The sequence below is a fragment of the Amblyomma americanum genome, chromosome 7 (genome assembly GCF_052857255.1).
Source record: "Amblyomma americanum isolate KBUSLIRL-KWMA chromosome 7, ASM5285725v1, whole genome shotgun sequence".
NCBI classification, from domain to species: Eukaryota; Metazoa; Arthropoda; class Arachnida; order Ixodida; family Ixodidae; genus Amblyomma; species Amblyomma americanum.
Window position 1 is genome coordinate 20119114 of NC_135503.1, and position 233811 is coordinate 20352924.

The 233811-nt window shown below is 45.9% G+C and overlaps 4 protein-coding genes and 1 pseudogene across 10 annotated transcripts in view; 2 read left to right on the top strand and 3 right to left on the bottom strand.

The window, feature by feature from the left end:
- Nucleotides 1–4382, bottom strand: part of LOC144098621 (endosome/lysosome-associated apoptosis and autophagy regulator family member 2-like) — a 62993-nt gene extending 58611 nt beyond the window's left edge. Inside the window, exon 1 of one of the 3 annotated variants that reach the window (XR_013307211.1) lies at nt 3693–4019. Coding sequence is in view for 2 of the 3 variants with exons in the window: in XM_077631406.1 (XP_077487532.1) it covers nt 3693–3800 (108 nt within the window). In the remaining variant the exon portion in view is untranslated. Of the gene's footprint in view, nt 1–3692 lie in introns of all 3 variants that reach the window. The other 2 variants (XM_077631406.1, XM_077631405.1) reach the window with 2 other exon arrangements.
- Nucleotides 4383–22933: 18551 nt separating this feature from the next.
- Nucleotides 22934–25838, bottom strand: LOC144097008 (uncharacterized; annotated as a pseudogene).
- Nucleotides 25839–50220: 24382 nt separating this feature from the next.
- Nucleotides 50221–109211, top strand: LOC144098622 (lysine-specific demethylase 5A-like). Of its 5 annotated transcripts, none has more exons than XM_077631408.1 (33): nt 50221–50380; nt 51294–51460; nt 52832–52909; nt 53228–53287; nt 53579–53641; nt 55477–55653; nt 56988–57146; nt 58589–58679; nt 60717–60778; nt 63295–63453; nt 66681–66800; nt 68590–68745; nt 69367–69459; nt 70311–70399; nt 72573–72735; nt 73489–73608; nt 74278–74415; nt 76302–76540; nt 78114–78450; nt 78594–78785; nt 79704–80114; nt 81628–81810; nt 83576–83719; nt 84061–84232; nt 86461–86732; nt 89198–89414; nt 89591–89676; nt 90447–90561; nt 92473–92708; nt 95483–95560; nt 102532–102714; nt 105012–105192; nt 107070–109211. In XM_077631408.1, exons 2-33 carry the CDS (start codon nt 51311–51313, stop codon nt 107420–107422), a joined length of 5277 nt encoding a protein of 1758 aa, XP_077487534.1. In that variant the 5' UTR covers nt 50221–50380; nt 51294–51310; the 3' UTR covers nt 107423–109211. The 5 variants fall into 5 exon arrangements, with proteins under 5 accessions (XP_077487534.1, XP_077487537.1, XP_077487535.1 ...); XM_077631411.1 differs by lacking the exon at nt 50221–50380 and adding an exon at nt 50390–50604; XM_077631409.1 differs by lacking the exon at nt 50221–50380 and adding an exon at nt 50817–50955.
- A 5574-nt stretch (nt 109212–114785) lies between these two features.
- On the top strand, nt 114786–176908 carry Lerp (lysosomal enzyme receptor protein). Its single transcript, XM_077631412.1, has 42 exons — nt 114786–115050; nt 120098–120389; nt 121488–121719; nt 123092–123303; nt 124957–125125; nt 128056–128239; nt 131965–132068; nt 132661–132819; nt 133602–133736; nt 134739–134888; nt 136119–136256; nt 138135–138300; nt 138823–139113; nt 139743–139905; nt 140939–141094; nt 141654–141860; nt 144188–144365; nt 146456–146749; nt 148752–148942; nt 150130–150210; nt 150635–150854; nt 152141–152506; nt 154081–154132; nt 154625–154784; nt 155890–156016; nt 157810–157932; nt 159516–159796; nt 160125–160331; nt 160982–161128; nt 162830–163018; nt 163519–163720; nt 164557–164633; nt 167106–167263; nt 167407–167558; nt 168322–168529; nt 170509–170592; nt 171065–171246; nt 171572–171678; nt 172943–173028; nt 174280–174420; nt 175046–175115; nt 175711–176908. Exons 1-42 carry the CDS (start codon nt 114932–114934, stop codon nt 175819–175821), a joined length of 7071 nt encoding a protein of 2356 aa, XP_077487538.1. The 5' UTR covers nt 114786–114931; the 3' UTR covers nt 175822–176908.
- A 115-nt stretch (nt 176909–177023) lies between these two features.
- On the bottom strand, nt 177024–182310 carry LOC144098625 (meiosis-specific protein MEI4-like). The gene is made up of 4 exons (XM_077631413.1): nt 182125–182310; nt 181817–182041; nt 180925–181295; nt 177024–177422 (listed from the first exon to the last, which is right to left on the bottom strand). Exons 1-4 carry the CDS (start codon nt 182177–182179, stop codon nt 177024–177026), a joined length of 1050 nt encoding a protein of 349 aa, XP_077487539.1. The 5' UTR covers nt 182180–182310.
- Between the last annotated feature and the right edge of the window lie 51501 nt (nt 182311–233811).

Here is a 233811-nt window from a genome sequence, read left to right on the forward strand (position 1 = left end):
TGCGTGAAATGTCGAGAACGGCAGAGAGATCAAAAATATCTGCCCCGTTGTGTTTATTTTGACAGCAACTGCGCGGACAAGATGGCCGACTTCGCAGCACTCTTTCTTTCGCGCATCCGAACCCACGACCTCCGAACATCACGTCCGGTGCTGCTTTAGAATTAATTTTCTATAAACAATAAATTAATCTAAGTATTATTATACCACTGATCATCACTACACAAAAAAATAAATAAATAAACATTCCTCTATGCTCCTTGGTTTCGATGACTGTTGGCTCCCTTAATAAGTGTATATATATATATATATATATATAGCAGCACCGGACGCGATATTCGGAGGTCGTGGGTTCGGTTCCCACCGGCGGCATGGTTGTTTTTTCTGCTGCTTTATAATTAATTTTCTTTAAGCAATAGATTAATCTAAGTATTACTATACCACTGATCAGCACTACAAATAACAAAAATAAATAAACATTCCCCTATGCACCTTGGTTTCGGTGACTGTTGGCTCCCTTCATAAGTTTGTCAAACGAGCCCCTCATTTCCTTTACCCTGTCTGCTAATATATATATATATATATATATATATATATATATATATATATATATATATATATATATATATATATATATATATAGAGAGAGAGAGAGAGAGAGAGAGTATCTGCAACTTCGCCACGGTCTAAAAGCTGTCAGCTACGTTTAAAACTTTAAAACTGGCGCGTTTCAAGAATAGTAGCAACTCAAATGACGGCCGTCTGCCGTCACGCATTGAAACGCATCCCTATAACGGCCGCTGTGTTGGAAAAACTGAGTGGTAGCTACCGTCAGTTCCTAATGAAGCACCGATGTACACAAGTGCGTTCATTGTATTGAATCCCCGCCTACAACGCATTTGCCACCCTTATCTCACGAAGGAAAGCAAAGAGAAGGGCAGCAGCTATCGCCTGGCATCGAACCCGCGACCTTTTAACTAAATCGAAGGATGCTTTAACCGTTCGCGAGCCTAAACGCCAGGTGCATGCTTATACTCAACTAACCGACCTTCTGTTGGAAAAGCGGTTCAAAGAAGCCAGTTTTCATTGTTGTGGCGCTTGACAAGGACGGCATACTCGTTGCTAATAGCAACTCAAACTGTCCACTGTTTCGGAACCGTACGACGTCGCTTCACGACTCCCACCCGCGCATATAAGTCGAAAATAAGCACGCCCACAGTGCGCATTGTGAGTCGCTGCGGGTATGGAAAGTTCAAGGCATACGATATCAGACTTGTTGGTTTCCGGTCTGCCAGGCTGCTTTTGCCATTGGTTCAACGACCACGGACACCGGCGCCGAATTCAATGTTTACGCTGAAAAACAAACAACATTCGCTTCGGTAATGCTGGTTCTTTTGCACTTCTCTCTCGAAGAACTCCGGAAATTCCTTTCCCGGCACGAAATAAATAGATGATGTTTTATTTCCATGACAGCACAGCCGCCGCGGTGTCTGAGTGGTTATGGTGCTCGGCTGCCGGCCCAAAAGACGCGGGTTCGATCCCGGCCGCGGCAGTCGAATTTCGATGGAGGCGAAATTCTAGAGGCCCGTGTACTGTGCGATGTCAGTGCACGTTAAAGAACCCCAGGTGGTCGAAATTACCGGAGCCCTTCACTACGGCGTCTCTCATAGCCTGAGTTGCTTTGGGACGTTAAAACCCTATAAACCAAACTAAACCATCCATGACAGCACATCCGAATGTAATCTTTAAATAGAATTATAAAAACGCGCGAAGCAGTGGGGCCGGCAGGCAGCGTTTCCACACAGTGTACGTCGAACCTTCCCCAATTAATGCGAAATGTAGAGCTTGTCGTCGCTCTAAAAATGCCATTCAGTCGGCGTGGAAAGTGCGCGATCACCCACGTTCCAAGGTATTGCCGCCATTTTGTAATGTTTTGTTTTTTTTCACTTCCTTTCGGTGCCTTGCAAATGTTGTTGCTCGCCATGGTCTACGTCGCCGGGAAGAGTGACAGAGCAAGAAAGGAAAGGACTATTACAAGATACGGCCGCTGATTTCATCCATGCACACTTGCGCATTTTTCATAAGACGTAGAACTGCTCGCAAAAGAAAAAATAATGGTTAATAACTGTGGAAATTAAATACGGGCTAGAACGATGACTCAGCTGCGCCACACCTGTACCGTGTACCGGTACAAGCAAGCGTATACCCCGTCGGCGAAGTCTTGAGCAAGAAACTTTTGCCGAACGAAGTGTTCTTGGGCAAGACGAAAAAGAATTAAAGATGGGCGAAAGCAGTGTACGCCTTGTAGCTGTACTAGGACAGGACTCGACGACAATAAGAGGTACGGCGAATAGTATTGCCTGGATCTTGAGTCGTTAACTCTTCTTTGCAGCTTTAGCCTCAAAAAAAGTTGTCTAGCTCTGCACGAACTACCTTCCTTTAGTGACATTACGTAAGGCAGTAGAAACGAGCTGCTCCTAGATTCCGCAATAACTCGTTAAAGTGAAGACTCGTTCCGTCAATTTGTCATAAATACGTGCTGGAAACAGGAAAGAAGCTCCAGGACATCATTCGACCTTTGTTCGCACGACAAGTGTTTGAAATTCAAATGAGAAGAAAGAACGGAGAAGATAGACAGGCGGCAGGATGTACGTACTAGCTACATCCTGTAAAACGTCTGCCTGTCTTGTGCTACGCTTACGCAAAACCGAAAGAGGACATTTCCTGGCAGACGCAATACAAAACACGCGTCGGTCTTTGCGACAGGAAAGCAGCACGATCACTTGCGACGACCACCATTCTACCTCCATATGGGCGTGCTTAGTTAAGTTCACCATGTCGTATATGTGTAGATGGTATCGAGAGTAGCACACGAGATAAGGCCAAGCACGTCCACGTGCCCACAGCTCGCGCCAAAGTAAAAAAAAAAACGACTTTCGTGGTCATGACCTCATGTTAGACGTCAAGCATTACATTAGGCTGTAATCAGGCTTCAAGTCGCGGCAATATGCAAGATATCATTCTGCGTAGACCGCAAGCTTATGGTTTAATAATTTTTTTTACGAAGTTGAATCCTGGGGAGTGTAAGAAATGTGAAGGGGATAACTCTTCTTGCAAGTTGGGGCGAAGCAAAGCAGCGGTTTGAAGCGGTTGCTCTGCAACACATGGAATACCGTGTCGAAAGTAACGTCTACCGGAGACGGCGGGTGTCGCTGTCCCGGCAACAGACGCCACGTTGTGTGTACAGTGCCGAGCGGGGTGCAGCGCAGGCGCAATGCGCCCGGAGACGGGGTCCCCCGCGCGGTTAGGCTTAGCCATGCGGCAGCCCGACTGAAGTGCGCATTTTACGAGCAGACCCGAGCCGCCGCTCACCGACGACGAGCCGCACGCACACGAGCAAGACGCCACGCCTGCCAGGCGTCGTCGCGGACGCCAACATCTGGCGCGGCGGTGGAAACACGCGTCTCTCGCTCTTTTCTTTTTCAGGCCGCTCAATCGCGCGTTCAGATGTTGTTTATCAATGCTTCGCAACAAGGTTCAATGTGCTACTGAGCGCGAGGCGCGACACGAAGCGAACTTGGCGGTTGTCGCCAAATGCACCGCAGGCCTGGCATCAGAAAGCAGCACATGCCGAGCTCAAGTCAGCCATCAGCTTCACCCAGCGCCCCACAGCAGTGAGGAGAAACGCTACTTACAGGTTGACACGCCGGCAGTTCGTCTGCGCCGCACAACTCGAGGGTGGTCAGGAGAAGGAGCCCGAACGGGGCGACGGCGACAGCCAGCAGCGCGCTGCTGGGCGGCATCTCCGGCGAAAAGTTTCCGCGCTTTCGCGACGCCGGCGGGCACGCTGCGATGGTGGACGAAGCTGGAACGTCAGCAGACGCGGTCACCCGCTAGGCATGGTGATCCGCGCGGGTGGGAGATCTCTCTTTTTTTCTTTGTGTTGCGCGGCTGTGAGGTCGAGCCACGTAGAGGTCCGCGCTGCGCTCACAGCGGCAGCACGGCGGCGGCGGTGCCGGTGTGCGGGCGGCGACCGCAGCGCCGCGATGCTGGCGTCGGCGACGGATGGAACTGGCGGAGCAGCGTCGGTGGCGACGGCTGCCGACGACGATGCATGCGCAGAACGGGTAGCGGCGCCGGGTCGCGGGGAAGGTGGGCAAGCCCTCGACGGCAACGGGCGGTTGCCTAAGCTCAAACGCTGACGCCGACTGACGAGCCGGCGTTAAAGAAGCAGACGCAGCGCAGATTCCTCTTTCGATTCTTCAATACTGACTGGCCCACGAAATCACGCGTAGAAAAGCTGGCGCACGTCGTAAAATATGACTTCTTTCTCTTCGTTTGCGATGGACAGCATGTGTTCTCGAGAGACAAGGTAACTATCGTGTGCACGACGACGCAGCCAAGGTTACTTTTATGTGGCTGAAGATGCGGATCAATGTGAGATGAGATCGAACGGTTAGCGCGTACATCAGTTGAATAAAAGCGAACAAATTAGTCGTGTGGTGTTGTATTAGGCATACTGCTTTTCTGCACCAGGAGCAACTGCCATTCCCATTTCCCAGGGGGCGCATCCTGACATTGAGGGACAGGCTGCCGAACTCATTCCCCAATTGATGGCTGCGGCCTCACCGCACACATATAAGGGTTTGTTTATTGAGAGGCATTGGCGTCGACGCCCAGGAACAGCAACCGTAAAGGTGCAGTAGGGAAGAAAACGAAGTGCCGTGCCTAATCAAAGCAGACGGAGAACCGCGTGTCTAAATAAAATATAGGACGCGAACGTATAGTGTGCGCATTAATCCCAGTCCGCCACCTCCCGCCAATTTCTTTGCGTCTTTGTACCATCTTTTCTTACCTTCTAGCTATGTTTCCTTCGCATCTCTGTCTTCCTTTCTTACCTTTTTGCTTTCATCATTCCCTAATTCTTTCTTTTTTTCTTTCCCCCCTGCCTGGCGTGTCCAGGCACTGCACTTAGGGAGGTGGCGCGCATGCGCCCCGGCTACTTCTGTGGTCGCCATCCGTTCGCCCAGAGCTGTCAGCTTAAGGGCCCCGTGCCGGCACGAAATCTGTTTGGTCGCACACATCTTGGTCTGCGCCAGGCCGCTCAACGGGTTGACCGGTATACGCGGAGTACTGACAGGGCCGTGAGCGTTTGTGTGTCACAGTGCTTTCTTGTTCTTTATATATGCCTGCTCACCATCTCAGCGCCGGCTAATCTCTTGCCCCAGAGTAATCCGAAGCCTTCAATCCCGCACAGCGTCCTTTGAGGAAAGGAAAGAAAAGGATAAATCCAAAGTGCTAGCCTGTTACGATGGCGATGGAATATGGTCTCGGTATACGGGAGCACGACTGCCGATTCAGGGATGATCACAAGTTCCGTCATTTATTGAAGAGTACAGTCAGCTGAAAATCAGAAGAATGTGCCTTGCACTGCAAAGAAAGGTAAACTGCGAGAAATAAATCGCAAAATGAACCAAGCCTTACATACCGCCTGACTCGCAGTCGAGTCACGTATGCTTGTATTAAAGTATATACTGTGAAGGAATAATGAATAGATAAGTACATTGCGAAGTATGAAAAGTGCTAGCTCACTACAAAAGCGCAAACCCTGCCGTGCTGTAATACCAGCTGTTTTAATAATAATAATAATAATTGGTTTTGGTGGAAAGGAAATGGCGCAGTATCTGTCTCATATATCGTTGGACACCTGAACCGCGCCGTAAGGGAAGGGATAAAGGAGGGAGTGAAAGAAGAGAGGAACAAATAGGTCCGTAGTGGAGGGCTCCGGAATAATTTCGACCACCTGGGGATCTTTAACGTGCACTGACATCGCAAAGCACACGGGCGCCTTAGCGTTTTTCCTCCATAAAAACGCAGCCGCCGTGAGCAGCATAAATGGCAGAAATCAGTGATAAAATTGATTGATTGATTGATTGATTGATTGATTGATTGATTGATTGATTGATTGATTGAAAAAAATGAAAATAACAGCGCGCCGCTGTAGTGGACAGAAAATGCCCAAATGTTGCATCTGCATGTATCGATTAGCTATGGGCGTTTATATTCATACAGGGTGATCGACTTAATCAGTTTTATGTTCAGTTCTTAAAAAATAACTCGCATGTATTCGAGGTTCTACTGCATGAGTGGTGTTTGCGGGAAACGTACGACATAAGCCAAATCATTTTTACATTAATTATTAAGCAATACATCGCCTTCTGCTTTCAATTCATCTGTCTCAATTACTTCTAGATGTAGCTCCTTTTGAGTCTTTTTTTCAACTCCGAAGTAACGCACTAAATATTCCTCCAATATACAGAAACTCAATGGAAGCTTTAGACACGCGGGTCGAAAGAATCAATATAGACAAGTGTAAATAACAACAATTTCATAAGTCACTTAACGTGCATTCTGTGTGTCTCTGTTTACTTATCTTTTCTCATCGTTTGAACTATGTTTACACTACCGGCGCTTCGAGCTATGATCGACATCGGTATAGGAGGAGAACGACTGTAATGAATGCAGGAGAGGACCGGCGTAGGGGTTAGCAGTATAACTGTCCTTCTTGTTTTTGAACTTGCGGTCCCTTTGAATACAGGTTTATGCAGTCTTTTTTTCTAGCGTTACCCTTGAGTAGATCTTTTGGGCAAGTGTTTTATTTTTCCGCTTGTTTAGTCTCTCGTAGCGTATGTACGAACCAGCCCAGCAATATACGTTCCTTCAATAGCGACGTAATATTAGCTTTAAAGCATGTGCATAAGAACGAGAGTTGCGGCTGTTTTCCGCAACCATACGCTTCCCATTAAACTTAACGTACTAAGAATCGCGTTTTTGTCTCTTAATAATAATAATAGTAATAATTGTTTTTTGGGGAAAGGAAATGGCGCAGTATTTGTCTCATATATCGTTGGACACATGAACCGCGCCGTAAGGGAAGGGATAAAGGAGGGAGTGAAAGAAGAAAGGAAGAGAGAGGTGCCGTAGTGGAGGGCTCCGGAATAATTTCGACCACCTGGGGATCTTTAACGTGCACTGACATTGCACAGCACACGGGCGCCTTAGCGTTTTTCCTCCATAAAAACGCAGCCGCCGCGGCCGGATTCGAACCCGGGAACTCTGGATAAGTAGTCGAGCGCCCTAACCACTGAGCCACCGCGGCGGGGTAATTATTCGTTTCAAAACTGTGATTACTTACTAACCAATCGAAAGAAATTCAGTTTGGCTGGTTAGAACAATACCCATAGCGACATGCATATATTCTACAGTTTTTAACGTATCGCCATTCCAATGCCTTCCTCGAGCACCGGAGAGAAAATCGGAATTTTGTTTGATGCCATAAAAAACTGGCAAGAGAATTCGCCTTTATTCCCATTGCACACAAGATTTATAATGCAAATAATATGCGGCGTAAATGTCCTGCCATTTGAGCGCGTTGCGCACTCAAGACACATGTTTCGAGGCATTGTTTTAAAGTGCGTAGAAAAAGGAAATCTTGTATTAGATAGGGTTCAGTGCGCTATTATTTAAAAAAAAAAACAGCTTCTTGCGCTGTAACACTAATTTGAGCAGCAGATCACAGATGGCGCCACAAATCCGTGGACCATAAAACCCCTCAATAGACTACAATAAAAGTAAAAGACTTCTCCCTCCTCCTATGCCGGCGCTCCTTTTCTCGGCTCCTTCCGGACGCCGACGGTGGCGGCACCTAGGCCGGGGATGCTAGCAGACGCTGCCCAAGCTCGCCTTTTGGCGCGCAGCAGACCACGCGCCCTAATGAATTTTGTGTGGCGTTTTTTGACTTGGCTTCGGTCGAAATGACATGGAGGATCGAAAAATCAGTTACTGAAATAACTGCCGCGACCAACGCTGCGCTGCTTTATAGAAACTTTTCGTCCTGCGATCGCTTTGATTGCGGAGCATACGTTGGAAGTGGCGTGCGTGAGCGAGTTCGCGGCACTATATAATGAATACACTCAGCTCGTTGTGTTCGCAACGCTCGCGCTTTGGCGCGCAGTGGACCGCGTGCCCAAATGAATGTTTTGGTGCATTTTCTGCCTCTGATTCGGCCGCATGGCTTGGGAGATACAAAAATTACCGTCCCGCGTTGCACTGGTTCATCGGAACTTTTCGTACTGCGATCGCTTTGATCGCGGTGCACACGCTGAAAGTGGAGTGAGCTCGCGAGCTCGCGGCACTTCAGTGAATGTCCCGGAGTCGTGTTTTATAGCGAAAGCTTTACTCCTCCAGCCAGCGAGCCATTTTGGCTCGTCGCGCACTTCAGCCGTATGCGCGGGCCCACGAACGCCCTCGAGCCGCCGTTGCCTCGCAACACCGCAGCCGCGCTCCAACAGATGGCGCCGCCGTCGATGCCGCTGCTGTCGCCGCTCGCTCCACACCAGATGTGCTCCGCTGGAGTAGAGGGAGAGCAGGTGTAGCCTCGCGGGGTATATATATATATATATATATATATATATATATATATATATATATATATATATATATATATATATATATATATATATATAACTTGAAAAACATGCACAAGTGTTAACACGTAAGCCGGCCCCACAAAAGGCCATAGGAGCTTTGCCAAAGTCGGACGTTGGAAATCGTCAGTATAAGTGCACGCACCCTTGCGTTGGTGATTCATTTGACACCTATCCCCGTTACAAAGTTCCACAGAGCTTGATTTTTGCACGAATTTGCGGCAGCGACAACGGCCTTGAACCCAAAAATGTCTACAACTATATTTAACGCAGGTCCTGGCTTGCGTTCTCAATTATTATCCACGAAGATATCGAGTATACAAGCGATAGCTGCGTTACAGTAACGCCCGATTTTGGTATGAACCCTGCCTGACAAATACGTTCAGCAATGCGCGCAACATGAAAGCTAGACCTGAATCGTGAGCAGCATGAACAGCGGGGGCTTTAACAGCGATAACTACCTTTTTGGCGTCGAGTTAGTGAGCGACGGAGTCCAACTGCAACAAAACAAATATGTCCAGCGATGCGCCCAACATGAAAGATAGATAGACTTGCACCGGTAGCAGCATGAACAGCATAGGCTCAAACAGCGAGAATCGCCCTTTTACTATCGAATTCGTGAGCGAAGGAGTCCATCTGTAACGACACAAATACGGCAAGCAATGCGCGCAACATAAAAGCTAGACCGACATTGCGAACAGCATGTACAGCGGGTATCAAACAGCGAGAACCGCCTCTTTAGTATGGAGTTCGTAAGCGACGGATTCCAACTGAGACAACAGCAGCAGTGCGCAAGACGAAAGTTAGACCTCCAACGCGAGCAACGTTAACATGGGGGCTCAAACAATATGAAGCGTAACTTTCGAGTCGAGCCTGAGAACGAGTCTGACTGCAACCACGTCGACACGCCACGAAATGCGCGCAACATCAAAGCTGCACCTGCAGAATCTAGCAGAGCTGGCACTGTGGGCATAAGACAACAAGAAGCACAGCTTTCGTAGCCTACGAGCGAACGAGTCCATCTACTACTATGCCAAAGAGCATTTACTGCGAAGAAATACTCCAGTCGCTGGCGCTTTGCACCAAATCACCCGAAAAAAAAAAACACGACTGACAACTGAAGAACGGCCCCTCACCTCACAAAGTCGCGGATCCAGCACATTATCGAAGCTTGCCCGCGGCCGATCCTGTGCATACAAACCTTTCGGGGAGCCGCGTTGCTTTTTCCGGGCGGAATTACAAAAAATCGTTTCCCACTGCCTTCTCGGTGGTTGCGTCCATACGCGCAACAGAAGCTCGGCATCCTCGCAACGCGTAGACGCCGTCAAAGAAGAAAAAACACCTCCCGCCAAAACTGTTGCACAGAAAGAAAACGAAGCGCGATTCCTACCCCGGACAATGGCGCCGGCGTCTGCTGCGGAGCAAAAAAGCGCGCGCTAACACGTGACCACGGCGTCTTGGCCAATGGGAGGCTCGATTATTCGGCGGAACGCTAGGAGAGGAGGAACGCCGGAAAGTTCAAAGCTTTGCGTTACTTTTGCTTCACTGAGGGGTTCTAGTGGTCCACGTGCTAGTTTGAGTTAATACACAAAGAGGGCGCCACGAATCAGTGCTCTCATGCTAACGCTGTTTGTTATATTCAGTCAAATCACTCTGTCCTATGCGCGTACGTACGAAGGCAGATTGTGCATAGTTTTTGCTACAGGGTATTACGTTACGGAATTAGGTGTTTTTTTTTCTGCTAAACTTTCTGGCATAATAATGTTGACTGCGTCCTGAAAATAATATTAAAATATGTGCTCTGTGGTCTCCCTACCATGCTGATGTTTTCGCTCTTACACAAGTGCCTGATTTTACTATATTATTCACCCAAACAATTGCACTAAGATACATATGGACAAGCGCACAAGATCGTTTTGTCGTACCGAGTGCTCGCACTAGGTATGGTGAACGAGTCAGGGAGTATTGTGTTCCTTCAACAGTAAACATTGCCAGATTCCACATTTTCTTTGAATACCAGAAAACAGAGCGGAGTTAGTATTTTTGATATATATGAGTAGTTTTCTTTCGTGCTTTCTGTGATGTACTCTTGTGTACTTCCTGTGAGTTGCACTTGAATGATGCCCTCCGCTGCCGGTCATTGCCCTTCAAGCCCACCTGTGGCTTCGGGAGGCCGGCATGCGTATAGAGATTGTATTACAGATAAAAAAAGATTAATATTATTATTCTCCTCCGCACCAATTGCATTGAATGCCCGAGATTTTTTTTCTTTCCTCCATAAAAAAAAAACGCTAAGGCGCCCGTGTGCTGTGCGATGTCAGTGCACGTTAAAGATCCCCAGGTGGTCGAAATTATTCCGGAGCCCTCCACTACGGCACCTTCAATTCTTCCTTTCTTCTTTCACTCCCTCCTTTATCCCTTCCCTTACGGCGCGGTTCAGGTGTCCAACGATATATGAGACAGATACTGCGCCATTTCCTTTCCCCAAAAACCAATTATTATTATATTATTATTATTATTATTATTATTATTATTATTATTATTATTATTATTATTATTATTATTATTATTATTATTATTATTATTCGCTCTTTCCCAAGCTACAGAGGGAGCCATCGTCATGAACGGCGCTGCGTCGCCTTGCGCGTGGAACAAGCCTGGCTTCTGAAGACATGCGGCGAGTAAAATAAAGAATAGTTTGAACGTAGCGCTCGGCCTGTGCGTCTCATCCAACCATGTACACGTAACGTAGCTTGTAGGAGCCAAGTCTCGTCCCCTACAGCCGTAGCACACATGCTGCCTCCGATACTCCGAGCTTCGCTGCCACTGGCGGGCCTTCGAAGGCTCGCATGGCGCGCTTCCGCTCGCGGCAGGGCCCAAATGGATACCATTGCGATGGAAAATTTCGGAATGTTCGACCGCAGGTTAGGCCTTATGTTCGGCTTCAGGCTCACCGTGGTTGGCGGACAATATTCGCCTGGATCTACTGAGAATGGGAGCTAGAAACATTTCATGCTTAAAGGGGCCCTGAAATGATTTAAATAAGCATGCTGTGCGATGTCAGTGCACGTTAAAGATCCCCAGGTGGTCGAAATTATGCCGGAGCTCTCCACTACGGCACCTCTTCTTCCTTTCTTCTTTCACTCCCTCCTTTATCCCTTCCCTTACGGCGCGGTTCAGGTGTCCAAAGATATATGAGACAGATACTGCGCCATTTCCTTTCCCCCAAAACCAATTATTATTATTATTAAGCATATTCTATTGGAACATATTTGTAGAGGTGGACTTTGTGGGTATTCCAGTCAAATTTGAAAGCTCTGCGTGCATTCTGTAATTTACAAATAAGTTTTAAAAATCGCTACTCGCAGTTTCTCGCAACCGATTATGGCGACACACCTCATCACGCACCCCCCCCCCCCCCATTCCCGATGACGTCAGGGGGCAGACGGGGTTAGGCTTCAAGGCTGATCCTTCCGCCCACTGACGTCATCGGGGTAGGGGACGCGCGGTGAGGTGTGTCGCCCTAATCGGTTGGGAGCTACTGCGAAAAGTGCTTTTTAGAAATTATGTCTAAGTTATAGGGTGTGCGCAGAGCTGTCAAATGTGACTCGAATACCCAAAAAGACCACCTCTACAGATCTGTTGCACTAGAATATGCCCATCAAAATCATTTCAGGGTTCATTTAAAACTCTCAGGCTTTTCAGTGTCCTCGAAAGCGAAGAAGCATGGTCCAAAAATGCTTAACATGATACTTGTTACCCAGCGTGTACTCTTATACATATTCCTTTCGTTGTAATCTGTGATTTCGTTACTGGCCTATTTTGCTACCTACCTTTCCCATCCTCAAAAGTTTTCTCTGAGAGCTGCACATAAACAAACAAAATAAATATTAAATGATTACAAGTGCAACCCGAACACAGCGGTAATTATTCACTTGTCCATGTTATCCGTAAATGCACTCACAGGGAGGGTATTACCAAGGGCTATTTCGCTTCAGTCATGAAAGCTTCGTCCACATCACCCTCATATGTCGTGCCCATTACCCGACACAGTACTCCGTCCCATTTCAATTTCCTTCACGGATGTCCCTCCGGCTGCAAAATAATCTCAGCTTTGAATACATTTCCAACAAAGCAATGGCATTGAATTCATCCGCGCTTCCACACGCCATTTCAGTATGGAAAAGGGCTCCCGACACTATCGCTGACCGTTCGTCCTTCCGGAACTAGCCGGAAAAATTAGTTACTCTGAAAGCGTTATGCGTTGTTGGTGCTTTCTGTTTTTTTTTTAATTCTGTGTTGTTCATTTTTCTTTCTCGCGGTTTAAATATGCGCTTGCAGGTACTTTCTCGTGTTTCATTTCATGCATCTATTTTTCTTACTGCTCCACCCAAAAGCTACTGAATTAAAAATTAATGTGGATAAGCTCAGCTAATCCAGGATATACGAAGCGAAAGATGTCGGCGTTCACTGTATTCATTGGTGTTGGCGTTGACAATGTTCTGGACGGCAATGGCTTTGAGGAAAGGAAGGGCGCATAACTGGCTCCCTGCATACGCGGACGCCTCATTCGTGCTTTGATACGTGTGGCGGTGGTGAGAGATGTCGCCTGAATGCATTAGCGCTGACAGCATTGTGGCTGACATGCGGCACTGCAGCAATAGCTAGGCCTCAGCGTTCATTTGGTGATCAATCTCTCGCGATCAACCATTAACAGCATGCAACCTCCCAGGGTGGCAGGGAGGGTGTGCTGTCAGTGCAGTGTGTGGAACGCAATAAAAGCAGGCTTTTGCATTTGGACACCAACGCCACGTACATGAAAGCGAGATTGAAGTCTCCACTTACCCACGGAGCCGGTTGTGCGCCTTTTCTTTCGTGAAAATGAACGGCCTTTGCAAAGCTGTCATAATAATAATAATAATTGGTTTTGGGGGGAAAGGAAATGGCGCAGTATCTGTCTCATATATCGTTGGACACCTGAACCGCGCCGTAAGGGAAGGGTAAAGGAGGGAGTGAAAGAAGAAAGGAAGAGAGGTGTGCCGTGGTGGAGGGCTCCGGAATAATTTCGACCACCTGGGGATCTTTAACGTGCACTGACATCGCACAGCACACGGGCGCCTTAGCGTTTTTCCTCCATAAAAACGCAGCCACCGCCGTTGCGTTTTTATAGAGGAAAAACGCTAAGACGCCCGTGTGCTGTGCGATGTCAGGGCACGTTAAAGATCCCCAGGTGGTCGAAATTATTCCGGAGCCCTCCACTACGGCACATCTCTCTTCCTTTCTTCTTTCACTCCCTCCTTTACCCACGCCACTGAACTCATGAACGCCGTCGGCTCACTTGATTTGTTTGGTTTTCAGAGAAGGAAATGGCACAGTAACCGTCTCACATATCTCTGTGGTCACCCGAACCGCGCCGTAAAGGAAGGGATAAAGGAGGGAGGGAAAAAAAAAGGAAACTGAAAATTGAAAGTTGGATTTTGAGGAAAAGCGCGGCGCAGCGCAGCGGCGGAACACCTGTGGCTCGGTGCAACTAGTCGCGCATACACAGTAGTGACTAGGGAGAGAGAGAAAAAATGGCCAGGCTTAGCTTGGTTAAGCCAAGAATGCGTTGCATATCTCGATGGAGTTCCGTGCTGCTCCGTTGACTCGATAGGCTATTGACTCGATCGCCATTGAAACTGGCCGCGTAGCAGCGCTCGATCGCCTTTGAGTCGATAGACTATCGGTTCGAGGGTCCTCGAAATGCCCGTGTGACAGGGGTATAAGACTGTCCCGGCGAAGGAGCGCAGCTCTTTTATACATATGCCGTGACGTCAATCATAGCGCAGCGCCCCTAGCGGGAGGAGCGGGAGTCAGGTGGTGGCTGCAACCGCGCGCTACCGCGCCAGTTGGGGCCCAGCTTTTCCTCCCTGACGTCACGCGCCGGCGCAGCGCCCTAGCGGGAGGAGCGGGAGTCAGGTGGTGGCTGCGGCCGCGCGCGACCGCGCGAGTTGGGGTGGTTGGGGCCCAGCTTTTCCTCCGGCTGTCGTGACGTCACGTCACGTGGTTTGGTGGCTGCCCGGCCGCGCCCAAGGGCTGAACTGAGTGATTGCAATATGCAACGCATAATATCCGCGGCGAGGCGTTAAGAGGTTAGAAGTAACCAAGCGAAGGTTATACGATTGGTGGCTAAAAGCAAGAAAGGAGTAAAATTTCACAAGGCATGGCTAGGTGGCTTGAGCCACCGCCCAATTTAAAGGGTTCAGCCGTATCCATCCATCCATCCATCCATCCATCCATCCATCCATCCATCCATCCATCCATCCATCCATCCATCCATCCATCCATCCATTCATGTGCCTCTTCGAAGCACCGCCACGGCGAAATCGCAAGTTCAAGTAAAGCTTTCGCTGTAAAAGGCAGTTCCGCAGCCAGGTCATAAAGATATGTTTCTCTATGGACAGGTCTCGCGCATTGAACACAACCGTTTTTCTCCTCTTCGGCAGTTGTTTGCACTGGGACTGCGCTTTTCCGCTATATTACAATCTGTATTTTTAAATTGTTGTGCTGCATATTAGCAGCCAACATAGCAAAGCCAGACATCTTCATCTTTTCGGATTTTCCTGGAGTTGTTATATATGAAAGTGTTAACGTGCTCTGGTTTACGTTTGAAAACTGCCCTTTTTCTGAAGGCACCCATTTCTTTTTAGAAGCCCTGCTAATGCAAGAAAAGTGTAGTAAAACAAACAGCACACTCAAGGAATAGCAGCTATACTCAGCCATTGAAATTGAAATTAGTTTTGGGGGAAAGGAAATGACACAGTACCTCACATATCGGCCGACACCTGAACCGCGCCGTAAGGGAAGGGATAAAGGAGGAAGTGAAAGTAGAAAGGAAGAAAGAGGTGGCGTAGTGGAGGGCTCCGGAATAATTTCTACCAGCTTGGGATCTTTAACGTGCCCTGTCATCGCACAGCACACGGTCACCTTTGCGTTTCGCCTCCATCCAAATGCGGCTGCCACGGTTCGGTTCGAACCCGGGTACTCCGGATCAGTAGCCGAGCGCCCTAACCACTGAGCGACCGCGGTGGAGGCGAAACTCAAAATAATTTCGTGTGCACTGCGATATCAGTGCATGGTAAAGATACCCATTTGATCGGAATTATTCCGGAGCCCTCCACTAGGACACCTCTTTCTTCCTTTCTTCTTTCACTCCCTCCTTTATCCCTTCTCTTACAACGCAGTTCGGGTGTCCACCGACATATGGGAGACAATTACTACGCCATTTCCTTTCTTCAAAAACCAATTTTTATTTTACTATTATAATTATAATAGTAAAATAATTATAATTATAATACTATAATAATAATTATTATTATTTTTTTACTATTACTAACGGTCGGCTAAAAATCTCCAATTACAATCGCGCGCCTATAGGTAATAGTTAAAACGTAACAATTAGAAATTAATTACTTTACTAGTTAACATGATTCGCTTGCATTTTGGCGCCCTCCAAACCTGGTATTACAGTGTCGAAAAACGCTATTTTTTGAGGCAAGGGGTCATGTTTATTCATTATTGGGCTGCACTTTGCTGTGCTTATACTATTTCGAACTGAAAGCCTCTCTTTTCGCACACAGTGCAGAGTTATTTAAATTGTTGTGTAAAACATATGCGTGAAAAGAGAGGCGCATTTCAATACTTTCCATTTCGTTTTTTTTCCCTTACTCAACAGAGTCTAGACACGCATTCTTTTTCAGATAATTTGCGCAGTAAAGAGCGTTGGTAAAGGTGTACTCTGCACGAATCAGCTAGGCCACTTCGGATATCAAGCGCTGGGCGAGTATGTTGAGTCGTGTCGTGTCGTGTCGTGTCGTGTTGTGCTGTCAATGCATTACTACAGCGCATAAGTAACAATGATTAAAAATTGCTTTTAAGGAAAAGAAATGACGCAGTAGCAGCCCTCACATTTATCGGTGGAAATGTGCGCGAACCACGCCGTAAAGGAAAGGAAAGGATAAAGCAGGAAGTGATAGACGAAAGAGGTGCCGTAGTGGTCGTCTGCAGAAAAAAAATGTTGATTAGCCGCCAGGATATGCAAAGCGAAAGATTTCGGTGTTCATTGGCATTGGCGTTGACGATGATCTCGACGCCGAAAATTTTGAACCGCAAAGCTTCACTACGCCAGCTTTTTGAGGCGTCAGCGGAGCCGCAGGTTGCACCTTGAATGTCGCTAGAATGTGGATTAGCTCGGCTAATCCATGATATACGAAGCGAAAGATGTCGGCGTTCACTGTGTTCATTAGCGTTGGCGTTGACAATGTTCTAGACGGCGATGGATTTGAGGAAAGGAAGGGCGCATAACTGGCTCCCTGAATATGCGGACGCCTCATTCGTGCTTTGATACATGTGGCGGTGGTGAGAGAGAGATGTGGCCTGAATGCATTAGCGCTGACAGCGTTGTGGCTGACATGCGCCACTGCAGCAATACCTAGGCCTCAGCGTTCATTTGGTGATCAATCTCTCGCGAACAACAATTAACAGCATGCCACCTCCCTGGGTGGCAAGGAGTAAAATTGGTTTTTGAGGAAAGGAACTGGCGCAGTACATGTCTCACATATCGGCGGACACCTGAACCGCGCAGTAAGGGAAGGGATAAAGGAGGGAGTGAAATAAAGGAAGAAAGAGGCATCGTAGTGAAGGGCTCCGGAATAATTTCGACCACCTAGGGATCTTTAACGCGCACTGACATAGCACAGCCCGTGTACAGCACACGGGCGCATCAGCGTTTCGCCTCCATTTTACGCAGCCGCCGCCGCCGCGGTCGGGTTCCGACCCGCGGGAACTGCGGATCAGTAGCCGAGTGCGCTAACCACTGAGCCACCGTGGTAGGTTGGCAGGGAGGGCCCGCTGCCTATCAGGGGTGCGGAACGCAGTCAAAGCAGGCTTTTGCAGTTGGACACCAACGCCACGTACATGAAAGCGAGATCTATAGGTCTCCACTGACCCACGGAGCCGGTTGTGCGCTTTCCCTTTCGTGAAAATGAACGGCCTTTGCAAAGTTGCCAACGCCAATGAACTCTACGAACGCCGTTGGCTCACTTGTTTTGTTTGGTTTTTGAGGAAAGAAAATGGCACAGTAACCGTCTCACTATCTCGGTGGACACCCGAACCACGCCGTAAAGGAAGGGATAAAGGAGGGAGGGAGCGAAGAAAGAGAAAACTGAAAATTGAAAGTTGGATCTTGAGGAAAGGCGCGGCGCCGCGCAGCGGCGGAACACCTATGGCTCGGTGCTACTAGTGGCGCATGCGCAGTAGTGACAAGGGAGCGAGAGAGACAGAGAAATATCCGCGGCGAGGCGCGCGTTGTGACGTCATGTGCCTCCTCGGAGCACCGCCACGGCGAAATCGGAAGTTCGTGGCCAGTAAAGCTTTCGTTTAAAAAAAATCAAAGCCCGACAATACAGTTGATATCTTTGAGGACAGGCATTATGAAGCAAAGGTGACATCTAAATGTGTGCACACAAGTATTCTGAACACGAAACTGAAAATTCGTTTTCGGGAAAGGAAATGGCGCAGTATCTGTCTCACATATCGGTGGGCACCTGAACCGGGCCGAAAGGGACGTGATAAAGGAGGGAGTAAAAAAAGTAAGGAAGAGGGACCGTAGTGGAGGGCTCCGGAATAATTTTGACCACCTGAGGATCTTTAACGTGCACTGCTTCTGCTCAGTCTTTTGGTTCTTCTTTGCATCTAAAAGAGTGATCTGTGCAGCAATTTCTCCATCAGGATGGCGTCGCATTGTGGTTTCATCATTCTTGCCTGTCTTTTTCCCTCTTTTGCTGTAATTCTTCTGTCTTGCCGGACAGTTCGTGTCAATGGTGGAGTGGTTGGATGTGTCACAGACGATGCAGTGCTTTTTACAATCGACATGTCCTGGTGGAGGATTGCGTATTCCGCAAATGTAGCACCTTTTCTCCTGCGGAGTGGGGCAAACGTCAGCTCGGCGTCGTTTTTAGGCAGCATCCGCAGACCTGCACCACTGGTCGGAATGGTTTCACCTGTATTCTATGCCGCTGAGGTAGACAAACCGTGGTACTGCTTTGCCTTCAAAGGTATATAGACATGCCTCCTTTGTGCCGAAAGGCCTTGCTTGAATGATGTTTATCTGTTGGGGATATGTTTCCGTGCAGTTTAGCAATTCCTCTTCCGTTAGTATCGGTAAGGCGCCGGTAATGATTCCTTTACATGACTTGTCTGATGATGCTGCATAAGCATTCATTGAATATTCCTTTCCTCCTAGATTGATTGCCTGGATGTTGCTTATCTGTTCAGTGAAGTCCGGATCCGGGGTGCTCAGAATAGCGATATTTTGCTCCGGCTTGACTCTGACCCTGGCATCGTGTGTTAATTGGCGGCTGGGCTTGAATTGCAAAGCAGCAAGTAGTGACCTACCGGAGTTGTTATGCAGTGTAACCATTCCGCGTAGACGTATCACGATCTTGTAATCATCATGCGGCAGCCTCGGTAATTTGAAGGGGCGAGCGGGTCGTGATCTTTCCGCAGGTTTGTGTGCTTCTGTCTCCGTTATAGGTTCGAATCGTTTTTTTTTTCGTGCGTCGATCATCCTGAACCATGGCGTGGCCTTCGGGTAGGCTTTAGTCTTGTCTCGTGTCGTCCAGTTGGAAAACGAGTTGGAGTATGGGTCCTCCTGCGGCGTCCCGTGCGGTAGGCCCTCCTCCGGTGCGTGGGTGTTAGAAATTGCGGGTGTGGAGTCCCGAGTTTCCAAGTCGGCAAGTTCGTGGACTCCCTCCGGTGCCGTCGGCAGCGAGCACGACCCGCTGTGGCTGGATGGCAAGGCAGCGGCGCCGGCCAAATGATGCGTTGACGTGGAACGCCGCTCCGCCGTGCGCCGCCAAGCGGAATTAGGCTTAGTGCGGCGACTCCACCTCGGAGGTCTTCGTAAGCTGCTTGTGCAAAATACAGCGTACTCACGGGCGAAGAAGTCCTCGTAAAGGTCCCTTGGGTGTTCACGAAAGCCTGAGGTAGGAATTTCGGGCCCTAGGAAGTGGTAGAATAAAGCAGGAAATTCACAAAGCCCATGTGAAGCGCGTCCGCTCCACTCGGCTCCCTGGCTGGTATCCGATCCTGAGGTTGTCGCCTGGCAGTTGACTACTCAACAGACAGAGAATGAGCGTCAGAAGGCGAAAAGAGCAGCGGAGACGCCCGAACAGAGAGAGGAACGCCTTGCCAAAAGGAGAAGCCAGACTGCCGAGCGTAATAGACGCCGCATTGCCGTCGAGATGGAGCCTATGGAAGGCGTTAGTCAACGGGAACCAACCGAAGAGGATGTGAAGGCCCGTCGTGTGTCTGATCACACCATTCCAGTTTCCGAAAGTGCATCTGCGACCCGGACATCTGCAGCAGACTGTGAACAATCCGTTTGGACACATTTGTAGTGTGTGCGACAGACTGTGGCACCAAAAGGACTTGGCACCAGTGAGTAATCCAATGTATGACACTTTGCGTTTGGCATTACCAGAACAAGCTCGGCCAGGGAAACGTACCTCCCGCTGCGTATATCCTGGCATAGCGGAGCTAAGACACTGCCAATTTTTTTCGGTGCCTTGAGACGCCGGCTCATATTGAGGGTTGTATTGCGTAAGCCATGATATGGAAGTGCACAGGACACCCTGTGTTTTCCGTCTATATACGTGCTTGGACTGTCAAGCACTTGGCCATTTTAGTGCTTTCCTTGTTCCGAAACGCTTTTGTTCCGAAACCTGTTTATTTCTACGAGGCAGTCAGTCGTTATGGGCTGTTCCTTGTAAAACGCCGATGAACCCAAATGGCAAATGAACGCAACGAATGATCGGGACGCACCAGTCGAGTTGCGTGAATGGCCACCTGGAATAATTGGTACAGCATTTTTTTTAGTAAACGCGCAGAAGACAAGGACATTTGCATTTCATATTTCCGGGTGTAATGGTCAATCTTTGACAGTAACGGCTGTGGCAGCGCAGATAGTTCCTAAAAGAACTAACTCATATGTAACTATTACTCCTTCTGGCTTAGATTGAAAACTAAACATTTTGACAGATTTGCCTGTCTGGTTGGGTTTGAAGACTTATAATAAACTGCACATCTCCAACCAAAAATTTTAACTTTAACCCAACTTTTCGTAGCCGACTCGACTCCTTCATCAGGGGTGACTGAGGGCAGTAGCTAGCGTCTTTTAAATATGGAGGCGAGGGGGGGGGGTGAAAAGAACGACAGCTGTGTCAACACCCTCTAGAGAATTTGAGGAGGCCTGAGTGCTCCTCCAGTGACGTCACGAAAAGAGGCCGAGAGTCGCCGCCACTTATGGCGGAGTTTAAGGAAGCGCGACTGGAATCAACTAGCAGCAATTAGCTTCCATTTATCAATCCACATTTTTTCTTTAGTTAAAATGCTGGAATGAAGAGCAGCCACTTTAAGCGGAATTTATTTAGAGGCACTAGCCGGAAACACCTGCGCAAAGATTGTTTAAGGACTGATGTCAGAAACTCTATTGCATTGCGCTTTCTCATCTTTCTCAGTAAAAGTTTTTTTTATGCGTTACATGAAATGAATTTACCAACGTTTTAAAACTTTTCCCTTTTCCACCTAGTTTTATGGAGCGCAGCGATAATAAAAAATTAAACGCTCTCGATTAGCTTCACAACTGCGTATACATTTTTTTTATTGGCGACACATGGATTTGTTCGAAGATTATATTTGAAATGAATGCGATCGCTTTCGATACAGATACATACATTGACACAGTTTGCGTATTTACAACATAGCAAGTGGGTTTAGAAGTTGACATATAAGACACTCATGTTGCTATTTACAAAGAAACCGTTGCCTTATTCCGCAGAGTTTTAGCTTTTCTCTTTTGGCCTTGGCATCCAATATTTTGCCAGTCATCTTGCAACAGTAGCTCTTCAGCAAAATGTTGGTGCTACACCATAACAGGTGTTTCAACACAAGTTCACACTTGTGGCCATCCTCGCAGGTGTCAAACTCTGAGGAATCGTCATCGGCGAGCAGTTCAAGCGTGAGGTCCGTGACTAAATGAGGCTGGTTCGGCAGATTGACGAAGTCCTTATTTGTTGATAGTTGCTTAACTACTTAGTTGTGTGCGACAGCGTTGACGGCAAATGTTGCTGGGTAAACAAGCCCGCCCCTGTCAAGTTGCTTCACAAGGTCGTATCGTCCATCCGTGTCGGATACTGATGTCATCCTTTTTTCGGTGAGCGCGCATCCCTGCATTTTGTGCAGTTCAGCTTTTTAACTGTTGCGTACACTGCATGGCCTGCCACATAGACCAGCACCGGGATGATGTCTTTTAGTTCCGACAGTTCATCTTCGGTCACCACAACATTTAGGCTAGGGCGTGGACAGTCTGGTCGCAAGTGAAGCTCATCCCATTGCTCATCCTTACTGATGACTGGCAAAGTGCTTTGCAGCCTTAGCTTCTTTTCGCATTCATACACTTGCCTCATCGACACATGATACTGGGATCCAGCTAGCATCCTGTAGTTTCCGAAGCGCTCCTCCAGACTGTCGGTTTGGACTTTTTCTTGCAAGACATATGACAGCTTGAGCTCTTCGAAGCAGTACTTTGTAAACTCCCCAAAATCATATGTTGTGCGGTCGATAGCGGCATGGGTCTCTCTTGTTAGCGTGCAACTGTCCAAAATTTTGCCTTTCCACTCCTCCAACCAAGCCAAAAGATTGCGCAGGAAATCAATCTTGATGTCATTTTCCGAAGGAAACACTGGTTCTTGGAACTTGTCTCGAAGCCTTTTTTTCCCTTCCAAGGGGTCTTCACGTTCACAATCTTCCACCATTTCACCACCAACTCAATGAAAGTGGCAGTCCCTTCGAAAAATAAGAGGTTGTGCTTCATGCCAAGGGCTCGCAGGGCCTGAGGAAGGTATTCATTGAAGATTTGTAAAGCCAACTTGACATTTTGCCGTTCGATGGACAAAGAGCTTTTCTTGACAGTCTGTAGCCATAGCTTAACAGCCTCTCGCACTCCAAGTTGTATAGATTCCTGATGGTAGCAAATGATGCAGAAAGCATTCGCTGACCTTCAGTGAGGTTTTTTCTGAACTCAGGGAAAGTATAAGCAATGTTGATCTTTTTTTGATTAAGCCAATTGTTGCGTATACACTTTAATATGTGTACCGGGTCTATTACAAAAAAGAGAGGTCTTGCAGGGTCCGATGGATGCGAATAAACAATTTGTTTAGAAGGAGGTTATGAGAAGTAAGACATATTTGGCATTGTTGTCACTTACGACACACACTACCCTGTAGCCAATTTCTTCTAGTCCACATATAACTTTTCTCAGCAACTGGTGCAGATAGTAGTAGTAGTAAGTGTTTAATCATAATATAATAAAAAGGAAGTTAAAAGATATTTGCTCACCCCGGCATCTGCCATCACTGTATCGGCGGCACCAGGTGCAGATACTCTGATTCTGCTTTTTGGACAGGGACGATGTGAGCGACTTCCTTAAATTGGCACAAGAGGCTCTGCACCATAAAAACAAGCGCGCTGGTTGCTGCACCTGAGCTGTTCAGAGCAGCACCTGTTATATTGCCTCCTTTGTGTCGAAATAAGGTTTGATGTGAATTTCATCCACCATCAGTGCCACAAAACGTTGGCGATCATTCAAGTCGGTGATTCTTCCGGCCATGTAGCGGAGGAACAATTCACTCTGATGTTCGATACGAGGGTTGATGCCGTACTATGAGCATATTGAGCGAATGGTCACTGGGTGCGGCAGAGTCATGATTCCAGATCCGCGGATATATTTGTACGCGTGAGGCGATACAGTGAAGAGTATACAGCAAAATATCATGAAGTCGGCTGAGTAACGTCTCCGAACTTTCTTCATTGGGAGAAGCTTCAACTGCTCGCTAAGAAATTGTATGGCATTGGTGCTTTCATCTGTGGGCGAGAAAGATAATTTTTCAAGCAGGAGAAGAATCTGCTTGCAGATGTCTTCGTTGACGGATTCAGGAGTTTGATTGAGGTCGCCACTGCTTTTTTCAATGATCTCAAGAAGCTCCAACATTGCTTTCTTGCTGTTTGCTACTGCTGGGATTGAGAAATTGGTGCCTAGTTTCGTTATCGGCATCTTTACGAAGTGAACTGTCACGCTATATAAGATGAGCTTTTACTGCAATTGAATATTTGATGCATGGAGCTCCGTCTTCAATGATGTGCACTAAAATAAGGCGTTCACTTCCTTCAATAGCATGCCAGAATGCAGACTTTTTGCTTGCTAGATATCCGGTCAAGTCTTTTAGGTTTAGAACCCTTTCCGCTTCCTGATCTTTGCGGAATACTTCAGTTGACTCTTCAAGCGCTTTCCTCAAAGCAGCAGCCTCAAGACGCATGCGCTTCGAGTCTGGGTCATCCCTTGAGTTGCTTGGCTTCGAAATATAAGACGGGCATCCCGGAAACTTAGATGGGATTGCGCCTGGGCGAAGGCGCAAATGCGAAAGTGGTGCAGTGGTGGTGTGCCCTCTAACCTCGTCGATGTGGGAGGCCTCTCGCACGATGTCGGCCTCAGTGAAGTGAAGCTCGCAAACCTAGAGGGAAGTTAAATTTTTGTTTAAATAGCAGCTGTAACTTCGCGAGAGAGTTTTCTTGAAATTCTACATTTGCTACTTGCAGTGTTAACCAGCTGCCTAGTTTAAATACACTTTGTTTATAATGGATGCGCATAACTTTATCGTATTTTTCAAACGTAACCATTATTTGAAGAAGTTTCGAACATCTTACCCTGGAGTGCGGTGATACAACGAAGTTCGCTCGTGGTATTGCCCTAATCCAGGCGTTTTGTTCTTCTTCATCCCGGGGAAACTTGAACACGTGGTTTTTGGGAAGCACTTAATAGGCATACCCTGGCAGAGGCGTAATCCACATTCCACTCCAGCGATGGCACTAGAACGTCGTCTCGACGGACACAACCGCACGCGCAGCACAAGGTGTAGGATCTGCATGCACAGTCAACGTCTAGGAAAAAAGTGCGTTAGGAAGCATGTCGCAACATGCCACGACTTTCCACGAGGCAATGAAGGAAGTGTCACGTGTTTCCAGAACCGGTCGCATTGTCGTCGCTGTCGTCCCCCACCCTGACTTCTAGGTATACAGGTGGGGTTAACCATTGTGTACCTTCCAGGCCTCATTCTCAAGCCACCAGGCCTTAAATTCTTTAGAGGGTGTTGGCTGTGTCGCGAAAGGCGCGGGGGAGGGGGATTTAGGCTGTTAGTCACGCTGGCGCACTGCAGGGAGGTGCTGAATGGCGACTTTTTTTCGTTGAGTTGAAGAGCGAAGCCTCTGGGCATATACTAAGGGCAGGTTTCCTTTTGTGGGGTTGATATTGTTCGGGGTGGTTTGGATATGCCAGGATTCCAGAAGGAGCCTTTTGTGGTAATTTCGAACCGAAACCTCGGAACCGACGAAACGTCGGTTAAGGGCGCAGTATAGTGCCTGACGATATTACCGACCGCAGGCTGCCGAGGTCGATTCTTGGGAACACCAGGGCAATAAAGAGTTGAGAGACTTGTAACGGTGGAGACAGTTCCGATTAGCAAGGTGTTAGGTTCATCGCTCGTTTCGTTCTTGACCGGGGTGTAAATGTCAAGTGTTCAGCCTTATGCTTGTGTTTTATTTGTTTTCTTGGCGGTGCCGTATCTTTGCAATGGCCCGCGCTAGGAGAAAGTGGAGGGATGAGGGAATAGTTTTCCGGGTCGGAATTTGGCGGGAAAAACCAGAGAATATGTGCGTCCAGAGGTGTTTGCGTTTTTTTAACTGTTTGCTTTGGTTTTCGTATGCATTAAACCCTAAGAGTAATTTAAAAGTAATTGCATTACTTTTTGGAAGTAATTGTAATGTAATTTTTTTACTTTTTGCGAGCAGTAATTGGTAATGTAATTTAATTACATTCACGCATTTTTACGGAAGTAATTAGAAATGTAATTTAATTCCTTTTTAAAATTAATTTTGTCATGTATGTAGCAGGTGGCGTGTTACGCTACTATATAGCCACATTCCGGTTGTCCAATCCTCCGCTCTCGCCGTGGCAGATGGCGTTGCACTCTGCTACTACCTGCCGAAACGCCACCTGACAGGTAACACGCCACCTGTCAGGTGGCGTGTCACGCTGACGACGCCGACTACGACGCGCAACGCAGAAACGGGCACCTAACAGCTGCGCTTCAATAACGTGCGAACACATGCCAGGTTGCGAAAGGCAGCGAAAGGTAGCCATGTTCTAGAAAAAGACGGAATGCCCTAGGTAAGTGAAACCAACTCACAACTGTTGAAAGTCATAGGCCTACGCTGCACCATTTTTTGTTTGTTTCGCGAAGTTAGTTAATTAGTTCGAATGAACTAGCTTAAGTGTCGTCAAAACTGTCAATTTACCTTGAAAAACAGCCGGTGACATGTTTGCAGCAAAGCACCGCTTACGCAGCTTCTTTTACCGGCCCGTGAAGAAAGCGCGCGAAATTCAGAATCTATATACCATTTGGCAGCGGTGCTGCTTGAGCGCCGAGGAGTAACCTCAGAAAGAAAAATACACTCACCTCATATCTCTCTCCCAGTGCAAACGCAAACCTCTGTCGAAGACAGGGTTCTGGAGATCAGCGGATTTTATTCTATGACAGACAGTCTTTTAGGATGAATGAATGAATGAATGAATGAATGAATGAATGAATTTTATTCCCGTCATCATGGGGCCTCACGGTCGGGTCGCAGCAATTAGGAGGGGGTGCTTCCCGGCCGGCTCTCAGTACCGGAGACCATGGAGAGAGTCTTGTAGTAAGCTGTGTCCGCCTGAAGGATGAGGAGTCTGCTGATCCGGGTCGTGGCTCTGGATCAGCTCTTCCGAGGTGGCAAGGTCTGAGATGCTTTGTGATTTAGCCCCAGGAGAATCTTGACGCTCCCAAATTAAGTGATTTTGCGAAGTCATTCTGTGGCAGCTACTGCAGAGCTCAGGCTCCCCAGTGTCTTCATCGTGTAGTATAGAGTACGGAAAGAATCTGTTGACCTGAAGCCTCCTCCAGGCCCTGCACTCCTTTGGAGTAAGTGACCTATCCGGAAGTGAGAGTGTTCTCCTGTCCAGTCTAGGTGTTTCGGTTATTTCTCTATGCGCTATGAAAAGGTCTTTAAATTCCCACTCAGGGTCACTTCCTGAGCAGCTCGGATGTATAATTCTCGAGCAAAGCTGTGAAAAGCCTCTTTCCCCGGAATGCCCTCATGAGCAGGAACCCATATGAGGGAGACCTCTCTGCTTGAGGGGTACCTTATTAGTAATTTGGCGGCTTGACTGGAGACCACCCCCTTACAAAAGTTGTGAACAGCTGCCTTACTGTCAGACAAGATGATCTTGGCTTTGGTACTGACGCACGCTAGGGCAATAGCAGCCTCCTGTGCCACTAACGCATTCCTAGTGGCAATCGATGCTACAGTCACTTTCTCCCCATTCCCATCAACGGCGGCAATGACGGAGGCGCCATCGCACCCACAGGTTGCGTCGCAGATGGCTATGTTACCCGGCGGGTCCCGGGCAGGATTGTTCATTATTATTCGTGCTCTATGTCTTCTCATTTCTTTACCATGCTCCGGGAGCATGTTCTTAGGTATATTGGTAATTTTGAGATGCTTCCGTATGTCTAATGGGATTAGCTCTGCAGTATAGGGGGGTTTCCTCTCGCTCTCCCCTAGGTCATTGAGGATCTGCCTGCCTGCTATTGAGGAGCTAAGACTCCAAATTTGCGCTTCTCTTACTGCCCTGGTGACCTCCGCAGAGGTATTGTGGACTCCCATACTAAGCAGTTTCTCCGTTGAGGAGTTGGTGGGATGCCGAGGGCTCTTTTGTATGGATTTCGTATTAACCTGTCTATTTTCTCCTCCTCTTTCTGACTAAGATTCAGAAATGGAGTCGCGTATGCAATCCTACTCACTATGAATGCTTGTACTAATCTCAGGAGACAGTGCTCTCGCAGGCCTTTGTTTCTGAGGAAGATCCGCCTAAAGATACCTATAACTTGGGCGACATAGGTACTAAGTTTCTTGATAGTTGTTGTGTTACGTCCTTTCGTCTGTAGAAAGTATCCTAGGACTCTTATAGTGTGAACCCTGCGCAATAACCTACCCCAACGACAACATCTATCGGGCCGTGTAGGTGAGGGAATCGAGTCTCTTTCCTCATCTGGTCTTTGGTATTAAGCTAGAAGATCTCAGATTTTTGAGGGGAGCAGGAAAGCCCTCTCTCCAGAGCATAGTTTTCAACTACCTCTGCCGCTGCCTGCAGCCGGTATGAGATGTCAGCGTTCGTTCCCCCTGCTGTCCAAATGGTTATATCATCGGCATAAATGCTGTTCTTTAGCCCCTCAATTTTATTTAGCGTTTGGGACAGTCCTCTCATGGCAAAATTGAGCATTGGAGATAGGACTCTACCTTGAGGGGTTCCCTTTTTGCCGAGCCTAATCTGCTTTGAGGAGAGCCCTACAAAGTTTATAGTGGTCTTTGGATTGGTTAAGAATCTTTCGACATAGTTAAAACACTTGATGCCTACTCCGGCCTCACTGAGGCCTTCAAGGACCGCTCTACGTTCCACATTATCGAAGGCTTTTGTAAGATCGGAACTAAAGGGGGCAGGGCAATCTTGGGGCAGGATCTTACAAAAGCGCTTAGGATGAACCACTATAAAGAGGCAGATTTTGAATTTCGCGCGATTCTTTTCAGGGCCGATAAAAAACGCTAGCAAGCGGTACCTGATCGCAAATATTTCAGCCCGTTGTTTCTTAAGGTGATCAACCAGTTTTGAATTGACACTTTCTTCCTGGAGCCAATTTTCAAAACGTTTGTTAGCTTTAAAGGATACCGATCACGAATAGAAGTTGGCCTGTATCGATGTATAGGATATCGCGTTCTAATTACAATGGAACTACCCTCACAGAACGCGGCTTTTATAACCTATAGAAATGACCAAAAACTAAATACAAGTGGCGCGTTCACCCGCCGATTTTGCAAATAAAATGCATGTGGCGGCACAGATGTTTTGAAGCGGATCCTTGAGACTACACTACACCGCTATTCCTTTGAACATGGACATTATAAAATCCAATTTTACCACCGACAAATGCATCTTTCTCTGTCGGACAAACGTCAGCATAGCCATAAAAACCGAGATAATCAATTTTTACTGAGAAAAATAATTGTGTCGAACTAATTAACCTTCCAGAACGAAAAAGAATACTGCATGCACGGCCACACCACTCTCAAGAGCGCGGAATTGGGTTCACTCACATAGGACGGGCGTTCAGGGCATGAACACCGCCGTGGAAATCAAGGATATATGGAAGACGTTGCATTGAAATTAAATTCAGGAATTACCTCCTTACCAAGAGCGCATTAGTTTCCGGTGGCGCAGATGCAAGAGCGGCTATTCAAATCCTCCACCGGAGCTTATTCTGTACATTAAAGAAGAAATATACCAGCCAATAAGACGAACAGACAAGGAGAGGACAACACAGGATGTTGTTAAAACTTCTCGTCACTTAAACAAGAAGCTAATCATGAGGAAAATTTTTGTGACTGACTTGTGACTGACTGGCTTATTTTTGTGACTGACTAGCGGAGTAATACAGTACACCGCCGACCAGTGTTAACCGCTTATGTTTTTTTTAAGTTGTACCCTACTATAGCAACATCTTTCCTTCCATTGTTATTTTATTATTAAATAGCCATTAACAACTACAGCAGTTGTGAGGAACTTAGAAGAGGTAGCGCCAAACGAATGGTGTTTTCGAAAGAGGATGATGTGAGGATGCTGCGAAAAAAAATGATATGGCCATAAAGTGATTAGTTAATTAATTATAGCCAAAAATGTCCAAAAAGTGGACGAAGCTAGGGCAATGTGTGGCGGAAAATTTGAAAAACCGGAAGTGTGGACGGAGCCAACGCGTGGCGCCAAATTTGAAAACGAAGCGTGCGGTCACTGCGTAGTAGGACTGGCAAGGAGGGACCCTCCCTCTGGCTGAGCCCCTGCCCCGAGGACCATGTCCCTTCTCATCACAAAAATACCCTCCTCATCACAAAAAATTAGACACCCAGGACGCTGTCTCCTGGCGTCAGATTCAAACGAACACGTTTCATCATCTCAACACTCTTCCCCTCATGCACCCAACACTATACCCTGACACATGCCCATGGTGCCAGACCCGCCCAAGACACTCCCACTTTTCGTGGGGATGCGGGGCGAAACCGAACCGCTTACAGACGCAGTACACGTCATTTGAGCGGTGGGAGGCGATCGTACCAGCGATCGTATCGAGGACCAAAAAGCCCTCATAAAACAGGTCCGTCTGACAGCTCAAGCCAGTGGAGGCCTGGAATGAGGACACCACCCACAAGACTCAAGAATCATCCCTCTGATTTTGTTAAAGTTTACCTACCTACCTACCTACCTACCTACCTACCTACCTACCTACCTACCTACCTACCTACCTACCTACCTACCTACCTACCTACCTACCTACCTACCTACCTACCTACCTACCTACCTACCTACCTACCTACCTACCTACCTACCTACCTACCTACCTACCTACCTACCTACCTACCTACCTACCTACCTACCTACCTACCTACCTACCTACCTACCTACCTACCTACCTACCTACCTACCTACCTACCTACCTACCTACCTACCTACCTACCTACCTACCTACCTACCTACCTACCTACCTACCTACCTACCTACCTACCTACCTACCTACCTACCTACCTACCTACCTACCTACCTACCTACCTACCTACCTACCTACCTACCTACCTACCTACCTACCTACCTACCTACCTACCTACCTACCTACCTACCTACCTACCTACCTACCTACCTACCTACCTACCTACCTACCTACCTACCTACCTACCTACCTACCTACCTACCTACCTACCTACCTACCTACCTACCTACCTACCTACCTACCTACCTACCTACCTACCTACCTACCTACCTACCTACCTACCTACCTACCTACCTACCTACCTACCTACCTACCTACCTACCTACCTACCTACCTACCTACCTACCTACCTACCTACCTACCTACCTACCTACCTACCTACCTACCTACCTACCTACCTACCTACCTACCTACCTACCTACCTACCTACCTACCTACCTACCTACCTACCTACCTACCTACCTACCTACCTACCTACCTACCTACCTACCTACCTACCTACCTACCTACCTACCTACCTACCTACCTACCTACCTACCTACCTACCTACCTACCTACCTACCTACCTACCTACCTACCTACCTACCTACCTACCTACCTACCTACCTACCTACCTACCTACCTACCTACCTACCTACCTACCTACCTACCTACCTACCTACCTACCTACCTACCTACCTACCTACCTACCTACCTACCTACCTACCTACCTACCTACCTACCTACCTACCTACCTACCTACCTACCTACCTACCTACCTACCTACCTACCTACCTACCTACCTACCTACCTACCTACCTACCTACCTACCTACCTACCTACCTACCTACCTACCTACCTACCTACCTACCTACCTACCTACCTACCTACCTACCTACCTACCTACCTACCTACCTACCTACCTACCTACCTACTACCTACCTACCTACCTACCTACCTACCTACCTACCTACCTACCTACCTACCTACCTACCTACCTACCTACCTACCTACCTACCTACCTACCTACCTACCTACCTACCTACCTACCTACCTACCTACCTACCTACCTACCTACCTACCTACCTACCTACCTACCTACCTACCTACCTACCTACCTACCTACCTACCTACCTACCTACCTACCTACCTACCTACCTACCTACCTACCTACCTACCTACCTACCTACCTACCTACCTACCTACCTACCTACCTACCTACCTACCTACCTACCTACCTACCTACCTACCTACCTACCTACCTACCTACCTACCTACCTACCTACCTACCTACCTACCTACCTACCTACCTACCTACCTACCTACCTACCTACCTACCTACCTACCTACCTACCTACCTACCTACCTACCTACCTACCTACCTACCTACCTACCTACCTACCTACCTACCTACCTACCTACCTACCTACCTAACCTACCTACCTACCTACCTACCTACCTACCTACCTACCTACCTACCTACCTACCTACCTACCTACCTACCTACCTACCTACCTACCTACCTACCTACCTACCTACCTACCTACCTACCTACCTACCTACCTACCTACCTACCTACCTACCTACCTACCTACCTACCTACCTACCTACCTACTACCTACCTACCTACCTACCTACTCTACCGTACCTACCTACTACCTACCTACCTACCTACCTACCTAACTACCTTACCTACCTACCTACTACCTACCTACCTACCTACCTACCTACCTACCTACCTACCTACCTACCTACCTACCTACCTACCTACCTACCTACCTACCTACCTACCTACCTACCTACCTACCTACCTACCTACCTACCTACCTACCTACTACCTACCTACCTACCTACCTACCTACCTACCTACCTACCTACCTACCTACCTACCTACCTACCTACCTACTACCTACCTACCTACCTACTACCTACCTACCTACCTACCTACCTACCTACCTACCTACTACCGTACCTACCTACCTACCTACCTACCTACTACTACCTACCTACCTACCTACCTACCTACCTACCTACCTACCTACCTACCTACCTACCTACCTACCTACCTACCTACCTACCTACCTACCTACCTACCTACCTACCTACCTACCTACCTACCTACCTACCTTACTACCTACCTACCTACCTACCTACCTACCTACCTACCTACCTACCTACCTACCTACCTACCTACCTACCTACCTACCTACCTACCTACCTACCTACCTACCTACCTACCTACCTACCTACCACCTACCTACCTACCTACCTACCTACCTACCTACCTACCTACCTACCTACCTACCTACCTACCTACCTACCTACCTACCTACCTACCTACCTACCTACCTACCTACCTACCTACCTACCTACCTACCTACCTACCTACCTACCTACCTACCTACCTACCTACCTACCTACCTACCTACCTACCTACCTACCTACCTACCTACCTACCTACCTACCTACCTACCTACCTACTACCTACCTACCTACCTACCTACCTACCTACCTACCTACCTACCTACCTACCTACCTACCTACCTACCTACCTACCTACCTACCGTACCTACCTACCTACCTACCTACCTACCTACCTACCTACCTACCTACCTACCTACCTACCTACCTACCTACCTACCTACCTACCTACCTACCTACCTACCTACCTACCTACCTACCTACCTACCTACCTACCTACCTACCGTACCTACCTACCTACCTACCTACCTACCTACCTACCTACCTACCTACCTACCTACCTACCTACCTACCTACTACCTACCTACCTACCTACCTACCTACCTACCTACCTACCTACCTACCTACCTACCTACCTACCTACCTACCTACCTACCTACCTACCTACCTACCGTACCGTACGCTACCTACCTACGCTACCTACCTACCTACCTACCTACCTACCTACCTACCTACCTACCTACCTACCTACCTACCTACCTACCTACCTACCTACCTACCTACCTACCTACCTACCTACCTACCTACCTACCTACCTACCTACCTACCTCCTACCTACCTACCTACCTACCTACCTACCTACCTACCTACCTACCTACCTACCTACCTACCTACCTACCTACCTACCTACCTACCTACCTACCTACCTACCTACCTACCTACCTACCTACCTACCTACCTACCTACCTACCTACCTACCTACCTACCTACCTACCTACCTACCTACCTACCTACCTACCTACCTACCTACCTACCTACCTACCTACCTACCTACCTACCTACCTACCTACCTACCTACCTACCTACCTACCTACCTACCTACCTACCTACCTACCTACCTACCTACCTACCTACCTACCTACCTACCTACCTACCTACCTACCTACCTACCTACCTACCTACCTACCTACCTACCTACCTACCTTCCTACCTACCTACCTACCTACCTACCTACCTACCTACCTACCTACTACCTACCTACCTACCTACCTACTTACCTACCTACCTACCTACCTACCTACCTACCTACCTACCTACCTACCTACCTACCTACCTACCTACCTACCTACCTACCTACCTACCTTACCTACCTACCTACCTACCTACCTACTACTACCTACCTACCTACCTACCTACCTACTACGTACCTACCTACGTACCTACCGTACCTACCTACCTACCTACCTACCTACCTACCTACCTACCTACCTACCTACCTACCTACCTACCTAGCCTACCGTACGACTACGCTACCTACCTACTACCTACCTACCTACCTACCTACCTACCTACCTACCTACCTACCTACCTACCTACCTACCTACCTACCTACCTACCTACCTACCTACCTACCTACCTACCTACCTACCTACCTACCTACCTACCTACCTACCTACCTACCTACCTACCTACCTACCTACCTGACTACCTACCTACCTACCTGACCTTACCTAAGTCCTACGTACCGTACCTACCTACGCTACTACAGTACGTAAGTAAGTCTACCTACCTACCTACCTACCTACCTACCTACCTACCTACCTACCTACCTACTAGTACCTACCGTACCGTACCGCTACCGTACCGTACCGTACCGTACGTACCTACCTACCTACCTACCTACCTACCTACCTACCTACCTACCTACCTACCTACCTACCTACCTACCTACCTACCTACCTACCTACCTACCTACCTACCTACCTACCTACGTACGTACCTAAGTACCGTACCGTACCTACCTACCTACCTACCTACCTACCTACCTACCTACCTACCTACCTACCTACCTACCTACCTACCTACCTACCTACCTACCTACCTACCTACCTACCTACCTACTACGTACGTACCGTACCTACTACCTACCTACCTACCTACCTACCTACCTACCTACCTACCTACCTACCTACCTACCTACCTACCTACCTACTACCTACCTACCTACCTACCTACCTACCTACCTACCTACCTACCTACCTACTACACCTACCTACCTACCTACCTACCTACCTACCTACCTACGTACCGTACGTACCTACCGTACCTACCTACTACCTACCTACCTACCTACCTACCTACCTACCGTACCTACCTACCTACCGTACCTACCTACCTACCTACCTACTACCTACCTACCTACCTACCTACCTACCTACCTACCTACCTACCTACCTACGCTACCTACCTACCTACCTACCTACCTACCGTACCTACCTACCTACCTACCTACCTACCTACCTACCTACCTACCTACCTACCTACCTACCTACCTACCTACCTACCTACCTACCTACCTACCTACCTACCTACCTACCTACCTACCTACCTACCTACCTACCTACCTACCTACCTACCTACTACCTACCTACCTACCTACCTACCTACCTACCTACCTACCTACCTACCTACCTACCCTACCTACCTACCTACCTACCTACCTACCTACCTACTACCTACCTACCTACCTACCTACCTACCTAAGCCTACCTACCTACCTACCTACCTACCTACCTACCTACCTACCTACCTACCTACCTACCTACCTACCTACCTACCTACCTACCTACCTACCTACCTACCTACCTACCTACCTACCTACTACCTACCTACCTACCTACCTACCTACCTACCTACCTACCTACCTACCTACCTACCTACCTACCTACCTACCTACCTACCTACCTACCTACCTACCTACCTACCTACCTACCTACCTACCTACCTACCTACCTACCTACCTACCTACCTACCTACCTACCTACCTACCTACCTACCTACCTACCTACCTACCTACCTACCTACCTACCTACCTACCTACCTACCTACCTACCTACCTACCTACCTACCTACCTACCTACCTACCTACCTAACCTACCTACCTACCTACCTACCTACCTACCTACCTACCTACCTACCTACTACCTACCTACCTACCTACCTACCTACCTACCTACCTACCTACCTACCTACCTACCTACCTACCTACCTACCTACCTACCTACCTACCTACCTACCTACCTACCTACTACCTACCTACCTACCTACCTACCTACCTACCTACCGTAAGTACGTACGTAAGTAAGTCAGTAAGTAACGTAAGTACGTACCTACCTACCTACCTACCTACCTACCTACCTACCTACCTACCTACCTACCTACCTACCTACCTACCTACCTACCTACCTACCTACCTACCTACCTACCTACCTACCTACCTACCTACCTACCTACCTACCTACCTACTACCTACCTACCTACCTACCTACCTACCTACCTACCTACCTACCTACCTACCTACCTACCTACCTACCTACCTACCTACCTTACCTACCTACCTACCTACCTACCTACCTACCTACCTACCTACCTACCTACCTACCTACCTACCTACCTACCTACCTACCTACCTTACCTACCTACCTACCTACCTACCTACCTACCTACCTACCTACTACCTACCTACCTACCTACCTACCTACCTACCTACCTACCTACCTACCTACCTACCTACCTACCTACCTACCTACCTACCTACCTACCTACTACCTACCTACCTACCTACCTACCTACCTACCTACCTACCTACCTACCTACCTACCTACCTACCTACCTACCTACCTACCTACCTACCTACCTACCTACCTACCTACCTACCTACCTACCTACCTACCTACCTACCTACCTACCTACCTACCTACCTACCTACCTACCTACCTACCTACCTACCTACCTACCTACCTACTACCTACCTACCTACCTACCTACCTACCTACCTACCTACCTACCTACCTACCTACCTACCTACCTACCTACCTACCTACCTACCTACCTACCTACCTACCTACCTACCTACCTACCTACCTACCTACCTTACCTACCTACCTACCTACCTACCTACCTACCTACCTACCTACCTACCTACCTACCTACCTACCTACCTACCTACCTACCTACCTACCTACCTACCTACCTACCTACCTACCTACCTACCTACCTACCTACCTACCTACCTACCTACCTACCTACCTACCTACCTACCTACCTACCTACCTACCTACCTACCTACCTACCTACCTACCTACCTACCTACCTACCTACCTACCTACCTACCTACCTACCTACCTACCTACCTACCTACCTACCTACCTACCTACCTACCTACCTACCTACCTACCTACCTACCTACCTACCTACCTACCTACCTACCTACCTACCTACCTACCTACCTACCTACCTACCTACCTACCTACCTACCTACCTACCTACCTACCTACCTACCTACCTACCTACCTACCTACCTACCTACCTACCTACCTACCTACCACCTACCTACCTACCTACCTACCTACCTACCTACCTACCTACCTACCTACCTACCTACCTACCTACCTACCTACCTACCTACCTACCTACCTACCTACCTACCTACCTACCTACCTACCTACCTACCTACCTACCTACCTACCTACCTACCTACCTACCTACCTACCTACCTACCTACCTACCTACCTACCTACCTACCTACCTACCTACCTACCTACCTACCTACCTACCTACCTACCTACCTACCTACCTACCTACCTACCTACCTACCTACCTACCTACCTACCTACCTACCTACCTACCTACCTACCTACCTACCTACCTACCTACCTACCTACCTACCTACCTACCTACCTACCTACCTACCTACCTACCTACCTACCTACCTACCTACCTACCTACCTACCTACCTACCTACCTACCTACCTACCTACCTACCTACCTACCTACCTACCTACCTACCTACCTACCTACCTACCTACCTACCTACCTACCTACCTACCTACCTACCTACCTACCTACCTACCTACCTACCTACCTACCTACCTACCTACCTACCTACCTACCTACCTACCTACCTACCTACCTACCTACCTACCTACCTACCTACCTACCTACCTACCTACCTACCTACCTACCTACCTACCTACCTACCTACCTACCTACCTACCTACCTACCTACCTACATCGCGAGCGATCCAGGAGCGAGCGCATCGAGCAAGGCATAACTGCTTCTGCACTTCTTTGCAGCTGTTGAAACTGCACGGACGCTGCTGCACAATCACCGGAGGACTACACGTGCTGCTGAGGGGAGCTATCGCTGCTGCTTCCGGGGGAGCCTGCCTTACCTGCGACCAAATCTCCAGCGGCAGATCCTGACTAAGCGCCGACGCATTGCATCGACATCCCGGCCTTCAGCTATAAATTGGCGCACCAGCGCCAGACAACCATCATAACAGCGAGCGATCCAGGAGCGAGCGCATCGAGCAAGGCATAACTGCTTCTGCACTTCTTTGCAGGTGTGTAGCATTGAATTATTCTTATTTAGAAAATTTGCTACCCGCTCGGCGCCTTGATCGCTCGCTGTTGAAAAATGGGTGACAAACCACCTGGTACAATCAAAGATCTGCTGAAGTATGTAAATGATCAGAATGCCGTCCTTAGAAAGGAAGTAGAAGAACTGAAGCAAAGCATGACTTTCATGAACGATTCCTTCGAAGCCTTTCGCACGACAGGTGAAGAACTCGAGGCCTTGAAGAAAGAGCACGCAGCCCTAAAACTAGAGAAAGATGAACTAGCACAAACCTTAGCAAAAACGCAGAAGGAACTGATTGAACTAAAGCAATACTCCAGGCTTTCTAACGTGGAAATTAAGGGCATCCCGGAGACCGAGGACGAGTCACTGGTAGAAGTGGTCCAGAAAATAGGTGAAAAAATTGGAATGGACGTAGAAACAACCGACATAGACGTAGTACATCGTGTTCCCACAAAAGAAAAAACGAAAAAGAACGTCATTGTCAAGTTTGCTTCACGCGCAGCTCGGGACAAATTTTTGCAGTCTGCAAGGAAAAAGAGGCTATCCGCAAATGACATTGGTTTTTCCGAGACCACACCCGTGTACCTGAACGAGCACCTGTGCCCCGAATACAAAGCATTGCTTGGAATGGCAATTGCCCGAAAGAAAGCCAACAACTGGAAGTTCGTCTGGGTCTCTAACTCTAAAATACTGGCAAGGAAAGCAGAAAATTCCACTGTCATTCACATAGCCACTCGCAACGACCTGTCTAAGATAGTATAGCCGTTTCCTTTTTTCTAAAGCATTGCGCTTACATAGCGACAAGCATAAAAATGCTGAACAACACAGCCAGAATACGTGGAAAAAACATATCTTTACTACACTGCAACATTAGAAGTCTGCATAAAAACTATGACTCACTCGCTGCCTTTCTTTCTCACCAGAAAATGCGATATGACGTCATAGCAATTTCAGAAACGTGGCTTAAAGGAGACGAATCTCTGAATCTACCTGGTTATAAATTTGTGTCCTTGCCAAGAGCGGCTGGTTCTAGAGGCGGTGGTGTAGCTTTTTACCTGTCATCGGAAATCACTTACAAAAAATTACTGGACATTACAGAGACCAGTATGGGTAACTACGAAATGCTCTTTATAGAACTAGGAAACAACATGGTTATTGGTGTCATGTACCGTCCACCCATGTCTAGAACTCAGCCATTTTTGGACAAACTAGAAGAGGCACTGTACAGCCTCACAAATAAGGAAAAAAAGGCGGTTATTTGTGGCGACGTTAACATCAACACAGCTGTTTCATCTAGTAGTGAATACGTAAATCTTTTGTCATCCTACGGCTTTCAAAACCATATAGCAAGTCCAACCAGAATAACGCCAACATCATCATCTACAATAGATCACATATTATCAAATTTGGATGTCAGCCGCTTGAAATTTGGTGTGATAAAATATAACATTACAGACCATTTCCCGACCTTTCTTATCGCTCCTACAATAGCTGTACATCATTCCAAGGACAACACTCATATGTCACCAAGATGGGACTATGAGGCAACAAAAATTTCTATCCAAGAAAAAGACTTTTCAAGCATCGATTTTGATGACGCCAATAAAGCATATAATGCATTCAGCACGCTGCTTTCATCATGCTGCGTCCAAAAGCAATACAACTCTCGCAGAGCATGGCGCCTTCATTCACCTATTTGTCCTTGGATGAATGAAGAAATACTCTCCATAATCAGACTAAAAGAGCATTGGCATACTAAGTTGATGAAAAATCCAAACAACAATTATTACAAGGAAAAGTACAGAAGCATACGGAATATGTCACTTTCTATGATGCGGAGGCGAAAAAAACAGTATTATAGCAACCTGGTTAAGAAAGCCCAAGGTAACTCAAAAGAAATATGGCGGATAATCGCTTCCATTACTAGATCCCTCGAGAAATGTAGTATTTTGCCAGAGCTCAGTGCCTTCAACTCTGACCTAGCATGTCTTGCTTCAACGTTCAACCATTTTTTCCTTAACATAGGTAATAGTATAGCTGCCACCTTGCAAATCAACTCTTGTACTGTTTTGCCAACTCCGTGCTCTAATACTTTTGCTTACACAGAGATAACAGCTGCCGAAATTGTTGCTGTCGTCCGCCAGATGTCGCTTAATAAAGCTATGGGTCATGACAAAATATCAGTGAACATCATTAAGGACAACATTCATATTTTGTGCCTTCCACTGGAAAAAATATTTAATCAGGCTTTTTTATCGGGTATCTATCCTGAAACGCTCAAGATTGGGAGAGTTGTACCGATCTACAAAAACGACAATCCCAATGATGTAGAAAATTACCGCCCAATCACCATACTGAGTTGCATTAATACGCTCTTCGAAAAACTAATAGCTAAGAGAATACAGGATTTTGTTGAAAAATATGGCATCTTAGCCAGAGAACAGCATGGTTTCCGCAGAGGTCATTCTACAGGCACAGCAGTACACTCAGCAACAGAAATAATTAACCGGGCTTTAAATTCAAACAAGATTATTATAGGCATATTCCTTGACATTAGAAAAGCATTCGACACTGTTAAACATGACATTTTGTTACAGAAACTTGAAAGTTATGGATTTCGAGGACCAGCCATCAATTTTTTCCGTAGCTACCTAACTAACCGCATGCAATTCGTGCAAATCTCAGATCAAAGATCTTCAATGGGGGAAGTTAGGACAGGAGTTCCGCAAGGGTCAGTACTTGGCCCCCTGCTTTTTTCCCTTTTTATAAATGATTTTCCTCGTTTCATTGAGCATGGACAAGCAGTCATGTACGCAGATGACACAGCTCTACTAATACCTCATCAGTCGGCAGAAAAGGCTGAATCACTTGCAAATGATAGCCTCCAAAAAGCAGCAAATTGGTTTAGCACTAACAAACTAGCGCTAAATGTTAAAAAAACAAAGTTCATTGCTTTCACCTCCCGTCGTAAATCTACCCCCGTAGAATGTAGTCTGCATCTCGATGGATTACCAATTGAACGGGTTCAAAGCTACAAATATTTAGGAGTAACTCTTGATGAGAATCTACACTGGGCACCTCATATAGAAAACTTATGCAAAAAGTTAACCTCTGGGTGCTATGCACTAATTAAAGCACAAAAACATTTTGACAAGAACACACTACGAATGATATATTTCAGCGTTTTCCATAACCATTTAATATACTGCATTGAATCCTGGGGTTTCACCTTCGCATCTTACTTAGCAAAAGTTAGCACTCTCCAGAAAAGGGCTGTCAGAATAATATCATATGCACCGAGAGCAATACCATCCAAACCTCTTTTTGATGAATTAAACATAATGCCCTTCACCAATGTACGTGAGTACAAAACGGCCATTTTAGTCCGCCAGATAATTAGCACGAACTCTCCACATCCTTCTTCCATATTCATCTCTCCCAAACGTGACACTAGGCAGGCACAGCACAATAATTTTAATTTACCCATAGCTCACAACATATACGGGCGGCGCTCAATTTCTTTTATCGGGGCTAAAATATGGAATACCGTGCCGTGTTACATGAAATACACGTCCAACTTTGTTTCTAAACTAAAACGCCACTACCTTAACAAGCAATCTGATGCACCAAGCTAAACACGTGTTGTTGCTCATAGCAATGCTCCATATAGTGATTGTTTAACTCTGACAATGTTTGTAATGGATCCATCACTAGCCATAGCGGCTAAGGATCCAGATGACTACACAGCATTTTGTGTATAAATTTCTGCGTGAATAAACGTTCTGATTCTGATTCTACCTACCTACCTACCTACCTACCTACCTACCTACCTACCTACCTACCTACCTACCTACCTACCTACCTACCTACCTACCTACCTACCTACCTACCTACCTACCTACCTACCTACCTACCTACCTACCTACCTACCTACCTACCTACCTACCTACCTACCTACCTACCTACCTACCTACCTACCTACCTACCTACCTACCTACCTACCTACCTACCTACCTACCTACCTACCTACCTACCTACCTACCTACCTACCTACCTACCTACCTACCTACCTACCTACCTACCTACCTACCTACCTACCTACCTACCTACCTACCTACCTACCTACCTACCTACCTACCTACCTACCTACCTACCTACCTACCTACCTACCTACCTACCTACCTACCTACCTACCTACCTACCTACCTACCTACCTACCTACCTACCTACCTACCTACCTACCTACCTACCTACCTACCTACCTACCTACCTACCTACCTACCTACCTACCTACCTACCTACCTACCTACCTACCTACCTACCTACCTACCTACCTACCTACCTACCTACCTACCTACCTACCTACCTACCTACCTACCTACCTACCTACCTACCTACCTACCTACCTACCTACCTACCTACCTACCTACCTACCTACCTACCTACCTACCTGCCTGCCTGCCTGCCTGCCTGCCTGCCTGCCTGCCTGCCTGCCTGCCTGCCTGCCTGCCTGCCTGCCTGCCTGCCTGCCTGCCTGCCTGCCTGCCTGCCTGCCTGCCTGCCTGCCTGCCTGCCTGCCTGCCTGCCTGCCTGCCTGCCTGCCTGCCTGCCTGCCTGCCTGCCTGCCTGCCTGCCTGCCTGCCTGCCTGCCTGCCTGCCTGCCTGCCTGCCTGCCTGCCTGCCTGCCTGCCTGCCTGCCTGCCTGCCTGCCTGCCTGCCTGCCTGCCTGCCTGCCTGCCTGCCTGCCTGCCTGCCTGCCTGCCTGCCTGCCTGCCTGCCTGCCTGCCTGCCTGCCTGCCTGCCTGCCTGCCTGCCTGCCTGCCTGCCTGCCTGCCTGCCTGCCTGCCTGCCTGCCTGCCTGCCTGCCTGCCTGCCTGCCTGCCTGCCTGCCTGCCTGCCTGCCTGCCTGCCTGCCTGCCTGCCTGCCTGCCTGCCTGCCTGCCTGCCTGCCTGCCTGCCTGCCTGCCTGCCTGCCTGCCTGCCTGCCTGCCTGCCTGCCTGCCTGCCTGCCTGCCTGCCTGCCTGCCTGCCTGCCTGCCTGCCTGCCTGCCTGCCTGCCTGCCTGCCTGCCTGCCTGCCTGCCTGCCTGCCTGCCTGCCTGCCTGCCTGCCTGCCTGCCTGCCTGCCTGCCTGCCTGCCTGCCTGCCTGCCTGCCTGCCTGCCTGCCTGCCTGCCTGCCTGCCTGCCTGCCTGCCTGCCTGCCTGCCTGCCTGCCTGCCTGCCTGCCTGCCTGCCTGCCTGCCTGCCTGCCTGCCTGCCTGCCTGCCTGCCTGCCTGCCTGCCTGCCTGCCTGCCTGCCTGCCTGCCTGCCTGCCTGCCTGCCTGCCTGCCTGCCTGCCTGCCTGCCTGCCTGCCTGCCTGCCTGCCTGCCTGCCTGCCTGCCTGCCTGCCTGCCTGCCTGCCTGCCTGCCTGCCTGCCTGCCTGCCTGCCTGCCTGCCTGCCTGCCTGCCTGCCTGCCTGCCTGCCTGCCTGCCTGCCTGCCTGCCTGCCTGCCTGCCTGCCTGCCTGCCTGCCTGCCTGCCTGCCTGCCTGCCTGCCTGCCTGCCTGCCTGCCTGCCCTGCCTGCCTGCCTGCCTGCCTGCCTGCCTGCCTGCCTGCCTGCCTGCCTGCCTGCCTGCCTGCCTGCCTGCCTGCCTGCCTGCCTGCCTGCCTGCCTGCCTGCCTGCCTGCCTGCCTGCCTGCCTGCCTGCCTGCCTGCTGCCTGCCTGCCTGCCTGCCTGCCTGCCTGCCTGCCTGCCTGCCTGCCTGCCTGCCTGCCTGCCTGCCTGCCTGCCTGCCTGCCTGCCTGCCTGCCTGCCTGCCTGCCTGCCTGCCTGCCTGCCTGCCTGCCTGCCTGCCTGCCTGCCTGCCTGCCTGCCTGCCTGCCTGCCTGCCTGCCTGCCTGCCTGCCTGCCTGCCTGCCTGCCTGCCTGCCTGCCTGCCTGCCTGCCTGCCTGCCTGCCTGCCTGCCTGCCTGCCTGCCTGCCTGCCTGCCTGCCTGCCTGCCTGCCTGCCTGCCTGCCTGCCTGCCTGCCTGCCTGCCTGCCTGCCTGCCTGCCTGCTGCCTGCCTGCCTGCCTGCCTGCCTGCCTGCCTGCCTGCCTGCCTGCCTGCCTGCCTGCCTGCCTGCCTGCCTGCCTGCCTGCCTGCCTGCCTGCCTGCCTGCCTGCCTGCCTGCCTGCCTGCCTGCCTGCCTGCCTGCCTGCCTGCCTGCCTGCCTGCCTGCCTGCCTGCCTGCCTGCCTGCCTGCCTGCCTGCCTGCCTGCCTGCCTGCCTGCCTGCCTGCCTGCCTGCCTGCCTGCCTGCCTGCCTGCCTGCCTGCCTGCCTGCCTGCCTGCCTGCCTGCCTGCCTGCCTGCCTGCCTGCCTGCCTGCCTGCCTGCCTGCCTGCCTGCCTGCCTGCCTGCCTGCCTGCCTGCCTGCCTGCCTGCCTGCCTGCCTGCCTGCCTGCCTGCCTGCCTGCCTGCCTGCCTGCCTGCCTGCCTGCCTGCCTGCCTGCCTGCCTGCCTGCCTGCCTGCCTGCCTGCCTGCCTGCCTGCCTGCCTGCCTGCCTGCCTGCCTGCCTGCCTGCCTGCCTGCCTGCCTGCCTGCCTGCCTGCCTGCCTGCCTGCCTGCCTGCCTGCCTGCCTGCCTGCCTGCCTGCCTGCCTGCCTGCCTGCCTGCCTGCCTGCCTGCCTGCCTGCCTGCCTGCCTGCCTGCCTGCCTGCCTGCCTGCCTGCCTGCCTGCCTGCCTGCCTGCCTGCCTGCCTGCCTGCCTGCCTGCCTGCCTGCCTGCCTGCCTGCCTGCCTGCCTGCCGCTGCCTGCCTGCCTAGCCTCCTAGCCTACCTGCCTACCTACCTACCTACCTACCTACCTACCTACCTACCTACCTACCTACCTACCTACTCTACCTACCTATCCTACCTACCTACCTACCTACCTACCTACCTACCTACCTACCTACCTACCTACCTACCTACCTACCTACCTACCTACCTACCTACCTAACCTACCTACCTACCTACCTACCTACCTACCTACCTACCTACTACCTACCTACCTACCTACCTACCTACCTACCTACCTACCTACCTACCTACCTACCTACCTACCTACCTACCTACCTACCTACCTACCTACCTACCTACCTACCTACCTACCTACCTACCTACCTACCTACCTACCTACCTACCTACCTACCTACCTACCTACCTACCTACCTACCTACCTACCTACCTACCTACCTACCTACCTACCTACTACCTACCTACCTACCTACCTACCTACCTACCTACCTACCTACCTACCTACCTACCTACCTACCTACCTACCTACCTACCTACCTACCTACTACCTACCTACCTACCTACCTACCTACCTACCTACCTACCTACCTACCTACCTACCTACCTACCTACCTACCTACCTACCTACCTACCTACCTACCTACCTACCTACCTACCTACCTACCTACCTACCTACCTACCTACCTACCTACCTACCTACCTACCTACCTACCTACCTACCTACCTACCTACCTACCTACCTACCTACCTACCTACCTACCTACCTACCTACCTACCTACCTACCTACCTACCTACCTACCTACCTACCTACCTACCTACCTACCTACCTACCTACCTACCTACCTACCTACCTACCTACCTACCTACCTACCTACCTACCTACCTACTACCTACCTACCTACCTACCTACCTACCTACCTACCTACCTACCTACCTACCTACCTACCTACCTACCTACCTACTACCTACCTACCTACCTACCTACCTACCCTACCTACCTACCTACCTACCTACCTACCTACCTACCTACCTACCTACCTACCTACCTACCTACTACCTACCTACCTACCTACCTACCTACCTACCTACCTACCTACCTACCTACCTACCTACCTACCTACCTACCTACCTACCTACCTACCTACCTACCTACCTACCTACCTACCTACCTACCTACCTACCTACCTACCTACCTACCTACCTACCTACCTACCTACCTACCTACCTACCTACCTACCTACCTACCTACCTACCTACCTACCTACCTACCTACCTACCTACCTACCTACCTACCTACCTACCTACCTACCTACCTACCTACCTACCTACCTACCTACCTACCTACCTACCTTACCTACCTACCTACCTACCTACCTACTACCTACCTACCTACCTACCTACCTACCTACCTACCTACCTACCTACCTACCTACCTACCTACCTACCTACCTACCTACCTACCTACCTACCTACCTACCTACCTACCTACCTACCTACCTACCTACCTACCTACCTACCTACCTACCTACCTACCTACCTACCTACCTACCTACCTACCTACCTACCTACCTACCTACCTACCTACCTACCTACCTACCTACCTACCTACCTACCTACCTACCTACCTACCTACCTACCTACCTACCTACCTACCTACCTACCTACCTACCTACCTACCTACCTACCTACCTACCTACCTACCTACCTACCTACCTACCTACCTACCTACCTACCTACCTACCTACCTACCTACCTACCTACCTACCTACCTACCTACCTACCTACCTACCTACCTACCTACCTACCTACCTACCTACCTACCTACCTACCTACCTACCTACCTACCTACCTACCTACCTACCTACCTACCTACCTACCTACCTACCTACCTACCTACCTACCTACCTACCTACCTACCTACCTACCTACCTACCTACCTACCTACCTACCTACCTACCTACCTACCTACCTACCTACCTACCTACCTACCTACCTACCTACCTACCTACCTACCTACCTACCTACCTACCTACCTACCTACCTACCTACCTACCTACCTACCTACCTACCTACCTACCTACCTACCTACCTACCTACCTACCTACCTACCTACCTACCTACCTACCTACCTACCTACCTACCTACCTACCTACCTACCTACCTACCTACCTACCTACCTACCTACCTACCTACCTACCTACCTACCTACCTACCTACCTACCTACCTACCTACCTACCTACCTACCTACCTACCTACCTACCTACCTACCTACCTACCTACCTACCTACCTACCTACCTACCTACCTACCTACCTACCTACCTACCTACCTACCTACCTACCTACCTACCTACCTACCTACCTACCTACCTACCTACCTACCTACCTACCTACCTACCTACCTACCTACCTACCTACCTACCTACCTACCTACCTACCTACCTACCTACCTACCTACCTACCTACCTACCTACCTACCTACCTACCACAGTGACTTCAAACGTTTTATTAGGGTGGCGACCGCCACACCTCACCTCCGTTTGGCGCCGCAAGGGAGAAAAGGTATGGTATATGGGATTTAATGTTCCAAAGGGGCACGGGCTATGGGGACGCTGCAGGTGAGGGCTCCGGGTTAATTTTGACCGCCTAGGGTTCTTTAATGTGCAATGATATCGCACAGTACATGGGCCACGCACATCACACATAACACACGCATACAAGACAGGAGTGTCCTGTCTCGTATGTGTAGTGTATGTGTGTGCAGTGCCTGCAAGTTCGCTAGAAAGAGTAATTTAGGCCGCCTTGAGTTTCTCCGCCTCCATCGCAACGCGGCCGCCACGGACGGGATCGAACCCGCGCCTACAAGCTCCGTAGTTGAGCGCCCTAACCATTGTGCCATCGCCGCGTGACCCACAATGGGCACGAATTTGGTTGTTTTGTTTTATGGGGTTTAACGTCCCGAAGCGACTCGGGCTATAAGGAACGCCATAGCGGAGGGCTCCGGATGATTTCGACCATCTGCGGTTTTTAAGGCGATAGCTTTACTGGCCGCGAACTTGCGATTTCGCCGTGGCGGTGCTCCGAGGAGGCACATGACGTCAAAACGCGCGCTTCGAGGCGGAGCCGAACCGGCATGGCCGGGCCGGCGGCGGCACTTTAAAATTTGAATTTTAAAATTCAAATTTTAAAGTAGTAGTAGTAAGTGTTTAATCAAATATATATATATATATATATATATATATATAAAAGGAAGTTAAAAGATTTTTGCTCACCCCGGCATCTGCCATCACTTTATCGGCGGAACCTGAGCTGGGGCAGAGGAAATAAAGGATAGAAGGCAGTATGAAGAAGAGAAACCAAAGAGGTGAGGGGATAGCAAGAAAGGACATAGGGATTAGTCATATTTGCACTATTTACAGAGTCCAATAAAAAAAAAATTGTCCAGGTCGTGCGCGCGTACAGTCAAAGAGGAAAAAAAAAAACACACGCGCACAACACTTTGCACACAACAGCTGGGGTGGGGCGCCCAGCTGTTGAGCGTCCGAGGTAGTGCACGGGAAGCGTTCCGTAACAGCGCATCACTACCTGGCGCAGAACAGACGGGACGTCAAGCCCGTCTGTTCGAGAAATGTACAGAGGCTCACTATCGTTCGCTCACGGGTGCGCGCACTGCCCTGCGGCCACAGTAGTGTCTTGAGCGAGTCCGGGCGACAAATTTTAAAGTTAAAATTTGAATTTCAGTGTCTTCGCGCCTTTCCCTGTCCTCTCGTCACTTTTTGCACGCTGGAAGGTAGGCGCTCTTTCGGCGACCCCCCTCTGGGAGCGGAGCTTCCCGACCCGCCGGAGATAAGCGACTCATTGGCCACGGCCACGGTAGCTGCCTGAAGTCTGAAAGAATATAACCAATGGCCACGTCTCACCTTGTCTACGCAGATGCGGGGGACGGAGGAGGGTGCGAGCATGAAAAAGCCGCCGGGAAGGGCTCGCCAACTTTGACGTGTGATTGTGCGTCGTCTGCTGCGTGTAGAATAGTGTTAATTGGCTCTGGTTTTCATGGCAACACAGTGCAGTGATTGAGTTAATGTGCTCTCCTCGGAAGGCGTTTCAGAGCCCATTTTTATAGGGGTGGAACGCGACAGCGTGTTGCAGCACTGCCAGGGAGTCCATGGAACGCCATCCCCCCTTCGGCGCGATGCCTTGCCCGTTTCGCTGTGCTACATACCGTGAAATGGACGCGCGGAGCGGAAAACTATGTAGTGCAGATCCCCAGGGGGAGGCAACGCCAGCAGCAGCAGCGCCGGCTAGCTTCCCTCTGCGTGCTGGCAGGACTGCGTGTCAGCAGCCGAGCACACTAACCACCGAGCCACCGCGGCGGCTAAAGACAACGCTTACGATAACTCTGGCTGAATTTCGCGATTTGCGCAACAGTTCAGCAGGCGTTGCAAATTTTCTCGTTGCTACGCTTGATGACGGTACAGTGTCACGAGTGACGGTCTTCCTGTGTCAGTGCTACTTAGAAGCTGCGGTTTTGTGACGTGCCATATATATACGAAAAACAAAAATAAGTCTGCCCTTTTGTTCAAAATTCGAATTTTAGAAGGCCGACTTATTAGAGGCCACGTAACAGGGGGCAGGCGGGGTTGGTGGTAGACACGATATGTGACAAAGCCTTTTCCATTAGTAATAGCACCGTGATGATAAGGCATGTATACAGCCTATGTTTTATTTGCAGCAAGGGATGAAAACGTAGGCAACTTGAGAATTCGAAACGGCATCGGTTTTTTGTTAGCAGGTTCATCGGCTTTTCAACGTTTTGTCCCAACTTCATTTGTCTTTTCAGTGGCCAGTAACAAGTTGTAACTGAAGTGCCGTTGTTTCTTCCAGTAACGAAAGGACGGGGGTATAAGGCCTACATTTGATTTCATTATATGCGCTAGCTTATAGACACAACACTTTTCTAAAAGGTAACTTCTGAGCTACCACGAAGTGCTCTCAATCGGCGGGACCAAGCAGGAAAGAAACGCACTTCCTATTATCCCCTAAATATGCCGCCAGCTAGACGCGGACACGACTGTGGCTGAACGAGGATTAAAAAAGTAATTTTTCTGCTTCAGTCACGAGAAAGCACGTTAGATCATGATTTTCGTTAATCTTGAAACAAAACCGTGCATGCCCGAGCCGCTCCACACATTTTTGCATTACCCGACGCACCATTCGTAATTCTGGCAATCAGGTGACGTGCGGACGAAAAGACCTTCCTGTCAGCACGAAAAAGCGGCTAAGCAGTTCAACGCAGCTAACGACACTTACGCGCCATGCTGGAACATTCTGCGGCGTCTTTTCAATTACCAAACCGCCAATAGCAATCCATGTTTGCAACCTGGGAAGGCCATAGAAGCAGCCACCCTCGAGCGGTGCGCAGCTTGCAAGTTGTGCGCGTGCTAGTATTTGTGACCACTCGACGAGCCAAAGTCACACCCGGTGCATCAAGTTACATTTTCATGACCTATTCAGCAAGCGTTATTGTCACCGGTGAGTCATGTGCCCGTTTTTGGAAGCCCGGATTTGGGGCGCTGCTCCGTCGGCATGGCTCCGGATTAGAACAGAAGCAGTAAATATTTACGGCAACGTACTTTGCATACTGCGCCCGGCACCGCGCCGTGGAGTTACAACTATCGATTCAAGTGAAACCGAGGGGTTATACAAGAAATTTCAGAGGGTACGCGCTGATGCAAGACTGGTTCGTGCACTTACAGGTAACCGAAATCGAGTCTGCGGGTAGGAGATTCCGCACATTCGAACAAACGGCACTTCATCCATGGCTCGTTGACTAACAAAGTGGTAAATAGAGCGAGATTCGCTCTGCGCGATAAGGAGAGCTCTAATCAATGATGAGAGACAGAAGCGGAGATATATGCCAACGGGCACACCGTAAGGACATCGGGAAGCCAAAACTGGAGGTGCATGCAATGGAAGATTCCCGTACTACGTTATAGGCCTGTGAACTACCGTTTTGCCCCAACTTCGACGCTTGGACTTCGGCACAAAAAAACTGGGCACTTTCCATACGAGCTACATGCACGGAGAAGCGTATCATGCGGTAAAAAGCAAGTAACGTTTGGAAACGTGATTGTTCACCGAACTGCGGCAGCACGGAACGAAAAGTTCGCACTCGTGTTACTCCGCGAATTATTTCCACGCTATGCATAGCGCTCATTGTTCTCAGTGCAACGTTTGAGACAATGCACAGTCATCTTACTAGTGTTCGGTTACTAGTGTTCGGTAAGAAATGCGTTGAATAGCTTCTAACGAGATAATCGCACTTTAGACCTACTTTCTCTGGCGTAACACACCTCGACGAGTCACTCGTGCGTGAGGAGAAAATGGACAGACGTGGACATGTCTCGTAGTGATGTAAATAATTTCATATTCTTTTCCCCTTAAGGACAACCTACCTGAAAAATGATGAACCCGGAAGGTGAATTCGTTCCTCCCCCGGAGGCACCCGTGTTCGAGCCGACGGCTGAAGAGTTTAAAGACCCCATGGCATACATAGCGAAAATTCGACCCATCGCGGAACAGACTGGGATTTGCAAAATCAGGCCACCCCCGGTTAGTACTCGAATATTGTTCTGATCTACACTTTCACTGATAGCTCCTGTTTCTGCCAACATGATTTCTTTTTTCTTATGTTGTGAATTTTCATTCGTAATGCTAAGAAATAAGAACACTATTCCATCGAGACGCACCATCAAATATGATCATGGCGTCTTTTGTTTTCATGTGGGGATTTAAATCCCCGAAGGCGTGTTTTCCACAATGGCATGGTGCAGCTCAGCGTCGCTTTGTGACGCAGGGAGCCAGCAAATTCTATTCGAAGGAGGCTTAGCGTCGTTGCTGGATGAGAAAAAAAAAATGCCGTGCGCAGAATGCAGAAGAGGAAGCATTTTTTTTCCCTTCATGCACGCTACCAGGTGTGTTCATAGGCTGACAGAGGACATTTCCTGTGGGTGTGTGATGCAGGGGCCACAGCATTGAGGGGTCATTTCAAGTTGCCTGACACCTCCCCAAGACAGTGGCAAAAACTGATTGCCAGCTTCTGGATAAAGAACCATGCGTTCCAAGTAAAAACATAAGTAATAATTTGTGGCAGCTACAGCTGACCACATAGAACACAGCAGCTAATTGCTGCGCGCTTAATTAGTAGCTGAGGCATAGCCTTCGTCAATCTCCACACATACAGGTCAACTATAGTCGTAGGTTTTGCTTCCTGCCTTGTGTATGTGTTGGTTGCATTTTTTTCTTCAACATGTCCGACTTGTAAAATGGCGTCAGCGTACTGCGTCGGCTGGGAGGGCTGCCCCCTCTCCCATTTCTCATTGGTCGGGGACGCCAGTTGAGGGGCACTTTGCGGGGGCAGGCAGTAGATTCTCTTCGGAATCGCTTTCTGGACAGCGCCCGGGGCCGTTCTCTAAAGCGCTCCGAAACGAATAAATTCGATTTTATATTTTACCTCGATGTTGTTCCTGGCTTTCCCCAAAATGCCACTGAGTAATGACGCGCATATAAAAAAATAAATATTTATATGTATAAAAAAGCGGTTTTATTGCCGTAATTAGGTGGAAGTCTGGAAGTCTTACGTTTGCTTATATCTCGCTAGCTGTATCAGAGCAACGCATTAGCGCTAGCCGAGCTGCAAGGACCATCTGTGTGACCAGTAGCATGTGGCCCATGTAATCTCTCTTTTATATCTGCATAGGCGCCTGCAGTGTTCACATTGTTTCATAGGCAGCAGGTTGGGAAATTGTATGTCATTCCTTTAAGTTTACACTTTGTAAAGGACACATTTGAGACACACCCATCATTTTTTGCAAACTTGTGCACTGCATTGTCTGAACACATGCTGAAATAATTATCTTGGCTTTTTGCTGTCTGCTATGTGTTTCTTAAAGAGACTCATTTGTATGTAACATGTTCCTGCAGGATTGGCAGCCACCGTTTGCAGTGGATGTTGAGAACTTCAAGTTCACACCTAGGGTACAGCGCCTAAATGAACTAGAAGTGAGTCTTCATTGAGAGTCTACTCTTGTGCTCCCATATGTTGATCAAACTGTGAGCTCGCTTTCACCTAGTAGGTGTGCTTCACTCACATTCATTTCATTTTGAGCTTAGCTTGCTATTTGTCATTGCCATTGTTCTCAGAATCAGAAGCTTTCAGCACAAACTTTCCTTAGTAAATAGCAGGTGCGAATCAGCAGTACTTAAGAGAACTTGGCAATATAGACTGTGCTGAAGCATAGTTGGCAGGATAGCTTTGCTGTGCATTATTCATGTGCAAGTGTGTATTCTCTGTGACAACGGCTATGCCTTACTTTACAGGCAACTACGAGGATAAAGCTCAACTTTCTAGACCAAATAGCGAAATTTTGGGATCTCCAGGTAAGAAGCATTAGGTTTTATTTTTGTACATCACACTGCTTTGACTGAGTGGTTCGTAACCAATTCGTTAGGTGTTCACTATGCTTTTGCTTGTATTTTTTGTGTCATGCCTATTGAAAATGCAGAGTTGAATTGCCTTCTGTTCTCCTGCCACCCTCTTATGTCCAACCGTGGACCCTCACCTGTAATAAATGATGATGATGTTAGTGCATCATGTATATGCTGCAGAATGTACAGCATTGTGCTCTTTCTAGATTTGCAACATTTTTTTTTTTCTTTGATTTGCTGCAGGGTTCGAGGCTGAAGATACCCAACATAGAAAAGAAGGCACTTGATCTCTACAACCTCTATAGAGTAAGGGATGAACCTCTTGTGTATATTGTTCTCTGGCAAAACAGAACCTATTGAGTTTTTCACTGCTGTGCTGCTTGTGGTGCTTTAAACATGTAGGTGGAGAACCATGGAACAGACCTTTCCTTAATTTTTACACAGTGTATGGTGTGCATTTTATTAGTTGAGCGTAGTAGTTTGAAGGACCCTAGCTTTGGCAATGCTGCCATGAGTTCCCTGCTGTTACCATTTATATTACCTGCTTATGAGGACTTCTAAAGGTGTTTGTGTTCTAACTAGCACTGACTTGCAATTGTTGCAAAGCCAGTGCTTATTTAGGATGCACTAAGCCTTGATGCCTTGATAATTAAATAGTGTGTGTTAGAACAAGGGAATGAGTGTGATCATTACTTTCCGTGGTGCTTTGAGTGTGCACTGTAAGGGCTGACACCTTTTGTCATGTAAAAGCTCTTGTGTCTATATGTGATGGCTTGGTCAGAGATGAATGACTGCTACACATCTGTCTTCACAGCCAGTTTTTTAGTTCACAAAATTCAAAGAGTGAGACATGAAACTTCTCATTGCACGCTTTGTTCTAGTAGTAATGTGTGTGAGAAATGGCATATTACATTTTTTTAACTTTCTCCAAGTGCTGCCATCACCTTTTTATAAAACTGCAGCTGTTTTTTATTCAAAGATTCAATAAATTTTAAAACAGCCGCATGATTATGTTGTTGAGCCTTGTTGAGTCTTCTGTACTTGAGCAGTTTCTGGTAGGGAAAGGGGGGGGGGGGGGGGGTTATGCTGGTGAATTTTAATGTTCTGCACTTACACTGTGTTAGCTTTGGGAACGAATGTGCTTAATTATTCATAAAAGCATATCTGTATGCAAGTCGAGGTTAGGACGATACGAAGAGTTGATATAACACTGTCGCTGTCTTATGAACAAGTGCTGTTCATGAAGAGCTTGTAGCATAAGACATGCTGAACATGGCCACAATTATGAAATCAACATGTTCAGTCGGTCTTTTCATTTTTATTAGCTGTTCGCAAATAAATGAATTTGATACTGTCGTAACAGCTCTTTATTCAAACCTGTACACTCTAATGGTGCTCTGTACTTGACACATGAAGCAAACAGCTTTCTGCAAACATTTTAGGCTTAACGACAGCCTTGACAACAATGCTAGAGTAACTGCTATGAGTTGTCCATTCTCATGTAAGGCTGTCATGAGAAATCTTGGACAGCTTTGCTTGTGCAAACTGGTGTGTTTTGATTTTGTTGAGCAAATGTCAGTATTCTATCTTATAATCTAGGCACTGTTGCAATATCATGAATTTTTTTTTGCACAAAATGCTTGTGAGGCAATGCCTTGCAGGGTTAAGTAGATGAAACAAAACTAAAACTTGATGAAACAAAACGAACTGCACTACGACAAAAATAAATGGGGAAAAAGAAAATCTCTTCGGCCCGAGGGCTGTCATAGTTGCTCAGAAACAGTTCCAAGTGGAGTTGGTAAAACTGGAAGATTAACAGTCTGGCCTACATGCCAAATATTATATAATACGATGGGTATTACACCTGAGGCATTCAACTTTCCTGATGTGGTTGCAGCTAGCACTAAAATGCACTAAGATGCACTTTGCAAAGTGCTGCGTGCCTGCTTGTACTGCCTACGACCAAAGAGCACACATTTGTTTTCTTCCACTGACATGATCCACACTGCTGTTGTTTGAATGATTTCATTAGCAGCAGAGTGCTGGTAAGAACCTTGGTCCTGTTGTCTTGCACCTTGAGTCTTGAATTGAAGCGATGGAGGCTTCTGCTTCGGGCGCTTATTTTTTAATGGTCCGTGCAGTTTGTCCACGATGAAGGTGGCATGGAGCAGGTGTGCCGGGACAGGAAGTGGACCAAGGTTGCGTCACGCATGGGCTATGCACCCATGCGCACCATAGGCTCACTGCTGCGGCAGCACTATGAGCGCATCCTCTATCCATATGATGTCTTCCAGAGTGGGGCTAGCCTGGGCGACATTGTGAGTCCCAGCTTTCTTATGTGACATTGATTCCTCATTGCATACATTTCATGTGAGGAAATTTGTGAGTGTTGTGATTGTATGTAGCTCTCTGTTTTCGTTGTTACGCAAAAGTGTTGGTTTCAAATGAATCCAGAAATGACAAATGTCTAATAGCAGAGTCGCTCTGAAAAATGATGCTGGGTTATTTTTCCTTTTTAAATGTGCAAAATTTCGGCAGCGAAGGGTTCTGCGAAGGTTTCTTTTGACGTGGTGGTATGCATTTTGCTGCACCCCTTAAATTCGCACAAAATAAAACCCGTTAGTCTCGGAAAGTGATTGCCATTGCGAGCGATCCAGGTAAATGGCGCGCACTTCGTCCCCTCACCACTCACACTTCACACTCTTCGCAGCAATACATGGCGACTAGGCTGCACCTACTTTCCCCTGTCTTGCGTGCACCCGCATGCATGCTGTTGGTCTTGTACAGCAGGGAGCATAAAATGTGCGAGTAAAAGTAAAAAAAAAAATCTGGATGGTAAATTAGGGTTGCTGAAATTGCACTAGCTGATACGGTATTTAAGCAGCAACATTCAGAGAATGACGTGTTCTACCAAATCTGTTGGTGACTACATTTTGTCTAAGGTGTGTAAGAAGGAGAACTGGTGGTAAATGTTAAGTGAACGAGTTATCGCATACAGAACACAGAAGAGGCGTACACTTTCTGTCATGAATGCTTTTTGTTTCACTGTTATCTCGGCTGGCAGCCACTGGCTGATGTGTATTTAACTGTGTTGGGCTGCGGGCCTCAACACATTTACAACCACTTTATTCAAAAAGTTCAGCAGACAAGGGAATAATGGAAAGAGGTGCTTGTTATGACAGGCATGATGGAAGCTGACAGTGGTTTCGGTGACTGTGAGCTTCCATCATGTTTATTCAAAAAGTACCTTTGTTAATTCGCATCTTGTTTTTCTGATGAACTGGGAACTGGGACCAGCCATCTTCTAAAGAAAGCGATGAACAGGGCTTGATGCGGCAAAAAAAAATAGTTGGGGAAAATTGCAAGAGGACTTCATCTTTCATTGCCCATGGTAGGGCTGTCAGCGATTATCTTTCACTCCATGGTGCTGGTGCGTCTGATTATTTTTCTTTTTCCTTTGGTTTTAACTAGAAACATTTTGTCTTTGACCTGCTTACATCAGATAAATTATATGTGTGAGGAGTAGAAATCATCCTTCGGTTGCATTAGAAAGTAACGAGGAAATTTTTGAGGTGGTATGATCCATCTCATTATGGAAGGTATTACTTTCCTACGGCCACACGTGACGGATACCTGAATTTGTGGGCTGCAGAACTTGAGTGAAGACTCTGAAGACTGTGACAAGAAGGACCGTGACTATGTGCCCCATGGGATTCCCTCACGGCAAGCTATCAAGCCCCCTCCTGACCGGTCGGCACGCCGGTCCAAGCGTCATGGCAAGGAGCCGCCAGAGTGCGTGGACGCACCCACGGTGCGTGTCAGACCAGACGCGTTGCATATAAAAGGAGGCAGAAAAGCGATAAGTGCTTATTCACAATCTTCGGGATTAGTTTGGTACCTGGTTAGCCACCAGGCACCACATTCACTAGTTGTGGCACTCTTTGCTATAACTGCCCTTTTGCCTTGAAAACAAACCAGCATCATCATCATCACAGTGCTTTCGGGCCTGGTGGTCGGTGTCCACTTTGGGGGGGAAGAGGCCCTTAGGAAGCTCAGAAATGCACTTTGCCTTGCAGCAAGGTTCTGTGCTTTGCTCCCAGCATTGCCTTTCGCAAAAGGAACCCAAATAGAGTAAGTGGTGATGGTTTGTATTTGGTGGCATAGCAGAGCCTGTCCTAAGGTACAGAAGCCACTAAGCGTGACAAAGGTGTGAAAGAAATGGAGGCGAAGGGTGTAAAGAGTGTTTCAGGAGCCCTGAGAAGCCAGTTAATATTTCATACTGTCTTGAATGCTCGTGTGGGGTGCCTTTTTTTTTTAACTCGCTCAAGCTTTCACTCAATGAGGGACAGTTTATGAGCTGCTATTTTTGTAATGGATAGTACTGGTCACGTTAGGCAAAATTTGTAAAGCTGTGCTAGTGAGGCTTTGAGAACATCCTTCCTTTGCAAGTTTGCTAGCGAGGTTCACTTTGTACAGACGTATTGCTTGTCGTATGAAACGGCATGCGTGCATTGCTGTGGCATCTGAAATAGTTTTTTTTTTATCCTACTGTTGTTGCACATCTTTTTGTTCTTGCTATGAGCCTTGGCTTTGAAAGTCTTAAAAGTGTTCATTGCGTAAAGGTGTAAGGTAGCTAAAAAGAAGAAACAGAATTAAAAGCATTCTTTAGTTGTGAAGTTTATGTAAATATAAATTTATTCTAGCGTCCATCATTACTAAGCTGCGCTTATACCCTTTGGTAGTGATTGCCAATGCAAGAATTGCAAAATGTATAACCTTTGTCGTGCTCGTTACAGTGTACCTGTTCCATCATTCAGCACCAGGTCAAAGCTTGACATTTTTGATCATGACTCATTTTTTTGCGATTAAGAGAATTGAGAAATCATGGCCACTGTTTGTGCATATGTGACGCATTTATTTACAGGGTGAGCTCATCAGTAGGCCTTCGAATTTTGTTGATATGCGAGCTCATGATGAAATGGGCATTGAAATGTGATTTGCAACATTTGACAGCCTAATATTGATTGTGTTCAGTTGCAACACATTGTAGGCAAGAGGCGTGGTTGCGAAAGGTGCAAATGCGCAGCAGCTGCAAAAAATTTTTTTTTTGCATGCACAGCTGTGGCAATCTCGGTGCTCCATTTTTTGTGTGTGGTCATGCTGTGCATTTTTGCTGCTGGGCCAAAACTAGGTGATATTTTTGGACTATGACGAAACACATGCATATTTTTCTTGTGAATTACTTCATTGCAGAATGATGACGTCGATTACTCGAGCAACAGCGAGCTGAGGAAGCTGCAGTTTTATGGGGCAGGGCCAAAAATGCCAGGATACTGTCCAAAAGGTGAGCAGCTTTGTTTTAGCTAAGAATTTTCTAGATCTTAGCATTTTTTTTATTTTTTCTCTTACATTACGCTCCTGAGCTGCGTTTGCTACTTGCAAGAAGCAAAATATTGCTTTTTGCTGCTATATACAGGTTCCTCCAATATGGAACGGAACAAAGTGAGCATTCAGTTAACGATTACTGATCAGTGGTATGGTGCTCAGCTGCTGACCCGAAGGACGCGGGTTCGATCCCAGCCGCGGTAGTTGAATTTCGATGGAGGCAAAGTTCTAGAGGCCCTTGAACAGCGCGATGTTGGTGCATGTTAAAGAAGCCCAGGTGGTCGAAATTTCCGCTTGCTGATATTTGTCATTTTTGACCAGCCTGATACTGCTGTAAGAAGCTCCCAGAATGGATGATGATGGTTTATTGATACCAAGAATGCTTTTTGCTGCTGCTGGAACTGAAAAATGGTCCAAAAAATTGATTTTCTATAAATGACAATTTTGGAAACCACAGCTATTATGCCCCAATCATACCAATTTTTTTCATTCCGGAATTCAGAATTTTGACCATAATATTGAATTTAGATCATCATTTGGGCTGAATTTGTGCAGGAGCAGACAATTTAACGGCATGAACATTCTTAGTATGTCGACGTCCCGGCATCTAGGACAGATAGAGATGTCTTGTTTTGCTGAGGGAAGCTGTAGGCGCAATGTTTTCAATAATTAAAACACAGTTGCTCAATCATGCTTCAAGAATTTGATTTTGAAAATTTTTCCATGCATGATATTTGCACCTTGAATGTTGCTATTCCAAGTGCTGCGAAATTACTTGTAAAGCTGAAATGAAAAACTAGCTTTGATTATTGCGCTTTGTACTATTAGACTATGTAGCCATGCATTAAAAATTGTTTTGATTGATCCATTTTTTGTGCTAAAGTACTAAGCAGTGACTAATTAAAATGATTTATACTAGGTACTAACTAGTTAAATTTATGGAAAAACGATATCATATTTTAGCTTTCAAGAGAATCAGATAGTTAATCACATTTCCATCTGATGTCCAACATCAGTAGCATCAAAAAAAAGAAGGAAGAATGTGGCTGCTAGCATACAAGCTTTTGAAACATTCAGTGTGTTAAAAATTCAAAGCATGTATGAATTCCGAATATTGCTTTCATTTCATCTGTCGTCATCCTTTAGGTCTATGATAGAAGGCACTGCGCTACTGAAACAGAACGATCACACAGTTAATACTCGCAACACAGACACTTGGTTAGTTCCCCATTTTCGCACTGACTATAAGTTCCAAGCACTACAGCACAATCTTCCAGTAATTTTAAATAGATATAAAGACATAAATAACCCTACTAAGAAAGCATTGCATGAATTATTTCTTCAAAAATAATTCCTGACGTATAATTCGCGCCCAAGTACAGCTGCTCCCTTGTATCTTATGTAAATATGTTTTCTGTATTTCCCTATTGTAATTTATTGATGATTTTGTGCTTTCTGGCTGTCCTGTTTTTTTTTTTGTGAAAACTGTAACCTGACTATGTGTTCGTTTTTTTTGTGTGTGTATGTAAATGTTCTCAACAAAGTCTGCTTCTATGCCTTGTAACGGCTGCCTGGGCCTCGTCAAGCTGTATACCTACAGCTTTTAGTCCAGGCAGCCGCCAGAATTTTCTGGAAAATAAATGGAATTGAATTGAATTGAATTGAATTGAATTCCACCGAAATGTTGAAATTCACGATTACTTGCGGAAACACAAGAAAACAGGGGCACTGAGCGTAATCCTCGTGGTTGTCATTTCATGCTCTTATGCACAGTAATGGTGTCCTTAATTGTGTGGTGCATATCAAGCAAAAGAAAATTTATAAATAATTTATGCTCACGTCCTGTTGCTTGTGGTCTCATCTCTCTGTTCCTTGCTTTGCCTTGGCCTGCTTAGATAAGAATAAATTTTGTAGCTTATAGTGCTCGTGTGCCATATTGTACCCACTTTAGTGAAATACTGGCTTTATTCACACATTTTTTTTTTATGGTCTACAGGCATTGGCGAAGACATGAAGGATGAATGCTGTGAACTGAAAGAGGAGCGCAAACCAAAACCTGTGAGGGCCTTGCTTTTCATGGTGCTGTGATTTGTGTCTAGGGGCAGTCGGGACCTCGCCAGAGTCATGCAATGGAGTTGTGGCCCTGCATTTTATATACCGTATTTACTCATGTGATTTGCGTCTTTTTTTCTTTAAATTACGGCTTCAAAAAAAAGGGGGCGCACAAACTACATAGTGATTTCACAAAAATGTCCTAAAAAAACTCTACAAGGTCGTAACGTGCAATATATACTGTGCGTTGCTGCCTGTACTCACACCCCTCACTGTCCAGACAAATGTTGACTCCAAATATAGGATGCATATCCCCTCCCGTCCCGGCACGCTACCGCCCCTGCAGAATGGCATGATGACGCATGCGCAGCTCGAAGCAATAAATGCACAACAATACAATCACAAAGCCAGCAGTTGGAGGCAAATGGAAATAATAAGCTATAAGCCGATGCCCTCGGGACGCGAGTGGCCCGGCTTACTAGCGGAAAACCATACAGCAAACAGCTTGGTAGTTTCGGATTTCGTCGTGTGCCGGCGACTACCGGAAGTGAGTAACTGTTCATCTGGGAAAGTGATCACCAGCGCAAGCAAGCCGGGTAAACGGTGCACCATTCTTTTTCTCGCCACTTGCACCTTTCGTAGCCGTACATGGCGATGCGGCCGTGCCGATCTTCTCAAGCCTGCCTTGCGCGTGCCTGTGTGCACACTGGTCTGGTGCAGTGTGGAGCGTAAAATGTATAAGTTAAAGGTTTTTTTTTTTTTTTGAAACTCTAGTCTATGTCTATGTCTGTTGTTGCCAGGAAGAAATAAATTAAGGGGTGTGCAAATTATGCATGGGCACAAATTACGCGAGTAAATACGGTAATTCTCTGGAGTGGAAGCGTTGCACTGGAATAGGTGTACATGAAATTACCTGTCCTCAAATGTCAAGCATAGCCTTTTCTTTCTTACAGCCTTGTTTTGTGGTAAGTGATGTCATCACTTGTGCCAAATTATGGCTATGAAAAGTGTTTGTGAAAGCTTGTTTGCAGGCTTGTTTTGTGGTGAGTTACAAATCTTTTTCGTGCTAAATATACCGTAAAAACCGGAATATAGGTAGACCTTCTTTAAAAAAAAAAAACAGCGAAAAGTAGACCCCCGCCTTATATACCGGTCATTGGCAGAAAAACTACGGAAGTCTTGCAACAATGTGCGGCTGAGGTCAACAGCCTCCATCACCATCGTCATCAGCAGCAGCGCGGCGTGGTACCTCCATTTTGTGTTTCCGTTGTTGCAAAGCTATATTGGTTAAAGGCTGCTTTTTCACATTTTGTTTCAAAATGAGTGGAACCCAACGGCAATTCACTGTTGCCTTTAAGAAAAACGTGACTGAGTATGTGGAAGCTCACGGCAACCTGGCGGCACAGCGCAAATTTGGAGTATATCTGAAAAGAGCATTTGGTACTGGTGGAGGAAGAAGCTGCGTATTACAGCTTGCAGCAAACAGAAGAAAACATCATTCCGTGGGCAGACCGCAGCATATCCAGAATTGGAAGGAAAGGTTGCGGAGTTCGTCCGGGAGCTGCGTGCGAGATCGCTGCCTGTGACTGCCGAATGCATCCGCGTGAAAGCGGCAGAGATCACGGCATGAAGCGGTGAACGAAGCGAGAGTACGCGCATGTGTACACATGCGCGTACTTCGTTTGTTTTCGCCGCTCTGGCCGCGATGATAAGGTGCTGACAAACACATGGGTCGATGAGTGCGCGATACTGTTAAAAAATTGGCCGGGTGTACATATGAGCAGCATTAAAATGAAAATAAATGCTGTCACCAATATGCAAACTGTTGAGCCGCATTTCTTTCAAGGTAAGGGTGACTTTCCGTACTTTTCCCTTTGATAAAGATTTTTTTCATTTTCAGAATTGGTTAGTTGGGGAGTCGACCAATATTCCGGTCCGACCTATAGTCCGGTTTTTACGGTAAATGCCTGTGAAAGCTGTATTGTTTGATGTGCAGATAGATGCACATTTAGCACTTAATTTTTATGCAGCTACGGGGACCTTTGCAAAGGAGGGCACCTTATTTATTTTATTACCCTCAAGCGTATAAGAGCATTACAGAGGGGAGATAGAAGAAAAAAAAACTGTCAGGAACACAGTCAGCCCCGCTGGACATCAAATAATTTAAATATAATGCTAATTAGCTAGGTGCTTAAAATATAACGAACTTTAAATCGGCACAGTCAATAGTTAGTTTTAGTAGAGAGTTCTAAGACACGGACGAGACCGTGCCGTATTGGTTTTTAAATGGAAAAAAAGGTAATTCGCTAAAGCCCTGCAGCGCGAGGAAATTTATGCTTTTCTCGGCTGAAGACCGAAACTGAATGCATCGGTGGAAATGCAACTGGCGCCAAATTCTTTGAACTTAGTGACATGTAACCACTCCGCGTTGGAAGAGTTTGCGTAATAAAAATGTGCGCTGTGTTGAAGTTTGACTCCTTGCGCCTTAAAGCCGCCATCTTTCTCGGGTATACCGCTTGCAGATTGAACAGATAGTGTGTCACACGTGTGGCCGTGGCGACGATGAAGAAAGCATGCTGTTGTGCGATGGCTGTGATGACAGCTACCACACCTTCTGCCTGCTACCCCCGTTGGCTGAGATACCCCGCGGAGACTGGCGCTGCCCGCGCTGTGTCGCTGCCGTCAGTATACTCTCTTTCCTTCTTTGTCTTGGCACGTCATCTGAGGTTTTAAAACCTCACATAGCACTGGTGATAAATAAGCCTTGAGGATGCCTATTGGCAAACATGGGGTATGCTGTGGGATTTTGGCTTTTCTTCTGTGCTCTTGAGTGTTACTTTCAAGAACCAAGAATATTTTTTGGTTGCCTAGATATTGTGCGGAAGTGCTGCTAAATTTTAGTGCAGACATAATGACAGAGCTGTAAAAGGAGTTTGCAGTTGTGGAACTGTGCTGTCATGCAACAAAGGGGATGGGCAAGGGATAGAAAAAAAAAAAAAAAACTCCTCATGGGGGAAGAGCCGCTGCGGTGGCTCAGTGGCTATGGTGCTCGGCTGCTGACCTGAATGACGCGCGTTTGACCCCGGCCGCGGTGGTCTCATTTCGATGGAGGCGAAAAAATGCTAGAGGCCTGTGTGCTGTGCGATGTCATTGCATGCTAAAGAACCCAGGTGTCCGAAATTATCCGGAGCCTTCCACTACGGCGTCCCTCATAGCCTTAGTTACTTTGGGACATTGGACCCCATAAAATCAATCAAATCAATCAATCTTCATGTGGGAAGAAGTTTATATGACAGGCTTCATGCTGACCATTGCTGGCTTTCTCCAATAATTCTGAAATGGCTGGTGTCCTTGAAGCAGTGTTTTTTGCACTGCTGTTAAGACTGTAGTGAAGGTTGGCAGTTGTGCATTGAAATGCATGCGGGCCACTGTTGTGGATGATGCCATGACAAATTTTTTTTCTGTAGCATGGATCGCGCTTGTTACATATGTTCAAAGAGGAAGTACCAGCTGTTCAGATTCTGATACAGTCTAGCTTGGTTATAGCAAAGCCACTTATGGCAAAACAGCAGTCATAATGAAATTTTTAATCTCTTGTTCCCATTTTTGCATTTTCCATAAAGTTTGGGTCTGGTTTCAGTTAAGTAAATAAAAGTGTGTCAGCAGATATAGGAAAGCGATTTAGTACTAACTGTATTTTAATCTATCTCTCGGAGCATTTTAAAACCTTTGCGGAAAAATTTTTGTGCAAAATTAAGGGCAAAACTCTGCTGACCGCAACCTTTTCAGAGGCACGTGCTCTCTCGCGATGTGAAACATTGCTTTACTGCATCACTTCGTTCACCGCCCTTGTGTTGCACTGACCTGTGGTGCCGTCTTTGAACGAAATTTGAGCTGGCCACACCACACTGGAGAAAAAAAATTTTAAAAATAATTATTTTGGTGATGACACTGAGAGTGGCAGACTTGGCCAATCACGGTCCATGATTCAATCTTCTCAGCTCATAGCACACCCAGTGATACGATAAGTGATTGGCGCCATTGTGTGTGACATCATTGTAAGTCATCCTCTGTTTGCATTGATGCTGTCACGTCTTCCTGCTTTTCAGCTTCTTACATTTCATATCTCGTGGCCCGTAACTTTGCATGGACAATTTTTAGGTAGTGGACGTACTGAGTTATCCCCTTTCTTGGAACCGACTCCGACCGCCCTCTGTTGATCCTGGATTTCTCTTCTATGTTATGTCTCTCGAGCCCCAGCACCTCGACAGGGAAGAGGAAGGTATTGTCTTTGAAGATGAAGCGCGCCATTCTGGATGAAGTGCGCCGAAACGTCGGAAGAGGAGTGATATCACATGGAAGTATGAAATTGCACGGTCCGCACTTTCAATTGTAATCTAGAAGGGTAGCAAGATCGACGATGTTGGCAGTGAGGACCGAAAGAGGGTCCGGTGCGCCCTGTACGATGATGTATAAGCCACACTTTACTAGCGGTTCGTGGACGCGTGATCAAATGACATCTCACTCAATGGACCCATCATGCTGGCGATGGCCAACGGCTTGGGCTTCGCTCTTGATCACGAAGACTTCCAGCCAGAAAATGGGTGGCTTCAGCAGTTCAAGGAGAGACACATCACATGTAAAAACATAGTCGGGGAGGCTGTGCCCGTTGACAAGGTATTGCTCCAGCAGTAGATGGCCAAGTACCACGACCAGGTTCTTGCTTATTCCAGCAGACATCTACGATGCAGATAAAATGGGACTGTTCTTCAACTGTTGCCATCGAAGACTCTCGTGGACAAGACTGACGAATGCATGGGAGGAAAAGCAAGCAAAAACCTGCGCGATCATGGATGGCTCGGGAAAAGCAAGACGTGTTGCTCATTGGTAAAGCCAAGAAACTGCGCGGCTTCGCCAAGGTGCTCTCTATGCCAGTGATGTACGTAAGCAACAAGGCGAGGCATTTTTGGCAAGTGGCTTGCCGAGTTCAACAAAGAAATAGTCCGAAGGAAGCATAAGGTACTTACTTTGGTTGACAACTCCAGTGTGCATCATGTCAATGCACACTTTAGCGCTGTCGAGGTTTTGCTCCTGCCCCCAACAACTACTGCCAAGCTGCAGCCATCCAAGCTGCAGCTGCCGTCCACTGCCAGCGCCAAGTGATCGAGCGCCTCCCGATCAGTGTTCGCACTGCCAACAACATGGCCAACGTGAAGGCCCCTTTGGTGAAGGCAAACTCTGCAAGCAGAGCCTGGAGGGACGGGAACCGCCTGACCATCGCCACGGCTTCTTTCAAAACAGCAGCATGGACACGGCGCCTGCTGAGGATGAAGCTGCCACTGTTGATATCACGGCAGCATGCTTGGAGCAGCTCTGGGAGTCCGCTAGCAGGTTGGACCTGGTGCCTCTGTGTCTGGGTCTCCTGGACTCCTTTTTCGCCGCCAGTGACCTTGTTGCCATGGGATACTGTGACTACTGATGATATTGACGGGAGCGTCATGGAAGCAACCATGGTGAACAGCGATTCCGACAGCGATTGCGATGACGCTAGTTGTGCGCTTAAGCTGGTGACCTCCACAGCGGCCATTGCAGCAGTTGACACTCTATGGATGTACCTCAGGATTTCGGAGCATGGCCAGAACATCGGTTCGCAGTTGAACATGTTGAACATGTTCAGGGAATGCTGGACCACTTATTCCAGCAGCGATAAATCAATTTGCCCATATTTGTGTTTTCTTTTTTTTTCATAGTTCAGATATAACAAAATAGCGGATATAGCGAAGTGATTTTCGATTCGCGCCAATTTCGTTATAACCGGGCTAGACTGTACAGTCGAGAATGAGTCTTGATTGTGCTTGGTGCTTTCATCTTTTGCAGCATTAAAGAGTGAATTCTGTTGCATTTCCAGGAAGTGCGGAAACCCCAGGAAGCGTTCGGCTTTGAGCAGGCAATACGCGAATACACCCTCCAAGACTTTGGCGAGATGGCGGACAGATTTAAATCCAATTACTTTAATAAGCCAGTACATGTAAGTTGCAGTTGCCTACTGTGGTAAGCTTGGCTGCTCATCTTTTTGTTGTTGTTGTTGTTGTTGTGATGCGACAGGGAATGCCAGTGGCATATCTGGAGATCTAGAGAATGGCAGCATAGGTGATGTGAAGGTGCGGTTGCAATTGCCGCGTTTGTATGATCTGTATTAGTGCAGGAGATTGTTTAGAACACCCCAAATTTCTGCATACAGTAAATCCTTGTTAATTCGACCTCATTAATTCAGAAATTCAAATCATTTGGACTGCCTCCAGAGTCCGGCCATATGGGCACGTAAGTCTATGGCATTGGAAGCTCGTCTATTCGAACATGCCGGGGCTGGCATAAGTGAATTCAGACAATCTCCTGATGCGGTGTCATGTCAAGATATTACCTGCTCGACAAACGATCATCGAGATATTTGCCCTCAGGCCTGAATTGCATATTAGGTACATTATTTGTCACACCCCTCTCACGTGCGTGAAACAGCAGACGTGTTGATTACTTGTAGGTCCCTGTTGATGGTCCAAGAGGGAGTCCGGTCGCGCAGTTTCGTTTTCAGAGCTTTGTCAGCAGCCCGCACTGACGCTGCTCGTATCAGCCAGCCAGCCCAGCCTACACAGTCGATGACCGATTTTTCGGACTCCCTAGGGACCGCGAAAATGATAGAAAAATCAGGTAGTCCAGAAAATCAAATTTCACCGAAAAAAATCACGAACTTATTTCCATTGATTGTGCTGGAGGAAGAGGTCAGTTGTGTTGCACACATTCTAAAGCTCCTAATGACTAAATTTCGCCGCGCGACTCGTGCACAGACGACGGGCGGCGACCGCTTTCATGAGCTCAGCCTCTCTGTGCTGCCCTCGGCATGTCACAGATGAACGCACGGGTTGGGACAAAGTCTAAACGGGAAAGCGAACACGCCGCTGCGGGACCTGTATTATGCCCACAGTTTTTCGCAGCCTCGGGAAGCCATTCGATAATTCTACATTCAGATAATTAATACATATAATTAATACATTTTTTCTACTTCCTTGAGTCCAAATGAACAATGTTTTACTGTATTCTAGTCAGTACACCTTCTCCAGGAAACTTGACCAATTTTTATCATCTTGAAATTCTTATCAGCCATGATCGTATCGAGTTTCTGTTGTATCAAAGGTTAGCGTGGCAACCTATGCACTGGTTTGACAGGGAACACAAGCTCCATAATTGTTAACAAAACCAGACTCTTCATTTTTTAACCCGTTAACTGTGTCGTGGGTCATGCTGTGTGTTCATTCAATGCAGCATGAATACTGATTTGTGTGATGAAGCCGTGTGGGACTGAGGGGGTTTTTCAAAGAGCCTGTGGAAAACGCACATGCTAGGTTGCTGTTGCAAGCTCTTTTTGGTTCCAATAAGTTGGCTTCACCGGAGGCTCATTGGGGCGTCACATCGCACTTAAGTAAATTTAAGGGCGGCCCACCGTTGGGTCACGACACACAGGAATTAGGGCTTCGAAAATCGCTGTTGCAGTAAACATATTGATTGGTAACCTTGCTGGATGACATCATTCAAATTGCATTACCTCAAGTGTTTTATGAATCGAAAGTTTTTTGGAGTAATTTAGCATTGTGCCATCGAATTTTTTTCTGTATTTTCTGAAAAAAATTGAGGTGAAGTGGTTTGCTGAAAATAGTCATTTTTTAGATGAACGAAGCAGATGACCACGGTTATCGAAGTCTCTGTTCTGTATTTGGTCACGTGTCACACGTTGTTAATGGACATTTTTTCTTTTTTTGGCGCAGATGATTTCCACTGACGTGGTGGAGAAAGAGTTCTGGAGGATTGTCTCTGCCGTCAACGAAGATGTCACGGTGGAATATGGAGCGGACCTGCACTCAGTGGAACACGGCTCGGGCTTTCCCACAAAGAACAGCGTTGAACTATTGCCAGGCGACGAGGTGAGCAGTGCGTACAAGCATCGGGCATGCGAAAACAGGGCACGCCTCTTGAATTGAATCTGTAGGTGCTTCTGTTGTGAATGTGTCGTAGCTGCAAGAATGCCAGTGTGGTGATGTTTCTGTGCTTCATTGAACATGCTCACATTGTCTAGAATCTCTGTTAAAACACCCGTTTAACACCGACAGTTGCTTTGTGTTGTGAAGCTGGCATACTGTCAGTCAAATCAAAAGTGGCACATTTTACAGTCTGATATTTTTTTCTCCTTTATGTTTTTTTTTCTTCAGAAACATCTTGTCTTACTTATTATTAAGTTTCATATAATCCTTCTAGATCATTTGGTGTACTCGAGAAATTATTTTGAATGTAAGACTGCACCCTTTCATAGTGCAAGGCTGTTTTGTTTACAGTAAAAAATTGTTGCTTTAGGTTTTACACTTTGGGGAACCATCGGATAATGGTGTGTTAGCTACTCTGACAGTGCAGGTTTTACATGTTTGTGCTGAATCTTGTATCTGCCATTGTCGTGAGTGGCTGGGAAGCTTTTTGCTGTGCATCTTGCAATTTCAAGACCCTTGCACTCTCCTCCTCTCTTTTTCTTTTTGTGTGTGTGTATGTACCAGGACTACATGAACTCAGGTTGGAACCTGAATAATCTGCCCGTTGTGGATGGTTCTGTGCTGCGCCACATCAATGCAGACATCTCTGGTATGAAGGTGTGTATGTGTTTCTAGCCTTAGTCTCTGTGGTTGCAGACTGGACTAACTACGTCTCCCTAGGTCGCTGTGGAATGCAATTTACTCTGGTCTACAAAATTATTCATTGGCTTTCGCATACATTATGTTGTTTCCTCACCCCAGAAAATTGATTAAGGTGGATTAGAGGGGATTGATTGGTGGATTAAGGTGAATTAGTGGTCAGGTTAGTGTAACTCAGGTTGGAACACCTGAATAATCTGCCCGTTGTGGATGGTTCTGTGCTGCGCCACATCAATGCAGACATCTCTGGTATGAAGGTGTGTGTGTGTTCCGAGCCTTAGTCTCAGTGGCTGCAGACTAGACTAACTACGTCTCCCTAGGTCGCTGTGGAATGCAATTTACTCTGGTCTGCAAAATTATTCATTGGCTTTTGCATACATTATGTTGTTTCCTCACCCCAGAAAATTGATTAAGGTGGGTTAGAGGGGATTTATTGGTGGATAAAGGTGAATTAGTGGTCAGGTTAGTGTAATCTCGCATGACAATTCAGCGCAAGAAAGGTGACAACTCATGCATACCATATAAGGGCAATGGAACCATTTCCAACTGGAGTTTTGGCAGGAAAGTTACAAGGAGAACATTAGACACTCATTGTAGACACCATAGCAGGAAGCCTAAATGCTATCACATTTTGTTCTTTAAGAATGTGGTTAAGAAGGCCCCCATGTTTGTTTGTTTTTTTTTTTTTCAAATATTAGGTGTGCTAGAAGCTGCTGTCAGAGTCTGGGAGGAAAAATTTTGAAACAGTTTCAAGCAGTTTGCCTGGAAATGTGGTCCCTTCTTTATTTTTTGTCTTTTTTTTATCTTAGATACCATGGATGTATGTGGGCATGTGTTTTGCCACATTCTGCTGGCACAACGAAGACCACTGGAGCTACTCCATTAACTACTTGCACTGGTAAGCATTTTGGCAGCGAGCACGGTCGGTGTGTTCAATTAGGTAACCTGGCCTTACTTGACATTAGTGAAGCTTTTCTTTTTCCTTCGCAGTTGCCAACTTCAAGCTTAGCACTCATATGATTACTGTTCTGCTTTGCTATAGCGAGATTTTTTGTTTGTAAAACAAAAATGAGAATGAGCCAGTCACTGGTAAGCAGACACTCACTATGCTGCTGTAAGTGTAGTTGTGTAAAACTAAACACAGTCGACGACCAATTTTTCGGACCCTCTAGGGACCGCAAAAATGACCGAAAAATCAGGCAGTCCGGAAAATCAAATTTCACCGAAAAAAATCACGAACTTATTGCCATTGTGCTGGAGGAAGAGGTCAGTTGTTTTGCACACATTCTAAAGCTCCTAATGACTAAATTTCGCCGCGCGACACGTGCACAGACGACGGGCGGCGACCGCTTTCATGAGCTCGGCCTGGCTGTGCTGCCCTCGGCATGTCACCGATGAACGCATGGGTTGGAACAAAGTCTAAACGGGAAAGTGAACACGCTGCTGCGAGAGCTGCATTGCGCCCGCAGTATGATGGGCCCAGAACGAGAACGTGAAGTTGGCGAAACAATAAGAACCGAGAAATGGCCGAACCGAGACTCGGCCTTCGTCATTAGGCTTAGCGACTAGAGCCAAAATCGGCATCATGTTCAGCGATATGCACTCTGCGGTAGCGATATGCACTCTGCAGTGGCTTGCATATAATGGGGGCGTCTTGCCTGTCATCGAAACGGCAGTTATTTACGGTTTTACGATAGAAAAGTCAGGGCTGCGGTGCGTTTTGTCGCGGGTACGATGACCTCACCTTAAAATGCACCGCCATTTCCTTCCGCGCTCACCGTCTCCGTGAAGCTGTATGCCTGCCACGCGCTTCGCTGCTACCTCTTTCCGCATTTGAAATGAAAGAATCAGCGTAGATGAGTTCCACGAACTCTGGCTGCTTTTCAAGTTTGTGCGGCTGAAGATGTTCAAGAGCCGTACGAATTCAAAACCACGCGGGCGCAATGTGCCGACTCGTGCAGAATTTTAGTAGCGCAAGAGGCCCCCTTTAAGCTTGAATTTCGTTTCATTTGATGAAGTTTTCGATCTCTCCTGCAGTTTGAAGTAATGAGGTTCCACTGTGCACATTATATGGCGGCTTCGGTATTGGCGGTGAGTGCAAGTCCGAAAAATCGAGCAGTCAGTTGCGGTGCGTACGAAATTTCAGGTGCCGTTATACATTGGCTCTATGGGCCATGTCGTGGTGCCTCAAAAAAGTCCGAAAAATCAGGTGTCCGAATTTTCGGTCGTCAACTGTAATGCACACAACTTGAGGCGACATTTTTTTTTTTCTCACATGTAAGTGTGCTTCAGTGTTCTCCATATTTATCAATGCTTCAAGCAAGAAGTTTCCGAAAATGTGTTATATTTGGCTGCGTTGAATGTGTATCCCTTTTGTGGCATAGTTTATCTTAATTGCTGCATGGCCATTGGAATGGGTCTAAAATTCTGCTGGCAGTGTAACCACTTTTCCTTTTCAACACAACATGGTAGCTGTGTAGGTGGTCTTTGCATGCACAAGTTGTTCAATCAAGGGCTTTTGACATGGAGAGAGTTGTGCATGGTGCCAAGAAGGATCTTTGTGCACAAGTGGGCTCCTATGGTGACTGGAGTGCTTGTTAAGCCTAAACTCGCCATGAGTAATTGGAATGTTATGTGTTCCTTTTTGGTTCGTTAAGTGTTCTTCCAAGCACTTTCTATCTCAGATGATGGTGGTGTTTGTGAGCTGGTCATTTTCTTATGGGTTAAAGCTGTTAAAGATGAATGCTTGCTGGAATTGGGGGGTATGTTAGCTGTTGTTACAGCATTACACTCTTGAAAGGAGTGCTACTTTGAGGTATCACACGCTTTCATTTCTTAGTGCCTGCATTTAGTTTGGATGACTGATGAGTATGTACGTCACGACACAGTCAGGCCTATGCGTCTCTGTTACATGTTTTCGGGTATATTCCCAATGTCTATGACTTGCTTTGCTAGTGTACTTGTTTTTAAAGAATAATGCGTTCGCTGCTACCACATTCAGCAACTGGCTGGCACAGCCCCAAGTTTTGTTTTAAGCATTGCCCTCACGTTCCTTTTTTCCCCCCTCTCAGGGGTGAGCCAAAGACCTGGTACGGGGTCCCAGGTGGCAAGGCAGAGGTCTTCGAAGACGCCATGCGGTGTGCAGCGCCTGAATTGTTCCAGGCACAACCTGACCTGCTTCACCAGCTGGTCACCATTATGAACCCCAACATCCTCCAGGCTTCGGGAGTGCCCGTGAGTAGTCAGAATGCCAATGGAGGGGGAGCGTTTTGAATGCGTGTTGGGAGTAGAATCGGAAGAAACTTGTAACTTTTGCCCTTGGAAAAGAAATTTGTACACAGTTTGCTGAAAACTTTTTCGGGCATGTTTTTATTCTGGAGGACCTGGGCAGTTCACTGATGTCCCATAGTTCCAGTCTGGAAAAACAGTTTCACGAGCTTTTCAGCAGTTCATGATTAAAGGGGGACACGGCTTTAACAGTCTGAAACTTCTACCCGTTTTGCGGCCACTCCAATTCGAAATTATTTTGCCAATTTTGGGCGCTGCAAAAGAGAACAACTGTGCAAGAACAACTTTTAGAATGTTTTATTTTCTGGCGTTTTTTTATGTGCCCAAGTCTCAACGATATTTGGGCAGCGTGGGGTTAAAGAGGTGACGCATCATATGTGATCAGGAGAATATGCAATTCAACCACAGAAGAGCTTGTCGGGCGGTGCTCGACAGCAGACCAGAACGGCCCTGTTGTGTTGTCGGGTGGGCACTGACTAGGGACTGCAAAGGGTAAAGAAAACAGGCTGTTTCTCTGTGTGCAGTTGTCTTTGCTCTTTGTATTTTACCTCTGATATAAGGGTTGCTGGTGAGGGATAATGTCTCTCTGGTTGAGAAGCATTTTTTTTTGTCTGCGCATGCTCATATTATAAATGTTCCTTCTTTTTTGTGGAGCTTGCCAAAAAAAAAAAATTGTTGTTTCACCTTGCCATTTTTCAGATCTTCAGAACAGACCAAAATGCGGGAGAATTTGTAGTGACATTCCCGAGGTCTTACCATGCTGGCTTCAATCAGGGCTACAATTTTGCCGAAGCTGTCAATTTCGCTCCTGCTGACTGGGTACGTTGGCTTCATTTTTCTTTTTACTGGGGCAGCTGGACTACTCCTACTTTTTCTTCTTGTTTCCTCTTGCATGCAGTTCAAGATAGCTTAGAGGTGGTGCTTTGCAGGTGTAATGAAGTGCAAATAACACCTCTGATGTAGCTCATTAGGTGTTGGTTGTTTACTGAAAGCATCTGACATGAATATTGGAGTCTATTAACATGGAACATGCCAGGAGGTTGCTTCCCCCTGACAACACTGTCATCTTGAGGAACGCACGAGGGTTTGTGAGTGCATGGGAAAGTGCGCTGTGGGAAATTGCATGGTGGGAAAGTGAAGTTCTAACTCGCAGCAGAATATTTCGTCTTCTGTGTTGCTTGTTGCTCCAACAGTTCTTTCAGAGAGTGTCCTTGCATAACAGCAGGCTTGCATCTTGTATCTGCTTGTAATGTGACATTTGCGTCACTTGTCACAGCACTTGCATCCAGCTGCTTTCAGTGGCCGCCTGGTAACAGGGCCACAGAAAACACTGCTCGAATTTGGGACATAACATTGGCCTCATAGCATGCCCACAACACTGTTATGCCTTCTTGACACTCTGAAGAGGAAAGTAGATATTGTAGCGATGTGTCCTGTTCCTGTGGGAGTGCTTGCGTGTCATGTCCTGCACTGTGTTTTTTTTTTCAGCTGCCCATTGGGCGGGTGTGCGTATCGCACTACAGCATGCTGCGGCGTTTCTGCGTCTTCTCGCATGATGAGCTTGTGTGCAAGATGGCGGCCGATCCAGAGCGGCTGGACATCAGCCTGGCGGCCTCCACCTACCAGGTGACTTGGCTCTTTGAGCCGTCTACCCTCCTGCTGTTCATTCTATAACATTGTACGTAACTGAGCATAAACACTTGGGAAAGCTTGGTTAACCCTTCAGTGTCAGGTTTTTTCCGGGAGTGACGCAGCCACAAGGAGCGAGTGGCCCAGACAAAGTAAAAACAGCAGTTTGTGAATGAAAGATGAAACAGAGGGGTGGAACAGTGATGTAATGACCTTGGCTTGCCACTGATTGTGGTGAGCGAGACCGTGGATGGGGGGAGACAAAATTTCAAAAACCGGCAAAAGGATGTAATTTGTTCTCTCGGTGCATAGGGATGCCACTGGACAAGTGTCAGTCAAAGGCTTTGAGTAGAATGGCATTTAATATGATTTTTTGTATTGACTGGCAAGCAGCTTCATTTCCCTATGCACAGAATTCAGCATTAAGGCAAAACAAAAGTCATGACATCTGTGCGACTTCAAAAAACAGTGGCATGGTGAAACCTGACAGCCAGTGCATGGTGGAGGTGCAAGCAGATTAATTTCTCCTCGTATCGGAGGCTTCTGGGCCTGCGTAACTGCCGGCACAGCAAAAAAGTTGAATATGACATCACACATAGCAGTGCACTGGCGTTGACGAGAACCAGAGTGATGGTAAAAAAATTGCTTCTAATAAACTAGTCATGAAGTAGAATTGACATTTGAGCTAGTTGGTATAGTATCATGGAAGAAATAAGCGCACTCAGGACAACGGACAAGGAAGCCCAAACGACACAAGTGCTAGTCATGCTGCATTATGTTCTTCTGGGTTGTCATAATTGCTGCACTTGTAAGGATTCTTTGAAGGTATGAATAGTTGCATGTAAAAGCTGTTATGTTGAATCGGAGAAATTAATGGTTTATAATGCTTTATTCGTATCCTCCATGCACTATTGCTTTTTTGTGTGGTTCACCACTACTGCATCAAGTGCAGGCCATTAAAAATGCAGAAAAGAATGATAAACAAGTAATTACAAATATGAAATGCATAGTCTGCTGCCCCTGTCTTTAGACAGTTGACATGCACAGGTCACACTATTTATACTGGTACAGATTGCCTCGCGATTACCATTTTAGTGCAAAACGCACTCAATCTCCTTCATCCCGGGCATAGCAGGCTTGTTGTGAAACAATTGGCTGTTTTCCACAAGAGGTACCAAACACTGGAAAATTCAAAGATGCCTAACCAATGTTTCAAAATATTTTGCCAAGGCTTCCACATGATTACAGCAGGTTGGGCATCGATCCTTCGAGAAAAAAAAAAAAAAAACTGAATTTAAAGAGTTGTTTAAAATCTGATATGCAATCTTGGATGATTTCTTTGTGTGTTAGTGTGCGTGTGTGCATGCATGTGCGTGCACACGTATGATCACATGGTAACAAATTGTTGAAATTTTTTTTTTCATAGCATAAGGCTGTAGCTATTTCAGCATCTCTTTGTGCTTCCACTTGCATTTGGGGCTCAGGGATTCCTCAAGCCAATTGTAGAATGATATTTTCCTTGTCATCCTGTACACCCCGGTATATGAATAAAAGCATGAATGAATGGAATGAATTAATGAATGAACGAATACTACTTCAATGTGTGTAGGCTCCAAGCTTTTTCTTTTTGAGCCTGCACATATGTTGCTATCAAAGTCCTTTGGTTTCCTTCTAAAAAAAAAAATACTGTTACTTTGTATCAGCATTGCCTTTGTTTGCAAGCCACAGAAACGTTGAGTCTACTCGTTGACAAGTGGCAAAATGCGCTGCTTGTGTGGCCCCTTACCTCAGGTCAAATTTGGTCAAATCCTGGCTGACCGTTGTGCTTACTTACTTCAGGGTGCCTTTGCAAACATTTCGGTTGTGCTTGTGGCCCTTACCAGGACATGCTGAAGATGGTGGAGACCGAGCGGGAGCAGCGGCGGCGCCTGCTGGAGTGGGGCATCACAGACGCAGAGCGCGAGGCGTTTGAGCTTCTGCCTGACGATGAGCGGCAGTGCGACTACTGCAAGACCACGTGCTTCTTGTCTGCTGTCACGTGCTCGTGCAACAGCTCAAAACTCGTCTGCATCCCTCACCGGGAGCACCTCTGCGAGTGCCCTCCCAGCAACCACTGCCTCAGGTGCTGCCCGCCCCTACTCACTGTGCTTATCCAGGGCTACTACCACAACTCCAGTAGTGAAATGTGAAAAAAAATGTGATCTTGCGTACGTTAAGGGGGGATGAGGGTCTTGAAAACTTGTTTTTTATTTGTCGACATAACCTGTTGAAACTTGGCACACAGATGTATCATAGAATGCTGATTTCAAATACGCGTATAGATATCAAATATCTCACCTGGAAAGAAATTTATGGGAAAATAACCTCCAAATTAAGTCATTTCTTACGGGTTTTTATGGTAATTTCTCAGTTAAAAAAAAGCTTTTTTAAGAATATCTAGACATTTCCAATGGTCCACCACACATCCTAAAGCTTTCCTTTTTCCTTTAAACATGATATATTAGCAATTAGGCCAAGTGTGGGCTAATTACTGCCACATTGGTTTTTCTTTCCAACTTCGTTATTCATTTATGATCAACAAAATGAATTGATAGACATTTTAATAGCTTTAGGATGTGCTGTGGGCCTTTGCAAATGTCTGCTTATCCTTAAAGATGCTTTCTTTGACTGATAAATTACTATAAAAGCCCGTAAGAAATGACCTAATTAGGATATGTTAATTTGCCATATATTTCCTTCCAGGTGAGATATTTGAAATCTTAATGCATATTCAAAATCAGCATCCTATGATATACCTGGATGCTAAGTTTCAGCAAGATATGTAACAAATAAGAAAACAAATTTCAAGACCCTCATACCCCCCTCCTTAAATTCTTGGCATTAGTAGTTACATTTTGACAGATGCATAATGGAGAAGCAGTTGATTACAGCAAAAGCCTTTTTTTTATATTAGGGACTGACAACTGACCATAACTTGTCATGAAATTATCATGGAAATGAAAAGGTGTTGCCTCATGCTGTAAGAATTGAGCAGGGCAGTATCGAAGAAATCAGGTTTTATAATTTTAATTTGACGTTGAAAATTGCGTAAAACAAACTGAAGTGCCAACTTGCGGTGAAACCTTTCCATTTTCAGTGTATCCCGTCACATGAACTCATCTAAAATATTACTGATTCGTTGTTAAGAGCAGAATGTTTTTTTTTTCTTCCAGGTGTATTATATCTTGTTATAGTTATTCAATCTCCAGTGTTAAGAATTGCCTTTTTTTTTTTTTCTGGCTATTCAGGGCTACGAGTTGAGGATCGGTCGACTCGTATGACTCGGTATATGGCAGTAAAATGGCAGCTGCCATTGTTGCTGCTGCTATTGCCTTGCATCGCTAAGGTACCTCAAGGAGCACTTGAAATTTACTATTGTTTGCTGCCAAAAAATCTGATGTAGCGAAGCACGAGCTAGCTTCTAATTCAGTCCATTCTATCCGAGCATACGCTGTAACCAAATCTGCTGTAAATGAAGCTAAGCAACTGGCAAAAATATTGAAACTAACCAAACATGGCAGACTGGTATGTTATATCCAAATATCTGTTGAAACCAGGTGTCTCATAACGAGATTATACTCTATTGAGATTCAGCTGTACGATGCGCGCACACACAAAAAAGAATGCTCGTACTAACTAGAATGGCTTTTATGTAGGTACCGCTACACACTAGACGAGCTGCCGGTCATGCTGCACCGACTCAAGGTCCGGGCCGAATCGTTTGACAACTGGGCCATCAAGGTCAAGGCTGCCCTGGAGGCCACGGACGATGACGAGAAGCTCGAGCTGTCAGAGCTGAAGGAACTGGTTCAAGAGGCCGAGGAGAAGCGCTTTCCGCCGACAGAACTGCTTCAGTCGCTGACGGTGGCTGTGCAAGAGTCCGAGAAGACGTCAACCATTGCCCAGCAGCTGCTGAGCAAGAAAATGCGCACACGCAACCGACAGTCACAGGATGCGAAGTACACATCACGGCTAACCCTAGACGAGCTGCAGGTGAGTAGTCATTGGTTTGCAGTGGGGCACCAATGGCTGCTGTGATTGTGGGTCACGGGGTTAGCGTACTAAGCCCACCTCTACCACTATGTAACCCTTTAATTGCCAAATTAATTCTGAAAAAAATGGTCTGTCGCTTGCAGGTTTTTTATGAGCAGCTCTGCAAACTTCCCTGTGTGATCAAGGAGTCGGCGATGATTCGTGACCTCGTGGAAAGGGTCGTCGACTTTCAGAGCAGTGCCCTTGGCTTGCTCACCCTGGACGAGATGGGCGAGTCGTGGCGCCTTGAGAAGCTACTCGAAGTTGGCATCAGCCTTGACATGGACCTTCCTGAGGTGCACTTCCCCTGCCGTGCTCTTTTTGGATGCGCGCAGGGGATGGGGGGGTCCGCTACAATGAAGGCTGAAAAGAACAGTAAATTCTAGTTGACAAAAGTAGGGGCGAGTCCATTATGCGAGTAGGTTCAAAACACGAGTATATGCGAGTACAGTGAAAGCTCGTTAATTTGAGCCTATTAACTCAATAATTCGAGCCCTGTTAATTCGGAAATACGGATAAGTACTGTTGGCGCGTTCCCAGCCAATGTTCATGAAAGGCTATGACTTAGGACGCAAAACTTTTTTTTTTTCTTTGCGAGTGTCATCCATCTTTTAATTGATCAGTCGCCAACAGAAGCACGTGGTCAGCCGCTGGCCGGAAGCGGCCAATGTGGGCTCTCGGCACGGGCCAATCAGGGCGCGACCGCGTCTGACTTTCGCCCTCTTCTACAACATGGCCGTACCTGCTGAAGTGGCGTCTCGCTTCATCACGAACTCGTCGTTGCCGCTACACTGTGCCTCATGTTCACGGCAAACAAAAGTCGCACGAAGCTTTTGCTTTGTCTGAAGATGCCCGCAGCACAAAATTTTATCGATGAAATGCGCCAGATTTTCAGAATGCTTCTGGATTTTCAAAGCTGCTAGGCTTAGCCACTACACATCGGTTGACAGCAGGAAGTGCGGGAGGTTCATACAGGTTAACTATTTTCGTTCAGAAAGGGGTCACAAAGAATAATTCGTCCCCTTTGTCGTCATTGAATAAATAATCGCTTAATTGTAAATGCACAGCTGTTCTTTTCAGCATTTTACTAAGCTTATGGAATCATGCCGTTTCTAAATCCTGGCGGCAGCCACCTGTTTTCCGCCGCTTGTGGTGCTGCAAGGCGGCGGCGCGGCGGCATGCAGCACAACGTAACATAATGCCCATATGTGCAGGTACCACAACTAAAACAGAAGGTGCAGCAGGCTCAGTGGCTCGAAGAGGTGCAGGCCACGCTCTTGCCACAGCCGCAGTCGGAGCCGGAAGCACAACCGAAGCCGCAAGTAGAGAGAGACCCACCTACACTGGAAGAGCTGCGTCGCCTGCTTGCATCGGGGGTGGCCCTGCCTCCCCACCCGGTCTCTGAGCGGGCCCTGGCCGAACTTCAGGGTCTGCTGACGGCATCCGAGCGCTGGGAGGAACGCGCGCGGACCTGTTTGCAGGCACAGCCGCGGCAGACCCTGGCAGCATGTGAGGCGTTGGCTGACGAAGGGCAGGCTATCCCTGTCCACTTGCCGACTCTTGCTGCCCTCAAGGATGCCATTCGCAGGGCAAAGGAGTGGACTGGCCGCGCAGAGGTTCTTCAGGTGTGGTGCAGTGTGTTGGAGAGCAAAGTTGTATGTTACTTTGAATTGCAGTATCGGGAGGTCAAAGCACAAGGACAAGGAATTGTTTAGTGAAAGATACAGTAGACCCTTGCTGTAGATGCATCTTTCTTTAAGTGTTGTGAGAGAATAAACTCTGTGTGTAACAGCATTCTTAATAAGGTTGTTTCGGTCGAAAGTATGCTACAGTTGCACCCGGATATATAGTCGATAACGGAAAATTCGTACCCCTGATTTTTCAGACATGCTTGATCATGCGGATTTTTTCGTTCCATCATGACATGCCCTGTAGAGCAAGTGTATAAGATCGCCTGAAATTTTGGAAGCACCGCAATTAGCTGCTCAATTCTTTGGACCTCGTTCGCACTCTCCACCAGTACCCATGCTGCCATATGATGTGTACAGTAGAACCTCGTTAACTTAAACTACTATGGAGATGAAAAAAAATTGATCAAACAAAATGAAATCCAAGCTAAAAGGGAGCCTCTTATATGATTGGGCTGATATTCTCTGTGAGTCGGCACATTGCACCTGCAAGGTTTCGAATTCGTACCTTTCTTGGACGTCGTCCGCCACACAAACTTTAACAATAGTCACAGTTCGCAGAACTCATCTATGCTGAGTCTTTCATCTTGAATATGTGAAGAGGTAGCAGTGAAGTGTGTGGAAGGCATATGGCTTCACAAAGACAGCAAGTGCGGAAGAAAATTATGCTGCATTTCAAAGCGAGATCAGCATACCTGCTGCAAAACGCACCGCAGCCCTGAACTTTCTATCCTAAAACCAACAACTGGCGTTTTGATGACGGGCAAGGCTTCTCATTTTATGCTAGCCATCATAGTGTATATTGCTGGTTACCATGCCGATTTCGGCTCTAGGTGCTAGGCCTAATTGTGAAGGCCAACGCTGATGGTGCGCTTGCTTTGGCCGTTTGTTGGTTCTTATCTCTTCGCCACCGTCGTCTTCTCATTCTGGGCCCTTCGTACTGTGGCCATAGCACAGTTAGCACCAGGTTTGCTTTCACAGCTAGACTTTGTCCCAGCTTGTGCGTTCATTAGCAACATGCCAAAGGTTGTACAGCCATCGTACGCCGAGCTCGTGAAAATGGTTGCCGCCTGTCATCTGTGTACGCAACACACGGCAAGATAGTTGTGAGGAGCTTCAGAGTGTGCACAAAACTGATTTCTTCCTCCGGCATGTCGGCAATGAGTTAGATTTTTTTCAATGAAATTTGATTTTCGGGTGTTTTCACAGTTCCTAGATAATCAGAAAAATAGCCATCAACTGTATTGAACTCAAATGGGTTCACGAAATAGTTGATATGTATATATATATCGGTAATATTTTGTGTGTCGATAATTTGATATTTAAAAAATGGCAATATATATGCCTTTCAGTAACCTAGAAGTGAGAATACATTGCATCCATGCTAGTAGTGCATTTCTTGCAGCACAAAGGCTGTTCCCGGAGTCACAGAGCAGAACTTGTGTTGCAGGGCTCGGAGTCCAAGTACCCCTACCTGGATGCACTGGAAGCACTGGTCCAGCGTGGTCGACCGATCCCCGTGCGCCTTGAGCTGCTCCCTCAGCTGGAGTCTCAGGTGGCTGCTGCCAAGGCCTGGAAGGAGCGCACAGCCCGCACCTTCCTCAAGAAGAACTCTGCATACTCCTTGCTTGAGGTGTGTGCTCCGCTTTTTTATGCAGTAGCATTTGGCATTCTTGGAGTAATGAAGCAGAGCCACCATTATTTACTGCTAATAGGGAGGTTTTATTGTTTTAATGCAGGACACCTTTATTTTGGTGCCAGGGTCAATTCATGCAGTTTCACTACCTATACTCTTTAGCCCAGAGGTTCTCGACTTCGAAGCACTAGATTATCTCTCATGTCACACCAATGGGCTAGGGCCAAGCATCGGCGGTAGGAGCATTATCCCTGACGTTGTTTCGCCATCAAGCTCACTCTCATCGTGCCTGCATTTGCACTTGTGAACAAATGGTGCCGCACGTGTGCGTATTGACTGAGAGTGGCGGTCGCTCCGCCGAGCTAGGCAAGCCAAGACCAAAAAAAAGCATGTGCATCTCTGTCGTAATTCTCAAGCGTGGCCCACATAGTGTGCTTTTTCAGGCAATACAATGGCTTAGCGCAAAATTTTGCCACCAGTGAGCCCGTTCGCATCTTAAAGCCATTATCTGCCGAAACAGAAAAAAAGCATCAACAACGCCACACTGTTGCCAGAACAGGGGGGAGGCAGATGAAAGCTGAGCAAGCCGTCGTATGATTTTGTGCACAGCGCAGCCAGTTGAGCAGGTGAATGAGAAGAGAGAGAGAGAAATTGTTTATTAACTGCTCCTAGAGTCTTGAGAGTCTTTGGAGTCCCTGTCCAAAACTCCTGTGGTAGCTTGGGCCTCTTCGACCAGTGAAAGCTGATATCCAGGTTCCCAGCTGGACAGCGCTGCCTCCCACTGCTCTGACATCCTTTCTGCATCCTTGCCTTAGGAAATAGAAGTGTGGGCATGATTAAAAGATGGGCGTTGAATAAAAAACTGATCGCTGAAAGCAGGAAAACAAAGAAATGCTTACAAATGTGAATGAAACATTAAAAAGCACTAATTGTCCATTCACAAGCAGCGCCGGCTGATTGCGACGCTTTACCTGTGTAAGCATGAACACGAAGCATGCGGTGGGGGTGTGTTTTTTGAGGCAGGAAAGTTTGAGAACCTCTGTGCTAGCCATTACAGTTGTTACTGTTCTGCTGCTCCTTTTAGGAATTTCTTTTTCTCTCAGCAGTGGTGTATTGTAGGTTCTTTGGCAGGTGGCAGTTGTGGATACTGAGAACAAAGAAAAGAAGGGATGAAGGTGTGAAAGTGTTGGGGAAATGGGCGTGTTGCAAGAGAGGACTTTGGAAGGGTGATCTGTGTTCGGCTTGCGTACAGCAGGTGGTGGGAGAAGTGGACAGAGTAATTTTTGTGGCCCAAGTGCCATAGTTCACTGCTAGCTGTGCATGCTGGGTAATCAGTGGTGTATATTGTTACGTAAATGGTGCGGATTCGCAATAAGTGAAAGATTTGTAGACATTCTCTGCATATCTGTGTTCATTAGCCATGGCCTGTGGAGCCAGCGCGCATTCTTAGGCTAGTAGGCAGTCGTGCATGTAGTAGTGTAATGCAGAAACGGAAGTTCAGTCATAAGAATAGAGATTTGGAACTTGCTGCACAAACAGGATTTACCAAATGTTGCATTATCAAGGATGATGGCGCAAGCTGTGCTGCGCTTCTGAGTGCTGTTTTCTCTCCTTTCTCCTTCCATTGTTGTAATAGGGGATCTTCTGCGGAATAATTGAATTTTTCTTTGGGTTTTTAACAAGCACATGCACTAAGGCACAAATCATGCAATGTAGGCATTGGACCTTTGCTCCCTTTTCAAGCCCTCGATGTGCTTTGCAGGTTTTGTCGCCTCGCAGGGACATTGGCATCTACCAGGTGACCGCACGAGGCAAAAAGAAACGCGTGCGGGATGGTCCGCTCTTGCCAGACAAGGAAGAGGCGCCTGGTGTCCATGTGACGGAGGCTAATGATGCAGCCTCCATTGTAAGCATTCACATTTTTCTCCCTGAAACCTTGTGAGTAGCTGTGGGACCCATAATTGTTTCTTTTAGTAGGCAACATCAGGCAACACTGAATAAAAGGAAGTGCAAATGCCACTTACAGCAGCATGAGGATATGTGAGAGTTTGCTCTGAATCAGGTCGCCTGTTTTTTTTTTTTTTTTACTGCTACAAGAGAGGTGCCAGTTGCACTTAACGTTGTGGAGATAATTGTCTTGATAGTGGATTTACAGTCAAGGCATGTAAAAGTTATAGTAGTTGTTGGGTGATGTTTTGGTATTTTTTCCTGCTGCTTGAGAGTAAAAAGTCCCCCCGGTGCTGGCAGGTGGCCGCCTTCAAGGAGTCTGGTGCCCAGGAGTTGGAGAGCATGAAGCAGCTGCGGGCGCACAACTTGCGCAAGCGCCTCGAAGACACGGGCCAGGCACGCTACTGCACCTGCAACAATGTCTTTGGGGCCTACATGCTGCAGTGCGAGCTCTGCAAGGACTGGTTTCACGGTGGGTGCGAATTGCTTTCTGCTGTAGCTGGATGTCTTGACCTGGCAAACAAGCAAGAGAATTCAGCACCTAGTAAAGAAGAATGCAATAAGGGAAAAGTTAGCTAATTTGAACTTCAAGGGACCGGAAAAAATGTCCTAATTATTGAATGACCCCCAAAAAAGTAACAAGGACTGCTTGCACCATGGTAAATTTATTTGGTGAAAGACTGGACAAAGAAGAGCGGCGTGACAGTGACTTTTTCACATTTCCATCCATGCATTATTGTGCGCGCACACTGTCGGGAGTGTTGAAGCGTAACTGCTCCAAAGTGGAAAGGGTCTTGCCAGCATTTTTCACAGTGCAGCTTGGTAGCAATGGAGTTCCACCGCTACTGCATCGCACTCCTCACAAGAGGCAGCGTTTATGGGGTTGAAATATGGGGATGAACACGGTTCCTCCCCCCCTTAACTGCGGCTAACCGTCCAAACCGCCGACCCTACTCCTTGGTCGTGGGCGCTTCTGAGTGCTTGTTGACCACAATGGGCTGAGCTCTTTGGTATCTAACACAAAATGGCATTCATTGCTACAGGAACAATAATGCCAGCTCTTAAGGAGAGGTTTAAGGAATCGAGGTCGTCTGACTCAGCAGCAAGGCTGCAAGCGAATGTTCGCCCATGCTAGGACAGGGCAGCAGAGAAGCTTCAAAGCCGGACAGGATGAGCTCATGGGAAAATATTCCCACGAGGCTTCACCTCGCTGTCAGAGCTCCGCTCCGCATCGTGCTGAAATGTCTGCATGTGACGAGTTCTTGAGGCCGAGGAAGACCTAACCCCCCGCGCCTGCGACAGTCACACGGTCTGCGGCATGAGTGTTGCTGTGACGCAGGCAACTTGTTAGTTCGCGTAACTAGGTAGGATGCATCGCGAGGAAGCAAACTTGCAAGGGATGAAGCAGGGCGAGTCACACTGCATGTGAGGAGACTTCACTGCATAAAATGCGATCGACACATGTTGGACGTGTGGCTTCAGCGCACTGGAAGAATGGAAGAACCATGTGGATGGAAAAGCTGAGCTGTGCCGAGCAACGCTGAAGTGGCGAGAAAAAAACTGGGAATAGAAAAGACCATTGACACATTATTGTTAGTCTAAACAGGGCACAGCTGGGCCTGGTTGGCTAGCTGATGCGGGCTAGTGCAAGCTCAGAAAAATGAAACTGAAAGTGATGTGACTGTTCATAAAGGCAAGGCAATCTGTCTGTCATCACGCCTGCCGTTGTACGCACGTCAGTTCAGGTTTGAATAGAGACAATTTCTTGCTGTGCCGGTCATACTTTGACAGGCCTCCCTTCGAATTAACCGGCGTGAGACCTGTAACATCCGAATCAGCGAGCGGACTACTCCATAGACTTGCGCGAGCATTGACTGAGACCACACTGGCTGTTCAAATTATACAGATTTTAGATTAGTAGGGTTCGAATTAACAAGGTTTAACTACTGTTGTTGTGATGCTGCGGGATGCAAGTGATAATCCAGTGAAGGCTTGCCAGAGGCCTGCATTCCAATGCCAGTCACCTTTACTGTTCCTTAGCTCAAGAACCGGAAGGTATGGTCAGTGCTGTCTGGTTGGGCTGATTTTCCAGCTTGCCATAGAAAACATCTTGGGATGTTGAAATAATTGTGTAACTCGTCATCTAGTTTGGGGACTCTCAAACGAGGTTCCATGGATGGTTTTTGGGGTTCCCCAAGCACCTAAATCATGCAAGGCTCGGCGCTTACCTTTCCTTTTACCCACTTAATTTCGGGAATAATCACACTGTTATTATTCACTGTACAGCCGGTCGTTATTGGAATTTGGGCATTTTTTGAAGCATCCTATGTCTATGGCTCCTTTCTGCATGCATTTCGGGCTCGAAGCGATGAAAGCCAAGACACAGGGGATTCTTTGGCACCTTTTAAAAACTGTTGAGGACCTCTGAGGCTCAAAAACTCTGGTGGTTGCGATTGTGAGGGGGTGTGAGTGTTTTTTGGTGTTGGTGGGAAGAAAGTGCCAGCGTGAGCACTTAACTAAATGTCAGCAAGGCTGTACCAAAGCATTCTGCTAAAACATAAGTAAAAGATGAAGGATGAGCAGTGCCAGAGTGAAAAAAAAAAAAACAATGCTTCACGGTACAGTTTTTGCTACCTACACTGCGTGACTTGGTGATTGCCTTTGTTTGAGGACAGATGCCTTTTCCTTCACCTCACACAGCCAGCTGTGTACCGATACCCAAGTCAAGGAGCGTGGCCAAGTCTGGCGCCTCGGGGGGAGGTGGCAGCCCACTAGGTTCTCCCCCACAAGGGATGTCCTCCGGCACTTCTTCCCCCCGAGACTGCAAGTTCCTATGCCCCGCATGCCTGCGATCACGACGGCCTCGCCTTGAGACCATCCTGTCGCTGCTGGTGGCGCTGCAAAAGCTGCCTGTGCGGCTGCCCGAAGGGAAAGCGTTGCAGTGCTTAACAGAGCGGGCTATGTCCTGGCAGGTATGGGTGGACAGTTTTCCTTTCTCTTTGCTAAGATTGCAGGTCAGCCAGAGCTGTTGAAAGCTCCATAACGGTGGCATAATATAGAGCAGGGACTTTACTGTACTGTGTGATAACTTGGAATTTCAAAAGGTACAGAGCCGAAACACACCCTCTCTGCCTACGCGGCGTAATATAGTCCCTGGTTGCAGTTAATACTTTCCTCTTTTTTTTTTAGGGGGGAGGGCAGCGAGGGGTGTGAGATATAGGGTCTACGTGTAAGTGGCAATACACAGTTTATATTGCTAGATTTTTGTTGCGGTTTTTAGGACGTGTTCAGAAAATTTTCGCATAATTTTTCACATCTATCTGAAGCCTTAATTTAAGGGCAGAGGCTACCGTTGAACACCAACTTTTTTGTTTCTTGAGATATCTAAATGAAAATTTCAGGGTATGCTCACAGCACTACCATTTGAAGAACTGCCAAGTTTCATGGAGCTGTGGGCACTGGATTCAAGATACAGGAGTATATCAAAGTGGTTCACATAGGTCGCTTATTCCAGATCTGGAGAATTTGAAAATAGTGGTGCCACTGTGAAATTCGTTATGGTCATTGCTGGATAGGTGCCTCAGGGCAAGACAGAGCTCTTTTTCTAAATTTCTTTGCTGGAAAAGTTTAGCACAGCACTGAATTTAGTGTCACCAATTAGACCTTCATTAGGCAAATTTTAATTGCTTATAAAAAATTTCAGGAACAATAACTTGAAAGAGCGGACTTGTCTTGCCCTCAGAAATTTATTCAGGTACGGAATAAAAAAAACCCATGGAAATCCGATAAGCGGTTCCCGAGATGCAGCCAGAATGAGCAGCCACGCCAGGCAAAAAATACGAGTACATTCTGAGAAAACAGCCCTCAAAGGTTGCGTGAACACCAGCTTTCTTGTTTCTTGAGATATTTGAATGAAATTTTCAGCGTAGTCTCATAACACAGACATTTGAAGAAATAATAAGTTTAATGAAGCTGTGCACACTGCTTCTAAAGTTACAGGAGTATATCAGAATGGTCCACAGAGGTCCCTTATTCCAGGCCTGGAGAATTCGAAAAACAGTGCTGTCACTGTGAAATTCATTATGGTTATTCCTAGATAGGTACCTCAGGGCAAGACAAGGCCCTTTTGCTGAATTTCCTAGCTAAAAAATTTCAGCATCGACACAGTCCTTGGCGCACCGAACGCGCGTAGCGTCTTTAGCTTTGTTTGACGCATCGTAACTGACCGCGCAACAGTCAGTGGCTCGGCTGGAGATCATAAAGACAGCGACAACGGCGATCACAAAAAATGGCGAATTGGGAAGAGAAGCACAAACCACAAAGACCGCCAATAACAAGAAAAGGAAAGAGCCAGGGCGGCCGGGGCAGGCGATGTGCCGGCCGCCACCGGAAGCCACCGCCGCGCCAGCGCGTGCAGCAGCAAATAGTGGCAGCGCGATCCCCAGCGTTCTCGAAGAGGCGAGCGCACCCTTTACCCAATCGCAGCCTCACATTTCAAGCACGGGAAACTCGAAAGGCGCTTTGAGGGCCCCAATCACAAGCGAGCTACATTCCCACCATGCCGCCACTACCGTCGTTAAAGGCGGTAAAAATAAAAAATAAAGAATTCATTAACAAAACAAGACCAAGATGGCGGCGCTTGGTTCGCTGGATGAGGAACAGCGTCCGCGCGAAGTTGGGGTATTTTTTGCGCTTTCTTGCAGCTCAGCGGCTGTCGCGGCTTGTTAGATATTTAATTTGAAGTACTTTCACGACGAATTAGGCATTGATATTGGCGTCCCCTCAAAGAACAAAGCACGCAAATTAGGCGGGTGAATGTGGTATATTACAAAACACATTGTTGCTCATTCTACATGAAATTAAATGGCATATTTGGAATTAAAACTTTAAAGAGCTAAGGATTTTGTTCCCAAGCCATGTAGCAGGGCACTTGCAGCATACATGAAGGTCCTAACTTCCGAAGGGGTGAGGGCGACGCTTCACCTTGCCTTCATGAGATATGGAATACTGGCGATGCATAACAGTTCCACTTGGTGCGAGTCCCTCCTCTAGTGCCATGATGTCAACATCAGCTTATAAACAGTGGTGATAAAGTTGCTTCTTTTCACTTTTGAATGATGATAGTTTTTCAGATGCACTTTATTAAGACATATGGTTGTAAGCCATGTTGCTCTCTTAGTTTGTGAGCGAGGATTTCTGTAACCACAGCATGCTTCATGCTTTCAGTTGCAGTGGGCAGTGAGTGCAGATATTGTAACTGTATGTTTGTCTTAACTGAAGTGGTACAACTTTGTCAGCTGTCTTAGTTGAGTGATGTATGCAGCTGGAGGTCAGGCTCCGCAGGGATCAGAGTCAGAACACGTGGTTGCTTCTTTTAGGAGCACTTTTTGTGGTTGCACGTGGCCAAATTGTGAAAGCAATGGCTGTGCCCATGCAGGACCGTGCCCGGCAAGCACTGGCCACTGAAGAGCTGGCGGCAGCCCTGGCCAAGCTGTCGGTCCTCTCCCAGAAAATGGTGGAACAGGCCGCACGCGAGAAAACCGAGAAGATCATCAGTGCAGAGCTTCTGCGGGCCGCCAGCAAGCCAGAGCTCCAGCCACACCTTCAGAGCGTGGCACAGTCAGCCTTTGGGGGTCTTCGGGCGCAGGAAAAAAGTGAGCAGCCCGCTTACTGACCATCGCCAACATTGGCATGCCAGCATGCCGGACCTCGGCTGCTCTCGTTGTGCCACTTGTGTGCATTGCGTCTTGCCTGCTTTGCCATTTTCTCGTGTTGATCTGTTTCTCGAGAGAGGCGGACTCTGCATGCTGATAGGTGGCATTATGCGCAGGTGATGGTGCCGCCTCTGACGTGGAGACGACCAGTGTACCGGAGGATGCAGTTCCAACGGTAGCAGCTGAGCAGGAGGTGTCTCTGGTTTGTGGCATTTTTTTCCCCTTCATTTCTCATTGTCGCTTGTAATTTTTCTGGCTTTTATGTCCTTTGCCTCTTTCGTGATAATTGGCATTCTTGGATGTATTGTGCAACTACAGTAAGCCCTCGAGATTGAGCTCACAAATTCTGAAGTATCATTTAATTCATAAGTTCTCCATTTCGCTCAGTGAACTACAATAGGTATGGCGCATTTGTGTCTTTGTAATTCGAGATGTTTCTGTGGTGTAATGGTATTTGAATTTTTCAAAATCTGGCTTGGGAAAATTGTGTAAAAGGAACTAGCAGCTAGTGATCTGCGTTGGCTCGCATTGAGCATGGTTACAGTGCCATTATCCTTCGCATGCTACCAGTGCTCCCAGGCTTGAAGGTTAGAGAATTCATGGCGGATGTTAACGTTTAATTTGATATGTTGGGCAAGGACAGAGTCGTTTTCTCAGGACAACCATGGCTGAGCAGGCTGAGATTTGGCGGATGGCGTGGGAGCTATATGGGAAGGTGCGGGGAAGACAACAAAAGTTGTATTGAAGTACGTGGACCTCGAAAAAGCTTCCAGAGTTGCCCTCTAGGTTGCTGGCCTTGGTTGTGTGCCTGTTTAGGTGACAAAGTGGACTATTTGCGAGGGCTGGACAAGTTGCAACATGTTCATAGTTCTACCGCCGAACCTTTGCATTATCACTGCTGCTCCCCCTTCCTGTAACCTTAGCAACCTCACGCCGTCCCCGTGAAATAACGTTGATTCCTCCTCGCTCCAGTCTGCAGATGCAGATGGTGACACGAAGACATCACTGGACGAAGAGAAGCAGCCCTCATGTGAAAGCTATAGCAGCATGGAGCATGCCTACTCATCTGCGTCCAAGAACAGTGCTGGTTAGTGCTTCATCACTGCACCCTTGCTTGTTGAGTCCTTTGCTAGATGCAACCTTGGGTAACACCATAATACCTCAAGCAGAGAGAATGCTTCTCAAAATTTTTGTTTGAATGAATCTCGATGAAATTGAAGTCTTTTGGGCAGTTCTTTTTTTTTTTGTGATTTCAGATGTGCTGTCAGTTTCAGATTCATCAATTGATTTTCGTAATAATTAGAAATCCATGTCATTTTTGTGCCCACAGCGGGGAAGATGGCCCCCACAAGGACCTGAATTTAAAGTGAGAATTAATAGCCAAGTGAGTAAAGATTGCAGTGTTAGGTTTTTTATATGGCCAGTACTAGTAATCTTCCAGCCCATTGGGTTTGCCATTCAAACTGTTGCAACCAAGTGGTTGCATTTGCAACAAAATAATTAAATGCGCACGAAATTTGAAGATCTGCATACACATCACAACAAATTTCTTGCTGCAAGAGGAATTATAGTTATAGCTACTGTAGGACATTTAAAAGGCAAAGGCGGGCTAGTTGGTGGTTAACAGGGGAGTGCATATTGCAACCGCGCAAAACGACGAGGGACAAAGAGAAGAATGCACAAGACGCGTCGTGTCTTGTGCATTCTTTGTCCCTTTGTCTCTTTGTCCCTCGTCGTTTTGCGCAGTTGCAATATGCACTCCCCTGTTAGCTACTGTAGGCACTGAGATATAAAGGTCTCAAAGCAGCAAACAGAACTTTTTAATAATGGAAGCATTTGACAACATGGAAGTAACTTAGTGTGCCGATTCCAGATGTGTCATTTACTTCTGTACAAGTCCAGCCATGGTACTCTTAATTTGGCAATTTTGTAATCCTACTGTAACATAGCACACTCTACATTATGCTGAAGCATTCTGCACACCCTTACACCTCGGGTGTGGCAGGCAAGTGATCAACACATTTCTTGCTTTTGGTGGTGCGAGAGCACAAGTAACCAATCAGTATATACACTTCAGATAGGCAGCATCTGATCAGTTTGCGTGGATTTCCATTCGGACGCCACATTTGTACAGTTATGTTTCGAAGTGAAAATTTCTCCACGGTGCCATTTTTCGAAGCGCTGCTAGAATTGGAAATGCCACTGCACGTCTGCAGGGTAGTCCTTCAAAGATTTTGCTCATCACAGAACACAGACGGCATCATCAGCGACTGTGCGGCAGCCGCTGCTCTCAACAGGCCCACATCATTGTGTACGTGTATGGTCAAAAGTTTCTTAGGTTTTCTTTTCTCTGCTGCTTTGTTCTTCGTTTGTAGCCTACTTATTGATGCCTCAGGCCCTCCACATTCATTTTGCAGCTGTTTACACTTCTGAATTTTTCAAATTGTCGGTGCCTGTATGCAACCTAAAGTTGATGCTGATCAATTAAGAGTGCCACTTTTCAAGGAAGCCAGTCATGATCCTGTATTTTGTTTTTATTTCGTGGCAGTTTTCTCATCTCTGGGTTGGTGCACAAGATTACACTTTCGTAGGAGCTGTGCTTTCAAATGAGGCCAAGTAGACCGCAGTTTGCTGGCTTGCATTGAAATTCGGAGGCATGCGGAACGGTTATATTCTGGTGCATTTTAAAGAGTTCCTGCAGTTTGTGAAAAATTGTCACTCTTGGTTTCCATACATCGCCTGTAGTTGGAGGTGTATGTTACAAGTTTGAATATTGCAAAATTGGAAAATAAATCGTTTTTTTGCAATTTTGTTCTTAATTGTGTCACACTTGGGCGTAGTGGAGTTGGACCATTTCTTCCCTGCGATGCCAAAGCTGTGCTAAAAAAAAGCAGTCCGGGTGGTGAGATCTGACCAATATGTTTGTGTGCATGCATGTGAGTGAGAAGCTCGGCCCCATTGGAACCGTGTACTCATGCGATGTCATGCCCCTTTGCAGTGTGCAACCCATCGCCGCGGAAGCATGCCCGCAAGTCGCCGCTGGTGCCGCGGCAGGTGGAGAGCCCAGTGCTGGAGCTCAGCTCCGGTGCCAAGACGCGCCTCGAAGCACTGCTCACTGAAGGGGACCTGCTGGAAGTGTCGCTAGATGAGACTGGCCACATCTGGCGGATCCTTCAGGCCACCAAGCCCCCACGGGACCCCTTGTCACCCTTCGAGGGCCTTCCCGAGTTTGAGGTGAGGGGCTCCCAAAACTGCCTGTGATTGAAACTCCCGTTTCTTTGTCCCAGTGGCTTCTCTCGGTGTAACTAGTATGCTGAAAGGGATGGGCAGGCCCAGGATGACATGTGTGGCAGTCGAGCATGTTGATTGCGGAAAGGGCTCCAGCTACAGTAGCAGACCAATTTTTCAAAAAGACTTTGGCAGTTTGGACCTGTGCGATGTTTTCGATTTCGTTGTGGAACCGTCACGCACCTCATAAGAATGTGTACACATTCACGGTTGGTATTTCAGACTCTGTAGAGCCCGGAAGTACATTTTCATAACTAAATTGATTGCGAGTGGGTGTTGCTGCTGCAATCAAGCAGATTCTTTTGTCGCTGGGAATATGCCGTTCTGGATTCAACGAGTGGATGGATTGGCTGGGATAGGCGTGAAAATTTCTGTACCTCACTGTTGCCAGGCAATGGCACATACTTTTTGAGGTCTCCAGTAGCGACGGCAGCACAATAAACACAGCGTATATGGATAAATGCATGACCGCACTGATAATGGGGAGTGGTGGGAGGGATGCGTCTGTTTCCCGATTGTTCTCTCTTGCTCCGCCCAGGAACTCTGTCCTTGACTTGCACGACGACGTGTGTTTGTCAAAATCACGCGTGTAGCATGTTTGTGCAGAGCAGTAGCTAGGGGTGTGCATTGCAGTGCAGTAGCACAGAATTGCTCACCTGTTCTATCACGTTTTTCGCAGCATGACCTGCAGGCTGTGTAAATTGTATCGGTAGCTTGCAGTGTGCCACGGACACCTGTGGTCTGGGTAGGGCGGAGCCATTGACTCAAATACAAGCTAATATTGTCACTTGATTACTTGTAGGTGAAACAGTGCAGAGGGCAGAATTAGAATTTTTTTTTTCAAGCCGATTTTATCTCAGTAAAGTGATACCGTATTTATTCGAATCTAGGCCGATAGTTTTTTTCAAATAATAATTTTCCAAATTCTACGGTCAGCCTAGATTCGAGGATTTTAAAAAACGCGCCAGTTTTTCATTGAAACTGCTAAATATGGTGCATAGCTAGCGCCATCTAGAAAAGTCAGTATCGCAGCCGCTACTAGCCTTGCCAGTAGCCAACCGTACACAAGTGAGGTCGCCATTTTGACCTGTGTCGTGTCAGCCGTATCGGTGTGCGGCGGGGTGTTATCACGACACCAAGCAGGAAATGCCACTATAGTGCAGCTTTCAAGCGAAAAGTTGTGATAGCCGCAGAGGCACCGTCGAACCTTCAAGCCGGGCGGGACTTTGGCATCGATGAGAAAAACGTCCGTCGTTAGAGGGGACGACAGCAGCTTTTTGCTTGCGCCGCAACAAGGATTGCATTTAGGATTTCAAAGCCAGCTGGGGCTGGCTTCAGAAATTCATGGAGCGCTTTGGCTTCAGCCTCCGACGTCGCACTTCAATCATCCAGAAGCTGCCAAGCGATTTCGAAGAAAAGCTGATAGCTTTTCAGTGCTACGTGCTGCGAAAGAGAGAAGTGGCAGGCTACAGCCTTGGGCAAATTGGCAACGCCGACCAGACGGCTGTGTATTTTGATAGGCCAGTAGCGTACACCGTGAAAGAAAAGGGTGCCAAGGAGGTGAAGCTGTGCTCTGCAGGCTACGAGAAGTAGCGCGCAACTGTGATGCTGTGCTGCACAGCTGATGGACATAAACTTCCTCCTTATATGATATTTAAAAGGAAGAGAGCATGCCTCGAGCACGCCTGCTCGAGAAACTTTCCCAAGAAATGTCATTGTGCGGGCAAGTGAGAACGGGTGGATGACGGGTGCGATGGTGGAAGAGTGGGTTAAGATTGTGCGGCGACGGCGTCCAGGAGCTCTTTTGACAAAGAACTCGCTCCTTGTCGTCGACTCTTACCGTGGGCACTTGACTGCCAACGTGAAGGCTGCGCTCGCCCAAGCGAACACGGACCTCACTGTCATACCGGGCGGCATGACAGGCCAGTTGCAGCCACTTGATGTCTTCATCAACAAACCTTTCAAGGATCGTCTGCGGAAATATTACACGGACTTCTTGACTGACGAAGACCACATGCTAACGGCAATGGGCCACATCAAACGTGCATCGCTATTGCAGCTGATGGGCTGGGTAGCTGCAGCGTGGGATGACATCCCAGGTACTTTGATCGTGCGCGCCTTTAAAAAGTGCAGCATATCTAATGCGCTTGACGGTACTGAAGATAGTGCACTGTTTGAAGGTGACAGTGACAAGGAACACTACGACGACGATGTTGAATGAGCTCTGCATGTTCAGATTCAATAAATGCTGTTTGCATTTTGTGATAGCTGTCCTCTCTTTTTTTGTTCGGCCTACAGTCGAGGTAATAATTTTTCTTTGTTGGCTTAGAATCGAGATCGGCTTAGATTCGAGTAAATACGGTATTTTGAAGCTGGATGGATTTATCAGCCTGAGTCTGAAAAATGGTTCGTTGACTTTATAATTCAGTGGGCATTTAAGTTGCTTGTGGGACGCATACATTGGTTATCTTTGTAAAGTGCAGTGGTTCTGTAGAGTGGTAAACCCTGAGCGCCTGTATTGTTTCACTGCAAAACGGTCTTTGTGCACAATGTGCAGCTATTCAGGCGAAACTTGCTCAGACATTGGCATGGAGCCACATTTTTTCAACATTGCCTGTTGTCCAAGAGGCACTGGCACTGGCATTGCCAACAGACTGACAGTGTTTGTCTGGCTGCCTATAAATAAGCTTTGTCTTCTTCTGTGCCGTTTTTTTCTCAAGGACTTATCCGGTGCTGCCAAGAGACCAGAGAAGAGGTTAAAGAAGCGCAAGGTCGACCAAGCTGAAGCCACAGCTAAGGTGGGCCTTATGGATGCTTCCTTTTGTCATTCTTTTGTTGCCAGTACATTTTGACTTATCGTATTTTACGCACTTTCTTCTTTAAGCTAAGGGGAGATGCTCCTCGAAGAAACTTTTTTCTTAATATTGAGCCTATGATTATGAAACTTGGGTCACTGATAAGGTTTTTAATGCAGATTCCAAATATGGTCTTAGATTTTATGTAGTTTGCATAGTTTTTGTGTAAAAGGGCCCACAAAAGCACAATATAAGGCCTTTTGTGTACACTTTTTTGATAATGAAATGTATGTTTAGAGCAGCTTGCAATAGGTCGTTGTGTTGCTTTGGTAATGTAGTAGTATGTTGAAATCTACTTCAAATTTATGCGTTTTATTTTATAATTGCAAAGAAAATTCAGAACACCAAAGTGTATATTTAGGCACCATGTGTCAACATTCTGAATTTTTTTCGAAAAATGTTGAGATGTTTTATAACAACATTCTACAGACTTTGAAGAGGCTGTGTGCAAAATTTCATCAAAATCTGACTACTGCAAGTACTTGAAATTTGTTGCACAAAACGTAAAATATGCTGAAAAGTACAATTGGAGAAAAATGCATTTGAAAGTTTCAGACATCTGTATTCTTGAAAAACATGACGCAAACACGTGAAATTTCTTGACAAAATACAAAAATGAGTCTCAAACACAGCCATGTTTATTAAAATTCTCCTGCCCCATACATTGGGTCCTCACGATCTTCGCGAATGGAGTCTGTCAGACAAGCTCCATCTGCCATGTTACGGCGATGTGCTCGGGCTTCAGCTGTTTGGCGGACCGACGTCATCTTCGTTCTTCTCTGGTCAAGGGAGGTTCCCAGCACAACAAGCTCTTCCGGTACCAGCGCACAAAGCTCTTTGAGAACTTGTTGATAGCTACTGTGTCCCATATTATGCCATCGCGCGCGCAGCCACAGCCGCCTTGATGTTCACGGCGAAGCTGTTGCGGGAGTTCCCGCTCTGAAAGCTCCGGCTTCCGCTGGTGCCATCCCCGAGTCCACCAGGCACAGCACGGCTCGGAAGTGTATTTGTTTTTCCCTGCTAACACCGGCATCATTGTAACGTCAAACCTAACTTGGAAAGCACATATCACTTCTATCATCGCGTCCGCTAACCGCGTGCTTGGATATCTGAAACGAAATTTTTCCTTAGCCCCGACACCTGTTAAACTACTTCTGTACAAATAGCTTGTCCGCTCCAAATTAGAATATGCTAACACAATATGGGACCCTTTCACTAACTTTCTTATCGACGCCCTCGAAGCCATACAGAACAGAGCAGCACGTTTCATCTTCCGTAACTATGATCGTTTGTCCAGCGTCACAGAAATGAAAAACACATTGTCACTAACCCCCCTCTCACTGCGCAGGAAAATATCAAGCCTATGTCTGTTTTTTAAAATTTACCACATGAATTCCACCCTTAAAGATACATTACTCACACCGCCAACATATGTTTCATCCCGCTTAGATCATCCATGCAAAGTTTTGTGTTCCACAGTGCCGTACAAAATCCTGCATGAAAGCATTCATTCCAAAAACATCGTTGGACTGGAACCACCTACCACGGGATATTGCACTATCTAATGACTTTGATGAATTTAAGAGGAAGTTATCAACACATTATTGCTTACCATAGCTTTGGTTCTATTTCTTTTTCCTCGTAATCATGAGCATTCTTGTATATTTTTTTCCCCAGTTTTGCTGCGTTAATATTTGTACTAATGGTGGTGTTTTGCAATTTGCATCACTTTCCTTTGTGTGATTTAGTGCCTCTTGGTATTTGTGTTATTTTTTACTCACTTCATGTTCCGGGTTTTTTTAATTATTTATATTTTCCGGTGTTTAATTTTTTTTTTTCACTGTATGCGTTCTCTTTTTGTAACAAATTTATTTAAATGTGTGTACCGCTCCCCTCAACAATGCCCTGTGGGCCATGAGAGTATCTGAAATAAATAAATAAATAAAATATAGGTATTTTTGCACCCCCCCCCCCCCCCCTTTTCCTTCATTAAATTTTTATAATTACGGACCACTGATGGTTCATTTTCCTCCACTTGGATTGCAGAATGCTGAAAACTAAGAAGGAGTTGCATATAAAAGATCTTAATACACGAGAAAAATGGGAACCCAGGAAGTCTATAGTACCCATGTACCAGTAAGTGTTTACATGAAATTTGCATAATATATATGAGCAATATTGAAATTTAAATGAGATAACTGCACTCCCCACACCTTGAAGAAAATGTGGGCAAAATTTCATCCAGATCCGAGCACCAGAAGTGCCAAAAACAAGATGGGCACAGTCAAAAAGTTTCCAAAAATTGCATTTTGAGAAAAAAAGAATTTTAAAGTTTAACTTGAAAGTTTATTTACAAAAAAAGGCTTGAAATGAGATCAGATTCGCACACAAAAGAGGAAAATTGTCCTCTAAGCAGCCACTGCCACTAAAATGAGCCCGCACCATAAGTTTCTCCCTCGCGGCACTTCCGAGCCTCGACATGAGCCTTCTTTGTCAGCATCCGCTGATGTGCTCTTGATTCAGCAGTCTGCTGGGCAGACATTTTTTTTTACGTGTGCTGTCGCGTGATGTGCCAAACACAATCGGACCTTGAGGTGGAAGCACACCCCGTTCTTCCACTACACGTTCAAAGCAGAAGTGTCCTCGATTGCACCATAGAACTGCCAAGGCAGTGGCCACCTCCACGACAAACCTAGAGGCAAATCGAGCCTTCGGACAGAGAAGCCAAATTTTGCTATTCAGTGACTCTGCCGCATTCTTTGTTTTTCCTTGAACACAACGAGTCAGTAGCTGTTCACTGGTTAGCCTTTTATAAATAGGGAGTGTTGCTTTCCCTTGGGCCTTCCTGGGCAAGGGTGTGTGGGTCAGTGCAGGTTCACCCAAGACTTCAGCACGCCTGTGCTTGCACAAGGATGCTGCGCCATCTGGGCAGCACTTGTGGCTGCTCGCACCATCCAAGGAGCAGGAATGAAAATACGAGGCCCAAATCGCCTGGTGTATTCCTTTTACTCTGCCCCTGTTGCTTGTGATTGCAACCTGGTAATAGGTTTGCAGCTTCTGGATCACTGTATCTTTTAGTTTCTCCCCTCTTGGCAGTGGCTCTTTTAGCTTGCGAAGAGCAGTTCCCAGGCGCTTCGCCACGTGATTGGTGCAGTCCTCCTTTTCAATATCTACAGCACCACCATAGACCTCTGCCTCTACAACTGCGGTGTAGGCTTTTGAGTCTCCATCGCTCAGGAATTTCTTGGAAGCGCAATGGTGTGTCGCAGGACTGGCTCAAAGGAGCCAGATCTGGCAAAGGCCATATCTGTCCGGCAGCTTCCGCTTCCCTTGCGTGAGATGAACATTGAACATTTTGCTCACACACTGGGCCACGAAGTGCTTGCCAGATTTCTTCTTCATCTGGCAGGGCCTTATGCCGACTGCAGGCTAGGCAAAAGTTGGACAGGACTTCAAAGTCCAAACTAAGTCCAGTGTCAAGGGACACAACAGTTGCAATGCCATTGTGTGGCTCTTCTGACCTTGTTTGTGCCACGTACCATCGTACATGAGGGCAATTTCATCCCTGCCCGCTTCACTCGCTGTGAATTGCCTGGCTCGCACAAGATTTTTGGTGATAGCATTGATTGCCGCGTCTTGAACTTTCCAGTTGATGGCAGCAAAGGATTTGTGATGCATCGGCTTTTGCAAGCCAACAACTGCACAAAATCTGGCCAACTGCTCGTAGCCAATTCCTACAGAGCGCGTGGCCACAACAGCTTTCATATTGACAGCGAAGCTATTGCGAGCACTCCCGCTGTCGTAGGCTCTGGTTGCGCGCAGTCCGCAGCCTGCAGCACTCGGGCTAGCCTCCCCGCCCGGAGAAACATGCCGTGATGTGTACGTTGCTGAAAGAATGCTTTTGGGGCACACACTATTCTCACAGCGTAGTTCTAGAAATGATGCAAGTCCTATGCGCTTGTCGGCCGGTTCCCGTATGCACATTTCCGAATGGCGACACGTTGGACAAATTCAACGCAGTTAGATCAGTGATCACACACAACTCACCATCTCGCGCACTTTCTTCGGTGTCGAAAAAGTCCGATCTTTTTTTGAGAGGCACTGACGTACTCCAATGCCGCGTCGAACTCGCCGGAGGAATTGGCGTCGCTGTCGCTAAGCCTCGCGGTTGTCGCTGCACTTGCTGTTGGGTGAGTCTTCGGCTTCGATTTGCACCGGCGCCCTCTACATTTGTGCCTAGAGCGATACTTCACTGACCGATGATTCCGCCTACTATGGCTTTCTTCATCCATAACGAAGATAATAATAATAATTGGTTTTTGGAGAAAGGAAATGGCGCAGTATCTGTCTCACATGTCGGCACCTGAACGGCGCGGTAAGGGAGGGGATAAAGGTGGGAGTGAAAGAAGAAAGGAAGAGAGCGGTTCCGTAGTGGAGTGCTCCGGAATAATTTCGACCACCTGGGGATCTTTAACGTGCACTGACATTGCACAGCACACGGGTGCCTTAGCGTTTTGCCTCCATAACGAAGATAAAAATGTGGAATGACCGTGTTTCAGCAGCGAGGCTCGAGGAGACATGGACTCAGCAAGTAGGCTTCGCCACATGCAAGTGCACAGTGGCCAGTGGCGATCTCGGATTCGTACCACATGATTTAAAAACCAGTCGCAACGCTCGAAAAATGCAGCAAACGCAGGCTTTCTTTCTTATTTCTTGCGCCGTAGCAGCCCGGGTAAGCATGGTTACTGGGAGAAAGGCCTGGCCGATCTCCTCATGCGATCAGCAATGGCGAGCGGCCGCGCGTTGTCAGCCGCGAGACGCTCGAAGACGGCACACTTTTAACGCCCACCTTGTGCTCTTTAAACGCAATTTTAACCCATTTCCAGCTTAAATTCAGCCTTAATTTTTATTGTCAGAAAAGTAGAGATAATAAGCTTGAGAAAACAAATGAAAACAAAAAATCGATTTTCGAAAAACGCAACGTTTTTTGATCTGCATCTCCCAAGTGGGGAAGACTGCTTCTGGAAAATTTTTTTTATTTTTCCACCAAACTTAATGAAATTGCATACCCTTCATCAGCTCCTCATGCTGATTTCAAAAATGTGATTTCTGATAGGTTAATTAGTTCTCGAGATGTAATTAATTAGCACCCATTGTTCACCAAAACAATAGAGAGGAAAGTAAAATATAAAAGCTCAAAAATAGCACATTGTTAGACTTCAGAAAGAAAATGGAATGCAATGTTGGAGGCAGTTTTCTAATTTTATCATCATTAGTGATTTCACAGCACAAAAAAATACATGCAACAAACTGACTAACATGCAATTAAGAACTAGATCATTAAAAAAATTTCTGAGCCTTAATTGAAAAATCGGCTCCCAAATTACATGCTCAGATCACGTAGCTACATGCTAAAAAAAGAATTATAGTTCTTTCAGCTATAGATTGCTGAGATATGCCACTTAGAAATTTTCTCAGAGCCCAAAATTGCTTGGGCAATTATAGGAAGGGCACTGGAAAAGTTTTGCAGCATTGAGCAGGTGATGATCCACCCAAGCACAGCCATATGTGGTGAATGCAAATGAGCAATTACTCCCTTATTTCAGATCTACTCCACTTTAGAGGATTCTCCTAAATGTATTGGACTAACACTGCTTTGCCCTGTGCCTTTGCCTTAGCACTGTTCTCTAGCAGCAACAACTACAGTAGCAGACGGGTAATTTGGACTCCAATAATTCGGACTTGTAGGACATTTTGGACCTCGATGAGGCACCGTCAGTCACCCCATAGAAGCGCATACATATTCGCAATGGATATTTCGAACTTCCAGAGTCCGAAAGTTTGATTTTTTGGACTAATTTCAGTCGCCTGCAGGCCAAAATCGCCCATCTTATCGGCATTTTCGCCAGTGCAAAAGGCGCCATCTTGAATTGAGGTGAATTTACGCTGCAGTTGGCTTGGCTTGACACACTTTCGGTACCTCAGTGCTGCCAGTAGAGGTCCCTGCGATCTCTGACACTTTGAGGTGGCAGCCAGATTCTCATCGCCATCAACTTGCTTTTGTCGCCGACGTTGTCCCGGGCAGTTATCGCTTGTCCCGTACGTTGAAAATTGGTTGTCGGGGGAAGGAAATTGTGCAGGAGCTATCTGACATCTCGGCGGGAATGGATAAAGGAGGGACTGAGAGAAGAAAGGAAGAAAGAGGTGCCGTAATGGACGGCTCTGGGATAATTTCGACCAGCTGGGGATCTTTAACGTGCACTGACATCGCACAGCACACGGGCACCTTTGCGTTTTGCCTCCATCGAAACACGGCCACCGCGGTCGGGTTCCGACCCGAGTACTACAGATCAGTAGCCGAGCGCCTTAACTACTGAGCCACCGCGGCGGGTCCCATACGTTCGCCATTTCGTCACTTGGGTTTCTCTGACCGCGTCGACCAAGTGGCGCTCAGTCTTCACGAAGTTACACCCGTTCGCCGTTTTGTGATTGCGTCCAGCGGTACCGCCGCTTTGAAAGAAAAGTGCGTTATCTTTGTGTGTGTTTACCGAGCGGTGTGGTGCACACTCGGGTTGTGGACAACATGGCCCCGCCGGGTTTGTCAAAGAAGCGTGGGAAGTATTACAACTAAATGCGGGCTTTCTGTCTAGCTTGTACAGTGAAAGCACAACTTTGGCACAAATACAGGCGCAAATCATCGCCAGCAAGAGAAATTTCCGCAAGGTAAAATCAGTGACATTTTTAAGCCGATTTCATCTTAATAAAGTGATTTTTTTGTACTTCACAGATTTTTAGGACTGTTCGATTATTCCGACCATTTTTCGGGTCCCTTCGAGTCCGAAAAATTGGTCGGCGACTGTATGCTTGTCTTATCACTGTGTGGTTTCATTTTCATGCTGTTGTGTGTTCCACAGCCACGCCCCAAGCCAAAGCTGCAGAAACGAACACCAACCAAGGAAGACGCTGGCACTCCGTCCACGGCGACAGCCAGCCAGGGCTCCCCGGGCGCAGCTGACTCGTCAACCAAAGCGCCTGGTGGCGTCAAGAAGGTTGCTCGAGGGGGGGCTGCCGATGCGGGGCGGCAGCCTGAGCGCAAGGTTTGTGTTTTCATTTGGCGGTTGTTGTTCCCTCCTTTGAAAGCTCAGCGAGCGGGTCAAGCAAGCTGTTGCATAGCAGCAGTTCGTTTTGTGCATAGCTAGGCACTTGCTTAGTGCGGAAACAGCCTCATCCTCTGCTGCTTCTGGTGCAGTTATTTCTCTGCAGCAGCCTTCTTGAGATTGTGAATAAACACTGCGGCTGGACTTGTGTGAGTACTGAGCTCTGCTTTTAGTGCATGAGCACTCGTATGCTCGCCAACACCGACCGACAATCTTGTCCATCCGATCTTGTGCCGACACCTAGCAACAGAGATGCTACCGTAAAAACCGGAATATAGGTCGAACTTTTTTTCAAAAAAAACCATGGCGAAAAGTCTACCCCCGTCTTATATACTGGTCATTGGCGGAAAAACTACGGAAGTCTTGCAACAATGGGTGGCTGAAGTCATCAGCCTTCATCACCATCGCCATCAGCAACAGCGCGGCGTGGCAATGTAGTCGCACCGCCATTTTGCGTTTCCGTCGTTGCAAACCTATTTTGTTAAAAGGCTGCTTTTTCGCATTTTGTTTCTAAATGAGCGGAAGCCGACGGCAGTTCACCATCGCCTTCAAGAAAAATGCGATTGAGTACGCGAAAGCTCATAGCAACCTGGCGGCAAGGCGGGAATTTGGAGTATCCGAAAAGAGAATTCAGTACTGGCGGAGGCAGAAGCTGCGTATTACAACTTGCTGCAACCAGAAGAAAACATCATTTTGTGGGCGGACTGCAGCGTATCCAGAATTGAAAGGAAAGGTTGCGCTGTGTGAAAGATCGCTGCGACTGCGGAATGATCGCGCGTGCCTCTAGACTCACGAGGGCGCAATTCAAGGGCTCGCCATCGTGGGTGCGGTGATTCATGAAGCGGAAGGGCTTTGCTCTACGGCGCCGTACTTCTGTGTGCCAGAAACAAACACGCGGGTTGATGGGCGCGCGACACTTAAAAAATTGGCCGGGTGTACATACGAGCAGCATTGATGTGAAAATAAATACTGTCAGCATTGTGCAACCTGTTGAGTCGTGTTTGTTTCAAGGTAAGGGTGTATTTCGGAACTTTTTCCATTGAAAAAGATTTTTTTCATTTTTAGAATTGGTTAGTTAGGGGGTCGACCTATATTCCGGTCCAACCTGTAGTCCGGTTTTTACATTATGTGAAGTTTAAAAAAAAAGCGTGACAAATAGATACCTCCAAATTTGGCCCGGCCAACCCCGAAATTTGACCTCAGCTGATTTGTGCCAGAATCGATGACCAGTCATAATTGACTGTGCCCAAACATGATGGTGACTTCCAAATTAGGCCCGGGTCATTTCTGAAAATTGGCCTTGGCGACCTCCAAAATTTGACTTTGGTCGAATTGTACCAAAAAATCAGTGTTTTCACACTATAATCGGCTTAGCTAAGTTAAAACCCTGACAATTTTTTACATTGTTCCACTTTATGTTGTTCAACTAGCCATACTGTGCTTTGAAGTGGAGAATGGCTCTCTGTGGTGGGAAGGTGAAGCATATTTGCGTCCCATAAGTGTGCATGCAATAAAGAACATGGAAAGTTTTTTACAGCAAGTTGCAAATAATTCATTAGTGGAGCCAACTTCCCCACGTCTTAATCTTTAGAGCAGGAAAGTTTGGTCGTGGAACCATTGAACTGGGGACAAGCACCAGACTGCGTAGCAGCTGCGTGATGAGTAGAACCCACTGAAATAAATCCAGAGGGTGGTGTGTTGAGGTTGAATTGAGTGAGAGCTCTAAGGGGGAATAACCTTTGTCTAGTGTGTTTGGTGTCTGTCATTATTCCTTCTGTTCGACTGCTGCGCTTGAGTTTGTGTCGTTGACCATGGGGTGAAATGCAGAAGCGCCTGTGCAGATTTTTCCGGTGCGCTGTAATAACCACAGCTGTCCGAAATCAATTCACAGGCCTCCATTGCATTGTGTCCCGCTGCCGGCAGCATTGCTTTAGGGCATAAAAATCCATCGGGCAACCCTTGTTTGTTCACTAAAATGTAGAGCGCTGATCAACAAAATGGATTTAATCAGGCTTCATGCTAGCCGTTGTCAGTCAGTGTAGATGTTCAGTGCTCAGCAAGTGGTTTAGTGCAGTTTGGAGGTGTTGAGGGTGACTGCTAGTGAACGAAGAAGAGGCAGTTTCCATCAGCTGTGATGCACATTTGCTAAGGCGAAAAATGTTGTGCATGGAGCAGTGCCAGCTTAGCTGTGTGCGCACCTCACGAGACAAGGGCATCACACCCGGTCAATTACACAGGTGCGGCCTGTCAAGAAGTTGCGTCGGGAGGAGTCTGGTTCTGGCAGCACTGCCAACGGTGAGAAAGTGGTGAAGCGTCGGCGAGTGGCCCACCGTGCACAGGGCGCTTCGTCGCCCTCGGCCGAGGAAGCAGAAGTGGCTGACGAGGTCTGCTCTGCACCAGACTGTGTACAGCCTCAAGGTGGGACCATCCTTTGCTAAATGTTTGTGCTAAGGACGTTTTTGTGGGCTTGCTTGAGAGCAGAAATTGCTCGCGGTGGAGTCGGGTTAGAGGCATACCCATGTGCTTAACCGTACTTTCTGGGAATGGCTTGAGTGTCTTGCCTTACTGTGACAGGACCTTGGGCAGAGGAGGTGGAGGTTGTGGAAAAAAAAAAAAGGAAAGGCACTGTAGCTGCCTCGCTATGGGTGGACACCTGAACTACTGTGGGGGGATGGGAAGGAGGGGGGTAAAGAGGGGAGAGAAAGTGCAGATGGCACTGGGCATTACTGAGAGGCTAGAGCTTATGTGGAGTTCCCATTCCATGCCTAGTGATGCTTCATTTTGTTTGTGATTTCACACGGGAATGGGGATTTTGTTTACAGCACAGTTGAGTTTAGCACTTGCCTACAGTCAACATCCGATTTTTCAGACTCTCTAGTTACCGCGAAATGGTCCGAAAAATAAAATTTCACCGGAAAAAGTCACTGACTACATTTTGATGGATGGCCATTCATAACGACACCGAGCTGATGCAGGTGCTTCCGGCTCTCTTGATGAAGTAGCCACTCTACAGGAATACGATGTTCCTAAAGAGAGCCAAGCACAGAAGAGAATGCGAGATAATTGAAGGCTACTCTATCAAAAAAGCCGGAAGCACCTGCATCAGCACGGCACCAATAAATAACTTCTCGCTTTGCTTCACTTTAACTTGCTCGCTTTGGAATGCATCACCGTTTTCTTCTGCGCTTGTCGCCTCGTAAAGCCATACATCTCTCCCATGCACTTTGCTGCTACCTATTCCCGTATTTGGGAGCAAACACTCGACACAGATGATTTTCGTGAGTTGTGACTACTGTTCAAGTTTATGTGGTGGACAATGTCCAAGAACGGTATGAATTCGAAACCACGCGGGCACAATGTGCCAACTTGCGGAAAATATCAACCCTGCCATTCAAGGGGCTCCGTTTTAGCTTGGGTAATTTCATTTTGTATGATCAGGCTTTCGATCTCCGTCGCAGTTTGAATTAATGAGGTTCCACTCTACAAATTGTATGGCGGCTTGGGCATTGGCAGTGAGTGAAAACAAGTTCTAAAAAATCAAGCAGTCAGTTGCGGTGCGTTGGAAACTTCAGGCGCTCTTATACATTTCTCTCTGAGCCATGTTGTGGTGCCACGGAAAAGTCTGAATCATCGAGCACGTCCAAAAAATCAGGGGTCCAAATTTTCTGTCGTCAACCGTATTTTACCTTTTAATTAGTCTGTGTGTGTGAATAAAATCTCCTGTAATGCTGGGCCAGAGGAGCAGATTGCTTTGAACGCTCATTTTGAGCAATGGTTTTGAATGGGGAAATATGCAAGGTCATTATATGGTGGCCAGCTACTTGAACCTAGAATAGTTTGCATCATCAAATGAATGTAGACGCAGAGAGGGTACAAACAGGACAGGAGGAGCACTGCTGCGAGAGGGTGTATGTATCGTGTCTTGCGTCCTCATTATTTCGCACTGCAAATTTTTCTAACATTGATTGACGCCAACTGGCCCAAACATCTGTGCTTCTGCATTGTATCTATTTGTTAACTTACAGAGTGCACATGAATGGCCAACATATGCACACAAAAAAATATGTGGCTTTGCAGATGCGTCACAACTTGTGCAACACTAGTTTTTGTTGTATGTTCGTTAGTTACATAAGACTTAATGCTATTATAATCTTAAATTTGTTGTTCTGTTTGGAGCAGAAGAATTTGCCTGCCTTGTTTTTATGAAGTTGGCGCTTTCATAACCTTTGTTTCTCCAGATTTAGCAGCAGTTTTGTTATGGTGAAAGGATTCATTGCAGCCCTTGTTCTTTGCAGGTGAGGCAGTCAACTGGGTGCAGTGTGACGGAGGCTGTGAACAGTGGTTCCACCTGCTCTGTGTGGGTCTTAGCATGAATGAAGTGAAGGACAGTGAGGACTACTACTGCCCGCAGTGCAGTCGGCCCGACACGGCTAAGGCCACGGGCCGATCTAATGGCAGCAGCCAGCAAGACGGGGCCGAAGGTAGTGGTAGTGGAGGTGAGGAGCTGTCGCCCGAATCGTCCCAAGAAATGGCCGTCTCATCGTCACCGGCCGCTGCTGCAGCGGAGGTTGAAGATGGTGGCGCAACTGTTACCACAATCACAAAGCCTCCCGCCCCTGCTGCGCCTCTTGTGTCGGCTGCTGTGTGAAGCGTTGTCTAGTTTGTTCTTGTTGCGAGTGAGTGGGAGTGGTAATTGTGCTCGCTGTGTTCGCCCAGGAGCGCAAGCACAATGGCGAGCATTAGGTACGGGTGTGCAGTGGGAGTGAACTGTGTCAGTAGCGAGATTGCGAAAAGTGTGGCCATCACTGTTGTGTGGGGCAGTCCCATGGTGTTCATCATTTCCATTCTTCTGGCGAGGGCTTGTTCCTTGGCTAAGTGGTGTTCGAGAGTACTGTTTTGTGGGGTTCCAGATTCCTGTCCACGTGTGTGTGTGTGTGTCTCCTGAAGCTGGCAAGTGGCGCTCTCTTGTCCCTTGTGTCAGAAACGGAGGTGTGTCCGCCTCCTGTGTGCCGTGTCCTTTTCTGTATTTCTGCTTTCCTTTGCATGTGGCACAACTCAAGTTGTCTTTGTTCTTTCCTTGGAATATTCTCGGGGAATTCTTTCTCATCTATCGGCACCATATTTTAGTTAAGCCCTTTTATTTCTTGCTGTGTTCCACCGCACGAGCTCTGTGCAGTCAGCTTTTCTGTTGAGGCATTCAGGCCACTATGCTGTGCTTGTATCACTCGCAGAATGTCGCTAGAGACTCCTTAATGAGAGGTGTTTGGACACTGCACACACACACACACACACACACTCTCTAAAAGCCTGCCAGCTTTCCTCTCTAAGTAACTGTTAGCAGCCCAGCACTTCGACACCTTTGTACATATATACATACATTGAATGTCATATAAGAACCTATATAAAAACCATAAAAGGAAAAAAAAAACCTGTATTACTAGATCATGGGGATGCTTCTCCTCACCATGTGACTGCATACTGTTTGTGTTCTCTTGTCACTTCCCGCTTAGTGTGTACATGTACATTAATCATGCAGAACTTTGCAACAGCGTAAAATAAGTAGGATATTGTGGTACAACCAACTCCAACCACTCAGGTGACTTGGTCTCGCGTGAATTCTGTTCACTGAGCGGTGCTTGCTGACCAGTCAGTAATTTGATGTCGTCGCACACCTTTTTATTCGTGTGAACATTGCGAATCTGGCTGTTGTACAACCCATTGTGTGTAATTCTCTTTGCATTGGTATCGGTAGTCATGACGAGTAATGAGACGAACAAAGCTAAACAAAGCATTGGGGTGCCGCTCCCTTTCAGTGCCCGCTGAAGGAAGGCCCTTCATTATCTCGGGGCATATGCCTTTTCCTCATCTTCTTCCTTGGCGCGCACATTGATTTTCATGGATGCGCCGCTGGTCTTTGCATTTCTCATTGTTTGCATTCATGGTCTCCTTGTACCACTTGTATGATAGGTTTGGCACTCTGGTAGAAAGAAGCTACATTTTATTTATTTTCATGTGCTATAGTGTGGCTCCAAGGTAAAGCAGGAGTGCTCCTCAAGGGAAAAAAGTTTAGTTCCCTTCTTTTTAGGTAAGATTTTGTGCAATCCACTTTATTTTGGAATAGTAGTAAATTCCAATAGACTCGATTCTTTCTCAAGCTATTTCACTCCAAGAACAAGTCAACAAGTCGCAGTGGGAAATGTATCTGCACCCTGTTTTGCATTGTAGATTTATTTCACTTGTAATAGTGCCGATTTGTTAAAGGAAGCTGCATTTATCCTAAGCATGAGTATTAGTTTTTATAGTGCTTTTTCTTTGAGCGAAAGAGTTCGCTGGTGTAACTGCACAAAAGCCACTGTTAGACAAGAAGACACTTGAAGCTAATCAGGTTTATTTGGCTTTTCTTTTGTACATATGCATTAAAAATTTTCTGGAGAATAGTGTGCTTGTGCCTAAATTGTGCCATAGCATGCGCTAAGCAAGAGCATGTTCTATACACATTATCTGATGGTTGCTTTTCTTTGGTATGTGAATCAAAACCCAAAGCAGCTCAAATTTGCTATTTAAATCCTAGTATATAATTTGAAAACCAGAAGACAACATATGAGCATAGTTCATATTGCATCACAGTGGTGACTGAATTGGTTATGGGAACTGCTTGGCTGATTTGGTCTAATGATGGCAAGCAAATGTGCTAAGAAGAGCACAGTCACTTGAATTCTGAACTAAATGGCAAAACAAAGTGCAACATTACACTCTCTTTGAGAACGGACGTTTTCGGGAGCAGCCCCAGCGAGGTCAACGGAAGTAATTTTTACCACCCATGACTTGATACTCGGTTCAGCGATATGTTTTACAGCAAAAGCTGTATTAGCCATTTAGGGGGTACAGCCCCCTCTCCCGTTGAATGGAAAGAGTGAAAGCACATGGGCACCTTCTGCCTCCATCGAAACACTGCTGCTGCTGTCAGGTTCGAACCAAGGTAATCCAGTTCGGTAGCCGAGCAGTAGCCATCGTGCCGGGAGGAGCCCAATGGGGCTGCGTTGCCGGACTAGCAAACGCCGTCATTTTCAGGCGCCTTCCACAGAGTGGCTGGCTTCCAGCGCCTTGGGGGTGGGGGCAACGGCTTTCCTTTAGGAATTGCTTCATGCACGAGCTCTTGCTTAAGCAAGTTTCAAAAAATGTTGTTTGCCAGCTATTCTGAGTGTCCGTTCATGTTATCTCTGAAGCTATGCCAACTACGCACAAGTTTAGTGTCACTTGTAATAATGACATTGCAAAAGTGGATACAGTGAGAGCAACCAAAAAAAAAAGAGACTTGGTCGTCGAGGAATGAAAAGCGCAGTAACTGTCTCATTTCTCGGTGGACACCTCAACTATGCCTTGAGGGAAGGGAGCAAGATGGAGTGAATGCGGAAAAAAGGTGCCGTAATGGAGGGCTACGGAATAGTTTCGACTACCTAAGGATGTGCACTGACATATTGCACAACACACGGGCGCCTTTTGAGAGAACAGTTGTGCAATTGCAGTGCCGAGATTGTCTTAAGTCAGGTATAAAGGTTTCAAAAGACTAGGAAGAGCGCCGTGAGGAAAACGATGAAGATGAAGGAGACTACTGACTGCGCGGCGGCCATGTTTTGATGGAGGCGAAACACACAAGGCGCCCATGTGCTGTACGATGTCAGTGCACGTTAAAAGATCCCCAGGTGGTCAAAATTATTCTGGAGCCGTCCACTATGGCACGTCTTTCTTCTTTCACCTTTGTCCCCTCATGGTGCAATTAAGGTGTCCATCAAGAAGTGATAGTTACTGCGCCATTTCCCTTCCTCAGAAACAACTATAATAAATCTTCACAGGCTTTTCAATGTTCGTGCGATGGGTCCTCCTCGCAAGGCTTCAGTACATTTTGAAATTTTTGACAGCTTTTTTTTTTTTTTTAAGGGTGGGGAAGGGGGCATCAATGGTTGGACCTTCGGATAATGCGAGTGTGTTCATAGATTTTATTTTGCTACTCATTTTGCAAGACACTTCAGGCTGCATACTGTTATGTTATCTAAGTATATAGTAGGCATTTCAGCACGTCTTTTTTTGCATATTGCTGAGTCAGTCTAGGTTTGTTCATTGCATTTGTGAAACCATACACTATTTTTGACAAATAAGGACAGCAACATTTGCCCATTTATGTTAACTTTTTTCATACTGAACAGATATACGATTCAATATTCAAAAGCATATCTTTTCCATAGTTGGATTCGATTCGTATTCGAAATGCTAATATTCGCACACCCCTAGTAAAAACATCTCCTATTCCATTAAAGTTCTTTTCCTTCCTGCCCTAGTAAAAACAAAACATGTAGGAAGCCTAGCTATTATCAAAAAAACATGCTGAGTGCTTTGTTGGTATTGTGCAGGCAAAATATGGTATTTACGTGCACCATTGTCCATATGCTGGCATTTCAAGCATATGGGTCAACACATGTCCCACTGCCCTACAAAAGGTAATTGCCTCCCAAAGCTGCACATGACGGGAGGCAGCACAATGAATGGCTCTGGATGATTTTTGACCACCTGGGGTTCTTTAATGTGTACCAGCATCGCAGAGCGCATCATCATTTTTTCATTTTGCCTGCTTTGATACATGGCTGTTGCAGCCGGAATGTGTATCCGTGACCTCTGCAGCTGAACACACATAGCCACTAACTTGATGAGTGCAGCAGACAAAAGAATTAAGCCAGTGCAAAACTGCATACATAATTTAGCAAAGGAATAGTTTTCCTTTACTCGTTAGAGAGTAATAAAGCAGATTCTGTCTACAAAGCCATGACATTTGCAGCAAAGTACAATAGGACAGTGCATGCTGTGCAAAGTGCAACCTATTTGTTGCAACCAATACTTAATTTTCTTTAAAGCCATATGTATGTAGTGCCATACACTGCTTAATACTGCAGTGCAAAAAATAAATTGTAAAGTGCTTTCTTTCACTATTTTAGTGCAAGCTCACATAGAAAATTTTGCAGGAAAATTTTGCCAATGTTAAGTTCAAATGGAACTATCATAATCATGCACACATAACGGTTACAAAGCCGTGCTTCTATATACAGAAGAGCCCACTTTTAATGGCCGTAGATATAATGAACGCTCGCTTATTATGAACGGGTGCAGTGCTACCGTCAAAATATGCAGGAGTCAAAGTCAAAGTCAAATTTATTTTTCTCCGAGAGGAAGAAAGGGGGCAATGGAAAAAAGCTGCACATGCGCAGCTTGACGAAGCCCGGCCCCCTTGGGTACAGTTCAGCAGCAATTCAAGAAAAATAAACAAAAGACGCTCAATGACAAGCATTGTACAAGATATATACATATGGACGACAATGTCAGGGTTTTATACGTGAGATGCAAAAAGTAAGCGGCTGACATAATACAATGCACGTGGTACAGGGCGTAGTTGCAGCACTATGTAAGCAAAAATGTCGTTTGCTGCACGATATAAAGAAAAAAGGAAGGGATATAAAATCAGACAGGTGGGCAATAGCACAGCGGAGGGCAGTGGCAACTCATCTCGGATAAGACGAACAACTTTGGCCACATGCTTGCAGCGAACGAGGAAGCGCGGTAAACTGCAGTTCCTCCTGAAGTTGAAGAGGTCACACTTCCTGCAAGCGCGCAGCGAAGGGAGTCTCGCAACTCTCGCGGCACTGCCCTGGAAAGAACATGTCGACTGAAAAATCCAATAAAAAGGTGGCATTGAAACAGTAAGTAACCGCCTGTCAAGCTCGCACTGTTGGCCTACGAGGGCAATCATTGCCTGCGTGTTTGCCGGCTAAGCAAAGTATCCCAAGCGGAAGCGCAATGTGCGCAAGACTGCAGTGTTGAACGCGAAGCTGCTGCCCATTGTCGCCGATCAACTAACAGCAGCGATTTGAGAAGTTTTAAGGCCTTGCTGTTCTGTTGGCTTATCTTTTGTGCAGATAAAGTAGCTGATACACTGTGTTGCAGAAGCGCTGCACTGCGCTTTCTTCACTGCATGAGCTGGGAACGATGAAGCTCGAAAACGTGATCGGACACATGTAGATTTGTGGCAATGCGTTGTTAATGCACAGCTGGCCAGATTTCTGTGATAGCTACATTCCTGCAGATCACAAAAATCGCAGAGCTACATGCTGTGACGAAGTTGTTGAACACGATGTACGCATATTCTCCTACTGCCAGGAATCTGATTTATGTGAACGGCCATCTGCTGCCAAGGACACTTCAACCACAATTAGTTATATCGCATCCCTAAATGAAGTTGATAGTTGGCAGCAAAGGTCTCTGCAAGGAGAACATGGCCACCCTAGTGAGCCTTGAGAAGAGCCACAGTAGGCTCTGCTTTGCACAAGTAGACATGCGTGCATAACACAGTTTTATATGAAATAAACACCACATTTGGCAGGCTTGGTGGTTTTGTCTTATGTGAAGTCCATTTACTACGAACATCGGATATAATGAATGAAATCTGTGTGACTGTCTGGATCGTAAGTGGTCTTGACTGTATTGGTCGGCATCGCAGCTAGCAGGCATGTCGACCAATAAGATTGATAGTTCCGTAACTCAGCCCCAGACTTCCATTACAACTCCTGTACCAAGAAATAAAATCTTGCCACGAAACTAAATATCAGTGGCATGTTTACGAATTGTGTATGCTATATCCAGAAGGCATGCCCAGATGTACACATGTATTCTCTTCTGTAGATGTCAAGCTCAGTCAGATACATCCAACACGAATGGTTAGATACAACTTAAAAGCCAAGTGGCTAGCATGCCCTTCAATAGGGGCCCTGCAACCAATGGCGTCAACCTATGGTCGCTACATTGTAGTAATCTGTTATCTCGTGATGACAGGCCATCATTGGATGTGTGGCCTGCTTTGAGGGGCTTTTGCTGCTGTTTCGCGAGTTGTATCCTACTATATTATGCTCAGTCGATTGGGATAGGTGCTAAGCCTCTCATTATGTATGAAATCCTCTTGCACAAAAACTACCGTCATGCAACTTATCCTTTCTCTTGAGAACAATGCATGCCTCTAAACGCATAGCGAAGGACTGCGGGACTGCATGGTCCATTAACACGTTTATTCTGGTGAACTTGTATACAATGCGTAAAAACAGTAAAAACACGTACTGAAATCAAGGCAGCATAACGGCAGCAAATTACATGCTCCAGCCAAAGAGACATTCATCTGTACAGAGGGTAGTAAAACTTGTGTACACAAGGTTGAGTACTATATTCGCAGCACGGGGGCTTAAGCAGATGTGTTACCGTCAGCTCACCATGTGTGCAGAAAAATATAAAAAAAAGCACTTCCGCGACACGATTCACTCACAAGGTAACTAAACGCATCGCACAACAGAAACGACCGTAAACTTGCCGCCGCCGTAGAACAACCTGAATGTGCTGGTTGCCCAGCTTCTTCGTAGCCATGGCGCTCGTAGACTAGACGAAAACACAAGAACACCAACATGCACGGCCGCCGATAGATTCTTTTTAGCACTACTGATCTAGACGCCATATTAGCAGTAACGTTCGAAGCTGCCAATTCGCCAAACTTCAACCAACTTCGTGGTCTCCACATCTGGCAATTCAATTCGGACCGCCATTGAGCAACTCTTCAACCTCGTAATGCTCGTAACGTCATTGGCCACAAGCTTAGCACGTGATCGTTTTTTTTAGTGTTTGTTCCTAAAATTTAAAAGGATAAACAAACTCAAATCAATTCAAAAGTAAAAATTTTTTTTTGGCTTGGATTAGTTTGACTTTTTGATCAAAACTGTCTCGCGCGTTCATTTTTTTTTTTGCTAACCTACTAAGAAACTTATGGCAATGCTTTATTAATGCAGTTATGAACAAAAACGCTACTATGTTGATAAAGTTTTTAGAAAAAATTGAAGTGCAAAGTGGCAATGGTCAACATGCGCATCTGACATGTAGGTGGCGTACGGCCCACAACTTTACACATAAAGCAAAAATAAAAAACAAGTAAGTAAAACAGAGAGGCACAGGGCGCAGTTAGTAGTTTGCAGGTTTGTGCAGTGCCGGAGATGTGTGCGGACGACTCGCAGTTTTGCTGGTTGTGCCTGTAGTGGTCTGTTTGAACAGCTTGACATTGTTCAAGACATATGCAACGATGAATTTGCGCGAGTTCTCACCAGTTTTTCTCGTTCTTTCGGTTTGCGCTTCGTATTCCGCTGCGGTAAATGTCTGCACGGACCGCATTGGAGCCGTGAACGGGCCCGTCATGTTCAGGTAAATTGTCCACCCGTGTTTTTTGCTGCCTCGGCGACCTTCCGAGGTAAAGCTTCTGTCTTCACGCGCTGCCTTGGCGGTCGGTCAAGGCTTTTCTCGACTTCACGCCCATTGACCAATGCATTAACGGAAGAGCTCGAGAAGTTCTCTTGAAACGGAGTTGACGGTTTGGCGTATGCCCATGACTCATGCAATCCCATCACGAGCGCGTGCGTTTCAATGGATTCGCGGCGTCATGCGGTTACTCAACGCCTGCGCGCGGTGCTTTCGTTGTAGCATCTTCATGCTTGCTTTTATATTTGCACTCAACTTAACACGGGTAGTAAACCGCTTCTGCCGGAACACGCGCTAAGCATGAGGCTCGGTATACTTCCGCTAAGCGATGAGCGCAAGTTGTTCCGTGCGTTAGTAGTTTATAGTGCAATATCTTCGCGCGTCGTTTCCCGGTTATGACGAGAAACGGAGTGAAAGGAGGGTTTATAGCTTTTGCAAAAATAAAGCTAACGCCTCGTTGTAGTAACTGACTGCGCACGAACGTGGCACGTCGATGTTGTCTTCGCGAGCAGGTAACGGCGAGCACCAGATCGTTTTACCTCGGCGAACCATCCCTCCACAGTTTTACCTGTTGGGCTTTGCTGCGAGTTTTCGGTATACTTAATATATAGTCGTTGCGGCTGCCGTTCGGGTTGTACCCCTTTCCTGTCTACGTCTCAGCATGTACTGTACTCGTGGTAATTCACGTCGGCCGGATGAACTCATCCATTCCCTTTCACATCCGCTTGCGTGCTTACCGTTTTAAGCCGCGCGTTTGGCCGGTTTTTCACTCACAAGTGCAACCACGGGGAATGTTTCGTGTCCACGCTTTCACGTTGTAACGTCACGAAATCGTCCGAATAGCGTTCTGAACATATTTCATTACACCGTTGGTGGTTTGTTTTGTGAGAATGTAAAACATAAATCGAAGACTGAAAAATTACATATTGTGCATGTAAAAGCTTGCGTTGTAAATTTCTCAGTGTCTTAGAGCTACAAAACACGCACGCGTGTATTGTCATGTGCAGAAAATCGGTCTCTTGTATCATATTTAATGCACCAGCCGTTGATTTAGAAGTATGATCACTGAAATTCTATGCTTTTTCGGTTTAAGGCTAACTTTTGTGGTGTGTCATTGTCACCATCCAGCAGGTATATTGCTGTGCATGAAGAAATATGCTTAGATATATAATTTTCAAGCGGCTGTGAGGTTTGGAAAGTTATTGCCCCTTTTAAGAGGCGGGCAAAGCACGCGCATGCACAGGACTGATGCTACTCCAGCAACTGGCCAGTGTCTACACTGTGAACTAAAGTAGTCAAGCATTTACTCCTGAAGATTGGATATGGTTTTTCATTGCTAAAAGAGTAAGCGTTGCATTAGTACTGGCTGTGCTCTGGAACACCAGTATTAAAATAACAAGTTCCTAGAAGAGCACTTAAAAAGATACTTTGGGCATTACAAGCAGTGCTATACATGCTGTACCCATGATTGTATCTTGATATGGTTCTGCCTTGTTTTTGAAATTTCAATTATTGAAGCCTATACGAGGTCTTCGAGGTGGAAAAACATTAGTTTTCGCTACCCAGCTGCTTGCTGGCACTAGGGTCTGTCACATTGCCATATCGAGTCTATCTCAGCGTTGTCACTCTTATCGTGTGTTGACACAGAGAGCACGTGTGCGGCAGTGAAAATCGGCGGACCCTGCTCTTCACTATCTTGTGGGGAGGCCCTCGTGCTTGAGTCATGGGGCTTAATAACTTTCTCCGTTACCACAATGCAGGCTTATCTATTATTTTTAGCTGTTTTGTCTGCACACTCTGCCGTGTTAATTGCATTCCAACTTGCAAAGATGCAGGCCCCATAAGTTGCACCACAAAGCATTTGATAAATACCTCCTAGTGCACAGCTAGTGTGTAATGGAAGGCTGTATTCATTCCTTCGTCATTCACTGTATTATTCATAGTCATGTGGCTATGGTCGGAGGTTCAAGATTTTTGGCATTGGATTGCAGCTGCAAGCGAACTTGGAATTCTTATTTTTATTAATTGTCACTACCTTCTATAACGGAGGAACATTTTGGTTCTAAATGTTGCGGTACATTGTTTCTTGTGAATAACTTGTTCCATACTTGAAGCTTTCCATTGCTGAGTTTAGATAAGACAATGCTATCTTTTATTGTTGCTGTTCACGTATTTCTTCCTCGCGGAGCATGCACTTGCGCACCGGTAAGTGAACTTCATGGTGCACGTGTAGTTCCTCCTTGTGCATTGCAGTAAGCTAAAATAAATTTTGCTGAAACTAGGATTTCATGAAGGAAGGGCCTTTCGTCCTGCTACTCCTGCTGTTTATTTCTTATTTTTTTCAAGCTGGTGGTTAGGTGATGAGATTTCACTGATTGCCATAAATCAGAAATTTTCTCCTTGTTTATCAGTCTTGCATAATTCGAAGCTGGCAGTTTTTGCTAACTGCCAAGTAAGAATTTTTTCTTCTAAATAAATTTTAAAATTATATTAATTTATAGTTATATAAAATTGTGTTACTGTATTTGTTTTGGTGGCGGGATAAAGAAATAAAAAATTAATTTCGCATCTGTGTTGCTGCTCTAGTTTTATTGCAAGCTTGATGAAATCACCCCCCCCCCCCCCCCCCCCCGCCACACACACACACACGCGCGCGCGCACTTTTTTTGAGGAACGTGCTGAGGCTGAGCTGTAAAACACACTTTTTGTCTTGAATGCTTTCTGTCTGAAGCTCATATTGCCTCGTGATAGATGAAAGGCCTTCCTCTTGCCGAGCTTGCTTTTTTTTTTTTTTCAACATCTGCTGGCATTGTCGTGCAGGTGATATATGAGAGGCGTTTGTCATGTGATTCGCTCGGCCCCATAGCTTGCTCATGCTGGCTCTTTGTGACTCAGTCTAGGTGTGGGAATGATGCACTTTATTTTTTTGTGCTTTCATATACCTTGCCTCTAATGCTACTGGCTTGTTTTTTGTGCCATGTGTTCTGGTTTTAGAATTCTGTGTCACATGGTCACAGGCTAGATCTGAGGAAAAAAGAGGACAGCTGTTCTGAATTCATGGTAGCTGTATGTCAACAGCTGCTTTTGCACCATGTAGCCAAGACCCGGTTGCGGTAGAGGAAGCCTTGCTGCGCAGATTTTAAAGCGGCAGTTGTATTTGACCCCCCCTCCCCCTCCCACAGCCCTCATCCCTTAATGTTTCCAGGCTTTAGTTAGATTTCACTGTATTCAAATATAAATTTGTTCATTATTTAGTACTCTTTCAAATAATTGCAACTGAAAGAAAAGAGATTGCCACACAAATTATGTTAACGTATTCTGCACAATAAAATAGGAGCTTACCCAAAGGTCTATTGATATTTGAAACATGTTGCTTAATGCTGCCTTTTGAAATCTGAAACAAAAAAGCATAAGAATTGTCACAAGCACGAAAGTACTTGTTGCGGGGCTAGTTCGTTTCGGTATTGATTTGTGCTAGGCAGTGGAACAAAACACCAAACAAGTCAGTCCAAAAGGCGTGCACGCATTGTGCATGCCACAAGAATTTTTCATTGAGGACGTTGGCTTGTTACTGAAGTTTGTTTATTTAGGTGCAGTGCTTGAGTTCAAAAACCGAGTTGTGCCTGTTGTGCATGAAACATGGTCATTACAGTGTATTAATGCAATAATTTTGTTCGTCATTGATGAGACAAGCTAATACAATTAACAACACAACATTAATTGAGATAATTCTTGTAGCTATGCTTAGCTGGCTTTGTCCTCAAAGCAGCACAGTGGTTGTGCACTATACTTAACTTTTTAGATACCCATAAATTCTTAGCTCTCTCTCTCTCTCCAGCTTCATTTAAGGACATACGTGGGTCTTGAAATGATAAAAAATGCTAAAATTTCAATTTTGCAAAAATGGCATATTCGGGATCCATACACTCAAGTTCCTGCTTAAAAAGTTTCGCGTTTACAAAGCTCGGAAATAGCGATTTCGGAGTGAAATGTGGCAGGACTTTGCGCCAATTGCTTCCCCCTACCCAATCTCCGATGGCTGCCATCTTAGTTTTTTTTGAAAGCTGGGCCCCTTCCCCACTACCTGGTATTACTCACTACTGCGAAATATTTTTGGAACGTCCACATTCCGCTGTTTTTTTAGGCCTCTACAACGACCTCCGAATGGCTGGCGCACGCATTTCAAATGCGATTTTCGCAGCTTCATGTTTTTTGCCAACATGACTAGCCTTACAAAAGTTTTTGTTTTTATGGTGCAATTTCAATTCATCTTATACTGTTGAATTCAGAAAAACTAAACTGTGGAGCTAGCTATGCTGTTTTTGTTTGGCTGAGTCAAACATTACAAATTTTGTGAACCATAATGTCACCTAACTATACTGCATAATTGTGGTACTTGGACAAAATTTAGCATTTTTATATCATGATGTACTTTAGCAACAATATCATTAGCATAGCTCCAGGTGGCAGGTCATTGGCTACAGCCCCATTTCAATTGAAGCCGAAAAGGTGTTAGGTTTTTTGCAATTAAGCCTGAAGTGGCCTTTAAAAAATAGGACGAGCAATCAGCAGTGTGCGTGTTCACCCGTGTTCTGCCAGAATCTGCCTGAGTGGTCCCACATGACTCTGCGTCCAAGGCCCAAAGTTTGGTGCATGCACTACGAGCTGTGGCGCACCGCACTGGTAGTTTTCGTTTGTGCCCCTAACTTATTCTAGTACCATGCACCCAGGTGGTCTAAATTAAACTGGAGCCCTCCACTATGGCATCCATCATTGCCCATTTGTTGCTTCGGGATGTTAAACCCTACAGTTTACAATGTTTTTCTTCACTCAGTCATAAGGTGTCTTAGCATCCTTCCTTCGCATACACAGTGTCCAAAAGAAAAAAAATAATGTTAATGAATAATGATAAAACTATCGGCCACCAATATTTTTTCGCAAGATACCCACGTGTTCAGAAAATGCGTGCTCTTGTGTTTTGTTCATTCTACAGGCACACATGGCAGGTGGCCTTGCCTCCAGAAGCGGACACCCGCTCGGACTTTATGTTCATGTCTCTGTGTGAACCGCTCAGCTTTCCGGTTGACTCTCCAGCCGCCCCATGCAATGGCAAGTCCATCTGTCGTGTGACAGATGGCAAGGCAGAAGTGCTTGCAGACCTCAGTGTGAATACCTCCAATGTGGAGATGACTGATTCCTGGATGTTTTTGAAGGGGAACAAGTGTGGGGAAGGCCATCCTCAGGACTTCAAAATGTCAATCAGGCTGAGCTGTGCAAGTCACCTCGTAAGTGCGTTCTTTGTCCTGTGCATCCTTAACGTGCCTACAAGGGGTACCTTGTAGGTGTCAAGGTGTGAACTTGGCGTGATTAAAGCAAAGCATGTAAATTTAATTGTGTTGCATTTCCTCTGTAGTGCAACCCTTCACTAAAAGAGGCGTAATCACCCTCGCATTACGAGTCCTTTAGGTATGATGTAAAACGCAAATTCGGATCACATTGCCACTTTAACATAGTGCGCATGGTATGGAAACACAAGACAGAAATAAAATAGTGTGCAATATTGAAGTCATCACTACCTGGTAAGGTTCAAAAAGATGTTCAAATTCTCTCTCAGAGAATTCAGGGCAGCTAGCCCTTTTACTTTTTTGCTGTTAAGGGTGAGAAGTCTAGCTTTATAATTGAATGCTGTTGTTAAATTGTGCAACTGTTAATCTTAAAAGAAAATTTTCTGTAGGGAACTATCAAATTCTGATCGTCTTAATAATGAAGGGATGCATTGCATATTGTGGTTCTAGTGTCCGAGCTCTGAAGATAAGTTGTTGGTGGCAGATGGACTGCTAGCCTGTATTCCCTTAATCTTGAGATGAGATTTGCTGCTCCTAAAACAGCATTGATTTGATCAGTATGTAGGGAAGTGACCTTCATTTATGGTGTGAACTCTTCTGTGATGTTTCTGCAGCAGCACTGAGCTGGCATTGTTTCTCATTCAGCACTGGAATGGCTGGAAAAGTGTTGTCATCAAGCGCAGTAGGAGCAACATTGTTGGTCGATGATTACTTGCACTTGGCTCATAGTGCAACTCAAACAATGAGGATAAGACAGGATATGCACTGACTATTGACTTATTATTAACTTCTATTTACCTTATGAACACACCTGGCATTTTTTTTTTTTACTCTTCTATCCTTCTCTTCTGGTCCTGTAAATTATCTCTCGAGCGAAGCAGGGACATTCACTATCCATCTAATCGACGGATTGGTCAACTCTTCTGTAGTCTTCTCTTGTGTAGATGACCTTCACAGTCCCTTGTGTGAAACCTTTGAGTGTCTGGATCACCTTATCAAATGCTTCATTAAACTTTAACCCCCCTCTTTTATTTGTAGGGATCTCCAAAGTATTTTGTAGACAGGAAGTGCCAGATGTTCTTTATGTGGAGAACATCTGCAGTATGCCCCAAGGAACAAACTCGTACTGAAGTTCCATGCAGTGCCTACAGTGCAAATGGATCACGCCATGATCTCACGGGCCTTATTAAAACCACAGGAGGGTACACAGTTGAAACAACGGACCCATCGACAAGACTGGTCATTAATGTCTGTTCTGACATGCAGCCAGGTGAGGCTTCGTAGATATCTTTTGCCTTCCAGGACATTCCTTTAGAAAGGCAGAGGGATAGGTTGTTGGAGAAGGTGTTCCGTTTGTGAGCATTCATATAATTGTCCATTTGCTGTGCTTAGTGGAAAGGGGAATCGGGGACATAAATACCCTGGGAGGAGGATGGTAGGGAAATAAGGTGAAAGGAAAGCCGGGGAAAGAAAGATTAAGATGGTTGCAATATTCACAACAGATAGTTTTTTGAGTAAAGTCGGTATTATGAATGTGCGAGAACGATTTGTGAAGCTTGTCACTGCTTTGAAGGGGGAGGGAAAGACTGTAACGTCCTTTTCATCATTGTGGGTGCTTGCCCTTCTGTTCATATTTATCTTATCTTCTGACAATCGATGCATCAAAAGTGATTAACGTTTTGTAGGAAAAAATGATGACATGAAAAACTGTATTGTCCAGAAGTTAACAGCTTGCATTAACAGAAGCATGAATGGATTCATTTAGGTATGTTTTATCACTTTGGCGCTTTAGCACTTAAGCTCAGTACTATTTCGTTTTTTTTTTTGTCCATTGCTATGAAAGAGGCTGCTGTGTGATAGCTGAACATTGCATTTCTCAATCGTTGTCATTCTCTAGTGTTATCACCTCTTTCATCTAGATAGGCCTAGTTCATTGGACATTTTAGCTTTACAAAAGCAGGGTGCTTTGAAGAAGTACTAAACTGTATTGCCCTCAACTGGTCTGCGTCACTTATCTGGTCATCAGCTTTCTCTTCTCAGCTCATTAAAGGAGGCAGATTGTTTTGAATGTAACTTTGGCAGTAAACTTATCAATTATCTATTTGGCATGCATCCACAATGGAAAAGGGCAAGCTGATGTTCTCATATTTAGTTTTTTATGTTTGCAACTAGAAAGTGCTTGTAAACTGCTTTTAGTTACTGTATATTGCCACATACAAGTTGACATTTTGTTTCAATAAAATGGCCATCTGAAATTGGGGGTCAAACCTATATGCGAAATGGACCTATTTGCCGGGGGAACTGAAGAGGGGGGGTTCAAGGTAGCTTCGGCCAAGCTGCAGCGTATATTTGCAGTCAACATTTTTTTTTTTGGTCTGCGAGGGCTGCTTGGTGGGGGGTTGACTTATAATAGGAGGCAATATATGGTGAGCAAGTTATGGGCTACTTGTCCTGCCTAAGTACTGGCAAATTACCCTACACTGCATGCAGTGTTTGTATATAGCTCTCTTTTACTTCTAATGTCATTGCTGAAAGTTGCTTCATATCATTGCACAGTCATCATTGTTCCCGACTCAAGTAATGGGTATGCAAGGCTGATTCCACTGACCGTTTTGGCCTTTCCTTGCATGTACTACAATCAGCCGACAGCATTGCGTATCCTCCACGGAGTGGTGCTTGCATCCTCAATGACAAGAACGAATGCCAGTCTGTCGGCCAGCTCGAGTCCGGCCTGCTTGCAAATGACACCGGCCTCTACTTGGAGTATGCAGCTGTCCCTGAATCGCAACCAAGACCTGGCTGCACAGAGCCTCCCAGAACTGTTATCCAGTTTCGATGTCCAGGTCGTGCAAGGGTCAGTGGTACTTTGTTGTTTTGAACTGAAAATCGGGGAGTGTGTCATGTGAGACAGGTGCGGTGCTTGGTAGTAATAATTTGTTGCCTCATATCTTGTGCTCCTAAAGTAGTCACAACTTGGAACTTTATACAGGCATTGTCATTGGAATTATCATAGATGCTTGTGTGCTATAAAGATGCAACACAGAAGCAAAGAAATGAAGCAAGGGCAACATAGTTCACAGGCCTTGCAGAAATATAGAAGTAGGTAAAGCTCTGTCGCTTTCGAGAACAAACCGCACTGTCAAAAAGTAGACACAGCTGGCAGGTGATCGTGCACAGGAGTGAGCTTGTCACTTGCCAGTCAGGATAACAGACCAATGAAATGCTAGCAAACCTTTCTGGCTTGTTGACTATGTCAGAATCGCTTTGACTGGTTCGCATAAATTTAGACCTACAGTTGAACCTCGTTATAACGAATTTGAAGGGACCCGGCAATTACTTCGTTATAGACCGTGTTGACAGCTTCCGGGGGAATCTTCATTCCTTCGTTATATCTATTATTTCGTTATAATAAGGTTCGACTGTCTTTCTGGCCTGCGATTCGCTGATCATTGCTTCACTCGTGGAAAAAACTGTGAAAGCACCAAAAACTTAACGAAAACAATTCCAGACTCAAAGAAAAAGTTGCTACAGCAGAAACACAGAAGAAACCGAAAAACCGTGCGTCACGTGGTCCAGGTGATGATTGAGTTGTGGGAGCCAGGTCATTATTTTACTTCGCGATGCTTCGTCACTGTTTCACGTTTACAATGGCTTCATAAGATTACAAATGTTGTCAGTCTTTTCACGTAATGGAAGTACCTCATTAACAAGATATTGGCTCTGGTTTGGTATCTGTGCTTCAGACAAAGCTTGGTGAGAAAGCGGGGGCTCCAGGCCTGCACTGATAGCGCAGCAGTGCATCTGAACGTACAACAGTACTACTTAGTTTAATGATCCCACTGTCTCGCTGTGATTGTCTCCCGTTAAGACCAAATTTCAGAAAATGAATTTAATATGCTGTCATTGATTTTTTTCTTCTTTTTTTTCTTAAACTTAAAAGTCCATTATCTAACACTCAGGCACGCGCCATCCGATATAGCTGCATGTTCGTAGCTGGCACCATTTGAGAGAGAACAGGAAAGGGGTGGATGCTTTTTAATGGTACTTCAGGGATGCATATAGTGCAAGTCTCTTTGTATAGGCTGTTCACAGAGTAAAGCAGTGAGCGCAACATGGAATTCGAAAAGCTTGCCGAATAGTGAGCTATTGCAAAGTTCCTTTGGCCACTCAGTTTGGTCAAAGCGTGTGTGGTGAAAGCTTGGAGGACCTAGGAAATGTGAGGTGGACTTTACAACAAGTAGTCATTTCTAACAAGCACTTTATTTTAGCTGTCATTCGTTGGAACTTTTTTTTTTCTTTGTTCACTTGTTCCACAACGTTCTCTTTGCTACCTGTTACTCGTGTGGGTTTGTTTTCTTAAATATTGTACCTCATGAATACATGTTTCCATTTTAAAGCCCAGCTGGAAATTGTTTATAACAGAAAGGCAATATTAATTTTCTTTCTCCTTGCATGCCTTTTGTTGAGCTCAGTAACTTTTGTGTAATCTTTTTTTTTTTTCCTACAGAGTCGAGCTCCACGGCTTATTTCGGATGTGAACTGCCACTACTACGTTGAATGGGAGACGCAGTATGCGTGTTCGTTGGACCTCCTTCAAGCAAGTCCTGAATCCTGCAAGTTTACAAGCGAAGTTCATGGCGTTGATGTTGATCTCACCCCTCTGCAGCTAGAAAATGGTTTGCTTCATTTTTTGTGGCTGTTACTTCTTGCCTTATATCTTGGACAACCTGCATTGACTAAATCTTGGCTTTTGCTTACTTGGTGCACAGTATTTAGATGTTCCGGTGGTGGCAGTCTTGTAATCGGAGCTTGTCGGTACTCACAATCGGCTGCTTTGTGAGGCTGAGCTCGCCTGATAGACAAAGTACAGAAAATATGGCGTAGCTGGCAGGTGCTGTTTCAGCCAGGACTGGATGGCTGCAACTCGTGGCCTTTATTTGTGGTTGTGGTTATGCATTCTTGCATGTTTGTGATTATTACAGTAGTCTGAGAGGATTGTGCAGGTATTATGATGTAACAACATTCTTTCTGAGTGCATTGTACACTTGAGTGGAGACATGATGACACTGCAAATGCAGGATGCACAAAGAAAACAAACACAAGGTGTGTTTGTGCATGTGTGCATATGCACGTGCGTGTTTGGAAATACTATTGCCTAATGTAGGAAGGGCTTGCAGAGGGGAGAATTGGTAGGAGGAGTCATTGGTGTACATGCCATGTAATGCCATTGTTGTGTTCACCCAGCATTGGCCTTTATTGTCATTGTCATGTATAGTAAGTATAGTAAGTAAGTATAGTAAGTATAGGTCAGTTTTATGGTTTCCGTGTTTTGATTTAGGTGCTTCTAGTGTGTTTTTCTTGTATACTTGTTTTTGTGTGTGTCGTTAGTTAGAATGGAATATGGGAATTCCAGGAGGCCAAAGGTTGGTCTGGCTGCATATAAATATTGCTAATGTTCATAGTCTAGATGTATGCGAATATTGAAATTTTCGAATTTGAAGAAAAAAATGGCTTCGAATATCGAATATCTGTTCAGTACAAAAAAAAAATTTCGGAAAGTGATAAACAAGCAAATGTTGTCGCACTTATTTTTTTTTTTTCAAAGTAACGTGTGGTCTTTGCAACTAAAACAAAACTAGACTGCCTTATTACCGTATAAAAAATCGTGCTCAGAAATGTACACTATTGATTAGACAGCATAACAGCATCCAAACTGTAATGAGGTCATGCAAAACAAAACCCATAAAATGATGACACTGGCAACAGAAAATAGCATGATGACTAGTAAAACCACCTTCATTCGGAGTTCAAGGGACCGGAAGAATGCCCAGTTTATCCGAAGACCTAGGTTCATAAAATTTCCCGTGCCCCCCGAAAAAAAAAAAAACTGCTGTAAATGCAAAGATGCAGTAAGGCCTTATGAGGCAGCATCATCACGCTAACACCTGTAAGCCCGTGACGAGTCCGCCCGTTTTGGAGTGCTGGAAGAACAACACAAATGGAAGCTAGGGGCCGGGGAAAACACACTGGCATCGGAACGGCGAGACGGTTTCTAAAAAGGGAAGATAAGTCACCTGCGACTTGCCAGTCGGTGTCCAAAAGCCGTGCAGAGCTGGGATTGGACTACCAGCGAATGCACGGGTTGACAGTTGCAGTTGCCGCGGGGCAGCGGCAAAGCTCAGAAACCGAAACTACGTGGCCAGGCTACACCTAGCGACAGGGGCCTTCCGATCGTTGTCACGCCTGCCGTTACGCCCACTAAAAAGGTGCGCGGGTTACAATGCACCATGCAGTAGGCGGTATTTTTACAGGATCGCTTGCCTTATTGTGACAACTCGACACGCCCCTTCAGGAGGCTCCCGCAAAATTTCGCAAGTAGGCTTTCCCGCATTAGGGTAGTTTACAAAACGGGATGGCGGAGGTCACGCTCATAGTGTTATGAACACGACAGGAGGCATTCTTCAGATTTGGGCATTAAATATGTAACGAATATGTAACGATTATTCGAAGTGCGCCGTTGATTATCTTGTTCGCAGCACGTGTGATATGTGGGAAAGCCCACTTGCGTAATTTCACAGCGTTGGAATGCGATCGGTCCGCGTGATAAACAACGGAGAAGGAAGGGAATAGGACCTCTGTATTTTTTTTCTGGACTTTTTAACTTAATCATCGGCTAATTTGCCGACATATTGTGGTTTTGCCACGGTAGAATTTATGAAAGTCTGTGCATTATATGATCGCTGACGAATATTCAGGAATTTTCGATTATTCGGAAATTCTCGAATATCAATTTCTCGAATACGAATCATCAAACATATTTGATTCGTATTCGAAATTTCGAATATATGCACACCCCTAGTTAATACGTTAATATGGCTTCACCTAGTGTCAGATTTTGTTTCTTTGTGCCTGTATGTTTCTGTAACTGATTTAACTGCGGAGTTGTTGGCATTGTTTAATGTCAGTTTAGTTTTCATTTACATTGCAATCCGAGTGTAAATTGTCCGCAGGTGCTCCTTTATCTTTGTCTGGTGGCTCAGTGGTTATGGTGCTCGACTGCTGACCCAAAGGACGCGGGTTCGATCCCAGCCGCGGCGGTCACATTTTGATGGGGACAAATTGCTAGAGGCCTGTGTACTGTGTGATGTCAGTGCATGTTAAGGAACCCCAGGTGGCCTAAATTTCCGGCGCCCTTCAATGCGGCGTCCCTCATAGCCTAGTCGCTTTGGGACGTTAAACCCCATAAACCTTATCTTTATGTCTGTCTTTGCAGCCTTTGTGCCTGTCGTCTGTTACATGAGTGCTCCACAAAGGATGCAATTGGCCTAAGCCAAAGCCCTACTCAATAGTTGTGCTCTTCTCAAGGTTTGCATAGGGCAGGTTCTTCCGTCAGACAAGTTACCTGACATCTGCCTTGAGTGTGGGATGTTGTTTTGATGCATTAGTTGCTGTCACTTACAGTAAAGGCTCAGGCTGTTAGTCTTTAGAAGATACTACCCACCAAGTCTTACATTTGTCTGAAAGTGCACTTTGTGTTGTCGCTGGCATGCACAATTATTGTTCCCTTTACAATACTTCAGTGTTGCCTGCGGATTTTGCTTTCCAGGTTACCACACAACGGAAATGACCATCAATGGCACCAAGGCCGTCTTCTATTACAATGTATGTGGCAAAAGCCTTGGCATCAGCCCAGCCAAATGTGGGAGCAAGAGGTCTTCCAAGTCAGCCATATGCGCAGAGATCGGCGGGCAGGCACTTTCTCTGGGGCACGAGGAAGAGCAGACTCTGCAGTAAGTTTGGTGACAACTTATTGAGAGTTGCTGTAGAGTAGGAGCACATTGTTCTTCTGAACGTTGCCTTCCAAATTGTCATCTGCCTTCTGTTCATCTAGATGTGGCATTTTTTACCTTCAGATTGTAAAAAGCCGTTGCGCTGGTTCTTTATGCCTCTGCCACATGGGCACAAAAAATGACAGGAAATGCTTACTGCCATTATTTTTGGAGTTGATGCTGTATGTCCAGATTATACAAAAGTCACATTGACGATAAAGCTTGCAAGCCAATCAAAAATTGTACCTGGTCATAAACAGTGCAAATGTGCACCAAATTTCGGTAATGTTATTCAAATGTAATATAAAAATTATTGTCCAGAAAATGTCAGTTTTTGGTTGACAAGCTGGAAAAGACGCCATAAACTTGCATGACGGCACATAAGCCAAGAGTCTGTCAGAATTGTCGGTAAAAGTGGTGCTATTTGCATCGAAAATGCAGTAGAGGTGCCTCAACTGACTGTGTTATGAGTGAACCACTTGCTGCTTGATAGGAAGTTGTTACCAACAAAGTTGAGTGCTTTTCTGTGTGTTGAACGGAAGCGACAGTACAAATATCGTGGGTAAATGAGTTGTGATGAACTTGATAAGTTGCGAATGGAAATAAAGCTAATGCCATTAAATTTATGCATGGGATATTGCACAAATCCATTAAAACTTAAAGCAGTCGTTTATGGGCATTAAATTTGTTTGTGTGGCACAGGTACTGGCACGTTTAAGGGCACACACAGGGTAAGGTAAAATTAGAAAAAAATCGTTTTTTTTTTCTTTTGGAATTTTAGAAGTTCAATTCTTTCTACACATGTTCCATGATCGCACTTTCCTCAGAAAGCCATATTTACGGCTGAAAAACGCTTTTTCCGAAACCAAGTAGTGAGCGGCCACGCCCCCTTTCAGGATTAACGTCAATTTTTTCAACCAAAAAGTCCACCACCTGATTTCAAAACTTGTCTAAAATCAGCTACATATAAAAAATTGTCTGGCAACTATTGTACAGCTCCTCTTTTTTAGCCAAGACAATCCTGAGACGCTTTGCACGTTTATTCCACGTTTCTGCAACCTTCATGCAGCTGCGTCCGAGTGCTATCCCTTTCGATCAGTATTGTAAATTGTGCCGGTGTTGGTTGCAGCTGATAAGTTGAGATGCCCAGGGCAAAGAAGGCCTTCGTCAGGCGTGAATTTCTTGGCAACCGCTATGCTCATCGTGAAAAAGCAAAAGGATGTCCATGACCGAATGAGATCCCGAATGCCGAACGCGCCAGCTCCTCGACATCGAAGCTTTCAAGATTTTCTCTGTGCTTCCAGGAAGAGGATGTGCTACAGAGCAGCAGCCAATATGCCTTAATGGACATGGACGGCATTTGTGCCGCAATTACGCAGATTTGTGTGTGCAGAGAGTGCGGTGGAAGTGTTGAGCTCATCGAAATTGTGACAAAACGGGTAGGTGTTGCAAGCGTTTACAGTTTGAACTGTGAAGTGTGTAGTGCCGCACAACGATTTGAGACGTCGAAGAAAACTACTTCTGGCCTCTATGAAGCCAACCTCAGGTTAGTGTATGCCTTGAGGTCCATTGGTAAGGGAATGGCTGCAGGAAATATACTCTGTGCTATGCTAAACCTTCCTAAGCCGCCGACAAAGTTTGCGAAATACAATCAAGAGCTTCTAGGTCACATCGAAGCTGCTGCTCAGGAGTCGATGAAAAGGGCAGCTGACGAAGCTGTGCAGCTGAATGAGGGGGATAAAGACATCGCAGTTGCTCTTGATGGAAGCTGGCAGAAGCGAGGCCATACTTCCAATAACGGCATAGTCTCTGCGACCAGTGTAGACTCTGGGAAAGTGCTGGATGTGGAGGTTTTGTCTAAACGTTGTCCAAAGTGCAGCATCAAGGGTACAAACAGTGACCCCCTTCATAGAGAGGTGTGCCAAAGCAACTACCTAGGCACCAGCGGTGGAATGGAAGTCGCAGGAGCACTGAAAATTTTCGGCAGGAGTGAGGAGCTTCACGGTGTTCGATACGTCAAATACCTTGGGGATGGTGACAGCAAGGCTTTTATGGCTGTGAAGGCACAAATGCCATATGGTGATTCCGTTGAAATATCCAAGGTTGAGTGCATAGGGCACGTGCAAAAAAGGATGGGCACAAGGTTACGAAGGCTAAAAAAAGGAAACAAAGCAGGAAAACTCTCTGATGGAAAGAGCCTCTCGGGCCGAGGCCGACTGACTGATGCAGTAATAGACAAGCTCCAGACGTACTATGGTTTGGCCATCAGAAGAAATGTAGGAAACCTGGATGAAATGCGAAAGGCCGTTTGGGCAACCTTCTTCCACTTATCGGCCACAGACGATGACCCATGCCATGGACTTTGCCCAAAGGGACCTGATACGTGGTGTGCCTTCAACAGAAGTCAGTCAGAGGGCAAGCCATTTTTCCACAAGGAGAGTTTGCCTGCATCTGTCTTGGAGGCTATCAAACCCATTTATAGGGAGCTATCGAAGGCTGAGCTCCTAGAGAAGTGCCTGCATGGGCGAACTCAAAATGCAAATGAGTCGTTCAACCATGTTGTTTGGGAACGCGCGCCAAAGAATGTGTTTGTTAGGCTTCGGACCCTACGGATGGCAACACTGGATGCTGTTCTTTCATTTAATGATGGTAGCATCGCACGGGCCAACGTTTTGAAGGCGTGTGGATTGAACCCAGGGAGCAACACCATCAAGTGGCTGAGGGAAGCTGACCATAAGCGCATGTACTTTGCGGACCGAGCAACATGACAGCTTACAAAAGAGGCCCGACAGTCAAAACGACAAGCCGAAAAGCGAAAAAATGACGGCGACAGTGACTACGAAGCAGGGGGCTATTAAACCAATTACTATGGAGGCATTTCTGCGAATAAAAAATGGTTTTTCACATCTTTTTTCTCTTTACGCTCTATTATCTCAAAACACTGTTTTTTCTTACAAAGGTACCATTATTTCCAATGCCTTTCAAGACAGACGGCTGATTTTCTTTTGCAATCATCTACATAAGTGTTGCCAACTACTGAACTAGAATTAAGCAATTTCACTGAGCAGTTATTCTGTTATGAATTTTGAAATGCGCAAAGAAAGGCCAGATTTGTGTACTACCGGAAAAAAATTTTATTAAAAATCGAATTTTCAACACATTTCAAATATTCTAGTTCAGTAAAAAGAGCACAAAATTTGGCAAACAATGATATATGTATTATTAGGCTACTGTTATTAGTTAGTGAGAAGCATGTACCTCAACATGGCCTAAAATGCATGGGAAGTATAGGGCTTACCCTGTGCCCTTAATGGATTAGATAACGGCATTGTTCTCGTTTGCAGAATGAGTTAAGAGTGACAGATGGTTAATTGCTTGAACATTTCAGTAGACTGTGTACATTGATCAGGTCATTTAGCTCAACTTCAAACTGACTTAAGGATAGCGGTAGACCAAATTTTGTTTTGCCATGTTTGTTATAACTTGCACCTTAGCCTGGTGATGCCTGCCCTTGAAATTGCTACTGTTTCAAATTCGATGACATCGGCGCATGTATATTTGCCGAATGTCATAACCCTTGCCTTGTGCTTTGGTATGCCAGAGATGTTTTTACTCAGTACAGTACTCGGTCAGGAACACTTGGTGCGTTTTTTTTTTCTTCATATCCAATTTTTTGTTGCTTGCAGGCTTGTTGATGATGTAGTAACAATGCTGTTCACGGATGGCAGCGAATGTTCATCTGGGTCTCCATGGTCGAGCAACATTCATTTTGTGTGCAGTAAAGAACGAGGTAATGCATTCACATCATCTAATGGGTTGTGCGTATTTTGCTTTTTTATATGATGGCATTAGGAGCCTCATACCTTAGTATAAGAATTATGTGATAAGAATTATGTGATAATTCTTTGTACCTTAATATATTTATCAATGCCATCCTCTTATCGGAACACATTTTAAATGGTGGTGCATTTAGTGAGTTATGTTCAAAGTTGTTTTGGTCTGTGTTTGACCTTTAGGGTGCGATTGCCAACTTTTGGAGACAAACATGCTTTAACTCACTGAAGCTAGGCTGTGTTTAGCCATTGCCCTTATTTAGCATGCCGTGATTTGGTATTTTGGCACTGCCTGTCATATAAATCCTTGTAATACCTGCAGCGTCCTCCTTGCTTACAATCTACGACAAATTTTTTATTCTCTCTCTACATTCGCATGGAAAAAGTTTGCTAAGGGTTGATTATGTTGTGCATGTGTGCTCTCAGTATTGTACAATGTAGTGACTGCTGTGGAGATCAAAGATCTGTCAATGAGGCCTTTGGTTTAGCAAAGGAAGCACTGCGCTGGTCTGCCCATGTGCCTGAATTGCACGTGCTGGTGTCTTCTAGGTGATGGTGAGCTGCAGTTCGGCTGGGTGGATCGTGATGCTTGCACTTACCACTTCATTTGGGAGACTGCCCATGCATGTCCCAAGGCAAGGGAGGAGGACTGTGTCATTGAGCAGGATGGCATCCGGATCGACCTCAGGCCACTGTCACGTACTGGAGGCAAGTGGCTTTCCTTGCCAGTTTTTCTGTTGGGAATCACTGTTCGATTCAGCCATGCCTAATCCTAACCACAGTGAAGACCAGTGCTTGCTTGCCACAAGCACAAATGGTGTGACAATCGCTGCACGTTAATGCAGTAGGCTTGGCCAGCGGGTTTCAGGAAGTTGACAGGCTACAAAAATCAGAGTTCCTGTAAGTATGCTTGCCGTGCACTGAAGCTTCAAAAACATAATTGAGGTAGCCATAGAAATAAGTGAATAGTGCGCAAAAATCCAGCACAGTGGTTCCAAAATTTCTAAAAAAAAAATTTCTGGTCTTTGGGAGCAAGCTTAAGGCATAAATTGTGACATGCGCACCCTCTGCAAAACTCCTGCTGCTTAATTTGCCCAATTTATGATTACTGCGGTTGAGTAGTAATCAAAGCACGTTGCATGTTTAACTTGCACACATAAGGTCACTTACAAACAGGTTTCGCTTTGCATTCACTGTTTATATGACTATTAGTGGCGTTACTATTTTATTTGCACCATAATAAAATTGGCTACTGAGCACGTGATTCGGTGCAACCCATCACTCGTTATAATTGTGACTGTGCATCATATTTGAAGAGGAGTTGTGGGAAGCGCATTGCTCTGCTAAGGTACACCCAGAACCTGTCCAGATATGCCTTAAATTTCTGTTCTGTGTGTGTTGCGTCTGTGTGTTACATAACTGTGTAAAGTACCGTTCACTATGTCGCATCTTTGTGGCTTAGGTCTGAGGGATTCTCTTTCCTCTTGCAGGTGACTCACCGTGGACTGCTCTGGGCAGCCTGCAAAGTGACAAGGAGAGTGTCATTTTGGTGAACGTTTGTGAGGGCCTAGGCAAGACGAGCGTTGGAAAGGACTGTGGGTCAGGCAGCACAGTTTGTGTGAAGAGTAAGTAGTCAAGGAAAATTCCATGATTCACTGTCAACTTTAGGACAAAGGCCTTTCCCATATCCTTCCAAATAACATTGTCGAGTGGCAGCTGCGGCCATCTTATCTGCACAAACTTCGTAATCTCATCCACCCACCTGACTTGCTGCTGGCCTCTGCTATGCTTGCCTTCTGTCGGAATCCATTCTGTTATGCCTAATTGTCTTGCCTTTGCATTACTCGCTCTGCTCATGCCCATTTCTTTTCCTTGATTTTGACTAGGCTGTCATTAACCTGCATTTGTGCCCCGACCTGCTCTGCTCTCTTCCTGTCTCATTACATTACACCTATCATTTCCTTTCCATGGCTCACTGCATTGTCCTCAATTCAATGTGGTGTAATGCCTCACAAAGCATGTGCGAGCATGATGATGTGGCCACTCCCCCATTCATGTGCGGTGTGATTACTGGTCATTGGTGTCATCATAGAAAAGGAGGCAGATCCACATGTGTTCTCTTCTGGTGTTTCGGGCATGTTTTGGGAACACCTGACTCCTGTTTCGGCTTTTAATAAAAGTTTTGTGTCAGTCAGCTTTGATGGGATGTTAGCACAAGGGTCACCACAAAACTGACATGCCATCCTGCTTGGTTCTGTACTTGGCACTTGGCCTTCAGAAACTTGTGTTATTGAACAGATGTGCCGGCGCTTTCAAATGCTAAATGCTGTTCTTTACGGGAATACCTCTTATGAATTCATGGCCTTCTGTTCGATTTTCATATACCAGGTTTTATTTTTTTGTTGAACTTCATCTCTTTAGTTATGACTTATGGGTCTTATAACCTAATGCGCAGCAGCTTCAGGGCGCTTTGAATGAACAGCTGTGTACTCCCTGTCTTTCGTAAAAGCATGCGGATAAACATGATCCCCAACTGTGCGGCTATGTTATGTGTATGACTTGAGTGGCAGAAGTTCAGCTTATTTAATGTTGTTGCAAACTTTCTTTTTTTTTTTTTTCCATTGTAGGAAGTAACGGAAAGAATGCAGTCTATGGCATGGAACCATCTAGGCTTCAATATGACAAGACAAGCAGGACTGCTTCATTGTCTTCGGAAGGAGGTCCCTGTTGGAATGGCAAGAAATATCGTTCTGTGATCAACTTCGTCTGCAAACCAGGTAACATTCCTGATTCTTTTTTGCTTGGATCTGCCTGCATAGTTCTACTTTCATGCTGATGCTAGAAGTGACCTGTCAAATCAAGTCACTGCTATGAAGATACAAGGGAGCACTGGCTGTCCTAATGTCCAGAGCATAGTGGGCACAGCCGTTGTCTGTGACGAGGCAGACATTTGATCTTGGCCTATCAGCTCATTGTTCCAAGATTTGAGCCACTTGGCAGAAAGTTCGCAGGTCATCCACGCTCTTTGATTGGACCTGTAGGTTACTGGAACTGAAAGTGCGTTTTGCCTTTTCAGATTGGTCTCTTTTCCCCTTTAGCCCGAACGTCAACCTTGTTCTTCAAAGTGGTGCTCAGTGTGCTTCTCGGAATTTTGTATGCTGCGGCGGCTTCAGATTTTTCCTCACCTCATTCAGCATGCTTGATAATTTCCGGTTACATGGAAAAGGGGAGGTTCTGCCATATCGCGGCTGACATCACATGCGCACAGAGACAACGAAAACCATGCGAAATTGTCGGCGGCAGCACGACGCACCGTACGTGTGAACTGTGTGATAACGCGGGCACAACTGACGTCGCCTATGTCATGGAAAATGCATGTCATCATTGGTCTTCGCATGCTGCGTAGCACCATAACATTAATTGCACCCGCAGGTCCGTACCGAAACGCTAACCTCCGGAGATGTGCTGAGGGAAAGCCAGCTTCTTGAGTTGCCCGTTGCTGCCCGCATGTTCGATCTGTCCGATGGGACGGCTAAATTTTGTGCAGTGTAGCCCTACATTTTCCTCTACATGCACATTGCAGCTTTACGATGCTTGGAAATTATGATATCAAGGATAATTCGATCTTACAGAGCTTGATATAATTGTGTCAGACTGTATTAGGCAAGCTGATACCTGCCTAGTGTGTTATTGTTGAGGCACACTTGTGGTGCTGTTTCAAGCTTTCCTTGCCCTCTGCAGTTCCTTAGTTTATTCTTTTAGGTTTCATTTTTCGCGTTATATTTGGCATGCCGATACTGTTTGTTTCTTACATTGGCAGCTTTATAGAGTGTGCATTGTTTCCTCTTGGTTCCTTCTTTCTCCTCTTGTTCACTGCATTCTTTCTATTTTTTTTTTTTTGAGCAGGCATATTTTATGCCCCTTCTGATGGCATTCCACCAGCCTGTTCCCTTCTTTCTTTGCTGGTCCTTTGTGAGCCAGGTGATGATAGGTGCTCATTTTCTCAGGTGCTGTTTCAACCAGCCCAGTGGTTCTGCGAGAAGTTGAGTCTGAGTGCCTGCTGGAGCTTGAGTGGCACTCTGCCCTCGCCTGCCCCCGAGCATCCCATGTTGGCCAAGACTGCAGAGTTTACAATGAAGCACTGGGTAAGGCATTTTTTCGTTGGAATTTAAGAGAGTATTTGGGGAGTATTGTGGGGAGTATATAGGGCACTATTTAGGGTGGTATATGAGTACTAAAAGAGTGGTGGGTGTCTGAACCTCCATGGGGATTTGGTGACTGCAATGTTCTGCTGACGAGAACGAGATTGCTGGCTGGAAGCCAGCTGCAGCACAGTGGCTATACTTGGGTGGAGAGGAAGTGTAAAAATGCTTATGTAACAATGTTATAGTGCACACTAATGAGCCCCACCCATTCAAAATTACTGCCGAACACATTGCTTAGTGTGCATTTTCTCTTGTGCAGTACAATGGACTCCCGTTGATTCTAACTCGTTTAATTTGAACAGCTGGTGCATCTGAGCTCTCACTTTGGTCCCATCGACATCAAGGGCATTAAAAACGCTCCTTGTAATTTGAACCATGCATTATTAATATAAATTTTGAGTCCCTTTCAGGTTTGAATGAATTATTGAGAGTGAACTGTATTCTAACATTTATGGTGTGGAAGGAAGCTTGGCTTCCAGCGATGTTGCCAGAGAAATGTTGCAGAAGGCCATGTGGTATGTGCTGGCTTCAGCGAACAGACAGGTGTGTTTTTGATGTGCTGTCTTATAGACATTTCATGTAACTTGGACCGAGCTTGATTGTAAAAGCTGGTCTATTTCTGCAAGAATGAAGATTAAGCAATATAGGCAGCTAGCGTTATGGAGGTAAATGGGCTTGGGCAGAGCATGCAAAGGCAAGAGTAATGCAAAGGCAAGATAACTGCTGGTCCTTAAGGGGAATGGAGTGGATTCCAAGAGAAGGCAAGCGTAGCAGGGGGCAGTAGAAAGTTAGGTGGGCGGATGAGATTAAAAAGTTTGCAGGCATACGGTGGCCACAGCTGGAAAAGGACAGGGTTAATTGGAGAGGCATGGAAGAGGCCTTTGCCCTGCAGTGGGCGTAGTTAGGTTGATGATGATGATCATCATTATGGAGGTAGGATTACGTACTGTTGTGATGTCAATTTAAGTATTGAGCTGTAAGAGGGGTGCTGGAAGATCTTCAGTTCGCCTGATACCGTACTGGGAAGTGCTGAATTTCGAGAATCTATTTTTATTCAGGATGTTTTTTTTTTGCTATCCAAACGCAATGCGACGCAGGCAGAGGCACACAAAATTGTCTACTCACAGTTCTGCATACAATTTTAATTTTTGCTGCTATTCTAGATTTCTTGACATTAATTTTTTTGTTTCTTGCTTGTTTCTTGTGGTCTAGAGTTAAGCCATTTCAAATAAGCCATTCACAAGGCTAGATGCTACTTGAGTGTATTAGACATGATAGCATTGTTCACTAAACTTAAGGAGGGGACCGTCAGGTTAGCAAACTGATTGTGTTCAGAGGGTTTTTAGGAAAATGAATGCATGTGCAAAGGCACCAGCTAGCTACAGAGTGGACATTTAAGAGTGGGGAGAGTGCGTTTTCTTTTTTCTGAGCGTGCAATCAAAACACACCTTGCAGTGCTTCATCATATGTGAAGCATTTTATTATTCATTCTGTGAAATTCATATGTTGCTGCATTTGTGGACGAGCCGTGGTGTTTTAATTGTTGCAATGCTCAGCTGCACAGCTGGAGGACCCGGATTCATTTCTGGCTGTGGCGGCCGCATTTTTACGGAGGTGAAACGTGAAAGACGTCAGTGTACTTTGTGATGTCAGCGCGCGTTAAGCGATCCACAGGTGGTCTGAATGAATCCCGAGTCCTGTACTACGGCGTCCCTTACAGCTCAAGTATTGCTTCGGGGTGTAAACCCCACAACTAAAATTTGTTATGGTGTCTTCACTGCCGGATGACTGTGTTTAAATTTTCTCCTCTCTTTGCAGGCTTTCAACTGGACCTGAGCCCACTGAGGAGTAGCAAGCCATATGAAGTGAAGCACAAGGGGTACAGCTTTTTCCTGAATGTGTGTGGTGCTGCGCATGACACTCCTTGCAGTGCTGATGGCAAGAATGTGAATACATCAGTATGCCAAGTGTCACTCTCCAATGGGTGAGTTTACTGGCAACTGTGAACCTGTTGCCCGATTGTAATGCACTTGGAATCGTCCCACAACAATGCAATTTTGTCGCTGCTGCTCTGCTATCTTCATGAAGAAAGAAAGAGTAAACTGCGCGTGCCTGTCGCCTGCCACCATGGCCGCTGCCGTTGCTGCATGCAGACAAAGGAGTTGAGAGATGTGGAGGGCAAATTGGAAAGAAAAGATTTTGTTGCAGCTGCTGCATTTGTTGAAGTGGCAATTACAATTGCGGCAGTTTGGTTTTATTGCTGTGGACTGAAAAGGATAAATTCTTACTGTGTGAAGTGTGCGGTGGCAGAAGTTGAGATTGTGGGAGCGATGAAAAATTTTTTCTGGGGGTGGGGGGGCTGAATTCATGTATGTGGAATTGCGGGTTTCGCGATTAAAAGCTCTTCCTACATATGGGAAGGTGAAATGGTGGAACATGTGGCGTTGTTTGGCCTTGTCATCACTTCCATTTGTGCGGGGTCGTTGTTTTGTCATTCTTGTTGCAGGCGCTTCTGGTCCCTGGGGCAGGCCAACTCCGAGCTGATTTACATTGATGGCATGCTGAACCTGACTTACACAGGGGGCACCCCATACAATGACCCTGCCAAGACTCCACGGTCTTCTAGCCTGACTTTCCTTTGTGACTACGAGGCTGGCATTGGCCAGCCCAAGTTCCTGGATGAGGCGAACCGCACATACACTTTTGTCTGGTACACCAGCTATGCCTGCCCGCCCTCATTCTTTGTGGGCTGCGTGTACAGGGACCCGCATACGAACATGAGTTATGACTTATCCAGGTGAGTTGGGAGGTGTTGAAATTGAGGTCAGGGAGCAAGGCAGCAATTTAAACCAGTTAGGCGGTTTCAATGTCCTGTGATGTATGAGCGGGCAGTTCTAATGTTTGCTGGCATGCAAGTCATTACAGCTTGCTCTTGGCACTTCTTGTTTAGCCTCTACAAATACTCTGCTCTGGAATTGTTTTCTAAGCATTGATTTCACGCACATCTATCTTGTCTGTCTTGTAAGTAAAAGACATTGATTGATCTCTTATCGTTTGTAATGGCAAGTTCTTGAATAACACGCAGAAAAGTGACTGGTAAGAGCACTGTTTGTCAAAGCATAAATGAGATTCATAATGGAGGAGCGCTTTTAAATTTTACTGTTGGTTGTCCAGTGTACACCAAGCAGTTTGAGTGCAAGCACAGTTTTGTGGGTCTCATTTAGCCTACCAGAAACTTGTGTTTTATGCTGCATGGTCTTGATTTCACAGTGAACCAAAACTTTACAAACTAGCCTTCAGGAGCCATTGACTGCATGTTTTGCTATCTGTGCCTGTAGTAGCAGATGCAATGCTGTTCAAGATTTGGTTGCGTTTTTTTTTATAATACTCTGAACTGTCATCATTTTGCTGTTGCCCTCTTGCTAGGTTGAACCAAGTGAATCCTGATGGAAACTGGATAGCTCAGCAGGACGAAGTTGACCACACTGTTATCGCCTACTTGAGTGTGTGTCGGCCACTGAGGCGTCCGTTTACAGGCTGTTCTTCCAAGGCAGCTGTCTGCATCATGCACTCCTACCACAATGGCACGGTGAGGGGGTCCACTCTTGCTGTCTGCTTCATTGTTTTTCTTAATGCAGCAAAAACTGTCCCTCGGCGTCTGTGTGAAGCCTTCACCTGCTAGGCGGTGTTCAGGGGGCATGCCACTATCCACCACTCACCTGTCAACCGTCCTCTTCTCCACGTGTAGGGTAGAGGGGGGAGATGCAGGATGAAGAACGACTCAGCAAGAATGAAAACGACTAAGCAGAAAATGACTGACAACAGTAGGCCTACATGAAAAATGTACATACATATGACTTGAGAGAGCTACAGCTCGCATTGCTCAGGAAGAGCAACCTGCATCTCTCAAACCCCACCAGGTGGCGGTGTTTGAAACAGCCACCTGCAAGTGCAGTGGTGCATCGCATAACTGCTGCGCCACTGAGCCCGTAGTGGTATGAGGACTCACCTTGATCTATGAATGTGACACATTTTGTGTAGGAATGGAACTGCAATTAGAATTGGCAGTGAAAGACAGTAAACTCACAATCAGAATCGAATCGGAACTGACAATGCATAATACAATATGGGTGTTTTTTCATTTCACTTCCGTTAAATAGGGTCGTAGTCCTAATTTTATGCTGTGGCCTCGGTCTTGGCAGCGAAATGCCGTTTCACAATTGCTGGCTTCCCCATCATTCATCTGTGGGAAAGGCTTGATGAACCAAAGAAAAATGCCCAAGTATTGACGTTTCACCTGAGGTGCATGCCCAGGGGGACAGTATGGATGAAATTGATTTCGAGCCCTTTGCTGCAGCCTCTATCACACCCTGAATGTTAAAAAATCTGGTTTAGAAATTGGTGCATACAAAAGTAACTCCTTGTTTGTTCACTTCCTGGAGTATCCCAGAATGTTTAGTTCAGAGTGTTGGAGTGTGTATTTGTTCCTTCGTTTTAAGTGTCATGTGCTGCTGATACACAGACATTGCACATAAAAAAATTTGCTACAAGCACTGCTTTGTGTGTGTGTGTGTTGTACCATCTGTAATGTGCATTATGTTGCCCAATTCTTTTCATTGCAGAACAAGGTTGTAATTGGAAATGCTGGTCAGGCACGCAATGCGCCTCAAAACATTTCACAGTATCTGTCACTGCAGTATGACCATGGCAGCCCATGTCCTTTCAAGAAGAACACTAACTACTCTTCCCTCATTAACTTCATTTGTGACCCCAACCAGGTGAGTAAAGGAGTGCGTCCGTTGTACCACTGCCTTGCAGGCTCCGGGAAGATGACTGTATTGACATTTCTCACTGGAGCACTGCTCCTAGCCGACTGTTCAGTGTGAAGAAGCCAAGCAACTTGAAGACGTAGAACATGGTCACTGTGGCGCAGTTAGCTAACTGATATTGCTTGATGAACGAAGGGGAGAGGAAATATTCTCTGTGATGCCAAGCTTTCATTTGAATGTGTTCTTGATGCGTTGGATGGTGTTTTTGGGAAGACGCATGCGATGATTCCCATTCTCCCAGCTGTTTATTCATGAAAGGGGCTGAAATGGAGTGCATGCAGTCGCATGGGAACTCATGTAGAGTGGCATTGTTCACAGCCAATATGGGCTGACAATGGCATGCCCAAGAAGGTGCTTGGGCATGCCATTGGGACCTTGAATATGTGGACTATGCAGAGGGTGGAAGGCTTAACTTCTGCACTCATGTGATTGAGAAATCTGCCAGGCCAGACAGGAACAAGTTCTTCCAATGCAGCCTGCCCACACCTGGTATGCCTTTTCGTTTAAGGAGGAACATCTTCTCTACATCAACCCTCAGAGGAACCAGTGTGAGCACAGGTTTCTCTGGGTCACGCATATGGCCTGCCCTGTGAGCCACTTGGAGGCACACGACTCCTGTGCACTCACCGATAGCCAAGGCATGAGATACAGCCTCTCATCTCTGCACTTATCAGACAGCTTCTACACGGTGACCAGCGGAGACATCACGTATGAGGTGAGGAAAGAGTTACCTTCTTGAGCCTTAGTCTTGTGAGGGGCATACGTAGCTTGTGGGCATACAGTAAAAAACTCTTCAATTCGAAGTCATTGGGACTGTGAAAAAATGTTTGATATCACTGGGTTTTCGAATTCACCGACCACAGCAAAAAAATGGACCCAGGTAAAAATTTTTATTGCTGAAACATGCTACCTTTACAGGATGAACTTTGCCATTACTATAATATGCCATGTAATAGTCGACAGTCAACTTGTAGCCCTTGGCCAAAAATAAGTTGATTCCAAATGTAAGGTCATACATACCCCACCCTCATGTGTGTCTTTCTACTGCGGCATTTCGTTTTATAGTTTTCTTTGAACAGTACAATCTCAAGGCACAAGGACAGCAGTCTGAAGCCAGTGGAAATCAAAAGCGAAAATGTGGCGTTCCACCCTCCCTTCACACTCTTGTGTGGCCTGAATGACTAGCGGCAAACTGAACTGCAAACGGCCGTGTAGTTTTGGATGCCGGCGTGACGCATGCCCTGGAGATTATCAGAACCAGAACTTTGCCCTCACGCTTGTGTGAGGAAGTGGCCACCAGAGGAAGCAGAGTAGACGGTGTGCAATTCAAACTTATTTTTTTTTAAGCGGAACTGATTTGCAAACAAATTAACGATTTATTTGACGCGTACAGCCCCATGCACCCTGCCGGGAACGGGCACCAGCACGGGGCATGTACTTCAATGCCAGTGCCTCCGCTAGACGCTGCCTTGACCACAGCCATGCTGGAGAGGAGTGGCGAGCATGTGCGCGACTTCCTCCAGTCCGGCCGAGTCTTGCCGACGTGCTGAGAGCATGTTGCTTTGAAATTGGTATCCGCGCCTGCGTTGCAGTGAAGTGTGTCTTTTCTGCAGGCGCATGCTTCAGCAGTCTGCATGCCATACCAGATTGGTTTTTGGGCTGAGAGTACTGGGGCTAGGGCGCTTCACATATTGAGCATCGGTTTTGCTAATTGGCATCGCTCTACAGTGCCGCCTCGCGGCTGCGGCGGGCCATCGCAGCATTGGTCCACGACGAAATCTGGGTCGGACATCTACGAATAGCATTTCAGATCTTTGAATTAGCCTGGCTGATGCACTCCGCCATTTCTAGTTATGTGGTCAAATTTACATTAGAAATTACGGGACTGCAGAAATTCCTCTAATTACCTATGATTTCGAATTATCCAAGTTTGAATTATCGAGGTTTTACATGATTAAACAGCTTGGTGCTTCAGATTGGCACCTGTCAATTTAATTTTTGTCCGTATTGATGCAGAGACTGTGGTGGCATTTCAATTGATACCTTGCAGTGGGAAGACATTGCGGCATTCAGTATGTTACCATCATAGTTGTCTAGCAAGCTTTGTCTTTAGTTTTTTTGATCAGATGGTCTTAGCTGTTATTGATAGCTCTTGCTTCATGTGTCAGTTGAAGTGTGTGTATTCTAAAAAATTTGAACGTGCAGGTATGGTACTTTGTGACTTTGTGTCAGCTTTTGTGACTTTGTGTCAGCTTTTTTAAAAAGGATTGGATGCAACATTCAGATAATCTCTGCTTATTGTGCGCGGTAGGACTGTCGACATTTTACATCACCTGCATTGTCAGTGGCCTGGTTATGGTTCTTCTTTGCCTGCCAGTGCTTAAAGTTTTGTGCAGCTCATCACTGTTGCAATAAAACATGGAAAGCCTCATAACAGCAGACAGGAATGCAGTCATTCTTGCTCAATAACACGACCTGTGAATGATTAAAGCCCTGATATCGATTCGTCTGCATTAAAGGAAAAGCAGTCATGCATTGTGTGCCTGTACTGTACTGCTGTGCAACCATTCTCACCACTTGCAATGTGTTACAAAGGTGGTCTTTAAGATAGACTGACACAAAGGCTAAACATGTGCCCAAGTGGCTCGCAGGAGGCACATGCTTGTTGGCGACCATGTGGTGTTTTTCATTGAGTTTGCGACTAGAAGATGCATCTAGACAGGCCCACATAAATGTGTGCACATGTATGCCTTGTCATTTTTGAGTGTAGAAAATACTTGCAATGGTACCATCATTCATTTGTGCAGCTGCTCTTGATAGCTGTGCGCTCAGCCATTAATTTGAATCAGCTGTCGGTAGACCTTGCAGCAAGCTATCCCCTTCTGTGGCTGGTATGCAGCACGCCATCTCCCAGAGCTAGCATAGTACTGCGAAGTGTTGAACCCACATTTCATCATGCTTGTCATCTAGAAGCTGCATTGCCTGCAGGTTCTTCTGGGCCTTCGCTGACGCTGATGCCAGTCCATCTGCTTTCTTTTGCAGCTGAATGTGTGTGGACCAGTGCATGGAGGTCACTGTGCCAGCATGAGTAACACCAGTGTGTGTGTGGTAAAGGGGAGTGTCGCCAAACAACTGGCCAGGACTAATGGCATGTCACTGTCGTCGGAGGACCCTGGCTCACTGCGCCTCACCTATGTTGGCAACTACACCAACCACTCGGGTGAGGACGGCATGCTGGCTTAACTTGTTTCGCCCAGATTTCCTTGCTCAATGATGTGGTGGATTCAGAGTGACTAACTCTGATAGTCATGCACATAGTTCTTTGCAATCTTTTTCTTTTTCTGTGCAGCAAGCAAATTCTATTGGCTTGGCTTCTGCCATGACTTGTGCAGTATCTCTAATGTGCATGATGCTGGATGCATACATTCTACTTAGCATGGCACTCTGTGTATTCGCTGGCTCAAAGATTGCTATATTCCTTTTCTTCTTGAGCGTTATTTAAGTTCAGTCCATTGTAGGACAGAAGCCTCTCACAATGACCTCCACTTGTTTCAGTTTCACTCTAGTTGCTGCTTTCTAACACATTGTTCACTTAGGTTCCCAACCGCCTTTTTTGCGAGGTGTGGTGCCATCGCGGGAGTGCATGAAAATTTGTTTGCTACGCAGAGAACTGGTTGAAAACAAACGCATGTGGGCGATGCAGGCTATCAGCTTCCACGAGGCACAAACTGCCCATGCGCACTAGAACCTGGCGGTTTGTTTTCAACCAGTGGAGCTTGGGGAAAGGCACAAGAGGAGAGGTGTGCATGAGTGGAGCGGTCATGTGAAATAGGTCCATTGCCCTTTATTACATTTTTTATCATTTTTTAATTTTTATCCACTCTGACACCCCGAATAGACCATTAGTAGTCAGTTCTGCACATTGAATGTTCGGCCTAAATTCACTGCTTCTTTTGGACTTCAGCTAAATATATTCGACTCAAGTCAATGCTGCTTGGTTTCTGTCCTAAAGAGAATGCTGGGAACACCTCCATCCAATTTTTCTTGGTAAAAATTGATTCTGTGGCCTTTTTTCTTCAATGTTCATGTTTGTCCGGCAGCAAGGGACACCTATGTTGTTAGAAAAACTGGAAGTCGAAATTTTCCCGTCACATGATTCAGTACTTGTGACGAAGATGGAAAAAGACTTTGGGATCAATGGGATCAAGTTTGGAAGTAAATGGTGGTGTGGCCTAGCCTCGGGCATCCGCAAAAAAAAATTGCCTTGAAATATTTTGTTTTCCTTTCCTTCATTGGCGCACTGCTCTTAGCTTCCTTTCCATCAGCCCCCATGTTTCGGCCGCATAGTTGATTTCTGATAGTATACCCCAGCGATTCACTCCTTTTCAAGGAAGCAGCTACTCTTCTCTGCATGCTACGAGAGTGACACCAGTGTGTGCCTCGGTTGTAGGTCAGCTTTTTTGTCTTTGATGACCTTGATCTGTCCTCCAGAAAGAAAAACAGTAGCGCCAAAAAACACACATACACAGTAAGAAGAACGTCGTCCTACGTCGTTCTTCTACTGTGTATGTGTGTTTTTCGGCGCTACTGTTTTCCTTTCTGGATCGAAATGAACCATCTAGCCCAAATAGGAGTTCTTTGATCTGTCATGATTACTCGGTGTAGCTATAGGCACTTCTTGGCTACTTATTATTACCTATCAAAAACTGTGGCTCTTTGCTAAACTCCTTGCTAAATTCTAAAAAAAATCCATGCTTTTTGCTAAATTAACCTAAAGTGAGCTATGATAGATAAAATTTAGTAGTGTGGGAAAAAGCAGCTGTTGATTTGTTTTGTTATAGGGCTGGGATAACTGGAATGCTTGTTAGTCACATTATTCTTGTATTTTGCCACTGCACAGTAAGACTTGTCTTGACGCGAAGCCCGCCAGCAGTTGCACAGTATGGTTTCAGCTAATGCATCCAGCGAATGAAATTGACAAGTAGAGTCTTCCTGTGAGCAGCAGAGAGAGTCTGCATTCACTCTTAGCATCAGGACTTGCTGTTTGAAGGAGGAAAGTGTGGTTGGACTCGCTTAGAAAAAGATGAGGGGACATTGGGAGAGGCTAAAGAAGAATCAGATTTGTATACTTGCACGACTGATCTGTGTTGCTACAAGAAAAAAAAATGGTGGTTGAGTGCTGCCGTTTTAGTAGCTTCTTTTTCTTACTGACAGTTCAAGCTGGGAGCTGAGACCTTGCAAAGTTGGCAGCACAATAACGTGACCCCCCCCCCCCCCCCCCCCCCCCCCTTTTTTTTCTGCATTGCTCAGCGGAAGCTGTCAAGGTTGTCATTGATGCAACTTGTTACGAAGGCCCAAACGGCCACCACTTTTCACTGCTGCGGGCTGAGGCTAAGCTGGTGGTGTTTGGCCTGTCTACACCCCTGGCCTGCGAGCCAAAGCCTGCCAGGTGCGTCTTTGATGACGTCTATGGCTACCAGTACGACCTGACGCCTCTCCAGCTTCGCAGTGGAAACTGGGAGGTGTACCACTCCAAGAACAACCGTCGTTTCCACCTCTCCTTCTGCCAGTCACTCAACCCAAGCCCGTCCTACTCATGCCCACGTGAGTGGACGAACTCTGTTTGCTTTGTTTCTTGGTCTGCCATTGCTAGGCGCCGCTGTTGACAGGTTGGCATTTAACGGGGCTTTCAAGGTGTAAAGTATGCTGCGCTGCCGATTGCCGTAAGTAGGCACACACTTCGGCATGTTGGCATAGCATTGCCGTGAAACACATGGAAAAGTATGCACGAAAAGAAAAAGTGAATAAGACAGCAGAACTGGCACTCTCACCTGTGCTCATGTATTTATTGTTTAATTTCTGGGCTCATCTTTCACAGAATGCTAGTCCTGATTTCTCGTCCACATTTTTGTTTCCTTTTTAGGCTCATTTTTTTTTTACATGCCATCTGAAAATTCAAGAAATTTCATTAACTCTGGACTATTCAAAGAAGGTCTTCAACCCTCTGGCTACCGTGCTATTTGAGCACAAATGTGCAGTCAGCAGCGAAAGTTTAAAGGGTGTATGTGTTCGGGAACAAATTTACTGTAACGGCATCTCAGTGGTTATGGCACTCGCCTGCTGACACGAAAGACGCAAGTTCAGTCCCGGCCACGATGGTCGAATTTCGATAGAGGTGAAATTCTAGAGGCCCGTGTACTGTGAAATGTCAGTGCATGGTAAAGAACCCTACGTGGTTAAAATTTCTGGAGCCCTTCACTACAGCGTCCCTTATAGCCTGAGCCGCTTTAGGACGTTAAACCCTCGTAAACCATAAACCAGAAACCAAATTTACTGTAGCGCTGCCTTGTGATTTTTGTTGCCTGGTATTGATACCAGTGGATGGAGCATGCACGTCGCCTCATACTTGCTGTCATTTCAGGCAACTGGCTTGTGTAGCGGTGCCAGAATAAATTTATCCGTGCGCCTGCATCTCAAACTTTTGTTCCTGACTCTACCTAACGTGTTGGTTATTTATAAAGATCTGGTAATTAAATTGGGCTTCATTATGGTGACAATCAACTGAGAAATGTATTTGTCTGTTATTACTGGCCTTGAATCTTGTTTCATGCAGGAGTACAATAGCCATAAAACATTCTTGTAGAGAGGTCATAGATATGCCTCATGTTGTACATAGCACATAATTATGGAAACAATGAAAATGTGATCATATTGCCACTTAAAAGTAAAAGCTTTTCAGGTATTCAGAAGTTCACAACACGTGAGATTTTGGTGCAAGCATATGATTCTAGAGGTGTTCAGATACTCTGTGTTCTTTGGCGTGGCATTTTGTAAGCTTAGGCATGTGTTCCTGGAAATTGCCTGGGTGGTTCACTTGTGGTAGCAGTTTGTTTGTCAAAACAGTATCCTCATTCCTGGAATCATTTAGAACCACACAAATTCATCCATGGGAATATGTCATCATTACTGAACTTGAAATGTTTTAAACAGAATTTCGAGCTTTGTGCCCTTCTTGCATTAGCAGTGGTGTTTAGTCGAACCTAGCTGTAACAAAAATCATTGGGCGTGCGGAAAGTTTGGCTAAAGAGGAAGCTTAATCATTGTAGAATCAGACAAGAGAATTAGATTGTACTCTATAGTGCATGAATATATTGTTAGTTTCCAGAAATAGGTCAGATTTGATTATATTTCTGTTGCTGCACACTTTGTTAGCATGTTAGCAGCTGCATTGCAATTTTGCCTTCATGTTGTCGAATGAAAATCTTATCGCTTGTTGCCTAAATTTGTCGGCCAATTTTTCAGACGATGGGCATTGCCCGGATGTCTGAAAAAAACATATCTAGCTGGAAAAAATTTTTCACTTCTTTATTTGCCAGGAGAGTGGAAGACATGGTTGATAGCTTGTTGTATGTTCCGAGATTTCTGAACAGTACAGTAGAATGTCAGCGACACATTCCTGGTTGATACGAATGAGCAGAAATTCGGATGTTATGAACGACCCCCCGCCCCACTGCGGATGGTACGAACATGCAAACTGCGACTGTGCATGTAAAAACTGAACTCGTGTGTATTCTGAGGCAGTTTTGTGTCTGGTATGTTTGTACAGCTGGTGCTGCAGTCTGCGAGACAGACACACTGCACCCCAGTCGGCAAGGCATCAGTTGGGGAAGCACATATGGAACACCCATGGTTACCGATGGGGGTGCCTTGCTACTGCAATACCCGAATGGTGCTCCCTGCGCCAGTGGGAAGCGCACCCGCAAGACTGTCATCTCTCTAATCTGCAATGACGAGCAGGCAAGTGGCATAGAGATGCTACCAACTTATTGGAAAACTTGTGCTAGTACAGCCTGCTATGTGGGTGAGAGACCACACATCAGTCTCTTGGATGTATGCCGGACTTGGTATGAAAGCAGAGGTGTCAAGTTCATACATTACATACATTACATACATTACGCCGAGCCCTCTCCCATTCTTTCTGAAACAGATAATTATGTATTTTGCACTAACTGAGTTACTCTCAGAGATGCTTCTCACAGCTTTGCAGGCATTTTTTATGTATTTTCTGTTGCCAGATATATTTGTAGTAAGAGTAAAAAGCAACCTGTAAGGATTTTAAGTAATAATGCAAAAAAAAAGGTAGCTCTTGTGTGGATTCGTTTATAGGCTTGCTTGCACCATTGCTTAGTCACCTGGGACAGGCTATTGGTGCTATTGGTGCAGGTGTTGCTGGTGGCATTAAGCTCAGTCCTTAGAAATTAACAGGCCTTCTAGGCTAAAGTGATGTTTTGGTTTGTGCTTGTCGTTCACCTTTACAAATGGAGATGCAGTGAAAGCTCAATCACATTTTCTAGGATCTCGCAGAGTTCACCGTTCACTTGAAATCTGTGTGACCCAAAACGCAGCTGAGCATGAACATCAGTTAAAAGAAATGCATTCTAGTTTACTTCTTCCAGCTTCAGAAAAATTCATGGTGCTCATTCAAATCTTTATTTCCCCCCAATTCCATCATGCAGACTTTACTTGAGCACTCATGACACCACTTGCACTGTTAGAGCTTGTGGTATTTTGAAGGTTGTCGAGGGAATGCAGCTGTTTGGTAATTGGTGGCAGTTTCTCTCAAAACCACAGTTTCAATTTAAGGTAGACACTCGTGGGAACAGTGTGAGATCTTGTGTGTTTCACTCTAGCAGAGTCAGAACTACATGGAAAAGATATTGCTACTGCTCTGCATTTGGCTCCAGTTGCCTGTCGGTGCTCACCAGGCAATTTTCCATCTTTTGCTGCTACCATAATCCTCCAACATGAACAAATGGAAGAGGGCATTTATTCAGATAGGAAGGGCCTGAAGCCATTATGTGGGGGAGTGGGAGGTGTACGCAACATGAGTAAGAGTGACTGCACCAGGGTTCTGTTCTGCTGGACAGTGGTGCTTGCGCAGTGCTTGGTATCTCGCTTCAAGCACCCTTGTGCACTCTTTGCAGGTTGGCCCCAATTATGTGGCAGAGTCGGAGGACTGTGAATTGCTGTTTGACTTCCAGACACCAGCAGCATGCCCATTGAAAGTGGGTTCCTTTTGCTTCTCTTCTTTACTGATTCCTGAAATATTCTTGCTGAAATATTCTTCCCTGAAATATTCTTGTCGACAACACTGACCTTGTTGTGGGGGGAGATGAAAGCAGTGACATGTCATTACGGACATAATTTACGGACATACATAAGTTACATAAGTTACGGACATAATGTCGTTACGGACATAACTGTAGGGACATATTAATTACACTTGGTGTTTGGATAATCGATAGCAGGATTTTTTGTTGTACTAAGTTGCAAGTGTTTGACAGCTGAGGTTTCAGCCTTGTTGCAGCAGTTGCACTGGGCGGAATTTAAGGTTTTCTTTTACTCTTAGCTGCTGGGCTGCCATTTTAATATATTCACGATTTAAGTTGAGTGCTGTTTATGTAACATATGTATCCCTGCCCATCGCAGGTGGCTAAAGGAACAGATTGTCAGGTCCAAGATCCTCGTTACGGCTACGTGTACGACATGTCCCTTCTCAAGAACGCCTCTGGCGACTATGAAGTACATGCACCCGGCTTCACGTACTTGATCAACATCTGCCAGCCTCTGAAGGCTGTCAAAACTGGCTGTGCTGGAAGTGCAGTGTGTCAGACTAAACCTCAGGATGCCCAGTTCAGTGTGGATGGTGGTAAGTGGCAGTGCTCCTGGGGGCTGTAAAAGATATGCTTAAAGGGGGGCACACTGAAGGTGATCTTCACTTGCTTTTAGTCGCAAATAATGTTGCAGGTCCCATTAGACTACGGTAAAACACAGATGGCCTCATTTAAGGTGAAAGATTCCTGGTCAGGGAAAAGCTTTGGAGCTTGCATAAAAAAATGGACTGTCAAGTACCTTTTAAGATCTATTTTCTGGGTTATGGTCAGTCTAAAAACTAGTCTTACCATCTCCATCCATCTCTCGGTTCCATCTCTGCCCGCCGCTGTTGCACCAGGAAACGAACTCTTCGCCTTGCGTTGCCGGTGTGCTCCGCTGTCCTGGAATCGCGCGAGCAAACATGCAGCAGGGATGAACACTCACTGCTCGTGCTTTGTTATTTTTGTTATATCCTATTATTTTTTGCTGATTTTGAGTATGAATTGTTGTAGCGCTACGTGGTGAGGTGTTCCAAAAGTGAAAGCAGCAGAGATGTGCCTACGGTGCTGGAGCATTGCACATTGTGTCAGCTGCATTCGTTTGTTGCAGTTGTAGATTTTCCTCTCATGTCTGTTCGTGCTTTATTATCATGAACTCTTCTGCCAAATTTGTAACTCTGCACAAGCTAAAAGATAGTTGGCGTAGCGAATTCGTTATACCAAGGCCAACTGCCACAACACCTTCGTTACATGGAGGTCTCAAATACATGCGCTTCAGTGGGGACAGCACTGGGGAATTGAGAAACTTTGTAATATTGAGGAATTCTCAGTGTGGAGGCTCGTTACATCCAGGTTTAACTGTACCAGTTTTCTAACAAGCATGGAATTTTGTCACAATTAGTTTTATAGCATACCAAGCACATTAAGAGGTATTATAGCCAAAGAAAAATTTTGTTGTACTAGTTCTTTATAGGTAGCTGTTGTAAACAGAGGTCACACTGTAGCAGCTATTCTCGCTGCTTCATTCTTGGGTGCCATAATTATAACCCATCCCATCCTCCTTCCAGCCTGTCCTGTATTATTTGTTTCACTTGTGACATTCCATGACAAGAAGTGCTTTAATTCTATATTGCCATTTCGTGTATACCGCTTGTTTTTAGCAGTGCAGATTTTGGCATGACCAGTGTGTTGTTATAGCTGTTGTGTAGCCATGACATAATATGAAATGAGTGTCTGGCAAACTCCTCTTGCAGTGTACCACGGTTGACATTGAATAATCAAATACATACACCCTGTTCAGGGTCCTGGTGATGCATATATGTATGATGCATTCTATTTTCAGGCAAGCCTAACAGCACGCTGGTGTACAGAAATGGCCTTGTGACGCTCACCTATGGCGAAGGCGCAGGCGGCTGCAAGGGAAGCTTCAACCGCACCTCCATCATCACTTTCGTTTGCGTCCATTCCACGATGGGCTGGGAAGGTCCCGAATTCGTGTCTGAGTCCGAAGACTGCACCTACACATTTGTGTGGCGCACGATGCTGGCCTGCCCACCAATTATGAAGAGTGAATGCAGCGTTTCCCTTGGTAATGCGGGCATCGTTGACTTGTCACCATTGTCAGACCCTAGAGAGAACTACGTCGTCACAACTGCCACTGGTGTGAAGTACGTCATCAACGTTTGCCGAAGTGTCATCTATAGCCCAGGTACGTGCATTTCAGATTGCCTTAGCATTTTCTAGAAAAGCATTACCCAGTTGTAACGTCAATTCACTGACATCTATGTTAACGGAAATGTACTTAAACGAAAGGGCTTGGCCCCTTGCGGCATGGCATGTATGATTGTGGATGCTACTTTCCAAGCTGTTTTGAAGTGTCTAGAGCTGTTTTCACGATCCCAGTGATGCCAGCTACGATTTAAATCCTTGCTAGACAGTATGGTAGGGCCATTTCATGCCTAGAAAAAAATCTCTCTGCAAAAACAAGAAGTAAAGGTGTACGTTGCTAAGTTCGACGGTGTGCCTAGGTAGGGAGGGATGTCTGGTGGTGTAATTTTTTCTTCTCTCACAGGGTTTAATCTTTTGCTAAAGGACACTGTAGCTGATTTTTCATTGTGAGAACAGCTTCAAATTATAAATATAAGTAATTTGTCATAAATGTTTTGTTTTGAAGAATAAGTCTGAAATTCTATGAGTGTTCAAATGCGCAGCCTGTGTGAATTCCTAATGTTTTTTAGCCATTCATGTTAGCCATTCATGTCATGTTGGCTGCCATAGTAAGATACAACTTAAAAACACAGCAGTTGCTAATAATGGGCCATGGTCTGTGGCGTCCTGCATTACTCCGCAGACCAGCCCCAATGGCTAACAAAATCAGCTTTTTAATGCTCGACTGTTTCAAACAACCCAGAGGCATCAAAATTCTTGAGCTGATAATTTCATCTCGTGCTTAGTTTCACTTTTAGATCACGAGAAAAGCTTTAATAATTGGACTGCTTTTTTGTCGCGACGGAATTCAGTGTGGGGGTCCTGAATGTGTATGGACCTTCACTGTACACTTTTGTTGTATTAGACTCCAGTTGGGCACTTAGCTTTTTTTGGAGTTCACCTGTATGCAGCAGTAAATGGTGCGCAGTTCTTTAGTGCAAGTTTCAGCGATAAATATGCTGGGGCTTTTTTTGGAATTTGGCTGATCTAATGTCAGTACAGTCTCTTTCATTAATTGGCACTATGTGTGTATTCCTGTGTGTTGGAAACTGCATAAGAAATGGTAACAGCATGAAAAGGCTAACATTGCCTTTCCTAAAGGCGGAACAAGCAGTGCACGAGTCTTCTGTACCGCTCAATGAAAAATATTTTGCAAAGCTGTTCATGCTTCTCAGACCTGTGCTGCTTTTGTACACTGCTTGCAAGGCAAATCTGCTGAGTGTGTGTTGTAACTGATCATGTGGATTGGATTAGTGGCATTGTTTTCTGCTTCGTGCTTCTCATTTTGTTTTCTGCTTATCCATGTTGCACTTCTTCAAGCTCATCCCCGTGAGTAAAGGGTCTTATTTTTTGTAGCATAGTAATCTTCACGTTTTCTTTAATAAGGGTGTCTGAAGGCATTCTCTGTGCACTGAATTGAATGGTACTGAGGCTGCCATCTTTTAATTTGGGATTTTCTGCTGCCAAAAATTCAATTATGTACGCTTCATCTTCTCCTATCGTCCGGGATGCCATTTTATTTCATTTGTACTTGCTTCTTATTGTTACTGTCTTGGGTTGGCCTTGGTCTTTCAGGTTCTGCTTGTGTGAAAACTGCTGGTGCCTGTGCTGTGCTGAAGCCCCACATGTAAGTTTCTGGCTTGGACATGCCAATAGATATGTTACTGTTTTCTCAATGTTTGCTTTCTTTTTGTACAGGTTGTGTTCCATAAGTAACTGTTGTTTCAACAATCTGTTGAAATTGCTGCCAAACAGAAAAATACACACTTTGGCTAATTACCGTTGTCTGCAATGTTAACCAATTTATTTAAGGCTACATATTCAAAGCACTGTGTGGTTTACAGTGCACGTCCTTTTTTTTTAATTGCGGTATATTTAGTTTACATTTCACTGTGTCACTTTGTTGTGCATTGTGCTTGAGGCCTGTATTGGCATGTCTTGTTTGTTGCCATTACAGCTTTATTTTTTCATATTACTTTCATTCTCCTGCCTTATACGTTGCCTGGTGCATTTCTGCCACTTTCGGAGGAACCCTATTCATTCTACAGTAGGGTGATCACATGGTGGCGTAGATCTTAACATGCAGCTGCATGCCAACCATCTCTCTGTTGGCTTGCAGCACCCAGAACATAGGCCAGGTTCAGTCTCCTCCCGTCTTTGAGGACGGCATTGTCAAGATCAAGTACACGTCGGGCGACATCTGCAACCTGAGGAGCTCGCGCAGCCGCCCAGTCCGGATGCAGACTGTGATAGAGTTTCAGTGTGACCGCAACATAAAGGTCGGCATCTACTTTTTCTTTTTTTGTTTGTTCTGGATTACTTTGTCAATAAGTGTGTAAACCATTCAAGTAGTCGGAAAAGTTAAGAATAGGCTGTTTCATCCCAGGTGACAACTTGACCAGGGGTAGAACGTTTTGCTGGCAAGGCATAATTTGGCTGCATGCTTCTGGTTAAGGATGCAGTCTGCTCTGTGCTAGAGCAAAGAACTGGAAGGAATTAGCTAACGCCCGAAGAGCTGTCTGTGGTGGCGGCTGGATGGCTGTGCGGCAGGCCATCCAGTCGCCACCACAGCCTGTCAATCAGGCGCATCTGAATGCAAGCTGACTACACCAGGCCAGTTTCTTGAGAGCAAAGAAGTATGGCATGTGCTGACACAAATGGCATTTATTGCTTTTAAAACAATAATGCTGGCTAGGAGCTGACTAGGAGCAGTTCTGAATCGGTATGCTGGGAGCCTAGGATGTCCAACTCATTAGCAGGGTTTACAAGTGAGTGTTTGCCTACACCACAGGTTCTTCAAACTGGGTTCTGCAGGGCACTTGCTTTCTTTGGAAGGCTTTTTGGGTTCACCTAGCACCTAAATCTGCGCATGACATAACTGCCACTTTTCCCTGCCTTTTCCCACTTTAGTTTGTTATAAGCAATTATACAACATAATTAGTCCCAAACTTTTGCACTATACGATTGGGCATTAATAATTTAATTAGGGCATTTTTTTTAAGGGGCTGTATGTCTGCATGTCCCCCCTTTTTTTACACGCATGCTAGGTGGAAAGGGATGGAAACCAAGACGTGTGGGGATCCTTGACACCTTTTAAATGCCACTAGGATTCTCCAAGTCCAGGAAGATCAACAGCCCCTGACTCTAATGTAAAAGGGAGAAGCAAATCTGAACATTGAAATGGAAGCTTGAGTAAAGGTGTTTAGGTGGACTATTTGAGGCATTTGTGATAACTTAATGGCTCGGCACCTAAGCTTTTTGCAAATGTCGGAATTTCCCTCATACGCCTGCATGGTCATTAGGAAACCATAAGATGGACACAATGCCATAAGGAACAAACATTGTCAAGCTGCAGTCTAGTCATGACTATTGCAAACATTCCAGAGTGGTTATCCTATCCTGCTGCGCGAGGAAGGGTGCACCTACTACTTCCAGTGGCGCACTGTTTATGCCTGTCCCATGGCAGAGGAGTCGGTGTACGACAACTGCACAGTGCTTCACCCTCTCACCAGTAAGCAGTATTGATTGTTCTTCTGGATTGCGCTCATTGTCAAGTATTATGCCACGCTTATTTTCGTGTTGGTTGATTGTCTTTAGTGCTGCCTGGAGCTTCTCAAGGTGCTTGATTCTTAAGCAAGCTTGCACACTGAGTGAACAGTTACAAGATACAGGACTTACTAACGCATTTGTGGTCATTACACCTACCAGATAATCTCATGAATGCCACTTGTATTAATTGCTCTTTTACCTTCTGAACTCCCTGTGACTAGGGGTTTGTGAATATTCGAAGCTTCGAATCGTTTTTGAATCACATTTGCTATTCGATTCGATTCATACCGAACTTCCACTATCCAAGCTGTTCGAGCTCGTAAACGTTCAGAAATTACGAATTGCTTCTACATCTAAACTCGCGGCGAAACATCGCAACATTCCCAAATGGTAGTATACTGCACATGTCACACAATTTAACTTGCTCTTTCCACGTAGAATCGACTGCTTGCACGCAGCAAAAGCCTGCATGTAGTAATGCTAGTTCTATGTAAAATAAATGTGATGACAACCATCGGGAGCCGCCGCTGCGCGCTCATGGGCTGGAAAACTGAGTGCAGCACTACATGGCACGTCAGTGCATTTAGGCACTCAGCGATCCTCTCAGTATAGGTCACTAGAAGATGGTAGCGGAAGGGGTGAAGTAGCGGCTCACGTGCACTGCTGCAGTTGTTTTGCAGCAACCGCTTTGATCATTCTCAATTTTCATCAGTTAAAATTTAGAAACTGCATGTCTTGGGTCACAGAGGACAAGAAAAAAACTTGCCACAGAAAGGTCGGGCTCGAAGCCATCCCGTGAAGCCTCATTGCATACATCGCAGTGCTTGCACTGGGGCACCTATTAACGGTGGGGTTTTGTTTTCGCACCTTCATGGTTTGTGACAGTGTTTGGGCATTTCCGGGCCCATCACTGGCATTGCAGTCTGGCGAAGCTAATACGCAAGAGCTAAACGAGCTACATTTTGTCGTGAATGCTGCATTGTGGGCTGCATTCCACAATCGGCACTGTCTTGGGCATCGAGAGGAAGCACGTAAAGGATCGTCCCGCTCGCATTGCAGCTCAGGTTGCTGCTCTTCTGTCCGTTTCGCAAGCTGTCTTGTTGCGCTTTGCCGGCAGTGCCTTGCCTCACTGTTAATCGAACGCTGATGTTACTCCTCCAGTAAGGAGGTATTTGGCCACCTTGCAATGCTTCATGACAGCATTCAGTAAACTTTTGTCATGTTAGCATTAAGTCAAACTGTGGTTATTAGATTTTTTTTTTTTTTTCACTGAGAGCAGTAGTAGTTATTCAAAGAATTGTGAACAGGGTGTTAGTCTGCAAAATAAATTTTATTGCTATTACTATTGCAGAATGCTTGGTTGGCTTACAGGTGTAACAATTTATGCTGATGGGTGAAAACTAAATTTTCTTGCAATATTTGTTTCATTTCAGAGCTGTGTTTTGTGGAAAAGCGCTTCTGCTCATTCTTTTGGAACTACCTGCGCTAATAGTAAAAATTATTCAGTTCGATTTGTGACCAGTTTTTGTTATTCGTATTTACTTCGCAACAGAAAATTAGGTATTCGCGCAGCTCTATTTCTAACACATCTCAGTATGTCTGATTGTTCAGTATTTACACCATTCTTAGACTTCAGTACCTTTTGTTCTTTCCTTTGTCAGCTTAGGCTTTTATTGATCAGTTATGATTTGTGCGTTGTCCAGGGGTCATATGTGATAAGTTCTTGAAGCACTTCTCTGGTTTTCCTTCGTCCAGATGAGGAATTCGACCTGTCTGTGCTGAAGAGTTCATTGCCTGTCAATGTGACGGACAATGGGGATACCTACTCCATGAGTGTGTGTGGCCCTTTGCCAGATGAGCTCTGTGGCCCAGGCGCTGGTAAGTATTTATTTATTTGGCTGCTATTTTGATCTGTGTCACATTGATTTTCAGGGGGCATTTAACCGAATTATTCTCTTTTTTTTGTCAAATATCTCAGGCTCTGTGCTCAGAGCAAAAGCAGTGGACACAAACTGCCTTGGAGGACCCCGCGCTGAGAGTGCGAAACTTTTTTGGTACATTTGAGAATGCAGCAGCATATTGAAAGTGCTAAAAGTATTGGTTTGTTTGTACAGCTGTTGTGCAAGCCTTGCTGTATTCGTTCCTCTGCCTCACTGTGCTCAGTGCAGGCTTGTGCTTGTAGTTTTTCTCAGTTTTGTTTCGTGTATTCATTTTGTGCTCCTGCGAGAGCCAACCTTGATAACTCCACTCTTATTGTCATCTTACATTGTCATTGTCATATTGTCATGGTCAAATTGTCATCTAAGCTCGAGTTGGAACTGAGAGGCTGACCTACAGAAGCTGGTGGCACAGGCAGTTACTGCAGATGCATTGACAGTGCTGGGAATGGGAAGGATTGGGAATGTCTTGATTCATTAATTTTTTTTTTCCTACAGTAGCAAGCATTTTTATTTTTTAAATTTACGTTGTTTGGAAGCAGTAAACCTGCATTAAGATAAATTGTCTGCCAGTTAAGGGGCTACGCAAGATGTCAAGCTTTGTGAAACATTACTTTCATTTTCCATACCTTATAAAGTTTGCCATCATGCCACAATTCTCGATAACCTCATTACCCACAGTTTGTGTAAAGTATTGTCGATCACCTCTATGGGGTAGGAATTTAATTGTGCAGAGGTGCCCTCTTCTTCCTTTTTTTTTTTTGCCCCATACATCCCAAGAATGAACTGGCCTTTCATTGAACATTGTAATCGCAAACAGTGGCTAGGGTTTCAGGAAACATTAGTTTTCGTTGTATAATGAGAAGTAGTTTGCTGTGACGAATAAAACTGTTCACTGTCCAGCTTGGGGTGCTGCTTGTTTGGGCCAGAAGCATAGCTGCCAAAAAACATAGTTGATAACTCTAACAACCCAATCACAGAGGCCCTGTAAGCCATCAACTGATCACAGGCAGCGAAGCAAAATATGCAGTTTTGTTTGAAATTGTCAAGTTTGGCAACACTGTGTAAGATTAACAAAAATATGCTCCTTGCCATTCCATTGGCCTTACCCTATTGTCCTAATGTTGGCTGGTCTCTGCATTTGTGCATTGACTTGTTATTTGTCGAACTATTTAGCGATACTCTTTAATGGCGTGGCACGCTTATTGTTTGGCAGTCTGCAATGTTATGCAAAATTGGTACTGCGATTGCTGCAGTCATTAGCTGACGTAAGGAATTACTTTGTCAGGTAGGCCATCAGTACCTCTAGGCTCATGTGGCTTCTGGCTATGTTTGAAAGCACAGGCTTCTGTGGTTACTTTCAAGGATGCGTGGTATTATCTTGCTTCATTTTGCTAAGAAGATGCATACATTTCAAGTGACTAACTTAAGACTCCCTTTATTCAACATGACTCAGTCTGCTTGGCATGCTCGTGTGTCCCCTGCAGGGAGATTTTTCAGACCGTTTCCTTTTCTTTGTGCCAGGCATGTGCCTCAAGGAAGGCTCGAGCAACAAGTTTGTGAGCCTGGGCAAGGCTAACGGGAAGGTCCACTTCAGCGATGGGGTCATGTTCCTGAAGTACCAGGACGGCGATGTGTGCTTTGGCCTCTCCTCGTCCTCTTCCTCCGCTGCGAGGCGAAGCAGCATGATACAGTTCGTGTGCGCCCCGGCTGGCCGCTCCCACCTGGGGCCAGAGCTTCTGCACGTGGACAATGGCTGCACCTACTACTTCGCGTGGTACACAGAAAGGGCATGCCGTAGGGTGGTAAGTGGTCATTTCGTGTCTTGCAGCCATGCCTCTGTGGTAGCTGGAAGGGCATTGTCTGCGTGGCTGTGCCAAAAGTACTTCTCACTGTCGTTAATTTGCACACATTTATCAGTTGAGTGTGAGCAGTAACTTAGTGGCAGGTACTGTGCTTGGTGCATGTGCAGTTTAACTTGGAACACAAGGATTTTGTGCCTGAATATCATGGCAGAATGCCTGGGGCTGCTGGGTAAACGTGTGCAGGCATCAGTGTTTACCAGATGGGTGGGTCACAGCGTAAGCAACACACCAGTCACTGCCTGATGTCTGCTCATGTGCTTGTGTGCAGCTGCACTGTGTCGTCGACGAAGGAACTGAGCAGTACGACCTGTCGCCCCTCATCAAGTCGACGGGCAGGCACACGGTGCTGAACCTAAGGGACCCTGGCTACACGTACTATATCAACGTCTGCCAGCCCGTTCATGCCGTGGCACCTTACCACATGCTCACCAATGCCGGTCTCATCAGAATGTCCAAGACTACGAGCTCAGTGGAGGTACAAAAGAACGATATTTCTGTTGCCTTTTTTTTTTTCTCTTCTCTGCAAGCGCTGAATTGCACATGTTTTTGACTAGTGTGTGTTGAATGGCTTTATCAAGCATGGGAATTGGTGAGTGACCCACCAACCTATATTTTGTGGTCACTATGAACAGATGTCTACGTGGTGTCTACAGAACCAGGTAAATAGTCTACAATTGGACAGGCAGTCCGAACGGCTGTTTCTGTATACTTTCATATTGGAGTGGAGGAGGCACGAAAGAAGGAATGCTGCAGGGAACCTTTGTTCCATTGCGGCATTCGTGGTGCTTTCACAATTTCTTTATTAGGCTTCCGTAAATGTATGCAGTTGCGAGCCATTCCGCTTTATTTCCTAATGACCATTTATTTATCAGTCCTTAATAATAAGGGTAGGATAATAATTGGTGTTCATGTAATGTACCTGGGAACAATGAGCTTATCTTAGTTTCTATAATGGTAGCAGTGTTCCCAAGATCTTACTCACTTGACTTGTCCATGCAGCCAGTTTTCTAGTCCAGCAGTAAAAGTAGTTGCATGTTTTGATTCGAGCTAGAAAAACAACTGTGGGCAGTTCTTGGCAGATTTTCAGAAATTTGTTTGTGTTTATGAATGGAACATTTTTTTCAGAGCTTGGGGGAGGTGTTCATGGAGCCTTTCAATGACTTTGAAGGGCATGTTACCCTCCTTTACGTGAATGGATCTCAGTGCGCTTATAACACATCGGCATCCAACAAAGCTCGGTTGATATTTGTATGCGACCCATCAACGACTGTGGTAAGATTTCTTTTATCAGTCTCTTGCTTGTGCATGCCACTGCTGCATTGTTTAAGGTGGGAAGAGGGTCTTAAAAACTTCTAGTTGTCAACTTATCTTGCTGAAACATGCAGATATATCGAAGAATGCTGATGTCAAATATGCATTTCGATTTCAAATATCTCACGTGGAATGAAATGCATGCCAAAATAACATTCTAAATGGGCCATTCCTTTCTGGCCTTTATCGTAACTTCCCAGTAAAAAAAAAAAAAAATGCTTTTATGAACATGCTAACACTTCCAAAGGTACACAACACATCCTGAAGCTTTTCGTTTTCCATTAAACATGATAGATTAGCATTAGGTCAAGTGTTGGCTAATTACTGCCACATGTTTTTTTCTTCTGACTTTATTTATTTATTTATTTATTTATGATCATCAGAATGATTTTCTAGGCATTTTCTTAGCTTTAGGATGTGCAGTGGACCTTTGCAAATCTCAGCATGTTTTTAATAATGCTTTTTTTAACTGAGAAATTACCATAAAGGCCCGTAAGAAATGACCTGATTAGGATATGTTATTTTGCCATATAGTTCCTTCCAGGTGAGATGTTTGAAATCTAATGCATATTTTAAATCAGCATTCTATGATATACCTGAGCAAAGGATGGCTGCTGGAAAGCTACAAGAGACTGTGTCGCTGGTTTCTGGGCGCTATCAACAAGTGCGAGAGGTGCGAACGTGTGCCAGCCACCTCTTTACCATCTGTTCTTGTTACTACATCATCTGTGGCATTGCTGGCAAATGAGAGATAAAGCGTGAACCACAGTGCAAACGCTTGCTGCCCCACCACCCATGTAGTGGGGCAAAGCCTGCCGTCTGCCATCTGAGCGGGCACAGCTTGGCGCTCGGCAGTTTTGATAGCCCCGTTTAATGGAAAGCCGCATTCGATATATAAAGTAGCAAATGCATGTTTGTTAAAAATGTTTGGGAACAGTTCAGTACAACCAGTAATTCATAATATTTGCGTTTGTTATCATGAGGTTTGACTGTATACATGAATAAACACTGCAGCGGCCTGGTTACCTGAAGCAAACTATGTTGTACAGCTTCTTTGGGCGGCCCTTAAACGAAACTACCAATAACTGAAACAGAGTTTTTTGTCCCCTATCGAGTTTCATTTAGAGGGAGTGCACTGTAGTAATATTCAGCTGCGTTAGTTTTTCTTTGCTATTCTTTGACGCTGTCTGTGGTTGACACTTGTTTTGCAAGGCGTCGTGAATTCTCGAGATGACAGAGAATTCATACAGTGCATAAATTCATTGTTTCATTAAATCATGTTCGGTTGCTGGGAGGAGTTCGATGAGGTAGTGTTATTTCACCCCCTTGTTGGGTATGCCCATTATTTGCAGCTGGGCTGCCGTACTTAATTGCATGTGCCATTGAAGAGTTCAGGCTTATGTGGTAATAAGTTTGCAAGTTGTTTCAAGGTGTTGTCTGCCTTGGAGTCGCACATTGGCTCTGAGATCCACAGTCATACAGTTTTCCTGAGCACTTGCAGCCAGTTAGCATTTTGCTTGTTGTGCACTGCTGACTAGTAGGGGAGAAACGAATGCCACTGCATATAGGTGCTGCTGCTCGGGGTGCATCAGAATTGACTGAAAGCTAACGAGCATTCCTCAGATGCGTTGCCCAAGAAAATGTTTCCTTTTTCTTCACTAGGAGGAGCCAGTGCTTCTGGACATTGACAAAGAGAACTGCCTCTACATTTTTGAGTGGAGGACCAACCTTGTCTGCCCCGAGGTTAAGAGGAAGGTTATGCCCGGTGAACAGTGCGTCTTCAGCATTCCTCAGCATGGACTCAGCTTTAATTTGTCTGGATTGGAACGCAACAACAGTACTGTGTTCGAGGTATGTGGCGAGACATGCCAGGCACTACGAGTGACTGCCCTACAACCTGGTTCCTGAAAATTGTCTTGAGCAGTTACTTATATTGAAGTGCAGAATGTAAATTTTGAACGTCATGCGGGTGATATATTGCAACATTCTTTGATCGTTGTCATCTGACCTTGTATTACTTCAGCTGACAGCAACATTTGTTTAGTAATGCATTTCTTTTCTTACAACTGGCACAGCATTCACACAGGTATTTGCATTTATAGTGACCTGGGCTGGCATGGAATCATGCAGAAAATTATTTAATAAGAAGAAAAATTGAATTGCAGCATGCTAAAATGGACATGCTTGTGTCATGGCCAAAATGAAAGATTTGATAGCTGACGCAGCTCATTAAGTTTTGGTTGCAAACAGTGATAATGGGTCATTGGGAGGCAAATCTTCTGAATTACCTTGGTTCACATGGTATCATTAAGCTAATTATCTTTGACATGTCTTCTCACCATTCTTTGCAGGTGGCCGAGCAGAATGGAAAAGGGAAGTTTTTGCTGGACATTTGTGGTCGAACAAAGCTTGCCGATTCTGGCTGCAGCGGTGGATCAGTGTGCTTAGTTTCTGCTGGTTCAGAGAGCAGCTATGGGACACTCAGCTCATTTACTTACTTCCAAGGCGGCCTCAAGGTCATGTACACCAATGGAAGCACATGCCCCGAAAGTGGTAAGACTGGGGGTTTCTGCTCTAAGTACTGATGCTCTATGGCCTCTGCTCGCGCTCTAATGCCAAGATCTGTCAAAAATTAATGTTTGACCTGAAAGGTTCCCATTACTGCACTTTTTTTGGTCATTTGTTAGCTTCCAGCTCTCCTTTATGTATGAATCATACGCTGCATAAATCAGTACTGTGGCGGTGCCTATGTCATCTCATTATTTGTCATCTCATTGCTCTTTTGCTTTTCAAAAATGGGGTATGGGCAGGTTATGCTTCTCATTGGGTATTACTCGGTCAGCTCGGAACATTTTCTGCGAAGGAAAAAGAACATCATTCATGAGAGGGGTCTGCACATAAGACAACGGCAAACTGGGCTAGCTTGTGGAGGTTCATTCTGGCTGATAACCAGTGCTTGAACAATACAAGCGAACACTTAATGGATTATTTGCCCACAAAAACATGGACTTCACATATTTCTCACTTGAACGTCTCTCTTTGTTCTTATCAATTGCACATCAGTTTCCTTAATCCTTGGCTCCAGGCCTGTGTTCTAATCCCATAATTGGCAGGGCTCCGCTGTCAATCAAAATTTTGATGCTGAGTGCCACGAACTTCTCTTTATGCATTGTTCTGTGCCTTGTGATGTGATGTAGACAACATAAATGGCAGCCAGGCAACAGCTGTGAAGCTGCTGTAGTCTCTATGGTGGAAGTTAATGCACTCTGGTTGTGCCCACCTGCTCATGAAATTTTTTTTCTTATTTTGATTTTTTATATTTCCTGTAGTCTCCCTTTTATTTTTAGTGCATGCAGTGCCTTGCAAGATGTTTTCGTTTGTCTTTGCAGAGGCTGTTGCCCACTCTGCCGAAGTGAGCTTTGAGTGCGATGAAAATGCTGGAATTGGCTGGCCAGTTTTGGAACATGTAAGCTGGGGTGATTTCTAGTTTCTTGTCCAGCATTTCTGCTTACCTCTCTTAAAGCCGTGGCATGCTATATGTAGTTACATTTCTGCCTTGGAAACATTGCCAACATTGATGTTGCTCCCACCATGTCAGGTGCTAGGGGTGCAAGCCTGTTATAAGTGGCAGTCTCTGCATGTACCTGACAAAAGTTTGTAGCATCTTTTGTACACTCCCTGACACCCTGACACTTGCTGTATTGCAGGCATGTGCAGTAAAACTTATTAATTCGGATTTCAGGAGAGTGTAAAAAAAAAAAGGTCGAATTATTGAATGCCTCCTCTCCCCAAAATGCAAAAAGTTTTCATGAAAGAAACATTTTAGTCAAAACCTTGGTGATGATCACCCCTATAAGGCGAAAGCTGTGCGACAATGGTGATGTTTTGCTGTTCCATCAAATGCTTTAATTCATGCATGCTAGCGAGAGTGTCGGCACCAGAACTGCAACGTGGTAGCACTGGAGCTTCTTCGCACGTGGTGTCGTACATGAGGAGGCTTCACTGCACAAACTGCAAACAGCACGTGTCAAGCGCGGAGTTTGGCCCGCAGGAAGAACTGAAACACTCGCTCACGGAAGCGAAACAAGTGTGCATTGGCGCACATCAAATGGGGCGCGGGAAACAATGTATAATGTGCAGTTCCAAGCCCGAGGACGAATATTTGGACGATCGCTTGTCGAGCAGATCATACCTGGATACAGCGTCACTTCGGGAGCCTGTACGAGTTCACTGATGCCAGCCCCGGACTGTCCGAATTAACAAGCTTTAACAAGCTTTAACAAGAATTAACGTGGGCGTTGGTGGGAATGTGGTGACAGTCCGAATTAACCAAATTTCTAGGGGTGTGCGAATTAGAAATTTTCGAATACGAATCGAATATGAACAAAAAATGGCTTCGAATATCAAATCGAATATTTGTTCAGTACAAAAAAAATTTCAGAAAATGATGAGCAAGCAAACGTTGTTGCCCTTAATTTTTTTTCCAAAATAGTGTATGGTCTTTGCAACTAAAATAAACAAAACTATACTGCCTCAGTACCATATAAAAAACATGATGTGCACAGAAATGTATACTACTTGATTAGACAACATAACAGCATCCAAACTATAATGAGGTCATGCAAAACAAAATTCATAAAATGACAAGACTAGCAACAAAAAAAATAACATGATGACTATTAAACCTCATTCATTTGGAGTTCAAGGGACCGGAAGAAATACCCGGTTCATCAGAAGGCCTCTGTTAATAAAATTGCCCCCCCTCCCCCCTCCCCCCCCCCGGAAAAAAATAATGCTGCCGAAAATGCTGAAGATGCAGTAAGGCCTTATGAGGCGGGTTTATCGAGCTAACTCCTGTAAGTCCGTGACGAGCCACCCGTTTTGGAGTGCTGGAAGAACACAAATGCAAGCAAGGGGCCGGGGAACGCCACTGGCGTCGGAGCGGCGAGGCGGTTTCTAAAAAGAAAAAAGAAATAAGCCGCGCGGAGCTGGGATTGGTCTATCGGCGAATGCGCGGGCCGACATTTGAATTTGCCGCGGGGCAGCGGTGAAGCTCAGAAACCGAAACTACGCAGCCAGGCTATATTTTTGCCCTAGCGACAGAGGCCTTCCGATTGTTGCCACGCCTGCCGTTACGCCCGCTAAAGAGGTGTGCAGGTTACAATGCACCATGCAATAGGCAGGATTTTAACAGGCTCGCTTGCCCTATTGTGACTACTCGATGCGCCCATTCAGGAGGCTCCTGCGGCATTCCGCAAGTAGGCTTTCCCGCATATAGTGGTTTACAAAACGGGATGGTGGAAGTCGCGCTCGGAGACTTATGAAGGCGACAGGACGCATTCTTCGGATGTGTGCATTAAATCTGTAACGTATTACCGAAGGATTAAAAAAAAAACCGCGATTTCGCATTGCGACTGCTCGAAGCGGGCCGTCGGTCATCTTGTTCGCAGCACGGGTGATATGTGGAAAAGCCCACTAGGGGAAATACTCACGGGGTGAAGCCTTGCGGTGTCGGGGTGCGGTCGGTCCGCGTGATAAACGGCGGAGAAGGAAGGGGATAGGACCGCTGTATCGTTTTCCTGGAATTTTTAACTCGGTTATCGGCTAATTTGCCCAGATACTGTGGTTTTGCCATGGTGTAATTTAAGAAAGTATGCGCAGTATACGATCGCTGGCGAGTATTCCGGAATTTTCGAATATTCGGAAATTCATGAATATCAATTTTCGAATACGAATAAGAATCAAATATCAAAGGTATTCGATTTGTATTCGAAATTTCGAATATTCGCACACCCCTACAAATTTCCAAATCAATGAGGGTCAAACTAACAAGGTTGCACCGTAGTTCGGTGTGCATGGTTTGTGGCAAGTGCAAAGCTGTGCCATGAACATTGGCATTGTTCCTAACCTGTATGGTCTTTTTTTATTTTAAATGCAGAAGCACGCTTGCCACTCAGTTTTCATCTGGAAGACAAATTTGGTGTGTGTGCCGGACTACAGACAGTGTGTGGTTACATCTGGTGACGACGTATACGACTTTGGCCTCCTGGCCTCCGTTAGTCATGTGAGGAATGTGACTGATGAAGAAGGAAACATGTAAGCTTGCATCTCTTATTGAATCTGCAGCATGCTATCATGGGGGGGTGTGTAGTCATCCACTAATGGTATTAAGTTACATTGCCAAGGTTTTTGGTTTTTCAGGTAGTGAGCTGATGTCAACCTTTTGTTCTCAATTTCAGATACTGGCTCAATGTGTGCAACGGCATGAATGCAGACCACCATAATGTTCAGTCTTGTCCCAGCTCTGCTGCGGTCTGCATGCGTAGCAAAGGCCACAGTGAACATGACTTCACCATTGGCAAAGCACAGTCGCTTACACTGTCTGCTGTTGGTAAGTTGTGCTGCCATTGCTTCTCAGGTTGATGACTCGGAAGAAAACCGGTGTGAGGAACACAACACAGTGGCCTAGATTTATGCTGGACTTTGAATTACATTGGCAAAATGCATTCAGTTGCATTCATTGGCAAATGCATTCATTATTTGCTAGAACAAAATCTCACATGAATAGTTTTTATTCACGTACTATAAACGAATGGAATTCTCTTCCTGTTGATGTACTTCAATCAGGGAACTTCACAAAAGCGTTGGAAAACTATTTGTCACATAAAATAACACAACCATAAGCAGTATTTTCACTGTTTTTCTCGTTTTTTATGTGAAATTTCCTGTATTTTGTTATGTTTAGTGCCCGACTGTTGTTTGGCAGTGTCTTTATCCACATATAAATTCAAATGTGCGATTCTTTTTGTTGTAATTACTGTGCTAAGGCAAGCATTTAGATTTTTGTAACGTGGCTATGGGCTGCATCATTTTCAAGCACTGTTTATATATGCATTTTTTTTGTCACCTTTGTTGCATTGTCCTTACCTTGTCAGCTGTATTGCCCCTCCTGCATGGGCCAGTATGCTGGCCTGCAGTATTAATAAATAAATAAATAAAAATAAAAGTCCAGTGTTCCTTGTGCTGGTTCTGTATTGCATGGTAGTATACTGACTCTGCCAGTTCCACCCATCTTAGAATAGTACTTGTCAAGCCTGTGCTAACTTCAGTGTTGTGCTCATTCAACCCCACTCCTGCGGTCTTTGGTGTCACAGCCCCTGGTCGTGTGGACATGACCTATGGCGGAGGGGACCCTTATGTCTGCCACGACCGCACCTCTCAGCACCCCACCACGCTGATCCAGCACGAGTGCGTCACTGGTGGCAGCAGCACTGGAGTCCTGGAGTTCGTGAGGGGTCCCACACCAGACCAGTGCTTGTTTGTCTTCAGATGGAAGTCAAGGACAGCTTGTCCTGTTGTTGAGTAAGTGCCGTTGCTGGTCCTTACTCTGTGGAACACTGCGCGCTCTTTGAATCTGTGCAATACTTGTATGAGCATTTTGGCTTTTTTATTGTTTCCTGATAAGTGGCCTTAAGCAGAGCATGTAATGCGGCAACCTGTTTGAGCGACAGTGGGTATGAAGAAAAGGAAAACAAGTTGAAGGGGACAGACATTTGAGTGTAGTGATGGCATTGGGAAACTTACTGGCCTGTAGCTTGCTACAAGAAAACTGGAAGGCACTATCAAAAGTCTTTTAGTGGATGGAATCAGTCTATACAGTAGAGCCCACTTATAACTACCGCAGATATAACGAATGCTCACTCATTATGAACGATTGCTCTGCTACCGTCGAAATGTGCGTTACGGCAATGGCAATTCATCTCAGATACAGCGAACACCTGTGGCCTCACAACTGTGATGAGGCACCATAAATTCGACCCCGAAGTTGAAAAACTTGAAGAGTGACTCTTAGCCTCCGCGACATTGCTCCCTCTGTAAAGAACATGTCGATTCAAAAAGAAGCAATAAAAAGGTGGCATTAAAACTGTTAAGAAACTGCGACCAAGCACATGCTGATGTCAGGGTACGGCCACTGCCCGCATGTGCACCAGCTAGGCAAAGCATCCCAAGTGGAAGCAGAAGCGCAGTGTGTGCGAGAGTATTAGCGTCGAGAATGAAATTACTGACCACTGTCATGGATCAACTAACAACAGCAATTTGAGAAGCTTGAATGCGTTGCTGGTTACGCTGGGCACGCGGTATGCATCTCCTCCCAAGTTGGCTCCAGCTTTTGTGCTGCTACCACGTGCAGGACACGCCAGATAGTGGACAGTGCAGCTGATACATTCTGTGCGCACAAGTTGCGCTACTTTCTTCGCTTCATGAACCCAGGAACGATAGGTGACGCTGTTGAAAAACAAACGATCAGACACGTGTAGATTTGTGGCAACTTGTCCTTGATGCATAGCTGGCTGTGGCTTCGTCAGAGCCCTTGTACAAAGTACCAGTGCTATCAGCCACCGACATATGGCCGACACGTCACCAGCTGCTATGAACGTTTCAATCACGATTAGTTGTTCCCATCCGTAAAGCAGATTGTTGGGAGCAACGGCCTTGGAGAGAAGCACATGATTGTCCTGGAAAGCCTGGAAAGTTGTGGCATTGTCTGCTTTGAAGAAATTGAGGCACATGACTGAGTTTTTATGGAATAAACGCCACTTTTGGTGGACTTACTATTATTGGCTATAATACGGGGAGTCCACTTACAATGAGCATCAGATAAAACCAACTCAGCTCGCGTGACTGTCAGGTTCGTTATAACTGGGCACAACTGTGGTAGAATGCGACTTAAAAAACAGCATTTGGTAACAATGGGCCATGGCCCACAGTGTTGTGTGTTACTCCGATGACCACTCGCAACAGTAAATGAAATCAGCCTTTTAATGTTTGACTACATCAGACAAGCCAGATGCATCAAAATTCTTAAGCTCATAATCTTTATCTTATGGTTAGCTTTTGTTTGGGTAACAAGAAAAGCTTTAGAAAAGGACTACTTTTTGTTAAAGGAATTCTGTACTGCAGTCAATGTCGACAAGTTGTGTGAGACTAACTGTAGTGCCGTGGACACTTATTCCATAGATAAGATCTGCCTTATGGTTAAGCACGACAGTATGTTCCTGTTGAAAATGTGTGGTTATGTGTGCAGATTGTCTTACCTCTTTCATGGTTCCCAGCTTCAGAAACTGAAATGGAATGTGGTGTGCACAATGCAGCCTTTGCGGTTTGAGAGTGTAACTGCACGTCAGCCCCAGGCTTTGTTTCAGTGTATTTGTTGAGTGATCATGGCCATTGTGCTTCTCAATGTGCCTTTCTTGCTAGTGGGGTGGCGGGAAGTGCAAGTGCAAGCTATATTTGCTGCAAAAAAAAAGTAGGCCAGTTAAAAAAAAAAATTTCTTTTGCAGAGACGTGGCTATTCCAGAAAAGGATGGCATCCTTGTGGAAAAGAGGCTGAACCTTGCTATGAACTTGTCTTCAGTTTTGAACAGGTAAAGTAAAGTTTGGCTGTGGATATGTGGCTTGTGTATCTTGTGCTTAGACCATGGGTAGTTCTTTTATTTAAGTGGTCGAATAGTAAAACAGTAACCTAGTAGTGGCAGCTAAATTAAAGTGCAAATTTTGCTTTTAAATGTTGTTGAGGTGGGAAAACAATGTGTTCTTTCCAAGTTTCCGAAATTGATTTTTACAGCATCTTGAATTAATTTTGATGTAGCAGTTTTGCTGTTGCATTCTGAACTATCGATTGAGGTGCGAAATATACTGGTACCTTTCGCACCTCAATCGATACCGCTTTCACTTTTCCTTATGCTTTGGTTTTAAGTGTTCATGTGCAACACCGTGTGAAACTGCACGGGACTGCGAATTTTTTGGTTCATTTCATTTGGCATGTGCACTGTTAAACTTGTCCTGTGTTTCACCTGCTGTACCGTGTGCCGACCGGTTGCTTGTCACTGCCTGCAGTGCCTTCAACGTGTCTGAACAAAGGGGCAAGGATGGCTATCTCTACATGGTAAGGCTAGGAGAGCCTGTGGCCACCGGCATTCCAGGAGTCTGCGCTGAAGCGAGTGTGTGCCAGACCAAGGGCTCTGCAGGTTTTTACAGAGACATTGGCAGCTACAGCACCAAGAAATTTGTTGTCCGAGGTAAGGCACATGGATTCTTCGCGGCATGTTGCAAGGCCTATTTTCTGTTGTTCTATGCAAATACCTGAGGCCGGCTGTGTAGAAAATGCACTCAAGAAAATAAAAATGAAGTACATTGCACTTCTGGACCATTGAACCAGCAGGCTAGTGCAGCAAATGGGGAAAGCAGTTTTTATTGTGCTTAGAATACCTCGCAAATATTACTGTTTAAAGATTGATAGTGTATTGAGCAACCTCTCAAGTGGTGTATTGGGCGTATCGATCTAGTGCCTTCTGTGCTTGCTGTTTCTCACAACATTGTATCGTGCTGTCTCTTTTTTTTTAGGTTCAGAGTTGTTGCTTGAAATGGAGTCCCTGAGTAGCAAATGTGGGCGAACTTCAAAGAGTGTGAAGACCATCATCAGTTTTGAGTGCTCCAAAACTGCTGGCCTGGTAAGACACTCGTGTTTCTTCTTGCCTCCACAGCCGTCTTGGCCTAGAAATGTGTGGGGTCAGATTGTTAGCTTGCTGCTATTGTACTTGACGAATTCAACAACCTCCAGTGGTGTTTTTACGCTTCCTAGTGCTTACTCTGTGTAATGTACCATTCTCGCCAGATTGACAGGATTGCTGCTAACATGCCTTACAGCTGATAACTGATGATTCTCATACGCAACTCCGGACTTGACATTAAGTGTGCCTCGCACCCTGAAGAAAATGTGAGGCTGCTAATTTTCAGCGCAAGCAAAGCAGAATGCAAGTCATCAACTGAGTGACTAGTTTCGGAGATGCCAACAGGACCACACAGGGTTTGAACTGGCATACCCTGCATGCAGAACCGCCTGTATGGTGTTTATATCATCGTTCGTGAGGTCCTTGTTTTTTCTGCTGGGTAACTCTGCTGCCACCGGGTGTACCCATTGCGCTTCGCAAACAAGCAACAGGATCAGAACTTTTTGGCCATCCTGAGATGGCTTATTCAACATTTTCTTTTTTAGTGTGTGCACCAAATGAAATTCCTAGTTCAGTCTCTTGCCACTGGATGCCTGTGGCATTTTCGTATTTCAGTATTGTCATGTTGTATTTTCATGGCGCACGCACCACGTGGGTGCGGGCCTTGTAAATGGGTCTCAGACCCCACAAATAAATCGGCTCCGCATGTAGGTAGACTCCCCCAATTTCCAATGGCCATTTTTGCAACACATTGACATAGCTTCAATGAATGTGACTAAGTTTCAGTGCACTTTTTTTGTTTCATGCAATGGCCTTGTCTGTTAAAGAAATACATGATTTTAAAAATGCCTATCACGTTGTCCAACATTTTTGTGTCCTAGAAGTATTCAAAATATTCATTTTAAAATTATTTGAAGAAAATTATTATTTGCTTTGAATATGCTTAGAACCAAAAAACAGCTATTCACATAGGCCTAGTGTTGGCATATGCAGCAGGCACCAGCTGTTGCTCTAGGTATACATTGAAAGCTATACTAACATCCAATGTCTAAATACATGACAACGACAGCAACCCATCACAGGAAAGCGGTCTTCAGCTTCACGAAATTTAATTTAATTTCAAGGTTACATTTCATGTGCTTGTGAGATGTTTTAAGTCGATCTTGGCTGTGTTAATGAAAACCTGTTCATTTCTGTAAATTAAATGACACTGTCACTTGTGCCATTTTAATTTTGCGCCAACTTTGTTCCTTTTATCCACCAGGGTTCACCAGAGTTTCTGTACGAGTCGGGCAAGTGTCACTACCTGTTCCGATGGGCAACTGCTCATGTGTGCCACGATGCCCTCGTGTAAGTTCAGAAATGTATTTTCAGAGCTAATGTGTTCTTGTGTACAAAGGCAGTAAGATAAGTGGAAAAGTGGTATAATATTCTGATGTATCTAAGAAGAAAAATTTGGTTTGGTTTGAGGACAGTTTTTTTTTATCAATCCATCAGCTACACTTGTGTCACAAGCTGATCTGTTGTAGAGTTTGTTTGGCCCCACAAGAACACCTTTGTGTGCCTGAATATGTCTACTAAATGGTTTTGCGTATAGGGAATGAAGCGAGTATAGCAGGACCACTGATTAGTGTATTGCAGTGCAGCTATAGTGACATGAGTGTGAGGTTTAGCGCTGTCTTGCCAGAAACATTTTCATTGTGGTGCCTGTCAGCATCCTGAAAGTATACAACATGCACACATCTTCATGACATGCATTTTTGGCCTTAAATTGTAACACAAACCACTGATGCATATTGATGTGTTTTCAACGTTTTCCGTGCATGGATAGCACCAGTGCTTGTAGTAGATAGTTTCCATCAGAAGTCATACTTCTGTGCTTTGTACCTAGGTTGATACATATTGCTCTCCTAGGTGCCTAAGAAACTACCGTATTATCCGGTGCATAAGTCCGTTTTTTTTTTTTTTTTCTGGATCTTTCATTGGTGCCTCTTGTACAACGGTGCAACTTATACACGACAGTAAATGACATGTCACCGCGTGCCAGATTTTGCTGTCCCCCAGTTATTGTGTCTGAAAAGAGAATTTAAGTGTAAAAGCGAAAAAATTAGTTATTAGAGAGTTTTAGCGCGGCGTGACCCGCTGCTGTGATCAGCACCTGTGCATTGGTGGGAATGCATTCCTCAGGGTCATCTGCACATGTGCAGATAGCAGAGTGTGGATCGGTCTATGCTAAAACGGTCTGTTTTGAAAATGTTATCCTCTGGGTTGAATTGCATAACTTCGCAACAAATGGACTGAACGCAACGACGGCATGAAGCGTGCACCACTGCTGCATCTAGTCTAGCCATATTCTCAGAAGTTTCGATTTTGGCATCGCGTCTGATGGTCGTGCATTCTTCTTGCTTAACCCTTTCAGGCGCCATTTTTTGTTTCCTTCAAAAACAAGTATTTTTCCACCTAAACAGTATATTCAGGTCAAGAAAGATAATTTGTTAGCTTTCTAGCTTAAGCTACCAGCAGTTGATTTTTTTGTGCATTCTTAGTGTTTAGCATTAACTACAAATATTTATTACCTCTTGCTGTTTTTTATATTTCTAGGCGCATTGCTGGACCAGACTCTGACCGCCTTGTCAGCCCAGCGTCTGCATCATCCAGTGCAACTGTTGGAATCGTCACTTCTGCCGTTATTGTCTTTGTGCTTGCATCAGCAGGCCTGTACCTGATGAGAAATAAGTTGAGGTATGTTCATAAACTTCTCTTACATGGCTCTGTAGCTTTTGCAAAATCTGACTGTGCGTCGGGCCGAAATGATTTTGATATGTTGACTGCTTGCTCTGTGTGTGCGTGCGCGTGTGCGCATGCGTGCTGCAGTACGAAGAAGGTTCTTGGTAGTGTGCAAGCCGTACTGCTAGAGTTTTCTTCGTTACTATCTACTTGTGCTGTGCACCTGTGTAAGAAACATCTGTAGTCAGCTACAACTTAAGTCTGCAGTGAAGCTCCACCCACATTATTCAGGACCGCCGCACAGAATTCTTCCATGACAAGAGTAGTCCATTGTTAAAACTTTTCTTGTTACCTAACAAGAAGCTACTCACAAGAGAAGAAAAAATTATAAGCTCTAGAATTCTGATACCTGGCTTGTTTAGTAAAGTTTACTGTTGCGATTGGCTAGTGGAGTAATACAGGGAGGGCAGCTTGGACCTTGACCCAGAAATAACTGGTGTCTTTTTTTTTTTTAAGTTGTATCCTACTACAGTAGCTTTTATCACAAAATATTTTATATTCTTATTGCCAACACTATAGTGTAATTTGCCTTTCCGCAGCTAAAAGTGTAAGCTTGACCAAACCTGGCTTTTTCTTTCAGAACGTTGCTTGACCTCACATGTTACAAGTCCCTTGGAGCAATAAGAGTTCCTCAGTACCACTACTCAAAGGTTTGTAGCTCTCCTGGCACAGTTTAAAATGCACTTAATTCTGCTGTTTTATGTTCAGATTCAAGGTCCTTGTGCTGTTCATGTTATTAATATTTTCCGAGTTGTAGGTCATCAAAAGACAATGGACAGTGAACGAGATGGACACACACACAGCGCACACACTGACGTTATGTTTGGCTGGGATGATTCATTACACAGGCAACTGAAACAGCATGGAAGGGAAATCTAGTTTTCTCATTCAGCAAAAACTTTTTTGAAGATATAATAGTCAGTTTGTCCTTTTGTGGCAAGTAAAAATGATAGAGGTGCTGTTAGGTTTTCTTCTGTTCATCCGCCAACTTTATAAGGACTTAAATGCACTGAAATTTGGGAACATTTTTCACCATTGCCACCTGAAGAACTTGAGCAAGAAGGCCATTTTGCATTGCTGGTAACTATTGTGGCATGTTCCAGACCTAGACAGTTATAAAATTTTTGCGCCGTTTAGCTTTGTTCTTAGATTTATTGTACCCTCGAAAATGTTATTTAGATAGTTGTTTTGTCGATGTGCAATACTGCAAGAGTTGTGGACAAGTGCTTTGTTGATCTCTTGCAGACCACATCTCAGCTGCGGAGCACAGATGAAAATGGCGACACGGAGCTCCTGACTTCCGGATCATCCATAAACTCGGCCGATGAAGCAAATGATCCGCACATATTAACCTAGAGGATGTATTTTTTATTATTCCAGGGACTTGCTAGAAACCAGAAAAGCGTCATGCCTGATATGGCCGCTGGGTTGATAGGAGCCCAGGCTATAGCTCCAATTTGTGATGTAGGTTGACCGGGTTCACGCCGTTCTTTCTGGTTTCTCAAAGCCCTCTAGTTTAAGGCATTTCTTGAGTTGTTTATTTTGTTGATTGAGCCCTAAGGAAAGGCAAAGGGAGAAGACGGACATTTCTATTACTGTTGGCAGGGTGCAAGATAGCAATGTTGTGATGCACCACGGCAAGCACCTTTCTGGTTGGACGTGATGACTGTGATAACTGACCTCTCACTGGACTGATCTGTGCGCATTGCAGATTTCTCCTGCACTGTGAGGTTTCTATGCGAATCCAGCTTTACCTGAGCACAACAAGGTTTATTTTTTATCTTGCACTCTCGCATTGTCGTCGGGTAGACGGCAACTGGGAGATTCTGCGAATTCCATCTTTCTTTTTTCCCTTCTCCATTTCCATTGTTCTCATTTAGTTTCAAGCTAGTCTAGTGCTTATATTTTGTGGCTCGAGCTGGTCTCAAAGTTGCTATGCACTTGTTCTGGTTTAACTCTGCCTTAGTGATTAAGCCTGTTGCACGCAGCTTTCTGTTGTCTTCATATTTGCGGTTGCGCCCAAGCTGCCTTTTGATCATTTATCGATGGTGGGACAGTGTGCCTTGTTCTAGTCCATGCTGACTCACAAATACTAGTATAACCTCGTGCACTGCGTGTGATGACACTAGGGACGAGAGGTGCATCTCTGGCATATAGCCAAGATTGTTTTTTTGTTTTTTCGTTTTCCCAAGCCGTACAGTTCAGGTTTACTATGTTGTGGTTTTTATGCACCTGACATGTTTGCATTCCAGGCTCAAATTTCGGAGTGCTTGGCTTTGTCAAGGTCAGTGTTGTGCGCTAGAGTAACCAAAAACCAGACAAAAGCAGATTTTTTTCCTTCTCTGCACAAGCTCGTGATTACTGGACTGTTAACGTGTATATAGACATTTTCATGAGAGAAAGAGGTTTGTTTGAATAAATCTAATTTATTATACGCCTCTGACTTGACATTTGTTTCCCTTACTGAAACCACAAGTCCCAGCCATGTTCCTACAGACGTTGCCAACCTCGAATTCCGGAGCATTAAACTGGTCTGGTGGAGCTCAGTAACTGTCGTGCTACACGTACCTTTTTACTTGTTGTTTACTCTTGTTGCATGCATCTAAGCTGCTGTTAAGCTTTGTTACAACTTCGTACAGGTAGTTTGCAAAGAGCGGCTGGGTCTCCTGGCATTTGATGGAGAACTCCATCAGTGCCTTTGCTGTGTCAGAGAGCTTGCAGCAGTCAAGATGGGAAATTTGTTTTAGTGACTCTGCAACCGTCTCAGTGCACTGCAGCAAATAGAATGTGCGGTCAAAATAGTCTGCTTCTAGGCCTCGCTGGTCTTCCTGTAATGTGTTTATATGGCTTGCAAACTGAAGCAGCTTGTCCGTAAGTAGTGTGGTGGTGTGAAGCACAAGGGCTTGTCCGCTGGCTAGGGCTGCCACACAGCTTGTAAGATTCTCCAGTTGTGTATACTAGAAATGGAAAGAAGACATTGAATTAGAAGGTTGTAGGCATTTGTAGAGTGCAGTGCATGTAAGGGATACAGTATTGCACAAGTATTGAAAGCCAAAAAAAAAAGGAATCTGGCCACTTTTTCTTACTAGGTAAATAGTTGCTTAGTCTTCCATGCCTGTAGCTGCTTGATCAGCTTTGAGAATGCGGTAAGAAAATGTTGCATTATTACTAGGGGTGTGCGAATATTGAAATTTTTGAATACGAATCGAATATGAAGAAAAAATGGCTTCAAATATCGAATCGAATATCTGGTCAACACAAAAAATAAATTCAGAAAAGATAAACAAGCAAACATTGGTGCTCATATTTTTTTCAAAATATTGTATGGCCTTTGCAAGTGAAATAAACAAAGCTAGACTGCCTGAGCACCATATAAATAAAAAAAAACGATGTGCACAGAACAGCATAACAGTATCCAACCTGTAATGTGGTCAGGCAAAATGAAATCCATAACACGACAAGACTGGAAACAAAAATAACATGATGGCTAGTAAAACCTCATTAATTCGGAGTTCAAAGAACCGACAGAAATGCCCGGCTTATTCGAAGGTCGGTTTATAAAAAGCCCCGCGGCCCCGAAAAAAAAAAACAAACTACCGAAAATGCGGTATTCATATGAGGCGGCTCTATCGTGCAAATACGTGTAATCCCGTGACGAGCACAGAGTACAGACGTGCTGGAAGACATCGCGAACATAAGCGAGATGGGAACACATTGACGTCAGCAAGGCAAGACTGCTTATAAAAAGAAAAAAAATGACCAGCGACACGCAATTCAGTGTCTGAAAGCGGCACGGTACTGAGTCTGGGACTACTGGCGAAAGCGCGGGCCGACAGTTTCCATTGCAACGGGCGAGTGGCCAAGCTAACAAAACAAAACTACGCGGCCAGGTTATTTTTTTGACCTAGTGACAGGGGCCCTCCGAACATTGTCACGCCTGCCGTTAGGCCCACTTAAGAGGTGCATGGGTTACAGTGCACCATGCAATACACGGGATTTTTACAGGATCGCTTGCCCTGTTGCGACACCTCGACTCGCCCCTTCGGGAGGCTCACGCGAAATTCCGCAAGTAGGCTTTCCCGCATAGCGTAGTTGACCAAAACAAGGTGGCGGTGGTCACGCTCAGAGAGTTAAGATGACAGAACGAATGCCATGGGTGTGGGCATTAATTAGATAGCATATTACGGAAGGATAAAAACATAGACGCGCTTTCGCGTTGCAATTGTTAGAAGCGTGTCGTCCCCCATCTTGTTCGCAGCACGTGTGGTATGTGGAAAAGCCCACTTGCGGAATTGCGCACAAGGTCGAGCCTAGCGGCATCGGAATGCGATCGGTCCACGCGATAAACGGTGGAGAAGAGAACAGGGCCTTTATATTGTTCTCCTGGAACTTTAAACTGTATATTCAGATAATTTTCCCAGATATTGTGCTTCTGCCGCAATCAAGTTTACGAAAGTCCGCGCGGTATACGATCTCTGCCAAGTATTCGGGAATTTTCGAATATTCACGAATACCATTTCTCGAATACAAATATGAACCGAATATGAAACATATTCGATTCGTATTCGAAATTTCGAATATTCGCACACTTCTAATTATTACCTAATGAGAAGAACACAAGGCCCAGCAACATAATTTTCTCTGCATGCTCTTAAATCTGGCACTACTACCACACCATACACAGTTGTGAAGTGCCTGCAGTGTCAGCTGATGTGTGAGAAACATCGTGTGGGCTAAATATGAGAATGAAATTTGCTGGTTTGCGAGGTTGAAGTTGTTATTCGCCAGCATGTTTGGAATTGGTAACAGGTAGCGTGGTAGAAACTGATGTTCATGGGGTTGACTACCTTTCATAAGGTGCTTGAGAATGGAAGGGTGCCAATTCTATTTCTTTTGCAGTGATTTTGTTCTATTACAAAAAAAATAAAAGGCAATGCTACTTGTATTTTGTTGCATGAAAGGCTGCACTTCATTGTTTACAAATGAATGTAGTTGGCAGCCTTGCAGCCTCATTTCTTTGGTTAAAGATCCCCATTTTTATTTGCAGTGCTTGCAATATGCTTTATGAATTTCGCAGAACACTAATAGGTTGACTAGCTGCTAGCTATTTATGAAATCAAACTTGTAGCCAAAGGCAGATCAACCACGGCCACACGCAGTTGCACATTTTCATTGACTGTTGTGAGCTTTTGCCCTTACGACTAAGCGACCGTGGTTGCAATATTTTGAACTCCAAGAAGGTGGAAACTGAAACAGCTGTGTCTTTGTAAAAACTTTTGGGTGCTGCACCTTGCAGTAATTCGGGGGGGGGGGGGGGGGGGGGGTCGAAGTTCACAGCATGCAAGTGCACCTCACTGGGGAGAGTGGCAGGAAAGACCTTAAAGGAAGCCTGGAAAGGTGAACTACAAGCAGGAAAGAGGAAATGCGACTAAAAACATTATTTATTCCTCTTTCTGTCTGAAAGGAGCTTTGAAAAGCAGTTATTCTCTTTTGAGCCTAATATACTTCAGATCTTGGTAGGTAATTTTTCTCGGATAACTGTGCACCGCAAAGAACTACTGGAAAGAAAGTAAGAATAATTGAAATTGTTTTTTACACTTAAATGCAGGAAAATACCTGTAATTGGTTTTCTTGAAGGAAAATTTAAAAAAAGACCACAGCTAATCAGACAGGCTATTCACAAATCAATGGAGAAAGTGGTGCTTATGTTAGCATCTTGCCTCCTGAAGTAGGTTACCTACAGTTTATCGGAGCACTGGGTAATCAAGAGCAGCAAATTCATGGCAATTACAGGGCCTGCCAAGCCAACCTGAGGCCCCGTGGCCCACCCTGTCAATTACTTCAACGGGTCGAGATTATGCAGACAAGCAGCGCTGGAGATTGTTGCCAGTGCTCAGTGTTGCATCTCTGCCTGTACAGAGTCGATCACACTTGTCTAGAGCGCTCGGGTGGTGCCGTCCGGCGGAAATAAAGCGAAATTCTAAAGTAGGTGTTGACTTTCACTGATAATACTTGCGCTGGAGAGCAGCCTAATAGACATGTGAACCCCACAGGCACCAGCACCTTACCCCCAGGAAATGAGCTGCAATACGATTTAAATGAATTTCCTTTGCAGCACACCACTCGAGTGCTCTAGACAAGTGTGATTGACTGTGTACATGCACTTCACACCTGAGCTGCCGCTTCCATACTTCAAATATCCTGGCTAGGCCGACATCTCTGGTCTGTGTGCACGTTTGGCAAATATTGTCATGGTTAGGTGAAATTCCACGATATTTTGTTCTTAACTGCACTTTGCATTTTCGGTTGAGAGCACTCGTAACATGCTCTGACATAAAAAATGCTCAGATGAATTTTGTCATGGTTGCTAGTATAAGGTGGTGTGTTCGGTTCTGTAATCTTTGTAAGTAGAATGTGTGGCGTATGCCTTCTCTAACTGTAGAACTGCAGTAAACTTACATTGAACGGTTCTTTCCAGACCACAATATCGTGAACACTTTCGGTGATGAAATTCATCGCAGCTGCGTGAAGGGACTGTCTTGCATTGCAGCGCCGGTCGTCACACAGTTTTGCTAAAGCCAACAGCGCCTTCTTGCAGAGGTCCATTTCGACATGTCCTAGCGGTGCGCCTTCACGTATTGTACGCAGAAGGTTGTCTACAGAACGTAACAAGAGTTCTTCAGACTCAGCGTCGTTGTCTGACTGGCCGAGAAGGGCTATGTTGGATGTAATTGACAGATAGTTCTCCAAGAACGTCCAGTGCTGACTGATGCGTTCTGCAGAGTCTGAAAGCCCCTCGGGGCAGGTTTCCGGCAGTACGCGGCGAAAAGCTGCAACAGAGCATAAAGTACAGTTAATTTTGATGGGAAATCATAGGTGCAGTCATTAGCCTGCCACACCAGCTCTTGAGTTTTTGAATTTTTCTCATCGCAGCCTCATCAGATTGCCGGAAGCTGCGCATTGCACGGCGTGACCTGGTAGCTTCCAGCACGCTATTGAGGCTAGCACAGTAAACGGAAAAGTGTAAGCACAACATCAGAAAGCCAGTGCGCTCTTAAACCTCTAATCCTTTCCTGATCCATGCGATTGCTTGTGGCGTGCAATGAGCCGGCATACGAACAACTTGGAAAGAACGGTATTTGGGTTTAAAACTCTCAAAAGGTCAAAGATGGTCAGTGGGCTTTTGGTTATCTCACAGTTCTCGACTCTGACAGCTGGTAAGTGCGCAAACACTGCTTAATGACCGCGAATGAATGCAACATTTGGATTTGCGTGACCTAGCAAGGTTGGCCACAATTGATTTCAAGCAGTTTAAATTTTTATCCAAATGCAGTAAACAGAAAGGGCTCACCTGGTGGTCCCGGACGAATGCCACCCCTGATGCTTATTAACGCGACTTTTTGCCGTAAATGAAGGATGTCGTTTTCAAGGCTTTTGCATCTCTCCAAGATCTTTCCGTCACTGCTGTGCATATCTTCTGCCAGCTTCCTCGCGTAATCGCCGGCAGAAACGCCGCTGGGCTTCGCGCGAATCAGTGCCATGGCGACAGCTATCTTCAATGTGCGGTGGTGGGCATCTGAAATATTAAGCAACCACTGCTGCTTTAGTAACTCTTACAGGTGTATAAGGCGGCCGGAAAGACATCAGCACGTTACTTGCCTTGCGGCAGTAGAACGGGCGTTTCTTTCTCCCCATGATCATTTGAAGCTTTCATAATGGTTTGCTTCGTCTTCGACGTGAGTACAAAGTGAGAACGCAAAGATCCAAGTCATATTTTTCTCCTAAACTGCACGTTCACGGAAGTCATGACTCCCAAGCATGGAACAAGGCCCCAATGATTTATGTTTCCCGCGACGCTACGCTCACCACGCTGGCTACCATGCTGGCTACGCATGACTCATGAACGCATGCGTCTTCTGGTCACCGTGGACGGTTTGGCGCTAGCAGCGTTAGAGATGGCTTATTTTCTAGCAAGTCAATAAGGCTTCAGACGTAAACAAATAATTTAAAAAGTAAAAATAGTCAGTTATTGAGGTATAAATCAACATATTTTTTACTTACTGGTTTTGGTGGAACGTTTCCGCAGTTTCTGTTCAAATTGCGTCGAAGGTCATGTAGCGTGAGCAGCGTGAGCGCTGAGATGATTCAAAAAACCCCTTCTGACGTGCAGATGAAATCAATGTTATTCATTAGGAGATTGCCGTTGTTCTAATTAAGAAGTCGCATACCCAAAACTTCTGGACAAAAGCATTTTTTAACAAGAAAAAGTTTATGAACCCAATGGTTTCATATATTGTAAGATTTCACGATAACAGCCAATATACACGCAGATCTCCTGTCGAGATTGGAAAGGCTTAATTTTTTTGCTATTAACGTTTTTGCTATCGTCATAAGCATTCCCCATTCGTTTTCTAAGGAAGTCTTAACTGCTCGATGCGAGCGATGGAAGAACGACTACATTTCAGTTTCTTTTAGTGCCTTACGTGTCCTAAACACCGAAACCGAAACAGTATGAGGGAAGAAATTTTAAATTAATAAATAGTCTTAGACGGATACCGCGTGGTGAACCATGCATTCTAATATCTAACGCATCACTTGAAAGAAGAAAACATGCTACTAAAATTAGGCTATGGTCCTTTAAACGGGCCGTTTTACCTGCTGAGCTGGCCTTTTTCTTTTACAGTTTTGCAGGTCAACCGGTTAATCATCCTTAGCAGCCATTGTCCCTGGAAAAGATTCATATCCTCCCCATCCTAATACACTTTCCACTGCACACCCTCCTCCCCTCACTGGGCCTTCCTCTTCTATTTAAACCCCGCCAGTGATGATTGCTTTGTCCAGACGTAGACAACTCCATTTGTCGAAACGTTGGCGAGCACCCTGAGGCTTTCCCCTCCGTTGTTCACTTTGTGATTACCCAGAATTCCCGGTTATTTAGCGTTCCACTGACGCGCCACTACGCGGGGGCAATGTCTTCCAGGTGTTTATCATTGGTCACAGTTTCACTGACGAAAACAATGTCTTTCTTAGTTTTCTGGAAAAGCAGCGCTGAACAGACGAGGACAGAGACGAGGCGACAAGGACGGGCGCTGAACTGACAACAAATTTTATTGAAGGGATTCACACTTATAAACGTAGTGTAGCTACCGTTCGCGCATGCTCAGAAAAGTCAGCTCTTTTGGTGAAAGGGCGATAGAGGCTGTGCTGACGCAGCCCTCTCCCAGGCTATATATCTGATTTGATTCTGCTATTTCTCTAGTCATACGTACACTGCTCTTTCTGATTATGGAGGTGTCATCGAGTGCAGGAGTACAATCTAGGCAAGTGATACAGTGAACTCGATGACACCTCCATAGTCAGAAAGAGCAGTGTACGTATGACTAGAGAAATAGCAGAATCAAATCAGATATATAGCCTGGGAGAGGGCTGCGTCAGCACAGCCTCTATCGCCCTTTCACCAAAAGAGCTGACTTTTCTGAGCATGCGCGAACGGTAGCTACACTACGTTTATAAGTGTGAATCCCTTCAATAAAATTTGTTGTCAGTTCAGCGCCCGTCCTTGTCGCCTCGTCTCTGTCCTCATCTGTTCAGCGCTGCTTTTCCAGAAAACCATGTACCAACAAGCCCAACTCACCGCATTAACCAAGTTCTTTCTTAGTGGCTTTCTTTCATGTAAAACCACACGCAAACCACGGATAGCTCGGATTAGCTAAAGCTCCTCCATAACCACGGCGTCCCTCCAGGATTAGCCTGGGAGCTTTCTTTCAAGCAGTCTCGCTTTAGCTTCTCGGTGCAAAGCCTGTGGTGTCACAACCCACAAATGACGCCAAAAACGGGTTTGAGAGCGCGGGAAGTAAAAACTACCTACTCACAAACGCTCTCGTTTGAAAAAGAACTGCATCACAACTTGCGCGAGATGCCTTGAAAATAGTCCAGGAATACTAAGTTCAAGTTTTATTAACAAATACACTAAGCAGAAAATCATATTTAGTGCCATTTAAAGTTTAAATGCGTCGTGCAAGTGTTAACAAGCCCGTGCTCGCAAGGTGCGGAGGCTGTTAACCTCGTAAGACGTGAACTGCACCAAGTCCTCGACGTGTCCACCACCGCCGTTATTTTTCGCAGGTTTGTAGGCCGCGCACTGAGCGATGGCTAAATATCTACGGTGCGACAGTTCTCGTTTTGGCGGTTGTGATGAGAATGCACGAGGAAATATGCATGTATGTGGGATGTTAGACGTTATATGCCGCTTCCGCATGCAAATGTAAACTACCACCGTATCTGCGCTTGCAAAGCCATAACGTTAGAAAGTACAACGTACAGTCTTGGTCAAAAGTCTTAAGGCCAAAGGCTTTTCACTTCAGCCCCACAATAGAGCCATTACGGCCCTACTGAAGACCGAAGGACCTTGAAATGCTAGCAGAAGATTACACCTGGATGTAAAGAAGCTTCCTGCTCCACTTGTGTTTTGAATCATCGGCTACACGGAGCATTCTAGGCACATTCATTTCGCTGCAGTTGAACGCTTTGGCCTTAGGACTTTTGACCAAGACTGAGCAGATATCCTCGTCACCTTTCTTTACAAAAAAAAAAAAATGCCTCACTATAACGCGCGCTCTAGGGGACCGGACGGAGTAACAAGTTATAACGACAGTAGAGTCAGTTCTTGGGCTAGTTGGTATTCTCGATTCACGTTCTTGATTCAGCGCTGTGTTCGTCCTTCTTCTTTTCCGTCTTCTTTTCTTTGGCTATGTGCCGTTGCGTTGGAATACTATGAACGTGAGTTATAACGACCTGCCGATTTCGTTTTAATGATCATGCACGACATGCGTGTAAGCGCGTACAGAAACTTTATGCTCCTTACGAACGCGCTGCAGGCGCCATGTGGTAAGGGTGGCATGTCGGCGTGTAGTGGGAGGGGCGTGAGCGGTCGACAACGGCGACGCGATCTCACATAACGACATCAATACAGCTATCGCTGTAAAAGCCGCAGGATGCTGCCAGCTTTGTCACAGATCAGACGCCACTGCCTTCCTTCCGAGGTGACAGATAACGGGGTTATGGCAACAGGCCAGTGAGTGTCAGTCCCCGGCACATCCGCTTTGCGAAAAAGCGTCCGAGGCCTGGGGCGCAGAGAAAACATCGGAAGCACGCGTGTCCTGAGTGCAGGCACGGGTTATACATTCGTCGTCTTTGTAACATGCCGATATTCTAATGCGGAAGCATTTCATGGCTCATCGGTAAGGAAACCCGATGTTCACAAAAGGTGGAATTCTAAAAACCGCGTGACCAGGCAAAGAAAAATAAAACAACTTGCGAAGGTGAGGGGAATTGAACCCAGCACTTTCGGAATGCGAGGCGAGCACGCAGCCCATAGGCCACAGAACAGTTTTTTTTTCTAAACATGGGATTTACTACACTGAAATTATACTTTATTTATATGAACTGTTTTTACTAAGCTTGATATGTTTACAATCATATCAAGAGATTCATCAACATACTGCGCTCCGGTAAAGCGTGTCCTGAGTGCAGGCACGGGTTATACATGCGCCGTATTTGTAACATGCCGATATTCTAATGCGGAAGCATTTCATGGCTCATCGGTAGGGAAACACGATGTCCAGAAAAGGTGGAATTCTAAAAACCACGTGACCATGCAAAGAAAAATAAAACAACTTGCGAAGGTGAGGGGAATTGAACCCAGCACTTTCGGAATGCGAGGCTATAGCACGCAGCCCATAGGCCACAGAACAGTTTTTTTTTTCTAAACATGGGATTTACTACACTGAAATTATACTTTATTTATATGAACTGTTTTTACTAAGCTTGATATGTTTACAATCATATCAAGAGATTCATCAACATATTGCACTCTGGTAAAGTATCGTACGGCATGAGAAGTCAAATAAATTTGCTTTCTTAAGGTCCGTTGCAAGACATCCCAAAATATAACTGCGTCTTCACAATTGATGAATGATGATGATGCATTTTTATGACGCAAGGGCATCCGTGGCCAAAGAGCGCCAATGCACAGGGTACTTCTACTAAATAAGCCCCTAAATAAGCCCTAAATAAGCCGAGTACCAGACCAGGGGAAAGCTTGTACCCATTGTATCACCGGTGAGTACCCAACGGCACTGGGGATCGAACCCCGCACCTCCCGCATGCGAGGCGGATGCTCAGACCACTAGGCCACCGCTGCGGTCGGACACACAGTTGATGCAGCAACGTCCTATTGTTTCAGGAACACCACAATGGCGACAGTTCTCAGACGACACAAAAATGCCCTTTTTCTGAAGTCGTCTTAAGGAGCAACGTTTCCGTATGTAGATTGTAGAAGAAAGTCTTAGTGCACGGTGAAAGTAATATTTCTCGCGCCCGCTGAAGTATATCATGTCCCGGCAATCTAAAGTACACTGAGCGGTAAATATTAGGAGAGAAAAACACTGAAATCAAGTCTTTGTAGAAACGTTTTCGCGACACTGAAAATAAGAACCCTGTTTAAAAACTGGCTGCCACAAAGTACACAGCAAAATATACCTCATGCATAAACCCCCGTAAACAAGGACGGTCAGAGAAGTTAGAGGACATAGTCAGTGTGGGAAAAGCATTAACTAAATTTGTTTGCAAAAGCGTTAGAAGTATCGGGTGCGAAGTGCCGCACATAAAGATGGAATAAACGTAGCCCACCTGCTCTGAAAGGTCGGAAAAGATAATCACGTCGCATGGGTTCCAAGGAAGGACACTCAAACAAGTTGCAAAAACTCTGTAGAAGCAGTGAATATAAAAATACTGGCGCAGTGAATAATCTGCACAACATAATACAGTCTTGTTGCCAGAAACAAGCTACACGCAGTAGCCTTGCCGAATGTTGACAGGGCATGTGGGACAAATGTTTTGAGCATAGCTCTGTACAGCAGGTACGCGATCTTTAAATTGGTTTTCATTGTGCCTGTACGCGCTTAATGGGACGCCAAAGCACTCGGGCATTCCACACGTCCGTGCCACGCCAGCATATTCGGCTGGTGTAGATCCCCACAATCCAAACCACAGACGGGAACTCTTGGAACGGTTCACATGGGCACTCGAAACTGCGCCAAACGACTCAGTTAAGCGAACAACTTCCTTCACGCTAGGCTTGTTTGCGAAAAGAAACGCTAGATCAGCTGCATAAGCCAATACTTTGAGCTTACTGTCTAAGATACGGAAACCTCGAATGGCACTATGCTCTGTAGAATGCTCATACATAGCGTCTCTATAATATAGAGAGCGAACAGAAGTGGCGATAATGGAGACTCCTGTTTGCCACACAATCGCGCGTTGCTTATTGGCGAACGAAGGTGAATCTAGTAATGTATGCGTTGCCTTACGCCTGTATGCCAATGAGTGGGTGTATCGTTAGAAATGAAGGGGAAAATAAAAATTAGAAAAATGCTTTCGCATTCAAAGCACGCAGGTAGGTTTAAGTGCCCTCCGTAGTTCTTGCTTCTCCAGCAGCGTGGCAATGTGGTAACGCTTTTCATGACTCGGAAGCATAACTTTGGTGGCATGACGTGAATGGAATTTGATTCTTTGCTTCCTTTGCACGCAGCTTCGGAGTCGGAGTGGGGAAAATAATTGATAGTTGTCTCAACAATGGCTGGTTTCCTTCAAAATTCATTAAGTTAAGTTAGCCTGCCACAACGATTCCCTTCAAAACTGTCATTGCGACATTAACTGTCATTGAGACAATAACCTCAACGACGACGACGATGATATTTTTATTATATAGAAAAATAAAAATAAGAAAAATTCGATTGAGCAGCCCAAGCGAGTGAGGTTTGTAGGTCTGTACACGGCCGTATAAGGATCAAAATGCGCTGCCTACATAACAGGCAAGGCTGCCAACTGCTGTACTGAATTAAATACATTTTCTGGGAACAATGAGGTTTTTCCCTATTTTAATTAAATAAAGAACACACTGTGATGTTTACTTTCCTTTATAGCACTTAGGAAATCAGTATCACTGAAGCAGTAAAGCCTTCCAAAAAAAGAAAATGTTTGGTTAAAAAGTGCCACCCGGTTAGTGAGACTTTGGACCCAGAAAAGTCGTCGAAGAGTGAAGAGATGTGCTTCTCCGGGATGAGACCATTGTGCAGCTATACTCGAGCACACAACAAGACGCCCAATTTCCGAAGCGCAACTCAGCTTCGGCGTCCTCCAAGTGCTATACGCAGATGCGTTAATGGCTTGAAATTAGCTTTAGCAGCAATTAAGCTGCACTGACAAATTGCCAACGTAGGAGCTTGTTGCGTTATTGTTATATATATATATATATATATATATATATATATATATATATATATATATATATATATATATATATATATTGTAGTGTGGTAATCTTCATCGATATAACCACTGACATGCGTCGCGTGCTGCCGCTCTCAAGGACGAAGAAGTTGTTCGCTGCCTTGCTCTTTCGCCACGCCTGACGCTTCGCTGCGAGTCTCCCCTGAGCGGCTGGAATCATCTGGGTTCACCGAATAAACACACCCCTACAATTGGTGGAGGTGCTGGGTACGTTCCCGTCCACCCTGGAACTAAGAAGCCGCACGTTACCCTCTGCTTCCAGCATGCCGGATGACACTGCCACGACATCGTCGCCCCTCCCAACCACCGTGCTGTGTTCTGGAGCTCTACGGCAGCGTGATCCGTGCTTCTTCAGTGGCACAGCCGACCAGGACGTCGACGATTGGTTGGCGGCATATGAGCGCGTCAGTAGCTACAACAGATGGGACGACGCTATCAAGCTAAGCAATGTAATCTTTTATCTGACTGACGTGGCGAACCTCTGGTTTCGCAACCATGAGGCAGACCTGCCATCTTGGTCTACATTTAAAAAGAATTTTGCAGAAGTGTTCGGCCGCCCTGCAGTTCGCAAGCTCCGGGCAGAACAACGCTTGCGTGAGCGCACTCAGCAAGTCGATGAGTCGTTCACTAGTTATATAGAGGACATCGTGGACCTATGCAAGCGTGTCGATCCGCTAATGACTGAAGCGGATAAGATCGAGAACATCATGAAAGGCATCTCTGACGACGCGTGCCAAATGCTCTGGGTAAAAAATCCTGCCACGGTGAGTGACGTGATCAAGCTTTGCCAGAGCTACGACGTGCTTCGTAAGAAGCGCGCTTCTACCCGGCGGTCCGGTGTTAGAGACGACGCCATCTCTACACTTGCGCTGGGCGGTTCTACCCCATCAGAGGACAGCCCTTTACTTCAGCAAATCAAAGCCTTCGTTCGAGAAGAGGTCGCCCGCCAGCTATCGCTGGTCCCTCAGTTACAGGATAGTGGCCGCCTTGTTCCTGACATGGCTCCGTCTTTGGCCCCTACCATACGGCGTGCCGTTCAAGATCACATCGCTGACGTTCTTCCTCCCAGCTCCATGCTCCCGCCCAGCCCTGTGCTGCCGCCCAGCCCCGTGCCAGCGCAAGTAACGGCACCACTGACTTACGCCCAAGTTGCGGCCAGGCCGCTCATGCCATCAGCATCTCTTTCCTACCAGGCCGCTCCTTCCAACCTTCCTTCGCCTTTGCCTGGGTCTGCATTCCATGTCCCTATTCCAAGGGTACGCCAACGCCCTACGAACCCTTGGCGTACCGCGGACAACCGACCAATCTGCTACTCTTGCGGGCTGCCGGGCCATGTCGCACGCCTTTGCCGCCAACGCCTTCCACCTTCTCGACCTGAACTATGGAACTACTCCTACAATACAGACCAGCCCTCGCCGAGAAATCCGCCCAGTTCCGAATTTGTATCTCGTGACAATCAAACGTACACAGCTCGCCGATCACCTTCCCCTCGTCGCCGTTCCCCGTCCCCACTCCGACGTTCTACCGGCACCGTTGAGGGAAACTAACAGTCGCAGTTCCCGGGGCAAGAACTGCGCTTGGTTCGAACTCTTCAAGTCCTCGGTGTTCTCCCACTAACGTAATTCAAGTGTTTGTCGACGGCGTCGCAGTACTCGCTCTAGTCGACACGGGCGCTGCCGTATCAGTCATCAGTGAAGCTCTTTGCCGTCGTCTTCGTAAGGTGACCACCGCACTTTCCGACTTTTCGCTTCGCACCGCCTCATCACAGCGCATTCATCCCTCAGCGGCGTGCACGGCCCGTGTTCTCATCGAAGACGTCTTATACACCATCGAGTTTATTGTACTGTCTCGCTGCTCACACGACATCATCCTGGGCTACGATTTCCTTTCCACTCATCATGCCGTTATTGACTGCGCCCGCGCGGAAGTTTCCTTTTTACCTCTTTGTGATACCGTCTTGTGTGACGTCCCTACCCGGCCTGCAAAACTCCTCGTCGCCAGTGACACAGACATTCCTCCATTTTCTGCTGCCTTCGTTCCACTCTCCTGTGAAAGCGTTATTAGTTCGACTGTCTTCTTCACACCTTCCGACGCCGCTTCACGCCATCCCTGCCTCCTGCTTCCATTTGCGGTCCTCAAGATCGAAGATGGCCTTAGTGCAATGTACGTCTCAAATCCATTTTCGTGCCCGTCCGTCCTGCTACGCGGCGAGTGTCTCGGTCGTATTGAAGAACTTGATCCCGCGCTTGTAAATACTCTTCCTGCAACGCCTACTTCATTAGACGTTAATGTGCTCAGCTCTTGCGATACAGCGACCGCTTCGACACCACCCGATGTTCTTCAACAAGCTATTGACGCAGATCTCCCACCCGCACAACGCGATCAACTCGCTGCTCTTCTACAGAACTTCACTTCTGCCTTCGACCTTCCTCACACTGCTCTGGGTCGCACGTCTGTCGTTACGCACGCAATCGACACTGGTACAAACGCACCTTTACGACAGCGTCCTTATCGCGTGTCGGCCTCTGAGCGCCAAGTCATTGCTGACAACGTGGACGACATGCTTCGCCGGGGCGTCATACAGCCATCTAACAGTCCATGGGCTTCTCCGGTTGTTTTGGTCACCAAGAAAGATGGTTCCATCCGGTTTTGCGTCGATTACCGTAGGCTTAACAAAATCACGCGCAAAGATGTCTATCCTTTGCCGCGAATCGACGACGCCTTGGACTGTTTACAGGGCGCCGAGTATTTCTCCTCTTTGGATTTGCGCTCCGGCTACTGGCAGGTACCGATGGCTGATAATGACCGCTCGAAAACTGCCTTTATAACACCGGATGGATTATACGAGTTCAACGTTATGCCCTTTGGCCTCTGCAATGCCCCGGCTACTTTCGAGCGCCTGATGGACACTGTTCTTCGTGGACTCAAGTGGCAGACCTGTCTTTGTTATCTGGACGACATCGTAGTTTTTTCTGCCGACTTTTCTTCTCACCTTCTCCGCCTAAAGGATGTCCTCACGTGTCTCGCCGGCGCTGGGCTTCAGTTGAATTTGAAGAAGTGCCACTTTGCCGCTCGAAAACTCACAATTTTAGGCCACGTAGTTTCTAAGGACGGCATTCTTCCCGACCCCACCAAACTTCGCGCAGTTGCAGAGTTCCCGAAGCCAACCTCCCTGAAGCAGCTTCGGAGCTTTATCGGCCTCTGCTCCTACTTTCGACGTTTCATCTTGAACTTCGCCTCTATCATCGCTCCTCTGACCCAGCTCCTTGCCGGCAGCTCCGACCTTTCCGCCTGGACTCCAGCCTGCGATAAAGCCTTTGACACTTTACGCCGCCTTTTGGTTTCGCCGCCCATTCTACGCCACTTTGATCCGGCTGCGCCTACGGAGATCCACACTGATGCCAGCGGTATTGGGCTTGGTGCCGTCCTTACCCAACGTAAGCCTGGTTACAGCGAGTATGTTGTGGCATACGCCAGCCGAACATTGACAAAGGCAGAATCTAATTATTCAGTCACAGAAAGGGAATGTTTGGCCATTATTTGGGCTATCGGAAAATTTCGTCCTTATGTGTATGGTCGACCGTTTTACGTTGTGACCGATCACCACGCTTTGTGCTGGCTTGCCTCTCTGAAAGACCCATCCGGTCGCCTTGCTCGCTGGGCTCTTCGTCTCCAGGAGTTTGACATTCATGTCATTTATCGATCAGGGCTGAAGCATACGGACGCGGATGCTCTTTCCCGCTCGCCATTGCCTAGAGATAATTCGTCTGACCACGTCTGTGCCTACGATATGTCGACTCTTACAACTATCGACATGGCTACCGAGCAGCGGAATGACCCCTGGATCAATGCACTTTTGAATTTTCTCTCAAGTCCTACTCCCGGTCATTCCTCCAAAGCGCTCGTCCGCCAAGCACACCACTTCTCCATTCGTGACGGTCTTCTCTATCGCCGCAATTATTTGCTTGATGGACGGAAGTGGCTTCTAGTCATCCCGCGTCATCTCCGCGCCGACATTTGTGCTGCGTACCATGGTGACCCACAATGTGCTCACGGTGGCGTATTGAAAACCTACACACGCCTACGTCTGCGATTTTACTGGCGTGGAATGTACCGCTTCGTAAGACATTTCGTGCGCGCTTGCGAATCTTGTCAACGCCGAAAAACTCCTCAGAAGTCCTCTGTTTCGTTGCAGCCGTTACCCTGCCCTGCTCGTCCGTTTGACCGCGTTGGCATAGATCTCTATGGCCCTCTTCCGACTACTCCTGCTGGAAACCGGTGGATTATTGTGGCAGTAGACCATCTGACTCGCTACACTGAAACATCACCGTTACCCTCTGCCTCTGCAAGAGACGTTGCTTTGTTCATTCTCAACAACTTGATTCTTCGCCACGGGACTCCGAAGGAACTGCTCAGTGACCGCGGACGCGTTTTCTTGTGCGACGCTCTCGAGGCCCTACTGAAAGAATGTCGCATCATTCATCGCACCGCTACTTCTTACCACCCTCAGACGAATGGCCTGACAGAACGCTTCAACCGTACTCTGAGTGACATGCTGGCCATGTACGTCAACGACGCTCATTCCAACTGGGACCACGTTCTTCCCTTCGTAACCTACGCGTACAACACTGCGATACAGACCACCACTGGATTCTCTCCCTTTTTTCTTCTTTACGGGCGCGAGCCAACCTGCACAATGGACGCGCTTTTTCCCTACCGCCCTGATGTTTCTGAATCGACGCCACTCTCGGACGCCGCCCAGTATGCAGAAGAATGCCGTCAGCTCGCTCGTTCGCTCACAAAGGAAAATCAATGGCAACAAAAACACCATCGTGACACTGGTGAGGCGCCTTCATATGCGCCCAACTCCCTGGTGTGGCTCTGGGTTCCTGCCACAACCGCCGGCCTGTCAAAGAAGCTTCTTGCTCGGTATCACGGTCCATACCGAGTGCTTCAAAAAACATCTCCTGTGAACTACGTAGTTGAGCCCGTTACGCCATCTGCGGACTTGCGTCGCCGTGGACGCGAAATAGTTCATGTGGACCGAATCAAGCCCTACTACGATCCGTCTGTCCTTTCGGCACCATGAGTCGCCAGGATGGCTCCTTCTCTGCCCGGGGGGGAAACTGTAGTGTGGTAATCTTCATCGATATAACCACTGACATGCGTCGCGTGCTGCCGCTCTCAAGGACGAAGAAGTTGTTCGCTGCCTTGCTCTTTCGCCACGCCTGACGCTTCGCTGCGAGTCTCCCCTGAGCGGCTGGAATCATCTGGGTTCACCGAATAAACACACCCCTACAATATATATATATATATATAATGGCTTGTAGAATGTTGTATATACGCCTGTACGGTATGCATACGACAGCCTATGCCACATGCAGGCGCAGTCAGCAATTCAGTAAGTGTTGCAGAATTTATCCGAAACGAAAATGTTATGTAGAAAATGAAATGAACATGTAAATAAGGCAATATTGATTCACGTACAGCTGCTGTTTAACTCAATGTTAAGAACCTTTCTGTGGTCTGAATTATGCCTATAAATCTGCTTGCGGCGTTTTGCCGTCCTATACTTCTGTGTGCTCTAAAACGTAACCGCAATTTCTGAAGCTGTTTGCATAAAATGATGTGCCATTATCCAGCTGACACCTCGGGACGCTTCGTCTTCCTTCGACGTTCGTATTTCCATAGCCTGACAGCCACGCCTTCAATCCGTCCGCATGGCTGGCATGGCCTCAACCCGTAACCTGATTTGCGATCCACAGTCCAAGATTCAAGCTGCCCGGAGACTAATGGCCCTCCGAAACTTTAAACGCGAACTATGGGAGCTCCGTAACTTTCTTTTCTCGAACCAGTTATAGAATTAGCGCGTTATCTCGGTTCTACACGCGTTTTTCGAACCGCGTAGCTTGGTACTGGCATCGATCATCGCTGATTACCAAACCTGTTTGGAAACTTTCGGAGGGTCATATGTTATAACGAACTAACGCACTGTCTCACAAGGGCAACGATCGCGTTTTTGGAGCCGCCGGTTATACGAGGACGCGGTGCGTCGTATGTGAGATCGCGGTATATACAGAGAAGTCGGCGACAACCAGTCTGCTTAAATCTGACAAATGAGGTAAAACAGGCATTTTGCGGAAATATTGTATTGACATTCATGCCGTGTCCATCACAGTTGTCATTTCGGTTTTCTTCTAGACCTGTTCGCGTGCGTTTGTGTCACTCTTCTGTTCTCTCGTCCATTTACAGCAACCACTGGTAGCCCTCTGCGGGTCAGCTCAGTGGTTATAGAGTCCGGCTACTGAGCGCAACAAGGTCGCGGGATCGAGTACCTGCCGCGGCGGCTGCATTTTGTCTCGAGGCAAAAGACAGAAGGCGAACTCGTGCTGCGCGGTGGCAGTAGAACTCCAGGTGGTTGAAATTGATCCGGAATGCGCCGCTAGGGCGTGTATTTCTCTCTTCCTTCTTTCTCTTTCAATCCTTCCCTCACGGCGCGGTTTGGGTGTCCATCGAGAAGTGAGACAGTTACTGCGCCTACATAAAAGCGCAATCAACGTTAAGCAAGCATCTAGAAAGAAAAGAAGTCATGGAGGTAACAGCTACACATTGAAGTAGCGATGCTGCAATATAAAATACAAACGAAATAAAAGGTTGAGGCTTTATTTTGTTTATACATTACGCCTAAGCATTGCTACTTCGGTGTGTGGATGTTACTTCTATCTTTATTATTTGTTCTTCTATGTTTTCTTAGGGTTGATATAGCACTTTTATAAAAGGAATAAACAAAGAAAAATCCAAACGAAATTATGGAAGGAGGAAAGAAGGGACGAAAAAGGTGGAAAAATAAAGGATAAAAAGGCGGAAAATTAAGGAAAGAAACGGAAAAAAATAGGTGCTAGAAAAAATTCATGTGCACGTAATGAAAACAGCTCGTATAGAAACGCAAAAAAATACATTGACATTCAATTGTGCCCAAAAATACCTGCTCGACTCGGAGGCCGTGAACGTGAATAAAGTAGTCAAAATATAAAGCAGGTGCTTGTAAAGGGTACTGCGCCCTTCCTCGCAGAGCCAGGATGATTCCTTATTCGTTAGGTAAACAACGCAGCCTGACAAACCGGGAATATGTCAGAGTCAAACAAGTATCAGGGATATCTATTTACCTTAGAGATCAGGAATAGTGCAGATCTAGGATTATTCCTGATTAATTAGGCATGTAACACCGCAGCTACTAACTGGCCCAGCGACGCCACAGCAGCGTTTTCAGTTTCCTATACTGCATACTCCTCCCCGGGGAGATGACGTGGCGTAAGGAAGGAGTAAAAGAAGGAGAAAAAAAGCTACCACTTGAAGAGCAAGGCATCAGGCAAAAGCGAAAGAAAATAAAAAGTATTAATACATTCGTTTACTTATATATCTCTTTTATTCGACCGGTCCTTTATGCGCCGAAGGAGCACTTTCTCAGCCGAAAGTGTCGACGTACTGTTGGCCGAATGCAGTCAGGTCGTCGATAACATGCAGTGGTAGCTTCACAAATTCGGTCGTGTGAAGGCACGCCTGTAAGCCGGGAATAAATAAGGAGAGAATTATTGCCATACTTAGGTGTCGTCAGCGCGTCTGCGCTATACGCGTAAATTTACCACACGAAACAATATCCTCCCTCCTCCTATCAAAAAACGCGACAGATTTCTGTCGGAACAATTTTTTGTAGTAGTTTGGTACTTGTCGTATAGTAGAAACGACTGAAATTCTTGTAGTTACAACAAAATTTTCTGCTGTATTGCGCGGTCTCTTGTCGTATACGACACAGCCAGTTGTGTCAAGACAACAGGCGACTTCGGAATACTACAAGAAAATATGTCGTTACTACAGGACGACGAAACATTTCGTTGTATATTGGGCCTGACTCTGTTAAAATTCTCGACATCTCCCACTGCAAAAAAGAAAAAGAAAAGATAGAGTGTGACGGAAAACGAGTTTGCTCACAAAGGTATCGCCGACGGCTTGGTACCATTTGCCGCCAATCTCTTCAGGTGCGTAGAACCTACCAGTCTACGTTGGAAAATTAAAGAAAAAAGACAAATATAAGAATACATGCGTTGCAAGTACGCACTAAGAATCCCCTTGTTACGTTTGCCGCGTGAATCTTTTTGCTGTTCTTGACGTGCATAGTGCTTAGTAGCGTTCATTCTACGCGGAAGCAGCCGCCGCGGTGACTCAGGTTATGGTGCGCGCCATGCTATCCCGAAAGACGCGGGTTCGATCTCGGCCGCGGAGGTCGCATTTCGATAGAGGCGAAATACTGAGACCCATTTCTCGGCTACTGATCCGGAGTTCTCGGCTACTGATCCGGAGTTCCCGGGTTCGAACCCGACCGCGGCGGCTGCGTTTTATGGAGGCAAAACGCTAAGGCGCCCGTGTGCTGTGCGATGTCAGTGCACCTTAAAAATCCCCAGGTGGTCGAAATTATTCTGGAGCCCGGCACCTCTTTCTTCTTTCACTCCCTCCTTTATCTCTTCTCTTATGGCGCGGTTCAGGTGTCCACCGATATATGAGACAGATACTGTGCCATTTCCTTTCACCCAAACCAATTATTATTATTATTATTATTATTATTATTATTATTATTATTATTATTATTATTATTATTATTATTATATTGCTACTAAGCATGAGTGCGTGAAGACTGTTTTCACGCTTTCTACTGCGAGAAATGTGTTCCCATAGGCTCGAGCATCTTGTCGTGCAGTGAGTTCGCGGTCAGCGTTTAGAGCATGGCGCTCCTCACTGGCTGAATTAACGGCCCTCCCGCAACGCGAATGCTGTGTCACGACTCCGCTGGCAGCTTCAACATAACTTCGGCGGCTGCTACTGCGCATGCGCGCAGCACGCCACGCCATCCAGTCGTTGAAAGATGTTTTGTCTGTTGCCGTTTCGAGGCGTTTGGCGACGCCTTCTTGAAATCTCGCGCCCCACGTGATGACTACAAAGTTAGCGCGAGGCACGAGAAGCAGGCTATAGGTTCACGGGGCAGTCACGTAATCGCGTACGCCCAGTGTTGACTATATTCTACTACATAGCGGCGGAACTTCACTGTAACAGCTAGCGCTATAAACAAACACAAACGACAGGAAGGAAAGTCACGTGAGAATTTTAAAGTCATGCCATGAAAAATGACGCGAAGTAAGTGGGCCCCACTTGGCGGCTGCTCATGGTGGGTTTTACGGCAAGGGCCGAGCCCCAGTAGTCGAGTAGGGCTGACTTTGGCAGCCTTGGAGAGAGGAAAGGAAAACAGAATGGCTTGAAGAGATCCCAACGTGGCTTGCGACGGCCGGCCGCGTGACGTCGCACTTTATTCTTTTTTTCACCATGCTCTTTTCTAAGCCAGAATCTTCACGTTTTGAGAAACTGTTTAGAGGTTTAGCCTCAATAGCAACATGAACTTGCGAATTGGATCATTGTTTTTCTTTAACTAATCTATTATGAGGTCCATTAACGATCCTTAGATATGAAGTCAAAACCGTCATGCGCAGCTTACCTCGTTCCGTGTAGAGACGATCCAGCAATCAAGGAGCTGTACCATGCAGTCACATTTTCAGCTACGCCATTCCTTTTCGCCAACAGTGAAAAGCAAAAAGAAATAATAAACCTTACCTCGCCCGCTGCTCCTTCTTGTACAGACTGTAAACAGGCGCTGTGAATTTCGCAGAATTGTTCCATTCTCTGGATGATAGAAAAAGAAAGTAAAAATTTCGGAACAAGTGGAGGTGGTATAGACACAGTAAAGTCGAGATAACGCCGTAAACGATTATCAAGCAATACAAACGCGAGTGTTCGACGTTCGTGGCTCGCAGCGAATCTTCTGGACATCTTTTGTACCGCTGGTGTTTCATTGATATAGTAGTAATAAATAAATCTTTATTAGTCTCTGTTAAAAACATTTGACATCTTTCCGGATGTGCCGAACCCTCCACATGGCTTGTGTGGCAAAGCCCAGCAGGGGGGCAGAATCTGAATTCAAAAACAATAGTATGTGCTGGCCAAATACTACAGAAAGTTATAAACATATACTGTTACAAGGTACACTGCAAGCTCTGAAAAGTATTTGATGAAGTATATGAACAGAAAACCGATTCATGCAGGTTAAGTACTCTTTCAATTAAATTAACATAAACAAAGAGACAATTAAACTAAAGGAAACAATGACTACAGTGAACAATGACATTGCGCACATAAGCCATGAGGAAAGCAACTATTTGGGATGCTCCAAAACATCACAAAACACGTACTCAGTTGAAGCAACATGCATCAATTATCTTTGAAGTTCAATTAATGATATTTTTACTTGGGATAATTTTGTTCGAATAGCGCTTTAGGGAGGTCGTTAAAGTTGTGGGGAGTGCTGTACTTCCTTAAACCTTTTCCGTAACGTGTTCTTATTGAAGGTATTACAAAAGCAGTGCTGGTACGTAATGCTCTGCCTGCGCTATGTCGCTGACTGAAGTCAGTATTATAAAAGTATTTGGGAGCAATAATGGAGAGAAATAGAGTGTCGAAGTCCGGAAGTTTCTGGAATTTAAGCAATGTAATAATAATAATAGTATGATAATGTTTATTGTAAACAGAGAACAGAAATACAAAATATTGCGCGCCATTCTGAGCCTGCAAGGGCAATTGCGCGTCTAGGCCCGGACACGCCAGAAAGTTGCTGGTAAGTTGTCTATGCGCTCAGAACTGTACACAAGCACTTAATGAAAAATTGCTTGCTAAGTCACAACAGTATATTACACATTTTCAGAACGTTACCACATTAATGAACGTAACATGTCATTCTCTTACAGCTTATCAGGGAAATGGGAAGAAACTTTAAGATCTTAACAGGAAGTTCTTAACAGAAGCTTTAAGGTACTCACTAAAGTGGCCGTCAACACTTCTTCTCGAAGTCTACTAAAAAATTCAGAAACATAAGCACATCGCCTTGCTAGTCAAAATCTGCAGATATTAAATTTGGCGATTTCAAACCTGCGCTGATACGCAAAAGGCGGGCAGTAGCACAGGCAATCTTAATTCCGAATTTCAAAAATGTCTTATGACAGCTGTTTGGAAAAATAGTGAGCCAAACGAAGGAAGCTTTAGCGACCGGCAAAGTTCATCCGATGAAGCGATAGAGGAGTGTTCACAGTTCGTAGCATTTTGTTCAGCAACTTGTCAATGCGTTCTTTCCAACTCGACGAATAAAAGCCGAGTACTGTGATTCCGTATCTCAGTGCACTGTAGGCCACTGCATGCATTACCGTTTTTTTTTTTACTAGTACTGAAGCCAAACATCATTTCAAGTTATATAAAACCAAAGGCGCTGTCCGCAGTCTGCTGCAGATGTGCACCATATGGAAGTTACGTGACAATGTACAATCAAAGATTATGCCGAGATACTTGACTGAATCAACATACTCCAGCGGCTTACAGTGACACGTGTGACTTTGCGCTTCGTAAAAATATACAGGTTGGTGATTACCGCCATGTTTAAGGAATTTCCAAAGCATTTTACCTTGGCGTTTTTTTTTTTCATTCCCTAACCTACCATTGCTCGAGAACCGTGGCATTTACTGACAAACATTATCTTGCAGCAGATAAACTCCTGTTTCATAATATTTATGCCTTACAAGAACGGTGGTGTCATCTGCATATCGAAAAATTAAACCTTTATACAGGGTGGCGACTAAGCCATTCATGAACAGATTGAATAGTGATGGGGAGAGTGTTTAACCTGTGGCACTCCAGCTGTTACAGCAACCGCTTTCTGGCTAACAGTTTCATGCCAGCCTATTCTAACTACTTGATATCTTCCGGACGAGTAGTTTTTAGAAGAGTACGGAACGGACCTCTGAAGACCAGTAAACGCAGTTTTGTTAATCAAAGCTCGTTGCTGACTGCGTAAAAAGCCATAGAAATATCTAAAACGAGCGAATGGCTAAATAGATTCAGTTCAAATGCCTCACAGAGTTGGTCAGATTAGTATTCCAGAAGTTTTATTATGCCCGTCCCCCAAACGAAACCATACTGCCTATCCAATAGTATTGAAAATTTGTTGACGAAAGGGGTCGTGCGTTCTAGAAGGAACTTCTCCACATTTTGTGCCGTGATAGAGAGAGTGGAATTCGGCCTTTAGCACTCAACACAATGTTTCACTTTTCAGCGGTTCAGGGATGGAGCCCGTATCAAGAAATCCGTTGAGCATCAAGAAGTACTATATCAATTAGGACATGACAGCTCTGGGATCGCCTGGAAATGAATTCGCAGCGGAATTATTCGACTCCTATTTGCCGCTTTGCTGAGCGTATAAGCCTGACTGCTCTACATTTCTTGTTATTTTATGCTTTCTAAGAAGGTCGATGTTTCGCGGCGGTTTGCAACGTTTCCAAAGCCGGTCATGATGTATACAGTTGCGTTAATTAAATTTTTATTTCACCATCCGCAGTCCTTTGCTTACAAAACTTTTCGCAAGAAATTTCGAGGGCATCAAATTTTAACAAGGGCAACGAGCCGAACTGTTCTATAGATTGTCAAGTTTACGTTGATCCACTATCAATACATTCGTCTGACCAGACGCTGCCTGACTTGTGCTGTCAGAGAGAAGTCGCGAGCCGTCAAACGACAGGCTGTAAAATAGCGGTCGGCTATGCGTTGGACAATTGTTGCTGAAGTCAATTCAAAATTCGGTGCCCGTACCACTACGTGGCCAAAGCAAAAATTGACTAGCTGATTATTTTTGATGTCCTCTCGAGTTGCACTGCTTATTGCGAATCCTATGCCACACGGCGCCAAGATCAGTCACAGATATTTTGAAAGGGCATAAAACGTCAATATTCAAGTCACTTGCGAGACACAACAGGTCTTCACCGCTATAACCTTCTGGGGTGCTGCCTTGCTCTACCAAGAAACGGCTCACAGTGTTTATTTATTTATTTTTACAATCAGGGTATATATACATGTACACTTCCGAGGATGGTGGCAAAAATTACAATACATGTAAACAACAATCAGAAAAATAATAAAAAATACTCACACTACGAGGAGAAACCAAGAAAACAAAAACTTCAAAGAACTCATAAACGCGAAGTAACGGGAGGTAAACACTATAATATTACGTTAGTAATCGCGTTTTTGAAATGTTTTGGGCCTTTAATTTGCGTGCAGGCAGGTGATTACAGTCGTTGCTTGTCTGTATGATTAATACGTGTAAACGTTTTGATGTCTGGCAATGTGGTACGCTGAGTTTATGAATATGACTGCGGCGAGAGGAGATAGCACCGGCTGGCAGAATTCAGCCAGCGGAAAGGGCTGGGTTGTGATAATATATTTTGTGAAATAAACATAAACGAGAGATATTTCTCCGGATTGATGGTGATGGTAAGTTAAAGTAGTCTCCATTTGGGATACGCTAGCTCTTATGTGATAGTTGTATAAAATGAAACGGATTGAACGATTTTTTAGCTTCAAGCTTATCGATTAGTGTGGCTTGTTACGGATCCCAAACAGATGATGCGTATTCCATCTGTGAACGTACACAAGTCGTATATCATCATCATCATCATCATCATCATCATCATCATCATCATCATCATCATCATCATAATTTATCGACCCTTAAAGACCACTGGTTGACTTTAGGGTAGGGTGGTGCAGAAGAAAAGCTTCTTTTGACATACCCTAGTGCAGAATTGGTTTTGTACGTTACGTACTCAATGCGCTTTTTTCCATGACAGATTTCTTGCAATGGTGACACCAATGTAACGGTATGATGCGGCAGATTCTAGATCGCTATTATTAAAATAGTAGTTGGGAAAATCTGTGCTAGTATGAGAGATTCGCATAGTCTTGCATTTATTAATATTTAGCTGCATGCACCACGTATTGCGCCAGTCTTACATGCGATTTATATCATTTTCAAGGAATACACTGTCTGAATCGTTCGTTATTTCACGAAAAAATGACGCAGTCATCTGCAAACGAACAACTCTGATAAGTCATTGATATAAATGAGTAATAATGGGTCAAGAACTGATCCTTGGCGAACTCCGTAATCTGGTGGCGATGAAGGTGAAGTAGTACCATTCATAACTACAAATTGAAGACGTGAATTTTGGAAGGCAAAAATCCAATTACGTGTATATAGGCCAATAATTATCATGCTGAGCTTATGTATAAATAAGGTGTGGTTACCTTTATCAAAGGGTTTAGCGAAATCAAGAAAAATGCAGTCAGTGAAAAACCCTAAGTCCAAGTAAGCATGTACCCTGTTAGTGAAGGTGAGTAGCTGAGTATCACAAGAAAAGTCTTAAGAAACCCGTGCTGAGAAATGCTGAAAAAATCGTTAGCTTGTAAGCTTGGATGGAGGACGGAATAATTATATTTATATCTTCATTACCACCATAGTTAATTACCACTACTACTACCGCTAATAATAATAATAATAATAATAATAATAATAATAATAATAATAATAATAATAATAATAATAATAATAATAATAATAATAATAATAATAATAATAATAATAATAATAATAATAATAATAATAATAATAATAATAATAATAATATGAACGCACAAAAGAGAAGTATTTTGAGCATAAGTACTTTAATAAGCACGGATATACAGGGTGTTTCACCTAAGACTTTCCACAACTTTAAATATAGGCGTTTTGAGTTAGAAGAGCGCTTTTTTTTGGCATAGAAGTACTTTGAAAGAAGTTAGGACGGCGCTAAAACGACAAAGACAAAGAGGCATGAACACAACAGGACGGGCGCCAACTTGCAACTGAAGTTTATTGCACCAAACCCCTACATTTTATGCATCAACTGAGCCGTATCACAACAAGCTTATCACACAACAAAACGCAATTTCTTCAATAGTCAGAACATCGGAAGTAGGCGCTACTTTTACAGACCAGAGGCGCCTTCTGCACTATCCACTTGATAACAGCATTATTCTTACTTTATAAGTCCCCAGATTAAATGAGTGCGCAACCCACATGATAGCAATTGACCATCCAAATGATACACACACGCTTGGGCAAGGCAACCAGCGCGCAAACTCAACAATCGTGATTTAACACAAAGAGTGATAATGAAAGAATGACCAACAACAAACGCGGAAAATTTGGTGGACATGAAAACTTAAACCTTCGGGGGAACCTCCCAGCGTCAATGTACTATAATTATCGTCAAAAATTTTTAAAACCTTTGAGAAAATCTCCCAGCGTCAAAGTGCTACAATATTGGGTTTTACACAATCGTCTTTTCGGCCGATAAAACACATCGATGAAAAACAATGTATGCAGAAAACTTGCAAACGTTGAAACCTAAAGACAGCCTTCGAGAAACGCCACCTCAGCGTCACTAATTGAAATGGACGGCCTACTAACGCATGCGCTTCCCGCTTTCTTAATAAAAAATGCCTCCACTACTTCTCGCTCAAATCTGCCTTTACCGCTCTTCAAAAAAATTGTTTTGCTCAGATCCGGACTACACCCCTTGCACGTCTTGCAGTGATCTGCAAGGAAACTTCCATGTTGTTGGCGCACATTCCGCAAGTGTTCACTGGCACGTTCATTAAAACATCGACCGGTTTGCCCTATGTAAACTAAACCGCAGCTTAGAGAAATCTGATATACAACTTGTGATATAGCATAGCATTGTCAGCGGTGAAGTGCATCGGAATACAGGTGTGACGTGCTACCTAGCAGGCTAATTAACTAGTACTGAATAGTTAACTTTTTGACTGTTACTGTTAGGCTCCTTAATTACTTAAAGGCGTGTAGCCCACCGCAACTACTATCCATATCAGTTTCTAGAACTTCGAAAACGCGGTTACCTTCGGAACTGTGGCCCAACAAATTCTGGCTGGATCGCGCCAAAATACATGGGGTTCCGAGATGCTTGAAGGCAAAGCAACTTCTCCAGTGCACGTAACTCGTTGAAATAGCCAAAATATATCGGGCCACAGCGCCGAGGGTAACCGCGTTTTCCAAGTTCTAAAGCCTAATAAGGATATTGCTTAAACTAGCTGTTCTACACGCGTCTCAATAGTGAAGGAGCCTAAGAGTAATAGTCAAAAAGTTAAGTATTCATTATTAGTTAACCAGCCTGCTAGTTAACACATCTTGACTGTATTCTGATGTAATACACCGCTGGCATTTCTATGCCGAAAAAAGCGTTATTTTAACTCAAAAAACCTATTCTTAAAAATTGTGTAAAGTTTTACGGGAAACACGCAGGCAGGGGCTTATTATTTTTCAATCTTTTTAGGTTGCCCCAAACTAGCATATGTATATATTAGAACGGAAGCCTCCACGGAAGTTCGTGTACTCAGTCAAGGCTAGCTTCTTCCCCTTCTTTCAGGGCCACTATATGTGAAATCGTAATCTATCGCGGCCGAAGCGGCCATCTAGCAAGTGCTAATGTTGGCTCTAAAGAAAAAATTGCTGCGGTTTAACTACTGTTGAACCTCTGGTCAGAGAACGAAAGCTTCGGTGTATCGGACAACTAACAAGACGCGGCTTGTGATTAACGTTGAGTGCGTTCCGCACACTGGATAGCCAGCGCGCCCACCCTGCAACCCCGGCAGGTGGCAGTTAAATTAATGGTTGTTCGCGAGAGGTTGGTCACTCAATGAACGCTGCGGCCTATATGTTCCCCCCGGACTGACGTCACAATGGCAGTTTCCATCGCGCGACATCACGCGATTGTTACGAGACTATTCTACCGCCCTCTACCGGTGAATCGAAAGGTCAAACGTGAAGGTCAAAGGTCAAGTGATGCGACGCCATGGTGGGCAACATGTGGTAAGCTCTATAGCCACACATGACCTCTGGCTTACTTGAAGGTCAACCGGCAAGGTACGGCGAAATCGGCTTGACCTACCGTATTTGATCTTTCGAAATACTTCACATTAAAGAGCTTGCTCATTGTAGTCCCGAAAGCGAGAGAAAAAACAAACAAACAACTTACTTTTCTCAGCCCACCCCGCGGAGCCTCCTTCATCGATGTCTGAATTTCTTTTCTGCACTGATTCATTATTTTTAAGAAATTTGTCTTAATCTGCATAAGCCTCTTTCCCCGAGCTGTAAAAAAAGGTAAGAATTTGGCATCGGTAACCGCCCAGTTTACATCGTCTCGCGTCACGTTCTTCCCATGTCCTTCTTGAAGCATGCACCGTTGTGTTAGGGTTAATCAGTTAACAAGGAACTGAGTTTATCTTCAACATTAACACCCTCAGAAAACGATACTGCGGGCAGTAGAAAAAAAAAATCTGAAATAGGCTTGGCAGGATCCATAGGCCTCCACTTGATAGTGTAAATTGCAGAAATACAAACAAAAAAGCTTTTCTAGTTGAGTAACGATGCATTGTTGATAAGGATGGAGCCGACAGTAAGCGTGACATAGCCTGCGGACTGAAGCGAACCTTTTATATTCAGAGGCATCCATCATACGTAGCACTCAGTATTCATGACTTGAAATCGAGAAAAAAAAATTGGTGTGAAATGAGGCGGAGTGACTGAATGGAAGCAGTGAAAAGAAATATATCATTAGGCGCATCGAAATTTCGCCTAGATCTGTTGAACACGTTAATCGCAATCTTATTCACAAAGAAATGGCACACAGACCTACTTCGAAAGGCTTGCAGCACAGGACTCCACCACTGAGCGCCGTGGACAAGACCAGCAGCGCTTTCCACTGCGTCTCAATCATCATACTTCCACGCACACACACTGGGATACTCTTTTTTAGTAATGCGTGACTCGTGCGCAGTCCGCCAGGAGCGCTCGGGTGCCTTCTTACCCATTATGGGCGACGTCACAGGCAGCGGCAAAGTGCCAAAAAAACGTTCGCCGCAGCCTACTCTTCCGCTGTGCTCCTGAACAAACGCGAGCCTCTGATGGATAGCTGGGGATAAAGGACCCAGCGTAAATTTTTCGCTCGTTTATTTCATACCTGAAACTGCTAGTGCGATAGAGATGTGAGTGTGTTCAGGTGTGCCGCCGTGCGATGGCGTTAAGCTGGACACATATTTTTCAGGGCCCTGCTGTTCCATTTTCTGCCGCGAAAGCAATAGATCTCTCGTTCACTCAGTACTATAATGACCGGCGCAACTGCAGGAAAAAAGGTAATCATGTCAAAAGATAGTATTCATCATCAATACGTTGTTTTGAACTGAAAGCCAGCGGGTATATTTCACGGGTTCTGTCTGGAGTTCCACAAGGTTGCGTGTGTTGGGCCTCCAGTTGTTTTTAGTTTTCGTGAATGATATTGTTGGGGAACGTAATGCGAAAATTAGGTCTTATGCTGAAGACTGCATATTGTACTCTCTTGTGAACGTGAAAATGTATCAGGTTACATTTAACATGGAACTGGATCGGCTGATGCAATGGTGCAACACAGAAAAGGACCGTGAGGTGGGGCCGCAACCTTGCGCCACGACAGCGCCCAGTTGTCTCAAGGCTAACTCGATATGGAACCGTGCTGACATTCGGACAGAGAGGCAAGATGAGTTATATTACAATAACGGCGGTTAATCTGCTGACAACACGGGAGGTGTGCGCAGCAACTGCATCACCAGGCACGACAGACGTCGTCTTTCTGCGGAGGCCTCATTCGACTCTTGTCGATGGTGCTTGCGGGGTCTTACAAGCGCTCCGGACTGATTACTGCACTGAGAGTCGCTCATCGAGCTTCGCTGCCGGGACTACACGACCTGCCCGCGCGTCATCTCGCGTCCTCCTTAGTCGCACCACAGCAGTCTCCGCCGTTGATACCATTTAGAGGGAACGGTCTTGCGGAGTCTTTTCCCGCCCTCTCTCGATGAGGCCCCGCAGCTCGGGTGCCTTCTCTCGTGGAACCAGCGGTCATGGTTTTTCTCCTCGATTGTCTGCTCCAATCAAGAAAGCTAATTCGAGAGCGAATCCATCAATGCAACGTGCACGCCTTTGTCTTCTTTTCGAAACTCAGGCTTCTGTCTAATTAAACTTCCTGGCCTCCTTCCTGCCTTTTGCCCTATTCGTCTATCTTTACCGCCCAGGGCCAAACGGTCCGCGCCTTACCAACGTGCGCCACATGTCTTCCATTGCCGCGGGTCCCCCGGGTCATATATGGACTACCGAGCACACCACTCGGACTTGAGACACAGGATATACGTGTTCCTCACCGCCCTCCGCGAGTTGGCTGAGTCCTAAGAGAGGGAGGGAGAGAACAATAACAAAAACTGGAGCAGCAGAAACAAAACAAGTAGACACTCTTCCGGTCTCTCTTAACCGCAGCGGTGGCCGAGTGGTTGAGCATCCGCCTCACATGCGGGAGGTGCGGGGCTCGATCCCCAGTGCCCGCGGGCACCTACCGGTGATACAATGGGTACAAGCTTTCCCCTGGCCTGATCTGGTGCTCGGCTTATTTAGGGTGACATGCTCGGAAAATCGGTCTTGACCCCACCTCGAGTAATCTAAAATACCTTGTGCCATGTCGCTCTTTAGTCATAGATGCCTTTGCGCCATAAAAATCCATCACCATCATTCCGATCTTTTAGTTCGAAAGCACTACTCCAGACGTGCCAACCCCGAACAAGAATCTTTCCTTGTCTTGTTCCGTGCTTAGAACTAACCCGAGCTTACCAGAGTTCCTCGGATAAGTTCAGGTTAATTCGGAGGAGTGTCGCGCCAGCTGTAGCCAACGAGAGGAAGGTGGCAGGTGGCAGTTAATGGTTGGTCGCGAGAGTTTGCTCGGGAAGAACATGGGTCACCAAATCGCTACCAGTGGTTGTGATTCTTGGCGGTCCCTTCCTTCGTGTTATCTTGCCCTTGATGCTGTAAGGAGCCGCCATGCCCTCACTCTGTTCCTTTTCTATGCTATAGAACCAATGCATTCAAAGACTGTTTCTTTCTTGGCATAGTAACGGATTGGAACAAATTAGATGATCCTGTAATTCAACAAAAGGATATTGATAAGTTGTCTTTGAGGCGTGGGCCTTTTCACACTGCATTTTCGTTGACCAGTGCCAACTTTTAACTCGTTCTTCCGATGCATGTATATGTATATTTTTTGCTTGCATATCTTGTATATTTTAGCTTTTATATTGCGTGTGTGTGACCTAAACGTCTTGTACATTTTTTGTTACGAATTCTTAGCTTGGGATTATCAAAATGATCTCTCTTATGTCCCGTATTTTTTTTTTCATTCCATCCTGTCTTTGTTGATGTCCTTTTTCACCCTGCAACAGCCTTTCTGTTTGAATCAACAGTATTCCATATAAATAATAAATAATAACCTGTTTTCACAATGTTAATAAAGGGACCCTGAAATGATTTTGATGCTCATATTCTAGAGCAACAAATCTGCAGAGGTGGTCTTTGCGAGTATTCGCGTCAGATTTAAAAGCTCTTCATGGACCCTATAATTTACAAATAATTTTTAAAAACTGGTGCTCGCAGCCGATTAAGGCGACAGTTCAGCGTGCGTTCTTAGCCACCCCTACCGTGCTGCCGTAAAGTGGGCCATCTGGGCGAGCCTTCTCACTGCGCATGCGCGAGTTACGTGCTCCCCGCTCCTCGCCACTTCGCTGCGTCAGCGCGGGCGGGGCAGAGATTGTCGCGTTTTACGCACATCTCGCAGTGTCCAGATTTCATTGACGTCGCCCTGCGCCCTCCTGCAAGCGCGGGATTTTCGAAAGTTACGTCGAACCCCTGAAAGTGGCGCTTGTCCTAACGGCACTCTTCGGTCACTTTTTCGCGCGCGGAGACGAGTCGGCTGTGTGGATTTAGGTCGCTGCGAGCAGCTAGCGCTGTTAAACCCCGAGACGAAGTGAACGTGGACTGTACTTGAGGGTGACCTTCGGTCTATAGTACTCATTTTGCACGCCTTGTCGCGTTAATGCGGTGAAGTCAGCCTAACTAAAGTTTACCAGCGGCCCTCGCCCGGCGTGCTTCGCTTCCGAAGGCTTTGCGGAAACAAACTGTGCCTTAATTTTAATAAGGTTATTCTATTTATACTACATTGGCAACAGGATTAGGCACCATATTATAGGCAGTAGGTAGTTCCAAAACACCGTCTGCTGCCGGCACACCGGTGGGCGGCCGGGTTAAAGATGACCTTATCTATTTGAATTTTTATATATTCAGTTATCGATAAATCGAACTATTTCGCGATCCCCTTTCGAGTTCGATATACTCGGGTTCGACTCTATTACTATGCCGCAAAAGCTATCCCTCTACATCAAAAAGCCTTTCTTTAAACATTACTGGCGTGTTCATTGATGCACATTGTAGGATCCGATACAGTTTGTCATATCCACAATGTCAAAACCAATAATGCAGACAAGAATAAATTGGATACACTTGCGTCGATAACTTGCAGCGTATCATTGCACCTTTCCCTAATTTTAGGGCAATGGAGAACATTTAGATTAGACTAAGCTAGGCATACTGCTGTGCGGGGGCCACCGTATTTCGCTGGCCACCGTTTTTTGTCACTTTCACCCTTTCAGAGTGATATTTTGTCAGCGGCGTGCACCTTCGGTCGTGAGTGAACCGAGTGAAGAATCCGCCTTTTGTGTTTGCCGTGCCGTATTGTGCCGTGCTGTGCTGTGCTGTGCTGCACTGGGCTGCACTGGGCTGTGCTGTGCTGTGCTGTGCTGTGCTGTGCTGTGTTGTGTTGTATCTCATATTCGCCAGCAACACTGTTAATAAAGAAAGACGACTGCACTGAGATGCATAACATTCCATTGCGGTATTCCGCTTTACCAGATTGACAGCACAAATATACCTCACTCTTCGTCGCAGGCTCGAAAAATGCGGTTTTACACATACCTCGTATTACAACTTGTACAGGTGCCCACAAAAGTTTTCGGAACGCCGAAATCGCTAAAAACGTCGATTTTCTCGCTAACTAGAAGCGCATCTAGGCACTGAGGGTTGCATTGTGCGGGTAACGCTGGGAATTACAATGCACACCCTTCAGTGCATGGCTGCATGCATAAGGAGCCCAGTAATAAGGCATTGTTGAAATTTTCGTGTTCCTAAAACCTTTATGGGCACCTGTGCGCTGCAAAGCAGTCCGCACAGATCGGGCGATTTATTGCAGTTGTCTGTTTTCTGTGTGGCGCTCCCTGTTTGTGGGGTGATTCCAGATTTGGGTAACTTCAGACAACATTTTCTGTTCGTTGCCGTCGGCAGCGTATTGGAGGACATGATCCGCCACCTCGTGGTGGTCCCCTGAGCAGGCGCTCCTTGGACGATGAATTGGTTTTGGGGGGAAAGGAAATGACGCAGTATCTGTCGCGTATACCGTTGGACACCTGAACCGCGCCGTAAGAAAAGGGATAAAGGAGGGAGTGAAAGAAGAAAGGAAGAATAGGTGCCGTAGTGGAGGGCTCTGGAATAATTTCGACCACCTGGGGATCTTTAACGTGCACTGACATCGCACAGCACACGGGCGCCTTAGCGTTTTTCCTGCATAAAAACGCAGCCGCCGTGGTCGGGTTCGAACCCGGGAACTCCGGATCAGTAGTCGAGCGCCCTCAACACTGAGCCACCGCGGCGGGTCCTTGGACGATGAATACAGTGTCCACAATGCGGCTTGCTGTGAGGTCCTGTCTTTATCGGTTTTTGATAGGAGACCTGCCTTGAACAAGCCTGAACGAGCACGCGTTACATGACGTAGTGGTGTTTTCCGCTGGTTGTGCTTTACTTCACAACTGTTAACCCGTTTTTCACGGAGCGGAAGTTTAAAGCTGCGAACTGGTCACTCTTCGTGTACGTCAACTCATTTCTGAGCATTTAGATAAATGATCGGCTGCATAAGAGGCAAATGATGAGGTAATATTAGGCGTGCTCAGTTATGGTAACAAGCGATCCCTGACACACGCCATTTTCTTATTAGGAACCTGTCCAGTTAGCTTGCATGCACGGTAGACTTCTGAAACTGCCGAGCAAGTGCGGTGGCCACGACGCCAAGGGAGCCCCCTTGGATGGTAAAATGGATAGGCTGGTAAATAAACTATCGTGTGCTGTTCAGAGCAATTGCAACAATATTTCGTCTTGCTGTTTAATGAGACGCCATGTTGACAGACTGCGATTTTGAAGATTATCCTGTTTACAGCCGATTAAAGTTCTCAACAACCAATTATCGAATGAGGTCTAATATGCCAGGTGTTTCCTGACCGGCGGTTTGTAAAATTACTGCGTCGGTATTGGAGAATTAGCGACCATTTAGTGCGCTATTAAGCATAATGGGTGCACTTTGTGATAAGAAAATTTAGGGTGTGGGCTTACGTCTTTCGTCGTCAGCTCGTATTATTAAAACAGCACTTATAAGACCCGGGGTAATTACTCTACCGTTTCTTTAGTCCTGCGATCCTGTTTGTATATATATATACTTATGAAAGGAGCCAACAGTCACCGAAACCAAGGTGCATAGGGGAACGTTATTATTATTATTATTATTTTTTTTAATATGTTGTGCTTATCAGTGGGATAATATTATTTAGATTAAAGTTTACACTAAAGGTTACACGCCTATATATATATATATATATATATATATATATATATATATATATATATATATATATATATATATATATATATATATATATATATATATATATATATATATATATATATATATATATATATACACATACATAGTGGAAGCAGTCGAGGTTGCTCAATGGGCCAGTGAAAACTTGCACATTGAAAATGTCACAACTGGTTCGATTATCTAGGTTTATTCACCAACCAATCAATATATATATATATATATGAGTGTGTGTGTGTGTGTGTGTGTGTGTGTGTGTGTGTGTGTGTGTGTGTGTGTGTGTGTGTGTGTGTGTGTGTGTGTGTGTGTGTGTGTGTGTGTGTGTGTGTGTGTGTGTGTGTGTGTGTGTGTGTGTGTGTGTGTGTGTGTGTGTGTGTGTGTGTGTGTGTGTGTGTGTGTGTGTGTGTGTGTGTGTGTGTGTGAGAGTGAGTGAGTGTGTGTGTGGCAAAAGCAACCTGAATTGCACATGACAAGGAGAATGAGGATTTTAAGTTTACACGCCTCTATAAAAAGCCGAAGGTAATGGAGCAGTGGTTCTCTTACGTCAGTTAACTGAGTGAGTAGTGAGTGGGATACAGATAAATCGGAATGACTTTCAGACGGCGTATGTCACCTTTGCTTCGTCTACGAAAAAGTGGTATAGAAATGCTGGTCTAATGCAGCAGCAGGCTTAGCTCGTTAATTAAGCAGCGCGCAGCTGATCATCTCCAAGCACGCTTGATAGCAAAAATACGCATACATTTGAAATGGTAATTATGCAAAGGAGGGAATAGAAAAGCAAATAATCGTGTCATACCAACATGCAACATATTTAGTTAATTCCTGCATGAGCCGATAAAAGCGTGCTTTTTTAACTCAGGCGTGTGTGCCGCTGCGTATCTGAGTGGTTAAAAATGAATAATGTAAATGGTATGGTCTAAATTTAAAAAATATATAATAATTATATTTCACTGTCCGGTTTGATGTTGTCCACTATAAGTTATTTTTCTGGTTATATAAATTGGATCATTCATTATTGGTTCATTTTCTAAATACATATAACAAAACAGCAGAAAGGGAACGAAAATCGCTTTGGGTAATGGTCAGAAGCGCGTCGCAATCGAAAAGCGCTCAGGGCCGCAAAAACATGAAGCCTCTGTTGAGACCAAGTCGTTACGCATCGCCATGCGAATGGTGGGGAAATGTAATCGCAGAAAACTAACTAGCAAAAGGAAGAAGAAAAACACCATAAAAAGAAGGCATGCGAACAAGTCATAATGGCACGACTGAGTGCATGCAAAGAGGATTTCGCGTAATTAGTCTTGTAGCTTAGGCAGTGTGCCGATTAGCGAGTCGTAGAATAAATATATGAGGTCGTCTGCGAGAGGGCGAAAGTGCGACAGCGCGTTTAGCAATGTCGAAAAAAAAAAAAAAGTCGCAGTGGTCAGCCCTGCAGTTTAATGACTCCTGCAGAAACAGCGGGGATATCTCAGCTCCGTGCCTTTTGACGAAATGGCTTGTGAATATTTGAGGTTGAGGTTGAACAGGCGCCGGCCAGGGTTATGCAGACCGTATACATAATACAAATAAAGGCGCGCGAATGCACGGTTGTCTGGTCCCTAATTGCGTCCAGCGCTAACAGAAACCCCGTGCCGTTTGCCCTCGCGATTAGTTATGCGCTTTTAGTTCGTTCTGCCAAGCGTCTTCCTATGCGAGGATAGCGCCTGTCCGGAGGCCGACGAGCGCATCCCTCTCGAATGTCGTCTGACATTCGCACCTCGTCCTCTGCGCTCAGCATGCATTCAAAGAAACATAGCGAGAAAGGAGGAAGCATACGAAGAAAAGGCGATCGAGAGAAAGAAAGACAGAATGGAAGAAAGAAAAATAAGGAGAAAGACGAAAAAAAAGTAATCTAGGCCATCTAGAGGAGCAAAGCCATGCGCATGTAATGACATAACAGAAGTGGCCGGACTTTCACCGGCTTCTGGTTCGCTAGTCAAAAAAAAAAAAAAAAAGGCGGGAACCGAAACAGAACACGACAGCTGCTGTTTGGGCGTGCTGGTGCTGGTTGGTTTGCCTTGTTTGCTTTATTCAAAACTCTTCGGTCTCCTGCAACTCACCGCCTGTGTCTTTGCCACTCCCCCGTAGTGGGTATGAGCCATATTTATTTGATGCCAATAACAACAACGCCTCCTGTCATTCTTCAACCCTAAGCCTTCTGCTTGTATTAGTAGCCTTTGATCGGAGCCTTCTTGCACTGTGATCTGTCACAGTAATGCACTGAAGAACTATGCACTGAAGCGGGTCTATGGGGTTTAACATTCCAAACATTGTTGAGTTTTAATGAATGTAACCACCTTTCTGCCTTTGATGTGTGACCCGGGGTGAGGCCTCGTCAGGAAGAATGCCAGCAGCTTCTTCCTTTTGTCTCATCTCGTGGGCATGTACTGTGCATACAAGTTCATGTCTGAATAAAAATGATTGATTGATTGATTGAAAGCGCCTCAGGCTATGAGGGACTTTGTTACGGAGGGCTACCGATAATTTCGACCACCTGGGGTTTATTAACGCGCACTGATATCGAGAACTACACGGGCCTCTAGCATTTCGCCTCCATCGAGATGCGACCGCCGCGGCAGGGATCGAACCTTCGTCTTTCGGGTCATCAGCCCGGCACCACTGAGCCACCGCGGCGGCCCTATGCATAGAAACTGCAGAGAGAAGGCAGGAAGATGTGATTCTTGAAAAGACAAAACAAAGTGGACAGGGGCTTACGGGACACTCTCGTCGAAAGGCTGGCTAGCGGACTGAGCCTCCCCCGCAACCATTGTTCACTTTGTTTTGTGCTATGTCGAGATTGCTGTATACAGAATGTGACAGCCAGTCGACGTCAATTTTCCAAACCTGTTCTCAGGCGAGAAGGTTAAGGGATCGACCGCCGGCCAGTGAAGAAAATCAACCTCACGATAACCTAAGTGCTGCACAATTATAAACCACTGCTCAGAATGAAATCCTGTGTGAATACTGTCCGCGGTTCACCTGAGGCCAGTTTCGGCTTCTACAACACTTCAGTCAGGAGGCGCAGTTTACTTACTTTACTGCACCCTATGCATAGCCGCCTCTTACGGTAGCAAAAAATATTATCGGCAACAGTCAAGTGCATCTAACTCCTGCGCCACTTTGCGCATTATTAAACCTGTGAGTCTCGATGCCTGACTAGTAGCGTTCAGTGTTGAAGAAACTGAAGTGCGTTCATATCGAAGCGAAAACGTATTACCTCGATCGCCTTCCAAATCTCAAGCAGTTTTCTACACTCGCAGAATTTTTTTTTTGCTCTAGGTCATTTTTTATTTTCTTCCACAGTAGAGGTCCAAAGATTTCACAGCGCACACTCATCTTCCTGTTGTTCCCTGCTGGTTTCTTTGTCTGCTACCATCGAGCTCTTACCCTTGCGACTGACTGCCTTCCGCTAGTGACAGTTTTTCCCTCATTTATCTCTTTTTATGGATAAGGAAATTAGTTTTCTTTCTTTCTCGCTTGTTTTGGCGGTAGTGAGCAGAACCTAAAGGAAGAAATAAAAAGTTCGCAGGGCTAACCGTCATGCACGGATGCATAAAGATATCGTTTTTTTTTCTCGCTATCGTATCCAGAGCATGCCCATCTACTTTCTTTTCACAGTGAAATAAAAAAAAATATTAAGGAAAGATAACCATTTTGAGTACAAGCTAAGCTGGCGAATCATGACAGTTTAGCACAGGTGGCAATGGTGTATGATCTGCGTACTTCAGGGTTCGACGGGCAGAGAAGTATGAATGACTTGTTATGCATTACGCAGCCACAAAGGGAAATATCGACGTTGCTCATAATCCACTGTCGGCAGCACAGTCCTCCGTGTCACGGACAGACAACTGCCATTCACAACTGAAGCGCTGCCGGAAGGTCCCCACTGCTCGAGCTTCTTTTATTTTCTATCTATTGGCGTTTGTCAAATGAGCAAATCGTTGAACACAGATGGCGTGCCTTTCATTCTCGCAGGCGATTTTACAAAATCGCGCTCCATATAAACTCATCGCTCCACTGGCCGCGGCTCAGCAAGCTAGGAAAGCGGAGAGGAGGAGGTACGCCAGTTTTCTCTTATAACATTTTTTGTTCGCCCCATTTCCGGCCTCAGTGTCGCCGAGCCGTCGCGCAACTTAATCGCTTCGGTGTTAATCGCTTCCGTATGCTAAACGGACCCCGAGCGATGGCCGCGGCGTCAATCCGACGAGCACTTGGGACTTCGCATGACGGGGCACAGATCGATATCGGAACGGGTTACGAAGGAGTCGAAAAAGCGGCGACGTCGATGCGTCCAGTCTTCGAATGCAGTCGGTTCTTGATCTTTTTTTAAAGTTATGCGCAGAAAAAAAAAGAGAAAGTAAGCTAATGACTAGAGAGGTCTGGGCGCATCTCATCATCAATGTATAATTCATCCATTCTCTTAAAACTACGATTCAATTTCTTTTCCTGGCTTTTTCCTCTCTGCTTAAATGATGAGGTCGACGTTTTATGTTCTGGCAGGCACAACTCTGCGACAACTGTGCCGTTCCTTCGTTCAGCATATCGCTACTATTTGAACAAAAAAAAAAGAGTACAGTGGTGCTCAGTATTGCCTGCAACGCCGCGATAGTTTCTGCGTATCATCACCGTTTTATAGCAAATGAATGCGCTGTGATTAACAGGATCAAAACATGCGGGGATATACTTCAGGGACAACATTGCTTCGACTGGCAGCGAGATGAATGCTTATCTCTCTTATACCTGTGTTACACGGGCGTTTTCGACGACAGTTCAGTTAACCGCCAGTTGAGGATTTCAACTGCCGTTGAACTCAACTGGAATCGCAAGCTGTTACACGAGCACTTCGCGTTCAGTTCAGTTATCACTCTAACCACGTGACCTCGTGTCTAGAGCGGAAGTGTAAATAAGAAAAAAAGCAGTCTGTGCATTTTTTTCTTGTTGTAAATGATCGTAGTGTATATATTCTTTACTATAGTGACAATTCCTTTTGTGTATTTTTTGCTTTGCGGTATTGGATTGGATTGGAAAAACATTTATTGTCAGCTTTGAGCCCTATGTGGGCGCTATACTAGATGAGCTCGAGCCCGTTGTTCTTGGCGATCTTGTGAAACCACTCAGTGGCCCGGAGTTGTGTCAACGGGTCAAAATTTGCGGGTGCGAAGCACACTGAGCCAAGACAATCCAGTAAGAGGGCACGTTTTTCGGTCCGTAGGTCGCCATCTTGTCAGTTGGCCGTTCATCTGGGATCCCCGATCTCAGTCGAACTCAACTGTCGTTGAGATTTCAACGGCAGTTAGCACTGCCGTGTAGCACCGCTAGCTGCCGTTCAGTTCAACTGAGAGTAAACTGAGCTGCCGTTGAAAACGCCCGTGTAACACGGGTATTAGCAGGCAGGTAGTACGCGGTAGCGTGGGTTCCGAGCACTCATTACGTGTTGTAGTTAAAATTGGGTGCGATAGTATGATCGCATGACGCTTGCAGTTACACGTGCTTCCAGTGCCCACGTTTTAGTAATGCGAGAACGACACTGTGAACAATATGGTGTGCTGGAATACCTTCGCCATTCGCGTCATTTAGACTGACAGGGTAACTGCGGTTGGATGACTTGGAAATGTGGGCGAACTTCCCTTGCATTATCCTCAACAATGACGCGAAAAATCAGCCTCTGACTGCCTGCAATGCAACATCTTACGCAACCTGAGCATCGAGCTCCGAGCTGACTCAAATAAAAAAAATTGAAATCTAGTTAAGGCATGTGAAAGGTGCGATACAAATAAACAGGCAAGTCAGTTTCTCGCTTGAAAAGTTACTTCATGTTATATACTGTAGAAGGCAATCGTTTCCCCCCCTTTTCCAGATGAGGGACCCCTGAAACGGGAAACCGCTTGGTGAATCGATGCCGAAGATTAGAGCTCCACTTGACAGACTACGCCCAAATAATACAGAGCAAAATGAACAAGTGTTGAGGGGGAGTCTCACTTCCGCTAGCCAACGTTTCGACAAGAGTACTTGTCCTGACGAAGACAGAAAAACCTCCTGCAGTTTGTTTCTTGTTCACTTCGTTGCGTTGCCAAGAATCTCATATACCTGCTTTCTCCCAACCGTGGATACGCTGAAACAAGTTGCGCAAGGAACGTAATTAAGTCTGATGGGCTTGAATTAAGTTGCCTCAGTGCTCTAAAGACAACTGAGTATCTCGATTTTCAGGAATACTTCACATTTATTCGTCACGCAACCTGTGGCCTGGCTTTCAGTAGTGAAGAAAAGCTTGGCAGCGACTTTCCTGCAGCTGTGTAGTGTTCGGAAAGCCAGGGAGGCGTGTCCCTGCAGCTCTTATCCACTTAAAATTGTCTGCAGAAATACTGCTGCGTTCTAAACAGCAATAAGCGTGCCTTCTTAGAACTGAAGGAGTGCCACGAACGCCTTTCGATGGAGTATACGCTTGTATCCTATTCTACTCCTTTTTCGAGAATCGCCACACTCCTACAAAGCGCGCGCCCACTTTAGGAGAAGGAGATATATTTCTGGGCAATTGCGACAGTTACAAGACAGCCTCTTCCCATATGCATGTACAGAAGTGCATCCTTTCGCTGAATGGTACTTATTCATAACCTTTGCACAGGCATGTCGCATCTTTCCAGCTTCCGCTCAAAAGGAGAGCCCCTTATTTGCGTTCGGTGGAACCACGCACGAGCATAGTTTGCTTGAGATGCGGGTCACAGGTGACTATAGAGCTCCGCTGCATTACACAAGCGAGGAAAATAAACATCCTCCAATTCCTTCTCGCCGTGGAGAGAGTGCACTGGCAGTTGTACTCTTTGCCGAAGGAAGCGTTTCACTCATTAGACAATTTAGGTGCAGTGGACTGCTGATAGAGCACAGTAACCGCTATACTCAATCAGGCAAAGTACTATAGTTATTAAGGTGCATACGGGTGTAAAAATGGAGTAAGTTGTCCTCTAGCGCACTCTCTTTTCGGGGCAGGGTATCCTGACGAAGTTCCGAAGTATATTTCGATCTCTAAATATAAGGAATGCTTACTCTTGGCAACGGAGGCTCAACCTCAGAGCAAATCATAGTGCCTTGGTACAGTTTGCTATACATAGAGACTTCTAAACGCGGCACCGGATGTCTTGAGGCTAACAAATAGAGGAGGCTGAAACCCTGGTTAAGATTTTCATAACTGCTAAAACTTCATGTGTTTTCAAGAGGGATTATGTCCCCATTGCCAACCATAAGTAGTCCGTATTTTTAGTGATGGAAATCTACCCCGTGACTTGGGCAGCATACCTTGCCAGCGAAAGGGAGGGCGCTGCTACAAGATAGCTTACTCTTTTTTTACTCCCATATAGGCGTATTCGTGTTTAGAGTGCAGTTACTCGAAGTGGTACAATATCCTAATGCAACACAAATCGCGAAGTGAGACGTATAAGTAGAAACTAGTTAGAAGACGAACGTCGCGCTACCTGTACGTAGTAAAGCAATAGTGATGGGCATATTATGTTACGATGCAGGAACACAGCAGACGAACTGCGAGTCAGCTTTTTAAACAGTATAGATCAAAACAACTGGACGAAACAAAACGGCGAAATTTTGAGGAGCCGTTCCTATACATAAAGCATGCAGGGGAATTGAAGTGCTCGGACCGGTGTTAAAGAAGCCTAAATAGCTCCAGAAAATACATAGAAAGCGTAAAGTTTTCGAAGAAAACAAGGGATCGAGCTCGCTGCGTGGTGCCTCCGAGCGCACTTCTTTTCAACTCGCGCGGAGAGAATGCGTGGCACTTGATGTACGGCGTCGCAGCCGTTCGGCGCCATGTCGAACGGGAGATTTGCTTTCTCTGCCTGCTGTGCGGCCGGTCTCTCTCTCTCTCTCTCTTTATCCCTCTCTCTCTTCCTCTCTCTCAACCCGCTTCTTTCGAGCTGCCCTCATTGCACCCCTTTCTTCGTCTCCAGGGAAGCAGAAGGAGACCGAGCGCATTTTATAGTGAGCGCACGGATTCCGGAATCGCGAGAACAGAGTTTGGAAGGCGATAAAACGGCCATAACGCCGCGATTTTCACGCTTTCGCGAATCCGTGTGGATTACTTCCGATCGCTTATTGCTTTACTTGCTCTGTGTCTGCCGAGACGCATTTTTGCTCCTTTTCATACCAACTCTTCCATTTCTCCATATGGCCCGCCATAGGCTCTTTCCAAGAAAGTTTTTCTTTCGGTCTTTTTTTTTTTAATTCGAACTTCGCTTTCCTGCGAGGCATCCGAGCGCCCGCATTTGTAGTGAAAGTGTTTGGGCCGCCCCCAAAACTGCGAGAAAGTAAATGTGTTGCTCTCAACCCACTGTTCAGCATCAGTGAAACGCGAGCACACTTTAAGTGCTACTTGAACCCATGATGTGACGTCTATGCGCAGCCACGTATACAGCACGCAAGCTGTATACGATTTTTTCCGAAAAAAGCTTCATTTTGTATTTAGTGTTCCGGTGAAGCACTCAAGTACCCGGATATCGAGTGAAAGTGCCTGAGCGGGCGCAGACTCTTGCTCAAAGTGCTGTTCTGCAAAATTAAACGGGGAGCATATTTGGCCAGTTAGTCGAGTTTGTGATGTTACGCAATTGCACAAACTACGCACGACGCACTTTGGGCATGCCCTCTTTGGAATATGATAACGCATAGAAGCATGAGAGATATGGTTTATTTCCATTTCTTATGTTCCATTTCGATGGAGTGTTCCCTTTTCTTGCTGCTCCTGATGTTGCTGTCGTTCTATAGTTCACATAAATTGTACACGCCTCGTTATGGCGCGATTTCCAGTGTTGGGATTAAAGGTATGACTAGTCGTTTGAATGAATAATGAATGATTCGATGTGAAGGCGACGGAACAAATTCTTTTCAGTTGCCAGCAGGTGTGCTCTACCTTAGTCGATGTCGTGGCCGATTGATACGAAATGTTCGGTGATAGCGCTGGAGTTTACTTTTTGTTTTTTAACATCGTTACAATGTTCTTTTGGGCACCTTTAAAAATCACTAGTCTCGCCAATATGGACGCCATCATTGCCGAACACGGGATGCTGTGAACAACGTCAAAGTTCTTTTCCTTCGAAAGAACGTCTTCTACGTTAACCAGCCCATGCCGAGCTCGTTTTTTTTTTGTCGGGACATGGGAGACGTGGAGCTTGAATGTGCGCAGAATGCGCACCAAGGCCTTGCTTATTCCGGCAGTGTACGGAAGCGGCACGTTTCAGAGGGGACGACACGGGAGAGATACACATGTCTCTGAAACGTGCCGCTTTCCCGTACACTCCCGGAATAAGCGAGGCCTTGGTGCGCATCCCGCTCCTTCTGCGCATTCTGACCCCCCCCCCCCCCCCCCTCTATTACGCACGACTCCTGCACCAACTTTTCAGGCGTTTTTAATCTCAATCACTGCTTGTGTCATTTCATCGTGAACAAGGCTGTCGTACAGGAACCAAAACTTCGTTTTTGTTTCCTGTTTTTTTTTTCCTTTTGGAAGACGTCCATTTTTATGTTTTAGTAGGGTTGTCCCCCGACCAGGCGAGATTTCGTCCAACTCTATACTTCAACTTGCTTCGCTGTCGAAGGCACAGTCAGGTCGTTCTTACGCGCACAATCTGTGCTCCAGATCGGAATGCGAGAGGGAGACGTAGGCATGAAGGAGTGCTTCCTTTTCGAAAAGAAAGTCGTTAAATAGCGACTGAATGACACGCCGCAATAGGTGGCGATACACAAAGCGGAAAAAAACGAGCATCAGCTTTTCGAGCAATCAGATGTGACAGGCGATGATAATCCGAGGAAGAAGCCGCCATTAGCAAAATGCGAGAAGCTGCCATAGCTTGCCTACACCTGGCGAAGTAGATGGAGGAGCGTAGAGTATCCTGACTTCTGCTTCAGGCGCAGTGGAAACGCATTTGGTCTCCTCAGCGCTGGCGGAAACCAGAAGTCATCCGCATCGTAGTACGCTTCTAATTCTGTGAAGCGCTTCGGAAGCCGGAGTAACTGATTAAGCAACAAAGGAAAAAAAAAGAGAAACTATGCACTCAGAGACCGCTTCCCCCTGCCGCTCACGTGTACCCCTCGAAGCCTCGTGGTTCATGTTACTTGCCGTTAAAAGCTTGTTCATTCGTTACCGCTAGTTTGCGCACATAGTTTGCGCATGTCAGCGGGCAAGGTTCCGCTGAGAAACTAATTAGATTGCGGTTATTCGCTCCTGCCGATGTAATATTCAAACAGAATCGAGACGAGTGGATGGGAACTGAAAGGGGGGGGGGGGGGGGGGGTGAGGCCAGACATCGCTACACGCCTTGCTTGTTGGTTTGTCGATCTGTTTCGTATGTTCCCAGGCTGCGTTGCGTGATAATAATATAATAATTGGTTTTTGGTGGAAAGGAAATGGCGCAGTATCTGTCTCATATATCGTTGGACACCTGAACCGCGCCGTAAGGGAAGGGCGCTGTTGGTGTTTTTCAAGCAAAATCGGGGCTGGCTCTTCCGCAGGCTTTTATAAAGCGTTCAAGCGCCGAAACTGAGTCCCGTGTTGTACAAAGGGAGGGGAGTACCATGTTTCGAAGCTTTTGCTTTACGCTTAGAGGCCTGTCCGCAGACGAAATTAGGACTGACGTCTCCTAAGTGGAAGTTCAGGTCGGTGACCTTCAGTTTGCTCGACACTCGTCTATTCGAGAAACTCGATTAGATAGAAAAAAAGAGTGCAGTGGAAAAAAAAGGACTCGCCACAAACCTGGGTATTCGTGTTGGACCTGTAGCGAGCGTTCGTGAGTACATATCGCCGAGCTGCATCGGTTACATATTACTCCGTTGTTTTCTCGACTGCGCGCTCTCTTTCTAATGGCAGTGCTCAAGGTGCATTCCATTCGAGAGTCCTGCTACTCAGTACGCAAAAAAATTTCTCGCTCACAACGTCGACACCACATTTTCTGGGGGAGTGGTATTAGGACTTCCAGGGATCAATGAATGTAAAGTAGAGAATGCTTGTATGGGAATTGATCTATGACGCTTTCGCGTCATACCCTTAAGGCGAAGCTCGTGTATTCCCTCCATTAAAAAAAAAGGCCTTCTTAGGTATGAGGGCGGCTTCCGCGGCACAATATTGCCTGCGTTGGCGGTCATCAGGAAACAGAGAAATATAGTTAACTAGTTAGCTTTTTAACTAAATTTTGATGGTTAATGCTTTGACTAGACACCTGGTTGCAATTAGAGGTTTGTAGCCGGTCGTTAGTACTACCCAAATCAGTTTTTAGAATTTTGAAAACGCGATTACCCTCGGCGCTGTGGCACAACAAATATTGCCTACATCATACCAAAATACATGATCTTTCGAAAGTCATGCAGGCAAAACAACCCCTCCAGTGCATGTAACTAATCGAAATATCCAAGTTTTGTCGAGCCACCGCGCCAAGGATAATCGCGTTTTCGATATTCTAAGTACTAATATGGCAATTATTTACTAAAGACCGGCTGCAAACCTCTAATTTCAACTGGGTGTCTAACTGTTGTAGTTAATAGTTAATTATCAGAAATTAGTGGAGCGGCTAGCTAGTTAACATTATTCACCTGTTTTATGAACTCAAGCATCACTGTGCCGTCAGAAGCCGCCTTCATATCTCAAAAAACCTATTTAAAAAAATTATGGTTCACCTTCGCTGAGACACCCGGTATAATTATGCTGAGCGGAAACGAACGACGAGGCGCAACTGCGCACAAACGCAATTTCTAACTATGCTACCATGGGCGAACAGGTGGAGAGCGCGCGGGGTTCCTCTGCTATACACCTGCCGTGCTGCCACCACAAATACGCACTCGAGCAAAAAGCTTCCGGGTATTTATTCTCGGCAATACTAAGACCACATAGGCACTCTAAGGTTGGGGCCCATATATATCTATTAAATAAATACCACGCACCACGAACGCCTTACGCGAAGAGCCAAGATGAATAAGTATTTAGGCTCCTCTATACGACCGCAATTCCTTGCCCGTTTTACCGTACGTGTCAAAGAAGTGTTCGGCCAAGGAGGCTTTCTAAATACAGTACAAGGTAAAAAATGGAGACGCCCATTTTGTGGCTCACGAGAGCGTATTTCGAAACAGTTGGACTGCCTCCTTTACGCCTGTCCTTTGAGGCTGCCGCGCGTACCAGCAAGTGTAACACATTTGAACGCGCGGAGAAATACATTACGCCACCACTTTGGGCTTCCAAATAGGAGTATGGAGCGCCTCCATTGCGACTGAAGAGGCACGTTAGAATGGCACGAGTGCGCTTGCCTACTCCCTCTGTGACCGCGGCAAGAGACGGTGACGTATCGACCAATTTCAGCTGAAACCAGTGACGGCTTCAGTCTGCGCGGCACCTCGCCCCCTCTTTTGGAGTTAATGTACTGACTCTACATGGAAGCGGCAGCCATTCTATCATGCACACCCTTTCCACATTTTTGCTAGCAGTATAGTTTAGGTTTATGGGTTTATGGGGTTCAACGTCCCAAAGCGACTCAGGCTCTGAGGGACGCCGTAGTGAAGGGCTCCGGAGATTTCGACCACCTGGGGCTCTTTAAGGTGCACTGACATCGCACAGTACACGGGCCTCTAGAATTTTGCCTCCAACGAAATTCGACCGCCGCGACCGGAATCGAACCCGCGTCTTTCGGGTCAGCAGCCGAGCACCATGACCACTGAGCCACCGCGGCTGCCCTAGAAATATAGAAATAAAATTCTAGTTCGCTGTACTAGCAGAAAGGCAGCCATACTCACGCGGGAGCCCTCCACTACGGCTTCTCTCTGTCCTCCTATCTTCCCCTCCTCTTTCACTCCTACCTTCCTCCCATCCCTCCCAGCGAGGTTGAAGTGACACAAACACTTGAGGGCAGTGGGGTTGTGCGGGAACCCAGGGACGTGCCCCGAATTCCGTCGTAATAATAAAGTTTTTCTCTTTCGGAAAGTGAGACCGTTACTGCGCCTTACCTTTTCTATAGCATTTTGCTAAGAAGCGGCTACTCTGCGAACGAAGTACACAACATACTAATCTGGCAACAACGATCCTTTCAGATCACCTGATTCTAAGCAAAACCAGCGCCAAGAGGAGACGCTAGCAGTGCCATGATGGCCGCGCTATTACCATAAAACTTGCTCATGGGATGCTTGATATAACATTATGGTGTGGTGTGGTGTGGTGGGGTGTAGTGTGGTGTGGTGCGGTGTTTTGTGTGGTGTGTTGTGTTGTGTTGTGGTGTGGTGTATTGTGTTTTGTTTTGTGTTGTGATGTGTGGTGTGTGGTGTGGTGTTGTGTTGTGTTGTGGTGTGGTGTATTGTGTTTTGTTTTGTGTTGTGATGTGTGGTGTGTGGTGTGGTGTTGTGTTGTGCGGTGTGGTGTGGTGTGCTTTGTGTTGTGGTGTGGTGTGTTGTGTTTTGTGTTGTGGTGTGTTGTGTTGTGTGGTGTGGTGTGGTGTTGTGCGGTGTGGTGTGGTGTGGTGTTTTTAGTGTTGTGGTGTGGTGTGTTGTGTGGTGTGGTGTGGTGTTGTGTTGTGATGTGGTGTGCGGTGTGGTGTGGTGTTGTGTTGTGTTGTGTTGTGTTGTGTTGTGTTGTGTTGTGCGGTGTGGTGTGGTGTGGTGTGGTGTGGTGTGATGTGTTGTGTTGCGTTACGTTATCCTGCGCGGTGTGTATTCTTCGTCACTGTCCTTCACACAAATAAAAGCCATCTCTCTGAGTAAATTGCAACGCTTGTTGAAGAAGCGAGTCATAACTTTTTTTTTCGTGTGCGCAAGCATTCTTGTCGGTACCTTGAGGGCGCTGTAGAGAGTTTGCACAACCTCCCCTGTGCGCTTTATCACCCCGTCCCCGGTCGACCACCGTTCCCGCATACTCGACCGACCTCCACGTGTGCCGGTGCGCATGAGCCTCTCAAGCAGCACAAACTGGTTCGGAGGGAGCGCGCATTGCGCTCGGTGCGTGCACTGACAGGAAGCATCAACCACGTCCAGCAGGGCGCGATAATGAATAAGGCTTCGTTTGCGGCTTCTGCCGCTAATTGCTGCGCGACTGCGTCCTCCGGCTGCGACCGCCCCACCCATGGAGAGAGCAACCGTGGCTACGCCTGTGTCGGGATCCTTTGAGCTGCGTCGGTGGTCGGACTCAAGACGCTCTTCGCGCGTAAGAACCGTTCCAGAATTCCCAGCCTGTGGGCGCTGGTCATTCATTAGTGTTTTAGCAGCGCTATCCGTGACCCGCTACTGCAATCCGCTAGTAGCTATTTGCGCATGCGCACTTCCGAGAGGCGCCAAATGCTCGAGCGCGCATATAGCCTCGAGGAGCCACGTGAGGACAGGCCGCTACCACTGCTTACGGGCAACCGAGTCCCATGGTAAGCGGCTTACGGTAGCGGCACGCGCTATGCTAAAGCTAGAGCTTAAGCGTAGCGTTTTACCGTGTACCGAGTGGTTGGAGTTTTCGGTTTAAAACGAAAAAAAAAGCGATAAATGTACGACAAATTCAATTTTTTTTTTCAAATTCGGCTTTAATCGAAAAAGGTCGGTGTCATTGATACAGGGTGTTTAACTTAAGGCATTACACATTTTTTTAAAATAGACGTTTTGACTTAGAAGAGCGTTTTTTTCGGCACAGCATTGTCAGCGGTGTAGTACATCAGAATACAGCTAAGACGTGTTAACTAGCAGGATGGTTAACTAATAGTGATTAGTTTAGTTTTTAATTATTACCCTTAGGCTCTTTAATTATTTAAAGGCGTATAGCTCACTATAATTAATATCCTTATAGGTTCTTATAATTTCAAAAACGTGGTTACCCTCGGCGCTGTGGCCAAACAAATTTTGGCTATATCGACGAGTTACGTGCCCTGGAGAGGTTGCTTTGCCCGCAAGCTTCTCGAAAGCACGTGTATTTTGACGCGATATAGCCAAAATTTGTTGGGCAACAGCTTCGAGGATAACCGCGTTTTCGAATTTCTACAAACTGATATGGATATTATTTATGGTGGGCTACACGTCTCTCAAAAATTAAGGAGCCTATTAGTAATAGATAAAAGGTTAACTATTAAATATTAGTTAATGAGCCTGTTAGCACACCTTAGCTGTGTTCTGAATTTTTACACCACTGACAACACTACGCCGAAAAAAGCGCTCGTCTAACTCAAAAAGCCTATTGTGTAAAGTCTTAGGTGAAACACACTGTATAGCGCAATAGCACACACATCACGAATGTTTGTCGTGGTTCCGTCTGGGCCTATGTCCGGGTGTTCGTTCTAGCAGAACGGGTGTGTCTGCATGCATTACTATGCTCGTCGTGCATCTTGTCGTGAAGCGTTCTTTGTTACCCCATCTCTTCCCAGTCATGCGCTCTGTTGCACACAGGCGCTAGTGTTTTTGAGGGGCCTCGTTTCATTGTGTGTAGCCCTGCGGGGTAGGGAGCTTGTGCCTATACTACGCCCAGTACGGTAATGAACACACGACTGTTGCAGCTCATACTAGTGAGGTAGGTGGAGTTCTGGAAGAAGCCAGAGAACTGAGAGGCCTACCAGAAACGGTACAATGTAGCGATGCAAAGTTACAGTATTCAGCTACTGGTTTCCAGGCGGTATATGAAAAGATTACAAAAGCGAAACTTTGGGCTAATTGGTCAAACATATTGAAAGGATTACACCGCAAAAAAAAAAAAAAAAACGAGCATAAGAACTCACAGGGACAGCCCCGTGTCTACGTCTTTTCTAACGCTGTTTTTTTTTTCGTTATGATTAAAACGTAGAAAGAAACAGATTTCATGGTACTGCACAGAACTTCCTGGACAGTGTGCACCACTCTTTCCTCACAGCTTCATCCATCAAGCTTACTTGGCTTGGCTTGCGAACAATACCGCGAGTTTCCGGATTCCGGGTAGCTAAAGACGCGTGTGCATGATACGGGTTGGCGTCGTGACACCGGAAGTTTCTTTTCGAGCAGGAACAGGACTGGAGTGGCGTACTGTCTGCTTGTATACCGGGCCAGCACGTTGTTGAGAATTTGCAGCGTTGCCTCTGGACCTACGGACACGGAAGTATTGTGCTGAAAAAAAAAATATCTAGGCAAGCTTCGAGGCCCGTAACTGTACACAACATGCGAGGAGAGCGGAATGCAGATGTACTAGGAGTGTCACAAACCACACTCCTTACGTGTGCCGAATTAAATACAATGTCTCGGCGTGAGGGCGTTGCAGATAAAGAGGTCAACATATGCATGCTACAGAGCCCCAGGGCACCGACTCCGGAACTTTTCTTCGAAGTGGGGTAGGACTTCGAGTTGTTTAGTTATTTGTTTTTATCCCATGTTTCATTTTAATAATCATTCAATTTATTTACTTTTTGTTTATATTTTTCATATGTCCCTGTTCAGAAGTGTTTTTGTTAATGTATATACAGAATGAAATGGGCAATTTTATAAAGGTGTACACCCGAGGAGCCTGCCTTAGAAAAGTTTACGCATAATCTGTTTCAATTCTACTAATCATGCTCATAAACAGGGGTCAATCAACGGTTTCTGTAGGAATATGATTGGCTTAGGTTACTCAGATTAAATGCTTTGCAACTGGCTATGAAGCCAACGAGCTAAGACCCACTGTGCTTTACATTAATAACGCCCTAAAATTGAAGTGTGTGTCAGAAATTTGATCTGAGTTCAAGCAGTTGGAGGCCGGAGGTGGACCCCTCTGAAGAAATGTTTGGGGGGGGGGGGGGGGGGGGGGGAGCGCCCCCTACCCCAGGGGGTAGAAAGAAGATGCGGAACCTTCCGCTACGGATTATTCCTAACTGACCAAGTGTATCGTCGGCACGTGATAATTTCTTAACCTTCTCGATACATGCTTGTGGGCGATTGCTAACCCTGGTAGGCAGCGAATCTCTTCCAGTAGATATATCTTGTACGATCAGCTTCCATCCTTTCTTAATTTCTTTGTAAAAGCTGTAATAAGTGTATATTTCACTTTTCTTTTAGAGTATGCAATTTCATTACTCCGTCCCCCCTCTTCCCCCTTTTAAACGAAATATAAAGCACACTAATTCCTCCATACTTGATTACTTTGAAAAGCACCTTGGCGAGGCTTAAGCTACTTTTAGTGTTCTAATGGGCAGGCAACACAAAGTAAACGATCAGCTTTGTTCAGTTGTTCACTGTGTTGCTGTTCTGGTTGAAGAAAACGTCCGCAAGCGTCTGTTTTTCCTTCATATACGCAGTTCGACGCTTGTCACAGAATCCAAAACGCACATTTCGCCACCATAACACGAGCTCCCTCTGCTTCTTTTTATTACTCTCGGCGTCTATATTACGCTTCAACGACGTCTTACTTAAGAACAAATAACAACAAAACGCAACCGAAGAGAGATAAGCAGACAAGATCGCCCCCCCCCCTTTCCCCACATCCACCCCAGCATGCGCCGCTGATCCATTCTTTTGTGACTTTTTGGCTACGCGCGTAAGTTGCATCGCCAACTAGACCGTAACTGTACGCGTCCCAACGACTAGTTTTTCTTCCATTGTGAACCGTTAAACACGGCCGCTGTTGTCCTCGTCATCTGCTGCAGTACAAGAAAAGCGCGCAACGCTTTCGGAGCGAAAGCAAAACTGCACTGCGAAGCAGTTTTCCCTAACGCCGCTTTAACGACCAGCCATGCATCGAAGCGTTGCGATCATCGCTACCTCCCGCATCTTGTTGTTTACTTGTTGTTTTGTTCGTTCGTTCGCCTACTTGTTTTCTCCGACTTGCATGTGCCTCTAGCGTCGCTTCCCTGTTTCACGCCGTAATAGTTTTTCCTCTCGCTTGTGGCGCTATCGCTGCGTCGGTGATACGCACCGACCAAAGGAAGCGAAACCTGAATACCCTGCGTGGCACAACGCGCTCTGCTGCGCGCCCCCTATGTAGGCCATGCACGCTTCCCTAGGAGGAATTTCATTCGCAGCCATTTCGCGAGGGAGCCGAGCATGGGTGGATAGCATGTAACCGGAGAAATAGCCATCGTGCTGAAGCAAGCTGGAGCTGCGAGCCTGGAAAGAAAGAGCAGAGATTGAAAGTGGGGCATTCGGTTATTCGGTTCGAGCTAGCGATGACTCCTAACTACGATGGAGGGTCGACAAAAATTTGGTTAGGGCTTCAAAAACAAAATTGCGAGATAAAGGACAAAAAAGACCACTCTAGCAAGCATATATATTTTGATTTTGATTGTATTTGGCTCCTAACTGATATTGAACCCCTACTGAAAGTGATATTGATAAGATAGGACATAACGCACTTTCGGATGCTTGTATGGCTCACGTGATTCTAAATTCAGGGGAGGCAGTGAGTGCGTCAGGAATGTAATTTTGCTGCGCACTTCCAAGCGCACGCAGTTTGCCTTGGTTTCGGTGCTGTCTTTTTTAAGAGAACAAAAAATACCGGAGGGAATTTATTCCTTGAGATCGGCATTCCATGCAGCGACCGTAAACGACGTTCCGAATACACGCAAATGCTTTTGATTTCGGTATTCCGATCAAGAAGGGACAATTTTCCAGTCGTACCTGCGCTCGGTGGAGCGTTTCATTGATTTTCGCCCTCTCACCGGGTAAGCACGCTGTTAAACTCGTTTTCAGATAAGAAAGCCCCGCAAACTTCCTTCCTTCGCACTGGCTACTACTTGCAGTCAGAGAGAAAGTTGGCTTTCAAACGCGGTTATTTAACTTTATTCGGAAAGACATTCCTCTTTTTGTTTTCTACTTTGTCTTTTGTTTTGCGTTAGGCCAGCGCTGAATGGCGACATGAGAATCCGGATTGTTTGTAGCATTAATCATACAGTACCAGGGTGGAGCACCTCTTCGATCCGAAGAGTAATTTGGAAACCATTTCGGTTTTCGATGCTCCAGATGAGAACAGAAAGGCTCACACAAGATTGAAGTTAGCAGCGCCGTCATCAATTCAGATGGCCCGGTGTAAGCTTTTTTTAGAAATATTTCTTTGCCTAAAAACTGAGACTGTAGATCGCAAATTTTTGCGAGCGACGCACAAAATGTTAAGTAGAGAACCTCAGGCGCTCTTCGAATTCCTTTTCGAGGCCAATGTTTAATCGTTTGTATCCTTTATTTGCGCACTGCCCCAAGTTATTTTTGCACATTTAAGTTTTATGTTGTGAAATCACTCTGTCGCCGCTCTCGGCTTGGTAGCTACCGTGAGATTCTAGCTTGATTACAGTTCGACCGAAGTAGTAAAATGGGTGGCGTATGATCGTTAAAGGCGTATGCCCGTACTATGCCATTCCCTCCTCATCTGGCCTCTTTTATGGTGGCAGAATATGCGCTCGGTAGACTTCTGATCCGGAGTTCCCGGGTTCGAACCCGACCGCGGCGGCTGCGTTTTTATGGAGGCAAAACGCTAAGGCACCCGTGTGCTGTGCGATGTCAGTATACGTTTAAAGATCCCCAAGTGGTCGAAATTATTCCAGAGCCCTCCACTACGGCACCTCTTTCTTCTTTTCTTCTTTCACTCCCTCCTTTATCCCTTCCCTTACGGCGCGGTTCAGGTGTCCGCCGATATATGAGACAGATACTGCGCCATTTCCTTTCCCCAAAAACCACTTATAGCCTATAGTCAAACCTCGTTGTAACGAAGCGGTTTATAACGAAATAATGGATATAACGAAGGAATGACTGTTCCCCTTGGAAAGCCCGGTCAACACTGGCTATAACAAAGCTATGGCTATAAAGAAGTAATCGAAGGGCCCCCTCCTTTTTTGTATTCAAGAAATTCAGAGCACACAGTGCCTTGGGCAAAGGGAAAAGGCGAAGAATCAATCCGCCTGACTGGGCCCTAAGCACCACTCGAACACAACAGCAAGGAGCACTTATATGCACGTATATAAGCAATATAATGATTACTTCGTTTTAACGAGGTTCATCTCTTTTAGTTGAGGACGGAGGCATACGCCTGCACATTAATTATAATGGCTCCGTAATATTGCTCGATCTAATTAATAGCCAGTTCAAGGTGTCTTCCTCAGACTCGTCCCCATCTGCACGAACATTATCAGCGGGCACAGCCGAATTCAACAATGAGTAAGTGCGCGCACTGAGCGTTTCCAAGATGGCAGCGCCCATCATTCAAAACAGAAATGATCTGAAAGGCTGCGCGGCATTATGGAAGAGCTAAAACGCCTACGGTACTCTACATGGTGCATTGGTCCTGCCAGGTCTCAGATGCAAACGGAAGTGGGCATATGCGAATCGTTTCACAGATCTTAAACCGCTTCCATCTGTATAATGGCGGTTTTCAATAGCAAATGAGCAGAGCAGAGCACAGTCAGGCTTGTAATGTGTATACACCGACAGGAGGAGGAGCGCCGCTTAATGTATACGTGTGCCGAGCTGCGGTTTTAATCGGCTCTTTCTCGTGAAGGTGACTTTCTATTGGGGCTGATTTTTCTTCTGCCCGATGCCATCGCCTAAGTAGCTCCTTCGACGCCCCCTGTCGACAGTGCGTTAGTTGCACGGGTCCGAATAATTTTATTTTTCATCCTTTAATCAGTCCCGACATAGTACTTGTCGGCTGTGCGTATAATGACGCGCACGGGCTCGGTCAACGCGGTAATACGCCAGCTTTAGAGCGGCGCCGCAGGAGGGCGTTCCCGACGGACAGAAGTGATACGAGAGAGCTGTTTACGATCCGCACTCTCCTACCCCCGCTGTTCAATGCGTCTTGCCCGGTCGGTTTTTCTTTGCTCGTCGGCGCTATTCAGGCCGTACCTCGATCAGCCCTACGCACTTTTCATCGCCCTGCAAATCGCCACTTCGAACGCTCGCCGCGATAAATGCCCTTCTCGCCGATTCGATAATTGCGCCAGTGCTTTGGAGCCTCCAGCGCAACGCTGTCTTTGTCGGTGGCACCGCCAATTCAACCCTCTCGCTCGGCTGATAAGTGAAGCTGCTTCTGCGGGTGCTCAGTTTTTGTAGGCTTGTGGTTGGCATAGGTTATTACCGCACTTTTTTTCTTGCATCGCTGGGCGGATTTGATGCAATGATTGCGATTAGAGTACCTGTTGACACTGCGAGGAAGTTGGGGTCTCGCTTGTTCGAACTCATTTTAATACCAGCTTAAATAGCTTTCAAATATATTGTATTTTCGAAGTGTGTGTTAGAATTTGAAGGACATCTACTTTCTTAACTTTCATTGAGCCCGGAAACACCGTTGAAACCAGATAGACGCAATTTGGAACCAATCGGATTCTTATAGGTTTTATTTTGTGCTTTCGGAAGTCCGTAATGGTATTTTTTTTGACTGGGTCTTGGAAGAACAGAGTTGCACGACACGTGCGCAGCGATCAAACGATTGAGACAAACGCAG

Bases quoted from the DNA above. Each gene is read 5' to 3' on its own strand.
- Lerp (XM_077631412.1), top strand. From the start codon at position 114,932: ATGAATTTGCGCGAGTTCTCACCAGTTTTTCTCGTTCTTTCGGTTTGC. The intron at 123,304-124,956 runs GTCAGTGGTACT...TTTTTCCTACAG, and splicing joins GATGTCCAGGTCGTGCAAGG to AGTCGAGCTCCACGGCTTAT. The intron at 174,421-175,045 runs GTATGTTCATAA...TTTTTCTTTCAG, and splicing joins CTGATGAGAAATAAGTTGAG to AACGTTGCTTGACCTCACAT.
- LOC144098625 (XM_077631413.1), bottom strand. From the start codon at position 182,179: ATGAAAGCTTCAAATGATCATGGGGAGAAAGAAACGCCCGTTCTACTG. The intron at 182,042-182,124 runs GCAAGTAACGTG...TTAATATTTCAG, and splicing joins GCCCGTTCTACTGCCGCAAG to ATGCCCACCACCGCACATTG. The intron at 181,296-181,816 runs GTGAGCCCTTTC...GCTCTGTTGCAG, and splicing joins CATTCGTCCGGGACCACCAG to CTTTTCGCCGCGTACTGCCG.
- LOC144098622 (XM_077631408.1), top strand. From the start codon at position 51,311: ATGATGAACCCGGAAGGTGAATTCGTTCCTCCCCCGGAGGCACCCGTG. The intron at 81,811-83,575 runs GTGTGTGCTCCG...TGTGCTTTGCAG, and splicing joins CTGCATACTCCTTGCTTGAG to GTTTTGTCGCCTCGCAGGGA. The intron at 95,561-102,531 runs GTGGGCCTTATG...TGTGTTCCACAG, and splicing joins AAGCTGAAGCCACAGCTAAG to CCACGCCCCAAGCCAAAGCT.